Here is a 288,358-nt window from a genome sequence, read left to right as displayed (position 1 = left end):
AAATGAGGGAAATATTCTAAAACTAGATCATAGTGATAGTTCTACAACTCTATAAATTAAAAATCATTAAATTACAAATCCATGGAAGTGTGCATTCACTTACAATGGGTGATTTTTATTGTATGTATGTATTGTACTATACCTAAATAAAAGTATAATAAAAAAAAAAACACCATGGGATCAGGTGGGGATATACAGATAAAACAAGTATAACAATATGCTGATAATTATTGAAGCTGAACAATGGATTTCATTATGCCATTTCTCCTACTTTTACGTATGTTTGAAATTTTTCACAATAAAAAGTTTTAATAAGATGAGAGATTAAATTAAAATCATTTTATAAAGCCACACTCTACTAAGTATTTGATATATTTCAATTATTATATTTACATTTAATTTTCAAGTCATTACGTTAAATGTGGCAGTTTTCAACAGAAAATTGGCCCAGAGGATGCAAATGACTGATGTATTAGCTAGATACGTATTTATATGTTACATCCAACAACTTAAATAGACCCAAGACAACTCATAAATCATGGTGTCAAGAGGTCATATAGCTAAAAGAGGTCACCAGATGACCTCTGCTTCTGAAAGGGTTTCACACAATAAAGCTATCTTTTCCTTCTCAATTATTTAGAGATGGACACCAGAAAGTTATTCAAAATCCTTTTGGTATTTTTTAGGTCAACACAATCTGGCTGTTTTAATTAATATCTTCCTTCAATATGTTGATGGCCAAGTCAAACAATGAATATTAGGAAGCCAAAAGTAAGTTATGCATCCATTATATGTCTAGCTTTTAATAAAAAGAGGCCAATGAAAGAAAATTACTGAGAAATTAAACACATTATTAGAGAGTTTTCAGGAGACTTTAAGATACTATGATACCCAACTAATTCATGGGACAGATGTACCTAAACCAGTAGCTGGTAACTGGACAAAGGGACTTATCTGGAGGGTGTGCCATGGAATAGGTGGCAGTAAGATAGCACCACCTGTTGGAAAGAAGAAATGTCAATCACCAATAAAGCATTTCTGATTCAGGAAAAAAAAATGTTTAAGTCTTACCAAAGTGCTTGTTAAAGAATCTTGTTAGAAGCTTCAAGTTCAATGGAATAAGTACCAAATTGTGTTTATACATCATATCTCCATAGACTTTTTTTTGTATAGGTTGGGCTGTTACACACACACACACACACACACACACGAGAAATTTATTTTATTTCATAGATATAATTACATATTATATACAAGATACAAAAATCTACATTAATGTTTGCAGCCCAGTAGATGTCTTTGAAATGTCACCACCTTTTTATTTTCTTCCACTACTTTAAACTCTGAAACAACTATACATAGCCACACAGAATGTGTTCTTATGACTTCCTGGAAGTTTCTGATCTTGATAATTATTATACTCCTACAGACCACTGCCAGGTTTGAAAGAACTGTCAATAAATTTTGTACAGCATATTAAAATGCCCTGTCCAAAACAAATAAACAGACATTCCTATTATAATACCGATTCTTGGGAAGAATGTTATATTTAGTTTGTATTCTGAATGAAACTCCTGGCCTATTACAATGCATAAACATCTAAGCACCAGAATATCTGGTACTCCTACTTGAGTTCAATAAAGTATTCTTCCTCAATCTCTCAAGTTTCCTAAAAACTCAATGCTTCTAAAATCATTCTCTGTGCTAACACAGATAAAACATAGGTAGGTGGGGATCCCTGGGTGGCGCAGCGGTTTGGCGCCTGTCTTTGGCCCAGGGCGCGATCCTGGAGACCCGGGATCGAATCCCACGTCGGGCTCCCGGTGCATGGAGCCTGCTTCTCCCTCTGCCTGTGTCTCTGCCTCTCTCTCTCTCTAACTATCATTCTCTCTCTGTAACTATCATAAATAAAAAAATAAAAAAAATAAAAAATAAATAAATAAATAAATAAAAAACATAGGTAGGTAGTTCCAACCACTAGCAGAGAAAGTTCTCCAGTCCTTTCCTGGAGGATACCACCTATCATTCACTCAAAAGAAGGTATTTTGAGGACACCTGGGTAGCTCAGCAGTTGAGCCGTCTGCCTTTGGCTCATGGCGTGATCCCTGGGTCCTGGGATCAATTCCCACATCGGGCTCCCTGCATGGAACCTCTTTCTCTCTCTGCCTGTGTCTCTACCTCTCTGTGTGTATCTCTCATGAATAAATAAAATCTTTATTAAAAAAAATCAAAAGGTATTTTTAAAAATATGTCTAGCACAGAGTATTTCTAAAACTAGTCATTCCCATCCTTCAATTTTTTGAACATTAAATTTATAATTAGTTTTTTTAATCTTGTAGGAGAGTCAAAGTTCATATGCTACAAGAAAGTTCAGACATCTTTCATATTAAAAAAATACACCATATGAAATTTTCCTGAGATGCTATCTATAGTTTCTGGACCCAGCTTGCTAACCATTGCCTAATTGCATGCAGTTGTGAATTTTCATATGCATCATCATTTCCTCTGCTCAATTATCCACTTAGTTCAGCTTAGGAAGGACTCATTTGAAAGAATTATTGGAAGACGTGTCAGGGGTGTAACTTCCCATGATCTAAAAATGGAAACTTCGGGTAGGATCTCTTATAGCAAATAGAAAAGAAGTGAAAATGGATCCAACCCTTGCCAACTTCAGTCTGAGACTTCAACCATCTGGAACATATGACATCCTTTTCTCTCTTTGCTTGGCAGATATTGCTACTTACCAAGAACTGGGCCTTGACCTGGCCTGAAAATCTAGTTCAACCAGTGCTCAAGAACATTTGTCTTCAAAGGGGACAAATAAGACAGTTCTCTGTGGAGTGGGAAGAAAATAGAGATTGCTTATTTCTAGTTTTAATGTCTATTTTTGTAAAAGTTTGCTAGTATATGCAATAAATTATGATAATAATTGATAATCAAATAAATATATATATAAGTGGGGATGAAAGCAAATACACTATATCTTTTACCAGTAGAAGAAATCAAAGAAGTTTAGAGTCTGTTATTATACAAAAAATTGGAATTGCTATAGGAAATAAAATCTGATCGCTATCAGTATTCGAGAATTTTTCTTATATACTGCATCTTCCACTCAAAACAAATGAACAAAAAATACTTGATTTTCTACTATACTTCCCAGTCAAAAAGAAGAGCTTCCTTACTCTTATATTCATGACCAATATAATAATGACTATAATTGTTTTTCGCTCAACCTTGAACCATACTTCTCATTTAGTACCAATTACTATGAATAGACACTTTGGAATACTTCATTCTTTAAATAATTGTATTCATCAACACTGCTAGGAAAAAGGATTTGATTTACAGGATTTTATTTACCAGAGTCTCAGCTATTTATACATGAATTTTGATAGGCACTAGTGCAATTCACAAAATGCTTCCAGTTCTCTGCTTTCTCAAGGTAGGACTATACATCCTAGTAAGGGTGGAGCCATATGACTAATCCAACCAGTGGATTTTGAGCAATGTCACTTCTTTTCTGGAACACCTGATTGTTAGTGTAAGATCTTCCAGGGTTCTCCCTTTTCTTCTCTAGCCTGGTGACCAGGTTCCCAGTCAGCCTGAATATCTGATTGATCATTATGAGTAAAGCCCCTCTGCCAACTTGTTAGGTCCCAAAGCATGACTAAGAAATACATCTTTGTTGTTTTAAGACACTGAGATTTAGGGGTTGGTTGTTACCAGAGCATGATCTGGTCTGCTCCAAATGACATTCTGAGGAATAATTGAAATTCCACTCAAAACCCCACAAGTCATAACTCAAAGTTTTGGCTAATAAGTTTTTGTATATCACAAGAAATCCAGCCTTAAAAATGAAAACTACAGGAAGCTCTCTATTAATAAATTCCCCCAATGAGACAAATTGGTTCTACAAGAATAAGTAGAAGGAATTTCAGCCTTTGAAATTTCAGAGTCTTTGCTATTAGGTGCCATGTTGGTCCACTCAGAGGGCAAAAAGCAGAAAATTGTTCTCTTCCACCTTGACTTAGAATTTTCCATCTTGAGACCTCACCTTCTAAGTTGATAGCTGGTAAGACTGGCAGAACCAGTTATTCTTCCAATTTTTCCTTAATTTCACTTTAAGTCAAAGGAGAATTAATCTGGTATAATCAATCCCTCCCCCCCAGACCCCATCTATATTTCATAAGGCAGTAGTGTCCAAATATGTTCTCATACTGTCTTATTTCCCTCCCAAGTGACTATGATATTTTCACCCCAGTAGAACACAAAATATCTACTCTGAGCTATTCCCAAAAGCCTCTTTCAGGCATAGGAGGCAAATGGTTCACTGCATCAGAACTGAACTTAAAACCTCTGTATTCAAGTCAAACCTCTGTCACCAACCAGTCATATGACTGGGCAAGTAGTTAACCTGTGTCAGCATCTGTTTCCTCCCCTGCAAATTGAGAATAGTAGTGGCCTTGCCTCTCTGAGGCTTGTCAGTTCTAAAGAGACATGACATCTAAAAACGATTCAACATCGGAGTTCCATTATTGGGAGGATAATCTGTTTATGGATATTTACAAATCAACATTGATTTACTGCCTTCTCATAACATTTTTAGATAACATTTGTTAGATTTTATTTATTTATTCATGAGAGACAGAGAGAGAAACAGAGACATAGGCAGAGGGAGAAGCAGGTTCCCTGTGAGAAGCCAGATGTGGAACTCCATCCCAGGACCCGGGGGATCATGCCCCAAGCCACAGCAGGCACACAACCACTAAGCCGCACAAGTATCTCATAGATAAATTACTTTTGATACTGCTCTACAGTTTCTAGTTTTTATTTCCCCTTTCTAATTTTTCTCATCTCCATTTACAGAACCAGAGACTCAAGTTTATGTCACAAAATAGAAAAAGCCAAGCCAAAGCCAAGCTGTAAGCCTCTTCTGCTCAACCCTAAACACTTCCCTCTTCCTCTGGGTGCCTTCCTTTTCCTAATTCAATTTCAAGTGCCTGTGGTCACCTGAAATTTGTTGTTTCTCCTACTATTGTCCATTATCTTTACACCTTAGGATATGGCTTTCTGTATTAACCAACTTGCCAGTCAACTGTGTGTGGGCACAAATTAAGGGCCTATATTGCCCACCATGGTGGCTTTCTGTCCCCACCTACATCAGTAAACAGAAAAGAAATTCTATAGTACAGGTTTTTGAGCAGATAAAAAGGGAGAATGCTATTTTGGGAAAAGCAAACCTTTTTTTTAAGGTTTTCTTTATTTATTCATGAGAGATACACAAAAAGAGACAGAGACAGAGGCAGAGGGAGAAACAGGCCCCCTACCAGGAGCCTGATGCAAGACTCGAACCCAGGACCTGGGGATCAGGCCCGGGGCGGAAAGCAGACACTCAACCACTGAGCCACCCAGGCACCCCAGGAAAAGCAGACTTTAATCACATTCTGCAAACCACTGCCTTCACAGCTCATAAACTGAAGACTACAGACCCTGTCCATGAAGCAGGGCTGAGATTAAAATTCTGCAGCAATTACCAGTGAAAATGAGCAGAATAACCCCAATAACTCTCAACAAAGGGGAAAAAAAAAGTTTGTTTGTTTTCTACAACGGCTGGAAAATATAGGTTTGACGTCTGCCTACCCAAGATAACTTTTGAAATTTATGTTGGTAGCCTTGAGCTTCAACCCTGTCGAAGGCAACGAAGGGAACGTGCTACAGGGGGGCAGGGGGGCATGTGCGTCGGAGCAGAGCTGAAGAAGCCACCAGGACACGAGGGCTTGTTTGCGCGGTGACACACTAGAGCAAGCACCGCAGGGCGGGGCGTCTACACCTGCCGGGAGCTACAGCAGGGCCTCAGGCTACAGGCCCGGGGGCGGGGGGGGGGGGGGGGATGGCCTCATGGACGCCCACTGCCCGCACCTCCGACTGCAGCGCTGCGCGGCCCCGCGGTCTGCACACACTACCTGGAGGCCTGGAGGAGCATGAGGCCATCCTGATACGCTTCGTGCCGGGAGGAGACGGCCCCGCATAGAAGGAGGACGGCGGGCAGGCGGGTGCCCGGGCCTGAGCAGCAGGAACAGCTGCAGCAGCCACAGCGCGGTGAAGGTGCCGGCTTCCCGGAGGAGGAGGCAGTCATCCCGGGCCGGCGCCCACGACGCCTTCTGCACCCCCCGCCCTCCCCCCCCGCCCCCGGCCGCTTCAGGGAATGGCCCAGAGGATGCCCCAGCAGGACCACCGCAGGCCCCGCAAGCAAGGACGAGGACAAGGCGCTGCCGGGCTCCTGGACGCCGCGGCCAACTCCTAAGACCGAGGAGTCGGTCGGAGTCGAACCCGGAGAAGCCGTCGCGCGCAGGGTCAGGCTGCGGGTGCGGGAAGCCGCTGCGCAGGTGCGGGAAGCCGCTGCGCAGGTGGGACCTGATGCGCAAGCGCCGCAGCGCGCGGCCGGGCTCCGCCGACCTCTGGGTGCACCGAGCACCGCGAGTGCTGCGTGTGCAACGGCGGGAGCCCGGCCCCCCGAGCCACCACTGCCCCTGCGCGGGGCTGCAGCCTTCCGGCAGCGGGGTCACCCTCAGGGGCGCGCAGAGGCTGACTTGGGAGGACGTGCTGGGCCCCAGAACGGGGAGAAGCCCTCGGACCGTGACCTGTGGGCTCCGGGGCTCCGGAATGAAGCTGCGGCTGAGAAGTTGAGGCCAGCGGTGCAGGCCTGCGTGCGCTGGAAGACAAACAGCCTTGCACGTGACTCGTTGGCGCTGTTGCACCCTCGTGCCCTGCGCTTGAGCCCTGGGGACGCGTGGGCCCAGGAGACAAGGCCACGCAGGGGGCCTGCAGGCTGCAGTTAACTCAAGTTGGAAGGCATGGATGGGCTAAGAATATTCAACGTGGTCTCACTTTAAAGAGTAAAATCTGAATTGAACACATACACACAGAAGTTCACTGCGGACTCCTGAAGAGTTTCTGGTTTTGTGATGATGGGTTGTCTTGTCGAGTTGTTGTTTTTTTTTTGTTTTGTTTTGGTTTTTGGTTTTTTTTTTTTTTTTTGGTTTTGTTTTTAACTACGTGGAAAACGTGACATTTTCAGGGAGGAGAGCCTGCATAGGAGGGGGATTCGCGGAAGGGGAATCAAAACAAGACTGGAAACTCCCCTAAATGTTCAAGCATCTCAAAACACGCGGAGGCAGAGGAGGGATCAAGGCCGACTTTCCCGTGAGTCATGTGTTTCTCTGTGATCACAACAGCCCTTCCTGTCGGAGTCAAGAGTGCAATCAGGGTGGGGTTCGTCAGAAAACCTGTCTTAGCCATGAAATACCAGTTTTCAACCGTTTAGTACAGTCAAGCAACATTCTGGAAGATTACTCTGTACAGAGTTTACCAAAAGATTTTTTGAAGAAGTTTTGAATTTTGATACTCAAATGATTTGCGTTTTTGTTTTGTTTTGTTTTAAAGATTTTATTTATATATAGAGAGAGAGGCAGAGACACAGGCAGAGGGAGAAGCAGGCTCCATGCAGGAATCCCAATGCGGTCGGGTCCCTGGACTCGGGGATCACGTCCTGAGCCGAAGGTAGATGCTCAACTGCTGAGCCACCCAGGTGTCCCATCAAATGATTTGCTTTGTCAAGACAAAGCTGCTTTTTAACCTGTTGTAGACCTGTTATACAAATGCAGTTGTGTCAGGCACAGAAGGAGGTACAAAATTGATACAACTGCCTGAAAGAGCTTTTGGAAGACCTCTGGTAAGTGTGGGATCTGAAAAGAGTGGTGTGGGAAATGGGCAGAGAACCCTAATGAAAGGCATTGGTTGTAACTTGCTCTTTGCAGCCTCCGTGGAATGACAAAGTCTGACAAAGCCAGACCCCCTGAATCTGTCCACTCTCCTGATTCTCTGGTTTGCTTTCCTAGCAGAGAAGGCCATCTATGTAGTCCAGCTGTCAACTACACAAGGCCAGCCTTACATTCATTGACCTGCTTAGATGCAAAATGGATGTCAGAGAGTTCCCTATCCAAAAATATAGGCCCCTCACTTCTTACAGAATCTGAGGTTCTGTAATTAGAGAATTTTTCCTGTGAAGACAGTGTGGGAAAGTAGAAGGAGCTTGGACTTGTATGTCAGGCAGATCTGAGTTCACATCTCAGCCCTTGTGCCTCCGATGGACCCTCAGCAAGTCACTTGTTTTGTGAACTCCTAATTCCACATTTTTTAAATGGGGATAATGTATGTGAAAGCAGTGAAATAATAGGAACTCAGTACATGTTATTTCCTTACTTTCTTTTCAAAATCTCGTGGTATAAATACTATAGAGTTGAGCAAAATCCTAAATTCTTATGATCAATTGAATGCCACTCTAGGGAAATTAGTTACCACCTTCTGCTCTTATCCAGAATATTGTTGCTATAACCACTCAAGGATGCAATAAGATTTCTCCCTTGTGATTTTTTCCCCCTTATTCTCATAATCTTCTCACTTCGCTAGACCATCCTAGACAGCAAGAACTATTTCTTACTCATTTTTGTATTCCTGATGCCTGGCACAGAAGGTGCTCTATAGAAGTCTGATGGATGAATGAATAAATGAATGAACAAATTTTCTAGGGAAAAGAGAACAAGAAGGCAAGGTGGGCTAGAAGGGAAACATGTCCTGGACTCAGAAGGGAAGGAGAGCCTTAGAACAAAACAAACCATCTTTTTGCCTCCTTTTTAGCTTTATCTAGGATCAAAACTGCTGCTGCTTTAGGGAGTAGATATATTACTCCTCCAGCTCCCCTCCCTGACAACCACATGCAAGACACAGCTACTGGTGTTGCTATAACAATCCTGTGGAAAAGGATTAGAAAACCACCTTTTCTTAAAATGGCAATTTTTGGCAATTTTTTTTTTTTTTTGCTATTTTTCTCCTGCTTTTAGGAAGGTAATGACACTTCTTTTTCATTATCTTAACTACACTAAGTATGTATCAGGTCTGACCTACTTTAATACAAATACAGCCGACTGGGGACTGAGGGGGACATGAAGAGTATGTCTCAGGCTTCTTGAACTTACCCACTGCTCCCAAAAACTTGCGCTGGTGCAGGCACCTACACAAACTGAGTTGCACCAGTCACTGAGTGCCAGCACCTCATTTTATTTGTAACAATAATTCCCACACCCAGACATTACATCCCAAAACAGAATCATTGTACCATAAGAGGTGAACCTGGAGGACTTAGCACTATCCATTCTCTGTGCTAAACACCAGCTTTCTCTCCTGGAAATAATTTTATTTCAGTCACCTTCTTGCCCTACCTTGAACCTACACTGGTTCATCCACAGTGTCTTGATTTTAAATTTTAAGGGTAGCCTGGGTGGCTCAGCGGTTTAGCGCTGCCTTTAGCCCAGGGCCTGATCCTGGAGACCTGGGATCGAGTCCCACGTCAGGCTCCCTGCATGGAGCCTGCTTCTCCCTCTGCCTATGTCTGTGTGTGTGTGTGTGTGTGTGTGTGTGTGTGTGTCATGAATAAATAAATAAAATCTTTTTTAAATGTTTTTTTTTTAATTTTAGGGAGGAGATTGGGTGGGTGGGGAGTGTCTGAACTCTTTTTGCAAATAAGCCTAACCTCTTCCCAGAGGACTACACACCAAGAGGAAAGGCAGGTTTTGCTAAGCCCCAAGAGAGTAGTATCTAAAGGTACCTCATTACACACTATGGTATAACCACAGTGTTACAGAGGCAATGATAAGAGGACCTTTCCAAGACCAACAGACAAAAAAGTTCTGCTTGTAATAGCCTTTTCTTCCTGAATGTATAGAAAATAGTTGGTAGACACCCTAGACAAGCACTAGCAAATATATATAATACAGCAAATATATGTGAAATATAATGCAAACCACAAATGAAACCCTGCATGTAATTTCAAATTTTCTAGTAGCCATGTTTGAATAAGTAAAAAGGAAAAGGTAGAATGGGTTTTAATTATTTATTTAATACAGATTTCCAATGCATTAGTACCTCAACATACAACCAATATAAAAATTATCAAGATCTTTTTTATAAGATCTTTTACCTTATTTTTTTCACACTGAGTCTTTAGAATCCAATATATGTTTTATACTTATAGCACATCTCAATTCAGACCAGCCACATTAAATATTCAATAACCTCACATAGTTACTAGCTACCATATTAGAACAGCTCTCGATTTTAAAAATCTATACTCCATTACATAGACCATGTCCAAATTTCTGGTCAAAGTAATCTAATGAGCTCTTGCACTGACATATGCCATCTGATCAAAACACATAACTATAATAAAGTAGGAAATACATGTGACTATATGGATGCTTCCCTAGCATTATACTTTTGTAGCTGAACCCCAAAGCCAAAATTTACCTTAATAGAAAAACACTAAAAACACTTCCATTAAAAACAGGAAAAGAACAAGGGTGTCCTTTATCACAATAATTATTTAACACAGTACTGGAGGTGCTAAACAGTCCAATTAGACAAGAGGAAAACATAATAAAACCTTAAAAGGATTATCATTATTTGAAGATTATGTGATTTTTGACCCATAAAACCTGTGTGAGTCAACTATAAAGCTATTTAAAATAAGAGAAGGCATTAGGTTGACTAGATAAAAATATATATACAGAAATCAATAGTCTTTACAAACCATCCTTTAGAAGTAGTAATAGAATAAATGATTCCATTAAGATAAACAATAAAATACTTAGGAAGTAGTGATATGTGCAAGAAATTCTATATGAAGAAATCTTAAAACACTACAATAAATTAAAAAGAAAGACTGAAGACAGAAAGGCGGACCATGTTCACAAGTAGGAAGAATCAATATTACATGCAAAAAATCCACCACAATTCTCTCTTAGATTGAAGAGATGCAAGAGAAATGACAGAATTTTGCAAGTATTTGGGGACACCGAGGGTTTGAAGAGTGCACATACCTAAACATGAATGACAAAGACAGATGAACTATCTCCCCCCTCTATCCCATGCCTAATTCTGTTTGTTTGTTTGTTTGTTTGTTTGTTTGTTTGTTTGTTTAAAGGGTATTATCCTTGCCATTCCTCTGATTGTCTGTGTATGATAAAAAAATAAAAATATGCACCATTTCCCACATTCTATCTCTACTCCAGCAATGAATCCATGTAGTGAAATAAATGTAGGAAAAGAGATCCAGTTGTAGAAGCTAAAGGAGTAAACTCTAATCCCAATGCTTCCACTTAGAAACTGTTAACTTTGGGGTGCCTGAATGGCTCAGTTGGTTAAGCATCTCCCTTGGCTCAGGTCATCATTTCAGGGTCCTGGGATTGAGCCCTGCATCCAGCTCCCTGCTCCACAGGGAGTCTGCTTCTGCCCACTCCCAATTTGTGGTCTCTCTCTCACTCACTCTCTCTCTCAAGTAAATAAATAAAAATCTGAAATAGAAAGAAAAGAAAGGAAGAAAGAAAGAAAGAAAAGAAAGAAAGAAAGAAAGAAAGAAAGAAAGAAAGAAGAAAGAAAGAAAGAAAGAAAGAAAGAAAGAAAGAAAGAAAGAAAGAAAGAAAGAAAACTTTATATAACTCACTTAAGTTTCAGAGCCTCAGTTTCCTTATCTGTAAAACAGAGATGAAAAAATGACTGCTACTCTTCACAGGATTGCGAGGATGGGAACTGAAGTTTGAAAGTGCTTAGGAACCTTAACATTCTTCATTACTATTTAGTTTATTATCCAGCAAGATGCAATCCATGTTCCAATTCGTGTTTAATTGACCATCATTAACACAGCTCTAAACCTAAGATAAATAAAGTAAGTATAAGCTTATTCCTCTGATATGTTTGTTTTGGAGAAGGAGAGTGAGGGAGGTAAGGGCAGAGGCAGAGGGAGAGAATTTCCCAGCAGGCTCCACACCCAGCACAGAGTCCAGCTCAGGGCTCAATCCCACGACCTTGAGATCATGACCTGAAAGGAAATCAAGAGTCAGAGCCTTAACTGACTGAGCCACCCAGGTGCCCCTCTTTGTTTATTTTTTAGAAGCTTCAAGGAGGGGGATCCCTGGGTGGCGCAGCGGTTTGGCGCCTGCCTTTGGCCCGGGGCGCGGTCCTGGAGACCCGGGATCGAATCCCACGTCGGGCTCCCGGTGCGTGGAGCCTGCTTCTCCCTCTGCCTGTGTCTCTGCCTCTCTCTCTATCTCTCTGTGACTATCATAGATAAATAAAAATTAAAAAAAAAAAAAAAAAAAGCTTCAAGGAGGGACACCTGGGTGGCTCAGTGGTTGAGCCTCTGCCTGCAGCTCAGGTCATGATCCCGGGGTCCTAGGATCAAGTCCCTACAGGGAGCCTGCTTCTCTCTCTGCCTCTCTCTCTCTCTCTCTCTCTGTCTGTCATGAATAAATAAATAAAATCTTTTTTAAAACTCTTCAAGGAATAGAACTTCTCTGGAGCTAACCGTTCCCAACCTCTTAAAAGACTGCCAGCTGTGGTTTCAAATAATTACTCAAGAACTCTTGACTTGCATTTTCCTCTTCCTCTCCTATTGCCCCTTCTCCAATTGTAAAATGCAGAATTGTCTGTGGAAGAGTGGATGTGGATGTGGAATGAATTCAAACCATTCATTTGCATAGAATATATATGTCTGACTCACTGCTTGGAAGAGAGCTGTGTGGCATCAGAGTAGGACTGATGAGAAATAGAGAAAGTGAGAAATAGACTTTTGTTGCATTGAAGTCTCCAGATTTCGGAGTTTATTTGACTCCAAAGCAGTCTTCCAGTCCTGCCTCCTACCACTTGGGTATTATAAGTGAAGTGATGACCAGAGAGAAGAGCAAGAGCTCCAGATCTTGCACATGGGGCAGATCCATGAGATGGCCAAGTCTAAAGTATGACCACATCTACAGGTTGGTAATAGGAAGTGGGGGTAAAGGTAACTCCGATGACAAGTAGGAGGCTTTTTAAATTTTCCTAAGTGAGGCCTTGGTTAAAGGTCTATGTAGAAAATTTCTGTATAAGTGGCCATTATTACGCAAGGGATAGAATTAGATTTGGTAAGTAAGGAAAAGTCAGACTAACAATGGGTGACTGGATACATTGACTCTGCATAAAATCTTTTCTTTGGGAGACTGTCTCTGGATGATGCTTTACATTTTAGACACGGCACAAAAAAAAAAGTAAAATTTAGCACACACCTTCATACTCATGATGGAGTGAAGCTATCACTTTGAACAGCAAGTAAGACTTAACAGAAGTCCATGACACACACACACACCCCATGTGGCTCAGGGGACATAAGCAATAAATGCTTTTATTTATAATGAGAAACGGTTGAAATATGGAAGGAAGTAACAGGATGACAGGATTTCCTGTAAAGTACATGAACAAAGCAATATTACACGAGGTGCCTTTATAAACAGCTCTAGTAAATTTTACATAAAGCCTGACATGACCTTTTGTGCTTTTGAGCTACTTCAGTTACAGTAACATCAGAGACAGCAGCCAAAAGCATTTCCTATAAATTCAAATGTATTCCTATTCATGTGAATCAACGCATGAAAATTAATGCATACCTCACATTCAGACACACTCAGAAATCACATGCACAGACCCCACACAGAGAGAAAGCATATACACACGGTACCTCATTTTCTATATCAGAAAGGGAGACAGAACATGAGAGGCTCCTAACTCTGGGAAACGAACTAGGGGTGGGGGCCAGGGGGTGGGGGTGACTGGGTGATGGGCACTGAGGTGGGCACTTGACGAGATGAGCACTGGGTGTTATTCTATATGTTGGCAAATTGAACACCAATAAAAAATAAATTTATTTTAAAAATGCTACATTTTGAGAGCACCAGCAAATACATATGGTGTAGGGAAGGAAACATCAGTTTTCATTAAGCAATTATGAAATTTGAGTCACCAAATTAGCATTCCTAAATCATGTGAGTCAGAATGACTTCACTGAGATTTGTCCTAAGTAATTAACAAATCACTTTTTCCTTAAGAGCTGAGAACTTCATAATGGTAAAGAATTATTTTATTACTCAACCATTAAAACTCATGGGCCCCTCTATTATGTTAAACAATTAAATTTTAAATTATTTAACTCTTAGAAGTAAGGGAAACAATATTATTCTAACTTGGATTCACTGAACTTTGTTTTTTCCCTTTATATTCCTTCAATCACCTGATTGCTCTCAAAGAAAGCAATTTCCTATTAACATTTTATCCTGTTCAAAATCCTTTTGTTGTACTTTACCTGGAATTTACATCATGATCCGAACAAAGTAGGAATGACTGGCAGACAAGACACTGATGAGGAAGGGTTGAAGAAAGAAAAAATTTAAGCCTGTAAGAACCTGGGTTTAAATGAGGAACGCACATTAGAACAACATGAAGAGCTATTTTTAAATATACCTGAGTCCCATCCTCTGAGATTCTAGGTCATTGCAAATCTTATTAGTGGGCCCATGTTTCTTTCTCACAGAGGCAATCAGAACACTTGGGCCAGGTTTGGGACCTATGTGTGTCAAGTGAATAGAAGCAGGTGGGATAGCATGTGCGTCACACATGGGCACAGCCTGGACATCGTGGGGCATTTTCCATTTGCCTCATTTTCCATACTTATTTTTAGTTGATCTTGCTAAATTGTGTGCATCTCTAGAAGTCGATTTGAATTCCCTTTACAATGTGGAGAATTTTAAGTGAGTAATAATGGGCAGGGAAAAAAAGGTTTTTTTAATTTTATTTATTTATTCATGAGAGACACAGAGAGACAAAGACAGAGGGAGAAGCAGGCTCCCTGCAGGGAGCCTGATGTAGGACTCAATCCCAGGACCCCAGGATCACGCCCTGAGCCAAAGGCAGATCCTCAACCACTGAGCCACCCAGGCATCCCAGGGAAAATTCTTCAATAGGGAAATTTTATATTTCATATTACAATTCTATTCTATCCATGATCTTTCCTCTCATTTTAGAGTTCTGGCTGGTGGTATTTGCTTCTGATTCCATCAACCGCATCCTTAGGAGAGGATCTCAGTATCCATCACTTACATGCATGTGAATAAACTCAATGTGCTATCCCTCCCAGGGGCATTTGCCTTTTCTCTGATTGCAAAGTAAGATTTGTTACCCCTCAAATCAATTTCAGATACCAAGGAAATGGGAGGAAGTGAAGGAAGACAGGAAGAGAAGACAGAAAGATGTCTTCTCAATACCATAAAACTTATACCGCCCACTCAGAACAGTTTAAAGGAAAACGTTAGGGTTTCAGTAATGATTTTAATAAACTGCTTTATTGATAGCCTTCGGGTGCATTATGTGAAAAGCCAAATTAACAAAGATGCTGAAGAGAGAACAAAAGAGAATAGTGTGGAAAATGAAAGACAATCTGGAGGGAGTTAAATAGCCACTGATTGCCCCTTTATGGAGAGGGGAGATAGAAGTAAAGGTTAAACAAAACTAATTTGTTGTTAGTCCAGGATGAGTCTGAGGGTGGACCTTAAATCACAGGGCTATGTAGGAGGCTATGAGGGCAGTTAACTGCTTGCTCTGCATTTTGAAGAAAATTTTGCCCTCTGTTTGGACTCCCCTGTGTGAACACAGAATGTCACTTCCCTGGTGTAGATTGAATTATGTCCCCACCCCACCCCCCCAAAAAAAGGTATGTTAAAGTCCTAACTCAAAGTACCTTAGTTAGAGGTAGGGTCTTTGCAGATGTAATCAAGTTAAAATGAAGCCATGCCTGATGATTGATGTCTAGATGACTGGTGTCTTATAAGAAGTAATTCCACACACCCTCCCCCCAGCCCCCGTCCCCACCTCTGGTAGCATATAAATTCGTGGAAAATTAGAACAATATAGTAGGGATCCTGATGTAGATTATGGGGTCAGGCCACCATACAGCACTGATAAGGAAGGAAAGCCAGAGGGGGATGACACAAGATTTGCAAGTTCTTCATAGCAAAGCCTATCAATGAAATTCACTGCATCAATGTAATCCACTAAAAGTGGTGGTGCTGTGTGTATGTGTGGGTCTAATCAACAAATCACATAGCATATACAAAATATTTACCAACAAAAGAAGGGTCATATATCTAACCCTAAGGCAAGTCCATATTCCAAAAGACTGAAGTCATATAGACTGTTCTCTAACCAAAATGAAATTAAGATGAAAATTAATAACAAGCCCTATGTGAAAATTTACCATCTATTTAAAGTTAAGAAATATGCTTCAAAATAACCTATGACTCCAAAAATAAATGATAAAGGAAACGAGAAATTATCTTTAACTGTGTGATATTGAAAACATAACAAATATACATCAAAAATGTTCAGTATTTAAAGGGACACTTATAGTCTTTATTATATTAGAAAGGAATTAAATTGAAAAGCAATGAGCTAAATAAACATCAATCTCAAGAAACTAGGAAAATATGACCCAGCAATTGCACTGCTGGGGGTTTACCCCAAAGATACAGATGCAGTGAAACGCCGGGACACCTGCACCCCCATGTTTATAGCAGCAATGTCCACAATAGCCAAACTGTGGAAGGAGCCTCGGTGTCCATCGAAAGATGAATGGATAAAGAAGATGTGGTCTATGTATACAATGGAATATTACTCAGCCATTAGAAACGACAAATACCCACCATTTGCTTCGACGTGGATGGAACTGGAGGGTATTATGCTGAGTGAAATAAGTCAATTGGATAAGGACAAACATTATATGTTCTCATTCATATTGGGAATATAAATAATAGTGAAAAGGAATAAAGGGGAAAGGAGAAAAAATGAGTGGGAAATATCAGAAAGGGAGACAGAACATGAGAGACTCCTACCTCTGGGAAATGAACTAGGGATGGTAGAAATGGAGGTGGGCAGGGGGTGGGGAGGTGACTGGGTGACGGGCACTGAGGGGGGCACTTGATGGGATGAGCACTGGGTGGTATTCCTTATGTTGGCAAATTGAACACCAATAAAAAATAAATTTATTTTAAAAAATAACAAATAAAATAAATTTTTCAAAAAGCAAAAAAAAAAAAAAAACTGGAAAAAGAACAGAAGAAAAATCTTTAAAAAGTAAAAAAAGTTAATAAAAAAGACAAAAGAGGGATCCCTGGGTGGTGCAGCGGTTTGGCGCCTGCCTTTGCCCCAGGGCGTGATCCTGGAGACCCGGGATCGAATCCCACGTTGGGCTCCCGGTGCATGGAGCCTGCTTCTCTCCCTCTGCCTCTCTCTCTCTGTGACTATAATAAATAAATAAAAAATTAAAAAAAAGACAAAAGACTGATAAATAATATATAATAAAGAATTAAGAGGTCATTCTGGGAAAAGACTAAGAAAATTGAGAAACACTTGGGGAAACTGATAAGGAGGAACACAAAGAAGGCACAGGTCAATGCAAAGGATGCAAGGAAGACGTTAACTACAGACTTTACCAACATTTAAAACATAATCAGAAGATGTTATGAACAACTTTGTGCCCATAAGGTTGAGCATTTTGATAAAAATGGACAAAATTCCAGAAAATAGGCCTTACCAAAATTAGTTCATGAAAACAGGGAAAATCCGAATAATTGGTTTAAAGATTGCATCTGGTAATCCTGACATCTGAGTCATTGCAGGTCTATTCTCTCTCTTAATCCTGTTTCTTTTTCTTTTTTTTTAAGATTTTATTTATTCATGAGAGACACAGAGAGAGAGAGAGAGAAAGAGAGAGAGAGACAGAGACACAGGCAGAGGGAGAAGCAGGCTCCATGCAGGGAGCTCCATGTGGGACTTGATCCCGGGTCTCCAGGATCACGCCCTGGGCCAAAGGCAGGCGCTAAACTGCTGAGCCACCCAGGGATTCCCTCTTAGTCCTGTTTCTTGAAAAAAGTAGTAACTTTTTATGGATTACTAGACATTATATATGAAAAACTGCAGAGGCTCTGGATGACATTATCTTCCATCAGAGAGGATTTACTTCTCAGTCTCTGTCCCAATGCCCAGACTTTGCAAGTGCCCCGAGGGATGAAACTGCAGGCAGAATGGGGGCTCCTTCTCAGTAAGGTGTCTTTTCCTCCAATATATCAGTACCTCAAGTCCATACTACCTTAGATGTCTTCAACCATGTTTTCAATATTCAGCTTTTCCAGGTTTTCTTAATGGGAGCATTGGTCTACTACAAGCTATACTCTTCTAACTGAAATTATAAATCTGTGTATTAAAACATGATCAAGCATTAAAGACATAGTAATCATTTTAGAAGTTGCGTGGTTTTTTTGAGAGAGAGAATGCATGTGTGTACAAGCAGGGGGGCGGGGGCAGAGGAAGAAAGAGAGAGAAAATCCCAGGCAGGCTCCACACTCAGCACAGCACTCTCACGACTCTGAGATCATGACCCAAGAGGAAATCTAGAGTTAGATGCTCAACCGACTGAGCCACCCAGGTGCCCCTGGAAGTTGTGTTTTTAACATTGGCATTTCAAGAGTTAAGTGCAGATGGCAGCAGTTGAGAGGGTGAGAAGAGTATTGAAAGGAAGGAAAAAGGCATTAACAGCCTAATCTTATGCAGTGGTCGAGGTGGTTCCAGAAATAAAGATAGAGGATCCCTGGGTGGCTTGGCAGTTTAGTGCCTGCCTTTGGCCCAGGGCTTGATCCTGGAGACCCGGGATTGAATCCCACATCGGGCTCCCAGCATGGAGCCTGCTTCTCCCTCTGCCTGTGTCTCTGCCTCTCTCTGAGTGTCACTCATGAATAAATAAAATCTTTTAAAAAAGATGATAGATAGATAGATAGATAGATAGATAGATAGATAGATAGATGATAGAAATACCATTGTGTGAACCAGCAGAACTCATGGCATATTATCAAAATGCAGCTTTACTTTAGTTTTCCATTGGTCCTCACAGATGTAGTCAGTGATGCTCACCTTTCTCTGGCCCTGGATAAAGTCTTGGCCAGATCCCATGATATTTCTGCCAAGTGCCAGGTAATAGGTATACCCCTGTTACTTCAACATTGCAGTCTTAAATCAGAAATCTAAAATCCAATCCTCAAAAATCATCAACATTTTCGATTGACTTAACATCAGATCCTCCTTTCTCCACTTGCCATACCCACTGAGGCCTGAGTGTTGCTAAAGGAGAGGAATGTGTGGTCTTTCTCTGGCTGCTTTTCTTGTCTAAACTAGGATTTCTTGCCTCCCCAGCATTGGAGTACAGGAGAGGAATGGGGGCAGGGAGGTTGCTTACTTAAACTGATAACACTGTAAGTTAGGTTCACTCTCTCTGTCCTACAGGTCTAGAACTATGTCTTTCTTTCATGAGGACTGACGGAGGCTTACCTACTGGGTTGTTCTGGCTGAAGTACCTGTGACATGGGTGATGCATCCCTTTTGGTTGGCCTCACACCTTCCCCATTGGTTCCCCAGCAATCCACTGAGAATAATGCCGGCTGCCTGCATCCCACCACCCTTCTGCAGGACTTTCAATGGTTCCAGAGCATCCTATACATTCCTATATGGTTCCCATTTGGTCCATTGGAAATATTCATGTCCCTTTGGACTGGCCACTGGGCAGGAGTTCAGTTATTCCCCATTTGTAACAGCAGTTCCCTTGTATTCTATCATCTAAGCTGCCTAGTATCCAACAGTCTCACATTTTTTTGTCGCCAAGATTTCCTAGAATGAGAATTAGACACCAGTCCACTCTGTATCCACATCCAAGGATTATGTATTGGACGCCTCACTTGGTCCACATAAAGTCCCCTCATGCTCAGTAAGATAGGTGATCTCTGCCCTAAGCCCTTGCTGGGATATGTGGATGAGGCTCACAGCGGAATCTTCACCAAAAAAAATCTTCTTCACACAATGCTCTCTATCTATACATCAGCATTTTTACATTTTTGAATAGTAGTAGGTAAAGAAAAGATCAAGAGTCAGTAAGCTGGCTCTTGACCACTTCCTTTATAGTTCTGCATAACAGAGTTTGTTTCACATCTGTTATAGTAGATATCCTATTAGAACTTCAGTCAAAATGAAGACAAGACACATCCTATTTTCATATACTGTTTCTAGTACAGTATTTAACATAATAAGGATGGCAAATAGTCAATGATCACAGATACAGGTGCATATAGGGGCAGAAAGCTAAAGCAAATGAGCAAAAAAGGCCTGAGATAAAAAAGATTATATGGCCTGCTTTGTCCATTTTTAATTGCCCCACATGGGTATGAAGAAATATTTTACTACTATAAGAAAAAAATATATAGCCAAATGATGCTAATGGCAATAGCTACTTGGCCTCAATACTAAAGACCAATAAGGAATGCCAGAATCTGGGGGACATTGGAAATCTGAACGCTCAACAATCATGATTCAGTTCAGGCCAACTGTTTCCCTGAAAGAATGCAAACCCAGTTTTGAATATTTGATGATTTTTCAAGAGAAGCAGGAAAATCTATGTTTTTGTGTTATAATTATACTTGATCCTTTACATTTTGGCACGATTTTTTTTTTCAAACACTGTATAGGCCAAATACAGACAGCCAGTCTGTACCCACTAGCAAGGCACTAAAATAATGAACCAAAACCTCGTGGACCAGAGCAGAAAGTCATTAAATATTTTCTTAAATGGATATACATATGAATAGTGATTTTAGTGCATTATTTAGACCTACGAAGGTAACTAGGAGAATAAAAAAGCTAACTCCAGTTCTGGGAGTCTAACCTGTCCTTAGAACAACATAAGAAGGTCCAGTTTTTATTACTCTATACTATTTTGGCTTTTAAATTTATGTCCTTGTTACTTTGATAAAAAAAAATTTAAATAAAGAGGAACTTTTAAATCCCTTGAAAAAATTCCAACTCTGATTTGACTTCCCTGGCTAGAAAATGTATTTCCGTCAGAAATGAAGCAACTGACTCAACACTACTGCTTGATACACCAAGGCCATAACAGCAGCTCCAGTAGCTTTGCACAAATGCTAGCTCTGCAAGGGTTCATCAAGCTCTGTGCCCAACTTCTGTATCTGTACCTTCGTCTCCCATATGGGTTTGCCTGAGATCTTATTCTTTGTGCATTCCCTATATATAATTCCTGCTGGTGGCTCAGGAGAACAATGACAATATCTGAGGACCTTGAAAGCCTGTGCTCAATCCAAGGCTGAAGACCTCCTCAGCCCCCTTCAATATCCAACAACTACATGGATATCACTGAGTTTTTATCACTCAGTGATAAAAACTGAGTTTCCTCACTGAGTTTCCTACCTCCCCCCACTACCCCATGGCATTAATCCAATGCCATCCTCATGACTATATATCCGCTCAAAAAAAAAATGATACTTCCTATGGTAGCCACAACCACCCCCATTCATACCACTAGAATATCTTTGTCTTCATGGATTCTCTCTCCAGATTTTATGAGGCCATGGGCACAGATTTGTTTCCTCTCTTCTGTAGAATCTCTCCCCTATCCTTGGGATGAGTCATTTGTCTGCAGCTTACTACCAACAAAAAGATGGCCAAGAGACTAATCTTATCCCAGAATGATAGAAATTACAAGAATTTTATTTATTTTCTTTTAATAAAAATAGCTAACTTTGTGTTTTACTTTGTATCAGATGCTGTTCTAATCTCTATGATGTAGATACTATTTTCACCCATTTTAAGCCAAGGAAACAGGCACAGGAAAGCTAAGTAACCTGCTTGGGGCAAAAATTTTCTAAGTGGCAAAGCCTGTGTTTTAATCCTGACTCTAACTCCAGAGCCTGTGCTCTAAAGTACTAAATTAGAAAGCCTTTTGGTATAAAATGATACATGAATGCAGAATGGTAAATCCATAAAACAGGTTAGAGTCATCAAAATATAATTGTTACATTTAGATGATCTCTCTTCAGAGGGAAAAGAATTGGACGCCACCAACAAGTTTGGATACGCTCAATACTTAACACGCCTACCTTTCTTCCCCCTAATTATCAATTGTCTCAATGGCATTCTGAGCTTTTATAAATTCAAATAAATAAAGACTTTCTAATCTTTATTCAAATAAAAAGAGACTTTCTAAGACTTGTTCACTAGAGGTCGCTCTCCTAACTATGGAGTCTGGTTGGTCTTTTCTTACAGGCAAGAGGGCAGAATTAGGCAACAGATGATGGCTGCCATTCATGTGTCCAGCAGATGTCACTAGAATCCCATGGATCCTGAGGTTGATTCTTAGCTAAACACCTACACTTCACTAACATAGGCATCTCACTCTGTCAAGGCATGTTATGCTAAGTTTGTTATTTTAATAGATTTTAAAATATAAAACTATTTGGTTGTCAAGATAGTCTATGTAAAACACACATGATCCACTTATCTTCTGGGGAAAGAAAATAAAATAAATTACCTTGCTTGAAATAACAAGGTAACTGAGGGAAAAACAAGAGGGTTACTTGACAGGAATGACAACTCAGACTGGGTTGGAGGATGTTTTCTCAACAGCTTTCATCAAAAATCATACTATGCCTAAGATCAGGGATACAAATGAGTGCACGTAGCTTCCAATGCTTCCGTTGTTCTTTGTCAAAGTACTTCCAAGTGTCTTAGCCTACTGGGCTGCCATAACCAAATGTCAAAGAGTGGGGGTGCTTTTTAGACAACAGAGTTTATTTCTCACTGTTGTGGTAGCTGGGAGTCCAAGATCAAGATGTCGGCCAACGGCTCCCTGGTGAGGACTCTCTTCCTGGCTTACAGAGAGCCACCTTCTCGATGTATTCTCAGGTGATGGAAAGAGAGGAAACAAGCTGGTCTGGAGTCTCTTCATACAAGGGCAGTAATCCCATCAAGAGGTCCTTACCTTCATGCCCTCATCCAAGCCTAATTATCTCCCAAAAGCCCTATCTCCGAATACCATCACTCTGGGGATTAGGGGGCAGGGGAAGGCAGACACTATTTAGTCCTTAGCATCAAATTTAGTAATCAATAGGGGCAATCAATACAGCCTTATGTGAGGATTTGGCTGTGTCAGAGGAACTCAAAACACAGGTTCATGACCTTTTATACCATGTTAGGCCTAGGAGACCATATCAGCTCCTGAGGATCCACCTTATAATGAATTTATTGTTATACCACTTACTTTAGAGTTCTATTTCCTATGTTGTTGGCATACCTATAGCAATCCTACCCATACCCATACCTAACCTCTAGGATATTGCTTGATTTATCAGGAAAAATGTATTAATTTATCACTTCACAGACAGACACAGTCTCTATGAAACATTCTGTCATCAACAACCCTCACAGTCTGGTGTATATCATCCAATTCTATTTACTGCCTATTTCATAAATACACATTCCAAGAGCAAAAGGCTAGCTAATAAGTGCAGAGATAAACATTAACATTTTTATATTTTTTATTTAAAAATTTATAAAATGTATTTTAAAAACATTTATAAAAATAAACATTTTTATCATTATGATCCAGCTGAAATAACAAAAATTCATAGTTCCAGTTAGGGAAATACTACTTATCTATGGTAAAACCTACCCCACTTTATCAATGCTGTAGAAAGTTTCGAGAAGTGGCACTTGCTTAGAAGAACCACGTGCTAAGAACAACAGTCACATGTTCGAATGACATGACTTCTACTTGTACTTTTATTCATTTCAGTTCAAAATGTCTAAATATATTAAAACATCTTTATATCCTGAAATATAAAATGAGAATGTTAAAAGCACTGAGGAAAAGAGTACTTTTTAGGCAAGCAGGGATACTGAAGATAGATCATCTGTAGAAAAAGGGTTTAAAGTGACCAGAGAACTCAAAAGACAGAACCCGTTTCTGAAATTTTCCACACAGAACTCTTGAATGCCTTTGCAGAGAACATCTTTTCTGTTTGAACCGTCTTATCTCCTTTTAAGTCCTATTCATCAATTAGTTATGTTCAAATGGTTCCTTCATGGTAAAACATTCTCTAGCCTCCTCAATCATGGTCAGAATCAACTGCTCCGAACTCTCTTCCCTTAGTACATCTTATAAACTGCCACCATTAAAGAGCTTATCAAGTTAAATCACTATCAGGCAAGTAACTTGAGGCGATATATATATCTCCAGAGCAGACTGTGGCATTGATTCTTCATTCTTCCATGTACTAACTGTGTGGCCTTAGATATGTCATTAAACTACCCTGACTCATTTCCCCATCCATACAACGGAGGTAATAGGGGTGTCTGGCTAGCTCAGTCTAAAGCATGCAACTCCCAGTCTCAGGGTCATGAGTTCAAGCCCCATATTGGGTGTAGAGCCTTAAAAATAAATACATAAATACATAAATAAAGTCATTCTCTTTTTTTTTTAAATGGAGGTAACAATACATTATCTTGTAACACAATATCTTACTGGGTTATTAGAAGAAATAAATAATATAAAATATGAAAAAAGAATAATGCCTGGCATAAAGCAGTCCTTAATAAATGTTAACTTTTATTAACTTGCCTATTAGACTGGTTGTTCTTCACTGTATGTTAGAATCACGTGGGGAGATTTTTTTTTTTTAATTGCCGTGCCCAGGACCCACCCAAGACCTATTTTAGAAGATTCTAGATGTGGTTCCTTATGTATTAATATGCTTTAAGGCTCCTCAAGTAAGGTGAATGATCTAGAGTTGAGGACCATTGCACTAGATTTTTATCCCTTTGACAAAGGAAATACTTGTCTTTGTAACCTCAGCATTTGGGCTAATGTCACAATGGGAGAATTTAATTATATTTGTTGAACTGAACTGATGTGAGAAGATCCAGCAGGACATAAAATCAAAGCAAATCTTCAAAGCACTTTCCAAGATCTAAAGATGGTTTTAGGTATAGCTATTTCCCAAGATTACACCCCCCCTACCCAGGAGTAGAAGGCTTACCAGAGGGACATTTGGGGAACAAGGGATGGTAGAAAAATGCTGATAGGCGTAGTTTCTCATGGAGACCCAGAATTCATACTGATGGAATATCAACAACTGTAAGGTGAGTAAAACCCTCATTTGGAAGGATTGAGAAAATATCTTCAACATATTAAAGAGCATTGTCCAATCTTAAAAGACTATTTACTCCTCATTCCCTGCTTCTTGTAACAGGATTGGCAGTGCTTTGAAGAAGCAGAACATACTGCACTAAGATGCACTGTAGCTAATAACACTGAGCTAGTTTGACAGGATAATGCTGAACCATCAAAGATGATGGAAAGACGAAGGATGTAGATTTTAGGACCTGAAAACAAAGTAAACAGAAATTTTCTCTCAGGAATTTAGAGGTTGTTAGAACTATCACAGGGGAATTTTTACATTCTTCAAAAAGGCTAGGCGCTAGGAATTGTGCAAATCGAAAAGACGCAGATTTGGACTGCTGAATTGAGAAGCTATTATTAGGTCCTCTTCTTTGCAATGACTAGCATAACCACAGAGGAGACAACATTTTCAAACACTTTGTTATTTTTTAGTGTTCTTTCACCTGACTATCCCCAATTCAATATAGCTCAGTTTCAGTGAGTATTATAGAATTTTGCTGAAGATTTTAGTTGCAATCAATCAAAAGGCATTTATTAAGTCCCATATACTCAGAGCACTGTACTAGATGCACTGGAGATTGGATTACATACATGATACAAGTTCTCAAGTGGCTCATAATTCCAATAGCTCAAATACAAAATGGTTCAACTATTAGCTCAGAGCTGGAGCAGCCCAAGATGATATGTTTGTTACTTTGTGCTTACACTGCTGTTTCTTTGGCTTAACACTGAGGGCATTTTAGAGCATCTCAAATCAAACACCATTTATTATGAGCCCAGAAACACATTTTCAAGGGGAACACCAAAGGCCATAGCTTTTTCTCCCCCCTCCTCATCTTAAAGCTCTAGTAATAGCCAGTCATATATATGCCCACCAAGTGATCTTCATGAGTAAGTCAGATGACTGCAAATGAACCAAGTCAAAAATTATTCCTAATAAACAGAACTAGATCTATCACATGATAATGGCTATTATCTGCAATGGAATAAAAGCCAATGCTCTTTCACCCTCAACCCTGAGCCCTGTATCATCTCCCTGGCCTATTCTTGTATGTGCCTTTTTGCAAACTTCTTCATTCTCTCTACATAATCACCAGCCACAGGGAGAAACTGAAACTTCCCCTTTTGAAAGTGAAAAGCAACAAGTGAAACTCCTGATACTCTCAATCTTTAACATCTTTCTGTTTTCTTTCCAGGTGTAAGCTTCTGGAATCTTTAAATTTCTGACAGCCACAACTTCTCTTTAGTTATTATGGGGAGGGATTCCACAAGTAGGATCAGAGAGAGGGTGATACAATTACTCAGCAATGAATCATTTTGTTCAAAATTAAACCACCTCCATTGCACATTGTTGTTCCCACTTCCTTCAGTAACTTATAACTAGAGGAAGCCTCCCTCTACTCTATTCTAGAGACCATGGGTTCTTCATTCAGTCTCACACTTAAATTGTACTTAAATTCCTGCCACACACCTCACCAATCTTGAAATATGGGTGTGTGCAAACTTGGAATATTTTTCCCGCCACCATGACGTAGGCTTTCACATAGACCATATACTTTCCTTTTAATTTTCTGAGAACAGATCTGTGGGGGCTCTGACTCACCTCCTTATTGCTAGAATCTCTTATATGTGTTTCCTTCTTCTCCTCCCATTTCTGGTTTCTGTAACCCTCTCTGCCTCTTCTGTTTTTCTCAGCATCTTTTTTTTTAAGATTTTATTTATTTATTCATGAGAGACACAGAGAAAGAGGCAGAGACATAGGCAAAGGGAGAAGCAGGCTCCCTGCAGGCAGCCTGATGTGGGACTTGATCATGCCCTGAGCCAAAGGCAAATGCTCAACCACTGAGCCACCCAGGTCCCCCATTTCTCAGCATTTCTTATGAGATATGACTTACTATTTACAAATAAAGCTTCAAATGGGTTTGCATCTACCTGTGACTTATAATGACCAAGTCTCAGAGTATCTTACGAAAAAACATGTCCACTTGCAATAGTAGTCTTTAAACACACACACACACACACAGAGAGAGAGAGAGAGAGAGAGAGAGAGAGAGAGAGAAACAGCAAAGGGGAAAGTTTAATCTTTCCAATAAATGGTGGTAGGTCACTTAGGTAGCCATACAGAAAAAAATCTAACTTTTCCATACCTCACTCCGTTCACAAAAATTAATTCCAGGTTAATTATAGATCTAACTGTGAAAAATAAAGCAATAAAGCTTCTGGAAGATAACATAGGAAAGTATTCAAACTTTGAGATGGGGAAATTTTTCTTTAAAAGGATACAAAAAGCACTCTCAGTAAAGAAAGCGATAGAAAAATTAAACTTCATTAACTTTCTGCTTTTCAACAAAACACCATTGAAGCTATGAAAAGGCAAACCAAAGAGTAGGAAAGGATATTTTCAACCAATATAATTAACTCAAGATTTCCATCCATTAAGTTTGTAGAACTACAAATAGTAAAAACAGACAACTTAATAGAAAAGTGGACACGAGACTTGAATCAACACTTTATAAGAGAATAATTTAATGGCCAACACACATTTGAAAAACGTCCCAAATTCATCAATCACCAAGGCAATGCAAACTCTAATGGCAATGAAATAGGACAACATTCCCAAGAGATAAAATTTAAAAGACAGATCTTTGGTGAGGCCAAGAACAAATGAGAAATCTCCTACACTGTGAGTGTAAATAGCCACAACTATATTGGAAAACATTGGTATCATCTACTAAGGTTGAGCATGTACACATACTCTATAACCCCACAACTTGACTTCTACATGTATACTCAACACAAATGCATGCTATATACTCCAAAAGATATATATAAGAATTTCCGGAAGAGCATTATTCAAAAGACCAAAAATCTGAGGAGGAATTGTGCAACATTAGTAGATCAGCTAAATAAATTATAGTACATTTATACAATGGAATTTTATACAACAATGCAAAGGAATGAACTGCTATATGTATCTTGGTCAGATCTCACAAACACAACATGGAGTGTTAAGAAGCCAGTCACTGAGTGAATATATACCATATGATTCTCTCTATGTAAAATTCAAAACCAGGCATTAGAAGGCAGACTAGTATAAACTTTGGGAAGAGGGTAACATTGACAGTAACAGATGGAGAACACAGGGCTTCTGGGGTGTTGTTAATGTTCTATTTCTTAACCTGGTGATGGTAATTGGTTGTGTTCACTTTGAGATTATTGAGGACTTATGGTTTGTGTACTCTTTTATGAATGTCATACATCTGTGTTATAGAAAAAATATGAGAGAAAAGATAAATGCCTAAATTAGAACTAGAGATAATGTCAAAGATGGATCATTAAATTAGCAAGATTAGCGGAGTTCTAGACAGACTGCCTGATATGTTTAATATATCCTACTTAAGGACAGCACTGGTCCTAAAGATAGTCCTATGAGCTTGTAGATAAGGTTCAAATAGTTGTAGCCGTGACAAACTGAAGGCTGTGAAGGTTCAAGTACATGCAAAGGTTAACTTAAAACTACCCTATAACTTCTTGCCAAATGAGCAGCCTGATGCAGTGGATACAATTTTAAGATCAACTTTCCAAAAATGTTAACCAGACATACATGGGGCATGGCTTACTGAAAATACCTAGAATTACTATAATTTAATGTTTTGCATCAAAATGAGGCAGAATTCTATTTTATATAGTCCTTTTACAGAAGAGTAATAAGTCGCTAAGAATTTTAATATAATATTAAGTACACATTACACTTAATAAATGTAAGTTGTAGTTTTATAATAATTCATAAATTTTTAGATATCATCTGAAATACCTTTATTTTCTTCTCATGGCAAGAGCTGAAATTTTACTTAAAATGTTTCATGTTTGAAAGGACATCTAATTTTAGGTTAAAAATCATACAGCCTGTCTGTAACTGTTTGCTAGGGCTGCTATAACAAAATATCACCAAATGGGTGGCCTCACCAAGAGATATTCATTTTCTCAGAGTTCTGGAGGCTGGGAGTCCGAAATTATGGTATTGGAAGGGGTATACCTTCTTCTGAGGCTGTGAGGGAGGAATTGTTTCATGCCTTTCGCTTAGCTTCTAGGGTGTTTAATGACGATATGTGGGTTCTTCAGCTGTAGAAACATCATCCCAATCTTTGCCTTCATCTTCACATGGTATTCTCCCTGTGTGCATATTTGTGTCCGAATTTCCTCTTGTTATAAGGAAGCCAATTGCCCTGGATCAAGAGTTTATCCTATTCTGTTATGACCTCATCTTAACAAATTACACCTTCAATGACCTTCTCCCTCTTTTCAATGACCCTGCATCAAATACAGCCACATTCTAAGGCACTGGGGGTGAAAATGGCAACATATGAATTGGGTGGGTGGGGAGCACGGAGCATACTTTAACCCATAACACAGACTTTTTAACAAGTTATGCTGGAACAATTGCCATATCCAAAAAAAAAATTTAATTTAGAATTTAGATCCTTAGCTCACAGCATATACAAAAATTAACTCTAAATGGATCCAACACTTAAATGTAAGAGCTATAACTATAAGAGCTATAACTATAAAAACTTAGAATACACAGGAGAAAACCTTCATGACTTGGTTACACAAAGAGTTTTTTTTTAAGATTTATTCATTTATTTTAGAGATAAAGAGCAAGTGAGCAGGGGGAGGGGCAGAAGGAAAGAATCTTAAGCAGCATTCCCACTGAGCAGAGAGCCTGATGCAAGGCTCCCACAACCCCGAGATCTTGACCCAAGCCTAAATTGAGTCAGACACTCAGCCTACTGAGCCAATGGGACACCCCTTGGTTACCTAAAGAGTTCTTGAATATAATAGGAAAAATATGATACTTAAGGATAAAATTGATAAAGTGAACTTTATCAAAATTAAAAACTGTTGTGCCTCAATAAATACATTCTTTTAAAAAAAAAAAAAAAAAGGGAGTGCCTGGGTGGTTCAGTGATTGAGTGATTGCCTTTGGCTCTGGTCATGATCCCAGGATCCTGGGAGGGAGTCCCACATCAGCCTCCCCACAGGGAGCCTGCTTCTCCCTCTGCCTATGTCTCTGCTTCTCTCTCTGTGTCTCTTATGAATAAAAATTTTTTTAAAAGATATCCTTAAGAAAATGAAAAGATAAGCCACAGATTAGAAGAAAATGTTTGTAAATCAATGTATCTGCTAAAGGACTAGTATCCATAACACATAAAAGACACAACTCAGTAATAAATAGACAACTCAATTTTTAAAAATGGATCAATTATTTTATTAGACATTTTATCAGAGGCTATAGAAATGACTATACACATGCAAAGATACTCAACCTCATTAGTCATTAGGGAAATGTAATTAAAACTACATCATATAACTATAATAAAAAAGACACAATAACAAGTGTTGGTGAGGATGTGGAAAAGCTGAAACCCTTGTATGCTGCCAGAGTAAATGTCAACTGATAGAGCAACTTTGGAAAACAGTTTGAAAGTTTCTTTAGAAGTTAAATATAAACATAAACAGCAACTTGTTCCTAATACTTGTTACAATATGGGTAACCCTCAAACACATTAAGCTAAATGAAAGAAACCAGATGCAAAAGATTATATATTGTATAATTCCATTTATATAAAATCTGGGATCCCTGGGTGGCGCCGTGGTTTAGCGCCTGCCTTTGGCCCAGGGCGCGATCCTGGAGACCCGGGATCGAATCCCACGTCGGGCTCCCGGTGCATGGAGCCTGCTTCTCCCTCTGCCTGTGTCTCTGCCTCTCTCTCTCTCTCTCACTGTGTGCCTATCATAAATAAATAAAATAAAATAAAAAGTTTTTAAAAATCTATAGAAAAGGCAAATCTAGAGGAAACAGGCTGATTAGTGGTTACTTGGAGCTGGGGTGTAACTGAGAATGGATTAGGGTTATGGGGAATCTTTTTGGAGTGTTAGAAATATTCTAGAACTAGATTTTGAACATAGCATCACAACTTTACAGATTTACTAAAAATCATTGGCAAGTTCACTTAATACAAGTGTGTTTTATGGTATGTAAATTCTACTTCAATAGGGCTCAATAAAGCAGTAAAATCATATAGCTTCAGAATTTTTAATGTATCACTCTATATTTTCTAATATTCAATATTGCTGTCAGAAGCCTATGTCAGTCTGATTCATGTTCTTTCTGAATGATCTGGATTGTTTCTTTGCTTCTTTTAATCTCTGGAAGTTTTTTCTATGTTCATTATCAAAAAATATATAGTATCATGTTTTGTTTTGCATTATTAAATATGCTTAATTCGTATCTTCTAAATGTATCATTTTGCAACCTGCTTTTTCTTTTCCCTTCAACATAATGGTTTTTGAGCGTTACCTATGTTGCTACATAATAATTTTAATTATTATGCAATAATCTGGTTTTTTTCTATTATAAACAGTGTTGCAAAGAATAATCTTGTTTAGGTTTCCTTAGGGAAAGGTTCCAGTTTCTCCTAAGAAAATATCCATAAGTAGAATTTTTGTCATAGTTTGTCTGCTTCAGCTTTACTAGGTAGTGACAAAATGTTCTTCAAAGTAATCACTCTGGTTTATATTTCCACCAACAGTGCATTGTAGTTTCCATTTCTTCACAGGGTCACTTGTATCTTTAGACTTTTATATCTGGAAAGCAAAACACATTGACTGAACAATGGAAATGAAAATAATCTCTTGATGGAAAAATATTCCATGCTCATGGATTGGCAGAATTAATATTGTAAAAATGTCAATGTTACCCAGGGCAATTTACACGTTTAATGCAATCCCTATCAAAATACCATGGACTTTCTTCAGAGAGTTAGAACAAATTATTTTAAGATTTGTGTGGAATCAGAAAAGACCCGAATAGCCAGGGGAATTTTAAAAAAGAAAACCATAGCTGGGGGCATCACAATGCCAGATTTCAGGTTGTACTACAAAGCTGTGGTCATCAAGACAGTGTGATACTGGCACAAAAACAGACACATAGATCAATGGAACAGAATAGAGAACCCAGAAGTGGACCCTGAAATGTATGGTCATCTAATATTCGATAAAGGAGGAAAGACTATCCATTGGAAGAAAGACAGTCTCTTCAATAAATGGTGCTGGGAAAATTGGACATCCACATGCAGAAGAATGAAACTAGACCACTCTCTTTCACCATACACAAAGATAAACTCAAAATGGATGAGAGATCTAAATGTGAGACAAGAGTCCATCAAAATCATAGAAGAGAACACAGGCAACACCCTTTTTGAACTTGGCCACAGTAACTTCTTGCAAGATACATCCACAAAGGCAAAAGAAACAAAAGCAAAAATGAACTATTGGGACTTCATCAAGATAAGAAGCTTTTGCACAGCAAAGGATACAGTCCACAAAACTAAAAGACAACCTACAGAATGGGAGAAGATATTTGCAAATGACATATCAGATAAAGGGCTAGTTTCCAAAATCTATAAAGAACTTATTAAACTCAACACCAAAGAAACAAACAATCCAATCATGAAATGGGCAAAAGACATGAAGAGAAATCTCACAGAGGAAGACATGGACATGGCCAACAAGCACATGAGAAAATGCTCTGCATCACTTGCCATCAGGGAAATGCAAATCAAAACCACAATGAGATACCACCTCACACCAGTGAGAATGGGGAAAATTAACAAGGCAGGAAACAACAAATGTTGGAGAGGATGCGGAGAAAAGGGAACCCTCTTACACTATTGGTGGGAATGTGAATTGGTGCAGCCACTTTGGAAAACTGTGTGGAGGTTCCTCAAAGAGTTAAAAATAGACCTGCCCTACGACCCAGCAATTGCACTGTTGGGGATTTACCCCAAAGATTCAGATGCAATGAAATGTCGGGACACCTGCACCCCGATGTTTCCAGCAGCAATGGCCACAATAGCCAAACTGTGGAAGGAGCCTCGGTGTCCATCGAAAGATGAATGGATAAAGAAGATGTGGTTTATGTATACAATGGAATATTACTCAGCAATTAGAAACGACAAATACCCATCATTTGCTTCAACGTGGATGGAACTGGAGGGTATTATGCTGAGTGAAATAAGTCAATCGGAGAAGGACAAACAGTGTATGTTCTCATTCATTTGGGGAATATAAATAATAGTGAAAGGGAATATAAAGGAAGGGAAAAGAAATGTTGGGAAATATCAGGAAGGGAGACAGAACATAAAGACTCCTAACTCTGGGAAACGAACTAGGGGTGGTGGAAGGGGAGGAGGGCGGGTGTTGGAAGGGAATGGGTGACGGGCACTGAGGTGGACACTTGATGGGATGAGCACTGGGTGTTTTTCTGTATGTTGGTAAATTGAACACCAATAAAAGTTAATTTTAAAAAAAAAGAAAATAATCTCTTGAGCCTCAGGGTTCTGGTATTCATATATGAAGATACATATCTTTCAACTCCAGAAGATTCTCATTTCCTCTTCTCAATTATTTCTGATCTCTCTCTCTCTCTCTCTTTCTCTCTCTCTCTCCAGACCAGTCTTATTTGACTATTACAAATTGTGAATTGTACAACCACATAATGACAACCCACCTGCTCTTAGCCCCACTAAAATGACCCTCTCTGATTCTAATTCTTTTGTGTCTATCTCTTTTTGCCCAACTTCCTGAGATCTCTCTTCTGCTTTCCCCCTCCAGATGTTTCATAGCATTATGGTTAGGAACATCTCTTCTTACCTGAGTGGTCTCTTTTCAGGGTATCTTTGTTCTATGTTACACACATAGAGTTATAAAGAGGCTACTATTTAGAGAAAAACAGAATTGTGTTCTCTCCTACTGCTGGAGTAATCGGTTTCCTCTCAGATCAATTTCCCTGCTTCTATTTTGTTCTTCATTCATTTCTGTGAGTTTTGTTCACCGTATTTATGACTGAAGAATTGGAAAGATGGATTGGAAGTTTGTATCTGCGGGTAAGTTTGCCAACTAGCAGGCACTGTTTCAGGATGCACATACAGAGAGTAAGCCCCCATGTGCCAGAATGCCAAAGCTGCTCTGGTTCCACCCAGAGTTCATCCTAACTATCTAGATTTTGTCCACTTTATTTAATGTGTTTAGAGAAAAAAGGGCCTTCTATTATTCTTCACATTAATTTCTGGGTTTTGGCATAATCCACCATACCTGGTGTCTGCAGGGAGTCGGCATGGACTCTCATGACTGGATAGAGCTTGCATGGCACTTTCTGCTCAGTTTCTCCCTCTCCCTCTGCCCCTTCCCCCGCTCATGGTCTCTCTCTCTCTCTCTCTCTCTCTCTCTCTCTCAAGTAAATAAAATCTTAAAAAAAAAAGAAAAGAAAAGAAAAGAAAATCAGGGCTGGAAAGAAGACAAATTATCAAACAACTCCCTTAGATTTGGCCTCACTGTTTTCAATCTTGTTACAAGAACACACGAAGGAAAAATCTGTTTTACAAGATTTGGGAGGGTTTTTCTTTTTTTAATACAAAAAATGTTATAGAGTTCCTCAGTTACTAGCAGATTTATTGATCACTACTGATTGTCTAATTTCTATTCATTTGCAATATATTTATAGGTGACTTCTTACTGTAGGGCAAGGACTACTGTTATAGTCACTGGAAAGAATAAGACCAAAAAATTAAAAAAAAAACACCTAAAACCCTCACATTCTAGACCTCAAATTGTTTACAGCCTCATGGTGAAATGGAGAGGTAAATGGACACAGGGAACCCAGGAGACACCATGGGACCAAGGAGGAAGGAGCTTCTAAATTTATCTTGAGACAGGGGAATTACCATGGAAGCAATGATGTTTTAGCCCATACTTAGAAGATTAGAAGTCTGCAATGTGTTATCCGGGAAGGACATTCCAAACAGCATTTGAGAAACACAAAGTGTTCAGAGAACATGGTACACTCGGAGACTGACAAGTGTTTCGATATTTCTGGAGCATGAAGTGTAATAAGAGAAGAATTCTAAGTTGGCACCACATAGAGAAAATGCAAATCAGTGTGACACAGACCATTACTGTCACAAAAATATAAAGAAGGTTGTTATCAAATTGCAGAAATACTTTGAAAATAGTACAGAAACTTTGGCATTTCCTTTTAAGCCAAACTCATATTTCAGCTTCTCTCAATCTCGTTTTATTATCTCTTAGCTTCTTCTAACAAATTACTTTGGTCAGGTCAGGTTTTCTTCCTCCAGAAATGGCTCTTGAAGAGAAAACACAGTGAAGCTAAAATGAACTTTTCATACAACCATCCTTTATCACTCACAGATATGTTCCTGTAAATCTCTAAACAGCCATTTATCTTATTTCAATTAGAGCAATGGAATAGAAAGTATTTGAACAGAAAACTTCATTTATCCTATTTTGAGTTGGAAAAATAGGAGTTTCAAGTTGGAAAATACTCCTTTCTCAGTTTAAGAAACCAGAAGGTGCTTCTATTTTCTTATTACCTTATACAACTATCATATGGATTGTGAAGGTTAAAAAATTCACTGAGACACCCAATAGTAAAGACTTTCAAAATAAAATGGATTATTCACTTTAGAACTCAAATTGAAGAAGACACATTAGTGTCAAATCAATGTCCCATCCACTAACCTTTTTTTAAAAATCAAAATTGAAAATGGACTTTAAGATGTTTGTTTTCACAGGTCTCGCTTTTTCATTTCACATTTCTGACTTACTTAAATATTCATGGAGAATTGTCCATTCTTGAATTCATTCCAACATTAGTGCTTAAATATAGAATCTATGATGAATAAGCACTTAAACAGAGTTTACTCCTAAACAATCCCATACACCCCTTTTCCCTTTTGACATTGAAGCTGTATAATGTATTTTTTTTATTCTTTTCCCTGACCAAATAAAAAGGAACATTTTAAACTAGAAACATTTGTTCTTCACATATATTCTTATTGGGGACCAATGTTGCAAATCACAATTTTACAAAAGGTTTGCCTAGGCAAAATTTTTACCAGGTAATCCATTTATATAGATGGAATTTGTAAATTACTTACTATCAGAATAACGTTAGGCATAGAGTAGCTATAAATACAGTCCCCATATATCAGGAGCACATTACTTTACCAAGGAGAAATACAGAATAAAAAGTAACAATAAAAGGCTACCAATGATTGCATGACCAAAAAGGGTGTGCAATATTGCAATCTTCTATGCTTTTCTATCAAAAGTACTCCTGGAGGTTGGGGCACTTGGGTGGCTCAGTCAGTTAAGTGACAGACTCATGATTTTGGTTCAGGTCAGGATCTCAGGGTTGTGAGATGAGCCCCACTGGGCTCCACGCTCACTGGACAGTCTGTTTGAGATTCCCTCTGCCTCTCCCCCTCCCCCTGCTCATGCACACCTCTCTCTAAAATAAATAAACCTTTAAAAAAGAAAGAGAGAAAATGCTCCTGGAGAAGATTCCCAGCCATCCCTCTTTAGAGCTTATTGATTAGATTTGGGGAGGAGCCAAGGAATCTGAATTTACAAGGGCCAGGTGTCGTTTATTATGGATAAAAGCAAAGTAAGCTGGTGTGCCCAAGGAGTATTTCATTAAGGAAATGAGCAACCACCTAAACCTAACAGGATGGAGAGGATTTAATTAGGTTTCAGAGGTAGATGAAGGGTATATGTGTATATTTTAAGAGGTATGCGGGATGCCTGGGTGGCTTAGCAGTTAAGCTCCTGCCTTTGGCCCAGGGTGTGATCCTGGAGTCCCAGGATCAGGTCCCACATTGGGCTCCCTGCGTGGAGCCTGCTTTCTCTCTGCCTATGTCTCTGCCTCTCTCTGTCTCTCATGAATACATTTAAAAAAAGAGGTACGCTAACTGATGTGTTTGACGGGGCAAGAAGACTTATTTTAGAAGTAACAAGAATTAAAAGTAAAACAAGATTTTATTCAGGCCAAGAATATGTTTGCTTTGTAGACAATGCAACAGTATTTTGAGCTGAAGAATCACATGATGAAATCAGCTTTTTAGCAATATTAATCCAGCAGAGGCGTTTAGGATAAATGTGTGGTGAAAGCTAGGAGACATAGTCTACATATTCATTCATTCACTGAATAAGTATATATTGAACACCCAAATTATGTGAATGCCCTGTGCTAAGAAGAATGCATAGCTTTAAGTACCAACGGCCAAATCGAAAGCATCAAGTCTGTGAGTTGTCTCTGTTTAAGCTTTTCTGTTCACTAAAATTTCTTCTTGTAGCCTGACTTAATTTAGGACTACCCTAACAGCTTTCAGTTCTGTATTTATGCTAATTTGCCTAGCTATTTGGAGTCACTGCATTTGCAATTAAAATGTTCTCTGTGGTTGTTAGAAAACTACTCTGTGAGATGAAAAACAATTTTGTTTCATCCAAAATATACTTAAAAGACTCTGAGAGGGGGAAAAAAATTAAAGCCATATTGATAGGTAGCCAGAGCTTAAAGTACAGAGTTAAGGAAACTGGTTTAATGGTAATGCATTTATCAGAACAGAGAGGAATCCATAAGTATATGTAATAATGATGACTGAAAAAGATTTAAATTTATTTATTTTTTAAAGATTTTATTTATTTATTCATGAGAGAGACAGAGGAAGAGAGAGGCAGACTCCCCTCAGGGAGCCCGATGTGGGACTCGATCTCTTAACTCCAGGATCAGGCTCTGAGCCAAAAGCAGAACTTAACTGCTGAGCCATCCAAGCATCCCATAAGATTTAAATTTAGAAGTATGCTTTGTTACATCCTGATTGGAAGCTTGGTCTCTGGGGTGGTGACTGGTATATGTCATATACTTTACTGCCGGACTTTTGAACTCTTAGTAAGAAGAGGCACAGATTCCACACCATTATTTGTGTTAAGAGTTATTGTGAATATCACACATTCCAACCTGTAAGAAATTAGCAACATTTTCCATCTCCTTTAAATCAACTGAAACCTCTTTTGACAAACCCCATCCCACCAAATGATGGGAAAGTTATTCTGAATTGTCTTCCCTGTTATTTATCAGAAGACATTAAGGCCATGTATGTGAGAGGTGGAGAGGTGGTACCCATCAGCCTGAATTGAGCTTGTTGGTGTGTCCTATTGACCCACAAAGTATATATTACAAATAAATAAAAATGTGTAACTATGAATCATTTTCTACATAGTTGCCAGAATTAATGTGGGAGGCATTCATGTAAAATTTGCATTTTGAGCTTCTATTGCAAAATCAGCAATATTTATTCTACATTAATTCTTGGCAACACTTAACTGGAGCCAAACAGCTCCTGGTGCTCTTAGAAAGGGTATCTTCTCATAGTTGTCACAATGCCCAACCCTTTATGATCATACACATGATCATAAGTCCTTTTGTGTTACCTCCTGCCCCGTAGGCACTTATTTGATTTTTGCCACTCTAGCTCACTGGGTTTTGAAGGGGAAATGTGACCTGTGCTAAATAACCCAATGGGCTAATGAAGCATGTGTTGAAGCTTCTCTGAAAACAGAACCATCAAAACATGTGACTCGGTTTTGAAATATTTATCAAAGTAACTGTGAGAAATGCCAGATTTGTAATGGATTTCCTAATATCTATTTTATAATTGGGGAGGCTATTTTTCATTAAATGAGATGGGGGCACATATGGCACATCAATAGTTTTTCGACACTAGGACCATGGAGATCATTACATGCACCCGAAGTTGGGCCTTAGAACTTCGCCCCTGAGATTTCAGGTATAGTGAGTCAGAAATTATAGCATCTATAATTGAAATTAGTTGGAATCCTTTGCCAAATATCACAAATAAAATCAGCACTGTAGGCAGTGAACTCTCTTCTCCTATGGTATGGGTATAAAAATAGCCCAGGGCAAGCAAGGGGAAAGCTCCTAATTTTGCTCTTCATTAATTGGGGCTAAAGAGAATGCACATGAAACACACAAAGCTATACTAAATCCCTCTGTTCATAGCCTATAGGCATACCCTCATATTTCAGTAAGGCTAAAGCAGTTTTTTTTGCTTCATGCCAGACAAGGCTGATCGAAGCATTTAATAATGAGTGGTAAGAACTGAACACGTTAAAATACACAAAAATATAAACTTTAAATTCATTATAAAACAAAGCAAATGTTAAAGATTGTTCTCAAAATGAGATTAGATAATATTAAAATTAACATGTATCTGAATTCATTTAAGATTATGTTAGAGAAAGAAAAATAGGGGAAGAAAGGAAGGAAGATAGAATAACATACTAAAACTGCTTGCCAAAAATGAGAAGAACTAAAGATTTTGTGTCACTGTTGATGCTATTACAAGAAGTCTAGACTAAAGATGACTTTGAAAAAATTAATGATCAACACTAGTAAATTTCAAAACATGATACAGTAATATTTCAATAATAACTGCTAAAAATTGATCATGATCTGTTTGCAAAGCACTATACAAATTTCTTGACATGCATCATCTTTCTAAGTCTCCATAATTGCTTTATTAAGTAGGAACAATTGTTACCCCATTTTACAGATGGGAAAACTACACCTTAGAGTGTGTGACTCTCTCTCTCTTTCTCTCTCTCTCTTTTTTTTTTTTTTTTTAGTGTGTGACTCTCTTAAAGTCAATGCAGCAAATCATTTTGTAGGACAGGATTTAAAAGCCAGATTTGCCTGATTCTAGAGCATGCGCTCATTATGATTCAAGCTATATCCTCCTGCCTTCCAAAACATTAGAGAAGAGACAGCAGAGAAAGCGTAGCTTGCATGCAAAGTTACAGAGAATGGCACAGAATGACAAAAAGATTTGGTAAATCATTTATTTTAAGAAGTGTCTTTGGGTCAAATGCCCATGTTTTAAAAAAAGTCACATTGGGCTGAAAGATGGATTCTAAATGTATGCTATTGATTGATAAATACATAAGATGAAATGACAGAATATGATTAAAAGTCCTAAGACATAGAAAAAACATTAGATGAGATAAAGCTGTTATCACTATATTAATATTAAACAAGGTGCTCTCAAAGCAGGACATCCAAGTGTGAGAATTATTCTTTAAATTGATATATTATCAAAATATATTATTTTTTTTCAAAATATATTATTTATAATTTTCTGTATTAGTCCATAAAGCGACTCTCACTGTGTATGTAGGCACAGCTTCTAGAGCCAGAAAAAAATGACAAACTGGTTCATTTTCCCAAGCCCAATCCAGAAAATGCCTTGGAAGGAGGGAAGAATTGGGCTTTTCTGAAAAAAACACAGTAAAACTGAAGAAACTCTTGGGGAGGCAGGAAGCAGTTGTGATGCACTTTGAGAGGAAATTGCAGTTTAGAGCAAAAATAGGTTGAAAGCGAGAGTGTGGAGCTCAGAGAATAATTGGGGGAGAATTTGACCTGAACTCTGTTCTCTCCACTACATCACCCTAGAACTCTCCTGCACACATCCTCTGTGAGGCAAAGAAGGAATAGAAACATCGCAGTGGCCAGGTTGGTAGGATGACATGAGAGTGGCAGCCATTTGAGTCTGGGAAAAGTCCAAAAACAGTCGTGGCCAATCTATGGCCCTGAGTTTCTCTCCTTCTCCCCTACTATGAGCTAGTGCTCTCACGTGTATATGGTGCATGGGGGTATGATCCAGGTGGGAAATACTCCTGAAAAGAGCAGTGCCTGGGCAGAGATCTAAAGAGAGTTCCTCAGGACATGCTTGCCTTGATGGGGAGTGAAGGGGAGGGGCAGAAGGGAATGGTCAGGCATAGACTATGACACCGGTGGCTTTATCCTGAGATACAGTCACGCACATACATATACACCTTTATACCTTAAACTAACCCAGATGAGCAGGAAGCAAAACTCGGGTTTCTGCTCATTACACCAGACCACATTCCCAATCAAAGTAGCTGATGTCCTCAGAATCACACCAAACATAGGAGAGGAAGACACACCAGCAATTTAAGGAAACATTATCACATAAAGTAGAATTCATGGAATATATAGATTACTATTTCAAACTAAGCGTCTCTCAAAGAAAGAACAAAGGATTTTAGCAACATGAAGTGAGAACAGTATTAAGGAAGAACCAAATAGAAATATAGGACATGAAAAACAATCATTGAAAAAAAGGAACTCAATATGCGTCAGTAAGTCACAAAAATGGGTTAAATGGGTTCAGCCCATCTTATCTGGAAGCAGAGTGACTGACCATCCTGTTTTGCCAAGCATTAAAGAGTTTAATTTTTTTTTTTTTTTTTTTTAGCATTGAAGAGTTTCAATGTCAGTACTAAAATCAGAAAGACCTGAGCCAACTAGGACTTGGCCCTATCTAGAAGACAAGAAATCTTTTAGACTTCAGGTAGAAATAAAAGTTAGAAATTCTTTTTAAACATTATCAAGTAAAACTGTCAGCATTTGTGTAATAGAAGATATTGCAATTCTCTAATTATAAAGAACTAATAAGGGGATCCCTGGGTGGCGCAGCGGTTCGGCGCGTGCCTTTGGCCCAGGGCGCGATCCTGGAGACCCGGGATCGAATCCCACATCGGGCTCCCGGTGCATGGAGCCTGCTTCTCCCTCCGCCTGTGTCTCTGCCTCTCTCTCTCTCTCTCTCTCTCTCTCTCTCTGTGACTATCATAAATAAATTAAAAAAATTAAAAAAAAAATAAAGAACTAATAACTGAGAAAGTTTCCAGAATGAAAGTTGAAAAATCTAAGATCAGAAGGGTTCCAAACTGTCAAACAGGATGACATGTTTATTTTAAACATGAGAGAAAATGATAAAGTACACAGAAAGAGAGCAAAATACCCACAAGAGAACAAGCATCAGATTAACATGAAACTTCTCAAAAACAACATTGGGTATAGAAAAGATGATGAGAAAGAAGAAAGAAGAAAGAAAAGAAAGAAAGAAAGAAAGAAAGAAAGAAAGAAAGAAAGAAAGAAAGAAAGAAAGAAAGAAAAAGAAAGAAAGAAAGAAAGAAAGAAAGAAAGAAAGAGAAAAGGAAGGAAAGAAAGAAAGAAAAAGAAAGAAAGAAAAAAGAAGGGAAAGAAAGAAAGAAAGAAAGAAAGAAAGAAAGAAAGAAAGAAAGAAAGAAAAGATGATGGTCAAACATTTTGAAAGTATCAGAGGAGATGAATTTCAAACAGAATTTTACATTCAGTTAAAACACTCATGGATATATAAGTATGTATGGGATGTAGAAGGTCTCTCTGAAAGCACTCTTGGTGGAAATATTTCAGTAGGAAAAAAAAATAAGTACGGAGAATAACATAGGATATATAGAAGTGACTTAGTGACATCTTCGATGGTCTAAGAGAGGAACAAAAAAGTGCATCTATAATAATCCAAATTATAAATTGTCAATATCAAAGTGGTGAGGGCAGGGAGCGGCATGATGTGGGAAGAAGGGGGATGATAAAAAAAAGAGGTGAAAGTATGCTAGAAGACAGAGATGTTGGTAAGTCCAGGAAATGGACAGAGTCCTCCAGCTGGGACCTGGAGCCCGGCTATTCCGGCACCCGTGTTGCTCCCAGCCCCTGCGGGCCCAGCTCCCGCCTCCCAGCCATCGCTCCCCCACCGGCTCCAGGGAGAAGGGAGGATGAGCTGGCCGACCTGGAAGTCCAGGCTGCCCTTGGCCTCCAGGCACCGAGAGGTGGGGAGAGGTGACTGCACAGCTCCAGTCGGCCTCCGCCGCCACGCGCCTTCCCCCAGGCCCACCGCCACCCACTGCTGCAAGGCCCTGAGGCTTAGTGGGGAGCAGTTTTCCTTTGGTCTGGACTTCCAGCCACCACTCTCCCACATGTGCCTGCCCTCCCAGACAATGCTGGCTTGCCTCGCCATACTCAGCGGTGGAGACATAGCCAACTGGGTTTGGGGGTCCCTTCTGCTTCCCTACTCTTCCCTCTGGCTTCCCACTAAGGGGTTTTGGGGGGCTCCTCCGCCTTACAAGGGACCCAAGCCCCATCTCATTCTGAACTGCCCCCACTCACTCCACAGCACTGGCAGCGGCAGGTGTGAGGCCAACTGGGAGGGAGGTCGGCCCCAAGGTTCCGGCAACCAGCCTGTGGCTCACCTGATGCGGCTCACACCCTCTTTTCTTCCTTCCCACCTGGCCTAGACCTTGCTCTAGATTGGACAGCCGCCTTTAGGGCACAAGGAAGGAAAGCAGCAGGGGTTGGAGCACACTACCCTCTCTAAATGGGCTCCAGCCCACATCCCCCCAACTTCCCTTCTCCCCCAACCCCCCCAAATCTATTGCAGTCATGAACATGCAGTCCTGCCTTTATCCAGGTAAGGTTCAGAAGGCCAGGTTTCCCTGTGGCCACCACCTGAGGTGGGCTGGAGCCACTGCCCAACCCCATGGACTTCCACCCTATGCCTCAATTTCCCCTTTTCTCACATAGGGTGCTGATAACAAGGAGTTAGCCTTGCCCACTCCCACACTCCTGGTCCTCCTTATGCCCCAAGGTTCTAGTTCCATCTTTTTCTCTGTTACAAACTACCTCTGGACAGTTGTGTTGATTTTGTTCAGTGTTTCCATTCTTAGATGTCTGTCACTGATGCTGTGATCAGGCCAAATGTTCTCCTCATTGCCTCCTCCTGTTCTGCCCACATAGTGGAGAAGGGGGCCTGTATTGACCATGGAGGTTGTGGGGGCCACCTTCTTCCCCTGTTTCACTGGGGAGGAGGCCACCATTATTTGTCCCAGCCTGCCCCCGCTAAATCTGGTTTCCTATTTGCAGTTACTTGAATTTTTAAAAATATCCTTAAAGAAAAAGAAATTGATAGAGAAAAATAAACAGGTATTGATCTTAACAATTTAGTAGTAACCACCTAAAATATTAGACTATCATATGTGTCTTGCAGCCTGACATCCCCTCTCAAAATCCAGATCTATTCAACAGAAAATGGAAAAAGTATAAATGGAAAGGCATAAAGTCCTCATATGTTATTACATTTAATTAATGTAAATAAATTCAAAAAGCAAAAAGATTCCTAAAACTGGATAAAAAAGCAAAATACAAAAAACTGTCTATAAGAAAAAATATGCAGAATGTTTGCCGATAACAGGATGGTGGATACAGATACATATTAGACACTAATAGAACAAAATAAAGCCAGGAGATGAATTTTAATATGACAAAATATAACATTTTTTTGAACAACAAACACCTTTATTTTATAACTGAAGATAGGAGGGAGAAAGATTTATTTGCCTTTTTGTGCTTTGATTTTCCTCAGATTTCTGAGGGCAAGTAGCCATGTGCTTGGCCACACTGATAATATTTTTTGCCTTCAACGCTAAGCATTTTGCTTAATGCTCCAAAGACTTTTGGAGCATTAAGACTAACAAAGTAATCAAGATACGATTTCTAATGTCTTAAGAGAGAGAAACCGCAACTAGTAGAATTCCAAAAAGATCAGATGGGTAAGTGGATAAATGCAGCTTTTAAAAGACAGTCACAAATTTATTGATAAAGCATACTAAAAACAGTGAATTACAGGTGCAGTAAGTAACATGATTAATAAATTCACATAAATAGCCATATAACCACCAAAAAAAAAAAATCTTTTTGAAGCATACATGAAACCTAGAGAAAAAATCCCCAAAACACCCTCTGCAGACTTTTGCCTGCCTCTTGCTCTCCAGACCTGTGCCTCATGGCCATTGCCAGCTGCTGCACAAAGCTTGTAAACAATTATTGGGATTTACTAGCCTCCATTGGAGAGGCAGGCAGGAAAGAAGGATGTTGGGAATGGAATTGGGTCAGCCAACCTTTAGTATCTACCATGTCTTGGTTATATCATTATTCTGCCCTAACTCAAATGATCAAGAGCAACTGGATCTAAAAAAATTCAAATCCCAAGTTTTTATGCTTAGAATGTCAAAGGCATTGCCTGCTGGCATCCAATGCATCTAAGACAAGTTTTATACCTGTCTCTTCCAAGTTTCTTTGTAGTTCTAATTACTATTCGCTGAGCTTTTAGGAACTTTATATTTATTTCTAGTATAATGTTCTGAAATTATGTGTGAATGAGCCTAGGAGTGGATAATTTTTTTTTTTTTTTAAGTAGGCTCCATGCTCAACATGGAACCCAATGCAGGTCTCTGAGATCAAGACCTGAGCAGACAGAAGTCAAGAGTTGGATGCCTAAACAACCGAGCCACTCAAATGCCCCAAGGAGTAGGTCTTTATAAAATTCATCCTACTCAGCACTCAGTGAGCACTTATAATCCAAAGACTTAAATAATCCCTTTCTAATTCTAGAAGTTTTCTTCTATTATTTCTCTAGCAATATTTTCTCTTATTGAGAATCCAATTAGTTTGCGTACTTTAGCTCTCCTTGATTGTCTTTCTCTCCTATTTTTTGTTTTATAATTTTAGATTCCCTTTTTTCCTTCTTTTTCTCTGGTTTTTCTCTCAAAGTGTGTGCATGGCCTGGTAGCACTGGCCTCACCTGGGAGCTCATTAGAAATGTAGAACTTTTATAGCAGCAATGTCCACAATAGTGAAACTGTGGAAGGAGCCTCAGTGTCCATCAAAAGATGAATGGATAAAGAAGATGTGGTCTATATATACAATGGAATAGTACCCAGCCATTAGAAAAAATGAATACCCACCATTTGCTTTGACATGGACGGAACTGGAGGGTATTATGCTGAGTGAAGTAAGTCAATCGGAGAAGGACAATCATTATATGGTTTCATTCATACGGGGAATATAAGAAATAGGGAAAGGGATTATAGGGGAAAGGAGAGAAAATGAGTGGGAAAAATCAGAGAGAGTGAGAAAACATGAGAGACTCCTAACTCTGGGAAAGGAACAAGGGGTAGTGGAAGGGGAGGTGGGGGGGATGGGGTGACTGAGTGACGGGCACTGAAGGGGGCACCTGACAAGATGAGCACTGGGTGTTATACTATATGTTGGCAAATCGAACTCCAATAAAAAAATATACAAAAAAAAAAGAGAGAAAGAAATATAGAACTTCAGGTCTCACCTTGAAACCATTGAATTATTTTCTGCATTTTAATGACATCCCCAGGTGTTTCTTATGCACATTTAAATTTGAGAGGTATTGTGGGATTTTTTTTTCACTGTTACCCTCCATTTCTATTGAAATATTTTAGCTGTGACATTTATATATCTTTTTGTTTCTGGTAGCCCTTTCTGATACCATTCCCTTTTCAAGGTATTTTATTCTGTTTTATGCATATAATATTTTCTTGAAATTAGTTTTATTTTAAGCTGTTTTGTGTTTCATGAATTATCTGTTTTCTCTGGGTTTTTTGTTTTGTTTGTTTGTTTGTTTGTTTGTTTGTTTTTTGGAGGACTGGTATCCTGGTCTAGCCCTTTCATGTTTTTTTTTTTTTCCATATACATCTGTTGATCCTCGATAGTTTCTTTATATTTAAGAAAAAAAGATATGATGGTTTATTTCATATATTTGCTATGGGTTTCTCCTTCAGCTACATAAGAATGATAAGGTGGAGCACCTGGGTGGCTCAGTTGGACAAGTGTAAGACTCTTGGTTTCTGCTCAGGTTGTGATCTCAGGGCCATGGGATCCAGCAGCCACCACCACCAACCCCCAAACCCCAGTGCAGGTCCACAGTCAGTGTGTTGTCTGCTCAAGATTCTCTCTCCTGCTTCGTCTGCCCATCCCCCCTGCCCACACTCTCTAAAATAAACAAATAAATAAATAAACAAACAAATAGATTCTTAGAAAAAAATTAACAATAGGCCTTTTTCCTTAAATGGGAAGTCATTGTATAGGACATGTTAAGGAGCATACTGTACTTCATCATTTGCCAAGGAGTCAAATTCAGGACTCCCCTTGGAAAACTTACATCTTTGAATATCTTCCTTAGGAATCAGATTTTTTTTTCTTTTTTGTGATGCAGCCTGTCTGATGGGTGAGATAGGAAAGTAGGGAGTCGACTGGCATAGCTTTTCTTTATGTTTAGTTCTACTTTGCATGTCACACCTTCTGATTTGTAGGTTCTGCTGGTCTCCCAACTATACTGTCACTCCACAGAGCTCCATGTCACCTAGTTTATTTTCCAGAATTTGTTTGAACTCTTCTACCTGCTGAGAAGTCCCCTTATCTTCCCTCTTAGACTGTTTATATAACTTTGTACATTTCCATAGTGTCCTATCAGTGGAGTCTTGGAAAGGACATGAAGTGAATCTATATACTTGGTCCATTATCTTGTGCCAGAAGCCTTTAAGATATTTTGTGGTGCTATATTTAAATAATAAAGGGAAAAAAAAATAAATAATAAAGGGGGGATCTTTAGCTGCAGTCTTAAAGCCATGACACCACCATAGAGTCGCACTTAAAGATGATTCACAAGAAGAATACTAGCATTTCGAAGGAATGTATAAGCATTGCATGATGTCACATCATCACAAGATGATGTGACAGGGGTGGATTTGTATTCAATAGAGTAATCAGAAAAGATTGAAATAGTGCTGTTTGATTTAAGTTGGGAGAGGGCTTTACAGGTGAAGAACAGAGTCCTTAGTAATTAGACTGTTTTTATAAGAATTGATATAATGACAAATTTTACCTCTTCAAATGAGGTAAACCTAGAAGACTAACAGATTTGACAGAAACAGAAATTTTTTAAGACTTTATTTATTTGAGAGAGAGAGAACAAGCAGTGGGGAGGGGCAGAGGGAGAGAGAGAGAAAGAGAGAGGGAGGGAGAGAGAGAGAAGCAGACTCTCTGCTGAGCAGGAAGCCTGATACAGGGCTTGATCCCTCGACCGGAGCTCATAACCTAAGCTGAAGGCAGATGCTTCACCGACTGAGCCACCCAGGTGCCCCAGAAACAAAATTTTTAAAAAGGTGGTAGGTCGGAATGATAGATTTAATCTAAAAGAACAAAGATTAATATGGGCAAGTGTAACATCCAGAACTTTGTCCAAGAAACCAACCACACAGGAGCACAGTTTATGAGCACAAATGTGATGTGATATAGATGTTAAAAATAGCATATGGAATTTTAAGTCATCCAAATAGACACAGAATTGTGCTCTTCATAGGTCTGGTCCTCTCTGCATCAGGCAGTCTTTATTCGAAGGTTTATATTCAGTTTGGGGCACCACTATTTAGGAGGAAAATTTTCCTGTGAAGCAGATCTGAAGAGAGTGGCTTAGCTGGTGAGATGATCATAGGAAGGAAAACTAAAAGAAGTGGAGAAACATATGGTTGTTTATGTTGAGAAAAAAATATGACCATTTTTTAAAAATGTTCTTTGAAAGATTATCCTGTGGAAGAGAAGTCAAACCTACACGGAGTGACTCTGGGCTACAGGACTGGGATAAGCAGGCAAAAGTAATAGAGAAACAGATTAGGGCTCATTTTGAGACGGAACTTAATGGCAAACAGCTGAAATAAATTGAATGATAAATTGCACTTTCCTGTCACTGGCACCCCAAAAAGCAGAAAACTAACTGACCCCTTGTCAATATAAGCATTGGCATATGCTTATATTCCTTTCAACCTTGAGATTTTATGAAATATGAGTGAAGAGGAAGGAAATATGGGTTTGATGCTTTATTAAGCTATAAACGAAAAAAAGCCAACTTGTTATTACCAGAGAATTAATCAGTGCTCTGCAAATTGTGGCTTTGATTTCAGCAAGGCCTAGGATATGTCCTGTAGCGTACCATTCTACTTCTTATATCCTTTGCAAGGGAAGAAAGAGAATATAAATGGTGATTAATCATATTTGCTATTCTGGGATAACAAAAACCAAAGAGGCTTGGGCTTCTGATAGAACAATTATCTTAGCTATTAGCTAAACTTTCTCCATTTTCTGTGAATTTAAATTATTCATGCCATTCCTGTCTTTAATATCATAGATTATCAAGAATTACATGAATTCTACAAGGGTTGAACTTCTTTTATGATTGATGTTGAAATTTAATGAGAGTCTTTAACCATTGCTGCATTCATGGCATTCAGTATCCCTGATAACTTCTAGGGATATAAAAATGTTCAGGTTTGTAAGAATACTAGTAATTAGTTTTTTTAATTAATTAAAATAATTAAGTGGTTTCTTTACTGATTGAGTTTGAGGAATAATCTCTAAAAAGCTGGTTTTATATAAATTTTACAAAATAATTTTGGTATTCGAGTTTAAAAGACCCAAGGAGACATTCCACAAGAAATGTTAAATGTGGGGCACCTGGGTGATTCAATGGTTGACTGCCTTCAGCTCAGGTCATAATCCCAGGGTCCTGGGACTGAGTCCCACATTGCTTCTCCCTCTGCCTATGTCTCTGCCTCTCTCTGTGTGTCTTTCATGAATAAATAAATAAAATCTTTTTTTAAAAAAAGAAATGTTAAATGTTTATCTTTTTTGTTAAATATTAACTTTTTTGTTACTACTTTTACATTTATTTCTTTTGATATACTCAAGATAGAGACATTTCATCCTTTACAGAGTCAAGTGACTTGTGCATGTTTTATGGAAGCTGTAGGTGCAACCAGCCCTCTTCTGTCCTCATTTCTCTCCATATCCAGCTGAAATTCATAGGCACCATCGTCATCCCCAAATATATCATCCTCAACTGCCTTGTCCTTCTCTTTCTTTGTGGTTCCTGCTTGGTTAAATCACAGCACAAGTAAGTCCAGCTCTTGTTTCTACTGTGCCTCTACCCATATGGCTGAATTGCCTAGGGAAAGATGCACAATCATGTTGCTGGTTCTCACTTAGAATTCAGTGACTACCCTTGAATAGTCCCTTAATGCTTTCTGTCCTTAATACCATAGTCCCCTTCTCCTCTTACACTGCCTTCCAAGTCCTCACTCCACACAGCTTCCTATTTCACTGAGAGAACAGGAGCCTTTCTGCACCAGCCAACCACTACATCTACCCATCAAACTGCATCCCAGCTTGGAGGCCCAGCATATTCTCCTATTACTGTGGATGAGCTATTTGTGCTTCTAGCAAAGGTCAACACTTGAGGGCCTCTGAACTTGCCACTCCCTCTGTCTAAAGCATGACTCTTCCTTCAACCTTTTGGGGTCTCTACTAAAATATCAATGAGTCTCTCTGTTCGAAATAGCAGGCTCTACCCCCACCTTCCAGTCTCCTTTCCTGCTTTATTTAGAACTTAACATCAAAGAACATATCATATGTTTAGCTTGTTTATTTTTAATATTGTCTACCTCTTCACAGAAGACTCAACTTCAAAGAGATGTCAGTTCTCCCTGATTTATCTATAAATTAGTAGGATCCCAATAAAAATACCTATATATGGTAGTAGGCAAATGAATTCTTAAGTTTCATATTGGAAAAGAATCAAGGAATGATAGGAAATCTCTGAAATAAAAGAGCAATAAAGAGGAACCAACCATACCATGTCATAAAATATATTATAAAAGGCTAAAGTATTTAAAAAGTATGAGATAGGCATATTAATGAACAAAATATAGAATAGGACAGTATATGGAAATTTCACATATGAGAAACATTCAAATCATTGGGAAAAATATGAACTTTTCAGTAAATGATTTGGGACAATTTAGTAGCCATCTGGGAAAGAATAAAGTTGAATCCAAAGCAATATGTAAATTAATAAGAATCCCTAAAAGCAATTTTGTTGATTACCACTATGTAGTACGTTTCTAAATTCCAAATAGGAAATTATATGAGTTAGAATAGTCAAGAAAGGGGGTGGCTCAGTCGGTTAAGCATCTGCCTTTGGCTCAGGTCACAATCCTGGGGTCCTGGAATCGAGTCCCACAACGGGCTCTCTAGTCAGCAGGGAGTCTGCTTCTCCCTCTCCCTCTGCCTGCTGCTCTGTCTGCTTATACTCTTTCTCTCTCTCTCTGTGGGTCATATAAGTAAATAAAATCTTATAAAAAATAAAATTGTCGGGGATCCCTGGGTGGCGCAGCGGTTTGGCGCCTGCCTTTGGCCCAGGGCGCGATCCTGGAGACCCGGGATCGAATGGAGTGCATGGAGCCTGCTTCTCCCTCCGCCTGTGTCTCTGCCTCTCTTTCTCTCTCTGTGACTATCATAAATAAAAAAAATAAAATAAAATAAAATAAAATAAAATAAAATAAAATAAAATTGTCAAGAAATTCAGAAAAGTAAGAATATTAGCTAGAGGAACTGGCATTATCAGATATTAAAACAATATAAACTATGGTAACTAAAAACTATGGACTTGACACACGAACAGACAAGTGTATCTACATTCATGTTCATCCTTTCCAAGAAAGTAATGGATTCTCTACAGGTGTCTGTTGAAGATAAAATACAATGCTCAATTGAGTAAAGTAATACCTTTAAATTACCTCTCCCTAATAACTTAATCACCCATTACTTTATTAATGGAATTTGAATTTCCATTAATATAAATAATGCATCAATAAGCAAATTTCAAAGTAATGCCTTATCAAGCTGAAAATTGTATTGTACCTTCAACAAATGTGTGTATACATATATATATATATACACAAACACTACATGCATGCATTCATATAATAAAGTTTAAATATGTATGCACACACTAGATACACAAGGGTCAACATGGATGAACCTCACAAGTATTATATTAATGAAAAGTGTATTATTCCATTTCTATGAAGTTCAAAACATTGCAAGATCAAAAACAAATTGTATAGTATATATACATATTTAACAAATCTGTAGGAAAAAAGCAAGAGAATAAATACACATTTAATGTGGTGGTCACTTGGTGAATGAGGGTGAAGTGTTTGGGATGAACGGTGACTGGATTTGGGATGAGGATAAACAGGAAGTGGGTGGAGAATACACTGACAGCACATCCGAGACTGCTATCCTTAGAAAAACCTCCTTACAAGTTTAGACCTTGGCTGGTGTCTGGGAGCTTGGATTTCATTTGGAAGAGTTCCCATCATTGCCTGATAAGAGTGGCTCCCAGTGCCGAACAATGTGATGATTTATACCAAGCACCTGCTTTTCTTTCAGAAGTCTTGGAGCCTATGTGTCCAGCCTCCAGTAGAAATCCTGGGCACGGAGTATCTAATGAGCTTTCCTGATGGGCAATATTTTATGATAGGCAGCAACACATGTCACACTCTTTGCTAGAAGAATTAAACACATCTCATTGATACCCCTCGGAAAGGACTCTTAGAAGCTTACACCTGGTTTCCTTGTGTGTAAGCTTCTTTGCTAGAAGAATTAAACACATCTCATTGATACCCCTCGGAAAGGACTCTTAGAAACTTACACCTGGTTTCCTTCTGTCTTTTCCCTTTACTGATTTTGTTTTGTATCCTTTCATTGTAATAAATCATACTGTGAATTTTACTAGATTCTGAGTCTGTGAGTACTCCTAGCTAATATTGAACCTTGAGTTCATTGGCCTTAGGAATCCCTTCCAGAGTGGGTTATATAGGTGTTCATTTTTAAATTTTTATATCTTTCATGTATTACATATATTGTATGTATTTACCAGTTAATCAAAAGGAAAAGGAAAGGAAAAATGAATAGAACTTACCCAAATAAAGAGGAGATGCAACTATGTAAAAGGCATTTCAGTAAAATGAAATAGCAGAGTGATGTCTAGCATCAGACCATAGAATATTGCATTCAAGGACCTGCAAGTATGGACAGGGGAATCAGAGGAAACAGTGAAACCAGAGAATTAATCAGAAGTAGCCACGGTTATGATCCCCATGATCTTCATTATCCCCAATCCCATCTGCCTCCATGTACTGCTCCTCCTCCTCTTAATTTTCCTCTAGAGAGTGATGCGAAGGTTGAGGCACATGCTTATTTTTCTGTATGGATTGCCTTTTTATTACCATTTATTGAAAAGACTATGAATTACCTTGGTGCCTTTGTTGAAAATTAATAAACTATATCTGTGTGGAAATAGATATGTATGTATATATGTATGTATAGATGGATGGATGGATGAATTTGTAGATTTTCTATTCTTATTTTTTCATATATGAGTTTGTTGCTAGTCCACTACCACATTGTCCTCAAGATGGAGTTTTATAACACTTTTTTAGGTTAGGCAGTGTAAATCCTCTTAATTCTGTTTAAAATTGTTTTAGGTATTCTAAATCTTTTTCATTTTCATAGAAAAATGGAACCAGTCTGTAGATTTCTAGGGAAATCTACTTTTTAAAAATTGCATTTTGAGAAGAATTGTCATCTTATCATGACATATTGAATCTTCATTCCATGAATGGTTTATCACCCTTGTTTGGATTATAATTCAATACTACTTTATTTTCTTCTTGTGTTGCTTTGACATACAAATCAGCATGTGTGTATCTGTGTGAATGTGTAGCACTTTCCAGGTGATCAGTAAAGTTTTTCCACTTTGGCTGATGAGAATTCAAATATCCCTGGGTTCTGGGAACTGTTAGCTCTCAGCTCCTAAGTGCTTTTCTTTGCTTGGCCCTGTGTTTTACTCTGCGCATGTGCTGCTTTGTGATTAGTAAAACTTAAGGTGACCTCTCTGCCAATTTCTGGAGTCCTTTCTGCATATAGATTACTCCTCTCTGCATAGTACCCTGTTCTGCAAATTCCACCATCTTTCCAAAATCTGATCTCTGTCTCTTCAACTCAGCAAGATTTGCACATTCTGTTTGAGTTTCCCTCCCTGAACTGTGGTCCTTAAAGAGCTGCCAGACAAGAAGTAGAGATACCATTGAGAACATTTTTTAAAGGTCTACTTATACATACATATATATATATATATATATATATAATATATTTTTTATTGAAGTTAGATTTACCAACTTATAGTATAATACCCAGTGTTCATCCCATCAAGTGCCCCCTCAGTGCCCGTCACCCAGTCACCCCATCCCACCACCCACCTCCCCTTCCACTACCCCTTGTTCATTTGGTATATATATATATATATATTAGTTGTACTACTACTAATGATGATGTCTTCTGTTTTACATTTAGCCATTTAAAGAACTCTCTTTAACAGAAAACAGAACACAGCTACCAAACTCAAAATTCCTACTTAATTTAAGCTGGTAAAAGTAAAACATTTACTCTGTACCTTCAGCATCTTATGATTCTCTTGGAAAATAACACTTGGTGGATGGAACTGGAGGATATTATGCTGAGTGAAGTAAGTCAATCGGAGAAGGACAATCATTATATGGTTTCACTTATATGGGGAATATAAGAAATAGTGCAAGGGAAAAGGTCTTATTTATTTTAGAGACAGAGTCCTCAAGGCAAAAGCAATTTCAGGTTCCTCTCTGGCTCTCACTTTATTTAGGTTTTGCCTTGTTTACATAGCTTTAAAGTTCTTTTAATTTTTTTAAAAAGATTTATTTATTTGTTTATTCAGAGAGAGAGAGAGAGAGAGAGAGAGAGGCAGAGAGAGAAACAGGCTCCATGCCGGAAGCCCGACTTGGGACTCGATCCCGGGTCTCCAGGATCACACCCGAGCTGCAGGCGGCGCTGAACCGCTGCGCCACCGGGGCTGCCCCTCTTTTAATTTTTTAAGATAGTATTTGTTGTGATTTCAGTAATGGGACTGGTCTGAATAATCTAGTCCATCATATTTTTAAAAAAACTATTAAAAAATTTGCATTCTAGGGGCACCTGGATGGCTCAGCGGCTGAGCTCTGTCTTTGGCTCAGGGTGTGATCCCGGGGTCCTGGGATGGAGCCCCTATCAGGCTCCCCATAGGGAGCCTGCTACTCCCCCTGCTTATGTCTTTACCCCTCTCTCTATGTGTCTCTCATGAATAAATAAATAAAAATCTTTTTTTTTTAAGTTTGTCTTCCAAATCTGTCAATTCTACCATCTGAGCTTCATGTTGGTCTGGTCCTGCTATCTTGTGTTTCTGATGGCTCCCATTCTTGGTGCTGTGTTTTCCTGTTTTTTGTGTTGTGTGTGTGTGTGTGTGAGTGTGTGTGTGTGTGTGTGTGTGTGTGTGTGTGTTGTTCAAGTATAATTTTATTTTCAACAGACCTTTATTTGTCTAACTTCTTTGTAGGTTAGGTTGAAGTTGCTTTTCTCCAGAAAGAATTTGTAGTTACTTTCTCAGTTGCCTGGGGGAATGTCAACATAGCACCAATTTAATTTGCTTGAAGGTTTGTACATCACCAGGTATGATGAATTGGACCACAAACATACATGAAGTCTGATGTATGGCTGTGAATTCTCAGGGAAAATTTTCCCTCTCTTCCCTCTGCCCCAGTGTTGATCCAGGCAAATTTCTCTGCTACTCCTTTCCCCACCCATCTTTGGACAAGTTTCTGTTTGATTGTCTTTTTTCCTCCCTTTACATCTTTAACCACTTCACTGATGATGTTGCTCTTGACATGTAGCATTATCCAAGCTTCTCTTATAAAACTCTGTAATGTGGTCATTTCGTGTCCTGTGTACATATCTTGTATAGCTATCAAAGTCAAAGCTTAGTAAGATCATGGACTAGCATTTTAGTGCTATGTTATTTCTTGGCATTCCTTTTTCTACTTGCTTTGGCTTCTGAGGATTGCTTATTTTATATCAATTGCTTAACTTTATACACTCTCGGCAATGCACTTGCAAAGAAAATTGAAGTATTTTAACCATCATTAGTAGTTGTTATGCAACAAAAGTATTTAGGGAATCTGGTCTGCCATTCTACCAAAATTCATCATTTTTAAAGTGCCAACTGTCTGAAGGAATTTAAGAGCTATAGGGCTCAGGGGCTAAGGCTGGAGTTTTAAACTATGCACCAAAGCATCCTGCCTCTAGGAAGCCCTCCCTGACCCCACAGTTAAGATTAAATTCCATTTAAATTTTAAAGACATGAATGTAAGACCTGAAACTGCCAAACTCCTAGAAGAAAACATGGACATTGTTCTTAGCAATATTTTTTTTTTGCACCAATCTCCTCAAGCAAGGGCAACATAAGCTAAAATAAACAAATGGGATTACATCAAACTAAAAAGGTTTTAGTGAAGGAAATCATCAATAAAACAAAAAGGCAACCCACTGATTGGAAGAAGATATTTGCAGATCATTCATCTGATAAAAGGTTAATATTGAAAATATGTAAAGAACTTATGTAACTTAATATAAAAAACCACCTGAAATAATTTGATTAAAAAATGGGCATTTTTTCCAAAGAAAAATTTGGAATAGACATTTTCCCAAAGAAGACATATAGCTGGCCGACAAGTATATGAAAAGATGTTCAACATCATTAATCATAAGGGAAATGCAAATCAAAACCACAGTGAGTTATCACCGCATACTGGTCAGCCTGGGTATCCAAAAGAAAAAATTAGAAGTGTTGGTGAGGATGTGGAGAAAAAGGAAGCCTTATGATCTGTTGGTGGGAATGTAAATTTGTGCAGCCCTTGTGGAAAACAGTATAGAGTGTTCTCAAAAAAACTATGAAAGAACTGCCATATGATCTAGGATTCTACTTCTGGGTGTATGTCCAAAGGAAATAAAATCACTGTCAAGAAGAAGTATTTGTACTCCCATGTTCTTTGCAGTGTATTATTGACAGCAGCTAAAATAGGGAAATAACCCAAATGTCTGTTGACAGAAAATGGATAAAGAAGATGTGGTGTGTGTGTGTGTGTGTGTGTGTGTGTGTGTGTATACAATGAAATTTTATTCAGTCATGAGACAGAAGGAAATCTTGCCCTTTGTGACAACCTGGATGAACCTAGAGGACATTATGCTAAGTGAAATAAGCCAGACACAGAAAGATGAGTATGACAGGATCTCACTTACATGTGGAATCTAAAAGAAAATTGAACTCATTAGTGGAGGGTTCCTGGCTGGCTCAGTTGGAGGAGTCTGCAACTCTTGATCTCAGGATTGTGAGCTCGAGTCCCATGTGGGATATAGAGATTACTTAAATAAATAAAACTTTAATAATAAATAAATAAAAGAAAATTGAACTCATAGTAACAGAGAGAATGGTGGTTACCAGAGGTTGGGTAGCAAAGGGGTGGGTATTGATCAAAGGGCATAAACTTTCAGTTATAAGAGGAGTAAATCTAGAGGCCTAAGTACAGCATGATGACTACAGCTAACAATAATATAAAGTATACTTGCAATTTGCTAAGAGGGCTGCCTGGCTGGCTCAGTCAGAAGAACATGTGACTCTCAGAGTCAGGGTTGTGAGTTTGAGTCCCATGTTGGGTGTAGATATTACTTAGACAAACAAACTTAAAAAAAAAAGAAGTTTGCTAAGGGAGTAAATCTCAACTGCTCTTACCACACACACACACACACACACACACACACACACACACACACACACACATGTGGTAACTGTGAGGTAATGGATATGTTAACTAGCTTGATTGTGGTAATCATTTCACAATGTATACATATATCTAAACATCACATTGTATCACTTAAATATATACAAGTTTTATTTGTCAATCAGGCCTCAATAAAGCTGGCAGGGGGAAATACCCTATCTATAAATACAGTCACATTCTGAAGTACTTGAGCATTTAGACTTCAACATATAAATTTTGGGAGACACAATTCATCCCAAGCATCACTCAAAACTGGTTAAAAAAAAATCTACCTCAAGAACTTTCACATTCAGATTAAAATCCATACAGATTAAGATATACTGGATAAAGTTAGGTCTTCAGAAGACCATGATTCAGCAAGTCTTACTATGGGCATTAAATTCAGCTAAAAGATGTCAGCCCCAAAACAAAAGAGATACTAGAGAGATGTTTGCAGTGTTTATTCAATAGTCTAGGAAAAAGGGACACTAAAGCTTGGGTATATGTTGTGAGAAAGGACATAGAAGTTTTACTTACTGAAGTTCCTTTTTACCATTTAATAAGTCAAAGCAACCTTCAGATTATTACTTTCCCAGGTATCTCAATATGAAAAACTTTGTTTTGAATAGTAGACAATTTCAGTCACTTAAAAGTGATATAGTAGGGCAGCCCGGGTGGCTCAGCAGTTTAGTGCCTCCTTCAGCCCAGGGCGTGATCCTGGAGACCCGGAATCGAGTCCCACGTTGGGCTCCCGCATGGAGCCTGCTTCTCCTCTGCCTGTGTCTCTGCCTCTCTCTTTCTCTGTGTCCTTCATGAGTGGATAAATAAAACCTTAAAAAGAAAATTTTTAAAAATGTGATATAGTAAATTAACAGACTTGCACCTGAGGGTGTATATCAGACTAATGTGTTCGGTTGTCTTTCTTTATTTCTTTTCTTTCTTTCTTTCTTTTTTTTTTTTTTTAAGTAGCTCAGTGTTGGGTTTGAACTCACAACCTTGAGATCAAGAGTTCCATACTCTTCTGACTGAGCCAGCCAGATGCCCATTTGGTTATTTTTAATTTGTCTACAAGGCACTGATCTACTCTGGACATATTAGCTTGCAAATCTGCCAACGTATGAAGAACACAATGATCACAATTTATTATAACCCTGTGAGGCCTCAATTAGATGGCCACTTTGATGCCACCCATCATTGTGCCCTCTTATTACAGGTGTTTGTAGCAGAAAGTTAGACCAAGTCTAGAGATATAAGGAAATGTCTTTTGGGCAATATAACCTGTTTGATCACAATCTGAGCCTGCTCTCTCTATATAACAGCAAAATAATTTGGTCACTTCCTCAATGATCTGAAATGAACAAAAATTTGTGTAGTCAGCAGAAACTGTCATTTCATAGCAATGACATAAAACTTTAAGGCAAGCAAAATAGCCCCTTCAGATAGGCAACTTGCAGTAGTGTTCATTTGGAAAGTCTAGCAGAACAAGTGAAGGTTGTATCTGTATGTTGGTCAAATAATTTGGATCAGGAGTATGTGTGTTAGATGGAAGGAAAAATTCATAGTAGGGGAAGGCATGAATCTGCTGGTTTATTCATGGTGGGAGTGGAGGAGCAAATGTTGAGCTCAAAACAATATTCCCATTATGGAGCCTAGAAATTTGGAAGTTTTTCTTGATCTTTGACTAGTAGTACTACTACTAATGATGACATCTTCTGTTTTACCTTTAGCCATTTAAAGAACTATCTCTTTAACAGAAAACAGAACACAACTACCAAACTCAAAATTCCTACTTAATTTAAGCTAGTAAAAGTAAAAAAGTAAAACATTTACTCTGTACCTTCAGCATCTTATGATTCTCTTGGGAAATAACACTTGGCTTCAGTATCAAGTTTGGTGAATTATAGTGTGCCCATTTAAAAAAACGAGTCAGGGTGCCTGGGTGGCGCAGTTGGTTAGGCAACTGATTCTCGATTTCAGTTCAGGCCATCATCTTGGGGTTATGGGTTCTGCCCTGTGTGGGGCTCTGAGTTCTGTGTGGAGTCTGCATAAGATTCTCTCTCCCCACTTCCCCTCCCCTCCTGGATGTTCACGTTCATAATAAATAATACTATGAAAGGAGGGACTTGAAATAAATAAATCTTAAAAAAAAAAAGAGATATAGGGATCCCTGGGTGGCTCAGCGGTTTGGCACCTGCCTTTGGCCCAGGGTGCGATCCTGGAGTCCTGGGATCGAGTCCCGCGTCAGGCTCCCAGCATGGAGCCTGCTTCTCTCTCTGCTTGTGTCTCTGCCTCTCTCTCTATCATGAATAAATAAATAAACCTTTAAAAAAAAGAGATATAAAAATACTGAATTATTGAAGAGGGGCAAAATTGTTATTAAAAACAATCTCACAGGTGTGCCCAGCTGTTTCAGTCAGTAGAGCACGTGACTCTTCATCTCCAGGTTGTTGAGTTCAAGCCCCACATTAGGTGTAGATTACTTAAAAATAAAAATATTTAAAAAAAAACCCTAAGAATCCCAGCACATTAATAATATACTTTTCAAATATAATTTTTCACTTTTTGCACATATACCTTAAGATCTAAAATACGTTAAAAAATAAAAATAAATTAAAAAAAGATCTAAAATACGTTAGGTTGATCTTACTCTTCTGTGCTTAATAGTCTATCAAGTGCATTTCCCATATTTCTAAGCTTATGTCAATCATTTAAAAAAATTATTGTGGTTCAATATACCTAACATAAAATTTACCATTTTGACTATTTTTACATTTATGTTTCTGTAGCATTAAGAACATTCACATTGTTGTGGAACTATCATCACCATAGGACATTTTCATCCTGCCCAAATGAACTCTATACTCAATTAAATACTAACTCCCCTTTCCTGCCCTCCCCTGGCAACAGCCATCTATGACTATTCTAGGTATCTTATGTAAGTGGAATCATATTTGTATCTCTGTGTCTGGTTTATTTCACTTAGTGTAATGTCTTCAAGGTCCATGCAAGTTGTGGTATGTGTCAGAATTTCCTCACACTTAAAAAAATATTTTATTTATTTATTCATGAGAGACAGAGAGAGAGAGAGAGAGAGAGAGAGGCAGACACAGGCAGAGAGAGAGAAGCAGGCTCCATGCAGGGAGCCTGATGTGGGACTCAATCCTGGGACTCCAGGATCATGCCCTGGACTGAAGTCAGACACTCAACTGCTGAGCCACCCAGGAGTCCTGTCGTCACACCTTAAAATTGAGTAGTATTCTATTATATGTGAATATACCACATTTTGTTTATCCATTCATCAATCAGTGGATACTTGGGCTGTTACCACCTTTCAGTTATCATAAATAGTGCTGCTATGAGCAGCACAGGGTCTACAAATATCTGTTCAGGTCCCTTCCTTAGTTCTTTTGGACATATACCCAGAAGTAGAATTGCTGGACCATATGGTAATTCAACATTTAATTTTTAAGGAACCACTATACCATTCCCCACAATCTAATCATTTTTATTGGATGTATAATATTCCATTTGTTTCTATACCTTAATTTCCTAAACCATTCCAGATTCCTAAAGATTCTCAAGTTCTCATTTTTTTCCCATTGGAGGGAAATTAGTTTTGGGTTAGACAATGCTCCAGGTTTTTGTCCCAGTTTTAAAAAATTCACACATACAAATATATCATTACTTTTGATAGCTAATAATCAAGTTGATTTTTGCTTAGTGTCACCTTACAACTATTTTCCCATATCTAGGAAGTGCCCTATCTATGGGAGTGAGTCTTCTTAAGCTAGACCTCTGCTTTCCTATCAGGTGTATACTAGTGTATATTCAAACTTGAGTCAACTGAGTTAAATAGAAATCAAAATTCTTTCTCTCAGTTGCAGTACCCATATTTTGAGAACATAATAGTGACCCAGAGCTAGTGCTACTGACTTGGGTGGCACAGATATAGAACATTTCCATGATCCCAGAAAGTTCTGCTCCAGACTCTGTTTTTGACGCTAACCTTTTGGCTATGGGTGAATTAGAGCTTATGAGTTATTTCTAGAAATGATTTAGTCCTAGGGGACAGGCTAATGATAACCACATTCAGAAGAGAATGTCATAAACTCTAAAATATGAGTTTCATAATTTATAATTGGGCATACCTCCTCCAGTATTCCGTAGGAATACTTTTGCATGCGATTTCCCATATCATTCTTCTTCAAAATGCAAATTAGTGGTCTTATGTTTTTTGGTGATGGTACCTATTCCAAGCAGGGTCAAATTCCTTTTCCTTCCTTCAGGAATTTGGAAGCAGGAGGTGAAGTTTTTAGTCAAGTCTCCTAGGTATCTAGAATTATGAAACCAGGAGCACCAATCCTCTCACAACAAAACACAGTTGGATCAAGCAACAGAAAGAAAACTAAAACAGGTAAGCAGAGATTAGGTTGCTTTAGGCTTTCTATATTCTGGTTCCTTAGGCCCATAGGCATTCCTGACTCTGGAATCAGGACAAAACCTACCCACATCCTAATACTGAATTCTTGTATGCTTAAATTAACCTGAATTGGTTTGCTATGTTGGGAATTGGAATCCTAATACACATCCTATGGATACATATCCATAGGATATGGATACATATACACATCCTATGGATATGGATATTGACATTTTCTTTTTTTAAGATTTTATTTATTTATTCATGAGAAACAGAGAGAGAGGGGGGTGGGGCGCAGACACAGGCAGAGGAAGAAGCAGGCTCCATGCAGAGAGCCTGATGTGGGACTCTATCCTGGGTCTTCAGGATCAGGCCCTGGGCTGAAGGCGGCGCAAAACCGCTGAGCCACCCAGGCTGCCCCGGGGTATTGACATTTTCACATTTGGTATGTGCAGTTGTGCATAAACTTTGTACTTAGGGGCTTCGAAACTCCCTACAGCCCCTCTGATCTTTCTCCACTTTTCTTCTTGCTTTGCTTCCTTCTCATCTTGAGTACTTAGGCTGTCCTCTCCTTTTTTTTTTTTTTTCCTCTTTTCCTTCCTTTGATCCAAGTATGCCGTCTGTTATCTCTCCAGGTGTGGAAGCTTTATAAAATCAAGTCATGGTACATATTAACTGATTTGATTCTCTAGCTTGTATTGCATTTTACTCTCTCAGGCCGAAGTAATTGGTCAACATTCATTAATCAATGACTGAATAAATAATCCCCAACAGGCCAAAGCAGTAAATGTTGAGCTTTAGAATCTGGTATGAAGAGTACCAAGTGGGGTACTCGTGCAAGTCGTTGACATGCTGCTTTAGATGGACTGATGGGAAGGCACCTCTTGCAGGAGGACGGGATGAAGAGTCAGCTATGAAAAGAACACTAGCATCAGTATCCCAGCGGCAGGGGCACCTACAAGTGATCTAGGTGGGAACGTGATTTGTGTTGCCAAGGAAGAGAAAGGAGGCCAGTGTGGCCTGAAGGAAGAGAGTAAGGCAGAGGAGCAGGAGTTGTGGTAGGCAGGGACTTCAGGCCCTGGTAAGAGGCTATGACAGTATCTGAAGAGTAATGGGAAAATCCTAAAGGGATTTAAGTCAGATCTCATCTAGCTTGTGTCTTAACCAGAAGGAAAAAAAAAAAAAAGTCCCTCTGGCTAGTCTGGAGAATGAATGCTTGGAAGGCAAGCAGAAGGCTGTAGACCACAGCAATTGTTGGCAAGAGATCATAATGGGTACACCTGCGAGGATTGAAGGCCGATGGTGATGGAGAACTTTGTGACCACATTTAAGAATCTGAAGGTAGAGGGATCCCTGGGTGGCACAGCGGTTTGGCGCCTGCATTTGGCCCAGGGCGCGACCCTGGAGAGCCGGGATCGAATCCCACGTCGGGCTCCCTGCATGGAGCCTGCTTCTCCCTCTGCCTGTGTCTCTGCCTCTCTCTCTGTGACTATCATATAAAAAAAAAAAAAATCTGGAGGTAGAAAAATAAACTCTTAGTGATGAAGAAGTTATCCTTTTTACCTTTTAAGCAGTCAGCCCCTATGCTAAAGTCATTAATGAAGTAGACCTGGACCCTAAGAAGTCAAGAAGGGCCTTGACTTCTCAGTTTCATAGGCTCCGGGCTCACCAGTAACCAATGCACCTTGGGTCCAACAAATCCCCCAGCACAAAATTCTGTTACTTTCGTCGCTTCCCATTGAGCGAAGTACTTGGGAGGTGACCGCTGGAAAAAAAAAAGAAAAAAAAAAAAAGCAAGAGGCATTTCAAGCGAGAGGACAGCGGCGTTTGGGGTTCAAGTGGCACAGCCTAACTTTTAATCCCAACGCATGCTTTTTTTTTTTTTAATTTTTATTTATTTATGATAGTCACAGAGAGAGAGAGGCAGAGACATAGGCGGAGGGAGAAGCAGGCTCCATGCACCGGGAGCCCGACGTGGGATTCGATCCCGGGTCTCCAGGATCGCGCCCTGGGCCAAAGGCAGGCGCCAAACCGCCGCGCCACCCAGGGATCCCCCAACGCATGCTTTTAATTCGGTATCGGTCGTTTTCCATTGCGCAAAGTGAGAGAAGGCATCTTGCTAGCAGAATCTCTTGCTCCGCCCGAGAATACCGTAGCCACCGTCTCTAACTGCCAACAACCCAGGGCCAAACTCCTTCAGAACAACCCACCTCCCATCAGAAGCGAGTCCCCCCTCCCACGCACCCGCATCCCGCGCGTGGGGTCCCGCTTCCCGCCGCTCAGGCCGCCGCGCTCATTGTCTGCGCCCCGGGCCCCCTGGAGGTCGTGCCGCGCGCGTTTCCTGCTCGGAGCTGCGAGCTCCCGGGCGCGCTCGCCTCGTCCCCCTGCCCCCACCCGGATCCCAGGCTTTTGTCCCCCACGTTCCCTCGCGACGCCGGGAAAATGCACGGACGCGTCGTGACCACATCAACGAACGAGTAGGAACTTTTCTTCCGGTCGCTGTGGACCTCTGGGCCGCCGCGCGGTGCAAGTTCTGAAAGGCAGCCGGCCCCGGCTGCTCGCGTAAAGGGGCCGGCGCGCCGGGAACCCGCGGGAGCGTGGACATGGCTTCTCCGGCTTGTCACGCTACGGGGACACACTCGGGCCCGCCTCGGGGTAACGCTCCGCGGGGGCCTCCCGGGGCGGGCCCGGGCGCCCCACGCGGCCGCGGCCGCGGCGCTCGCTCCCGTGCCTGCAAGGCGCGGGCTGCCCCCCGGCCGAGCGGAGTGGAGTGGAGCGGAGTGGAGCGGAGCGCGGCGGAGCGGGACCTCCCGGCGGCGACGCTCTGGCCCGCGCCCGCTCGATGGTTTCCGCGCGGCCGCTCGGGCCCGCGCGGTCCAGTCACCAGGGGGCGCGCTGGCCGGCGCCGCGGATCTCCGAGCTGCGCGGCCCGACTCGCGGCCGCCATATTGGATGCCGCAGCCGCCGCTGCCAGCGCTTCCTCCTCCGTCTTCGCCGCGCGCTGCTGGTTCCTGCGGCCCGAGCGGCGGGGAGGTGAAACAGGAGTCTGACGAGGGAAGAAGAAAGAGGGGGTGGAGAGTGCAGGAGACGGGGCTAGAGGGCGGCGGGCCGAGACCGAGCGGGGCGGAGAAGAGAAGGCGCCGCGGCCCGGCCCCTCCCCCGCCCGCGGTCGACCCGCCCCGGCAGCGCCTGTGTTCCCCAGACCGGCGCTCCGCCCGCCCCAGCGGCCATGCCGGGGCCTCGCTGCCCCTGAGGGAGCCCTTCCCCGCCCGTGCCTGCCCTTCCGCGCCTGCCCCGGGGTCGCAGCGGCCGGGGCTCCCGCCGGCGCCCCTCCTCGCGGCCGCGCCGCCGCCCCCGCCTCGCTCTCCCCACCCAGTGCAGTGGCCGCCGCCTCTTCCGCCGCCGGGCTCGGGGCCTCCGCGCCGACAACATGGAGGCTGTGAAGACCTTCAATAGCGAGGTTGGTATTGCAGTCCGCCCCCCTCCCCCCGGCCCCCCCGGTCCCCCCGGTCCCCCCGCCCCCGGGACGGGGCCCGCGCGAGCCGGGTGGGTGCGGGCCCGCGGGGCCGCTCGGGGCCGCTCGGGGTGGGGCGAGCGGCGGCCTAGCCGTGCGGGGGGAGGGGGAGGGGTGTCGCTGCGTCCCGCGCCCCTCCCCCGAGTCCGAGGGGAGGGCAGGGGGAGGGCCGCCCCGGGGCGGGGGGAGGTTCCGGTGCCTCCAGCGCCCCGTGCACTGGCTGGGGCTTTGGAGGGAAGGCCCGCTTGGGCCCTCCCCCCGGAGGCTCCCGGCAGGTCTCTCCGGGTCAGTTCCGCCGAGGCCCGGCCCGCCCACCTCTTTGCTGGGCCTGCGGGATTTTAAGTGCACGCCGGACCTCGCGGCGCAGGCCGCCCCGTGGCCCCCTGTGGGGCAGCGGCCGAGGGGGTGACCCCCGGTCACGTTGTACGTGCTGTTTATATCTGAGACACTGTTGGCTGGGTAACGTGCCCAGCTAGGGATTTATGCGAAGAGAATGAAATGGTGCATCAGGAGGCAAGATTTTTTTTTTTTTTTTTTTTTGCGATTTATTATACTTTTCCTCCCCCCACCCCCTTCCCTCATCATCAGGACGTCCATAAAGACACAAATGGTAGACAGAGATCTATGCTTGGAGAGGGGAAGATGCTGGGGAAGCATTTCCCATGGGCTCATTCATATGTAAGATCTTAACCCTAGAAAAGAAGCAGGTGTCCAGTTTTCACTACCGCAGTAGTGAAATTGAATTGAATTTCACTATTGAATTGAATTTACTAATCTGAAAGGAGACAGGTTTCGGTAAACTACGTGAATTTCTTTTTTGAACTCCGATTTAAGTAGGCCTCAGTGCAAACATTAAACATAATAAACATCTGTATGCCCCGGGGGAAAAAATTCTAATCTGATGTTAAAGTCGCATACATTTTATGGACTTTTGATGTGAAAGGGCTAATACTCTATTCGATAGCGTGATTGACAAAATTTTAAATATTCACCATTTAACATACCAGACCTATGGCTCTGATAATCCAAACAGAACAATCCTTTTAAAAGCTATTTCACAGCTTTGTTTCTTTTATTTTTTTCTTCCTCTTTTTTTTTTTTTTTTAAGGATTGCGGCTTGGGAAGCTTAGCAAAGAGGCTAACATTCTGTTAGATAACATTCATGTGAGTTGGACTCTCCATATTAGAGTACATGGTAGTGACACAGTTATATGGAAGCAGACCCTCTTTTTGTAAATGATTTTTTTTCTTTGGTATTGGATTTTCTTTCTTTCTTTAACCACTTCTTGATGAATAGTGCAATAGATTTAGGAGTCTTTTTTCATTTTATTTATGAATTTATAGCTGATAATTATGAAATTTGGTTCTCCCAGCCAAACTTTATAGCGCTTAAATTCTGAAAAAACATATTTAACAATACAATATGTGTTCCAATTTAATTGTTAATAGTTTCAGGAGAAATTATTTCCTGCACTAGTTTCCTGTTCAAGAATGAAAACAGCTCTATGTACCCTTTTTATTTGCTACATATAGTGGTACAGCACTGTAGAATGTTTACTTTAAAAAATTCTGCATAAGAAAATCCTTTCTCTAATTTCCACTGCAGTTATTTGATTTGCCTTCCCCTCCTTTTTTAAAGTTTATTGTTTTAGTAATCTTTGCACCTACTGTGGGCCTGGAACTCATGACCTGGAGATCAAGAGTTGTGTGCTCTTCCCACTGAGCCAGCAAGATGCTGCTACCCCACACCTTTTTGATGGGTGTCTCTCCTTTTTGTCTAGGGGTTCCCTAATGTGTATCCTCCCTCACTCTCAGCACCTCTGTTCCCCTCAAATTCTGAATAGGATTTCCCATGGTAGATAGAAGAAAGGGGTTAATACACCATGGTTGTCACAATAGAGTACAGAGGAGTAGAAATGGTACATTGGTTTTTGTTTTAGCATTGCCATTAAGGATGGGGGCCTGACATTTACATGGTTAGCTAGATATTTCACCTCTTTTCTCATCTAACCTTTACAGGACTTTGAGATTGTCAGTAGTCCCATTTTCGCGTATGTAGCCCTCTTCCCTTTCTTCCTATGGATTTCAAAGAAAGGAAATCTTTTAATTTCTTTATTTACTAACGTGCTCAAACTTCATGTTTGAATGGGGAGTAGCTTAAAAATAGTAGCAGTACAGTCACAGAATACAGAAAGGAAATACATTCAGAGGAGATTCAGAAGAATATACTTTTTGTTTTAAACACAAAATACATAATTTTTTCTGATTTTGAATATAGTTTCTGTGAATGTAATGCTTGCTGATGTTAAAATGTTGCAAGTAAGCATATAATAGGGAATAATTCAGTAATGAATGTTTTCCATTAAATTGTGTATTTCAAAGTGCAAAAAATAAAGGAATTTTGAGTTACAGTATTAGGAGAAAAGGAGAGTTTAGAATGTTTATTTATAGTGAATTTGGCTTTTAAAGGCCTATTTAAAATAGGAAATGCTTAGGTTTTTATGGCTTGCTAATTCTCAGGTTTCTTAAGACCGTACCCCCTTCTAACATTGGCTTGAAAATAGAAATGTGCCAAAGATTTTAAAGCTAGTAATATGGGTTTTTTTGGTTTTTTTTTTTTAAGATTTTATTTTTCAGTAATCTCTACACCCAGTGTGAGACTCGAACTCAAAGCCCTGAGATTGAGTCGCATGCTTTAACACCTAAGAGCCAAGCACCCCAAATTAAGAATATAGAATTTTAATTTGCAAAGCACAGATGAGTTTCAGTTGAAAATCCATGACCTTATTATGTTTGATATTTGTGAGTCATGGTCAACATGTGCAGGCACCCCACTCCCATCTATCATAATCTTTCAAAGGGGTCTGTGGCCCCTCCTTCCCTATGTACAAAGACACTGTCAGAAGATCTTTTATATGGTAAATTCCTCTTAATTATTGTGAGTTCAATGAAATTGAGGCCTGAGAATTGATGTTTATGTGCCCTCTGTGCCAGTTTTGTGAGAAAGCCGTAATTTACAGTTAAGCATCATCATTGTGATGGGTTAATCCAATGAGCAGTAATGTCAGTTCTGAAATGATGAAAAAAAGTTTGTCCAGATTGGAAAATAAGACTCCCTAAGAGTCTATCCTTGACCTGAGCAGTTAACGCTAAAAGAATTATTATCGTTACAAGTATCATAGTTGTAGCTGCTCTAAGATGGTGGCATATCCTTGTTATGATAGTTTAGAGGTCTCAGGTCAGTGAAAAGGGTCTCATTGGTCTGCTTAGGACAATAATTGATTACTCCAGTGTATCAGTTTTTTTTTTCTTTCCAGTGTATCAGTTGTATGTGAGCTGCATATCTGTACTCTGTCCTTAAGAATGCCACTGTATAGTGGTCATTAGGGTAAGGTTATTTTTGTTTTTGAAGAGAGAGAGAAGAATTAGCAATGCATGACTCTTAGAAAATTTTATCTTAATTGGAGAAGGCACTTTTGTAATCTAGGAACTCTTAATACATGCATAATAGAAGAATCTGTTATGCATTGGTTATGTTTTGGCAAAGTAACTGGAGGAGATGAATTTTACTTGTGCATTAGATTCTTTTAATTTTTAAGGACTTAAAAAATAACATCAGTACCATTACTGTACTTCAACTGTTACTATACTTCAACAAGGTAACATTTTTAGCATAATCAAGTATCAGTCAGCGATCAGGTTTTTTCCCCAAGTTCTTTGTATAGCTTGTTGTATTACTGTAGTTTTTTCCATCATGATCCATTTCTCTTGCTGCTCAGAAAAGTATTGAGTGGGTAGCTGAAGGACCAGATATGTAGGTGTGAGATGTGTCAGGAAAATTATCACAATTTAAATTTTGGATTTACCTTGATTCATAAATTGTGAGATGATTATCATCTTTGGGATGCCTATATTCTCAGTGTTTTTGGTCTTTAGGACTTTTTCAGTCACACAGCTTACTCTAAACTGTTCCAGGATGCAGACTTTCCAGAGTCCCGTTAACATCCAGGACCTTTTCCTCTTCCATGCCTTGTGAAATCCCATCTCTGTTTTACTCCATTTCTTTTGTTTCCAGAATGTTCATTTGTCTAACTACAGGACTTTTTATAATCTTCCCAGCAGTATCTAGTAGTAGGCATGGGATGGTGAATAGTGGGAAAACGTAGAGGGAATAATAAAAGCATGTGAAATTCATTTTTTATTTGTATGTTTTCCTTTTGTCTGTGGTTCAAGAAAGGGACTTTATGTGAGGGAGCTATTAAAATACTGCATTTTAAAATTTCATTTTCACCTATCAGGGAGTCTGTCTCCTTTTCTTTCCTTAGTCTTCACTGTTTTAACTTTCCAGTGCGTGTTTTGGTTAATTGTATCAATCAAGCTTTTTTGTTTCAACCTGTGAAGCCCTTAGAGATACAGCGTACTTAATGTTATAAAAGAAGGAACCCAAAATGAGTGAAAATATCAGTGAGGGTCACAGAACATGAGAGACTCCTAACCTGGAAACGAACAAGGGGTAGTGGAAAGGGAGGTGGGCGGGGGGGGATGGTATGACTGGGTGACGGGCACAGAGGGGGGGCACTTGATGGGATGAGCACTGGGTGATATGCATATGCTATATGTTGACAAATTGAACTCCAGTAAAAAGTAAATAAATTTCATTTGTCTTTTCCATAAAATAAATAAAAGAAGGAACCCTTCACTAAGCCGTCACTGTCCCAGTGGTTTAGATGAGAGTTTCTCAACCTCAGTACTGTTGATATTTTAGGCTGGATAATATGAGGAGCTTTCCTGTGCATTATATGATCTTTAACAGTAATCCTGGCCTCTACCCACAAGGTGCCACTATTGTGACAACCAGAAATGTCTCCAGACATTATCAGATGTCCCTTGGGGAACAAAATAGACCTTGGTTAAGAATCACTGATTTAGTTCCCATTATACCGTCCTTTAAAAAAAAAGTACTTTCCCTTCTTAGGATTACTGTAAGTAATATAGTAATAATCTTTTCCACCAGACTTTAAGTTTCATGAGGATAGTGATCATATATTTTGATTGCTTCATATCCTCAGTACATAGCAGGGTACCTTAATACATACTATGTGTCAGTGATTTCTTGAGAATGAATGAATGAATGGATGATACACTTGGGATTAAATGACTTGGATGAAGGTAGTTAACATTTCTAGACATCTGGTTTCCTCTATGTAAGTAAATGATTTGAGATTATATTTAGGAGATTCTTTGATTAAGTATAAAATAATTTTGGGGAGGACTCAGTACCTTTAAGGATTTTTTTTGAAGGTCATTTTATGGCACTGTAGGAGTCCAGATCAGTTGGAAAATTTTAAATCAAAACTCTGATCTGTTTGTAATTTTCATTTACTAAGGAGGGAGTGTTGGGAGGAGACTATTGCATTTGAAAGTTCCAGTTAGATTAAATCCATCTTAAGCTTCATTTTGTAATTATGCTATTTTCATACCATTTTTTTGCTTCACTGCTTTTCAATTTAAAAAAACATATGGTAAAAAGGTGTGGGTTTTTTTTTCCTTACAATATTTTAAAAATTTAGAAAACAAGGATAATTGAGATTGATAATTATATTTTTGAGACTCTACTTTGAGAGTGTTATAGTCTTAATCATTCAAGATAAATATAAACATTTTTTGGCAAGATTGAAATAGCTCTATCATTTTTATTCTAGGCTAGCATTGAGTTTGTTACAGTAATTTTGATTGACATTTAGGGGACATGTGTATTCCCCAGTTTCCTAAATAGTCATATTTTATGATCACTTGCTGCTTTTTTTAAGAAGTATAATTGGCTTAGAATTAGTGATGATATTACTACTTGCACATGGAATTTCAGATATCTCTTTCTAGGGCCAGTTTTCCTGTTATTGGACAACTTCTAACTCAAAATGGTATGAGAAAATGTAATCAACCTTGACCTTGAACACTGGCTGAGCTCCTGAACTCGAGTGAGCTCATTTTATCTGGTTTTGTTTTCTCAACATCTTTCTCTACTCCTCTCTCTCAGGATTGTGCCTCTACTCCTGCTTGTACAGACTGCTTTTCCAGCAGCATGGACACAAGAAGCATAGTAAGATGATTATAACGCACATAAGGCAGGCCCTTTGGAAAATATTAGGTTTAAATTGGTAGTGAAACGATGTCTTGATTATATGGGCAGTAATTGGGAAGCAGAATGAAGTTTGTCACTTCAAATATATTAGTAATCTTAAAAAGGGCATGTAGGGAATAGTTGAATTTCTTCACAAAAAAATAGGCTAAGTGAAAAAGTTACTGTGCTTAATAGTGAACATAAATCTTAAATTATTCTTGTTTCATTTACTTGCATTGTGCTCCACATAATTTTACTGTATTGTGAAAGGAATATAAGATTACATATTTAACGTGAATAAATTGTAAGCCTGAAAATTTGATGGTTGGAAATAAAATACATCTTATAGTTTGAAGAACTTATTCAAACTATAAGATGGACAGATCATTGACAGATATGCTATAGGGATGGAGAAACAAAAAAAGGACTAAATCAAATTTTTGATTTTCTAATTATAGAGGAGCAGATTTTGGTATTGCTACATTATGAGTCGTAAATGCTGATGAGAAATGTTTCTATAGCCTATAATTTTTTATGTGAGTTAATTCTATCTCAAGTTTGATGATAAACGATGCATTTGTGCTTTGATTCTAATTTTATGCATTTATTTGGTCTTCTAATTCTGCTTTACAAGAATTTCTCATACACCATATTTTAAAATGAGAGAAGGATATGTAAATGCGTTCTGGTATCTGCTGTAGGTCAGAAAATACCTTAGTAACTGATGGTCACTACATTTAATCAGAATGAGGAATAAAAGATATTGTTTTTTAAAGATAGTTATTGACTTACGTTAATGTATGACAAGCTTGTCTTTAAAATACTTCTACAACTTAATTTATATAGGTTGATTTGAAAGATCTAAGATTTCATTCTTTCATTCATTTGTTCATTCATTTAATCAATACTGAAGGGCCTACGGTGTCCCAGGCGTTTTTCTTTCTGCCTGTAAGCAAGACAAGCAGGAAGCATACCGTATTCTTTGTTTTTCTGTCGCTTCATCAGCTTTGTGTGCAGTGAGTGTGAGCTTGCCGCAGAGCCAGTGAGGCCCTGTGGGCATCGCTGAGGGGTTGCTGAGGGGTTGCGGCCTGCTGGAGACCGGGCTGCTCACTGCCCTTGTCTGGGCTGGGTTCTGCCTGCTCTCTCTCTCTCAGCCTTTGCCTTAGAGCCTAGAAAGCTCACCTGCTGTTCAAGACAGAGATGGAGCAAATAGGCTCACACAAGAATGGGACTTTATGTTTTCAACAATGGCAAAGTAAGAGGTTTTATACGAAATTTTCTATCACATGTTTAAAAAAATCTCTTTGTTTTGGAATCGTAACTGTTGCTTAAAAGATAACAGCTTTAAGAATATTTCCTTTTGTCAGTGAAATATTAGTCCCCAGGTGCAAATAATTTTTAAAAAAGCTTTTCTTAAGTGGCTACCAAACCTTTATGAATTTGGAAGAATATTAGTATTTTTATTTTTAAAATGAACTCTTGCTTGATTTAAGTACATGAGAAAAATTGGTCGCTTTCGTATAAACACTTTTTCTTTAAATTTGATTGGATTCCTCAGGGCTAATTTGAGAAGCTTGTGAGTGAAAGATGAAACACTTTGGATCACGTGTCTTATATCTTAGTATGTAGAATTTGGGAAATGGTTTAAAGATCTTTTTATCCTGGGGCACAGCACCTAAAAGGTTTAGTGGTACACCTGAAACTGATACAATGTTCTATCAGTTAGCGTTTAACTAAAAAAAAAATAAGTCATCCAAGCCCTAGTTAATGGCTTTTTTAATTTGAGTAAGATTTTTACACTATAAAATTTTATGGTAAAAAATATATATAGGGGTATTTGAATTTGTTGAAATATTTGAGGTATGTGGGTAAAAAGAATGTTGAATAAGTTAACATTTTTACAAACTGAAACATATATAGCAGATGTCTACTTTCTATAATAGAAGCTTTCTGTGATGAAAAATGTCTGGCGTATGTATTTTTGAAATACTTCTTGTTTACCAAACCCTGTTAAGAGTGAGCCACTTTATAATATGTAATGTTTTATATCCTGACCCTCTTTTCCCCAACCATCATGTTTCAGTGGAATTTTAGGATAAACTTGTGTGAAAAGTAGGATAGGTGCTTCTTTCCTTTTATTGACTAGAAAATAGGGCCACCATTGTGATTTTACCAACAGAATGCTACTTTTAAGTATTATCGCTGAGACTAGAAGGGACCCAGTTCTCAACCTCAGGTTGTTGTTTTTTGTTGTTGTTGTTGCTGTTGTTTTACCGTTCTGTGTCAAGGGGAACTGTCACTCAGTTTTTCACAATTCCTTTTTACTGGCATGGTGCTAATTATAAATTAGCTTTATTTTTTTTCCCACTTTTGGACTTTACTTTAAAACTTCAGATGTAAATAAAAGGTATAAGAATGATAGAGTTTTATGTACACCTCATCTTGATTTCTCTATATTAATTAACCATTTTTGCTCTTTTGTTTACTCTTCACATTAACATGAACACATGCAAACTTTTTTTGGCATTATGATCGAGAATGCAATTCATGATGCCTTTTACTTTTAAATGACTATTTTCTACAAACAGTGACATTCTTCTACATAGCCATAATACAGTGATCAAAATCAGAAAATTAACATTGGTATAATGCAATTGTCTGCAGATCTTATTCAGATTTTATTAATTATATCAGTAATGTCCTTTAATAATAGAAAGAATAAATCCTGCACCACATCTTGCATTCATTCATCTTGTCTCTTTAGTATCCTTTAATCTGAAGTAGTTGCTTATAACTCTTTCTTGACCTTTTATGATCTTTGATGATATTTAATGGTAATAGGCCAGTTATTTTTAGGATTCTCTCAACATGGCTTGTCTGCTGTTGCTTCATGATTAGATTCAGGTTATGCATTTTTGGCAGGAATACTCAGAAGTGATACTGTTCTCTCAGGAAGCTCATGATGTCTATTTATCCCCATTAATAGGGATGTTAACTTTTTTCTGCAAGATTTCTCCATTGTAAAGTTACTATTTTTTTCATTTGTAACCAGTATCTTAACTGGTTTTTTGAAACTAAGCACATACCTTGTTGCTTATCAAATTTTCACGTTTAAGTATCCATTTAGTTCTTGCCCAAATCAGTACTAGGATGATTGCCAAAAAGTGATTTTCTGTGCCTATCATTTCTTCATTTATTACTGGCATTCAGTAAGAACTTTTCCCTCTCTCCATTTATGTGTGTATGTATGCATATTGGTATGAACTCATGGATTCCTTTTATCCATTGGGGTTTTTTGATGCAGACTCAGTTTTGACCCATCAGAGATGCTTCAAGCTGTCCCTGTGTCTTTCTGAGGTTTGATGCATATCTTTTGAGTACTCTCTTACTTTCTTATGTAGTAAGATACTGGAATCAGCCATTTCTCAAGGAGCTCTGGTTTCTTCTTGTAGATATTTATTAATGGATTGAACTAGAAAATTTATATATTTATATGAATATACATGTATGTATATACACATACATTTTTTGTTTTTTAACTGTCTGCCTATATGAAAAGCCATGAGTTCACCCTGATGTCTCCAGTTCCATTACAACAACTGTAGGGTTCATTCTGATCTCTCCCCTTTCCAATTCTGTATGTAACTCCTTTCTCTGACAGAAAACTAGTTTCTTTTATCCACAATGTATTTATATCTATTTGTTCAAACATAAACACGCAAAAAGTAGTTTCAGAATTGCTAGACTGTATGTCTCTGAAAACCTATTAACTAGAATTTAATACTTGTTTATAGTTCATGTTTTGTTTAACCTGAGGGTATATAGTCAAAATGCTGTGTTCAAACATGGTTTGGTTAGTTTTTTCCCCTTAATGTAGTTTTGCTATTTATTTGAAATAGAATTAGATTCAGGGTTTTTTTTTGTTTGTTTGTTTGTTTGTATTCCATTTTGTTTTTTCCTTCATCTTTTTTTGTTATTTCTTTAGTATGGAAAACATTAAACATAAATTAACTTTAGTATTTTTATTAGTTTCACCATTTGTAGCCACTTATGCTATAGTTAAAAAATTTTTTTCTTAACATTTTTCAAATAACCAGCCCAAATTCAGAAATTTAGTTATGGAGAAGGACTTAGGTGAAAGATACGTTTCTAATAGTGCAGATTCAATTCATCAGTGAAAGAGAGTATGCAAAACTTTTATTCTCTTGTGAATGGAGTATCTATTCACAGGGGGCAATAAACTGTTTCTGTAGAGGACAGATAGTAAGTATTTTAGGTTAGTCCCTTAAGGTCTCTTACACATGTTCTTACTGGTCTTTCATAGTTCTTTTATATTTTTTTAAGATTTTATTTATATATTCATGAGAGACACAGAAAGAGGCAGAGAGACACAGGCAGAGGAAGAAGCAGGCTCCATGCAGGGAGCTTGATGTGGGACTCGATCCTGGATCTCCAGGACCACGCCCTGAGCCGGAGGCAGATGCTCAACCGCTGAGCCACCCAGGCAACCCTCATAGTTCTTTTAAAATATAAAAAATGCTCTTGGCTTAAGGGCCTACGAAAATAGGCCAGTGGCCATTTTTTTGCTGGCTCCTGCTGCAAACATTGAAACCTGAGAACTTGATTGATAACATACTACTTATAAGTCAAAATTATAAATGAGTAAGAAAATATATTCCTTACAGGCTTTATAATAGGCTTATTTGAATGTCAAAAGCAGATACAATTTGAAAAGCTGCTTAAATGAAAATAACTTACTCAAAATTTTTGAGTACTTACCACCAAGTACAAACGCTATTGTAGCCTCTAGGACTTAACAGTGTACAAAACAGACCTCAAAAAAAAAACAGAACCCCACCCAAAAAAACCCTCTGCCCTCATGGAGTTTACATTCAGTATTTGTATGGGTGTATACTGGAAATTCATATCTTTTTTTTTTTTAACTCATTTAGTGACATTTTATCTATTAAAAATTGTTTTCATATCAATTACAGAGCAAGCATTTTCTTAAACCTGACAAAAATGCAGCCAAAGGGGCAAATTTTAAAATGTTTGATTCATTGCTTCCCATCTCTTTTTTGTGAAGTGTGATTTTTATTTGAAAATTATCTTAATCATGATGCTTTCAGTGTATTGGTACATTAACTCACTGAAGGATGATCATTAAAACCTCAATAGTTGGGAAAAAGAACCTAGACTTAATTTAGTGGTAAATAAATACATATATGTTACAGAATCTTTAAAAAAATATTATTCAGATATGTAATAGTGATTCAGCTAGGCTTTCTTTAACGGTTTAATGAATAATATGATAGAAATATAATTATTCTTAAAATACTGTCCAAAGTTGAGGACCATGATGAAAGCAGTTGCTTACGTAGTTTTCTTGAAATAGGGAAAAAAGTCTCCTGATAGTGCCAGTATTTATTTATCTAATAAAAGCTCCTGAACTTTGTGCAGGTTTTCTATTTTGATGATTTTTATTCATTATTGTCCCTGGCTACATATTGAATAGAAATCATTAGAATGACTTTTTATTGTGTGACATGTTTGTTGCAGAGGTCTTCTTTGAGTACTTCTACAAGCATTTAATGAACCATTAGGCGCCCTTTTTTTTTTTAAGAATTTATTTGAGAGAGTGAGAGGAGTGGGGGGAGGAAAGGCAGGGAGAGAGGGAAAAGCAGACTCCTCACTGAGCAGGGAGCCCAATGTGGGGCTGGATCCCAGGACCCTGGGAGCATGACCTGAGATGAAGGCAGATGATGTTCAATCTCCTGAGCCACCAAGGTGCTCCTATAAGCGTTTTTTTAAAAACACTTGATTGAGATATGACTGACTGCTTTTGTAAGGATTAACATCTTTGAATTTTTTTACACCAAGAAAAGTGTTTTTTATTTATATAGCAATTCCTCTTATTGAGCAGAATTTTCCAAATTCTCGGACAGAATAGAAACAAGAACTCAGAACTTTTTTTAGAGGCCTATCTCTACTTTGGTGGCAATTACAAGATCAAGGATTGGAAACAACTTAACTGAAGAGTATTGACATTTTAGAGGAGTTGAACAGAGGTTAGCACATCATTCCTTGTACAAAATTTTCCAATCAGTACTTTGATTCCTTTGCAAAATCAAAGGGTTAAGATGTGTTAGGTGTCTTAGAGCTGTAATAGTTAATGATTCCAGATAATTCTGTGAGGGCTTCCTTTATTTTGCTAGTCCTTCAAGATTGTTAGTTTATTCATTCAATTTTAATTACAATTTTCAAATTGCTAGAATGTAATGATAGCCCATGAAGGTTTTCATGTAATAGCAACTAGCGATTGGAAAGAATAATTGATACTGGGATGTAGTTGCTGGTTGGTTGAGCTTTATTCTTTATTCATATTTGCCATCTATCAGGCATTATATTCTGCACAGTGGTTACCAGCGTTAATTAGATATCTGTGTTCTTTTTCTCAGCTCATATTCTAATAGGGGTGGGAATGGGAATGTTTTGCCACAAAGAGTCAAAAGATAATGTAATGAATAGTATGATACAAGAAGTGAGTGGTATAGCCTGTGTAAGCTCTTCACAAATATCATCATGTACACAGAATAAGGAAGGACATGTTATGTGAGCACAGGGTAAAGATCATTTTCAAGGAAATGGCAACTTTGAGTAGGGGATGAGGTTGGGGGGAATGATGGAGAATTGGTCAAGGATCTTCTGAAGAAAAGCCTTCTTTCACTATGTGTAAGACCTCAGTTTTATTCAAAAGGGAATGGAGATCCTGAAGGGTGTTTTTGTTTGTTTTTAAGATTTTTATTTATTAGACTGAGAGAGAGGGGATCCCTGGGTGGCGCAGTGGTTTGGCGCTTGCCTTTGGCCCAGGGCACGATCCTGGAGACCCGGGATCGAATCCCACATCAGGCTCCCAGTGCATGGAGCCTGCTTCTCCCTCTGCCTGTGTCTCTGCCTCTCTCTCTCTCTCTCTCTCTCTCTGTGACTATCATAAATAAATAAAAATTTTAAAAAAATTTTTAGACTGAGAGAGAGCACAAGCAGGGGGAGCAGCAGGCCGAGGGAGATGGAGAAGCAGGCTCCCCCCTGAGCAGGGAGCCTGATGTGGGACTCTGTCCCAGGACCCAGGGATCACGACCTGAGCTGAAGGCAGACGCTTAACCAACTGAGCCACTTAAGTGCCCCCTGAAGGGTTTTAGAGTTGTATTTTAGAAAAATGAGTAGTATCTTGAGAGCAGGGCAGGGCAGTGGGGGGATGAGATTGGGGGAAAGGTGTTAAATTAGTATAGAGAAGATGAGGGGCTCAACTACAGTAATAATAGGAGAGGGGATGAATGCAAAAGAAATTTAGTAATAATAGGTAGCTGGATATGAGGTCGAGGATCGTGCCAGGGCTTTGGCTACATGACACGGTAAATGGTATGGTATTAATTACTAAGGTGGACAAATCAGGAGGAGCTCAAGGCTTGAGAAAGATAATTTGGTGAGTTGGGTTGGAGTGGGATCATTTTTAATAACTTGGAATAAAATAAAGATCTTTAGTATGAAGTACCCATATCTGAACCACCCAAAGATATTTACTTTTACTGTTTTGCTAAATATAGTAGTAATTTTGTACATCTTAAAGATTTGGTGTCTGTGGACATCAAGGTGGAGATACCTAGCTGGATATATAGGTACCTAAGCAGAATGGAGATGAGGATTTAGGAGAGGGTATAGTTGTCTAGGAAGATGACATAGAGAAAGAAGAGAAGCAGGCTTAGGGCAAAATCTTGTAGAATCTTTATGTTCTTTAGTTTTTTTGTTTACTTTTTAAGATAAGGCTTTGATCCTTTCAATTATATTGTATTCGTGAATATGAGGACATTTAAAAGCAACACTGCATGGAATATTCTTGGTTTTAAATCCTGCTTATACAATTGCTGTTCTTCTATGCACTATAATTTAAGTTGTAAATGGAATAATCTATGAGTAAAATTAAAGATTTAAATTTTGAGATTTTATTAGAATTTAGTATTAAGCCTACTCATGCCATTCAACATTTTATTAGCTCCTAGTCACATAATTCTTTACCTTAATTTTGTCTATAGTAAACAATTTATTATAAACACGGAATTGTGAACGTAAAGACTATCTCATTAGAAATAGAACCCGTATTTATTTGAGAAATTTGTTAATATGGTTTGTGGGGATTTGTTATAGAGAGGATTTACAAATGAATTATTTTTTCTCATTTTCATTTTGGCCATTTGATTATCAATAGTACTTCTAAAGTTTTTAAAATTCACATCATTTAATTTTAATGCTTTCAAAAGACATAGGGAAGAACTGAAATTAAAGGAAGTTAGTTGGATTGTTTGGATTCCAGGGAAAAGTTAAACTAAAGTGTTATTTTTATATATGTGCATGTTTGTTTATATTTATAGGTTTTTTTTTTTCCCTTGGAGAGTCATTTCTGTTCTTTTGACTTTAGATAGGGCAGCTAAAGACCATCACAGTCATGTTACACATTTGTAGCTGTAAGTGGTTCTGTGATTAGAATTCTTGTTTACTTCCATGCTTGAACTTGATTTCCAGAAATTGACAAATTTTAGACCTGCAAGACCTGTGATAGTATATCATGGAACAGACTCATTTTATGGATGAAGAATTTAGGCTTAGAGATGATGAAACTTGTTTAGTATCAAAGGCACTTAGTGCCCAAATTAAATTTATGTTCGTGTCTGAGTTTAATGTTTTTGTTTTCAGTATGTATATTTTTAGTGAGATTTTGGTAGTATTTATATGTTGGAGGTAGAGGAGGAATTGGAATAGGGGATTTTTTTTTTTTTTTAAGATTTTATTTATTTATTCATGAGAGAGAGAGAGGTGCAGAGATACAAGCAGAGGAGAAGCAGGCTCCATGCAGGGAGCCTGATGTGGGACTCAATCCTGGGAATCCAGGATCACGCCCTGGGCTGAAAGCAGGCGCCAAACCGCTGAGCCACCCAGGGATCCCCGGAAGAGGGGATTCTTAGTTGAGTATTATTTCATGCTACACCTGGGCCAGGATAAGGAACAAACTACTGTCCTGCTGCTCTCCTGCCTGTAAGATAAGGGCCCTTGGGAAAATGCCCAGGGCTTTTGGCAAAGAAGTATTGTGCAGTAACACCCCTCTTAGCTGGCAGTTTTCTAGCAGTTCAGCACTCTGCAGAAAAGTGAGAAAAGCCATAAATTACAAAGCTCACTTATGGTGTACCTTTTTTGTGGGAGAGGAGTGCAGTTGCTCTGTTAGCCTGTATCCTTAGCATGTTTCTAATTTTCACATTTTAGTAATGGTGGCTACTTTGTAACTACTTCCTTTAGGTCATCCCTGACAGTTTGTTTACAAGGCTCCTGGTTCAAGTATTTTAAAGCATGGCCAAGCTGCAAAAGTCAGTATGTTGCTGTCAAAGTAAAATGTGAGAGATTATAGGTGACATGGAGATAGATAGTAGTTGTATCATTTATAAAATGGGATTACACAAGGTTACCTTTAGGGTCTCTTAAATATTAACCTTAGTGAACAAGTTTTCTAACTAATTTTAAAAAAGATTTTATTTACTTGTTTGAGAGTGAGCACAAGAAGGGGGAGGGGCAGAGAGAGAAGGAGAAGTAGACTCCCTGCTAAGCAGGAAGCCTGGTCCCCAGGGCATCCCAGGACCCATGGGATCACGACCTGATCTGAAGGCAGATGCTTAACTGACTGAGCCACCGAGGCACCCCTCTAATTAATTTTTCTTTGCTTTAGTTTACTCATTTCAAAAATAAAAATAATGATACCTTCTTTGACTACCTCTCAGAATTTGTTTAAATATTTAAAATATTGGCTGGTTTTGGAATATTCAAAAAAGCCTGTTTAAAGAAAGTGTTCAAATATTCAAAATGTTTTTGAATATATAAAATTAGAAAATTTTGTAAAGTATTTGGAAAGCTGGAGAATACCAGTTCTTGATATTGTTTTCTAAAACCTCGTTTTAGAAAAGTTTTTTTAAGATAGTTTTCTTAGAGAAAACTGAATACTAAAGGTAGTTTAAAATTTAAAAAAGCTGCAATTGGGAACATTTAATGTTATTGTGGACATCGGTGTCTCCCTAGAAAAGTATGTTTATATTACATACCTTAATAGATAAAAGTTATGGAGATTATGCATTATGAAGAAAGTACTAATATATTCTCTGTATTTTCTAAGCTGGAGAAATTGTTGAACAAAACATTTGAACAGATGTAACAAAATTCCATGATATATTTGGTAGGTTTTGGGCCCATATAATTGCTGGTCATCATTTATAAGAATTTCAGTATTTTACTGAATCCAGCAAGAAAATAAATTTTAAACAGTTACTAGGAGTATAATTTTGCACTGGAATATATATTCACTTTACATAGATACATATATGTACTTAACAATACTTACATTTGTACATAGGTGTATAGAAAATTCTGGAGGCAGCCTCCCAGTCTAACAGTGGTTCATTCGTTCTTTCTTTCTTCTTTTCTTCCTTCCTGATTTTATTTATTTATTAGCACAAGTAGGAGGAGAAGCAAGCTCTGCTGAGCAGGGAGCCTGATAGGGAGCTCAATCCTAGGACCCTGGGATCATGACCTGAGGCGAAGGGAGATGCTTAACCAACTGAGCCACCCAAACTCCCCAGCAGTGGTCATTTCTTAAGAGAGCAATAGGTGGATGGTGTGCAGTGAATGAGAGCTTTCAATATTTGGAATTTTTCATGTTTATTACCATGTTACTGTGTAGTAATTTTCCCTCAAACCCAGAATTCTGTGTTTCTTAGCTTTTGGGAGAAAAAATGGATTTGGTCTATTTTTGTATTATTTTAATTCTTTAGAGAAAGTGAGCTTCCTTGTTGGAGGTTGGAAGGCTCTTAAACCTGTTAGGCGATTGCTTAAAATTTGTTCCTTAAAATTCATGTTTGTTTAAAAAAGATTTTACTTATTCATTAGAGACACAGAGAGGCAGAGACATAGGCAGAGGGAGAAACAGGCTCCATGCAGGAAGCCTGGTGTGGGACTCGATCCTGGGACTCGGAGATCATGCCCTGAGCCAAAGGCAAACGCTCAACTTCTAAGCCACCTAGGCATGCCTTAAATTCATATTTAAATGGAATTTGTTTAGCTGTTATTTGGTCGGTGGATGTATAAGTTTCATAGTCTGTTTCCTTTTGATTAAAATCTTTTTTGGTTGTTAGATTGATGCTATTAAATGGTATGTCTCCCTAGTCATCGACCATCTTATTCAGTGACTCAATTGTGTATGTTTAGTTGGTTGCTAACTGGTGAGCTTTTTTGTTTTGTTTTTGAAAACAGTGTCTGGGTAGGCAGAAGAACTGGGTTTGAGGCATGATTCTGTAGTTTATCAATTTGAATTTAGTTGGGTCACTTACCCTAAGTTTATGCATCTATAAAATGTGTACAATAAATTTTAATCACATTGGGCCATTCTGAAGTAAAAGTGATACAGCATTTGTGATAGTACTTAATAATCGACAAAGTAGATGAAAAGTAATATTTTTTTTTCTTTTTGCTTTATTGTGCTACTGCCTTTCCTGTTTTTAGTTTGTATTTGTTGCTCTTATTTCTGGATTGATTTTACCCTGAGGCTGGCAGGCTTTTGTTCTTCTTATTCTCCAATACTTAGTCTTCAGTATTTATTCTTTATCTCTTCCACTGTTAATGCTCTAAGAATGATGTGTATTTTTGCTTTTCTCTTATGGGACTCAGTCTCACAACTTTTTAGGTGTTTTGTGTCCATACACACATGAAAGTGTAGTGTTATCAGCTAAATCTAAACTTCTCTTTCTTCCACAAACTTAGACTTCCTCTCTTTTTTTCTCATTTTATATACAAGGCTATTTTAATTCTTGTCCTTAGGAACTGTAACAACTGTACATGATTTGGAAAAAAAACCCCACTAAATAATGGCTAAAGAAGAATTGTCCACTCTGTGCCTTGTCTTGGTCTAGTCACTCAGAAATACAGTAGATAGCTATGAGTCTTGTTGCTTGTCGCCTCACATTATTTTTATCTGTGTATTCAGCATAGTCTATTTTGCCTTCCACATAAATTTGGGACCCCTTATTCACATACTGATATGCCACATCTGAGGCCTGTTCGGAACACTGATACTTGTGCCATATTGTCTTTCAACTGATGGTCACTTGTTTGGTACGTTTCACCTTCATTCATTACTACAGAAAATAGTGCAGCTGGGTTTCTTCCTTCTGCCTGTCTCATGACAGGGTCCTGACCCATTCACACACAATTCAGAGATCTCTCAAGAGCCAAGCTTCTAACCGTTTCAGACTCCTGTCTCACAAACTGATGAAATCCCTGTAATCCAGGTCTTTGAAGTGCGTTGTTTGCTTTTCCTCTTGTCTACCCTGGACACTCTAGCCCGAACCTAGACTTCTTCTTTATGTCAGCAGTAAAATCATACTCCCAAACACTCAGACTTGAAAACTTGGAATATTCCTGGGTGCCACTTTCATTTATATCTTTTCAGTCATGAAATCCAATGAGTTTTTTTTTTAATGTGCTTTGCATCCTTCCCTTCTTTTTTATTCTCTGTATTAAATAATAAAAATAAAGCATTGATACTTTAGTCCAGGTCCTCATCACTTCCCCCTTGGTTTGTTATAGTTAGTTTTGAATTGGCTTTTAATTTATATTCTCTTTTCTCTCTAGTTTATACAGTAGAACTAAGCTTTCTTTAGATTATTAGATTAATTTTTACTCTGTCTCTTCATACTGTTTTGCTTGATTCACTTTATACTTTTAAAACATTTCAGATTACCTTTGCCTTCAACTGTGCAGCTTTCCTAGCTATGGATTTAAGGCTTTTAATGCAAAACTATTTTAGAAATAAAGAAGTTACTTATATTTATTAGTAAGCATATAAAATTATTCTTACCATATGTATTGTGTATGCACAACACTCTGAAATGGGAACACTCTATATATATGAAGCTATGCATTATATATTCTCACCTATGTGTCTTGTTTTTTTTGGTACTCAGTGATTTTCCAGTAGGAAAGCACAGTGATGTGTTGAGATTCTAATGCATTCCCATTAGGAAATAGCCCTCTTCTACAATCCTTCTTGAAAATTACTATTTGTAAAGAAAGATTTATTGACAAGTGTGTTACGAATGTTTAGTGTGGAAGCAGAATCACAGCTCTAACAGGAATGTTCCCTTTTTCCAAGTTAGCCCATTTCACTTCCATCTTCTTTATTAAACCTTTTCTCCATTTCATTTATTTGAATGTAGCAGTTTTTATTCTGGCACCTAAGTATGCCATGTGTTTTTGTTTTCTTGAGGCAAAATCTTCAGGTTCTTATAAGATCCCCCAAATTTTAAATACCACCTCTGTTAAATGCAAAGGAGAGTATTGGAAAAGAGAAACATAGATCCTCCACCACTCTCATAATTAAGTAAATTATTTTCTCATACACTAGTTTTTGAGTATACATACCTCAAATTAGTGTCTCCACAAAATTACCTGTGATTACATTTTAGAGACCTTTGGGATCATTAGTGAATTGTCAAAGCTGACAGTGGTAAATCTCAGAATGCTAAGTATCTACTATATTATAATAATGATATATCACTGACCCTCCCCTTCTACCTCACTAGATTATTAGATATCTAAGGTGAAGTTCTTCAAGATTATTGTTTGTTTGTTTGTTTTCTGAAGGGCTTAATACTCTGCATATCTGCTGTAGGTAGTCAGTGAATGTTGATTAGATTTAAATGATTCTTTAGCTTTGACCTATTAATCAGTTGAATTTGACTTTGTATTTTTCTCAGTTCTTTGTTTTTAGTTAATTATACCTTGATAATAAAACTTTATTAATCTAAGAATATTGTGCTTATGATTAACCCTAAGAGTTAAAGGAAGCTTGAAAAGTATACAAGAATGATTATTATACAGTATTGTAAATGATATTGGGGATTATTTCAGAGTGAAGCATTCTGATGCCTTGAAATAGTTTCTTATTTTCACGAAGATTTGGCACAGAATTATAGGTACAAGGCTGCAAAGATTATTAAAGGTAAAGTTCAAAGAGGAAAAAAAATAGAAGAAATGTGTATCATTACCTGTGGCTTTCATATTCTACCACTTATTTGAAGAAAAAAAATCTGTTGCATACAAGTAATTCAGATATGAAGAAGCCTGATAAATTTATTTTGCCAGCTTGTATTTGATACCTGATCACCTTTGGAACCCAGTAAGCTTCTTTTTAAAGCAACATATTTGAAGTCCTAATACGTGCAAGGAACTGCTTTGGGTATTGTGGAGGATTTGAAAAAAAGAATACTGATATTGGTACCTATTTATTGAGGGTTTACAATATATGAGGTCAGTGTTTTCCAAACTGGATGGATGAATGGAGAGATGGTTAGCTAGGTAGGTAGGTAGGTAGATAAATAGACTAAACGGAAAACAAATTGTGACCAAATAATGTTACTTGTGATGATTGCTATGAAGGTCATAAGCAAGGTAAAACAGTTGGAGGAGGACACATGTACATCACTAGTTGCAGAATGTGATTTCAGATGTGAAAGTTAATTCCCTTTTCCCATTTTTCTGATTACAACTAGGAAAAAAATCTGAGTTTTATACTACTATGTCTTTCACATTTCTAGATATATGTTAATCATTTAAAAAATGAACAAAGCAGAGATTGCACTTTAGACTCAGTCTTTGGCAAGAATTATCCAGAGAGAATTTAATATTTTATTTTCCTTATAATTAATTTTAATGTTCCCTTCTACTTACGACTGTGGGCTAGAGCAGTGTCTCAGAAAAACTTTACCACCCACAATCAGAAATACAATTTGTGTCATGAGCCAGTTGTCACCTCTGTAAACATAACAGGAACAAAAGTTTCACCCAAGATTAGTCAGTGTATACTTCATTATTTTCTATTTTGTTTTAACTGGGCTAGAATGAAAAAGTTTTCATAGTGGATTAATTAGATTATGGTTTGAAAAAAAAAGTTTAAAAAATTGCATGAAATAGAAACAAATGGGTAGGACTTTTAATTGTAAGAAAATTATCTATGCCTAATAAATTACATTCAGTTTTAACATTTTTCTGAACATTTTTTTTGGTCTTATTTTTGCATTTAATTCTTATATTTATAAAGTAATTATTACAAATATATATGTCATGTGACATATTAGACACTTCCATATTTCTACATTAATAATGTTTGTATCAGATAAACTCTCCTAGTATACCTTACTAAATCTTTTCTTGAACATTTTTTAAATTGTGTGAAATGTTGATGTAAAAATTTGATGATTATGGCCTTTTGCTTCTTAAAATATATAAAGGTCACACATAAAAATTTTATAGCTCTTGTATTGAGCACCATACTACCTTTTCATTCCAGATGCTGTATTTTTCAGTTCTAAAATTTCCAGTTCTTTTTTGTAGTTTTCCTTTCTCTGATGAAAACATCTAATTTCGCATTTATTTCAAGAATTTGCTCCTTTACCTTATTGAAGATCACTATGATTTCTTTAACAGTTTGTGATAATTCCAACATCAGCATCATTTTGGGGTTGCATCTGTTGATTGTCCTTTCACTTGAGCAGTGTGGTCAGATCTTCCTGGTTGGGGTGTGTGTGTGTGTGTGTGTGTGTGTGTGTGTGTGTGTTGGTATGTCAAGTAAGTTTGGCTTGTATACTGAACATTTTCAGTATTATATTGTAGGACTTCTTTAAAATCCTCTTAAGAATGTTGGGTTTTTTTTTTTGTTTTTTTTTTTGTTGGTTTGTTTTATTAGCAGGCATTCAACTTGATTAGGTTCAGGATACAAGTTCTGTCTTGCCTTTTTGTGGTGGTTCCAATGTCAGTTCAATTTTACAAGCATTTGTTTTGCTGTTTTAGGTGTGCCTAGCACATGTGCCAGTCAGAAGTTAGTGATTTACATAGATTTTAGTTCTCAAAGCCTTTGCTAGATTTATTTGGGTCTATGGCATATATGTAGGCACAATTCCAGAATAAGCCCAAGACTTAAGTTCATACACAGAATTAAAAGATCTTCCTCTCTGCTCTCTGTGGGATTCCCATATCTTTTGTAGATTCCAGGGCATCCTTTTTTCTTCCTGTGGCCAAAAAGTCAGGTTTCTCTCCCATTTTTAGCCTTTAGAGTTGAAGTGGTGAGAAAAAAATTGGGATTCCTCACCATACTTTGTGGATAACAAGGGCCCCTTTTCCTAGTTACTCTGTCTGGAAATTGGTACTCTTTGGGAGTTTTAAAGTGCTGGCAACAGTGGCTGCTCTCCAACTGGAAGCGAGGCCTGACAGAATTGGGAGAGGAGAAATAGGAGACCCCTCCTGTTGCCCACCAGTAGCATGAGGAGTCCTTTAGCTAGTCTTCTGGCTAGACAAAAGGGGTTTCAAAACCAGGGTTTCTTCTGGTCTTTTGCTTCTAGCGTTGGCTGCGTGGTATGATTCTGCACTCTCTGGGATCAAAACCTAGGGATAATAAAGGAACACAAAACACTGAAATTCACTTCAGCACCAACGCAGGATCCCAACCCCCGCCTTCACTGGTTACTTTTTTTTTTTTAATTTTATTCATTTATTCATGAGAGACCCACAGAGAGAGAAGCAGAGACACAGGCAGAGGGAGAAGCAGGCTCCATACAGGGAGCCCAACATGGGATTCAATCCCTGGACTCTAGGATCACGGCCCAGGGCCAAAGGCAGGCGCCAAACCGCTGAGCCACCCAGGGATCCCCTATCACTGGTTACTCTTCTACTCGTTTCTGTCAGCTTGTTTTACTTTTCACAGTCCACAGGTAGTTGCTTTTTTATATTTGGTCTGGCATTTTTAGTTGTAATCAGTGGCAGAGAGAGAGGCTGTAGTTGACTTACTCCATCTTGGCTCACTGTAACTCCTATATATCCACTTTATTCCAAGAATTTGGAAAGTATATATAAATTTTGTATTGAATTAAAGACCATGAAAATAACTTTTTGTGGCCTAAATTTAGTTCTTTAGTAGTTTTGGAGGGAGAGTTGATTATAGTTTTTCTTTGTTACTAACAGTGTTTGAAACTATAAAGTTAAATTCTAAAGTAAATTATTTCCTTTTCATAACAGTTTTCAAACTGTAATATTAACCTTAGACACTGTTATGGTTAAGAAATAGAATGTTTTGCTTGATAATATAAAAAGTATAAAAAGTTAATTATTTATGTGAAAATACTTTAGCCCATAGGAAACAACAGTTACAAAGCCCATAGGAAGAATAGTTATAAATAAGCATTTCTATTTATCATAACAATTTTGTTAGCACTTTAATATATCAAATTCTGGTTTTCTTTCTTTTTTTTTTTAAGCTAGAGGACCCTACCCACCCACTCACCCCAACAAAAGTTTAATGTGTAGGTTTGATCTTACTAGACAGATGTTTGCATACCTCAGATTTATAATTTTAAAATAGGCATAATTTTCCCTGGTAATATCTTACACTTTTTTTTTTCCTTTAAGATTTTATTTATTTGAAAGAGCACAAGCCAGGGATAGGGGTGGGAGGGAGAGGGAGAAGCAGGCTCTTTCCACTGAGCTGGGAGCCAGACACAGGGCTTGTTCCCAGGACCCTGAGATCATGACCAGACCTGAAGGCAGAGATGCTTAAACCGACTGAGCCACCCAGGTGCCCACCTTTTTTTTTTTTTTTTAAAGGGGTTCTGGATTTGAGATACTGAGAAAGATGTACAATTTTACATACCCTTCACCAAATAATTTTACTTTCATTGTATGCTTAACTATACTCTGCAAACTGCTTATTAGAATATTGCCTGTCTCCAAAAGCATATTCAGTTCCATGAGGATAGAGAGATTGTCTGCCTCTTCTATTGGATCCGTAGTGCCTGGTACTAATGAGTATATTTGGAATGAGTGACGAATTGTTAGACTAGATAATTTGCATTTTCTGTCATCTTTGTGCTTTTTTAATATTTTCCAGTTTTCCGTACTAAAGTATTTTATAGCCACAGAAAAAGGTTTTCAGGATTTTTTTAAAAAGGGAAAACAATTATTAATTTTCTTTGCTGATTTTTATGTAACATTTCAGATTTTATGTGCTTTAGTGTTTGCAATTACATATGATTTATTTCAAAAATGCATTTGAAACTTTGTTTTGAAGTTTTTATACTCACATTATTTAGTGTAAAATCAGGAGCTGTGCCTTTGTTAAAAGTGTGATCTGGGGGACGCCTGGGTGTCTCAGTGGTTGAGCATCTGCCATCGGCTCAGGTGGTGATTCTGGGTTCCTGGGATCCAGTCCCACATGGGGCTCCCTGCACGGAGACTGGTTCTCCCTCTGCGCCTCTCTCTCTCTCTGGTCTCTCATAAATAAAAAAAATCTGTTAAAAAAAGTGTGATCTGGGAATTCTGGCAGAATATCTGCAACATATCTTTTTGGCTTTTGTTCTTCAAAAAATTCTGGGTGATCAAGAATATTGCTACTTCAGTAGAAGTAACCCAAGCTTATATATTTAGAGTTTTAATTCAAACTTTTTTTTTAACAAAGAAATTTACTTCAGTATAAAGTCACTATTGGTCACATTATTCTTTTAGAACATGCTTTTTCTTTTTAAAAATTTTTTTAGGGCAGCCCGGGTGGCTGAGCGGTTTAGTGCCGCCTTCAGCCCAGGGCGTGATCCTGGAGACTGGGGATCGAGTCCCATGTCGGGCTCCCTGCATGGAGCCTGCTTCACCCTCTACCTGTCTCTCTCTCTCTGTATCTCATGAGTAAATAAATAAAATATTTAAAAAAAAAATAAAAATAAAAAAATAAAAGATAAAAAATTTTTAAAAGATTTTATTTATTTATTCACGAGAGACACATAGGGAGAGAGAGGCAGAGACACAGGCAAAGGGAGAAGCAGGCTCCATGCAGGGAGCCCAATATGGGCCTGGTTCCTGGGACTCCAGGATCACGCCCTGGGCCGAAGGCAGACGCTCAACTGCTGAGCCACCCAGGCGTCCCTGAGTGCTTTTTCTTAATATTGCTTTTTCTTAGTGTTGAATCTTCTACCGTTAATTCTATTATTGTTCTCTAGTCATATTTTGTTACTTCAAGTGCATCTGATTATATGTTACTTTGATACATGCTTATGGTATCTAATATTTTATATTGTATCCCAAGCCAAAAAATAATATGAAAGATCCTGCTATATAGGAAGGGAGAACTTGTATATTAGGGAGTGACAAATTTTAGATATAGAGAGTACTTAGTTTTTGACTTGTTGAAGTAAAATTTGTAATAAAGTATATTTTCAGGCATTACAGTTGAAAATAATCTTTTAAAAATTACTTTACCAGTGAAACAAATGTCTTTTTATTCCTTTATGCAAAATACTGAATTTCTGTTTTTTAAGTTATTTAGGAAAATGGAAATTTTTAAGAATTTTAATTTCAACTTTGAATTATAAAAATAATTTTCACAAAAATATTTGCAAGAATTAAAAAATTTATATAGCCAAGGTAAAATGAAGAAAAGTCATTTACAAGTTTTTCTACTGTGTTAGTAACTTTCTGTTGCTTTGTAACACAGTACCACAGGCTTAGCTTATGGCTTAAAGCACCACAGATTTATTTTATAAATTCCGTGGGTCATGACCCAATCACTAGTTGGCTGCCTTTGTAGATGGGGCTCACCAGGCTGAAATCAAGATGTCAGCCAGGCTGTGTGCTTTCATTTGAGACATGGATTTCTCTTCCAAGCTCATTTAGGTTGTTGACTGAATGTTCCTTGCTGTTAGAAGGCTCACGTACCTGTTTAGTTTGCTGGCTATGGACTGGGGATTGCTCTCAGTTCCTACCAACCACCTTAGGTCCTAGGAGCATGTGGCCCCCTAATACGGCAGTGAGAGAGCTCTAGCTCTTTGGCGTCTCTTCTACTAAGGATACTAATCCTGTTGAATCATGACTGCATTTTTACAATCTCATTTAACTTTAAATAACCTCCATGAAGTCTCTATTTTCAAATATAGTCACATTAGGTATTGGGAATTCCATATATGGATTTTGGAGGGAGAGATACTGTGGAGGGCCATTGTGGCAAGTAGAATTGTAGAACAAGATTGTATTAAATTATAATTATTATATTTTTCAAAATAACCTATGCATGTAATTTTTTTTTTTTTAAGTACCAAAGAGATTTTATTGGAAGCACTTCCTTCTCACACCATGCTGGATTCCCCCAAGGAGAAAAATGTTTTAGTTCTTAACACATTAGTTTTTCTGATGGTTAATTTCGTATATGTAAGCAGTATTTTTGTAACACTCTTTCTTGAATGGTCATTTTGAGATACTTGACTTATTTGCAAGAATTGATGAGGTGGTATTATTGCAGTTGTGTTGCCTTTGCTCTCTAATACCTTAATTTTGAGTGGTGGGACTCTGGAATTCGGTAGGACAAATGATTTTCCTCTGGCTGTATCCTCTGTGTTTACTGTGGCTTGTGGTTTTCTCTTTGTGCCATCAGTTACTAATCCTCTTAAGTCATATTTCTGTTTTTTGGAAATTGGTGAAATTTTGTTGTGCTGATTTACTCCCCTCCCTATTCTGCTTTCATCATGAGTTTGTTTTTTACCTTTTAAATTTTTTATTCCTTTGTTTACTTCCAGTAGGAGAAAGAGAAGAAAAATGTTTGTCAGTCAGATACTTGAATTGAAAGTATCGAGATTGTGCTTGTTCCAGTGTCTTTTGTGATTTCTGGTTTTCTGATTTTGGAGATTTCGGGGATCCTGACCAGTACTTTCGAGGCAGTAGAGGACCATTGTTGGGGATAGATGGATTGGGTTGATGATGATTTTAATTATTTTAGGTGCACATGGTGGGTTAATTCCATTTATTATAGAACCACAAACTTTTGAAGGCATAACATTAACCTGTAAATGAGCAAGATATTAGTAAAATTTGATTGTTCTCTGGGGTGTGTCAGAAAATGAGTTATTGGGCTCTTCCAAAGTAGTCATAGAATTCATGTAATACCTATGCTCAAAACTAACATTTTTGAAATGAGTTTGCTTAAAATAACAGCATGAAGTATAACATTTTGTTAAGTTTTGAGTAATGAGTCACTGTGTGGAAGAGGGCCGATGAGGGATGTCATGAATATACTTTTCAGAGACATGAGATTGCAATGTTTATCCAGAAGAGAAAAGAAGTGTACATTTTCTAGAGCTGAGAAATATTGCCCAAATTCAGGGTTGGCTTGCTTTTGTAAATAAATTCTTTTGGAACATACCCTGCCCGTTCGTGTGTGAATTGATCCTTGATTCTTGGTTGCTTTCTTGCTACAGGGATAGAGCTAAGTAGTGTGATAGAGACCGTGTGGCTTCTAAAGCCTTAAAGTACTTGCCGTGCTCACTGACCCTCGGCTCAGTCAATAGTTAACAACTGACAACTTTAAAAATCTTTTATTTGAAATAAGTTTGTTTTGTTGGAGTAGCTGGCAGCAACTAATTTCCTCAAACTTTGGTGAAAGTTACTAGAAACTGATTTGATAGGTTGTTTTCAGATCTAAAAAGAATATATTTGATTTGCTTGCAAGTTCCTGAGGGAAGTTGAAACATTAAGGAGTTAATTAGACTGAAGTCCAAGCTTATTGTTTAGTGCCTTTGTTTTAAATTGGTAAGTCTTGAGTAGCCATAGGAAGGGGCAGGTCAAGACTGGGACTTCATTTCAATACCTGAGGTCTGAGGGACATGAAGAATTTATATAAATACAGGGTTGTCATATGAGATTACATACATTAGAACATAACATTTGAGGGGAAGAAGCTTAGATTTGGGAAGCAGGGTTCAGACACAACACGTATCAGTAGACCTGGAAAAGTTGAAATAGTCATAACTGAGGGAATAATTTGATGGAACTAACAGGAATCCGCAGCTACTTCAGAAAACAAGGTAGGATGGAGCCAGGCCCAAGAAATAGACGGGTGGGATTAAAACCTATATATGAGGGGTGCCTAGGTAGCTCAGTTGGGTAAGCTTACCTGACTCTTGATTTTGACTCAAGTCATGATCTTAGGGTCATGGGATCAAGTCCCCTACCTCCCACAACTCCACCCTCAATGGGGAGTCTCCCTGGAATTCTTTTTCCCTCTGCCCCTCCCCACATGCACGTACATTCTCTCTCTCTCTCTCTCTCTCTCTCTCTCTCTCCCTCAAATAAATAAATAAATAAATAAATAAATAAATAAATAAATAAATAAATAAATAAATAAGTAAGTAATCTTAAAAAACAAGAAAACCCACCAAAACTATACATGAGAAAACTGGGTATGTAGATAACCCAAGCTTAGAGTGCATGCAGCCCTAATCTTCTCACTGAAGCGTAGAGATGGGAATCATCAGGCAAATAGAAAAAAAAGGTTCCAGAATAAACTTCCATTCTTCTCTAACATTTTCCAGTGCAAAACCAGATCAAACTTTGAGAATACAGGGAGCATTACATTCCCAGTTTTTGGTGAGGAGTTGATACATCTGATTAGAATGAGGGTTGCAATGAAGCTTGGCACTTCCTAATGGCAGTATTACAGCAGAGTAAGTTGTCAGTTGGGTAAGACAGGTTTATTACTGTGTATCAGGCATTCTGATATCTCCTGTAGATATAAAGATTATTCTCTCTTGATACACATTGTATTACTTATAGAAATTTTTAAAAAGCTCTGAATGGTCTGGCAGTTTATTTTAGCACTGTTTTCTTTTTCTAAAATACTGAATGTTACAGTGATGGTCCTACAATTCTCAACAAATGGTCTTTGAGGGAGGTCCTGGAGGACTGAGTTTGATGTTGAGGATGACAACAGGAATGTATAGAACACTTAAATTTGGAGATAGAAATTGAATAGAAGGGAAAAAAAGAAAAAGGGCACCTGGGTTCAAAGTCTGACTTTTGATTTTGGCTCAAGTCATGATCTCAGGGTTTTGAGATCAAGTCCTGAAGTGGGCTCCACACTGGGTGTGGGGCATGCTTAGGATTCTCTCTCTTCCTCTGCCCTCCCCCCCCAAAACAAAGAAAGAATTTGAATAAAAGGAAAAGTGGATGATGACAAGCTGTCTGTAATCTTGTGCTCAGTTCACATTAGTTCATTAAATGTATAGATTTATACTTCACCTACTTAATAAAGAACTTTGAAATAGTGTATCAAAATTAGGCACTGGTGAAAATATATTTTATATTTACAATAAAACTAATCAATATAGCAGAGAAGTAGATGTTAGTAGACATTGAGATTTATGTTCAGACAAGTAAAATAAACATGAGCAAGCTTACTTAAAAGTCAAGGCACAAAAAGGGAAAAACATGTTAAATCATCTTTTTTTTTTTCTTTCATAGAGAACGTAAGTATGTGGAAACTAGCTGAATCATTCTCCTGTTTCTGCATTCAAGGAGAATATACTTTGGGAATTCTTGCATAGGGATTTTTTTTTTTTTTTTTTTTTGGTTAAAGATAATTGTTTCTTTAACAAATGGGTAAAACAATGTTCTAGAGCAAGTCTTTCATCAATCTTTGTAAGTTGAAGACTTAATATTAAATTTTAGTTAAGGCATTCATTGAGAAGTAGATAAAAGTGATCTGTGCCTATTTTCTGATCATCAGATTTAATGAAGAAATGAGATTTTACTTTATTTTTATTTTTAAGAATTTATTTATTCATGAGAGGCACAGAGAGAGAGGCAGAGGGAGAAGCAGGCTCCTCACAGGGAGCCCAATGTGGGGCTGGATCCCCCGACCAGAGCCAGAGGAGATGCTCAACCGCTGAGCCACACAGGTGTCCCTAAACAAGTATCTATTTTCTCCCAGACACTGAAGATAGTTTGGAGAAAAGGAAAAAATTTAAACAAAAAAAGACATGGTTTCTATTCTTAGAGCTTATTCTCGTATAGGAGAGGGCAAGAGTGGATCTCAGATGGGCAGCATCCAGGGCTTACTGAGAAATTGACCTTTACTTTATACATATAGAATGTGTTGATTTTATTTTGTACCTAGTATAAAAGAAAGTAGACTGGCATACAGATAGGAATTGAAGCCACACATATTAAAATTCCCCGTGAGTTTGGCAAAGATAGTTTCTTAAATGATCTGATGGGATCTTGACCCTAATGCTTATTAGCAATATTAACAGATGGGCGCTTCTGTGGGAACTTAAAGGGAAGGACATTTGTACTTCTCCCACAATTGATTTCACGTGAATATCTCTTGTACTATTAACATCTTATTAACTTAAACTGTATTAAAGGAACTTTAATCCTTTGACCTTGGGTGTCACAAAGAGTGACAGTACTTTATTTATTTGAGAGCAAGAGAACATGTGCACGAGCCTGGTGAGGGGCAGAGGGAGAAGCAGACTCCCTATTGAGCAGGGAGCCCAGTGTGGAGCTCCATCCCTCAGGACCTGAGCCAAAGACAGCCTCTTAACCAACTGAGCCGCCCAGGTGCCCCTGTGTTGGTCCTTTTAATAATCAAGTAGTAGTTAAATGATCAGACAAGTAAACATGAAAGTACTATGTTGAGTGCTTCAGAGGTGAATGACAATACAGTGAGGAGCTATTGATCTGGCTGGAAAGGTAGGGAAGGCTTTCTTCATTAGGTGTTGCTCAAAACTAAGATGGATGAGTACACATTAACTAGTGAGGAGATCCTGGTGAAGAGTATTCCAAATGTAGGGAATGAGCCCAGTTTAAATTTAGGCTCTGTAGCAGAAAACTGAAAAAAGGATTATTGTGCCAGGAGCAAAGGGCTTAAGAAGGGAGCATGGAGTGAGATGAGACTGGAAAGGTTGGCAGGAGTTTGACTATTTGTTTATTCAAAGCATGGGAAATCATTGACCTTTTTAAGGGAATATTAGTGATCTGATCAGATTCGTTTTTGAAAAGATAGAGATGCACATCCATTTAGAGGTGTTCTCTGGGTGAAAGATGAAGATGGAGCTGGGTTGTAGTGGTTAGAGGAGGAAGAGGAGACAAATATGGGGAAAACTTGGTAGAAATCAGTAGAATTCATTGATAGATGGATTATAAGGGGTGCTACAGCAAAAGCTCTGTAGAGGACTCCCTAAATTGCTAGTTGACTAACCAACATGTTCTGTCTGTTTTAGTTACTTTTAAAGTCTGTTCAGGTTGTTTTTGCAGTGTTGTAATGGCCAAAACTTAGTTTTTAGATTGAAGTTAGTATCTTCTAGCATTATAGTTAAAATCTTATCATCACTGAGTTATAGAGGAAGTTTTAATTTAATTTAAGCTTAGTTATTTGTTCATTGCCTGATTCTTTCTCCCCCCTTTAGCTGTTTTCTCTTTGAGCAGTTCTATTATCCTTTGCTTAAATTAGAAATTTCAAAATAAAATTATTTTTTGGTGGAGAAGATTACTGCTAAACCTTAAATCTCTTGATTTCTAAAAAGTTTTGAGATCGAGATATAATTCATACACCATATAATTAATCACTTTGAAGTGTACAGTTCAGTGGCATTTAGTATGGTTGTACAACGTTACCACAATTTAAAATTTTGTCACCCCCAAAAAGAAATGTTGTACCTATTAGTAGTTATTCATCATTTCTTCCCAATTCCCCCAATTGTAGGCAGTCACAAATAGATTTGCCTTTTCTGAACATATTATATAAATGGAATCTTATAATATCTGGTGTGTTTAATATGACTTTTTAAACTGAGTATAATGTTTTCAAGGATCATCTATTTTGTAGCATGTATCAGTATTTTTTCCTTTTTTTATGACTAATATTTTGAATGGATGTAACACTTTTTTATCCATTTTTCAGTTAATGGACATTTGGGTGGTTTCCACTTTTTAAATGACTTTTTTATGAATAATGTTGCACTGACCATTGTGTACAGGTTTTTATGTGAATATATATTTTCAAATCTTTTAGGTATATGCCTGGGAGTGGAATTGCTGGGTCAAATTACATATTACTGTGTTTCACTTTTTGAGGAACTGCCAAGCCATTTTCCAAAGCTGCTGTACCATTTTACATTCCCACTAGCTATGCATAAGGGTTCTAGTTTCTCCACATCCTTACTTACACTTGTTATTATCTGTCTTTTTGATTATAAACAAGTAAGTGTGACATTGTAACTCATTGTGGTTTTGATTTGCATTTTCCTAAGGGCTAATGATGTTGAACTGAATTTTTAAAAGAAAGCAACACTTTGATTTTACTGAGAATATAAAAATGGAAATGTTTAGTGATTTCATGTTATTGCTTAGAGACCATTAGTTTTGCTGTATTTAAAATTTGTTCTTCTTTTTATCAGTTGTATTCCCTGAATGACTACAAACCACCCATTTCTAAAGCAAAAATGACCCAAATTACTAAGGCAGCCATCAAAGCTATTAAGGTGAGTAATACATTTTACGCTTGTGTTTTCAGGAGAAAACACCATACTACTATTTTAGAGGGAGGGTAATTATTACATTATACCGTTGACCATTGAACATCACAGATTTGATCTGCACAGGTCCACTTACTTGATCTGCACAGGTCGGCTTACATGTGAACTTTTTTTGATAAGTACAATGCAATACTCTGAATATGTTTTCCTTATGGTTTTCTTAGTAGCATATTATCTCCAGCTTACTTTGTTATAAGAATACAGCATATAATACATGTAACATAGAAAATATGTGTTAATTAACTGTTATTAGTAAGGCTTCCAGTTAGCAGTAGTTAATTTTGGGGGTTATCCAAAGTTATATGTGAATTTTTGACTCTGCAGGGGATTGGTTGTTTAAGGGTCAGCTGTATTTTCTTCCTCTTTATGGGGTTAAGACATGTAAATACATATACTTAAAAATACAAAAATGATAAACTATTATCCTATTCTCACCCGTGAACTCTTCCACCTAGAGATGAATGTGTCCGTTATTTGTCACACTGACTTTACGGAATTTTGGTAAAGGTTTCTAAATAAAAATTAATGTGTTTTTTTTCTTATTGATTCTATTATAGATTTGAAAATGAACCAATTTGAGAAATAATTAAACCTTATTATATATAGGACATTTGAACTCCGTGAGAAGAAGCCACAGGCCTTTAGCCATTGCTCTTATACAGAGGTTTTGAACCAATCTATGTTGACTCATTGATACTTCAGAAAATCTCAGAGAAAGTTTGTACTTTTCTGTAGAGAAATATACACATGTACAAACTTTTGCATAAAATGTTGGACTTTAAGGACCTTTAAGTTCAGCCATAAATACCTCTTTCTAAGAGGCACTGTCCACAAAGCCAAGACTCCCTGCTTTAGTAGGGCTGTCAAAATAGACAATGAATGAGTGCTTATATTTAATTAAGTAGGCTTTAACTTGTGGGTGTTTGGTGATATATTTCCCTACTGTAAATAGCCAGAGGCACCAATTATTTAAATAAATTGTCTTTGAATGACAGCATTATCTCTTAGATTTAACAAATTTTTATTTACAGAGAGAATCACCATTAGGAAAAAATTCAGATAGTTCATTTTTTCAGTGTTCTGATGGTCAAAGCTTAATTTTCACACTTGCAGTTAATTTTTTACATTATAATTAAAATCCCTGTATTTATATGCATAGTATCAAAGAGGTGATAAAGTGATAAGGACAGTGATCAGGAAGCATTTAAGCAAGAGATCTTCAAAAAAGAGTGATTTTTCAGGGTGTCTGATAGGCTTTGTATATAGAATGCTCACTCTCTTGTGCTTTCTTTGTCCTGTTTTACATTCTGATCTGATTTTTATGATTATGATTATGAGAGTATGCAAATATGTGTATTACCATTTTTAGTCTGGAAATAATTGATGCCTTTTATATAATTTGAGCAGAATAAAAATTTTTTTTCATTAAAGTATAGTTGATAACACTATGTTCTACTTTTAGGTATACAACTTAGTGATTCAACATCTTTTCATATGTGCTGTGCTCACCACAAGGGTAGCTATTCTCTGTCACCATACATTGCTATTAGAATATCATTGATTATATTCCCTATGCCACCTTTTGTCCCCATGATCTATATTCATTTCATAATTGGAAGCCTGTGTCTACCCCCTTCATCTATTTTGCCCCTCTTTCTGTCCCCCTTCTCTCTGAGCAGAATATTTTTTGATTAAAATAGTCTGTAAAGATGTTGAGGTGGCATCAACATTATTCCCACTTTTTAGATGCAGGAAGGGTCTAAGAAAAAGTAAGTAATTTGCAGTAGTCAGAATAAATACAGCTAGATTTGAACCCAAGTTTCAGTCCATCTAAACATTATATACTGTACTATTTTGATTTATTGTTACTGCTTTAAATTTTTTAATTTTGAAAATTCAAACATGTTCCAAAATATTATAATGAGCAATGCATAGTCTTCCCTTAGATTTATTTGCCAGTAAACATTTTGCTACATTTGGTCTATTTCTACACACACACATTTATTGGCTGATCATTTGAGAGTTAGTTTCAGATTTCATTCATAATAGCACTTAATCCCTAAATGCTTGAATTTGAATCTTCTTTCAAAGAAGAGACATTTCCTAAGTTAGTTACTTAGGAAAGTATTGTACACTGATCACATGTAAGAAACTACAAAATATAGTAAGACCGTATATTCATTTTTTTTGTCATGTCACTCAGCCTTACCCAGCCTTTTTGTTTTTTTTTTATGTCATTGATATTTTTGAAGACCTCAGACCAATTGCTTTGCCAGTACTGTATTATTTTAAACTCCATTTAGTACATATGTAAATTGAGATTTGAGCTGCCTTTTAAAATCAGATTTAAATGATACTGTGTTTTATATTGAGGTAAGTCATTGTGTTTTTGTTTTTTTTTTAATCAGTGTTTAGAGACATGGTTATTTTAATGGGTGCTTGTTGGCATTGTACACTGTCAGCAAAATTTCACAGATAATCTGTTGGGGAAGAAGGCCCATGTGAATTGATGAACTTTGAATTAAAGTTTATTAGCAGTTTTACTCAGAATTATATGTAAAGTAGCTAGAAGCAAAAGCACTGTCAACATGTTTTCTAGGAGAATTATTATTTAATAAAAATAACTTAGTGTGTAATTATTATTTTGAATGTTGAAGTGTTTAGCAATTTTAAGTAGTTTTGACTTTTTTGCTAAAGTGACCTACACTGTTGAGTAAACTGTTCCTCTCTATATATGAAAATTTTAGCTAAGCTTTAACTTGTACATTTGGATTTGATGACTGTGAGTAATGACATTTTCCTTTATTTTGACTTTTGAATTTCATAAATGCAGTTCAGAGGAATGTTTTTGTGTCTCTCCTCTCCTTGTTTACCGTCTTTAAACAAATACGGTAATCATGCAGTTACCATCGAGGTATTAAAATTTATTAAGCACAAATTTTAGATACCTTTTGCTTTATGATTTCTAATATATTCCTTTTTAGGTTTATTCATAATGTTTTTAAAACTTACATATATTTTCTTATAATTAATAATAGTCCATTACTCATTTTTAATTTGTATGTTCACTTCTGCTGATTTTTGGCTGATCCATGAGAACTTTATACATCTCTGTATCTTATTATATATACTTGTTCCATTTTCCAGGAGAAGCAGAAGGAGATAATGAAGTTGAAAAAACTCCCTTGCATACATTTATTAATGCTATTTGTTTAGTTATTTGATATTTCTAATACTACTCTAATTTTATAATACCATAGGAAATCTTTTCCTTCCATGAAAGTAATAATACACACCTGCCAGTGTGCTTATTACATGCACTTTGCTGTCAACATAACAATTTGTGAAAGTATGGTTTTATAAGGACTATGATCAAATTCTTTTATATCTCATAATACACTTTGTATATACAGTTGGCCCTTGAATATCCTGGGGGTTAAAGTGCTCACCCCCCCATGCAGTTAAGAATCTATGTATAACTTTGGACTCCCCAAAGCTTACTGATAGCCTACTGTTGACCAGAAACCCTACTAATAAGATAAATAGTTGTATTAACATTTATTTTGTATGTTGTATGTATTATATACTGTATTCTTACAATTAAGTCAAATGTTAAGAAACATCATAAGAGAAAATATATTTATAGCACTGTACTGTTTATTGAAGAAAGAAAAAAAAAAAGAATGTGTAAGTGGACCCAAGCAGTTCAAACCTGTGTTCGAGGGTCAGTTGTACTGACCATGTATGTACTTCAGGAATCCTTTACTAGTTAAATATCATAGTTTAATTGCTTATAAAGGTGAGTGACATGTTTCTCAAAATTCATGATTCAAATTCATTGTTTTGATAGACCTTTGAAACAGTGTTATACCTATGCTTAACAGAAAAATTCGAATCTGTATTGAACCGGTTTTAAAACCATATCATGTTTTTTCTTTTAGTTCTATAAACATGTGGTACAGAGCGTTGAGAAATTCATTCAGAAAGTAAGTATATAAATATTTTCAAAATATACGCTAAATGTACTATAATTATAGAATAATGCCTTGTGCTCTGTTCTTTAAATACTAAAGTTTAAATTGTTTTGATGGACTGTTCAAAAATAATTCCATTTATTTTCTTTTCTGATTAAGAAATATGGGCGCCTGGGTCACTCAGTCAGTTAAGGGTCCGACTTGATCTCAGCTTAGGTCTTGATCTCAGGGTTGTAAGTTTAAGCCCAGAACATTGCGCTCCACCAGCGTTGAACCAGCTTAAAAATATAAATAAATAAAAAGATAGTGCTTTTTGGATAATTCTAAAAACAATAGTTCCATAATTCTAAAAATAATAGTTCTCATTCAGGTAGATGTTCTTGTTAACTTGTACTGCCATAGTGAGCATCTGTCACTTGAAAAAAAATGGTGTATGTATGATTGATTTTAAATAAAATTATAAATTTGTTGCTTTTAATAGCCTTTAAAGAAATTCTCGCTTGTCGTTTCAAGCAGAATACCTAGGAACAGCTCTAGATAAGATGTGATTAAGACATTGCCTACCAGCTACTTCTCTTGATTCATATTGTCTCATCCATTAGGATTTTATACATCTCAGCATCTTATTTTATAGACCTGAAGTTCCATTTTCTAGAGTAAGCAAAGGGTGATGAAGTTGACAAAAGCTGTCTTATACACATTTAGTAATACTTTTTTTTTTTTTTAAGATTTTATTTATTTATTCATGAGAGACACAGGGACAGAGAAAGGCAGAGACACAGACAGAGGGAGAAGCAGGCTCCATGCAGGGAGCCCGATGTGGGACTGGATCCTGGGTCTCCAGGATCACACCCTGGGCCGAAGACGGTGCTAAACCGCTGAGCCACCCAGGCTACCCTAGTAATACTTTTTATAAGCAGAGTCCAAGGTGACTAGATTATAGTTTTTTTGCCCTCTTAGTGATCAGTGCCCTATTCATTCCACAGTTTTTGACAGGAATACATAGGGCTTAAAACTTATGAAATGATACTATGTTTGTACTTTACTGTAATTGAATTTAGATTTGATATTCTGCCCATGTTCATGTGCCTAGACGTAACCAGAACAAGTAAGTTTGAGAATAAGTGGTATATGGCATTAAGGATTCAGCAAGGTTGCAGTGTTTCTTAAAAATAGTTGCCATAGTTGCCTAGGAGAAGGGTATATAAATCAAAGTGAGGTGACTATGTCATGTAGGTAAGCTTGAGTAAATCATTTAACCTTTATATGATTCAACTTTTTTTTTTTTTAAAGATTTTATTTATTCATTCATGAGAGACAGAGAGAGAGAGAGAGAGAGAGAGAGAGAGAGAGAGGCAGAGACACAGGCAGAGACACAGGCAGAGGGAGAAGCAGGCTCCACGCAGGGAGCCCGATGTGGGAGTCGATCCATGGACTGCAGGATCACGCCCTGGGCCGAAGGTGGCGCCAAACTGCCAAGCCATCCAGGAATCCCCTCAACTTTTTTTCTAAAGTCTTGCTTTCTCAGTACTTGTAAAGCATATTTTGAGATTAATTGAGGCTGAGACACAAAGTAAAATTCAGTATGCTGTGTGTTTTAGGTAATCACAGTATAAAATAGAAATTATCTCAAAAAAAATTATCTCTATTGTGAAATAACTGTAGAATCAGTCTGGAAAAGCGAGTCAGTATTGGAGAAGGAGCTGAAGTAAAGAAAAGAGTAGAATGTCTTTATTGTAGGACATTGCAAGGTATAAAATTCTACATAGCAATAAGAAACCTGTTGAGAGGAAAAGCTTCATACAGTATGTATGGTTTGGAGCTGTTCAAGTATAATGCCATTGTAAAAAGTGCTCCAGTAGCCACAAAAGAATTCTTAGTAGAGAAACAGTATGACAAACTTAGACCAAACATAGTACAAACAACTTCATGCCCCAGCTGTGCAGTCTAAGTGTTACAAGTCCCAGGGGTGCTATCTTCCATTTAGAATGTATAACCTTCAGAGGAAATTCTGGCACAATATTTTGATCTTCCTCTTACGAGAAATGCTTCTCAGTCAAGATTAGTGAAGTTTTGTATGCAGACTCATTTTTATAGAGCTTCAGTTTTGCTCTCCACATTCTTCAGTCATTATACTGAGTTTTGCCTAGTTTTCAAGCAGCCTGAAAGATATTTGAAATGGCATCCAGAATAATTTTGCTATCTTTCATAGTTAAGAGGTTGGTTCATCAGCCATTCTGTTATGTCATAGTGAGGTATACAGTATGTTTGACTCTTCCATCACAGCCCATACAGCTTACTTTTGTATCTTGAAATCTGCCTTAGAGGGATTACTGGCTGGCTCAGAGAGTATGAGACTTAGAACACCAAAGAGGAATGATATTGCCAGTCAGTGTCTGGGCAGAAATGTAAATGGTTTACCCCTGCCCCTATTTAAAGGAGAAATTTGGCAGTGGGTTAGTGTAATGGTAAGTTGAGTTGTGTGTGTACATTTTTAAACTATTTTGTGATAATTGTATATTCGTGCATCATTAAATCAATAATAAATTATAATGATACTTGTAATAGATTAAAGAGAGATCCCACATATTTTTCACCCAGTTTCCCCCAATAGTAATGTTTTGATAACATAAATATTACAACCAGGATATTCATATAGTCCACCAAGCTTACTCAGATTTTACCAGTTTTACATGCACTCATTTGTGTATGTGTATATTTAGTTCTGTGCAATTTAGTCACATGTATTGGTTCATAAAACCACCACTGAAGTCAAGATCCAAAGTAATTGGATCCATCGTGTTCCTTTTCCTTTTTATAGAGCCACACTTTACTCTCCTCCTCCCACCACTCTAACTCTCACCCCTAACTCCTGAGGGGCATTAATGTGTTCTCTATCTGTAATTTTGTCATCTCAAGAATATTATGTACATGTAGCTTTTTGAAATTGGCTTGTTTTGCTCAGTATAATTTTATTTAGATCCATCTAAATTGTACATGTGTCTAATAGCTTCTTCAATTTTGAGTAACATTCCATAGTATGGATATACCACAGTTTATCTAACCATTCACCCACTGAAGGTCATCTGAATCCTTTCCATTTTGGGGGAGCTGTTAATAAAGCTGCTAGAACATTTGTGGATTTTTGTGTGAATGAAAGTTTTCATTTCTCTAGGAAAGTTAGTGCATGTTTTGTTTTATAAGAAACTGCCACTGTTTTCTAGAATGGCTGTACCATTTTACATTCCCATGAACAATGTATGACTAATCCAATTTCCACATTCTTGCCATTATTTGGTGTACCACTATTTTTGGTTTTAGCCATTCTGATAGATGTATAGCAGTATCTCATTGTGGTTTAAATTGCATTCACCTAATAGCTGATGTTGATTTTCACAGGCTTATTTGGCGTTTTCAGTGAAATATCTCTTCGTGTTTTCACCCATTTTCTAATGGCATGGTTTTCTACTATCAGGTTTTCAGAGTTCTGAATAATATTCTAGATGTAAGTCCTTTATCAGTTATATGGTTTGTAAATATTTTTTTCTTAGTTGGTAGCTTGTTTTTTCATTCTCTTAACACAAGGTCCAAGGTCTTTTGTAGAACAAAGATTTTTTTTTTTTAGTTTTGATAAGGTTCCAGATTAATATAACTTCTTAATACCTCTTTCCTGTTCTTACTGGAACTTAAAATAGGGCAGAGAGGAGACAGATAAAACATAAGTAAAAATGTTGCAGTAGTAGTCATAGTAGGGAACCAGAAGCCCACTCCACCTGTTTTGTTTTCTGTGCCATAGCCGTTACCGCCCTTGCCTAGATGCTTGGTTTCTGTGGAGCCTAATTTATAAAACTATTGAATTGGAGTGTTGTTTATAGTAGGAAATACTGTTTTAACAAATTTACGAAAAAGTCCATTTGTCATGCACATTATATATGGTCAAATGAGAGATCTAAGAAAAATGTGAAGTATTATTTAATGATGTTGACTTGTAATTTTGGGTGTTTTCCAGCTCCAGAACACCACATATTAACTTGTCTTTACTTTTCCTATGTTTCTGTGGAGTGGAATTGCTGGGTTATGCATTTCTCCAACTTGGCTAGATAATACCAAATTAATTAAATTCACAGTGGTTGCAATTCGTACTCCCACTCTCATTCAGTGTGTGAGTTTGTGTTGCTCCCATCTTTACCCACACTTAGTATTGTTAAACTTAAATACATCTAATGAGTCTTAAAGGTTATTTTTAAAAGATACACCCTTATTTCACCTTTACCTAAGGGATTAAATTCTAATCAGCATTAAATCTTGTTTGTCAAAACGTTTTTTAGATTCTTAAGGACTTATCAAATTGAATGAATTTCTGTAGTCAAAGAGCAAAATGTCCTTTTATCAAACCAAAAAATTTTAGATAATTATTAGTTATAAACTATTACCACTTTTCCTCAGATTCAGTATTATCACATCTAGGTTAATCTGAAATATTTTACTAAGATGTATATTAAACTTGGATTTGTTTAGGTTTGTTTCATCAGGAACTTGGATAATACTTTTCTTTCTTCTTGTCATCTCCCTTCTATAGTTTTGCAGTGATACTTTATGTCCATGAAGAACAAAACCCTTGTCCGTCTTTGGCTTCTTTGCTTGGGTGACTGCAGCCCTCTAAGTGTAAAGAGGAAAGGAATTAGTGATCTCTATTATTCCTTCCAGCTTAGGTGTCATGGAAATCAAATTGCTATTGTGAAATTTCTGAGATTCCACACTTTTGGGAAAACTTGAATTATCAGAAGTCTCAAAAATGACACAAAAGTAATGTGTTTGCCATCTAAAAAAAATAACCACTTATTCTTGCTACTATTGTATCTGTAATTTAAGTTCTATAGTTAAATATTATTTCCTTAGATAACATGTAGATTGGTTCAGAGTTAGGAGGGAAGATCTCATAGGCTTATTGAAGAGTATTATATATCTTTAGTTCTTGTTGAACCCTCCTTCCCAGTCTGTATCCCTTTTATTTCCTTTTCTTGTCTTGTTGCATTAATTAGAACTTGTAGGATGATGCTGAAAAGCAGTGGTGAGAGGGGGCATCCATTCCTTGTGTCATCCATACTTGGTCTTATTGGGAAAACTTTTCAGTTTGTCAGTGTGATGTTAGTTTGTGGGTTTTTGTTATTGTTGTTGTTGTTGTTTTAAATAGAGCCTGTTACTTCTGGACCATGGACTTAACACATGCTTCTCAGTTTTTCTTAATCCTTATTAAGTCAGGACAGGATGGCTATAGTAGGCTGGAATTGGGTATTGTCCTTACCCCAGGTCAGTGAGGCTCTGGTTAAATGCTAGCAGATTAGGCTCTGGATAAATAGTTTCTCCTAAGGGCATACATTGTCACAAACAGAATGCTACTGGCTATCTCTATCTTGTCCCAGAAACAAGATTTTTCTCCAGTATTCACTTTGAGAACTCATGTAGTATCAGGTATGACTGTGTCTTGGGAACAACCCTTACTTATATGCTATTGTTAGCATCATTCAGTGCTTTGCAAATATAGCCACATGCTTCTGTGTTTACTATTCTAGCTTTGCTTTCTTCAGTGGTAACTTATTTTTTGAGTGGGGGTAGGGTACACATGCATGGGAAGCAAGGAGAGGGTCAGAAGGAGAGGGAGAGGGAATCTTATGCAGCTCCATGCCCAGCACCGATCCCCGTGGGGCTTGATCTCACAACCTTGAGATCATGACCTGAGCTGAAATCAAGAGTTGGATGCCCAACAAACCAAGCCACCCAGGTGCCCCTAACTTGACTTTTAGAGCTTGAAAGTGGCAGCATAAATTCTTAAATCATTATATAAAGTGTGTTTATATATTGCAAAGTATGTGGTCTAAGTCACCTAGAGAGGTTTTTTTTTTTTTTTTTTTTTTTTGCCAAAAAACTGGCTTCTAATGGTATTCACATAATATCTTGGATAACATTAGAATGAAAATCACATAATGTATTTAAAGGTGCATTTTCCCTATGTTTTACTGCCTTTCTGTTCCCAAACGGGCTGTTTCTGCAGCAGCAGAAATTGGAAATTACTAGACTGTATAGTTTGAAGAAGATATAACTGAAAGCTTTTATGACATAACTTTATTATTATTTAAAGAGTAAAAATTCCTCATACCAGTGAAAAGTCTTAGGAATTCTTGTGTTTTCATTACTGGTAGAACTCAAAGAGGAAATTATAAAAATATTTCAGTTGGTGGCTTAGCTAAGTTTACCAATTATTGAATTATTTTAAAACATTAAGCCATACTTAAGAATTAATTAATTAATTAATTAATTATTGCCATTTTATGTGGCAGAAATGCCTAATCTACAAGTGGGGGAAAATCTATTCTACAACATCTTAATACATAGTATATCTAAAGATACTGTAGATGAAGAAATGTTTTTTCCTTAAGGCTTATAGCTTACCACTAAAATGCTAATATATTTTTGAAGCTTTGGAATCTTCACAATAGGCCCCTAAAGGTCCATTTATTGTGCACTCACTATTCTTCTGTGTTGTGACTTTGTAATCTTGAGTTTTTGTTATAAGTCACCAAAAAGATGTATTTTTTAAAAGATTTAGTACAGTCATTACTTAGATTCAGTATTAATTTTTTAAAAAGATCTATTTATTAGAGAGAGAAAGAAGGAGCATGAGTGGGAGGAGGCGCAGAGGGAAGGAGAGAGAGACTCTCAAGCAGAATCCTCAGTGGGTGCAGAGCCCAACTCAGGGTTTGATGTCAGGACCCAGAGATCACACAATCTGAGCTGAAATCAAGAGACAGTTAATGACTGTGCCATCCAGGCACCCCTCAGTATTAATTTCTAAAGCTCTTAAAAGCAACTTATAAATTCTATTGAATCTTACTCTCAAGATAATAATTTATATGAAATAAGGTATGTGAGATTATTTTGTCTCTAGCGAAATTAAGATGTCAATGAATCAAGTTAATAAATAATTATTCATCACTTATCTTTGTGGCATTAGGGAATAGATACATTTTAGCAAAATGTATGTCCTGCTTTTCATTAAATTTTAAGTTTTCTTTATTGAGATACATTATTTGCTCAACTAGGTTGGTATTTCTTTGGATGTATGGTAGTCAAAGGGATATAGCCTTGGGCAGATATAAGAACTGAAGGATGAGTATGTGAGATGATTTGGCAACAGGAGGGAAAGTATTTCAGGCTTTCAAAAACCATAATTTTCAACAGAGCAGATATTTTTAACCTTTAAGTAGGCTAAACTTAAAACTTCAGTATCCAAATACCAACATCATTGCCTTCCTATGAAATATTTCAAGTCCTTAACTGAATGTTACAGTAAACACTTGTGAATTGATGCTAAAGGTTTCTTCATTTTCTTAACTAAATATGACTCTAAGGATAAGGTTCTTAAAAAGTATTTGAAGGAACAGATGAAGCATCATAGTTGAAGCATCATCTTAACTTTTTGCATAATGAAATCACTCATTGTCTCTGCTGAGAATGCCATTAGAAACATGTATGTGTATGTTAGGATTGGATTAAGGATCCTTTTCTCACTGGTACTGGGGTTTCCAAGGATTTTTCAAAAATATAATTGTGCTTTAGTGCCATATGTGATTTCCAGGAAATTACTTTGGGTGAGATATTTACCTAATTATTTCCAAAAATTAAATCTGCTTTTTGTAGCCATAATTCTGTGTGAATTAACATAAGCTTGGGAAGCAGGTTTTCTTATGCTTCTGTATATGGTGACAAAGCAGGAACAGTAACCTTGATATTAAAAGGATTCTTCATCGTGCTCACCTAACCAGATAGGCTAGAAAAGCTAGTGGCAAGAAAGTAGACATATAGCCCTCAATTTGGGTGGTGGATGAGAAGGCTGAGAAACATTTGTCAGTGAAGTAGGTAAAAAATGTTTTCATAGGACAGACTCCTGGAATAGTAATGTCTTATCTTTCTTATAGGTGTGGTATTTGAGAAAACTTTGAAACTTTGGGCGTGGTGGATTTACAATGTTCCAGTGTTCCTTCATTAGTACAGAAACACTTTTGTTATGAATTTCAGATGAAGTCTAATGCATGTTGGTAATGCTTTTTCTAGAGCTCGTTCCTGAATTTGCTACTTCCTTCCATATGGCTTTTCAAAATCATTAAATTTTTTTTTGTTATAACAGTAGCTTATTTATCCTTTTGGTTTTTGTCATTCAAGCCAGTAATGCAATACTATTTTGGAACTTAGGTGACTGGCAGTTGAACTGGGTGAATGGAGTAGCCAAAGTAGATTAAAATGCCATTCCAGAGACAGACTGTAGAATAGTCAATGTCTGAATATTCATTATGTCTACATAAGCCTTGTTTTTGTATTTGTATAGGGTTTATAATGAAATCGACCTTTTCTTTCCTTCCCTTCCTATTCCTTTTTCTGTTAGTGTAAACCAGAATACAAGGTACCTGGACTTTATGTTATTGACTCCATTGTACGACAATCTCGACATCAGTTTGGTCAAGAAAAGGATGTGTTTGCACCCAGATTTAGTAATAACATCATTAGCACTTTCCAGAATTTATATCGTTGCCCTGGGGATGACAAGGTATGCTGCTTTTTTTTTTTTTTTAAGTCGATAATGTTACCCTTTGGTCTTAATGAGACAAGATTATCTTAATTATGATTTTATGTTACCCTTTACTCCTTGTAATTCCGAATTTGGATATTTAGTTATTAGACTGTCCACATTCCGAGATTATTAGAATCCTCTTAAACAGAAGTGGAGAGATGTAGTTGACTTGGCTACTTTTTAATTTATTGAAGCAATTGGTGCTATAGTAAGCTTTGGAATAACACTAAAAGCTTATTTATTCTCACACACAACTAATTTGCTGTTTTGATTATTTGACCTGAACTGATATTGACCTATTTAGTGTCTATGAAAATGGATTTGCTACACAGTTATTAAAAAATAACCAGATTTTTAAAATTCTTTTGTTGTGGTAGAGTTTTATTAGTGCTGGAAACCACACTACTAAGTCTGCTAGATCTGAATGAATAAATATTCTGTACTACATAAAAAGAAGGCTTTGGATCCTGAGAGAGAATAAAAAAGGATTCTTTATGTGTGCTCAAAGGTATTAGAAGTTTACATATTTTGGATGTCATTTGGAGATTTAGTTTACTCTTCTGATAGGGTTGATTGTAATATTAAATGTTTTAAAAGTTACTTAAGGTAAGGACTTGTCTTGAAGTTTGTTATTTGCTTAAAACATAAAGTTAAAATCACCTGTAAATACAGCTTTGGTGCTAAGACAAATCCTGATCACCTCAGCAACCTTAATACAGTCTCCAGGCAACCATAACCATCGATCTCATTAGGCTTTCACATAGAAGCTGAAACCTAGTTGCTATTCCTATTTTCTGCTAACTGTAGCTTTCATTTACCTTGTACATGTATCAAAACGAACATTTTTTTCAAATATGTTAAGATTAGCAAATCAGAATTCCAGATACATGATTTCAGGGGTGGAAAGTACTGTAGAAATATTTTAATCCATCGTTCCCATTCACTATTTGAATAGTCTCTGTGAAATAACTGCTAAATTTTGAAAGCAAAAAAATCAAAATGTCATTTTTCTTTTTTCCTCTAGAGTAAAATAGTGAGAGTATTGAATCTATGGCAGAAGAATAATGTGTTTAAGAGTGAGATTATTCAGCCTCTTTTGGATATGGCAGCAGGGATACCTCCCCCAGTTGTTACACCTGTTTTGGCCAGTACTACTGCAGCTATGAGCAACACCCCAGGTATGTTACTTTGATAGAGATTTGTTTTTTAAATATTCTACTTAAGTCTTTCAGGTGATTATTCATATATAAAGTAATAGTTTAACAGTGTGGGAGAATTATCGAGCATTAGGTAATTGAAAAGAAATGTAATTTGAAGGAACAATAAATTCAATTTATATTTGTGTGGAATGCTTTCCTAAAAATTGAAAAGCTGAAGTTTTAAATCCCTAGAAACCTAAATATAATGAACTTAGGGAAACTGATATGTTACATAGGTTTTTTCCTGGTTTAGGCTGTCTATAAACTTGCATATAAAACAACTCTTTTTTTTTTTTTTTAAGATTTTATTTATTTATTCATGAGAGACACACAGAAAGAGAGAGAGGGAGAGGCAGAGAGAGAAGCAGGCACCATGCAGGGAGCCCGATGTGGGACTCGATCCTAGGACTCCAGATCACGCCCTGGGCCAAAGGCAAGCGCTCAACTGCTGAGCCACCCAGGCGTCCCGCATGTAAAGCAACTCGTAGTATGGTAGGGGAACAATATTTATAAGGAACCCTGAAAAAATTATTTAATGGAACCAAGAATGCTTCAGTAATAATTTCAAAATCTTGTTTTTTAAAGTATATTTAAATGACATTTTAACCTATTATCATAGTTCAGGGATCAACATCTGGTATATATTTAGTTTTTGTTGTGTGTATCTGTGTCAATACACATATATATCCCTCTTAAACAAAAATAGTTTTTTTTTTTTTTAAGATTTTCTCTTTTTAAAGATTTTATTTATTCATGAGAGACACAGAGAGAGAAAGAGGCAGAGTCATAGGCAGAGGGAGAAGCAGCCTCCATGCAGGGAGCCCGACGTGGGACTCGATCCTGGGACTCCAGGATCAAGCCCTGGGCTGAAGGCAGCGCTAAACTGCTGAGCCACCCAGGGATTCCCCAAAACAAAAATAGTTTTATATTATACCTACTCTTTTGTAATTTTTTGATTATATTTTGAATATTTCTTCATATCATTGAATTTTCTTCTGTAGTAAGATTTTTTTTGAAGACTTTATTAGAGAGAAAGTACAAGCAGGGTCAGCAGCAGAGGGAGATGGAGAAGCGGGGTTCCTGCTAAGCAGGGAGCCTGATTTGGGGCTTGATCCCAGGACTCTGAGATCATGACCTGAGATGACGGCAGACACTTAATAGACTTAGCTACCCAGGTGCCCCTGTAGTAAGATTTTTAGTGACTTCTAAGCATTGTAGGCACCTTTAAAATAGCAGCTTAGTTAATGAGAACAAGTATAGACAGATCCTTCTGTTATTTTTTTTCAACTTACCTAATTCTGTAATTAATAAAATATAAACATTTATTAAGTTTGTATATATTTTTAAAAAGTGACAAAGCAAATCTATCTTTCCAAGTCTTATTTTACTTAAATATTTGTTTGGGTGGGTGTGATGTCTTTTTTTTAAAAGGAACTCCTGTTACACCTGTTACTCCAGCCAATGTGGTCCAGGGTTTACCGGATCCATGGGTATCTCAGATTACAAACACAGATACACTTGCAGCAGTAGCTCAAATCCTACAAAGTCCTCAAGGCCAACAGGTGAGCATTTATTTTGTTAAATAATAATGATTTAGAACTCATTATTTTCTTTATGTTTTATTTCATAATGTACCACCTAAAGAGTATGTGTTATTTCTGTAAAAATGAGATCACACTGTAAGTAGTATTCTGTAACTTGCTTTTAATTTAGTAAAGCATCATTTTATGCACTGTTTTGTAAAAACTTCATTTAATGTCAAAATACTGACTTAGCACATAGTTTGTGCCAAACATCATTAGATGCTATTGTTATTCCAGTAACAAGACAGGTAATTCTCTCTTAGGAAAGATGTCTTTCTGTGTTGAGACAAATAATAAAAAAGTCTAAAACTTTATTTAGGTAGTGATACATGACTTAAAACAGGGTAAATTTTTAGAATGATTGGATTTGGGAGGAGGGGTCAGAATTAGAGAGGGTAGCCAAGAGAAGGTATTTTTGAGGAAGTGGCATTTGAAATGAGACTTGAAGTGGAACTAGTTGTGGAAGAGTTTGAAGATAGGCCATTCTTCGCATTTCCTTTTTTTACCTGTCCTTTAAAAACCAAATTAATTGTGATCTGTGCAGTAAGGCCACCCAGACTCTTCTTCCAAATAATCATGAGGTTTCATGATTAAGTTTTTGTTTAAATATCACCTCAGTGAGGCCTTCAAAAAACTATTTAAAACTGTACGTTCTTTCATCCCCTCTACTCCCTATATCACCTTTCTTTCTATTATATTATATAATTTTTTTTCTCTGTCTCTTCGCACCAGAATGTGTGCTCTACAAGGATAAGAATTTTTTTCGTCTATTTTGTTCACTTCTGTGTCTCCAGTGTTAGGTTGTAGCAGATGTTTGGTACATTTTGTAGAATAAGTGAATAGTGTACAGAGTTGTAACAGTGTTGGGTATACAAAGATTTTTTAGAGTTGAGATGTCTGGGGGATCAGATTGGCCTGTGCGTGTAAGTTAATGATGACAAAGTTAACATGGTAGACCTAAGTGGATTTGGGTTTCAGAAGACAGAAATGGTAGGCTGAAAAACAAAGGGTTCATATGCATATGCTAAGCAGTGGGGAATTGCCAGAGATTTTTATGTTGAAGTGACTGATATGAACAGTACTTTAGTGGATGGGAGAGGAGGGACACCTAGAGATAGGAAGTATCTTTGTTTTGATAACAATGATAAAAGAAGAGAAGTAATGAATATGTGATAAATAGTAGGGTTGCAGACTCTAAATAGAATGACCATCTCAAAAATAAAAGGGACCATTTTAGAGTCTTAAACATGGAAAAACCAATTCAGTTATAGTTCTAGATTTGATCCAGTTTCTCCATTTTGGGGGCAGTTGGGAAACTGAATTGGATACTAGATAAAATTATCAAATTATTAATTTCATTTTGTGATAATATTTTAAAAATAATTCATAAAGCACATGGTCTCATTTAAAATAAACTTATTAAAATAAATACTTTTGGCAGGAAAAGTGATTTTTCCAGAACAGATAGTAAAAGAAAGTTAAGAACACGTAGTAATTGATAGAATGTTAAGTCAGAGTAGAAGGAAAAGTAGGATGCTGCAGTGATTTGAACCTGACTGAAACAGTAACAGTGCTGTCTGGAAAAATGGAGATGTCAAAAGCAGCAGTTAAAGTGTGTAGAGAAGAAAATACAGTATTAACTCTTTACCCCCTTTTTTCCTCCCCCCCTTGTTCTCCCTCCTTTTTTTTCTCCTTTCCCTCCTCCCACTCCCTCTCTCCCTGTCTGTTCTGGAACCTCCTCAGTGTAGTAACTAAGCTATTAGATATTTTGGCATTACTTTCTTTGCTATCACATTAGTAGTTTGTAGCCATTGTTTATTTGGTTGCCAAATGCCAATGTAGCTATTTTAGATAGGCATGAAATTACTTACTTTCATCTTGGATGGCTTTTGTACCTTCTCTCACTATAAATTGATCTTTATTTAAAACAGTTCACATGTCTTGTTTCTATTCTAAATTGATAATTTTCAGATTTATACTCAGGTTTGGGTCTTGATTTAGGAAAGTATTAATTATTTCTAAGATGTACATAGGGTTTACTTAACTATGAAATATCTTCAGGATCTTAGTGTTTGTTGTTTCTGCTTTTTTGAGGATAGACGAATAGAGGGAACAGGGATTTATTTCAACTCCTGTTGGCACTATTCACCTTTAATTTCCTTAGTTTCAGACTACTCCAAGAGACCCAATTTCTTACTTGTTTTTCTGCTTTCAGGAATTGTGTTGTCCAATGGTCAATCTGAAAGATAGCAACAGCAGTTGTCAGTGCTTGTTCTTTTACAGAGATTAAGGAGTTAATTGAGGAAGGAATGAAAAGCTTAGTGAAGGGGCACCTGAGTGGCTCAGTCAGTTGAGCCTCCAACTCTTGATTTTGGCCCAGGGTCATGGGATCAAACCCCATGTGGAACCCTGCTTTGGGAGCTCTGCTTCAGGTTCCTTGCTTTGGGTTCCATGCTCAGCATGCAGTCTTTTTGGGGCTCTGAGAGGGGGCTCTCCCCCACCCCACCCCCCCCCACCCCCGCTCACACCCGGACTCTAAATAAAAGAGCTATATGTGATGAGTTCTTTATCTGTCATGGTATGACCACCTTATTTGGCTTAAGTTCTCTGGCTTTCTAGAAGCAAGACAAACTTATTAAGGATTATTGTATATGGGACACATGAAAAATATTTTATTAAAAAATTAACTTGTTTTGAGTTAGTATCTACTTTTTCTTGATCTCCAAAGACTGTACAACAATGAATATTATTGAAAAGATGGGCATTCTTACAGATAAATTCTGCATCTGTTTGTAATAATTTTCCTTTTTTCTCCTTTAGCTTCAGCAGTTGATACAGACTTTACAACTACAACAGCAAAAGCCTCAGCCTTCTATTCTGCAGGCCCTGGATGCTGGTCTTGTTGTGCAGTTGCAGGCTCTCACAGCACAGCTTACTGCTGCAGCTGCAGCGGCCAACACCCTGAACCCCTTAGAACAGGGAGTGGCTTTCAACAAGGTAGACATTAAGTTATCAGATCAGTTCTGTATGAAGTATTAAACTCTGTATGCTATCATGTGGATTCTAATTCTGTAAATAGCATTTTATTATAGAACTATTCTAGTATACGCTGTACTGTATAATTCATTATGAATTTTACAAAAGGTTTACAGATTTCTGATGGATATGGTAACATTGAGGCAAATGATAATTTTCTGAATTTTCTAATTTCTTTTATGGATGTTACAAATATACTAATTTTGATCTTCTATATTCTAAAATTTTAACCTGCTAAAATTATAATTGTTGAAAATGTGAAAATTCACAGGAAAACTTCTCTACACTGTAATATGATAAATTGAGGCCTATCTATAAAGGATAGTGGCTTTAAAGTTGAAATTTTTTTCATGTATAATTTATTGTATAATAGCCTGAATATTCTTGTTAATTATGAGACAATTAAAATACTGGAAGTATTATCCATATTTTTGTTTCTGCTACTTTTTTTTTTTTTTTAGGAAAATACTGATTTATTATGTTATTACTTACACTTTTTTAGCTGTCAGCCTAATTTAGTCTGAAAATTTAATAGCTACACCACATAGGGGGCACCTAGGTGACTCAGTTAAGCCTCGAACTCTTCATCTCAGCTTAGGTCTTGATCTCAGGGTCATGAGTTGAAGCCCGCATTGGGCTCCATGCTGGGCATGGAGCCTACTTAAAAAGCTAAACCGCATAAGAAAAAACTTCAAATTGATCATTTAGAAGACAGTAGAGCATCCTAAGAAGAGAAAGGTACTAGGAATAGATCCGTTGATTATAGTCCTAGGTGTTTTTAATCAAGCTTTATTACTATTGGCAAGGCACTTAATTATTTTAATCCCAGTCTTCTCTTCTACGAGCATTAATATTTATCCTGTGTTGTGATTTGTTATATAAGACAGTGTATGTCAAAGTACTTTAAAAATAAAGATTCATTCAAATTAAATGCTTTATTATAGCACGACAAAATTATATAAAACATTTATGTATTATGTGATAGAGGTAAATTAATGGGATGTCACTGACATTCAGAATAGCACTTATACCTTATTTTTGTGTAAAGCGCTTTTAATCTTTTTCTCCTTTTTTTTTCCCCCCCTTTCTCACTTAGAAGTTGATGGATAGGTTTGATTTTGGGGAAGATTCTGAGCATAGCGAAGAACCTAAAAAGGAAATTTCAGCTTCTCAACTGTAAGAATTGTTGTTTTTCTTTATAACCATAAGTTTTTCCCATTATTATTATAAACATTGGATGGGACATTGTTTTCTGAACTACCAAGTATACTTTGAATAAATTGAGATATAATTTCAGGCTATTGAGCTCTAACATTACAGAAAGATGGTAGATTTGCTGTCTTATTGCCTCCGTATTTATTTTGACTAATTTCTCAGATCTTTGCAGTTAATTTGGGATATATCAAAATCCTTTATAGAAGAATTGTATATACAGTTGTGATATTTTCTATATCTGTATTAGGCTTTAAGTTATTTAATTGTAAGAATATTTGAAATAATGGGAAAGAAGCTTGCTTCTAGTGTCAATGACCAGTTCTAGGAATTTTATCAAATTCTGGGAGTGTATCTGACTCCCAGGATTGGGATTATAGGGGATTTTATTTTTAAAGATATGTATTACATATTTTTATTTAGATTAGTGATTTTCTTTTCTTGTGGGTTTGAGAAAGGGCAAGTGGGGAAGAGGATGTTGGAGAGTGGGGGAGTGGAAGGTGGGAGGATGGAGGAAGGATGATGATGATGCCTCTGGGAATGCTATTTCAAGCAGAGGTTATTAATTTCATGTACTGGGATAATATCTTTTAAAATATATTTATGTAATACATAAAAATACATATATATATCCTTTTGGTAAAGAGATTTTACTTAAAAAAAGATTTTACTTGAAAAATTAAAACTTGTATTTTAGATTACGAATTATAAAATTAGAAGAGAAACATTTGAGATCATGTAGATCAGTGTCCTGAACAATTTAAGAATCTTCTTTTAATTGTTCTGATTGGGTATTTTTACAATGTTATAATGCCTTCTATGATGAGAAGTTAAATAATCTTTTATTACTGAATCCTGTTTGATTTACTTGATACTCATTTATCCATTTTGCATTCTGAAGCAAGGAAACAAATTTGATCCATTATCTTTTGAGACATAGCCTTTCAATATTTGAAGTTAGGTATCATTCTTCCCCTTAGGTTTATTTGCTCCAGATGAAGTACACTTTTTTTCAACTGTTTCAAGACTTCTCACCATCCTGATTGCCCCTTTTGGGATGCCCTCTTTTTTGTTCATGTCTTACCTTGTGGCACCCAGAATTCCAGGTGTATTCCAGGTGTGAATTTCCCAGAGTTTAGTTAAATTATTATTTCCTCTTATCTAAGTACTGTTTCTGTTAACATACCTAATAATGTGAATGCTTTTCTAAAGAAAGCGGATTAGTTTTATAAAGTTTATGGTCAATTACAATTGTAGATTTCACATGTATTGATTGATAGACCATTTCTCCCACTATCGTGTAGTTAGAGAAGGAGTTAAAGTGACAATGTTTAAATGCTTTTAACTGTTTTTATATATTTAATTGAGATTTTCGTAAAGTGTGCTAATGTAAAAGATACTAATTTATATGTATTTAATAGTGTGAGACCATAATAACAGATCTTCCATCAGAGTATCTTTAACATGTTATCCATCTATTGAAAGACTGTTGAAGAGTATCTTTCTATTATAACATATTAATGTTCTGAGGTATTCCATTTTCTGTTAATATTTAAAAAGTAAACATTGTAGTAGAGTATGTTTCATTTAATTGGCATGGGGGGTTGAAAAATCAGTTATTTTTATATTACCTTCACTGGGTTTTAAAACATATTTTTACTTGTTTTTCCTTCTAGTTCTCATGTTTCAGAATCTGTGAACAATTCCATTTTTCATCAGATAGCAGAACAACTACAACAGCAAAACCTTGAACATCTCAGACAGCAACTCCTAGAACAGCAACAGCCTCAAAAGGTTTATAACTCCATCTTGTGGTCTTTAGAATTATTGCTATCTGCATTCTATAAAATGGTGTTTCTCAAACAGTGATTTTTCTTCAATTTTATTACTAGGAAGATCAGCCTTTTCAGAATGTTTATAGTCTTTTCTGTTATCAGAATGTGTTCTAGGTCTATAGAACCCAGAACACATACACCAGCAGTGGAAGACAGAGATTGTGTTTCAGTATTACAACTTAAAACTTCATGTGCTTTTCTCTCCACTCAATTCCCTGTCAAGCAAGATCATGATGATTTTGCTTTTGTTGATGGTGATGAGGGCAAAATAGATTGCCTTTAATTAGGCTATTACTGTGTGGCAGGAAGTTTACGAGTCATGATTACATTTAATGCTATGAGATATCATTGACTTCTACTGTGTCTTAGTGGAATTAAATATCCATTGCAAAACCATAAAGCTAATATATCATTAGTCTTAAGACATACTGTTATTTTATGTGTAGCTAAGAATTTTTAATCACTTCAAAAGTACAATATCTCATAGAGTTAAAAAAATCTCATAAATTACAGAGATGATGATATGTGAAGAATCATACCTCAGAATTGATAAAACATGTCAAGTTGCAAAGGCAGGGTTAATCCATTATGAAGCCTATTTTTACTCCACATGAGAAATACTTATAGGTGTAAACTGTTTAGAATATCAGTGTTTTCAAATGCCCCACAATCATACTTATTCCTAATATCCAAAATTTTTTGGCACTAAAATAATGCTACAAATGTTTTTAAAGTATGAGCAATGTATTGTTAGACAAAGGATATATACAGAGATGAACAAAAAAGCATCTGGCCCTCAAGTAATGTTTTCTCTAATAGAGCACGTATATTTGTATGGACACAGGGCAGAATTCTAGTTTCAATTATAGAGGTACAAGTGAACGATAGTGGAAATAAGAGAGAAGAGTTACTTTAGATTTAAGGAATAGAAAACCTTAGATACTGCTGGGATCTGAACTTTTCCTTTTAAATCAAATAGTAATCATAAAGTGGACATTAATGGTATTTGCTAGGTTGGAACTTATACCTGGAATTAGGAGAATGGAATTCTATATCTTCTTATAAAGAAACATTCTGATAGAAGTGGTTAGAGTAGATATAGTATTTTATGTTGTGCAGGTATATCTGCCTGAGAATTCAGGAGCTTTAAAGAAAGAGCATGATGTAGAGTATTTGGATGTTGTTTAAAGAAAAACACAAGTTGTAAATCAGTGAAAAGAAACTGGTTGTCAGTGATGTTATAAAAAATTAGAGAGTTGTTATAGAGGCAAGGGGTAGTCATGATGGAAGAGTCTATCCAAACAAGATTTGTCCAGCTGTAAAGTTGGCAGTTTTGATTGTCCTTGTTCCAGTTTCCTTTCAGAAGGTTTAGCAGGAGCAGTAAAGTCACAGTGTAGTACTCTTAAAATTAGCACCAAATTATTGAAGTGAAAATTCCTAGAAACTTGAGAGAAGATTATTCTTTTTTCTTTTCTTTTTATTTAAATTCAATTAGCCAACATATAGTGCATCATTAGTTTCAGGTATAGAGTTCAGTAATTCCTCAGTTGCATATAACACCCAGTGCTTAGCACAGCATGCACCCTTCTTAATGTCCCGTCATCTAGTTACCCCATTCCCCTGCCCACTATCCCTCCAGCAACCTTGTTTCTTTCCCATAGTTAAAGAGTCTCTCATGTTTTGCCTCCCTCTCTGATTTCTTCCCTGTTTTCCAGGTTTATTCTGTCTTAAGAATCTCACCAACCAAAGAAAAATAGAGCTCTGGGCTTAGTTAATACATTATCTCCAAAATTTTAAAGGATACAGTAATTAGATCCTTTTGAAATAATTAGATGTTCTTAAAAGCTTTTGTTCAAACCTGAGTGTTGAAGAAAGAGAATGATGAAAACTTTTCTAATACATCAAGTAGATAGTGTTCAAAACCTATGACAAATTTCAAATTGGAAACTGTATCAGCAGACTAACCATTAAATTTAATAAGTTGTATAATTGGCTTTTCCAACCCAGTTGCCTTAGTCTTAATAAGACAGGGTGAGATATACAGAAAAATGAAGCATTTTTGTTTATCAGTGAACTCATTATGGCTGCCTAAAAGTCCTTAACAGTGTCTTAGAGAAAGGAATCTGATTGCTGGTGCCACCCTACTCATTGCAGCCCTAACCTGCATGTCAGTTGATATCTAGTATCCCTAACAATAGAAAACCTCTGTAAACAGAGCACTTCTGAGGAGCATTTCTCACGATCTGTCATATGTAACTTATTTTGATTCGGTTTTTTTTCTTTATGTCAGAGAATATAATGGAAAGAGTAGAATTGAGCATGTTAAAACCTAAGATGGGTGGGTGTTAAGAGCCCTTGAGTTGCTTTAAGTAATTTGATATCTAGGCTCATATAAATTGCGTTTCATGGTACTGAACTTGTAAGATTATAGCATAGCATGTGTGGATTTTAATAAAGCTTTTGACAAAGTGTTTCTTGTCACTTATACAGAAAAAAGGGAGGAACATGGATCTATAACTGATAAAAATATGACACTTAATGAGTGTTAATCCAACTTTGAAAGAAGTTTCTGCTAGCTACTGTTCTCTTTGTCTTTTATTTTTTCAGTATTGATGGTTGACATGAGGACATCATTGAAGAAATTAGAGGTGTATACCAGGACATGTACTAAGGATGTATACCAGTGTATCAGAAAAATAGTCATTTGCCACCTGGGTCCAATGGATCCTTTTAAAATATATTTGAAATTAAAAAAAAAATGTATTTGAATTCATCTCACAGATTGTTTATACAAGTGAGACTAAAAGGAGTAGGGGAAAGAAACTTTATGAACTATTTTAATATACATAATTGAAATGTAGCAAACCTTTTTGTGTCAGTGAAATTCAAATGACACATGTTCTTCTAGCAAAATAGAATAGTCCAGGTTCTTGTTACAAAATACTGCAAGATAAAGTCCTTCCTATTAAGTGACTGAGTGGATGGAAAGACCCTGTTTTTGTCCTTAAAGACACGTTTTTCTGCCATCAGTTTGGGAGTTTGAGAAGTACATTTAGGGTATGGTCATCTGAAAACTCATAGTCTGATATTTCATTTAGATATTAAATTTCACCATCATCATTAGAGTCTAAATGCTGCTCTTTGTATTCATGTTCTATTTTGTCTAATAATTATGAAATATGTTCTTCTGTCAGCTTTCTTCTCTTTGCCATTATGTACAGAAATGGAGAAATCTAAATATTCAACTACATATCAGGGAAAGCTTGAAAGTATACTACAAAGATAGTGTCTCCAATCTCATTTTAATCTTGAAATACACAGTATTTTTTGTAATGTAGTAAAACTGGATGATGATTCTATTTCACTATTCAGTCACCCTTCTTGACAATTACATTGCTTTTTCTTTTTTGTATTATTTTAGTCTTTCTTGAAATAATTGGGAATAATTGATGGATAATAACAGAATAATTCTTAGGATGATAAAATAGCAAAATGTTTCAACATATAGGATAGTAAGATCTCTAAGATCCTGTAACATATCTTAGATACAGGGAAGGGTCCAGTGGACCTATCGCTAATTGCAAGATAATAGGATAAGTTTTAGTTGAATTTTTATTTTCAGTTTTTAAATATTTTCAGTTTTTAAATATTTATTTGAGAGAGAGTATATGTGCCTGATTGCACAGGGTTGCACGGAGGAGCAGAGGGAGAGGGAAAGAAAGTCCTAAGCAGACTCTGCTTGCATGGAGCCCAACATGGGGCTCATCTCACAACCCTGAGATGACCTGCACAGAAACGCATGAGTCAGATGCGTAACCAACTGCACCACCCCTGCACCCCTTAGTTGAAATTTTAAAGTAAATTTTCTCTTACTTCTTCATAAGACCTCTAAGAAAGAATAAAGGTCATGAAATTACAGTGTTTTCAAATGGGTAAAACTCCAACAAAAAACTCAAAAACTAAAATTACAGTGGATCCTGGTGGTTATACCAAGAGTTAACCATTAAATAGAAAAATAAGTTTCAAAAACAGGGGTGAAAGGAATACGAAGCTTAAGATAAATGGAGAAGTAGGAAAAATATTATGTGAAGCATATATGCATACTGAATTAGGACCAAATAGACTCAGGATGGAGCTGAAAATTCCCTTTCTGTGTTAAGAATTCTATTGTTAATCTGTTTTAAAGGCATAAGCCACAAAGGACTATGCTTAAAATGTGTTTGATTTGTTTGGGTAGAACATGCTTGCTTACTGATGTTTTGGCCAGTACCGTGGTGTGTAGTGGGTGTCTCAAAGAGGTCTTTTCTACTTTAGCTCTAATTCATTTCTAAACCTTGAAAATGTTACTCGTTCTTAGAGAACCTGTTCCTTCATAAAGTAAGAGACTTGGAACAGTTCTTTAAATGCCCTTTTTGGCTCTTAATTTTTATGCCTTTTCTTTCAGATTCGATGTCATTAGAGTAAGGATTTTTTTTTTTAAATGTTGCTGAAGTATAATTAATATAATAGTAAGTTTAAAGTGTACAAAATCATGATTTGATACATTTATGTATTGCAGTAATCTAACACTTTGATCATGGCATAAAACTATTATTTTTTTGTGGTGGGAATAGTTAAGATCTAGTCTCTTAGCAACTTTGATCTTTATAATAAATTGTTACCTGTAGTCGTGATGCTGGTATCCCTTTTATAGATAGGGAGACCAAATTTCACAATTCAGTAATTTTTCCACAATCACAAAATTTGTAGCAGAAATAGTATTTTTGAGTTACTCTTCTCTGTTAATTATTACAGTAGCTCCCAGCTTTTATACTACCAGGAACTATTTTTATTAATCTTTAACATCTACAAAGATGTTTTAGGAAAGTTTGTATAGGGAGACTTTTTCATAATTAATTTTCTTATTTTTATTTATCATAATATTTGCAGTTAAACCAGGTTCATACTAATAAGTATCACGTAAGTAGTGTCACTATATCAAGTTACTGTAAATCTAATCCCAGCAAAAAAAGAGGAGGGGAGATTCAAATTTCAAACAATGCTTCAGTTAGTCTTCATTACCTAACTTTTATCAGTTTTTGAAATGTATTACATACCCCAGAGTAACTTCCTAATATTTGCAGATGCCTAGAGGTGGAGGTTGAGGAAGCCCAAATTGAGAATTGTTTTGCTAGATCATTTAATTTGATAGTGGTATTTGAGCTTTGTTTTGCCTCTATACATGTAATGTATGACTTTAATATAAAACATTTTTATATTGAAAATATTATAGCATTTAATTTATAGCATTTGATAAAAAATACTACTTGCTATTGAAATTCTAGATTCATTTAACTGAGTGCCATTACGTATCATTTATGACGCAGTCCTTTATTTTTAAAGGTACAGTGTTTATATTTTCCAAATTAGAAATTTGAAGACCTTCTTGATCTTACCATTCTAAGATAGTCTTCTCTCCCTTTTATGTAGATATTCCATGCTCTTAAGTATAAAACTTGGATTTGTACAAAAATATTTTAGGTGATTACATAAACAATTTAACGTGGGATTTCCATATGTGTTTGACTTCTTTTTAAAACTTTGTGATGTTTACATGTTTAAATTCTGTTGTAATAATATGCATGGTTTCTTAATAATGTTTGTGTGTTTGTATACATTCTCAATAGGCAACCCCTCAGGATAGTCAAGAGGGAACATTTGGATCAGAGCATTCCGCATCACCATCACAAGGGAGCAGTCAACAGCATTTCCTTGAACCTGAAGCAAATTTGGATGATTCTATAGATATTCAACAACAGGTAAAAAGTAAATGTTTTTCTGGGTCATAAATTTCTAAAATTAAAGAAAAATATATAATCATTTTATGTAAAGTATGTTATTTTTATGTAAAGTAATGGTAATTTCCTGTATATTTTTTCTTCACGCTTAAGCTCTATACTAATAACCATTTTACTGTTAGGCATTAATGCTACTATAGTGAATATTTTGTAAGGCAGAATTGCCAGTATATACTGAATCTCAATCAGGCATTTTGTTTGCTGTTCTTTGGCTTTCAAGGATATGGATATAGATGAAGGACAAGATGGAGTAGAAGAGGAGATCTTTGAGCAGGAAGCAAAGAAAGTGGCTGTTCGCTCAAGATCAAGAACACATTCACGATCTCGTTCAAGGTTCTACAATAATATTTAAGAGTAGCTGTGTGTGAACTTTTAAAAGTTGGTTCTGTTTCTTTGTATCAGGATGAAAGGAAATGTTTTTCTTAGAATGACATCTTACATTCTCCAGAGAGAAGAAATTCAGAATCTCAAAAATAGAAAAATGCCTTGTTCTCTTTTGAATTGGATATATCTGTGGCCATTTATTTGAATAATACACATTAATTGCAGTCATATCCTATAATCCCATGAATTTGGGATTATACATGATTTTAGTTAATATGATTACACTCAGGATATTATTGCCTCTGAAAACTGCTAAATCAAGCTATAGAGAAACAGTGTTAGAAATTCCATTAATAAAAAAAGAAATTCCATTAATTTCTTACTTTGGTTTCATCTTAATACCAAAAATGATCATAAAAATAAAATTATAAGAATTGTTACAGACATTAGGCATAGTATCAAATTATTATAAAGTGTATTCTCTGGTTTTCTTTGTGGGCTTTTCAGCATGGCTGAATCTCATAATATACTTATTCAAATTTGAGTTGAAGTTTCCTTAACCTGGTAATTCTCATGTACTTTATATACATTGTTTTTGCTACAAATTGTGTTAAAACTCGAAGTCCTTAGTCTTTAATATTAATATGCCCTATTTTCTGCACATGAATACCCCTAAATATCAGAGCAGTGTATGCCAGAAGAGGGGCAGTATCTTTGATGACCTTTCAGTCATTACTTGTTTCAAGAAGTTCTTTGTATTTACCTCTTGTAAACAAGAGCTTGTGAGTTCAGCTCTCTAACCCATCTCATGTCAATGAGTAATCTTGCTAAAGCAATTACATACAGTATTAGAGCTGAAATCTTAGCAGCTTCTTTGTCTTAACACTTTATTAAGCATTTTGAAGCAGTGCAGTAGCATATGGTTGACAGAAAAAGCAATGTTTCAGTATCATCTTATATTTAAAGATGAGGCACTTTGAAAATTTTAAAAGCACCTTGAAATTTTAGAAGTTGAAAACTTATGAGAATTCTTCAGTAGCTTAATGGCTCTGTTGGAAACATTCTCTATTTCCAAATTTTAAGATTATAGTATCTTTATCATCTAAGGATCTTTTTATTTTCCTTAGTCTTTCATTCCTATTCTTGACTATTGTTGGAAAATGAGTTGCAAGACACTAAAGAAAGCAAGCAAGGCCTTTACTGGATAGAATCTCATTCTCCTTGGTCTTAGTAAGAATCATTGTGGGCCTGAGCAGTACAGAGATTTGACAAAATGCATGTTTGATACTTCATTCTACTTAAACATTTTTTAAGAGGTAGCTAAATATAAGACAACCTTTTGTGTGTGTGTGTGTGTGTGTGTGTTTTCCCTCACCTAGAAGTGAGAAATTTGAACAGAAGAATAATACTGTTGTTAGAAGTAAAATAAGATTTTTTTGTAGATCACCAAGAAAACGAAGGTCTCGGTCACGATCTGGTTCTCGAAAGCGTAAACACAGAAAGCGATCACGCTCACGCTCAAGAGAAAGAAAGAGGAAATCATCACGTTCGTACTCAAGTGAAAGGAGAGCAAGAGAAAGGGAGAAAGAACGACAGAAGAAGGGATTACCTCCAATTAGATCTAAAACATTAAGTGGTAAGTGACATATTTTTACAGAGCTTTGGTTTCAACAAATAGTAAGAAAATCATTAATTGCTAAAGTCAACTGTATTTTTAGATTAAGAAATTGGAAAGTAATTTGGTAAGTGAGTAATTTTATCCTTGATTTTTGTAAAGTGAGAGAAAAGGAAAGGGAAGAGCAGGTTTTATTAAAACACTAAGATCGGGATCCCTGGGTGGCGCAGCGGTTTAGCGCCTGCCTTTGGCCCAGGGCACGATCCTGGAGACCCGGGATCGAATCCCACGTCAGGCTCCCGGTGCATGGAGCCTGCTTCTCCCTCTGCCTGTGTCTCTGCCTCTCTCTCTCTCTCTGTGACTATCATAAATAAAAAAAAAAAAAAAAAAAAAATTAAAAAAAAAAAAACAAAAAACACTAAGATCACTGAGAGTTGTTTCTTTTTAATGCAAATTAGAAAATACAGAACTTGACCAATAATTTATAAAGTGGGCTAGACCTAATGTCTTCTTAATGAACTGTGATTTCTAGTCATAGTGTTACAACCAACCAAGTCTGACCACCAGGTCTGGGGAGTAATTATTAAAAGAAGCATGTAGTACAGCCCTGGTGGCTCAGTGGTTTAGCGCCACCTTCAGCCCAATGCCTGATCCTGGAGACCCAGGATCGAGTCCCACATCTGGCTCCCTGCATGGAGCCTGCTTCTCCCTCTCTCTCTCTCTCTCTCTCTCTCTCTCTCTCTCTCTCTCTCTCTCTCTTTCTCTCTGTCTCTCTCTCTGTGTGTCTCTCATGAATAAAAACATAAAATCTTAAAAAAAAAAAAGCCTGTAAATTTTAAAGCTAATTATAAACTTACTGGATCAGCACCAAGGGAGAGATTCCCATTGTACAAACTTTCCCTCCTTTATATGTTAATATGTAATGTATAATTAGAACAAATTTGGTAGTAGTGAGAGTTTGAGGAGAATTCACTTGGTAGAAATGTGAGTTTTAATTAGTGCCAGATTCTTCCTGAAGGATTCCTACTGCATTAGAATTTTTAAAATGAACAGGCTGCAGATGGGTAAAGTACATAAAATGGAGCAATTTTCATTCTTTGCCAAGAGCTGAACACCAGTCAGGTTGTCTGATTTCTGAAGGTCTCCAAATAAATTCTTTCTGCCATGGAGATAGATAAATAATTGGTATAACTTATACTGCTGAGTCATCCTGGAAATCCAGGCTTATATTTAAAGGCAACATCCAACTTATTACTAAGTTCTGGCAATTTCAGCAATCTGTTGTAGCTATCTTGCCAGAATCTTACCTGATTATGAGAGCCAGTGTTAATTCAGTAATGTTGATACTCCTAACTCTGAAAATTTCTGTTTATACTCTCAGGGTGAAAGACCAAATTCAAACATTTTAGTGCTATTTGATAAATAACATCAAAGGTCTGACCATAAATTATCTGCTGTGCATCCCCTCCCATGATTATTGTTAGGACATTCAGAATCACCGGTTTTAGCATAGAGCTTTTATGGAGTCTTTTCCATTAGTTCCTCACTTTACTTGTCATATTATAGCTGCCACCATTTATGTAGTTACTGACCATGGAATGTATTTCTTATTGCTATGGTTTTTTTCATGAGTAAAAGCGTAAAAAAGAAAATTCAGAAAGCACATAAGAAAATAGAGTGAAAAGTGTATCTCTCATTTTTTACCTCAAAACTTTCTTACTCCGAAACAGTATCACTTTCATGTGGCCCCAACACATTTTAAACACATACAGTAGTATGGCCCTAACATTGGTCCTTTGAACACAAGAGTATTCATGAATAGTTCAGTGGATATGAAACATCAACAAGCAGTAATATTCTAGGAATCAGTGTCATCTCCTTATGTGATGGGGGAGAGTCATTATTGTTTTCTAGGTTTAAAAAAGTCTGTGGGAAAAATTTGTAGAGTGACTACCTTGAAAAACAATAGAGGAAACATGGGATGTATTTCAGGAAGATTAAAGCAGCTGTGGTGTAGTAGAGTAATGAAGTGATGGGAACTATTCTGTGAAAGAGGTCTAGAAATTTGCTGAGGGTTTGTGATAGGTTGAATAATAGTCCTTCAAAGATGTTCATAGCCAAATTATTGGAACTTTTATCTGTGTTACCTCACGTGGTATGATCGATCAGGGGTGGGAAGATTTAACTTGAGTTATCTAGAAGGGCTCCGTGTGATCCACGGGTCCTTATAAGAGGAAAACAAGAAGGTCAGAGAGAAAAGGTGATGTGTGGATGGAAGGAGAAAGACTCCACTTGGCTTTGAAGATGGAAGTCGGGATCATGAGTCAAGGAATGCAGACAGTTTGTCAAGGAAACAAATTCTCCCCTAGGGTGTCCAGAAAGAATGTAGGCTTTTGTTGACCCATTTTAGACCTTCACAACTTTAAGAGAATACATTTTTGTATTTGAAGCTATTCATTGGAGGTATTTTGTTACAGCAAGGGCGTAAAACAAATATATTGCTTCTTGAGACTTTAGTTGAATATTAAATTATGTGTATGTAGGGTGAGACTCTGTGAGGCAAAGAACAAATAGGGTAAGAACATTACCAGAGAATCTGTTAGCTGAATGATTCCTAAAAGCTAGCACAGGTCTGGAAGACCTTAGAGTTCAAACCAGGTAGAATAGAGACCTGGTTGAAAACCTTCATTTAGTAGAGATCTTGTAATAGTTGCTAGTGTTGGGCTAAGTTAGCTCTAGAGTAAAACCTGCTTTAGGTTTACCCCATAATAGATAAAAGATCATCCATCTAAAGACTGGAAACTTTATCTTTAAAAATGACAGTAATGTAAATCTAAATATTAAAACTCCTCAAATATATCAGCTGTCGTAAATCTTTCACAAGTGTTTTCAGGAAAAGGAAATTTTCATGGAAGCATGAATGGTACAGCTTAAAGTAGGCAAAATGTCTTATGTGTAGCTCTGTTTCTTAAAAAGAAGTGCTTCCCACAGTTTAAATATCTTTTAAGTTTTTCATAACAAGTTAATTCAGCCTTTTCCCCATTTGTATCTCTATACAAATTATTTCCTTAAGGATAAGGTGCTGTTTTTAGATTTAACAGTTGGTAGGAAGAAACATTGACTTAATCATTCCAGTACAGAAAGATTAAAGGTGAAAGGTAGGATTGCAGTGAAGTGTTTTTGTGACCTTGTTGCATATTAGAATTAACTACAGAATTTTAAAACTCCCAAGTCTCAGTCTATCATACCCCATAACCCTTTATCTTTTAGAGTAAGACCCAGGTATCCATGGATGATTAAAATGTTCATCCAGGCTTGAAAACACATAATAGATGTGGATGGATACCTGGAATTTTAGTTCATTTTAAGCATAACAGATAAAAATGGCATTAAGTTTTTTAAATATCTGTCTTAAATTTTATTATTGTTAATAGTGCTTTTTCTTCAGGTGCTTGAAAGAAGTAGCTGTGTCTGTGTGATTTAGGTCATTTGTCTTTTATGTCTTGACAGTATGTAGTACTACTTTGTGGGTTGGTCAGGTGGATAAGAAGGCAACTCAGCAAGATTTAACCAATCTGTTTGAAGAGTTTGGACAAATTGAATCCATTAATGTAAGTATCCCTTCTTATATAAGAGTTTAAGGTTAACAATAATATATAGAGGATTTTCACTTATACAAAAGAATCACTTTGGTTCCTAATTAGCCCCACAGTATCTGCCTTTAATAACTCACATCTTTATAAGGATTATTTGATTTTAATCATTTCTGTGTTTACTTCTGCTGCTATTTATCTCCCTAATTAATTTTTCTTTTTTAATGGAATTCTAACAAAATGTTCTTAAGGCTTTTGTTGCAGTGTAGTTGGCCCTTGGTTCCTTAAGTCATGAAATGTTTGGGTTAGTAGGAACCCTATCTGTGACCTAATTTAATTCCCTCCCCTCCCCTTTTTTTTTTATAATGAAAATGAGGAAACTGAGTCCCACAGAATTATAGTCACCTCCATGGAGCACTTAGGTGGTTTTGGAGACCCTATTGGACTTGGGATCCCAGTCTTTTACAAGCACCCTCCCTCGTCTCCCCATCTCTCCCTCTCAAAGCAAACCTGAGGCAGGAAAACCTATGTGGGCACAGCACCCCAGTAATGTGAAACAACTGGCACTCCTCAACTTGATTTTTTTTCAGTACTTTTTGCTCCACCCAGTCTCTTTCTTTGAATATTTTCTTCTTCCCAAAGATCTGCCGTTTTTCCTTGGGGCTAATACTAAGTTAAGAATGTTTTATAGCAATTTATTCGTTTGAGGAGCCTTCTAATTCGTTAGCTCTCTGATTTTATTCACTGTTATTACACTTCTATGTCTGTTAGACCTTTTATCATTATTTACAGGGAAATTGGCTGATTTTCCTTTCTAGTCTTAGATCCTAACATTCCTTAAATTAAATGACTAAACTTGGCTTTTCCTTATGAAAGCACTCTTCATATGAAATGTTTAAGCATTTCGTATACTACTTTCAACTATATATGATCTCATTGGAACCTCACAAGAAGCTGGTTAAGTAATTCCCATTGTTTATTTTATCAGTGAGGAGACTAAGTGATTTGCCTGAGTTGCACAGACAGTAAATAGATGATTGGTTGAGGGTTTCAACTTAGAGTCCTGTTTCTTTTTCTACACTGTGAATGTTTTAGGCTTTTCTTATTACTCTTTTCTTTTTAAATTTCACCTATCAAAACATAACTATCTGCTGGAGTCCTTAATCATATAACCTCTAATTTTTTTTTTTTAAACATTTTATTTGTTTGAGAGAGCAGGGGGCGGGGGGAAGGGAAGGGGTAGAAGGAGAGAGAGCAGACTCCTGCTGAGCAGGGATCCCTATGCAGGGTTTGTTCCTGGGACTCCAGGGTCATGATGTCAGCCAAAGGTAGAAGCTTAACTTACTGAGGCACCTACAAGCCCCTAACCTCTGGATTTTTTTTTTTTTTTTTTTTAGTTTTCTTGTAGCTGAGGTGTCAGAAATGTGTTGACATTTGAAAGAATAGGGATGCCCAATACCCCTAGATTCTTATCAGAATGCCACAATTTATAAGGTGATTCTAATGCAAAGTCAGGAATCATTGCTCAGAATGGATCCTGAATCCAAGTAGCATTTGGATTGTCATTACTTGTGACATTTGTAGTCTTGCTTGTTCCATAATCATTTGGGCATTAGTTTGCCTTATCTTCTTCCCTCTTGTGTATTAACATTTAGGAGTGTCGTACTTATGAATTATAGGCACTGAGTAATTTTGTGAACTGAAGTGTATTGAATGGCTAGTGATAAAATCTAGGATTTGAAAATTTGATGGAAAATTTATAAACTTTTCACGTAGTCTTGGGGGAGTTTGAGGACTGAGTAAAAAAAAGTCTGTTCGATTTAGCACTTAGTAGGTCATTAATGAGCTTGAAGAAAAATTTTCAGTGCATTGATAGAGTGTTAGGCCTATCTTGCAAAAGAGGAAGAAGTTTGTAAGGGGTTTAGATAGATTTCTTTTTTGAGAAGTTTGGTATTAAGTTTAGAAAGTAGCTCAAAGTGAACTCAGTGAAAGTAAAAACACTAAGTCTGTTTTCTTTTTCTTGTGTTAAAACTTTTGTCCAGAAGCACTTGGGCAAAATTAAGTTTTATACAACTGACAAGTTTTACCATTTGTTTTAAATTGTAGATCTTATATTAAGGATAAGATACTTCTCCCAAACAAAAAAAAATCTTTCTCAGTATGCCACTTGGAAATATTGAAACACTTTCAATTTTTGAATATTGTATGCTTTCAAATATGTTGGCCATACAATACTGTTTTCTTTTTATCTGGTGGTATCATTTACATGTCTTTTTACTTTTTTTTTGTTTTAGGAATACTTTGATTGACATCTGATACTCAAGATTTTGTTCATGTTATGATTTAGAGTGAGACCCAACTAGGTTTTTTTAATTCTTTTAAAACTAAGTAGTTATTTGTACATGGATTATACCAATAAGCAGCCAAAGGAAGAGAAGGGAAAAATTATTCAGTCTTAGTAGTCAGTGATCTGTTTCATTAAACCATAAATGTCAGAATGAATACCTTATTTTTACCCTTTCTAAAGAAAAAAATTTTTTTAATAGATGATTCCTCCCAGGGGCTGTGCTTACGTCTGCATGGTTCATCGACAAGATGCTTTTCGGGCTCTTCAGAAACTTAGTTCCGGATCATATAAAATTGGGTCCAAGGTCATTAAGGTGAGAATGGAGGGGAGGAATCCATGCTCTTGTTTTATTGGATTATTAAAATGTTCCTATAATTGATTCATCATCTTTTTTAATGTTATGGAAAAACGTCTAGAAAAGTTTATTATTTCAGTATTGTTGAGTTTTCTTTCTTTCTTTTTTCTTTCTTTTTTTTTTTTTTTTTGATGAGTTTTTATTTTTAAGTAATCACTCAACGTGGGGCTCAAACCTATAACCCTGAGATCAAAAGTCACATGATTCACCAACTGAGCCAACCAGACACCCCAGCAATTTTATCTTTCATTCACTTCTAACTCCCAATGCTTCCTATTCATACCTCTTAATTATATAATTATTATTTTCTCCTTTTTAACATCTTGTATTATACAACCAAGGCCACTGTGAAGGTTTATTAATAAGTATATTTTGTTTTCCTCTTAAACTGAGTGTTTATTGTGTATTTTTTCATTTTTACTCCATGTGACTAAATTTACATTTTATTTCTGCTACTTGAAGAAATTTATTCCATCAGTTTCTGCAACTGAGTTAAAAACTTAAAAATTGGGCAGCCCTGGTGGCTCAGCAGTTTAGTGCCACCTTCAGCCCGGGCATGATCCTGGAAACCCAGGATCTGAGTCCCACGTTGGGCTCCCTGCGTGGCCTGTGTCTCTGCCTCTCTCTCTCTCTCTGTGTCTCTCATGAATAAATAAATAAAATCTTAAAAAAAAAAAAATAAAAAACTTAAAAATTACTTTCAAGGTTAATATGTATGTGCTTTGTCATCTCATGGCAGAAAGCTTCCTCTGTATAAAATGTCTTCTGGACTACCAAGGATTTGTTTAAATTATGATAACTGTTCTAATTATTGCTAATGTAATTATTATTATCTAATTATTGCTATCACATTTTTATGGTGAAAAGTAGATTTGGATTGTTTCTGGAAATATGCTTGGGGTTTTTTTGTTTGTTTGTTTGTTTTAGTAAGAACTGGAAATAAATCCTGTGGTATAAATGCCATTGCTGTCTAACGCAGGCTTTATTTTAAAAACAAAACAAAAAGAAGAAAATACATGGAAAAACTTCTTGGCTGCTATTATTTTTCTTTTTCTTTTCTTTTTTTTTTTTTTTTAAGATTTTATACAGAGAGAGAGGCAAAGACATAGGCAGAGGGAGCAGCTGGCTCCATGCAGGGAGTCCAATGTGGGACTCAATTCTGGGACTCCAGGATCATGCCCTGAGCCAAAGGCAGGTGCTCAACTGCTGGGCCACCTAGGCGTCCCTACTATTTTTCTAGCATCCAGTTGCTTGTCCAGCTTCTTTTCTTTATGTGTTTACATTGTTTACAATATAATTTTGAGCGTTTTCCTTGTTTTCACAGTATAGCTGAGCTTTCTTTTCCCTCTTCATTCCTGATAGATTGCTTGGGCTTTAAACAAAGGTGTAAAAACAGAATATAAACAATTCTGGGATGTGGATCTTGGAGTTACATATATACCGTGGGAAAAAGTTAAAGTGGATGATTTGGAAGGTTTTGCAGAAGGAGGCATGATTGACCAGGAAACTGTAAATACTGGTAAGAACACTAAGGGTAGTTTTGTTTAAAAAAGTATGCTTAAAAGATTGTAATTGATAAGAGTTGTGCATGATAAGGTGAGTTGTACTTATTTTATTTCCTGGATTCCACCCCCCAAAAAGAGAAAAAAACTGAAACACTGCTATTTCCAGATTATATGCTTAATGTGTCTTATTTCCTAAGTGTCACAATATATAGTATTTAGAAGTCTGTTAATGTAGCATTTTTCCTGTTATTTGTTTATTTATTTATTTATTTATTTATTTATTTATTTATTTATTTATTTATAAAGATTTTATTTATTTATTCGTGAGACAGAGAGAGAGGGGCAAAGACACAGGCAGAGGGAGAAGCAGGCTCCATGCAGGGGAGCCTGACGTGGGACTTGATCCCAGGTCTTCAGGATCACGCCCTGGGCTGAAGGTGGTGCTAAACTGCTGAGCCACCCGGGGTGCCCCCTGTATGTTTTTTAAAACAAGTTTTACTCCTTTAGAAAAAGTTGTGTATGTGGAGGTTCAGTTACTTGAATTTAAATAATAACTAGGGACTAAGTTTCTTTGAAGAACTTCCTTGATTATTTTGATTAGTATCCATGTTGAGAATGGCAGGAATAGAATCTTAGAGAGCTATAGTTCCTATTCACGCAATTCTAGAATGCTTATAACCAAATGATCTTAGGTTGATAAATTATAAGAAGAGAAAGCAGGGAAAAGGGAGAGAGATCGGCAGTATGGGTGTGGAGCTATTGCAGTTTTACATGAAAAAAATCTAATGGAGAGAATAATATTTTAAAGGAGTGAGAAGTACAGCTATCTGGAGAAAGAGCATTCTATGCAGAGGAATAGTATGTGCCAAGTCCATTCAAAAATTGTGAGACCAGTGTGGTTTGAGCAAAGTTAGTGAGGAATGAGTTGTTGAAGATAAAAGTCAGAGATATGTACAGAGTCATATAAAGTTTTGTTTAGTCATTATAATGACTTTGATCTTCACTCTGAGAGAGATGGAAAACCATTGGAGGAACCTTGAGAGCTTCTTTTATTTTTGCATAGCTGTGTTTTCAGAAAGATATTTCTTTATTGAGTTAATAACCTTCCTTGTTGGTCTCCCTTTGTACTTTGGGACATAATATAGAATAAGATTGGATCTTCTTATATCAGATAGCTTTTGAGATGTATATCTATTCTATCCTCCTAATTGTTTCCTCTAAATATTTTAGTATCTTTCATTTTTGTCTCGCTTCATGCTTCTTTGGACTCCTTGGTTTCTCATCAGACTTAACTGGGCAGAGCCTAGGTTGGCATCTATAGTTGTGGACACATCTTAAAGATGTGCCAAGGTAGATGAATAGATGAAGGATGTAGAGATGAAGTAAACATATACATAGAAATAAAACTTTTGCAGCCATCCAGAGGAAATCAATTTCAAATATTTTGTTTAGAGTGGGAAACTGTGAAAAGCTCGGAACCTGTTAAAGAGACAGTCCAGACAACTCAGAGCCCAACTCCGGTTGAAAAGGAGACAGTGGTCACAACCCAGGCAGAGGTTTTTCCTCCACCTGTTGCCATGTTACAGGTTAGTAGTGGATGTTTTGTTATTGTTAACATGTCTTATATTTCTGTTTTCACTCATGTATTTACTGCATAAAGCTTGGAGGAAAAATTATTGAAAATAGAATAAATACAAGTTTAGTCAAATAATTTTGGAGAAAAAACTATTTTTTAAGAAATGGTGTCATTTATATTTAAATGTTTTTATGTATTGCACAAATATTTATCGATGGTCTGCTTCTATGACATTCACTGTTCTAGGCACCTGGGATAAGGATACATCAGTGGAAAGAAAACCACACAAACTTTTGCATCTTTTGTTTTCAATAGGGGAGATAGGAAGTGCAAAATAAGTAAGTTCGTAAGATACTATGGAAAGAAAAGGGAGTATGAGGGTTTTCAGGAGTGCTTGGATGAGTGCTTATGATTGTAAATAAAATGGTCAGAGCAGACAGTAGAATATGACATTTGAGCAACAACTTAAAAGTTGCTGAGGGAATTAACCATGTGGCTACCTGGGGAAGAATGCTCTAGGCAGAGGGTGCAGCCAGTGCAAAAGTCCTAGGCCAGGCAAGTATTTGATGTGTTCCAGGAATAACAAGTGGGCTAGAAGTGAAGGGAATGAGAGGCAGCTTAGTAGAAGGGAGAGTTTTAGAAGGACTTTGATTTTCACTCTGAGATGGGACACGGAGGATTTTGAAGAAAGGAGTGATTTGATCTGGCTTTAATGGTTTTAAAAGATCAGGCTTTAAAGGATTGCACGACTACTATTTTAAGAATAGACTACTGGGCGTTAATTCAGGGAAACTAGTGAAGAGATAGTTGCAGCAGTCCAGATGAGAGCTCATGGTGGCTCAGCCTAGACTGATGGCAGTGGAGAAAAGAGGAAGTGATTAGATAATGAGGGGTACTCTGATTGTGTGTCCAGTGAGATATTGTGGCAGGGTGAGACTTGAGTTGTGAGAAAGCGAAGAGCCAAGATTTTTGGTGTGAGAAATTGGAAAGATGAAGCTATCCTTATTTGAGAATGGGAAAGACATTTGGGAGTTCTGTTTGGCACATATGAAGTTTGGAGCGCCTTTCAGACAATGAAATTGAGGCGTTTAATAGATTATTGATAATATGTGAAATTTAGGAAAGAGATACACCCATAGTACAAGTGAATACTTGGGAATTATTCCTAGGATGGTAAAAAAATATCGATGTTTAGAGTAGAAAATAAACTTAGAAGAAACTGAAGTCATTTTGAAACTGTTACTGACATGCTTCACAGGGATTAGTTTACATACCATAGCTGGGTATTATAAACTTAGTGGGAGGTGGCAGTTTAAAATTGATCATGATAATAACTATTCAAGTAGGTGCCCATTAGTTTGTATCACTTAAATATAAGATAGATTTTAGTCTCCATGTATACTGTCTGTTGAATAGTACTTCCTTGCTTTTACTAAACCCAAGTTAGAGTAATTACAAGTATGCAAGAAGGAAAATAACAAAACAATATAGTGGTATTTGTTGTCTTCCTTAGAAAGAAATAGAAATTATTTACCTTTAGTTGTTCTGAGATTTAATCATTGCTGATGGATAAAGTGATTTATGGACTTTTTATTTTTTATCCACAAAAGATTCCAGTAGCGCCAGCTGTGCCTGCAGTTAGTTTAGTCCCACCAGCATTTCCTGTCTCCATGCCAGTTCCTCCTCCTGGATTCAGTCCAATCCCTCCACCTCCTTTTCTGAGAGCAAGTTTTAACCCTTCACAACCACCTCCTGGTAAGGAATCTTCTTCTTTTTTTTTTAAGATTTTATTTATTTATTTATTTATTTATTTATTTATTTATTTATTTATGAATTTATTTATTTATTTATGAATTTATGAATGATAGAGCACGAGGGGTGGGGAGCTGCAGAGGGAGAGGCAGACTCCCTACTGAGCAGGGGGCCTGACGAGGTGGGGCTCTATCCCAGGACCCCCAAGATCATGACCTGAGCTAAAGGCAGACACTTAACTGACTGAGCCACCCAGGTGCCCCAGTAATTTTCATATTACTATGTATACTCTACTTAGAATATCAGTCATTCATTCATTCATTTAGAAAACATTTTTTTTTTTTTTTTTAATATACTTTCCTTAAGTAAGCCCTATACCCAGCATGGGGCTTGAACTCATGACTGCAAGATCAGGTCACATACTCTACCTACTTAGCCAGCCAGGTGCCTTACAATATCATTTAAATGGTTATTTTTCCAGGTTAAAATGCTGTAGAGCATTAATTCTCAAACCTTGGCATGTGTAGGGATCACTTGGAGGACATGTTAAAGCAAAGCGTGCTGGGTCTGGCCTCCTTTTGTTTTACTAAGACTGAGGTGGGGTAAGACAAGTATATTTCTAACAAGTTCCCAGTTGATGCAGATGGTTGAAGGATCAGCACAGAGAAAAAAAAATGGAATTCTTTTAAAGCATTGAAATACTGTCAAAATAATTTAAAATTTATGTTGAATTTTTCATATCAGAATTATCTGTAGTTACCACCCATTCATCAGAAGTATGCATTAAGTTATATAGATTGTTTCTCCTAAAAAATCATGGTTTTCATTTTGATTTTAGAAATTATAATTTAAAATGCAAATTGAATTTGTAATATTTTTTTTTTACCTTACAAATTTTTGATAAAAGTTCCTGGAGTCAGCATTTCTAATTTAGAAACTGTAGATTACTTAACACACAAATATAAATAATAGCTTATATAGCTTAGAGATAGAGCTTTTAATATTAGACCTTGGAGTAGAAGAATGAGGAAGAGGCACAAGGGATCAAATAATATACATGTTTTTCAAAGATATTTTTATCTTTCTTTGAACTTCATGAACTCCTTGCATAATTTGAAATTGATTTTTTCTTTGTTAAGGATTAGAAAATTATTCTTGTTGAATATTTTCTGTATTTGGAATCTGAGTTAAAATTATTTTTCCCAGAAGGTAATTTTTTTTTAGATTTATTTATTTTAGAGGGGGCAGAGGCAAAGGAAGAAGGAGAAGAAGAGGAAGAGAGAGTCTCAGGACTCTCCGCATGGAGCACTGAGTTGGATTGGATGTAGGGCTTAATCGCACAACCCTGAGATCATGACCTGAGCCAAAACCAAGGGTTTGTTGCTTAACCAACCATGCCACCCAGCAGCCTTTCAGAAGATAATTTTATTTTATTTTATTATTTTTTTTTCAGAAGGTAATTTTAAAGGATTATTTTAAAAACATACCACATAGAATTTCTAAAGTCATTCATTTGTTGGAAATCAGGAAATCACATATCTTTATTTTTAGCTATTTGTTTTTGGGTTTTTGTTTTTGTTTTTAAGATTTTATTTGGGGTTGGGGAAAAGGCAAAGGGAGAGAATCTTCAAGCAGACTCTGCCTAGTATGGAGTCCGATGTGAGGCTCAGTCTCATAACCCATGAGAACATGACCTGAGCCAAAACCAAAAGTCATGTGCTTAACTGACTGAGCCACCCAGGTGCCCCTTTAGCCACTGTTTTTCTAATTGAATTGAATGGTAGCTTTATATCTTAAAAATGTAAGGAAACAGGTTTATATTTTGATCATTTGATATTTAAAAATATTAAACAGTCAGTATTAAATGAAAAGTTTATTTTACTGTTCAAAACATAATGTAGCAACTAACATCCAAGGTTAATTAAAATATTTTAATCTAGTAGATAAACAGCATATATATCAAAGAAATACAATAGCACATTTTGCAGATGACATTATTGCGTATAGTGTTATCAGCAGTTTGAAATACAATATTTAACTCCCCATGCAGTCATTGTGCTAACATGAAACAGGTTGCCTAGCTTGTATTAATCTTTGATTTTAGAGCATCATAGAGAGTGCCGCAGGACTTAGACAAATGAGCAAATAAATAGAATGTGATCATGATAAGGATTTCTTTGCTTCACTTAGCTTACTAAGCTAAGGATCAAATACAAGGTGGTGTTTGTAAAAGTGATTTTTAAAAATGTTTGTTTGTTTGTTTGTTTATTTAGAGAGAGGGAGAAGTGAGAAGTGTGCCAGTGAGTCAGGGAGGAACAGAGGAAGAGAAAATCTTAAGCAGACTCCCTGCTCAGTCTGGAGCCAGACCCAAGGCTTGATCCCACCACCCTAATAAGATCATGAGACTTATTATGAAGTCAGAAACAGCCAGCCACCCAACCAGCTGAACCACCCAGGCGCCCTAAAAGTGATTTTTTTTTTAATAGAAAATGTATTCACAAATATGAGGCTGTAGTAATGGAAGACTTTTAAGAATGTAGAGTTTCATTTATAGCTATTGAAATCTTTGAATTTAACTCTTATGCTATTTTACTTTTGGTCTCCCCCCCCCCCCCCCCCCCCCCCCCCCCGTAGGTTTCATGCCACCTCCAGTTCCACCACCTGTTGTACCACCACCTACTATTCCACCAGTAGTACCAACATGTGAGTTTTCTACTTTGGGAGTTTTCTTTTTCTTTTTTCTTTTTTTTAATTAACCTGTTGATTCTCATTCTTATGAATTTTTAATTTTTTTATTTTTAATTTTTTAAGTTTTAGGCAAATACTTATTTTGTTAAGTGATTTCTAAAAAAATAACATAATTATATGATAGTCATTCTATATTCATATTTGTTCTGTTGTCTCAAAATGTTATTTACAATTGGTTTTAGTCAAAATTCAAAGAAGAGTCTCTGGGTCATCTGTGAGGTTGGTTTGTTTGTGTATTAAATGTCTTAATAAAGAGCAGGCCTGCTCAGACTGCCCTTTATTTCTTAATCCTTTATGTCGAAGAAACCGTTCCTTTCTGTATGCAAGATTCCAAACAATGGATTTGGCTTTTGCTTCTTTGTGGTATCAAATTTGTTCCTCTGTCTTCTGATTTTTCTGTATGTAGGAAGTTTTTTAGCATCAAAGGTTTGTTTAGAATGTGCTTCAGCATTTTTAGTAACCGTATTTAACTGGTTGGGTGCTACAGACTTGATACATCACATCAGGACCATGGAATTTCTTCTTCTCTTACTTTCAGTGGTGGTAAGATGGATCAGACATTCAGGTAATGGAACCTGGCCATTAAAAAAGTTTCCCTTCGAATTTTCATCTGATGATTTCATCCATTGATCATTATTGCTTTAAAATCCTTTCTACCTTTGAATTTTATAATTTTTCCACATTTCTTACTTAGAATTTTTCTATTAAAAAACCTTCCTCTTACCAGCTAGTAGTAGTTAGTTGAGGTTCATTTTTATAGGAGAACCATGGTAGATGCTTAATTCTTGTCTCTTAAGTGCTGTTTTTCAGCATAATGAGTTTAGTTCTATGGGTATTTCCAGTGATATCTGGTGACTGAGTGAGAAGAAGCTTTTTCTTATTTCTCCTTCTTTCTTTTCCTTTCCTCTTCATCTCTGTCTCCATTTTTAGTGTTTATGGAATAATAGAGTTTTACTTTAGAGGAGTTGCATTCACTTTTCTTTTTGAAGTTCAGTTTGTTTTATCTTTAGACAGTAAGACCTTTCATAGTTGCTTCTCTGTCCTTTTGAGATGACTACATCAGTTCTTGGAGAACTTCGTAGGTTTCTGTCCCAATACTGGTTCAACGGACTTTATCATAAAGACATTATATGTGACAGAATTTACCTATTGATAGTCCATTTTCCTTTTATTTATGAACTCTTCTCTATTTTAGTGTTTAGACAGGATTAGGATTCATCTTTGTTGTTGGTTAATTAGGAAGAATTCTTTATTCTTCCTAAAAATTACAAAATTAGAAGCCATTTCTGAATTCAGCATTCAGAAATATTCATCCTAGAGCTTACCTCCTAATTATTTCTTTATAGTTTATTCATTTTAGAAAATTTGGGATCATTTGAATGGAGAAAGAGAAATAACAGCCATGTGTCAGTACTCTGCCAGTTGCTTACACTATCTTGTTTAATTCTCATAATTCCCATGTGTGATTGCAGGTCGTTTTTTTTCCTATTCTATAGCTCCGTTGTATGCTAACTGTATGTCCAGGTAAGCTGGAGTTAAATCGGAGGATAAAACAGTTCTTAAAATTCCCAAGTAAATGATATAACTGTATTGTGACATAAATTGGACTAAAAATTCTGATGGTTGAATTCTGATTTTATATTCCTCTCGTTCTTTTTTTTTTAACATATAAATGACATATACACTTTTTTTTTTTTTGAAGAGTAGATAAAGTGCATTTATTTTCTTTTATATGTGTTTTCCGTTTTTTAAAAAAAAAAAAAAAAAAGGAGAAGGGAAAAAAAAGCCTCCTCCTTTCCAGCACCCAGTGTCCAATGGGTTTGGAGATGTGGAGCCAGGGCCAGGCCCTAGGAGAAGGTGTGGGAATAGAAGGCAACGGCCTTTAAAATGGATGCTTTAAAATGGAATGTTTATTCTTTCTTTAAAATTAATTCTTCAAAATGGGAGTGTTTATACTTTTTATTTGCAGTCCACTTTACCTCTTCTTATATAATTGGTTTCTAACCTCATTTGACAAGAAGTAGTGAATGAAAGGACTAGTACATTATAATTTCAAGGTGATTGAACCGATTTGTATCATTGTATATATTTGTCAATCTACGTGAATCATTTCTATATATTTAGAAATCCATGACATTCTTGGAAATTAGGATTTTTTTTTTTTTTTTTTTTTTTTTTGTATTACTGGAATTTTCATCTTCAGTACTGGTCCTTACTTTATTAAACATTTTCTATGAAAACATTTCCAAAAATTATTGTGTCCCTGAATAAAAAAATAAAAAAAAAAAAGCTTTCTAATGTAATTTAGCCTCTTCTTGATGACTTGTCATTTTGAGCATCAGTTGTGATAGGTAATAGATGCCAATAAATGAAACAGTCAAACTGTAAGTAGTTAGTTTTCATAATAAATAGAGGAGCCAGAAGAGAATCATTTATGTCAGGGCATCTTACCAAACATTGGAAAAGAGGATAGAAAGCCATTTAAAACTTGAGCAAGGCCAGTGTTGGTCATGGTTAATATTAACTTAGCACATGAATTGCTTGCCTAATTAAATCTGAAATATATTTCTCATTCTTTAAACAGCTTTAGTGCAGCCACCATTATCCATGACTCCAGAAACTGTGAAAGATGTTGGATTTGGTAGTCTTGTTTTACCGGGTGGTTCTGTTGCCAGCAATCTTGCTACTCCCACTCTACCAGCTGGAAATGTTTTTAATCCTCCAACTAAACAAGCAGAGCCTGAAGAAAAAGTACCTCATCTTATAGAGCACCAGATTTCATCTGGTGAAAACACAAGATCAGGTAAAACAAATTCCCCAGAAATACATAGTTAATTCATAAGCACTACTTAATTCTGAGATGTCATGTATTTGTAACCAGTTCAGAGCACCAATATTAAAATGTTGCAGTATTTAAAAAGAGATCACTGTCTCCTAGAATTTCTCATAGAAAAAAGTTGGCATTCTGTTCAGGATAGAATAGATTTTGGCACCTTTCTTTTAAGACCTCTCCCACTCCTTTTTTTGGCCTATTGGGACTACATAAAGTGTTAGTGTCAAAATACAGTTTCACAAAATGTGTATACTTACAGAAAGATAAGAATGAGCAAGTATTAGATTTGAATAACTTCTACCCAGTATTCTCCAGCTAGATCTAAAAGATAAATATGATATTTGGAAGTAGCAGGTCCTTTTTTATATAGCACCATTGTTAGTATACTAAGACTCATTTCTGCTTTAGAAATATTTTTGTTAAAGGTGGAGGATGACTATAATGCCTGACGGTTTTCTTTAAATGTCCTATGTAAAGATTTTATGTAACATCCCATTTATCTTTTAATATTTAAATTTCACCATGCATGGTATTAATTTTAATTTTTGTTTAGTATCTAGTGTATCTTGATTCTTCTGGGATACACGTAGTCAATTAATACTAGGCCAACTAATTATAGCATTAGTAATTACAAATATAGTTTACTTTTATAGAAGAGTGATTTTTTTTGTCTGTGTTATTTTTCTTCTTTCTGTTTTAGTGATTCCAAATGATATTCCAAGTAGCTCCACAATTTTAGGAGGACAGCCGCCAAATGTGACAAGCAATTCTGGAATTCTGGGAGTCCAAAGACCAAATGTATCGAGTAATTCTGAAATTATTGGAGTCCGGCCATCTAATGTTTCCAATAGTTCTGGGATTATTGGACCCCAGCCACCAAATATTCTGAATAACTCTGGAATTTTGGGACTACAGCCACCAACTGTGTCAAGTAGTTCTGGACTTTTGGGAGTGCTACCCCCAAATATCCCTAATAATTCCGGACTTATAGGAGTACAGCCACCGAATGTTCCAAACGCTGCTGGACTTTTGGGAACACAACCACCAGCTGGGCCTCAAAACTTACCCCCTTTAAATCTCTCTAGTCAAAGGATGCCCGCAATGCCAATGTTAGACATTCGTCCAGGACTAATACCACAGACACCTGGACCAAGATTCCCTTTAATGCAGCCTGGAATTCCACCCCAACGGGGAATCCCTCCCCCATCAGTACTTGATTCAGCTCTTCATCCACCACCCCGTGGTCCTTTTCCTCCAGGAGATATTTTTAGTCAGCCAGAAAGACCTTTTCTAGTCCCTGGAAGACAAAGTGTAGACAATGTTCCTAATCCAGAGAAAAGGATACCACTTGGAAATGATAACATTCAACAGGAAGGAGATAGAGATTACCGGTTTCCTCCCATTGAAGCCAGGGAAAGCATTAGTAGACCTCCCCCGGTGGATGTTAGGGATGTGGTTGGACGGCCTATAGATCCAAGAGAAGGTCCTGGAAGGCCTCCATTAGATGGTAGGGATCATTTTGGAAGACCTCCTGTCGATATTAGAGAGAATCTTGTGAGGCCAGGCATAGATCATCTTGGTCGAAGAGACCATTTTGGCTTTAATCCAGAGAAGCCCTGGGGGCATAGAGATTTTGATGAGAGAGAACATCGGGTTCTACCTGTCTATGGTGGTCCAAAAGGCTTACATGAAGAAAGAGGTAGATTTCGATCTGGAAACTATCGATTTGATCCTAGAAGTGGTCCTTGGAACAGAGGATTTGGACAAGAAGTTCACAGAGATTTTGATGACCGCAGAAGACCCTGGGAGAGGCAAAGGGATAGGGATGACAGAGATTTTGATTTCTGCAGAGAAATTAATGGAAACCGTCTTGGACGAGATAGAATTCAAAACACCTGGGTCCCCCCTCCTCATGCTCGGGTTTTTGATTTTTTTGAAGGGGCCACTTCTCAACGAAAAGGTGATAACGTGCCTCAGGTTAATGGTGAAAATACTGAAAGACATGCCCAACCACCACCTTTACCAGTGCAGAATGATCCTGAACTTTATGAAAAACTGACATCTTCAAGTGAAATAAACAAGGAGAAGAGTGACACAGTTGCTGATATAGAAAGTGAACCAGTGGTAGAAAGCACAGAAACTGAGGGGACATAATCATCACTCAGTAGGTAAAAGATACCTTTTGTAAAGTTGTCATCTCTCTGTAATAGATTAATGGCTGACTGGACCATAGTTGTTCACTTTTGTCTGCCAGAATTAAGTTAATCTGATGTTCATGTTCACCTTTCTCTTAAAATAATTGTACAACTGACTTGTATAGACATTGTTCTTAATATGAACATGGTAGGTAAACATTTTTTATTTTTCTGATAAAATATAAATGTTGCCCCCAGATTCTTTTAACTTCAAGGAAATGAATAACAGCTTGTCAGAGACTTCCTATGGAAGAAAGAATTTTTTAGATACTACCATTAGGTTGGATATGGTAATAGATATATTTCAAAATAGCAAGTGGTGGTATATCTTATCCATATCTTTAGGCTGCTGCAGAATTTTAAGGTAATAGACAAAGCTGTGATATTTTATGCAAAGACTGGCTCTAGATATTTGAGGAGCACAATACAGAGATTTTAAAAAGTGATTTTGTAAAATCTACACTATGGTCTCTGTTTCTCCAAAGTAAGTGTTTGTGATTTGTTCCTCATACTGCAGTGAGTAAAAAAGAAAAAAGAAAAAAAAAAAAACAACATAAATATTAAAGTACGTTTCAATGTTGGGTGAATTTTGTTTTTAGATGCCAATAAAACTTACTTGTTTGATAACAGTGTTCTAGGAATTGTATTTTTTTAATCTACAAATTCTTAAAACCCTGGATCGTTAGCAGCATGTGCTTAGTTGCAGAAGTTTTTTTATTATTCTTAATAACAACAATGAAGAACTGTATGGTAGAAAAACATGTACTTTGATATAAAAATCATGCAGTCTCATTAGTATGTATGTAATATCTGTATATATTTATTGTGTAAATCATATGTAGATTTTTCTGTTTCTCTGTATGTCTTCATGTACATACAGAGAAAAATAGTAATAGTTTAGATAATAAAATATTCTTTAAAATCAGAAAATTAGAGAAATTTGACTAGTTGATAATGCTCATAGTCAAAACTCTTCTTAGCTTTTATGAAGGTAAAATAAGAAATATTGTAAAGAAATGCATTGGCGGTTTGGCAATTCTATTTTAATGTAGTTAGGCATGAAGCCAGAGTTAGCATGGAGCCAAAATTCATGTGAATGCTTGCATTGTTTTGTTTCACATTATATTTGCTATTCTGCATAGATAGTGCTAGTACTAAAGTACTTACTGGTCACTTGCCTGAAGTGAATTTCTTAATTGCACAGAATGTATAGAGATGTTGGTGGATTTAAAAACACTATATATATCAGAAACAAAGCATCCACCATGTGTTTTGTAGGCTGTGGGTAACACTGTTCAGATTAGCCTCCACGGTAAACTGAGTAGCAGAAAAATTGGGGATTGGTTTTCTATTTATTTATTTATTTTTGCTTTTAATTTTCATTTATTTGCTGTTTGTTATTCCTTTGGGTTTTACATATATATACATATAAAACCATTGTGTTTTTTTTATTCCTAATGAAGGCTTATATTTGCTCCTATGAATAGTCATTTTTGTTCCCTGTGCATTCCCAACTATTCATCATTGCTCTATTTCTCTAAAATTCGTAAGCTACAGTTGTCAAACGTGCCCAAAGTAACAATAGAAACACACTAGCCATTTAAAATTGGATTGTTTTTGCTTACCTCTTGATGATAAGCTTGTAAGAGCTATTTTACAGTTGGTTCCTGGCCAAAAATCAAGTCATTTCTTTTTATAGGTTCTGAACAGAAACAGTACATTGTTTTGTTATGTGAACAAGTGGGTAAGAGTGGAAATTGGCTGTTTATTTCTATAGTAATTCAGTCCAGTGATTTGAATTGGTTTCAGTCTTTTCCTTAGGATAACAGGAAAAACTGTGACATTGGTACAAAGTATTAATGTTCAGGAATGATTAGCCTTGTCCTTACGGACATTATATTGACTGGGATTTCAAACTACTTTAGTTGCATTTACCATTATTAAAATTAAGTGACATTCACTTGAATTGAGTAGCAATAAAAATGTAAGACTCTTCAGTGACCTTTGATCCCAAGTTTTTTTTTATCACTTTTGGGCCTTCATGTGCAAACTTGAAAACAAAATACTTTCAGGTATTGCACTGGTTTGAAGATTTTGTGGTGAAAGTCAATCTAATCAGTTGTCAGTACTGTATCTAGAAACCCATTTTGGGAGTGTGTGACACTCTTAAAATAGTTGAATTATGTGTACTTGTTCTCACTTTGTTCTTACTTTGTAGTATAGTATTTAAGTGAAAGGGTGTTATTATTCATCCTTATAATGATTTTCCAAACTTGATATTTACATACACCATTTTCTTAAATAATGGAGAGAAACTTTGACACAGGACCCATCACATTTTTGTGCTTTTGATCCCAGTATTGTCACTAGAATGCTAGCCATTAGAAATATGCAAGGAATGACCCTAACCACTTTAATAAAATTGTTCAAAGTGCTGCAGGCAGTATCTACATTAGCCACCAAATCAATAGTGTTTTGATTTGTGATATGTTAGAGAATGATAAGACTTTCTGAGGTGTATTCATAGACTGCAGTTTGAGTAGATACTATTTTTTAAATTTGGGGTTTTTTTTTTGGTCTTTAAACATTTCATTAAACATTGGCTTCTGTTCATAGCGTAAATACATAAAATGCACTTTAATTTACATTGAAATTAGAAATTTATTTTACAGCAAAGCAGTCTTTATCTGCAGCATCTTGTAGGTGAAATGCTAAATTTATTGCAGTGTGTAGGGTGTACAAATGCTTAGCATTGGGAGATGGAATAGTGTAAAATTATATGCTTAGAACTCTGAAAATGACTTTATATAGTATTTAATTGACAAAATTATTCATTATTTAAGCTCTTATATTCTTACTAGAATTTCTTTTGCCCTCATAATTTAGTTGCTTCATTAAGTTTATTGGCCATTTCACTTATAAAAGATTATAGTTTATGGAGCTATACATTTAAGGTTGTTTTGGGTGGATCAGTTTTGTAACATTTAAAAAGAAAAAGTTACCTCTTTTAATTTGAAGAAGTTTTTTTTTTTTTTTTTTAAATAAACACTGTAGTTCATTAGACCTAAGGTGCCGTTGATTGTCAGAAGCACCATACAGGAATAAAAAATGTTTCCAAGATGACATGCCAGTGATAATAAGACCCATCCTAATTCAGAAATGTCAAAATGTAAAGTGTTTTAGAATCAAAGAAATGTGGTATTCATTATGAATTTTATATATCTATATAATCCCTTATTCATTAAGTGATTTAAAGAACATTTTGATGTTTTTTGTCATTGTATATATTTTAGATGGGCACAACTTTAAAGAAAAATTTTAATATTCAATTAAAAATAATTTTGTTATACCTTATGTGCCTTTATTATCATTACTTTATTGGGTGCTATATTAAAAAATGTCTTAAGGGCTTTTAACTGTTTCAGAGAAAGAAAACATTAACATTTTTCTCTTTAAATATTTTACATAATGTAGAAGAGAAGCAAGTATCTTTATATTCGTTTTTAAGATAGGCAAAATTAAAAACTAAATATTTGTAAATAGTCATAAATACTACAGTGTGGCAGAGAATTATAAATGTTTCCTTAATTGAGGATGCTGTGGTTTTATATAAAACATCTTTTAAACTGTAACTTAAAAAAATAAACTATAGCTTAAGTTTTAGGCACTAAAAGTTTTCTTTTCCACTTCTGAAGAGAAAAAGATGACTGCTTTTTAATGAGAGATTTAAAAACAAGATACCTTGGTTTAACAAAACTGTCTGAAACTAGAATTCAAAATTAATGGCCCAGATTGGTGGTATACTTTAGAGGCATCCATATTGAAAGCAATTTGAAATACACTGTCTCTGTGGTTCTCTCCCAAGAAATGTGTAGCAGAATCACCTGTTGGAGCTATTTGAAAATACCAGGAGGTTTTGGGGGAGGTCACCATAGACTTACTAATATAGAATCCCCTGTGGAGGTAAATACTTTATATACACCTGTACGCACACACCCCTCCCTGGGTGTATGTATACTTTTTAGCCCCCCACATACCACAACTTCAGATATATTAAAACATGTATATACCTAATATACCATGTACTTCAGATTCTTTAAAATTTTTTTTAAGTACTTTGGTGATCTAAAAATTATTTTTAATATTTCAGTAAAGTATATACTTAATTTGTGGCAGTTGGTTTTGGAATATGAATAGAAAATAGGGAAGTCATTATCACAGATGTTTTAAACTCATTAAAGCGCATTAAGCATTAATCTAAAAATGAATTCAAGAAAAGGATGGAAAGAGGCGTATGAGATGGTTTTAGGAAGTATTTTTGACTCAAGTGAAACTTTGTTATAGGATACTTCAAAGAAAAATTTACTCGATAGCATGGAATTAAATGATTTGATTGATTATAGGCCCCTTTGGGATAAAATTGCAAGCATTAAATTTATTAAGGACTAGTAATGTTACTAGTAGGACTACTTACATGTGGGTTGCACATTCAAAACTAATGCAAATCAGAGGTTTATTTTGCATGAGCTTTGCTCAGACATTTTTCTTGCCCTCTATTTAATCTCCCCTTTCTCCCCTCTTTCAGGGTGGTCTTTTCATTCTTTATGTACACTTAGAATTACTTGGCCTTGTTTTGGTCATGATACAAAATGAATATTCCAAGTAATTTGTAAACTGTACATAGTAGATCAAGGGGTAGAATTGTGCTAACTTTATATTGTGGGGATGTTAGGTGGTTGGGATAATAGGATGATCTATAGTGACGGAAGCAGAGGGAGCACTTAATGCACAGTGCTCACTAGATGGTAGACCGTAAACTTGGAACTTGTGACTTTGAGCCCAAAGTCACAATGAGAAATAGATGAGTTTAATGAGCCCATTCCACTTGTGTGTTAGTGGCAGATACGAAGCACTTGGTTGACTTGTGTTGTTTGTCCCTCTCCAACCTCCATGGGCAGCTATTAGATTTTGTCTTATTTTTCCGCCTTTCTCAGAATTCTCAAATCCTTCTCATCATTAGCACTCCAGCCTCCTTTTGGACCCTTCATTTCAGACAAGGACTATCAATTGAATGGAACTGTGTTGAAAGCAGGTTGCTGCCCTTAGGCTTAGTGATTTCTAAGGTCATTTCTAGAATTTAAACACCTTGAGTCTATGAAATAAATTTTCTCTTCTGTAAAAGTTGAGGAAGCAGGAGGAACAGAGGGAGTCACTAAAACAACATTGGAACTTTAAAAAGACCACAGATTTCATTGCCATTAGGTTTTCAAAACTATATTTAACATTTGCTAGATACATGTCTTAAAACAAGTTACTGTATTTCCAAGCACTATTTCTTAATAACTGATCTGCAGGGTTATACCTCTTAAATTATTATTGATCATAATATTAGCTAATACTTAATGACGTACTATGTGACAAGAACTAGAATAATTTTATTACCTGTATAAGTCTCATGACAGTCTTTTAGTATTATTTTAATATTTATTTTACTAACGTGAAACCTGTCACAGATTTAAGCTATTTCCCAAGGTTATACAACTTGTAAATATTTGAGCAAAGATTGAAACCCAGGTCTATCACTTTCAAAAATTAAGCGTGTACCATCTACTGTAGTGCCAGACATACTTGGCAGAGGCTCACCAACTATTAATTCCTCTTCTATTTAAAAGGCAAATAAATTTGTGCAGAAAAACAAACTTGAACAATCAGTCGGTCTAAACACCAAACTGAATTTGTGTTTTCATTGTTACAAGTATGTGTGGGGCTATCTTCTTTTCCTATAGCCAAACAATCACTTCAGCTTCATTTTTCTTAGATTCTATTTTCAGGATTTAGGTTTTTCTTAAGGTTAAACCATGATATAATATTGTTAACTCTTAACAATTTTAAATTTTAGAGGCAAGTTTATGTTGCATTGATACTGAATAAGATTTCTTTTTGATTACAGCTTTCCCACAAATAAAATATCAAAACTTACTTATTTTTAAAAATGTTTTAAAACATGTAAAGCAGAGCCAGTGATTGCTTGCAAATTATATTTTAGATTGTGGCTTTGGCAGCTCCTATCTAAAATTCAGCATTTATACACTGTATGTATAGCCCAAACTTAGTACTCTGTGTTCTTGTGTGTAAAACTCCTATATTAGGAATATTCCATGCTTTGAATGAAGTTAAATATGTAAAATTGTCTTTACACATAGTAAGCATTCAGTGTTAGTCTTTATTCACCACTTGAATTCAAGTAGTTTTAGAGTCTAGCTCTGTTGTCTTTGGTGGCAGTGGATAAATTGCAGTGATTTTACTTTACTCAGATATACAATCTGATTCTAGATTTTTCTCTTCAAGTCTTCTGTTCATATCACTAAACTTAGATTCCACAGCATGTCATGGTGCTGGCCTCTGATCACCTTTTCCAGAGTCTTTGGAAAGATGACTCCTAAACATTGTGGCCATATTACTGGCTAATTCACATGTCAGGGGAATATGCTTATAATATTTGTGAGTTATACTTCTATTTCTACTAATCTTGTCAAAGGTAATTATTATTTTGCTTATGTTATGATTATTACATGAAATAAAAAGTTCCTGCATTTGAACAATGACTTTTCAATAACAAGACTCTTGTGTTTATTACTGAACTCGGGTCAGTTTGCATATTAATAAGAATATTAGTAAAACAGAAGACTTGTGTTGAATAAAATTAACTTTTGAAAGTTTTGAAAGTAGAAAGGATAAACTACTATTTAAGAATTGATCTTTCTGTGGTAATTGAAATTACTTTGAACCTTTTAAATAGGAGAGAGTAACATTTACCTAATGTATCAGGAACTTCTGAAAAGCATCACATCTTAGATATGGTGCTCATACCCAGGATAAGGATTTAAGTAGTTAAACCATCAGGACTTAATTTAAGACGGTATTTTTTTTTAAATGTACTTAATGATATTTTAATTCTAGCCCTCTTTTTATCATATTATTTTCTGAATTGTTAGCCAAATGACCACAGGTTAAAATGCATTCTCATTACAGGGAAAGAAGGGAGTTGGGGTAGAGAGACTTAACTTTGTTGTCTTTGTTGTCGATATTGGACATAATGTATATTCAGAAATAAACTGGTAGGATCCGTTATCTCTTTTTTACAAATGAAGCAAATTCAAGGCCGTGGTTACATTTTATTTGCACAGGTGTCTGACCTCCAGTTTTGCTGACTCTGAAGTATGCTTTGCTTTAAAAGATGCTGTTTTGGAAAGGTAGATTTAATTTATGATCTGTGCAGTTAGTTTCCTGCTGTAACAACATTACCAAAAATTGGGTGGCTTAGAACAGCAGAAACTTACTCTCTCACAGTTCCAGAGGCTAGAAGCCTGCATCAAGGTGTTGGCCGGGCCACGCTGTTTCTCTGAAGGCTTTAGAGGAGAATCCTCCATTCCTCTTCCAAATTTCTGGCAGTTCTCTGTAATCCTTCGTGTTCTTGACTTGTAGATGCATCACTTCAATCTCAGCCTCTTTTGTCAAATGGGTGGTTTTCCATCATGTGTTTTCATATCATCTGCCTGTGTATGTCTGTTTTCAATTTTCCTCTTATAAGGACATCAGTTATACTGGATTAAGAATCCCCACTCTATTGTAGTGTGATGTCATCTTAACTGTTACATCTGCAGTGACCCTGTTTCCAGATAAGGTCACATTCTGAGTTGCTGGGAGATAGCACTTCAATATATATTTTTGGAGGACACGATTCATAACAACCTCTTACTGAATTCTATAACTATTTAAGATCTAAGTAAACAGACCTTGAAAATTTCAGAATACAGTGGGAAGAAAGGTACGTTTCAGAATGATAAGACATATCTTTATAGAATTCTATTTTTAAATTACTTTGGTTGTTAATAACAATCCTATTCAAATCCATAATACAAGTATTGCAAGCCATCAAACACAGTAGCACTGCCTAGCTTTTTAGATGAATTTGTAATGCCTATAATATAATATAATGCCTGTAATTTCTTTAGTAATAATTGAACTAAAAGAATTTGCAAAGAAAATCCAATACTATTAGTATGATATAGCAAAGAATCTATTTACTGCAAATTCTTTCATTAAAGAAGTAGACTTTTAACAGTGGAGGGTTTTTTTTTTTAACTTTAAAATTTAGCTACTCTGAAAATTGCCGTGTGTCTTTCCATTTCATTTGGACTATTTGTATTTTTTAAACAGTATAGCATTTTCTGTTTTGTCGACTCATTAAAATTTTCCCTTAAGTGATATGACTATCACTTTGCCATTTCAGTGGGTTTGTAGAATTAGTTTTTTATTTGCCAAAGTAAAGACTAATTTGTTCACTGTTTTAACTTAGTGTTACAACCTTAATACATTTCTCTTATTTTTTTCATAGGATTAGCCAGTACAATTTGTATATTCGATCAAGTAAAAAACACAACTTTGTATTACTAAAATCCAAGTTATATGAATATAGGTCTTTACTAAATAGGTATCTTAATAAAGGCTCCTTGTAACTGTAGAGAAATTTGGACATTTCTTTTTGTTTTTATATGAAAAACACCAAAGCACTTAAAGCACTGCCTGGCATGTCATATAACATAGGTGCTCATTATTGTAATTGTCAATAATGACCAATAGAGACTTTGGGACATGCAAATCAGTTTTGTGTTAGTTGCAAATAATTAAGAGTCTGTACAGATTTGAATATTCAGAATGGGAGAGGAGAGGATAGGACAGAGAATGGAGTTTTGTGTGGTTCTTGGAGCTTTATAGGTCTTCCAAGGCTTTTTTTACGCCCAAAGCTTCAACTTTTCAATTTGTCTGAAATGATGTCAATTTTCTAGGCTAGTGTCAAGCATCTTGCTGGCCCAAGTGGCTTACCTTTCATGGAGAGCTGTCTGTGATCGAATTTCAGGAAGAACAATTAGAAAGCTTCCAGGTAGTAATAATTCAGTGGTTAAAAGTATTATTCCTGATTTTTTTTTTCAATAAAGTGGGAATTCAAGTTTTAAAAGTAGATATTTTTTTTCATGGGACTTGAGAAAGGCTGACTCATTTGAAATAAAAAAGATCTATACTTAATCCCATGAATATATTCAAGCTAAAAGATGTTGTTAATTACTGAAAATAAACTAAATACTTACTTAAATTGTGTCTGACTCAATCCATTGTATGGGAAACTACATTTAGGAAAATGATTTTCAGATTTGTTACTAGATTTACCTATATGACACTGAGAATTTGAAAAACACTTTATCTAAAATAAGTCTGTAAAATATAATTTGAGATCCAGGAGATTTATCTATTTCAGGAGAGAGGTAAACTTACTTCATTGTTGCCAATTCTGGAATCTCTAGCCAGTTTAAGAAGATAAGAGTAAGGATCTTGGTTCCATTGGGAACCACAAAATGCGACAGTAACTGTAGTTATCTGTACTTCCAAATGTGAAGCAGTAATTTTTTTCACTAGGGCTTTACAAAAATAACGGCTAGACTCTTTAAGGGCGAATGTAAAATTTAATTGTTACCTTGATACAGAAAGCTAATTATGGAATGCGGCAGTCCTTTAAAATGTTACAACTCTAATCTTTGTCACCTTGGTTATTGTATTTGTTGAACCAAAGCTATAGATGTAGGACTTTACATGGAAGGATCTAAATATGTAATATACCTGCCCCCAAATTCATAATTCAAGGCTTTTGTTTTATTTAAGCCGTGTATTTCAGGTTCTTCTAGTATGACTTTCATACTCTGGACAACTGAGAAACCAGTAGTTCACATTTTAATCAGGGTACACTAAAGTTGATTTCTAAATTAGTATTGGTTTTCAAGGGGTGAAAAATGACTTCCCTCACTCCACAAGCAATTCTGTTTAACTGCTAGTAAAAGTAAGGAATCTGGAAATGTTATCGCATGAAGGAAAATTTTTGATGGAGGGTTCACCTGAGAAACTCTGGAGATAAAGGCACTAGTCTTTAGCTCTTCATGAGCCTCTAGCTATGGGTTATAGACAAGTGTATGGCCTTGATTCTTTCTAAACCACTAAACATCAGATGGAAAGATTTTAAGAGTATAGGAATAGTGTAACCAGGTCCTGAATACAATCATGATATCTAGGTTCAGAGAATTACATGAGGCTGACACTTTGTGATTAGTCAAATCTTTTGAGGTATAATTTTCTCAGTTTTTCCAAAGCAATACTTTACTACTTTTCCCTTCATTCTTGGCAGTTTAGATTCTCGTTTCTTTTTGTAGCTCTAAGTGTCTGTGTGGTGGAAAAAGAAAGTGATTATTGAGCACTGCCTATTGTTTTGTCATCAAATATCTACTCAGGTACCTTAAACAGAGCACTTATTCTGGCAGGATGTGGTTGAGCCAGGTTGATTTTTCTTGGTAAATATTTTTGTTGTTCAGTAAGTAGTCTGACTTTACTTTTGTTTCTCACTTGGCTGTTTACATTTTTAACTTCGCGTTTTAGATACTTTCTAAAACCAGTATCTTTTCTTTCTCTGAGTTTCACATCTGCTTACCAAACTTGTATTTCTGTAGGAATTAGATCTTTAAAGCTTGATATTTTCTTTTCAGGACCTACTCAGTCTTCATTAAACATATGACTCCTGTAAATGCTCCAATAACCAGAAATTAATACTAAGTGTATACTCAGTACTAAATATATTCTCAGAGAATGAGAGCAACCAACAGAGTCACCTACCTATATATAGGGTTTCTGTTTGTTTTAGGTTTTATTTATTTATTCATGAGAGACACACAGAAAAAGAGAGATTGAGGCAGAGACACACAGGCAGAGAGAGATGCAAGCTCCATGCAGGGAGTCTGACCTGGTACTTGGATCCTGGGTCTTCAGGATCACATCCTGGGCTGAAGGCAGCGCTAAACTGCTGAGCCACCGACCAGGGCTGCTGTATATGGTTTTTAAAGAGTAATATGGGGACACCTGGCGGCTCAGTCATCAGAAGAGTATGTATATGCTCTTGATCTTGAGGATTTCAGTTTGAGTCCCATATTGAATGTAGAGATTACTTAAATTTAAAAAAAAAATAGTATTTCTGACAACTGACTAAAAAAGTACTAGCACTAAGTCATTTTTTATTCATCTTCTGATTTATTACAGCCTAACAATACTCATTTATTATTCAGTGCTCTTAATGTCATCAGCACTACTGTTCATCTGAATTTGCTTCAGCGTCTCTCATGGACCAGCTGAGTCCAAAGCTGCCAAAAGTCAATTGAGACTGAACAGGGCTTGAGAGAGGAGCCAGAGGTGTGCAGCAGTGAGAGTGATTGCAGTGGGACAGGCATGCGGCCCCCTTGGCCTTTGACCAGATGCTTTATGTTTAAGTACAAACAGAGACCTTTCTTCTTCTGTTTTCCCTTTTTCCTTTGTGAGCGTACTATACTCTTGGTGATTATAATTTATGAACCACTATTCTAAACTCCTTTTTATCAAACTGATAAATTTAAAATGAAGTATTTTATTTCATTGAGCCAATGTCGCTAGGATTGCTTCACGGGAATAAAGATGGAATGTTTGGCTTATCATGGATTAAGAGTACATATTTGAAATACCAAGTGGTAGATCTCTTGGGATGATGATTAAAAAAACAAACAAAACCCCAGACATTTATCTAGTTTTGGAATTTAGCCCAGGAAAGAAAACCCCTCGGGTCCTTCTGCTGAGACAGCCTGATGTACACCCTTGAACCCTCTAGTAAATGAGAATTAGTAGCATTCCCAATGTCTTTGTGCCACCATAATTATTCCTAAAGCCTTCTGATTGCTAAGCATAGCATAATCTGGAATTCACTTCTGTAACAGAACTGCTAAAAGCCCTAGCACCCTTGCTTCTTGCTCTCATATCTTTCTAATCTTACAGCTTTCATCTGTAAGCTATAGGAGGTGCACTCATGTTTTTTTGGGATGCCTTTTTAACTATTACTTGAACAATAGAACTCTGAGCCTAAGGAAAGTTAACATTGTAATACCCATCAGTAATGGAATTTATCATCTTGTGCTACTGCGCTCTATTTTATTTTTATCTAGAGCAAGGTTAAGAAATGTAGGTGTGTACCAACATATATATATCCCTCCCCGATAGATATACTTTTACCACCACAACTATGATGATGGATACCGTTAATTGAGCTATCCCAGACTCTTTTTTGCTAAGTCCCACATTTCTCCAAGCAGCTGCCACGAGTCAGTTGTTAATATGAGACCTGAAACCTCTTCATCCTGGTCCTGAAGGATTTGGCCATTTAAAATTGCGTCTTTCTCAAGAACCAGTTCCTGTGTCCTCTCACTTGACAGTATACAGTTTTTCTTAAGTCTTAAGGTAGTGTTCTGTGATGTTACTTTTACATTAACACTGTAAGGACATTATCCTCTCCTTGCCTTCACTGGCCTTGAGATAGTCTCATTGTGTGTAAGTTAATGAATTAAATGTTTCATTCTGAATTCTTTGAAGTATTTTTAAAATGAATGACTACAGGTAAAATTATTAGCTTTTAATATTTTATAGGCATTTTTTCATAACACCGTAATTATATTTTGGCCTTATTTCAACTCTTTATAGGGAAAAGAATCCTCAATGAAGATGTTAAATGGAATAATTCTATTTTTTGCCATTGGTTTTAGGTTCACTTTAACCTTGTCAATAAAACTTGATTTATTATTAGAAACATGATAAGGCATGACCTTTGAACCAGTTAATCGTTACGGATATTAAAATTTTATCTCAAAAAATATTAAGGGGACAGTTATTTTTATTGAATTACATTAGAGGAGGAAGTTTATTTAAAAGGAAACAATTGGAAATAACTCAGAGAATGGAATTAGGAGTAGTATATTTGGATTATTTCCCAGAGAAAGTAAAACTAGTAAGAGGCCAATACAAAGATTGTTTAAGAAAGGAGCGAGAATTATTTAGCACCTAAATAACCTAGATTTTTTTCTGAAATGAAAAGATGAAGTTTTACATAGAGCTTTCATGTAAAAAGCTTGTTTCATGTTTATGTAACCCAAGTATGTTAGAATAAAATACTTTAAGATTATGAGTGATCATGGAAATCAGTGCATATGGCCTTGATGACTTCTTAATACCAAGCACCCTTAAAAAAACAAATCCATTTTGTTTATATCAAGAAAAATAAAGGCAGTTTCAGAAATTTGTCTGCTTTGGAACTTGACTAAACTCTGTATTCTGAATTGATTGGAATGTCTGGTAAAATCTGATTTGCCTAATGTTTGGCTTTGAAGTAATTTGATTTAGTAACATGCAACCATACATAAAGAGTTGTGGGTTGTTTTTTAAGATTTTATTTATTTATTTAAGAGAGGTAGCAGGAGCAGAGGAAGAGGCAGACTTCCCACTGAGCAGGGAGCTCAATGTGTTACTTGATCCCAGGACTCTGAGATCATGACCTGAGCAAAAGGCAGACACTTAACTGACTGAGCCACCAGGCACCCCAAGAGTTTTTCTATGAGTAGCTTAAGACTTGAGCCAGATACTGAAATCCTTAGATTTGCTACATTAACTAAGATTTGCAATTATTAACTATAATTGAATTATATGATGTCTAGACTGCTCTTTAACTATACTTATATTCTCTTTCTTAATTCTTATGCTTCTTGGCATGTTTCTAAAGCACATGCAATTTCCATTTCTTTTGGGAGGAATAGACATAACCTAATAGCCTTAGGAATAACCCTGATTTCTGTATGAACAAGTTTGCCTTAAGTAAATTCTTTTACTTGCTTGGTTGTAATTCTAGATATCATTTTGTAACTAGCTTTTGGGAAAAGTGCATGGGATTTTTCAAAATCCCCACTCTTGGAGATCATCGTATTACAGGCCTCAAATGTACAGATCAGACTGTAATTAGAGATAGACTTGAATGATGTTCACATTGGCCTTTAGAATACGGAATTCCAGCTTAATTTTTCATCCTTATGTCAGTCTATATAGCAGATCCGAAAGTGAATCCAACTGGAATTTTCTTTCTTTGAAAGAGAATAGGGAACAGACCCAAAACACTTACTCAATATCAATTTCAGATGGTTGCAAAGCCTAAAGGAGTTCTGTTTAGCTAGATAATCATAGCAAGATTATAACCAGCACTGTGGTTTCTCTCTAGTGGTTTCTCTCATACTCTCAAACATGTGCTTATGTTGAAAATTATTTAGTAAAGACATGAATCTTTGCCTACTATATTTGGGATTATTGTGTTAGCATATTTTAGTGTGAGCTATTTGTATTGAGATGCATTTGGTCTCTTGAGGAAGATCTTGCTTAATGCAAATCCAGTGCTGTTAGCTGTACATGAAGGTGCTTTAATAAGTTTATGGATTCAGGAAAAAGAAAAGAGAAATTTCTGGGACAAGTTCCCTATTTTTTTTAAAGGATATTTTTAGACCGGGAGGGGGAGAGAGAATCTTAAGCAGGCTCCAGCCCAGCGCAGAGCCCATTGCAGGTCCCAATCTCATGACCTGAGCCAAAATCAGGAGTCGGACCCTTAACCAAGGGAACCACCCAGGCATCCCATTAGGAGACTTTTAAATGAGATAAATTTCTTTATAGATCACTTCCCTTGGTAATGTTGACAAACATTGGGGGTATTATTGCACATGTAGTCTCTTCCTTGATATGAGGCCAGCTGCTTAAATTGTGAACAAGTACACTTGAAATGTACACATTTCCAGGAAATGACAAGGTTATTAAAATGTAGACCAGGTTTTCAAGTTGTGAAGACTATATTTAGAAAACAAAATTTAACTGAGATGGCTAGTTACAATGTCTTCTGGCCAGTCACTTCTGACAATATGCAACAATGAAGCTTTCGGAACCCAGATACAAATAGATACAAATGTTTTTTTCTCTACCCTGAGCATAATTGTAATGTGTACTAATATCCAGAAGCATGTTAAGTTAATATGACACGTTTTCAAATGTGATGACAAACTTAAAGTAGCAGATTATATTACTTTTGTGTCTTACAACAAAAATGTGTTGATTTTAATGGGTAAGGTTTGGGACAAATAAAACATAGAAACTTTTCTTTTAAAAAATTTACAAAATTATGATAAAATTGCATATTCAGGGAACCCCTGGCTGGTGTAGTCAGTGGAGCAAGCTCCACCTTGGGTATAGAGATTTCTTAAAATTTGTTTTTAAAAATTGCATATTCGGGGGAAAAATAAATTTTTACCCCTAAAATTTTGTTCTGGCAAACAAGGAGGTGGTTCTTTAAAGAGTCAGAACATCTTTCAAGATGATCCAATCCCTTAAATTGTTAAGGTATTTTAATAAAGCATAATCCTGATGCGCAGGTTCCTTTCTTGTAATGTCTTCTGGAGAACTCATAAAGGGAAATACACTGCTTTTCAAGCCTGGGAGAAGAGAAAATATTTCTTTCACTCAACAGTTTGCTCTCCCTAGTTGCATGCCTTTTCCATTCTCCACAGAATCATCCCAAAACTTTTCCACCCTCCATAAAGCATGTTCATTTCCCCTCAGCAGAGTACCTTCCTCTTTTCTAGTGACAGGAGCTGCTTTGTTTCAGGCAGCCTTCTCTAAGCTTACTTTAAATCATCTGGTCTCTGCTTCTAGACCACTCGTTCTCAATGAGGCAGAGATTTTGCCCCCCTCTTTTCCCCAGGAGACATTTATGGTTGTAACTGGGATGGGGTTGGGAGTACTCCTGGTATCCATTGAATATCAGGAGTAGGGGCACTGTTAAAACATCCTACAATGCATAGGGCCCCCCCTGCCCCATGACAGAATTCTTTCTCCAAATGTCAAAAGTGCCGGGGCTGAGAAATTTTTCTGTAGTCTTAGGAGCAGATGTCACTCCCTAGCTCTTTTCTGTATTCTTAACCTTCTTCCCTCTTCACTTACCCCAAGTTTTCTCATTAATGTGTTTCCAGTCTCTCACACTTAGAAAAAGTAAGTGTACCCTTGACCTTCTGTTACTTGCTCATGGAGGAGCAGAGGAAGAGGAGAGAGAAAATATCAGGCAGACTCCACACTGAGCATGGAGCCTGACACTGAGCTTGATCTCATGACCTGAGCTGAAACCAAGAGTTGGATGCTCAACTGACTGAGCCGCTCAGGTTGCCCCATTGGTCTCAATCTCCTCTTCCTCTTATTCCTTACTGCACTGTAGTGCTTTTGACCTCACCAATCAACTAAAGTTGTTCTTTCTAAAGTCCTCATGACATGCTAGACTCTCTGAACTGTTTACCTTTTCCTGGTGTCCTATCTGATCTCTGCCATAAACGTCGTATTTCAGCAATTTGATATAATCTGCAGCTCCTGCAGAGTGCTTCACTTCTTGTCTTGCTGTTTCTTCTGCCTCAAGTGGGCTCTTTCTCTTCTCCACTGTGCAGACTCCTATTTGTCTTCAAGACTCAGGGCAAGAGCTGTATCTTTTCTGTTCTTCCCTGAGTAGCCATCCTCTTCTCACTACGTATCTTTCTTATAGTACTTTGTGGCTTTGTGGTTATAATGCAATTATTTGTTGACTTGTTTGTTCTTCAGAGGCCAAGATCAGATCTTATTTCTGCTCCTGGTGAACTGCCTGAGTCAACACACATTTAGTAAAAATTTGTTGAAAGAATTTTTAAAATTTGTTTTAAAGGTTTATTTGAGAGACAGTACTTGCATGCACACCTGTGGGGCGGGGGGAGGAGCAGAGGGAGAGAATTCCAAGCAGACCCCATGCTAAGCATGGAACACAACATGGGGCTCAGTCTCATGACTCTGAGATAATGACCTGAGTTGAAAACAGATTCGGTCACCCAACCAACTGCACCACCCAGGCACACCAAAATTTAATAATAATAATTATTATTTTTTTGAGAGAGAGTGTACATGCATGAGCAGGGCAGGGGGAGGGTCAGAGGGAGAGAGAAAATCTTCAGCAGGCTCCATGCTGGGCATAACCCTGAGATCAAGACCTGGGCTGAAACGAAGAGTCAGATGCTTAATTGAGCCCCAAGAATTTCTTTTAATTTTAAAGAATGAACATTAAAAAGAAATCAGAAGAGCCCAGAAAGATAACTGAGATCTGGAAAAAATCTGTTCTTAACAACAGAAGGCCTTAGACTACAAAAAAGTTCAGCATCATACTTGGAAGCCTGTTAGAAATTGAGTCTCAGGCTCCATTTCAGACCTACTGAATCAGGATCTGCATTTTTAAAAGCTCCTCCAGGGGATCCCTGGGTGGCACAGCGGTTTAGCGCCTGCCTTTGGCCCAGGGCGCGATCCTGGAGACCCGGGATCGAATCCCATGTCGGGCTCCTGGTGCATGGAGCCTGCCTCTCCCTCTGCCTGTGTCTCTGCCTCTCTCTCTCTGTGTGTGACTATCATAAAGAAATAAAAATTTTAAAAAAATTATATATAAAAGCTCGTCTGGTAATTCATAGGGATGATAAAATTTGAGAAACAAAGTTCCAATTCATTTTTCTTTCTCCCAACAGATGTGGTTTTCCATATGTCCAAATGGAATACATAGAATATTTTGATATTTGTAAAGATTAGAATAAGTACCTTTGATGAATGTATTTCTCTTAAGACAGCAGTTAGCAGAAGCCCAATGGAATACTTATTTTTAACAAGGAAGGGGAGGTCATTTTTTAAACTAGAAGTGCTTTTTGGTGTATTTTAAGAGTTTCATTTGATACACCTCTGATAATGTATGTAAGAAGAACTTTGCATTTCTCATGTGAATATTGTTTTGTCTTAGGTTAAATTAAATCTAGTTATAGGTGCTATGAATTTGTATTAAGGAGATAAATGCGTAGACTTTAGTCCTTTCTGATTTGGAGGCAGAAGTCCTACTTTACCAAGAGATACTGACATTGTGCCTGTGTGGAGTGAATACAATTTAATAAAGTGTGAAAGGCTTTAAAAAATGTCATTGAAAAATGAGATGTAAAAATTGGAAACTATCAAGCCTTTGTTATTTAAAAGTTACTGTAAGCAGTATAACACAGCTGTGCTTTTAAGATGAACATTAATGGTGAATGCTGTTATATGGCACAACATTGGTGTATTAAATAGAGGGTTTCAATTGTACTATTAAATTTCTATAGTGTAATTTCTAAAGATACAGAAAATCTGATTTTCTTGGTTAATGGGTCTGAAAAAAATGACCCAGTGACCCAAAATGAAGTGTTTTGATCAGACATTTAATGTTCCAAGTTTCTTAGCAAATTTTTTGAGGTGGAGCCCAACATGGGGCCTGAACTCATGACCCTGAGATCAAGACCTGAGCTGAGAGCAAGAGTCTAATGCTTAACCACCTGAGCCAGTCAGGTACCCCTAAATTTGTTAGTTTTTTAAGTTATCTCTACACCCAACATGGGACTCAAACTCATGACCCCAAGATCAGTCACATGCTTTACTGACTGGGTCAGCCAGGTGCCCCAAAGAAGTTTATTTTAAATGCTAAATTTTAAACTTAATTCTAAAACTCAAATATAAATGCTTGAGGGGTAAGAGTTGGAGAAAGCATGTTACTCCATGGGATTATCATTGGGATGGAAAAACAAATTCACAGTAAATTCAAATACTTATTGAAGAGTATGTACATTTAGTACTTTGATAAGTAAAAGTTGGTGATTTGGGAAAGATAGTAGAGGACTGACGGGACACAGTCCTTGACATCAAGGAGTTTACCTTCCAAATGGGAATCAAACTATTTCAGTTTAATGTGTGAATTGCTTCAGCAGAAGGATATACAGGATGCGCTAGTAGTAATAGAAATCATAGTAGTAGATTTCACTACTAGTAGTAGATTTCAGTTAGAAGTTGCTGCCTTTCTTTCTTTCTTTCTTTCTTTCTTTCTTTTTCTTTTTCTTTTTCTTTTCTTTTTTTTTTATGAGAGGATGGGGGAAGGTCAGGAGAGAGAGGATCTCAGGCTCCATGCCCAGCACTGAGCCCAACTCGGGACTTGATCCCACTATCCCTGAGATAGTGACCTGAGCTGAAATCAAGAGCCAGATGTTTAACTGACTGAGGCACCCCGGTGCCCCAGAAGTTACATTTTTATTTCAGCAAATTCCCTAAATCTCAATATCCTTATCTATAAAACCAAGATAAATATGTCTATTTGGAAGGCTTGTTTTGAGGATTAAATGAAACTACGTGTACAGTGCTTTGTACAGTACCCAAACAGACTGCTTAATAAATGTTAGCCACTGCTCCTACTCTGTGGCCATTACTGTGTAACTGGAGAGAATCCTTCCTTCTAGCATAGTGCTTTCTGCCTCCCTTCCTTCTTTCTGTATTCATAGCCCTACTACATGGATTTGAAGGAAGTGCTCAAATCATGGAGGTCAGATCTAGATCTCTTTGTAAGTTTATTTTCTCTTATTGCTCCACTTTCACTATGAATAACTCTTTCATTTTTTGAAAGATTCCAAGACTTCGGTGTTGTGGCCCTTTTACAGGATGTTGCCTCTCATCATTCAACACCTGCATCATCCTGTATGGACCTCCTTAGTCACATGTGGCTATTTAACTTTATTAAAAATTAAAACTTCAGGGGATCCCTGGGTGGCTCAGTGGTTTAGTGCCTGCCTTTGGCTCAGGGCGCGATCCTGGAGACCTGGGATCGAGTCCCATGTCGGGCTCCCAGCATGGAGCCTGCTTCTCCTCTGCCTGTGTCTCTGCATCTCTCTCTCTCTCTCTCATGAATAAATAAATAAATAATCTTTTTTAAAAAAATTAAAACTTCAGGGGGCACCTGACTGCTCCATTGGAAGAGCATGTGACTCAGGGTCATGAGGTGGAGTCCCACGTGGGGTGTAAAGATGACTTAAATTAAACTTAAAAAGAAATTAAAAATTCAGTTCCTCAAGGCTCCTGGCTGGCTCAGTTGGGAGAGCAGTCACTTGATTTCAGAGTTGTGAGCTCAAGCCCCACATTGGGCATAGAGTTTACATTAAAAAAAAAAGCAATTCAGTTTCTCAGTCATACAGCCTACACTTAAATTCTCAGTAGCCACATGTGGCTTGTGGCCACCAAATTGGATGGTGTAGGTGGGGAACATTTCCACAAAGTTCTATTTTCTAGCACTATTGGAAAACAGCTATTGCTGTTAGTGTAAGACCCAGGAAGTGCGCTGTTTACCTTGTTAGCAGTTTTACAATTCAAAATCCTCTCTCCCTCACCAAATTAAAAAAAAAAAAATTTTTTTTAAAGCCTATCACCCTTGGTTATTTTTCCATTTAAGAGTTAAAATGCAGATGCCTGGCTGGCTCAGTCAGAGAACAAGGGACTCTTGATCTTGGGGTCATAAGTTGAAGCCTTATATTGGGCATAGATAGAGCTGACTTAAAAGAGTTAAAATGCTTGAACGATTTTGGTTCTTATTTTTATAATTATAAAGTTTGGATTGATAATTATCTGAAGAGTTTTATTAAAATATCTCGAGTTCTCAAAATTCAGTGAAGTTGTGAAACAATTTTAGACATCTTTAAAATGTTATTTATGATTAAAGATAACATTTGATGAGATTAAACATATTCAACAGACTGCTTCAATCCCTCTCTTCTTCAGTCTTTCATATCTTATATTTGCCATTTGTTTTTTCTGAGCAATGCAGCCTGTGTTTTCCAAATACAAACTGTTCATTTAGGGAGCTCCATACTGCAGCTGCCATTTACATCTACATTATTACTTGTGGCAGAAAAACAAACATGCTGACAGATAATTTTGAATGAATCAGCAAAAGTAAAAAGACCAAAAAGTTTCTGCACAGACTGCTGCTGGCAAATTTACAGTGAGTGGAAGTGTTGTTCAGTTATACAAACATTCCAGAGGAGTTTGCCAAGAACCTATCTGTAATTCATTCCTGAAGTGTCCTCATAAGTGCATATATCAAGATCTTTCCAAAGAGACCTTTTATTATTATTTTTTAATTCTGTGGCCCTAAAAATGATGTCCTTTATTTTCTGGCTTGTTGCAATAAAAAATTCACACTTACAAATATGTAAGTCAATACTAAATTTATTTTCATAATACGAAATAGATTCTTACCATGACGCCCTATTCAATTTACTGCATACTTTATAACTTGAAGCCATATATTCTCTATAATATATAGAAATATTATAGGCAGGTAATTAATCCTAAAGATTGGGAATCAGATCAGAGTTGAATAAAAAGGGAGTAATCCTCTCGTGTTTTTAAAAACAACTTGTATTTAGAGCTTGAAAACACCATAGAGATCATTGGCTGTATTTTTACAGAAGACAAAGCTTAGATTATGAATCCATGGTGATGGACCTAGGTAGCAGTTTTTTGTTTTTAAATATATTCTTTGCTTCATATAGTAAGTGTATATAATTAAATAGTATTTATAGCTTATACATTTCCACAGAAATTCAATGAATGGGGCCACCTGGGTGGCTCATTTGGTTAAACGCCTGATGTCTGACTTGGCTCAGGTCATGATCTCAGGGTCCTGGGACTGAGCCCCATGTTATTGTCAGGCTCCCTACTTAGCAAGGATCTGCTTATCTCTCTCGCTCTCCCTCTGCCCCTCCCCCCTGCTCATGCTCTCTTTCTCAAAATCTTTTTTAAAAATGTAAACTCAGCAAATTTGAATTTAAGGAGATTCAAAGAGGACAAGTTATTTCATTTCTCAATCTGTTGTTTTTTTTTAAGGTCAAAGATCTATTACATCTAGCTCAAGTGTTTGAGGTCCTGAAAAAGTAACACAAGATATTCAGACGTGTCACAGTACAGTTGAACCTGGAAAGTATTATGCTAAAGGAAAGACACCAATCACAAAAGACCACATATTGTATGCCTTACTTATATGAAATGTTCAGAATAGGCAAACCAATAGATGTAGAAAGTAGATGAGTGGTTGCCAGGGGCTGAGGGGAGGAGGTGATGGAGGGTGGCTGCTGATGGGGACAGTTTCTTTTTGGGCAATGAAAACATTCGATAACGGTGATGATTGTGGAACTGCTTAAAACTACCGAATTGTACACCTGGAAAAGGTGAATGTTATGGTTATGTGAATTAATCCTCAAAGAGAAAACAAAAATCAGTAATACATATCAACCCCTTAGCAATTACCTACCACATAATTAGCTCTCTGTAAAAGATTAGTTGCTATTGCTATTAGGGTCCATTTGTGAATTTTAAGAAAATAATGCCTAACATGTAGGAAGTGTAATATTTAGTATTTTATTTCACTGCCTGAAATACTTACAAGTGGTTTAACCACTGATAGCTTATTTTAATTATTTTTGTTATCTGTGGCAGTGTTTATGATGTAAAAAAGAGATTTACCAACACTAGTTTCCCAAATTCAAATGTTAACTATAGCAATCTTTTTGCAGGAAAAAATCCCACATTCTAGTTAGTATTGTAATATCGTTTCAACAGTTTTCTTAATGTAAAAATACATGCCATTAAAATGGTAAATTTTATGTCTTGGTGTGTTTTACCACAATTTAAAAGATAATAATTTAAACACTAAGTCTAAAGAAAGTTGTTCATCCTGAGGTAGTCTTTATTTGCCATGTTAGTCTTTTTCTTTTATTAATTGAGATAATCACAGATAAAAATCTTTAATGATGGCAGATTATATATTCAGTTTGGAGCTTTTAAATCATTAACAGCTAACATTTCATGTTCATATATAACAGGTGCTGAATAGGGCACACAGGAAATAAGTTCCATACCTCAAATTTATCTCAAAATGTAAAGATTCAGTGATTTTGGTCTTGAGGGGAAATGATGCATCAGCTTTTCATTTCAGCTATAGTATCAGTGTCAGTAACTTACACAAGAGAAATCTCTAAGCTTCAGAATCTATAATAAAGAGGTACTATAAAGCTTCATGTAATGCTAGTAGCAGAGAAAAGTATCGATTTCAAGGACTCAAGACATGAAAATAGTTGAGGACAAAGACAGTTTACTAAGTATAGTAAATGCCTAGTAATAGCACTTGATGTATAATGTAAAATGTTTACTCAAGATATTTGTTCAGTACATTAATTTATAGCTATTTGTGGGGATATAGTTTGTTAATAAAATAAATCGTGATAGCTATCATCAAGCCACTTCAATATGACTAGCATTTGGTTTGAGTGTGAGTCTAGGTTTGGATGGAGATACCAAGAAATTCTCTAAACGTTATTGCCTTCAAAGAACTTGGAGAGGGATCCCTTGATGGCGCAGCGGTTTAGCGCCTGCCCTTTGGCCCAGGGCGCGATCCTGAAGACCCGGGATCGAATCCCACGTCAGGCTTCCGGTGCATGGAGCCTGCTTCTCCCTCTGCCTATGTCTCTGCCTCTCTCTCTCTCTCTCTCTCTCTCTCTCTCTGTGACTATCATAAATAAATTTTTTTTAAAAATTAAAAAAAAAACTTGGAGAGTCGTGGGGGGAAGGGAAAAGAGTGTGAAATACCAACACCATGACGAATGGTATAATAAAACATAAGGTGGAATATAGTCCAGTGCTTCAGTATTTGGTGAAGATAGGAATGAAATGCTACAGATAATCAGAAAGTGGAGACAACAGTTAAGGTGGAAATGATATTTAGGGCAGGCCTTGAAGAACTGCCATAAGATAAAGAAAGGGTGAAAGGTATTCCAGGCAGGAATATTGACCCAGTTGGGACAAAGGTATAAGCCTAAGGGTCAACCGTTCAGAGGCTGATGGGGGATCTAAGACCCATCTGGCGGGAGTTGGCAAGGTCCCTTTAGGAGTAAAGTGACGTGTGGTTGGGTTGGTTAGATTGAGACTGAATTGCATAGAACCTTGAGAGCATCGGGAGCTGAGAAGTTCACATTTTATCAGTTAGACAGTGGGAGAGCCAGTGATTTGATGGATTGGTGTTTCTGGAGAGATTAATGTGGTAGTTCTATGTAGGATAGGAGAGTGCCAGTGCAGAGACCAGTGGGTTTGTTCATAGTGCCCTTGTGGGTAGCATATGCTTTCTGTGACATAAGACTGGTCTTGGGCAGAGTTATTCTAAGTAAGCTGTTACCTTCCTTTTCCTTTTTTATTTTTCCTCCACTTTTACGTCTCCTATTTCTCTTCATTACCTCATCATAGATGCTAGACAATTACCTCTTATTCACTGAGTTGGTGATTTTAGATATCTATTTTTTTAAAAAACAAACTTTAAGAAGTGATTTTTATAAACAGAGCTTTTTCTCGTTGGCTTTTTATTAGAGGTTAATGGTGAAATGGCAGGGAATTTGAACTTTTGGACAGGGCACACTGCCCAGTGGGATCATGCTGTGAGCAGAACCACCTACAAGGGTATCTCCCTTTGTAGAATTAAGTGTCTCTCAAAGTGTGGGCCATGGGTAACCTGAATTAGACTACCCAAAGGTTTGTTCAAAATGCAGACTGAGCCCTTCTCAAGACAGTGATGCTAAAGCTCTGAGAGTAGATGAGGAAACCTGCAGTTTTAACTAGCTATCAGGTCACTTACATACTGAATTTAGAGAACCATTGATTAAGGCATTGCCATTTTTTATAGAATTATTCTAGCAAGTGGTCTTAGATTCCATTTCCCATTAGGGAAATTCCATTAGATTCCATTTCCCATTAGGTCTTTTCCTAGTGGGATATTTCCCAGTAGACTATATTAGAGGTAGCATCTTATTCTCAGGTGGAAGCCAAATGAACACTACATGACCTACCAATTTTATTTGGCCAGGTATTGCCCTTTTTAACTTTTTTTTTTTTTTTTTTACTTAGAGCACAAGTAGGGTGGAAAGAGGGGCAGAGGGAGAGGGAGAAGCAGACTACCTGCTGAGCAGGGAGCCTTGATGCAGGACTTGATTCCAGGACCCCAGGATCATGACCTGAGCTGAAGAAAGATACTTAATCTACTGAGCCACCCAAGCTCAGTACAATTGACTTCTTGTTGTATAGTAAAACCAACAGTTCCCTCCTTAAAGTGTTGATTACTGTCAGCATAAGTAGCCCATCTGTGTTATGTTTAATCTGTCAAATCTAATTAAATTCCTTTTTTGTAAAAATGTCCATATTACCAGTATCTAGAGTTGCATGGCTCCTGTTACGCTGTTGGACTTCTTATTTCAAACTCCCCGTAATTATTAGACTTGTCCTTAAAGTGTGTTATAATGATCAGTGAACCTGTATTTTGAGATTCTAGTAAGTAGACTTTAAAAGAAAAAAGTTAAAACAGGAATTCTAGACCAGTCAGAAGCTAGACAAGTGAAAGTAGCCTGTTATGGGGGGGGGGGGGGGGGGATTAAAGGGGAAATTATTTTTTTTTAATTTATTTTTTATCGGTGTTCAATTTGCCAACATATAGAATAACACCCTGTGCTCATCCCGTCAAGCGCCCCCCTCAGTGCCCGTCACCCAGTCACCCCCACCCCCCGCCCACCTCCCTTTCTACCACCCCTAGTTTGTTTCCCAGAGTTAGGAGTCTCTCATGTTCTGTCTCCCTTTCTGATATTTCCCACTCATTTTTTCTCCTTTCCCCTTTATTCCCTTAAGGGGGAAATTATTATGTATAGTTTACTTCTTGTTGAGTGAAAACACTTGACCTTGTAGTTTTACTGCACTTGGCTCCCCTTTAGCTTTACTGACCTTTGGTTAATATTACCATTTTAGTACTCACTTGACTGATAAGCATATTAAATACTTGACAGATAAGGAATTTCTTTATGTTCATGTCAGATGGAGTTAGGAATGGAACTCAGAAATATTTATTCCCCATGACTGTAGCATATAGCATGCTACTTTTCATTCTAGTTTCCTGGTTAACACTGAAATTGAAATATTCCTTTTTCTTCTTTCTTTTTTAGAAATAGAAGGGGAGCATAGAGAGGGAAAGAGAATCGCAAACAGGCTCCACAACTAGCTCGGGCCTTGATCCAACAACCACCCTGAGATCATGACCTGAGTCAAAATCAAGAGTCAAATGTTCAACTGACTGAGCCACCCAGGCGCCCCTGAAATATTCCTTTCTAATGTGCCCCTGCTGATAATCATACTAAAGCTAGAACCCCTTATTTGTAATATTAGAACAACAATAGGGAGGTAGCAGTTTATCCATATTCTAATTAACCTGTAAAACCCGAGTTGTATTTGTTTAAGAAGATATGTATAAGCAGCAATAATGCACTTTGCTTTTTAGGTGGATTAGTTCTGCACCTGAGATGCAAATGTGCATTCAAGCATTAAAAAGGCAAATTTGTTTCTGACTTCTACCTTTTTTTTCTATAAATGTAGTTTTTAATTTAGATTATTTTCTATTGACCTAAAAACATATGTTTTTCTAAAAGGAAAAGAATTTTGTAGTGAATGGTGTTTCAAGACTCCATCATAATGCAGACTCATTATTCAACAAACCATACAGTATAGTTAGTTTGATGTGGACCATATAGAGTTTTAGTGTGCAATTTAATGGTATATTTAAATGAGGAATTAAGTGGCTAAACAGATCCCATCAAGGTGGGCTTAGAGCCTCTCTGTAAAGACCTAATCGCTAAGTTTCCATGTAGAAAGTAAGATTTTGACATTTTAATTTTCAAAAATAAAATGTTCATGATACAGCATTACTACAAAGTCAAGTCAGGATAGCAAAAAAGTAATACTCTGTTTTCCAGTTATCAGTTTTCCAAAGATCATTTCAAATCTGTAAGGTTGTACTGTGCTTTTAGTTATTAAAATAGAAGATCTGCAGTCTTTGCTCTGAAGCTCAGAAAAGATGATGTCACCATTCAAATCTGGACTTGGTAGTATGAAAGCTTTTAGCTGAATATAAAATGTTTTAAACTCTTTTAAAGGATAATCCTTCTGTCTTCAGTATTGTCAATTCATTTTCCTACTTTATAGGGTGCTAGATACATCCTTTTTGGAGTATACTATAATTTTTCATTTAAAGTTTTTCAAAAAATTTAATTTTAAAGGACTTGGTTTGGAGAGTTCTTAACATTCACTTGGTGAATTCCAACAGGATTTTGCCATTGCTAGGTGATTTCACTGGTGCAGGATTTTGACTCTGAAGAAGTCATGAAGGGTAAATTCTTTACTAATCGTTTGATGAAGATGGAAGAATGTTACTGTTTCACTTTCCTAAAATGATAAATCTTTAAAAATGGACAAATGGAGTCCATCATAATTATACCCACAAAAACAACATCTGCATTGTAAAATTATCCTCGCTGCCCATTAAATATTTTTTAAGTCTAGACAGGACTCCCTGAAAGGTTTATTTTTGCTTGCTTTACGTGTATAGATTTTTATATACTTTGCAAGGTATAGACACACACACACACACACACACATGCATATACCCTGGTATATGCATATACACAGGTACCCTGGAAACTCAATCTGAATCTGAAAATACATTGTCAGCCCACGTGATAGTGTAAAATAAGTGTTTGCCTTTCCCTAGCTTTCTTCTCTGCCTTTATTTAAAAATTCATCTACCCCTGGCACCTTTCAGGGATTAAAAGTTAACCCCCCATGCACTATCACTCTCTAGCACACACATTTTTATATAGAACAAAATCTACCCATAACTGAAATGCATGACTAAAAAATGATCAGTTCATAAGTCCAAATTGAATTCCTGATCTTCTGTCTCAGACCTTCAAACAAGTGAGCATTAAGTAGTTTTCAGCCACAACTCCACCTTGGTTTTGTTCCCCCCACACCCTGCCACCTCCGCTCTGTTCCAGTTAATTTCTACCTATACTAGATATTAAATTGAAATTATATATTGCAGAATTTCATATTTCATATTAGATCGTATAGGTACTTGGTTTTTTTTCTATAATACTTCAAAAAGTGAAAAAAAAAAAAAAGAAAAGAAAAGCTGGGGAGCCTGACTGGCTCAGTTAGTAGAGCATACGAATCTTGATCTCAGGCTCGTGAGTTTGAGCCCCACATTGGGTGTAGAGATTACTTTAAAAAAAAATCTGTCATTTATAGCATTGTGGAGCCTTACGATTTTTTTAAAAAAGACTTTTAATTTATTTATTCATGAGAGACACAGGCAGAGAAAAGCAGAGGGATAAGCAGGTTCCCTGCAAGGAGCCCGATGTGGGACTCAGTCCCTGGACCGGGATCAACCCCTGAGCCACCCAGGTGCCCCTGGAACGGTACAATTTGAAGCGGTGTTTCTGAACTGAGGTTGTTTTCAAAATTATTTTTACCGCATTCTTAGTCTCCATGGAGAATTCTGTCCTAAGCACAGAATTTGTCATCTGAGGGTCTTGAGGAGTGGTATAGATCGTTCATCCTGTGCTGTCACATTGTTTATGCAACAGAAGATTCCACAGGTGAAGGAGAACAGAGTGTTGCTCAGAAATAATTCTTGGAGTGTTAACATTTAGAGCAAAGCACTGAATAAAGCAAACAAACAGTAAATTTGTAGGGATAACTGTGGAGATAGAAAATATCTTCTAAAATGTTGTAACACTCCCACAGTGAATAACTCTCATGGAAAGGTTTATTTCCTTTTAGGAATACCGTCACTTAACCCAGTTCAGTCACTGTTTATTTTTTTAAATTTATTTAGTTTATTTTGACACATGAACTATTCAAAATATCCATTTGCCAAAAAAAAAAAGAAAGAAAGAAAAAGAAAAAAAAAAGATACTCTATCCTGCTTATTTTTTTGGTGTGAAAAACTCTCACACTGACCTAGCAATACTCTTATCTTCTTTCTATTCTCCACAGAGCAGCTGGTTTTTTTTTTTTTTTTTTTTTTTTGTCATTCAAAATAGTATTTATTTTGGGACATCTGGGTGGCTCAGTCAGTCAAGCATCCAACTCTTGATTTCGGCTCAGGTCATGATCTCAGGGTCCTGGGATTAAGCCGCACACTGGGCTCCGTGCCCAGCAGGGAGTCTGCCTCAGATTCTCCCTCTCCCTCTGCCCCTCCCAACTGCTTGCACTCATGCATGTGCTCTCTCTTAAATAAATAATTCTTAAAAATAGTATTTATTTTATCATTATTTTATGTTTTAACCTTTTTTTTTTTCAAGATCGTATTTATTTGAGAAAGAGTGAGTGAGAAGGAGAGCTGGGACAGGCAGAGGGAGAGAAGTAGGCTCCCCACTGAGCATGAGCAGGGAGCCCGACATGGGGCTCGATTCCAGAACCCTGAGATCATGACCTGAGCCCAAGGCAGATGCTTAACCGCCTGAGCCATCCAGACGTCCCTCTGTTTTATTTTTTAAATAGTACTTGTTCATCATGAAAAATTCAACAAGCACCAAAGGTTATAAAGTAAAAAATTCAAAATTAACCAGCCAGCCAGTTCTTCTACTGCAGGGGCAACCACTAATATGTCCCCATGTGCCCTTCTAGAGACTTCCAGAGCTTATAAACCTATCACTCTTTTTCATGCTTGCATAATATTCCAATGTTTATTAAACGACAACTTAGTTAACTAATCTTCTACTAAGGAATACTTCAGTTGTTTCCTGTTTCTCTTTTAAGCAGTCATGGCAGTGTTTTAAGTGATGTTCTTGCCTTTCTGGACATATTGAAGTACTGTCAAGGCTTCAGTATTTACACAGAATTTCTTGACTTTATCTTTTTAAAAGCTATTGGGCAGCCCGGATGGCTCAGCAGTAGCGCCTCCTTTGGCCCAGGGCATGATCCTGGAGACCCGGGATCGATTCCCACTCAGGGTCCTTGCATGGAGCCTGCTTCTCCCTCTGCCTGTGTCTCTGCTCCCCCCCCCCCCTCAATCTCTCTTTCTCTCTCTCTGTCTCTCATGAATAAATAAGTGAAATTTTAAAAAATAAAAGCTATTAATTCTGGGACACCTGGGCGGCTCAGTGGGTTGAGCGTCAGCCTCCAGCTCAGGGTGTGATCTCAGGGTACAGGATCGAGTCCTCCATCAGGCTCCCTGCCCGGAGCCTGTTTTCTCCCTCTGCCTGTGTCTCTGCCTCTCTCTCTGTGTCTCTCATGAGTACATAAAGTCTTTTTCAAAAAATAAAATTCTCTTTCAGAGAATTAGAGTTAATTTTTAGAGAATTGGTTTTGTTGCATCATGTTTTCCTGACGTGAGTAAAGCCTTATCCCATAGGCCAGAAGAAAGAGTCTGAAACATCCAGGCAAGGCTGTGGAGGACTTGGTGGGTTTTCACTTTTTATTTAGTCTTTCCTTATTAAAAGCTGTGTGTCCATCCAGTATGTGATTCCAGGGCCTATTCTGTGAGTACTATTGGATAGGAGGAGAGCTCTGTGATGGTAATTGCTTTAACAACTGTTAATATGGTTAGTCCTTGAGCCAGAAGAGTCACTTCCCCAACCACAGCGCCCTCCTCCAGAAAAAGAGCGGGGAGAGAGGAAATGTACAGGTCTGCAGACACTGTTGTAAGGGGTGAGAGTAGGGAGGTAGCTTTTTAGTGAAAAGTCTGCATATTAAAGTCAAGCTATTTAAAATATGTCCTTATAATTATTTGTATAGCAAATCATCTGGGTTTTTTTGTTTTCTTTTTTTGTTTGTTTGTTTTTTCTGTACCAGCTTTTTAATTCCTCTGGAGCAAGGACAATGCTTTATTCTAAACCCTTTTATACCTGGTGCTGCCTACAGGTAGTGCAACATATATTGATGGATAAATTAATAAACGAAAGTAAAAGGAAGTGTAGAAACTTTGAAATCCTAGTTGTCAAAGTTAAGTCGAAATGTCTTCATTCCCTAATCCATTACTCTTTTTTTTTAAGAGAAGGAGTGGGGGGAGGGGCAGAGGGAGCGAGAATCTCAAGCAGGTTGCACACCCAGTGCAGAGCCTGACACAGGGGTCAATCTCACCACCCTCAAGTATCATGACCTGAGCTGAAATGAGTGGCTTAACCGACTGAGCCACCCAGGTGTCCCCCCCCCCCCACCAATCTTACTCTAAAATATTTCTCCGACTCTGCGTTTAATCTATGTATATATTCTGTGCAAACCAAACTAATTCATTAATTCTCAACTATTTTCTTTTTTTGTGCTTGTTTAAAAAGAAAGAATAGGAACAAGATGAGAGAGGCTGTGTTTCCCCACAGTTGAAATCAAATTTGGGCTATCATTGGGAGTTTTCATATATCGTTTTCTGCAGTGGAAAGTTATGAAAATGAAATTTCAAAGAGATTATTTCAGCTTCCAAGAATCAAAAATATTCCTGTTGGTTTTTTAAAACTCATGCTTTCCGTTGAACTCATGAACAGTATTCCAGCCATACTCGCATGTGCCTGTTACATAATGAAGCACGGGAGGGCTGTCTTTGATGTTTCTTCACATGTAGGCAAATTCATCCACCAAAAGTTTTAATACACATGATAAACCTGCTTACAGATAATTCTATTTCTGATTGTCTTTGAGACTTGAAAAATACCCAAAGCTTTAAATATTATTTTGAAAACAAGAAAACAAAATATTCATGAAAAAAATGGATCATGTGATATTTGACAACTGAAATCTTCAGAGTATTTGAGAATTTTCAATATATAATTACTGTTCTATAATTGGTATCTTTGGTCACTTTTTGGGCATATTAGGGGTATTTCCAAAAAGTTTTTTTTTAATAGCTTTAATGCCATGATACTGTATTCTTGCTATCACCAACAGGATTAATTTTTTTTAATTAAAGTACTGTTTAGTTCTTCCCATTCTATAATATTATATATGTGGACCCTTTTAATTGTAATATTCAATACTAGTAGAGGAAGGAATTTTTTCAATTAAAGATTTTTTTTTAAAGGTTCCAAAAGAGTAGATATTCCTAAACTGTGCCTCTGAAAATTCACTTAATGGAGAAAATTGCGTTTTGGGATTCTCCAATGATCCCAGTAGAGGTCGCTGTGCACCTATGAAAGGAAACCTAGTGTTCCTGTTGATGAGCTGGTTATCTTAGAACTAGTATTCATCGTTGGTATTTCTGGGAATTGAACCACATTCCTTCCCCCACCTTAACAAAGTTGCCTGCCTATCTTCATCTAAGAGATAGTCACTTGCTGTTTTTTTCCACTAATGGGAGCCTGATGCTTCATGGTGTCATGACACACCTTCCCATAGTATACTTAGGTGCATTAGCTGAAGCACCAGAAATTTTGTTTTTACAAAAAACAAAAACAAAAACATAGACTCTCAGTGTTTGAAGGAACTTTAACATTCGTTAGATGCAGCATCGATAATTTTAATATTTAATTTACGAATCCAAAATAGTCCCAAAGGAATTCTCTCCAGTACAGTTGTCTGCTGTTAACATAATGGAATTTAACTTGTTAAAACTGCTCATGCCCTTATACCACAACGTCCATATTTCAGGGTGTTTCATCCTCTGAACATATCAACAAGATATTTCATAGGCGAATATTGTTTTATGAGGTTACTACTGTAGATTTGTCTGCTAATAACAGAAGGGTAAACAAGAACTAAGCAAATGCATGTTTGTCTTAAAACTGTCCTGGTGCCCTGAGCAGAGTCCGAGCAGATCTGTAAACGTTCAACTAGCCTTGTACGATGATGCCAGTTACTTTTAAGGTGCTTGTAAAAGGAATGAGGTGATAAGGAATGTTGTGAATGGAGCAAGCAGTTGGGAATGAAGGAACTCTTCTATAGCACAGCATGCCTGGGCCTCAGTTTGTAGAATGAGAAAATTGCACTAGAAGTTTTTACAGATTCCCTCAGTGCCAGCATTCTTAGTCTTTAGCACTCAGTGTGGACTACAGTGTAACAACATGGATCCTGCAGGGAGAGGGCCTGGATTTGAGTCCTGGTTCTGCCACTTGCTAATTCTGGGGTTATCTTACAGTTACCCCTTCTGTACTTCATTTCTTCTGTAGAACGGGGTTGAGAATAGCACCTGCAGTATGCAGTAAATTAGTGGATATAAAGTACTTAGAATAGTACCTAGAACATAGTATATACTCAGGCTGCCATTATTACACACACTCATTTTTCTAGAACCCATGCGGGGATAAGGTAGCTAAATTCTTAGGCTTTAATCTGTTCTTGACTGTTCTCTGAGAATCACCATTGTGTTTTCTCTAACCCTCAATTAATGACATCTATATCAAGAAACCAGATGTGTATATCATTTTTAATGATCTAAGCTTTCTTCATTTTTTTCTTTAAAATTGGTCTCATATTAATTCAGTGAGTTTCCTTCTTTTGATGTAATACTTTGCTCTGGAATTTTTCCTCTGGAGTATATAATCACATTTCAGTTGCTGTTCTTAATGACTCATATCGACACTTTGTTTTTTTTTGTATTTAAATGCCCTAGTTTCAGTGAAAATCAGGAGACACAAGGTTTTTTTAAAAAACAAATTCTCTATAACATTCAAATTTATTACAGCATTTCATATCAAAAATCTCTTAGGTCATTCATAAGGCATTTGAATTCAACCCAGTTAAAAAATTTAAAACAATCACCTGGCCATTTATATAAAAGATCTCTCTATTAACTTTCAAATTCCCCACAATAAAAATTTATTGCCCACATACCAATTCTGAGTGAGAGAAACAATATCTGTTACATAAATATATAGACACATTTTTATAGGTATGGATTTGGTCTTGAAAAGTAAGAGCAGTATTTATATTTTAAAATTTTATTTTCACTATACACTTTTAAATTCTATGCCCCTAAGCAATTATTCACATAATTATTGCCTCTTAGTAGGTGGGATAAATCAATTATAATAAGACATTTTGGCTCCCGCTTGCCACAATGTATTACAGATATATGAACTTGGAGGGGTGGGGATTATTATTCCATGTGTTGTCTAATAAACATCTGGTATTTCTTTAGGGTAGGGGCTGGAGAGATTCCCTAGAAAAGATAAAAGGCCATAAACTAGAATGCCTTCTCCATTAACTTAACTTAAAAAATACATTAACATGTATTTTTTGGCAAAGGATGTTAAATGCAATGTTTATGAAGATATCCCCTGAAAGTACACACCTTATTAATACCCAGATATCTGCACTCACAGTTTTCAATTAGTCCTGTCTGCAAATACCCCTTCCCTACACACACAAACACACCATCCTACTATGGAACATCACATTGTACAGCATGATGCTGAATATTTCTCCCATGTAACTATTTTAACTGTTCAGTGAGCCAGCCACGGAGAAGGAGGCAGGCCTTTGTCCTGTATGTTTCTCTCAGTTATATTAGCATCTGAGTGGTGAATTCAGAACGTTGAATTAAATCAATTTGTCCACATGGCCCAATGGCTAGGAGACAAAGGAAACTCTTGCTTGATTATGTTACCATCTATTTTGTAAATCTAAGTTACAAGGTTTTGTTTTTGTGTAATAAAATTTTCATGACTTTTCAATGTATTCTATGCTTTTTATAAGTTTAATAAATAAGAAACATTAGTTTCCTAATTTATTTTAGTTTTCCAGAATGACACTGTATTCTGTTATAGATGCTCAGGAAATGGCTGAGAATACTAGTTAGATCACTTTTCAGCATTTCTTTTTTCATTGTATCTTCTCCCTTCTGCCCAGATGTATATATTTCACATAAAACTTTAACTAAAGAGGTTTTTTTTTTTTTTAGATTTTTAAAATTAATTTATTCACAAGAGACACAGAGAGAGAAGCAGAGACATAGGCAGAGGGAGAAGTAGGCTCCATGCAGGGAGCTCAATACGGGACTTGATCCTGGGACTCCATGCCATGAGCCAAAGGCAGATGCTCAACCGCTGAACTACCCAGGCTTCCCTAAAGAGTTTTATTTTAAATTAAGGCATTAGAATAATGTGTAAGCGAAGAGCATAACTTTGGAACCAGGCCCATCTATGACATTGGACAAGTTCCTCTCTTGCTCTGTTTCTTCTTCTGACATTGGGCAAATCCCTAGCTGTGTGACATTAAGCATGTCACTCTTACTGTTTCTTCATCCGTTTAAGAGGATTTATATCAGCACTTGATAGTGCGACATGACATTTAGAATCAGACTAGCACATGATAGCTATTATTATTTTCATTATTATCTTGATTCTAGAGAAAAAGATGTTAGGACCACAGACATTAGGAGAACCAGGGCCTACTTGTTAATATTCATTCTTCAGAAAAAGTGTCCTAAAAATACTGAGAGAAATGGAATGGGGAGATATCTTTAGATGTAAAGTCTCTCTTTTTAGCAGTACTTGACTTTCAGAAAAGCATACATTTGACAAGTTATATATATGATAATGTGCTGGATATGAGTTAAAGCCAAGAAAAGCTACAGCCTCTGCAATCTTGTTTATTTATTTAACTTGAGTATAGCTTGACACACAATGTTACATTAGTCTCAGGTATGTAACTTAGGGATTTGGCATGTTATACTATGTTATCCACAAGTGTAGCTACCATCTGCCCCACTACATGGCTGTTACAATATCATTGTATTCCTTATGCTCTGCTTTTTATTCCTATGGCTTACTTATTCTATAACTGGAGGCTGGTGTCTCTCTTTCCTCTGCACTCATTTTGCCCAGCCCCCCCTTTCTGCCATCTTATTTCTTACTGTATATAAACGTGTAGGAAAGTATAGAGCAAAAGGGCAGCCATTCAAGATATAATGAAGAAACAAGGACTGGATGGGCCTGGCAGTAAGAATATTCTTTGAGAATATTTCAGCTCATGGTTCATGCATTCTCAGTCTGTCTGAAAAGGCAGACGTAGAGACAAAAGTCTCTGGAGGAAAGGGAGGGTGCTTTGTGCAGAGGGAAGCCAAAATGCCAAAATGACCTTCAAAGAACTGGCCCTGGTGAAGTGGGTGACCAGGGAGTCAATGAGCTGAGCCAGCTCTCCACCATCCCTAGGTAACCTGGAGTCTGATGCAGAACGCACTGCAGTATTACAGGGCACAGGCAACATGGTTGTTGGGACACCTCTGACTAGCTGCATGGGACACCACATCCTTGTGTTTGGTAGTTTGTCTTGTATGATGAGGTGTGAGGACGAGCAGGCTGTGAGGCTGAATTTGGAGAAACAGATTCTGTTTGAGATTCTTAAAAATATTGGCCTTGGGACTCAGCAACTTTTATGGGTCATCAATCAAAGAAAATTAGAGCTGGAAGGCACGTGACAGATTAGTCCATGAATAAGAACTCCACTGTGTCAAATTGGGGAGAAGGGAATTTGAAAAGCATATTTAATGCTCATTGTTCCATAATGCACAATGAAACTTTTTCTTATTAAAGTATAATTGACATAGAATTATTGATGTATAATTGACATGAAACCTGTTAGTTTCAGGTGTACATCATGGCGATTCTATATTTTCATAATTATGAAATGATCCCCACAGGAAGTCTAGTTACTGTTACTGTCTGTCACCCTACAGTTATAGTGTTATTGACTGTATTCCTCATGCTGTCCATTACTATCCCATGACTCACTTATTTTATAACTGGAAATTTGTACCTCTTAATCCCCTGCAACCGGTTTTGCCCACCCCGCTCCTCCCCTGCCCCCTCTGATAACCAACAATTTATTTCCTGTACCTTTGTGTTTCTATTTTGCTTTGTTTGTTGTTTAGATTCCACATCCAAATGAAATCATAGGTATTTGTCTTTCTCTGGCTGATTTCACTTAGGATCATACCTGCTAGGTCCATCCACATTGTGGCAAATTGTAAGGTTTCTTTATATTCCCATGGCTGAGTTAATATCCTATCATATGTATATACCACATCTTCTTTATCCATTCACTTATTGAGGAACTCTTAGGTTGGCAAATTTAAACTTTTTCATAACATGCTCTGGACAGAGGGAAATATGTGGAATCTGATTATGTGCAAAGACTATAGTAGGTTTAGGTTAGCAGCAGTTGCCAGGTAATGACTGCCCACTTCTGCCTTGGTTTCTTCGTCTATAAAGTGGGAGTGCAGATCCCAGCTGCTTAGAATAAGCATCAGGTGACATCATGGTAAAAATTCCTTGGAAGTTTGGGGAAACTTTAAAAACCTTTCTAAAAGAATGGTGCTGTTTGTCTCACTTCTAGAAACCCCATTCTCAATCTCTGGGAATTGAAAACAAAATAGAATTTACTCTGGCCCCCTGTAAGTGAATTAAGTGAAGAGAAATGAGGCAGTAGAAATGGAGTTGCCAGGTTTTGCAAATAAAAATACAAGGCACCTTGTTGAATTTGAATTTCAGATAACCATGAATGATTTTTTTAATGTAAGTATGTCTGAAGTTCAAACTTACCTGGGCATCCTGTGTTTTATCTCGCATCCCTAATGGATTACAAACCTAGAATCACGGTAGACCCAAGACATTAGTTGATGGCTTGATGTCCTAGAATGTGTAGGGATTTCACCAGTGGTTTTGGTCTCCTTAGACTATTCTAGATAACCTGTAATTGTTGTCCTACTTTTCTTTCTCCTTCCTTCTCATTCCCAGAATTGTGGAGCGTTGGCATTATTGAGCGTTGTGTCATGTTACTGTAATTGTTGGATAATGGTGATGGTTATTCTCTACTGAATACCTGATACACTTGACCCTTTACATCAATTAGTTATCCTATTATTTATTTCCCTTCACAGACAAAACATGTGCGTTAGCTCAAGTTATACAGTTAATTTGAGTAAAAGAGGAGTCCTAACTCGAGGGTGTCTAATGATAAATCCTGTGTTCTTTAACAGCCATGTCCCGTGTTCTGGATGTAGATGACTTGTAGCCAACGCCATGCCAGGAAGTTACTGAGAGCTTGTCTTCTCTTCCTTCCTTCACTATCCGTGATGGGACTTTATTCAGATCCCTGCACTGTGTGTTCAGATTCCACACTCTGTCACTTTTCTTTTCAGATTTAGCCTTTGTTCACTTTGCCTAAAATAATATTTTATCTTGCTAATTAAAATAGTGCACTTTGATCCCTTCGGAAATGCTTAGGTCCCCTCCTTGCATCTGTAGCTCTCAGCAGGAGATAAATGAGCTCAAGCCGCCTTATGCACGTGACAACTTAGAGAAAGAATTAGAGAGGGCCCCAGAAGTTGGTCTGGGCTCAGCAAACATCTATTCACGACAGACAGTTTTAAAATGAGCGACATCAATAAAGAATGGAATCCATTGTTGAAAAATATTTTATCAACCAAATTATGTTTGAAGTTATTTTTATTTTCTTTCAGCTCTGTCACACACAACCATCTTTTCCATCTGATTTCACTTCTGCTGTGTTCTTAGCTGCAAAGATTTTAGAAAGATGACAGTTGGTCGACTATGAAATATAGGATCTATTTTTATTCAAGATCATTGATTTAAGTTTGTCAAACTAAAGGAATGTCATGTTCTGTTCATTTATGGGATTAATACCTACCCAACGAGTTCTTCTAGTCTAGAAAATGTTCCAGTTCTCTGGCAATTAAAGATTAAGTTTTGACCTAATTTGTAGGGAAATTTTAGTTACAGGAATTTAAAATAATGTGAACCCTGACCAGCTTCCTCTGTGTGCCCACTTCTCCCCAGATAATTTTGTCCTTTCAATCCAGCTAAAAGCTTCTGAGAGCTTATGTGTGTGCTGAGTCCTGCAAAGCCTTGTCTTTGTCATCTTTCTCATTTTTTTTAAGCTGCATTTGACAGCTGCATGTGACATTTGGGAAATTGCTTTCAAAATTGTATTTGGCTGACGTTTAGTAGCCAATTTAAATATATAAGAAAACCACATCTTTTTAAAATTTTAAGCTGAAGGCATTTGCATTCAGTATCTCTTAACTAAGGAATAAAGTGAATGAACAACAACAAAACAGTCCCAGGTTTAAGTTATCTCTTGAACATTTTGTACTAAGGGGCATAGGAAATACTCAGCTGCAGTTCAGTATAGTATTCCAATATAAACTGATACAACAACCATGTATAGCTGTACATTTGAATTCGCTGAAGTTTGAAATCTACTTAAGATATATATTTGATACCATTTTTGCAGAACTCCTGTGTCTGTGGGTTCTTAAGTAGAATTAATAATCACAAGACAGAAATGATTGGGAGAGGGATTTTGCACATTAATGATAGTAGGGCAAGTGTGGGAATTGTACCACATGCATATGTCAATAATGATAGTGCATATAGTTGTTGATATCCATGAGCTAATTTTTAGATATTGCTGGTATGCAACTTTTTATCTCTGGTGCTTAGCAAAGCACCAGGCCATGCCTAGTTCTCAGTAAATATTTGTTGAATTGAAATGAAGTGTTCTGGTTGGAGGGTTTATATTTATCTTTAACAGAGAAATGAAAAGTCTTTTCTCCATTTCACTCTGCACACCCCCCTCATTGTCAAGGAATGTAGGAATAGAACAGTTGAGGTTCTAAAATATTTCAATGAACAACCGAGACAGATAACAGTTTAGAAATATTAATATTTCATAAGAGGCTTTTTCTCAAAAAACATGTAAATATACTTAACTTTTCATACATAGGTACCTATAAAAATGAGAAAACAATGCAAGAGACAATGATAAAATAGACATATGAATATATCTTATATTGTGCTTTTTATTCATAAAAATATATTTTTTATCAGCCTATTTTACATCATCCACTATTTTTTCCCCCATATTCTAATCTTTGCTCTGGTTTTCCAAAACAAGTAAGATAGAATTCTCTAGGTAATTTTATATGGTATAATGACAAATGTTCTTCTCAGAAATCAGAACTTCCATCATTAAAAATTTGCCCTTAGGGCAGCCCGGGTGGCTCAGCAGTTTAGCGCCACCTTCAAACCCAGGGCCTGATCCTGGAGACCCAGGATTGAGTCCCACGTCAGGCTCCCTGCATGGAGCCTGCTTCTCCCTCTACCTGGGTCTCTGCCTCTCTCTCTCTCTTTCTCTCTGTGTTTCTCATAAATAAATAAAATCTTTTAAAAAAATTTGCCCTTAAAAGTAGGAGTTATAGATTAGCATTGACTTTGTATTCAAACCTCCATTCAGGCATTATTATTGAATGCAATAACAGTAAATATCTCTATTCTGGGCACGTATATAAGTTACATGCTATGCCCCGTGACATAACAATAAAACTTTGTTCATCTAAATAGATAATAGATAAAATCATCCAGCAAAGTTATCCACTATATTTCACTTGTTCCACCAGGAGAACCATATTTTTCCAGTAGGAGAAATCCCACCTTTATCATTGGAATCAGTGAAAAATAAATAAATAAAAATGTGAGATGTAGGGACATCTGAGTGGCTCAGAGATTGAGCATCTGCCTTTGTCTCAGGGTGAGATCCCAGGGTCCTAGAATCGAGTCCCGCACTGGGTTCCCTGCATGGAGCCTGCTTCTCCTTGTGCCTGTGTCTCTGCCTCTCTCTCTGTGTTCTCATGAGTAAATTTTAAAAAAATCTTTAAAAAAAAATTTGTTGAGGTGTAATGGGTTTTGCTAGAATTTATTCCCTTAAGTGGGAGTCCTGCCCATACAGTGATGTGACTAAAAGATAGACCTACCGAGTATAAATAGAAAAGCATTTTGACAAATGTGTTTCTACTCCAAAGCTTTATATAGTAACTAATAATGTTGAGTCCAGTTCTCCAGACTTTTTAATCTTCCTGTTAATTCAGCTACAATTAGGGTACTGTACAGGGAATTTTGTGGCTGCAGGAATCCTGCCTGGTTACATAGAGAAGTATAAAGTTATATATTAGGGGAACAGGAGACCTGGTAACTTAATCCTCTAAAAACTATTTTATACTTCCAATCAATGCAAACTGTTTTATTTTTTCAATAATCTTCTAGTAGTGCCCTTAGAATCTGCCAGTCTTGCTACCTTTAGCATTTGTGCCTCTGGTGGTGTAACTGAAATAGAACAGGGCACTGCTGGGCCCTTGTCACGTTTAACTTATCCTCAAAATTGCTCCTATCGTTTTAGGATATGTAGTTGGAATTCACTTTGGCTAAGCTGAGCTCCTTTATTGCTCTACTTACAGTGAGCATGATCCTACATCCCCGTTTGCCCCCAGAGAGCCCCAGTTTATGCCTGTTGCTTCTTTTCCATCTTGAAATGTTCTTCCATGGACAATAAGTTGTATAGTCCTCGTGCCTTTAACTGTGAAATCAGATGAATACAAAGTCACATGTCATACAAGAACACATGAAATTTGAATGACTTAGGAAGGAGAATGGAAGTTGTCAGAGCTCGGCAAGTTCATCTACCACCTGTGAGGGGGAAAGGCGAAATAGCAACTTGCTGTTGTATTTGAGGAGGACCAATGGCACATGGCTGATGCCCCAGAAGGGCCTCTAACCTCCAGTTAGACATTTATCTCCACACATTTCTGGAGTGCCTATGTAGGCCTGGTGCCATGGGCAGCGATGGTGATACGGCAGCGATGGTGATACAGCAGCAAAGGCGAGAGAGCCGGCCCTATACCCTCAAGGAGCTGACAGGAGTTGTCCAGTCTGGCTCCGTCCAACCTGCACAAACAGGTCACAGTAAAACTACTTTGTAAACCAAAGACATAGGCTAGGTGTTCATTGTTTGCACACTAAGTTATGTTCTCTCCAACCTCATAGCCTTAGTGTGCTACTTTATTAGATCATAAACTCAGTGAGGAAACATCTGGAAGACCTGAGCCTTGAGAAATCAGCGGTGTGTCTGGGGTGCCCGGTACCGGCTGTGCCAGCACCACAGCAATCCCTGCCAAGGGACTGTCGGAATGTCCATTGCCATAAACACCCGAGAACAAAAACAAACTAATGATTTCCATCCCAAACCATTTGCATGGTCATATACCTCTACGAAATCCTGACTGATTTACAGGTTATGTAGGAAAAGGCGGGAGGGGACAGCATTCCCTTTTACCCAGGAGTCAAGCCTACGGAAATATTTGCATACATGCAAGTAAATGCGTCTCTCTATATATTTTTAGCATTTTATGTGTAAAACCTGAATACAAATGATCTATCCAGCCACTAAACATGAGTTAGGTCTGTGTACGCTGAACCTAAAGCTGTTCATCATAGACCACGGGGTGAAAAAAAAAGCAAATTACAGAACAGTATTATCCCTTATGGAGATTTTTGGAAAACCAACAGAGGGTATGTTTGTATGTATATATAAGAAAGTCTCAGAAGATAAATGGCAGGAGGGAACAGAGGGACTTTCACTCTCTCATGGTAGTATTTGCACAATCATAACATATTACTTGTATAATTTTAAAAAGATTTTCTTTTAAAAAGTTTTTTTTTAAGATTTTATTTATTCATTCATGAAAGACAGAGAGAGACAGAAAGAGAAAGAGGCAGAGACACAGGCAGAGACACAGGCAGAGGGAGAAGCAGGCTCCATGCAGGGAGCCCAATGCGGGACTCAATCCCGGGTCTCCAGGTTCACGCCCTAGGCCAAAGGCAGATGCCCAACCGCTGAGCCACCCAGGCATCCCTAAAAAGTTTAAAAAAAAAAAAAAAGAATGAAAGAAATCCTGACTGATTTAAAGGTATCTGTGCAGGATCCCCGACTGTTCTGAAACACAGCCAGTGAAAACCAGGAAGCGAGTTCCAGAGTCTCCTGAACAGCCAAAGCAGTTGTAACAAGGTCTGTTTTGGAGATGCACAGGGGCCTGGGGGGACTAGGCCAAGTAAGACAGGTTTGGGCAGGCCAGGAGGTCATGGCCAGGACCATTGGTCAAGGTGGATGTGGTCAAGCAAGCAGGTCCAGTGTCTTGTTAGGAGGCATCAGACCATCTGGGAGTTGGTGGAGAGTATGTGTGTGTTTCAAGGCAGATTGAAGGGCAAGGCCTACAGGTGCAGCTTACTCCTGGTCTATGTGAATGCAGACAGGTCTCTTAGGAAGCCCACATATGCATCATAGAAGGAATGCAGACACTGCTCTGAGATTCTTGGTCATTCTAGTCCACAGTCATTCATTACAGAGATGAAACTGATAAGCTGTCCTGGTGGAGCAAGAAATTTCCACTCTCTAGTCCAACAACTAGGCGAGCATCTAGTGTGTGCAGGTGACAGCAGGAAGTAGTAACAGCTGGTAGCTTTACGTTGTGAGGTAAGATAGAAATCTCTGCATGAAGAGCAAAAAGCAGCCAAAGGCATTGCATTGTACTGTGTCCAAATACCCGACTGTAGGCTGAGCTACATTTATGTTCCGTGTGCAAATTTGTAGTAATGAAAAATTACCTTATGTGGAATATCCCATTTCTCAACATTGTAGATAACTGAGACTTAATGTTTATTGTAGACAAGAAGTCATCAGTTTACTTTCCAAGTTAGTTCACACAACCAAAAATTCATATTTAACTTTGAAACCTGTTTTTCTTTTCCTTTTTTTTTTCTGGTTGATTTTCAAGAGACTAACTTTTTAATATTAGGCATAAGAGGGATGTGGGCTATGACCTTGGCTTTTTCTTTCATGTACAGAACACTGAGTGCCATTATTTTTCCTCTCAACACCAAATGGCTTTCTTGATCGTGCACTGCTTAATTGTCTTTTTCATTTGAAAACACTTTGAAGGTCTTCCAGTGTAATTAAGAAAGTTTATTTTTGTTGAATTAAAACAGTAGCAAGTCTATTTTCCTTGAAACTAAGTGTAAAGATTGTTTCTTATAAAACAGGAGGTATCCAGTCCTGTTGAAAGCATGACCGTTTGGGGTGGATATTATTCAAATCCAGTGTCTCCTATGGAACAGTGTTGAGGTGGCAGGGAGGACACTTGAACTGTCTGTGTGCAGATTTCCTAGTGTGAACCAGAAGTCTGGGGATAGGGCGTCCTGCAGAGGGCCATTCAGGGATTGCGTGAATGTCAAGTGTGTTGAGCCTTAGCACAGCACCTTGTTTGCACTTGAGGACTCAGGACTATTATTTTATTCCGATTGTTTCTCCAAAGGCTTCTCCAGGCTATAGACTCCAATCTCTGTAAGTAGCATCTAAGGAGCCCCCCTGCCCCCTTCTCTGCCCCCCACTGCCACCCCAGGGTGCCTGCCCAAATCCACCCTCTCACCACAAACTGGCCCAAACTGGAGGGAGGACAGGAGGAAGGGAGTCACTGTGATGCCCTCCAGCGTGAGGGATCGGGCCCATAAGGAAAAGCCACATTCGGGAGAGGTCAATGGCCGACAGGGACCATGGATATTTGACATTACCTATTAAAGGGAAGGAGCTTGGTTTTCACTTTGGAAGATGGAAAACACCATAGCAAACTTGAGTTTTCCCTTAAAAGTTTTCCCTTCCCATTCTGACCTTCAATGATCCTGTCTGGAAGCCATCGCTTCCCCCCCCCCCCCTTTAGGTCTTATATTGCTCTAGACAACAATTATTTGGGTGGATATTTCATTTTTCATTTTATGGCAGCCTTCTGGTTCATGTGTTTATGTTTATATATTGCTATCCGAGGAGCAAACAGGAGGCACCCTGTATCCATCAGATTTGATGGCTCTTCCAGAATCTACATGGGAAGTGGATGGCACTCTTAAGTGGGTCCCCAAGGACCTGCAGGCGATCAGTGATCTCCCTGACTCTCCAGCATAGCCGGCAGCATTCTCTTCATCGGGAAAACACTTGGCAGCAAGCAGTTTATGAAAGACACTTTTTTGGAAAGCCCTAAGCATTCCTGATACTCCCTAAGGAAATTCTATTTAAAATTACCACTCTTTATTAGACTTAGCTAAAAATATTCATCACATACCATCCTAAGTGCTCAATTAGGTTGAATATTTATATATACATTAAGGCTTAGCCGTGGCTGTATTTATGAAGTGTAAGCGAGCACTGAGTAAATGTACTACTCCCTTCCCAGGAAGAACCACTCACTGTAAAAACAGTGCTAGGATTGTGCATGTTTGTGTTTGCTGGCAGGGGTGGGGGGATTTTTCTCCTTTTTTTTTTTTTTTAAATGCTAGTTCGCCTTCCTTGTGGAATGCAAAACTGGGTCCAGAGGGGCAAAGAGTGAAGGAAGGAGCCAGACAGAGGGCAGGTGATGGTGGGCGAGGTCAGGAAGACTCTGCCAGGAGACAGGTTTAGTAACTCCCAGGCCCCCCCCAGGGGACAGGTAAGGGGGGCGGGGGGTGCTGGCCAAGAGCGCAGGTGTGGACCGGGTGGTCATGGGGGGAGCACTCACTGGTAGAGCGGAAGCACACGGTATGATAAAGCCCTGATGATGGGGCTTGGAGGATGAGCAGGGCGCAGGCTCTGCATTTGTTTCATGTCGCCTGGCAGATGTGTATGTGGCAGTCTTCTCTTTGTATTCTTCTAGAAGGAAACAGCCACTCAGGCGAGGGAAGGGGGTGGTGACTCATCTATGGGAATTATTCTCTCTACCTGCTTCCCAAATAATAATATTGTAGCTATAATCTCTCTAGTTTGGGGCAAGGAGGTAGTGTATAATTTTTGTTAATAGTTTCCTAACAACCAAAGGTGGGAAGTGACATTCTTCTGCATACCCAGGACCTGGACTTTTGCAGGTAGCTGGGGTAAAGTGGGAAGAGCATTGGAAGATTGGGGTGCACGACCCGGATCTGACACCTGCCTTACACCATGACCACACCTGAGCCTGTTTCTGATTCACGAGGCTCCCTTAATACCTGTCTTGCCAAAATGCGAGGATAAGAAAATGAGCGGAGACCTTGTTCTAGAGACAGTCCTAGCATATGCTCTATAAAATGTTCCATCAGCGATGTCACCCATGATGAGACCATCATCACCAAGGCTTTAGAGTGTAGCCAGCATGTCAGCATCAAACGTGTATTTTATATAATCAGTGTTAACAAGGACAGAGCATCTTTGGCAGCAGAATATAGGAATACTTCCATCGTGGCAACCTGAAGTAGTCCCAGAGTATTCTGAACGTTAAGGGCTTAGTAAGAAAGGATTCATTCACCCAACAGGTAGTGCGAACCTGCCAGATACTTCAGGCACTCCAGGAGATGCTCCTTCTCCTGCAATGGTAAAAATACTCATCCTAACCTTGAGTTCAGAAAAATGGAAATTAACCTAATGCTCTTTCTGAACCAGTGTGGATGGTGTTACACAACTTTTATAACAGTAAAATTGGTAAAAATGATTATAGTTTTTAGCTACATATATGTATGTATACACACACACACATACACATGCACACATACATACTTGGCTTCACACAGGAGAAGTTTAGCACTCTCAGAGCTAGAGAAGGTCTGAGTGTTGGCTGTTCTGGAGGCCAAATGACCAGTTACCTGCAATGCCTTCCCACCCAGTTCTCCCTAAAGCTACTGTGCTGTTCCTCGTGGTCTGTATGGGGGCCTGCCTGGATCAACATGTAAAAAGTCTTCCTGTTTTTTTTCATTTTGAGAGGTTAATGTACATACTATGCATCTCATTTCCTCTTTATTTCACTCCTTATACTTGTGCTAATTCTAGTCATGAAAGTCTTTTGCATATACACATATTCTCTTAAACTATCTGCTTCTCATTCTCTCTTTACTTTCCAAGGAAAGGAAGAATGTCCTGTCCTGCCCCCTAGGCATTTCCTCTGAATAACTGTTGGGTGCCTGTGCCTGACAATACCCTGGTTTTATAGTTGGTAGGAGACCGGGTAAGACATTAGTCCTATATCCATAAAGTTCATATGCTCATAGAGCTAAGAATTTATAAACCAAAAACTATAGGACAAAGTAGAAAGCAAGTGCCAAAGCATGAGACTTTTTCAGTTGAAAACTGAAAAAAAAAAAAAGTGCATTAGTATAGGTTTTCAGATGTTCTATATTATTATTTGAAATAGTACAGGAAGTGGTGCTCGGGTGGCTCAATTGGTTAAGCATCCAACTCTTGGTTTTGTCTCAGGTCATGATCTCAGGGTCCTGAGACGGAGCCCCACTTTGGGTTCCCTTCTCTGTAGCGAGTCTGCTTTTCTCCCTCACCCTCTGCTCCTCCCCCACTCTCTCTCTCTCTCAATAAAATAAATAAATAAAATCTTAAAAAAAGAAATAGTACAGGAAAAGAAAAAGTTGTAAGTATAAAGAATGAGCACATATTGGTCATCAGTTTGGCTTTAGGTTTTGTTTTATTTGTTCACCCAACAGATAATTGAGTGGCCAGGCACTGTGTTGGGTGCTAGAGAAATTAAATGCCGTCATCCATTTAGAAGCTCCGAGCATAATAGTAACAGAAGGCAGGAAAGTATGGAAACGAAGTATGTACCCAGTGTGTTGCATGTGACTCCATGGGATCCAGGTCTGGTGGCTCAGAGGAGGTCCTCTGAAAGGCTTCATAAGGAAGGTTAGTCCCATGATTTTTGAAGACCATAGGGGGTGTGATTTCATAGAAAGAAGGTTGTGGGGGAAGCAAGCCTCAGAAAAATCAATGAGCTTCCTTGGGAGGGTGAACATTTGTAAAGTCTGATTCCAAGTTTGCTAAGAGAGAGAGAAAAAAGACACAAGGGAAATTGCATAATTTTGAGAAAGGAATGATGTAAATATAAGATGATGGTCATTCTAAGTGCTTTTTTACTTTATCCATTAGGTTAGGAACAATTAAAGGCAGGTTACCTATTAAAGCGTCTCGATTAAGCTTTCCTAGGAAGTCAAAACATTTTTCAAGACATACTGCTTATTAACCCTAGATATGAAAGATTTATTAAAGGCAAAAACTACAATGATGCTTCATATAACTGAATCCCAGAAAATCTTGGCTCTGGTCCTGAAAATCTTGAAATAAAATGTTTTCTGGAACATTAATTGGAAGACAGCTTGCTATCACCAAATTGTTAGTCTGTGGTAGAAACTCAAAACTGCTAACAGATGCCTCCTACAGATTTTTAAAATATGGAATTATTTCAGCCAGCTACCAAACCATTGATCTATGTAACTTTTTAAAACTATGAAATATGCATATAAATCTACATAACCATTCGACTGAGAAAAAAAGCGTTTCTCTTTGTACTATCTACCGTAAACATCTGATTGCCAAACTGAGACTGGCTTTGACTAGAATTTAGCTATTTAAATTAACTCCAGAGTTTATCTAAAACCAATTCACATTAAGTTTTTAAAAAATAGCATTTAAATTTTAATCCTTGACTTCTTTAGTCCTTAACTAACTATGTGACCTTGGGTAGGTTCTTTAGCATACCTAAGGAATGCCCAGGTTCCTCTAAGACCCTGCTTCCAGGGTCGCCTGGGTGGCTCAGTTGGTTGGGCACCTACCTTCAGCTCAGGTCATGATCTTGGGGTCCTGGGATTGAGCCCCACATTGGGCTCCCTGCTCAGCAGGGAGTCTGTTTCTCACCTCTCCATTGGCCCCTCCCCCTTGCTCATTCTCTCTCTCTCTCCCAAATAAATAAATAAAATCTAAAAAAAAAAAAAAAGACCCTGCTTCCAGTTTGAGCATTTGAGATTTGCACAAGCACATATAATCTATATATGTTGTTAAAATATTTAGAATATTAGAATATGGGACCCCTGGGTGGCTCAGCAGTTGAGCATCTGCCTTCATCAGGGCATGATCCTGGAGTCCCAGGATTATGTCCTGCATCAGGCTCCCTATATGGAGCCTGCTTCTTCCTCTGCCTATGTCTCTGCCTCTCTCTCTCTCTCTCTCTGTCTCATGAATACATCTTTTTAAAAAATTAGAACATTTTAGAATATTTAGAATAAAACTCCCCGGGAACCCTGGGTGGCGCAGCGGTTTAGCGCCTGCCTTTGGCCCAGGGCGTGATCCTGGAGACCCAGGATCGAATCCCACGTCGGGCTCCCGGTGCATGGAGCCTGCTTCTCCCTCTGCCTATATCTCTGCCTCTCTCTCTCTCTCTGTGTGTGTGACTATCATAAATAAATAAAAATTAAAAAAAGAAAAAAGAAAAAAGAATAAAACTCCCCAATTATTTACATCAGTTAATGAGTTTACTAAGGTATATGGGGCCAGGCCCACTCTATGCCCATTTATATTAATTATATTTACTCCCATGTAGAGTTAAATAGAGTGAGGAAGGTAAAGAGAAATCCTTTAGGAGTTAGACTGCACTTCCAGACAGAGCTGCCAGTCAACTCAAAATGGGAGCACAAAGGGAGGGCATTTACTCCCTGTACTGGTGATCCTAGTGGGGAGGGGAGACCTCAGTTAATACACACCCGCCACACCCTGCACCCAATCCAGTTCACAGGTGCCTCTTTAAAACAAACAAATGTATCTTTCTCCTATTTTTATAATAAAATTCTAATCATGAAGCCTCTTAATTTTCAAAATGCCCCTTTTGTATTTTTTTTAACTTTTGCTAAATACTAAAGAGTATCTGTCCAATTGTGTAGATAACATAGATAAAACTGGGTCTCAGAATATGCAGATTCTATTATTATTTCTATTTCAAAAATCATACGAGTAATGCATATGGTAGAAAAAAGTAGATGATGGAGGTAAGTATGAAAGAAATAAAATCACCTGTAGTTCTAAATCTGGGCATTTTTTTTATTCCTTAAAATATAGCAGATTTTTGTTTGCCATATAGAATACATGATAGTGTAGAATAAAACACTGCAAAATTAAAAAGATTTTCATCAGAAACTAATATAATGTTGTGTCAACTATACCTCAAAAAATATATGGAGAAAGGGAGAAAGACCAAAATAAAAAATGTAATTAGGAAAAGGATGAAATAATATGTGTAAACATAGGAAAAGCTGTTGTTAAATCATACTCTTAAAAAAAAAAAAAACCCAACAGGGGCATCTAGGTGGCTCAGCCAGTTAAGCATCTACCTTTGGCTCAGGTCATAATCCCAAAGGTCCAGGGATTGAGCCCTGGGTCTGGCTTCCTGCTTAGTGGGGGGCCTGCTTCTCCGTCTCCCTTTACCCTCGGCTCCTGCTGCCTCTTTCTCCCTCTATCTCAAATAAATAAATAAAATCTTTAATAAAAAAAAAAAAAAGGAAAGAGGCTCCCAGGGGGCACAAATAGTTAGGCATTAGATTCTTGGTTTCCACTTGGGTCATGATCTCTGGAATGTGACTCCAGGCTCAGCGCAGAGTCTGGTTGGAATTCTCTCTTAAAATAAATAAATAAATCTTTTTAAAAAAATAGTAAAATAAATGTTAAAAGTTTTAAAAAGGAAGGAAAAACGTTTTAGAGAGCTTAAGACAGCATAGAGTAGAGGAAGCATGTGAGTTCTGGTGTCACTCAGAGCTATGCTTTTGATGACTTTACCCCTCACTCATGGGTTGCTTGGGGCCACAGGCTTCATATCTCCGAGTTGCTCTGCAAAAATGGGGATAATGACGCCTGTCTGGGGTATTGATGGCAGTTTCTGGTGGAGGCACCATGGAAAGTAACCAGGTACCTGTTACCATCCCTAAGTGGATGGGCATGTGTAGTTGTGGCACCTTGCACACGTGCTTGTACCGTGACAGTGTTTAGAAGAAGCTTTCAGAGGGTTCAGAGATAAACTCAGTGGATAGAGTCTCAAAAAGGGAATTGGACTCAAGAGGAATAATAAAGTCAACAACGTAACCCTGCTAATATATGCAAAGTGACCCTAATCCCGATGGAAAAGAAATGAGGTCTTTGTACAAAGGACACTTCAGAGGAGATGCACAGCCTGAGATTGACCATGAAAGAGTAGTCCAGCACTCTAGAAAGCCAGCAAGGAGGCTGCAGGTCGGTTTGAGATTGGGGCTTATGTAAAATACTGCAGACAGCAACAGTTGTCTTTTCAGTGCTGCTCAGAGTGAAAACCGTGAGGAAGGGAGATGCGACTCCTCGGGGCAGGTGACATTATCTTAGTAGACCTAGAACAAACCCTGCAGAAGAGGGAAAAGTCTAAGGAAGGTAGATGGACAATGAAAAACCCTGGCCTTGAAAAATGGCATCCCTGGGAACAAGAAGAATGGATAGGTTGACCTCAAAATTGCTGCAAGATCCAGAAATGGTGAGGCGAGCAGGAAAGGATTCCTGTGCTTGGAACTGGGCAAATGTTTTTGATTTTCAAGCAAAGTTCTTGTTTCCTAGAACTACAGGCCAGTGAACTTGTCACCATTCTGAGCATGATGCTGAAAAGAATTAATTAAAAGGTTTGTCAGTTGTTAAAATAAGGGGGAGGGTGTGGATTCTGTGCCCCAGAGGAACTAGTATAGGTTCTGGCGATTCCTGCCAGAAATAAGATTGCAGCTTTTAAAGAGGGTCATTTGACTGGCGGATGAAAAATGTTACAGATGCTCTGTGTCAGGGTGTGAGTGAGGTAGCTGAGAAAGTTGTTAAAGATTCATTTGTGGGAGGAGTGGAGACATAGGGCCTGGGTGGTAGTGCAGCCTGACTGGCTCACACCCCTCTACTCAGAGTCCTGGTCAGTGGACCAGCGTCAACCCTAGAGGTGGGACTGCTTGAGGGTGGCCCCCAATCTCACGGTAGAACACAGGGTGAGGGGGTGCCTACTGATCTGGACAGTGTGGAGCAGGATCAGAAGCCACAGCCTGGTCAGAGGGAGAAAGCAAAGCCAAATGGATGCAAAAGAAGGTCCAGGACACAAATGAGGGGAGCAAGGGACAAGGACACCTGGAACAGGGAGGGGTTGGACTGCCCTATGAGCCAGTGCAGACGAGTCTGGGCTGGGGTGTCATTGCGGTGGCACCGGTGTCCTCATGCTCCCTGCAGGGAGCCCGGTGTGGGACTCGATCCCCAGACCAGGATCACGCTCTGGGCCGAAGGCAGGTGCTCAACCACTTAGCCTCCCAGACGTCCCACAGTTTCCATACCTTAAAGGACAAGTTTCAAATGTGTCCATAGGAGAATGATCCACATTTGGGGGAGTCTGTCTAAATCAGATAAGGATTAATATGCTCACCCTGGAGAACATTTGAAGGGTTTTCTGGCCACTGGTTTACAAAAAGTGAAGTGCAGTAGAAAGATTGGATTTATCTTTGGTGACACCAGAGGGCATAGATTTCAGGCTTCCAAATCCTTGAGGGAAGCCCCCCAAAAAAATGGAAGCCTCAGGAGAGAGACCCAGCCCCTGGAGAGGCGGCCTGGACAAAAGGCACTTTCAGGGATGAGAGAGAAGTCGGGGATCCAAGGAAGCACCCGTCTGACAACTTGAAATCCGGTGGTTCTAAGTCTGTCACCTGTCTTCTATTCTTCTGTATAGTTGTGGTTACTAAAGGCATCGTGTGCAAATTCTGAATTGTTGCTGTAAAAGATGTGCTATTCGAGACTGTTCCCTTCTTTTTGAGCTGTATGATTCAAAACTAAAAGGTTTGGGTGATCTTGTCAGAAAAAGGCATCTGTTTCAACCCGGATCATTCCATAACATTCGTTATTATCCTTCAGGGAGGAACTGGATTGAAATGAAAGGTAGAGGTAGGACCTAATTTGCATATCTACCCTCTGGGTGCCAGGGAGCCGTGCACATTCTTGCACGTCAAAGCAAGCCGGGGCTTTTTTCTTAATTTTTTTTTTAAAAGAAAAGAATGATAACCAACCCCCTTTTTTTTTTTTTCAGATAGGCAGATTGTTAAGGATGGACATTTTAATATAGTTTACATTTTTAAAAATTTGTCTTATTTATTGTTGTAAAGATAAAAGGAAGTCCCTCCTGAGAGCTTTGGGGGCCAGCCAAAGGCACGATGTCATCAACTATAACTGATAATTGATGGCAAGTTTCCCGGTTCTGGTCAGTGCTACCGTGACCACGCCCGGAGATCAAATACTTGCCCTTGTCCTTTAGCACAGGAGAAGGGATTCAGGAGCCATGGGAACTTTATTTCCACTGTGTTCCCACGCGAGGGGGGGTGCAGTGGGTGGTCAGGCTCCGCTCCTGACTCCTGATGGGCGCGCGGTCGGGGCACGAGGGAGCTGTTTGGCTGGTCACAGGTGTGCCTTCTACACACAACGTGTAAACAGTGTTAACTATGGGCTTCCCCAGAGTATGCCGCAGCTGGTCAGAGCTGTTCAACAAGGCGCTGTCCTCATTACCGAGGATGCTGGTCTCCTGTGACGCCGGGTTGGCCCAAAGGCCTGTTGTTGTTGACACTAAGTGGCTCCCAGGTGCTTTGCTCTGAAAGTATCAGGTGATCAGTCCTCTGCTCTTCCTTTTCTCTTCCTTTCTCTCCTCTCTCTCTCAGTCTCTCTCTCTCTCACATACACACATACCCTCTCACTCTTCCACACTCCCACGCATTCTCTCTGTCTTCATTTAGAGAAAGCTCTGGAGAGCTCCTCAAAGCAGTGCCCAGCCCCAGCCCCTGTGAGCGTCTCTCACTCCAATTTGTGCTTTTGTAGCACACTTCTGTCCACTTGCTTTAATTCTCTCTCTCCGGGCATGTAAGCTGGCCAAGGACAGAGGTGGTACCTTATTCACCTCTTTGTCTCCAGCTCCCAGAACATCCCAGGCATGTGGTAAGCTCACGAGAATTCTCTGGAGGAGAAAAAAAAAGAAGGTAACTTGTAAAAGGAGCATTCTTATAGCCAAGTAGTAAAGGATACACATCCTTGAAATACATCTTTGGTTCTAGATTAACCATGTTACTGCGGAAGTGAACACAACCTATTATGTTAGCTCAGAGTCCCCGAGGTACCCACACATCTAACTCCCCAGTAGGGTGCTAAATAAAATACAGGATGGCCAATTAAATTTCAGATACATAACAAATAACTTTTAGTATAAGCATGTCCCATACAATTTTGGGACACACTTACACCAAAAATTATTTCTTATGTATTTTCATTTGCTATATTTGGCAAACCTACGTCAAGTTCCCTGATATATATATTGATTTGCCACATTGTAGAATGTTTCAGTGTTCTTTACAGTTTTCCCAAGAAGAAATCAGCTCTGGTATCAGCCTTGCCCCCCAGATTTGGCACCACTGATTAGAGCCATGGTTCATTCAGAACCTTTCTTGAACTGAAATACATATGACAAATGACGTTTATGTCTGAATCCCTCTTAACTCCTCCTTCATTTTCTCCCACTCAAGAAAGCATTGACTATAAATGATAGTGACTGTTACAGGAATAACTTTGAATCCTTTAGATTTATTGTTTACAAGAAATAGTTTTCAGATTTGTACTTTATTATTGTCACTAAACCTAGAAATGACTTGTCACCTCTTGCAGCTAATTAGAGATTGACTTTGAGATTGAGGGTGAGTGGCTAGAATTTAGTGGTAAAAAAATGAAGATTATGGATTTTATTTCACTTCTGAGATGTATTGCTTTCTTTGCAAGAGAAAAATTATCTTGGACTCAAGAAGACAGAAGACCTTTCTCTAGAGAGAGAGAGAGAGAGAGAGAGAGAGAGAGAGATAGAAGAGTAAAAAGCTTACCTCATTACCAGAAACATACCCCAAGCATGGATATCATTAATAGTCAGTTGACAGTTTCCTTTTTACATGTAACAAAACAAAATTGGAATCCATCAAACCCCACTGACAGGGTCATTTAAATAGTCGTAGTTAAAAGCTTTTTATACAAAAAGCTATATTACTGAGAAATGAGTACAGGCATATCTCAGAGCTATTGTGAGTTCAGCTCTAGACCACCACAATAAAGTGAGTATCACAATAAAATGAGTCAGATTAAGATTTTTGTCTCCCAGTGCATACAAAAGTCATGTTTACACTATTGCAGTGTATGAAGTATGCAAAATAGCATTATATTTTCAAAAATAGTATATGCTTAATTTAAAAATATTTTTTTGCTAAAACAACGCTGGCCATTATCTGAGCTTTCAGCAAGTCATAATCACTGATCACAGGTCACAAGAACAAATATAATAAAAATGAAAAAATTTGAAATATTGCAAGAATTACCAAAATATGCAAAAACAGAAAGTGAGCAAATGCTGTTGGAAAATTTGCACCAATAGACTGGCTTGGTGCAGGGTTGCCACAAATCTCAATTTGGACAGAACGAAGTATCTTCAAAGAGCAATAAGGTGAGGTATGCCAGAGTATCTTTTTTGATTTTATATCCACCACCAAATGTTTAGATCCTTAACAGTAAAAATTGCCTTGGCAGTATAAGAAATATCGCAGATATGCCAGTGGACTAATGCACAATTGGAATAAACCAAAAATAAAGAATATACCATATTTCCACTGAGATAATTTTTTCCACTGAGATAACATATTTTAAAATTTTATTTATTTATTCATGAGAGAGAGAATGAGAGAGAGAAACAGAGACACAGGCAGAGGGAGAAGCAGGCTCCATGCAGGGAGCCCGACGTGGGACTCGATCCCGGGTCTCCAGGATCATACCCCGGGCTGAAGACGGCGCTAAACCTCTGAGCCACCCAGGCTGCTAAGATAACATATATTTTTTAAATTTTTTAAAATTTTATTCATTTATTCATGACAGAGAGAGAGAGAAAGAGAGAGAGAGAGAGGCAGAGACACAGGCAGAGGGAGAAGCAGGCTCCACGCAGGGAGCCCGACATGGGACTCGATCCCGGGTCTCCAGGATCACACCCCGGGCCAGCACTAAACCACTGGGCCATATTTTTTTAAGTATCTCTACACACCCAACGAGGGGTTCAAACTCATGACCTCAAGAACAAGAGCTGCATGCTCTGCCAACTGAGCCAGCCAGGGGCCACTCTACTGAGATAATTTTTAATTATTATTTTGAAATATAATTGAATTTTTTAAGAGGAGGGGGGCGGAGAGAGAATCCCACGTAGGCTCCACGTTCAGCACGGAGCCCAACATGGTGCTCCATTTCATGACCTGAGCCAAAATCAAGAGTCAGTCACTCAACCGACGGGACCACCCCGGGGCCCCTATATAAATTCTTTTTTTTCCCTTTTTTAAAAGACAAACCCTAACATAGTACCACACCTAAATTATAGCTTGAGTTTACATTTCTTTTTCCTAAGAAACAAATGAAGAGACATACCAGTTATTCAGCCCCTTTGGTTGTTGGCAAGTATCGATTGTCAATGCTTGTGACATCCCAGAAGCATGGTTAGGAGCTGAGCATAATGCAAATGAAAGAGTGATATATGAATACCCATCTTACGGCCACCTGGGACCACCTAGTTGAATTTATTAAAACTACTAGAAGTGGGTGGCCTTCTTCCCTATGTCATGACTCCATGCCCCATGCCCTTGTTGCTTCGTGGTATATTGGTCCATGTCCAGCTACTACTATGTAAACCTGGGACCGCTTCTCCAGAGTGGCACTCTATTAAGCATCCCAGGAGATGTTCCAAAGAGGGAGCTATAGAATGCGAAAGGATGTGCAACTTGTCATAATTCCAGAGAGAAAGAAAGCCAGAGATTTTGACAACATTTTTGGCAGCTAGATTCTCCGGAGATGATTTGCTCACATGCGCTTGGCTGGCAGCTTAAACCCAACAGTGGGTTCTTGACGCAGAGGAGCACTTTGTCAGACTGGTTTATTGTACCACCTCGCAGACATTTCCTTTCACGCGGCCTGCACCAAGCTGGAGGCCTTCATTGGGGGATGAAATGTTTCCTGTGTTGAGGACCAAAAATGAGGACAGACTTTGGGTGCAAATGTAAGCCCTACGTTGTAGGAGCAGCATGAGCTGAGAGGGTGACATAGCTTCCAGGAGCTGGTGTGCTCATCTGTGAAAAGAGGTTAAGGATAGCTGCTTGAGGCTCAGGAACAGGAGTTGGGTCCTCATTTCTCTCCCTCCACACCACAGTGATAAGCCTGCAACCCCACTGTAGGCCCCTTGCCAGGATTTACAAAGGCTTGTTAAACTCACGCAGTCACTTAAGGAAGAGGGTAAACAGTTACAGGCCAAGTTGTCTGGAGAGGTAGAAGTATTTTCTTTGAAATTGCCAGAAAGGACACAGGCTTTTGATTGTGTTGAGTGGCAGGTGGTTGGAACAGTAAGTAGCAGTTTCATTTGAAGATATAAAAAGACAACGGAGGGGTGCCTGGCTGGCCTTGTAGAACATGCGACTCTTGATGTTGGGGTCATGAGTTCAAGCACCACCGTTGGGCATAGAGGTTACTTAAAATTTTTTTTTTCCAAAAAGGCAACTCAGTGGCAAACTTTTTTTTTTTTTTTTTAATTTTATTTATTTATGATAGGCACACAGTGAGAGAGAGAGAGAGGCAGAGACATAGGCAGAGGGAGAAGCAGGCTCCATGCACCGGGAGCCCGACGTGGGATTCGATCCCGGGTCTCCAGGATCGCGCCCTGGGCCAAAGGCAGGCGCCAAACCGCTGCGCCACCCAGGGATCCCCAGTGGCAAACTTTTAATAAATTGTCCATATCTCATGATGGCTGTATTTTTCTTGTTGTGTAATTCTCTGTCATAAATAGTTTACAGGCAGGGCTGTGCTCGTGTTGTCCTGGGACCTGTTGGAATTCTGTTTCCTTAGCTCCCCTGTCTCCTGGCCAAACAACTTATGCCAAGAACACCTAACCCTGTCCTTGCCTTTAATCCAGTTCTACCATGCTGCCTGGCCAAGGGTGTAGACTCTGCTGGTCCATCCTTCTGCTGGACCCAAGGAGATTACTTTAACAGCTAACCTATCAAACTTATACAAATGATAAATGTACTAAAAACCGAGAGGGGTTTTGGGGTCCTATTTCTCAGTGTGTATATGACTGGGGGAGGAAAGAGGGAGAGACTTAAACAAATTATTTAGAATCGACTTGTGTTCCTGACATTTTTAGAACACCTAACACCGAAAGGAAGGGGTGATTTTGTCTTGAATTATTATTTGTAAAGTGGATCAGGCTTTCCTTTAGTATGCATTATAATTTCAGAGAGGGATTCAATTTTCCAAAATATGCTAAATGAAGAGCATTAGGTATCTAATCAAGAAAAATAGTCCCTGAGTTCATAAGCGGAGAGTTTCATTTTAGGGAATCCCCCAGGAGTGGATCCCTAGAGTGGATCCAAGGGGAGGCTGTATTTGTCATGGCCTTAATTTGACTTGATTCATTGATACATCTTAAAATCATTGTAGGACAAGTCTTTCCAATAAAAGTTGTGTATATGTTAGATCAGTGGCCTTCGAACTTATGCCAGAATCTGTGAGGTCAGAGTGTGCAGGATCCTATAAGGGCCTGGGAAAACTGGCTTCTACCCAAGCTGCTTGGCACTCATGCGTCTGACACACTGGACTCTCACAGCTTGGAACTAGGAAGCTAATTATAAACTAATGCTCAAGTCCCTTAGCATTCCTGGCTCTAACATGTATGGTTTCAGCTATTCCAGGCTGACTCATGGCATGTAATAATCTACAATTTTGCCAAGGCACAGATGTGAGTTAACCTTCATTGCAAGCCAAGTAGGCAGCAGTGTATCACTTTGTGGGTGAGTGGGCCCACCTGGCCTTTTTCTACTCATTATTGCATACCTGTTTGAGGGGGAAATTAATACTACAATGGGATTTGTAATTTGGGGGTCTGGTAACATCTGAGAAGTATCCTTCCTCTGATGTTTAAGGTCTTCTGGGGAAAGACAAAGGACTCTGGACAGCTGGATGGAATGCAGGTGCCATAGCCAGGGGGTTATGAGATAAGTCCTGGGATGTTCTGTGTCGTATCACCTCAAGAGCAATAGAGGGATTTCTATGTGGGGAACAGATGTACATCAGCTTTCAAACAGTGCAGATGAAGAGATTTTCTTATCCCAAATCCTGGTCAAGTCTTCTGAGAAATATGATTATAAAAGCAATCTCAATTCATATTTTTTTATTTTATTTTATTTTATTTTAATTTTATTTATTCATGATAGTCACACACACAGAGAGAGAGAGAGAGAGAGGTAGAGGGAGAAGCAGGCTCCATGCAGGGAGCCTGACGTGGGATTTGATCCCGGGTCCCCAGGATCGCGCCCTGGGCCAAAGGCAGGCACTAAACCGCTGCGCCACCCAGGGATCCCAATTCATATTTTTTTTAAAGTCATATCCCATTCTATTCTGTGTTATCACATATGCCCAAGATAGGTGTCCTGAAACTGTGCTGTTTGTAGGAGAAAGAGTATGTACTAGTGGTTAGTGGTTCATTAACTTGGGTCATGTTTGGAGTCCTCTGTGAGCTTGTTAAATAGAACACTGTGCTTTCCAGATAGCTATCATTCTGTTTAAAAAATAAATAAAAAGACATGCAATTCAGATATAGCGTTTGTCCCTGACATCAGAGTTACTACTCTGTGTGCTTGAGGGGGCCTCGGTTACAGCCCGGTCAGGCAGATGGTTGTTTGCCGTGGGGTAGCTGGTCCAAGTCCTCTCCGCACTACAGTTTAGGTATAAAGATGACCCTGCTTGTTGCACTTGCTACTACTGCATTGTGTTCATTGTGGGGATGTGGAGCCCCACTGCCTTAGTTATTTGGGTTTTTTTTTTTTAAGATTTTATTCATTTATTTAGAGAGAGAGAGAGAGAGCCACGCATGCACAAGCAGGGAGGGGCAGAGGGGGAGGGAGAAAGAATCTGAAGCCAACTCCACACTGAGCACAGAGCCCGGTACTGGGCTTGATCCCACGACGGAAAGATCATGACCTGAGCTGAAACGAAGAGTCAAGTGCCTAACTGACTGAGCCACCCAGGCGCCCCAGTGCCTGTCTTAGTTATTTTATGTGCGCACGAGGAAAGACTGTGGTACAAAGACAAATACCTGCAACTCAGATAACTTACCAAACAGGCATGAACACATTTCTTGGTTGCATCCTTCCACACACATGAAGAGTAATAGTCTCTCTCCCTTTTTATTTTCTTTTAATTTCACTCACTTAACCTTCTGGTGGTTCTTTTAAACAGCAAATTTCTGATTAAGTGTTTATTCTAGATAAGGAGATAAAGCATATACGTAGAAAGGAAAGATCTGATGTAGGCATAGCTGAGTCCACAGTGCGGGGCAGCCTGTGTCTGAGCTGGGCTGGTTCCTGGAAATGCTTTTCCTGCCACCTGTCCCTCCAGCCTGGGGCCTCGCTCCTTCAGGGCTTGCTGTCCACAGGGCTGGGGGTGGACGTTCCTGTCCTGAGAAATTCCAGTGGTCACCTTCCCTGGGGTTGCATTTTCTGGCGTCCAAGAAAAGCGAGTAGCTTGTCATCTCCTTGACTAATTTTTGTCAATTCTTTGCCACTGATTCAGTTTGCAAATTAGTTTCTGCATCTATTAAAAAAAAAAGAAAAAAAGAAAAGCATCTGCTCAACTGGGTGGCCATATAGTCTCTCCAATTCAGTTGTGATGACAGCTGAGGACACCAGATTGAATTTGCCTTAAGCAAACTGGATATATGAAAAATTGAACTTCTTTTTAAAAAATGATGATTGTTCACTTTTCAAAAGGTTCCTTTGCCTTATGAAAAAAGATTACAGTAGGATTTCTTTAAACACCAACTTTTGCAATACTCTAAAAAAAATGAAATTTAATCACCCGTATTTCCAGAGTATATTTTATGTGTGATGGGAGAATACCTATAAAAAATATTAAGCCTTTTAAAGTTAGCTTTTAAAATTATGAAAAATATGTTATCTGATGGGTTCAAGTTTACCCAATAAATATTAATAGGTTTTGCTCCAGCCTGGGAGGGAGGAAGAATAATACATCCTACTACTGACCGTTTGAATGTGCTAAATTAAAACCAAGGCCGTGCATCATGTAACCTATCCCTCATGAATCTTAGAGTGTCTGTTCTTCAAAACCCAAAATCAAACCTTTTAACCTTTAAGCTGGAAGGAGAGCTACCTAAAGCAAGCTCCTGTGTAAAATTCATTTGCATTGAGCATCAGTCCAGAGCCTACCGCCTCCATGCATGCAATTGAGATGATTCTACTGCCAAGGAAGCAAGTGTCACGGGGCTGTTTCTTACTCCAGAAAGTCTAGGTGATTGGAGGTGTAACAAGTGGATTATTCAACTTCCAAGATGGCACTCAGTTTATTTCACTTTCATTCCTTCTGCCCTTTGCTGAGTAGCTGTTGGGACACCTGTGCCAAGGAGTGGGGCTCTGACAACAGTAAAGACAGACCTTGCCTTGCTCGCATGGAGCCTGCAGTCTGGCTTCCCATCCGTTAAGCATGGTGGTCTGCCCCAAGGTGATAGAGTGCTGCCCTTGACAATTTGCTCTTTTCTTCTTTCTCTTTCTGCTTCTGGTCTTCTTCCCCTGCCCCCACCCAAGTTCAAGATTTCAGGGTATCAAAGCGCAGACTTACCAGATCATATGTGAATTTTTAATAGGGATCCTTTGTTTTCCTTTTATCTCAACAAGGGCATACACTTTGAATTTTTAAAAAATATAGATGTACTCAGGATCATGAGTTCAAGCCCTGGGTTGGGCTCCATGCTGGGGGTGGAGCCTATTTTAAATAAATAAATACATACACACACACTGATTCTTAGTTACTTGTGGTGATTCTCTCCTGCAAACAGGAATGGCCCAGAGAGAGAATGCTGAGAAGTAAAGAGAAAGGAGGAGGGTAGTCTGGTTGTTGGGGCGGAGTGGAGAAGAGAAGGATCCTGACTCCATAATGGCCAGAGTGTGTGGCCAGTAGGATCGCTGACACCCGGATTCATCAGGAAGGTGAGGGGCTCTGGGCTTTTCATTGACTTTTTTGGTGTGTCACAGAGTAGCTCAGAGTCATGATAGGAGGGAGAAGATGATGGGAGCAGAGCTCCCATGGACCAAGGGAGGCTGGTGACAGACCCTAGCCACTTGAGAAGGCCTCACAGAGGAGGCGGCCATCAAGTAGAGTGTCTTCAATAGCTGACTAAGTATCCAAGGTAGAGAAGGACGGGACCAGCATACCAGGCAGAGGGAATGCAAACCTTTAGCTTCGCTCCTTAACCTAAGAATGGGTGAGCATCTGTGCTCTGCCCTCCGTCGCCCGGGCTACCTGAGAACATGGGTGGCAGATGGAAGAATCCATATCCTTCCTGTCTCCTCTGTGATAGATATTTGGCACACAGCACCTCACTTAATCCCTATAGCTAGCCTCAGTGGTGGGTATTGATCCCCATTTTACAGTTGTGGAAACTTGTGGGAGCCCAAGATTTGCCTACCCAATAAAAAGTAGAATCAGAGATGCAAGCCTGATGAGTCCGTTCTGGAGAGCACCTTTTGGCCAGGAGGCTGAACTGCTTCTCCTGTGAGTTTGCTGGAAGGGTTCTGATACATCTCGTGACCCCTTCCACTGGTTCACATGAGACTGGACTTCACCACCTGTGGAAACAGCTCAGTCTGTGATGGTCCAGAAGTCTCTTATAGTTGGGCCATTCAGAGATCTATATTATATTTGGATGATTTGTGTCAAATGGCGTAATTTTCCAGGATATAATATCCGATATGTTTATATTAATGAGAAAGGGACATTATAGGACATAGAGTGTTTTGTAGGACAAGAGATCAGAATGTCATCAAGATTCCCAATCTTTGTGTGCCCTTGGGCAAATGGGAGCCCTTTGAGCTTCAGTTTTTTAATGTTTAGAATGAGAATGTTGTGCCCTGCAATCCCTAAGGTCTGTTTTTGCACGAATATGTTTGTTCTGTTATGTTGGGATTAAGTATGCACACAGATTATACGCACAATACGTATGTGGATATGACGCAAGAAAGAAAATGTGATCTCAGTTTAGTAAAGGAGCCATGGGTATCTGTCATCATAGAGAGAAACTTCCCTAATAGGGAATAATTGCTTTTATTTTATTTTAATTATTCTTACACTTAGTACTTGGAAAGACCCAACTTCATACTGTTCTAATCTAATGGGACGTCGTTCCACACATTTTAAGTAGGTTTTTAACTACAGAACAATGAAACATTAGCAAATGATGTTAGAACATGTCTGCACACACTGATACTTTCAGATCTGTGCCAGCCATCCTGCTCCCATATGGGCTGACCAGACGGATCAGCTGGACGAGGCAGATTGGGGTCTGGCATCCATGAATAACTCTGGCACTTCCTTTTCGACGTGGCAGGGCAGGCTGGCTGAGGCTTGGATCTGAAAGTCTGTTTGCAAGGACCTAGTTTTCTTGGTGTTTCTCCATCATCTCCTTAGCCCAGTGGTGATGAATCCCATGCCTTAGTGCTGGAATAGATCTCACTCTGGGTAGGTTTTCTATGGCTGGCTTCGTAATCTCATGGCCTTCTCCCTTTGGAGAGAACAGGAGAGATGAAGGCAGTGAATTCTGGTTGGTCAGCTTTGCTGATCGCTGGCAGCTCTGATGAGAGTTTTGGTTTTTTTTTTGTTGTTTTTTTTTTGTTTTTTTTTTTGCTGAGGAAGAAATGAAGATTAATGCAAAGGGGGTCAGAGCCTCTCTATAGATTCTCTTTCTCAACTGTAATTTAGAAATGATTCTTTAGGCTTTAGGCAGTTTCCAGCCTGCTCTAATGGATCATTTGGAAATCAGAACAAGTGTACTTTAACGGGGTAAAATGTGAACTAGGCCACAGAGCCTTTACATTCTAATTGACATTAATTTCTGTTCCTCCATGCAGCTGGCCTGCCTGGGGTGGGTTCTTTACAGTGAGTAAACACTGCCCGGTCTTTACTCCTTCACGCTTGTCACCCCAATAATTGACCCGGAGACCAGACCACTGTTTCTAGAACGGGGTTTCGGCAAGTAAGAAAGGATATGGCTGTCCTGGAAGCAGGTGGGCCTCGCCTGCTGTCCTGGTCACTGCTGGCCTCTCATCAGCAGTCCTGCACTTAGGTCACAGTATGGGGTGGCCATTCGCACATCTGGTAGCCTGGATATCTGGGGTGAAGCAGCCTGTTAGAGGAAGGGCATAAAATACTTGGCATCAGGAATATTTGGCTTGAAGTCTGTCTCTGACACCTTGTACCATCTTGGCGAGGTCACTTAAGCTCTTTGAACCTCAGTTTTCTGGCTTGTAATGTGGGAATAACGAAACTCGCAGCATTGCAGGGCTGTTTGCCTCAATGAAGTGAGGCATGTATGTGAATTACCAGGAACCAGCAGACCCGCCATTCACCAGTGAGTTACAGCTATAGAAGGACACCTCCATGTCCATTTGCCTTCATTATGCCCATTTTATAAAAGAATAACTGCATTTCAAAATTAAGTTGCAGCGAATGCATCATTCATGGCAACATGAGCTGCAGAAGACCAGTTCTAGAACTTTTACGATTGCTTCCAACTATTCCTCCCCTCCAGGTACTGTGTCCCAGTTTATTTAAAAAAAAAAAAAAAGTCATCTTTTGTGCCATGTTCTCACTGATAAGTGGGGGTTTTGGCCTCCTCTTTACAATGAAATAATAGCCATTATTCTGGAGGAGAGTGAAGCTCTTTGGTAACTGGGAACAGAGCTCGCTTGCTCTTTAAGGAGCTTGGAGAAGCCACCTGTGCGGAGTGGGTGCTCAGGTGTCTTCTGTGATGAGGCTTGAGACAGAGCAGCTTATGGTGGGCTCTACACCTAAAGACGGAGCTCTATAGCATGCATAGAACTTGGGGCCCAGGGGTGCAGAACACACGGCGACAGCACACACGGTGAACAGAAAGAGCCAGAGCTGGGGACTTGGAGCCAACGTGGCTTTCGGTTCCCGCTCTGCCCTTTGCCATCTGACCCTGGGCAAGACGCTGGTCAAACCTCAGTTTCGTCGCGGGGACAGTTAGATCTGTTTGTGAGGTAGGCTTCACAAGGGCCTTAATGGGGGGGGGGGGGGGGGTAATAGCAACAACAAAACTATGCAGAAGAGATGAATATTAATAATAAATAATGAATTTGTTGATATCAGTGTCAGTAGCCAGAGCCACGGCATAGAGAAGAACGCACACTGGCCAGGGAAGCGGGACCTAAAGAATCATCTCATTCCCCTTGGGTGGCCCGGCCACTGGCATTCCCAGGTGACGCTGGGCAAGTCACCCAAGCCCTCACAATCTCGGCTGCTCCACATGTAGGCTGGGCGCCGGGGCCCCGTTACGAGAGCCAGAGAGTTCATAAATGTGAAGACCGCTTTGAGCACTAAAGAGGTCTCCAAATACATAAGCTCTGTGACCATTTTCTCCCCCTCTGATTGTTACTTGCACAAGTACCTGACGTGTTTACTTGTGAATGTCCACCTTTCGGGTGATGGATCATTTACACGTTGTGACAGCGGTTCCCGGGGTACTTTGGATGCATACACCTCCCCGACATGCACGGCGTAGAAATACTTGCCAGAGTCCCATAAAAAATGTACTTACTATTGGCTTATTTCAAGTTGATCAAGACAGAAATCTTGACTTCTCTAACTTGGCAGCACAAGACACATTCGGTCTGTGTCGGTAGGTACATGCGTGTGTTCGTAGATCATTCCTGTATGTCCCCCTAACAATTTGAGTGAATCTGTCTTTTTCATTTTGTTTCCCAGTATGGCCTTGGTGCCTTTAACCATGCAGATGCTGATTTGCTCTGGACAATAACCCTATCCTCTTCACACCCTGGCCAGTCTTAATCCAGACTTCAGGAAATGACTGTGACTTGAGAAGCTATAGCTATGATAGTCAAGATGAGCTGATTTTCATTGTCGTTTCCTCTTGAGTAGCTTTTAAAATGGTATTTGAAGGATCAACGCATTAGCGAAATGCTTAGGATAATCCGAAGTAACAGATGATATTTTGGTGCCCATTTTGTTTCGTGTGGATCATTAACGCATTTCAGAGTGGTGTGTCCTCCCCTTATGCCAAACACACAGTGGAAACATGAAAAACCTATTCAGCATTTTTCTTATCCCACATCACAACTGGGATGCCCTCAAAAATAATTACAATAATATGATATAATATAAATAAATTGTTGTACTGGCACCATCTAAGTTTTACCAGCCACAGAGGCATAAAGATCAAATTAGAATTACTAAATAGAGTTTTTCGATTGCTGAAGCTTATGATTTTGTTCCTAATGGAAACTAATTGCCCTAAATGTCTAAATATTTAACTTAACTCCTGGTTGTACCTATGGCATCTATGAAAGTCCCATTAAACTTTTCAGTCCCAATTCATTATCATTTTCACAGGTTATGGTGAGGTCATTTTGTATTGTGGTTGAAAGCATCAGTTTTAAGGTCAGACTTCCTGTGTCTAGACCTCACTTTGGCAATGCGTGCTTTGGTAATATTACTAGTTATAACTACTTAAATGAGCTCAACTAGTTGTATTTTATGACTATGTAGTAGGTTCTTACAGAATGCTTCTGTGTTCCTCTACTTTTTAAATGTGTTTTTCAGCTTTTATGGAATTATTTTTTAAGAAAACCAGCAGGTACGCCACCACCACCACCACCAAAGGCACTTCTTAGATCTTAAGACAGCAAAAGATGTGGAAATGGGTATTTTCAGAAGTTTATACCCATATAGCTTAGTGACATCATCACATAAGATTGTAATCGACTTCATGCACTATCAGATATTTTGTGACATCTCTGAAAGATCAGCTGATTCAAAACTCCAAGCAGAACTAGGACCAGAGCACCACAGGTTTAGGTATCTTGTAAGTCTAACCACTGCTACAGACTGAAGTGGTTATACCTGGTTGTGCTCTGAATGGAGCTATGGAGGCAGGACCTCATGGACCCATTAATGTCATTGGATTGGCCTTCTCTTTAGAACTCATCCATTGGGGTCTTCCTAGTGTATACATGAAGGAATGACTAGCCCAGCCCAGCAAGGTCAGGTGACACTGTTAGCTATTGGTGGAACCTCATCTGGAGTCTGGGCATGCTGACTTCCAGGACAGGGGTCTCTCCTGAATAATTCCAGCATGAGGAGAGAGATGAACATGGCATACTCTGGTTCTTCCTGCTGTCCTGGAAGAAGACATGGCTTTGTAGAGCACAGAAATTCATCAAATATTGAAACATTTTCTGTTGTGTTGACACCATCTCTTCTTTAGGAATTATCTTGGAAAAAAAAAAAAAACTAGGGAAAGTTATATTCCATTGACCAGTGATGACCAGCTATTGTTCCTTTTGTCAACAGGCAAGATGATGAATGAAGTTCTGGCAGCTTCCTGTGTCCCAGGCCTTGTAGAAATAAATGAGACGTGCTTCAAAGTTCTAATGTGCATCACATCGGATCTTGTTTAAGGAAGCATTAAAAGGAACCCGCCGTTACCTATTGAGAAGGCTCTGTGCTCTCAGGCATTGTTTCTGATTGAATCCAGAGGTTGCAAGCATGCCTCCCTGTATTACCTGTTGGAGCAGGTTTAATTTTATAAATTTTAAAACAAACTCTATGAGTTTCCAGTTCATAATTGTTCTTTTTGAGGATGCACTCAGATGAACAGTATCGCATCTGTAAGAGATACGCTCTTCCACAGACCCGAATTGATTGGAATATAAATGGCAACAACCTCCATCTGTAGCATCATCCAGTACCCGTGATGGAAAGGGCAGATTGCGAGGAAACCCTTCGGAGGGGGAAAAAGTCACATTGTGTTGGAACTACAGATTAATAGAACCATAGCGTTAGTCAACCACGGCTTTTTTCTTGAACACAACATGCATAGACTGTAGTTCTTGACTGGTGACTTTAATCCATTATGAATCATCTCCTTGGACCTCTCAAAAATTGAAAGTCTTGAGCTTCCATTGAAAAAGCAATGCAGTTTTGAGAAGATCCAGGGTTCAATGTAGTCTTCGGGTTCATTCCAGCCTTCAGTGTCCAGTTATTACAAACAGCAGGTACCCAGGTGGTAGATGAGAACCTAGTGGGAGAGGAAGGAAAGAAACGACAATGAACGGGCATATTACATTGTATTATACACATACTTTATAAGTACATTTCTTATGAGCTTCTTATTCAGGCAGAGATTATAAAAGTTTGCTGCAAGTATCTAGACCAGGATTTGTGTTTTGGAAATTATCAGTGTTCACAATACCTGCAGGGAAAACCAAAAACAATGACAAAAACTCAAATGAGAGCACTCTTTACATCTAAAAGAATATTTTTTATCATTCTTTTGTTTTGGCTCTGTCACAAATTAAAGTGCTTGGCATGTGGTAGTCTGTGGTCTCTTGAAATTGAATCAATGAGAACCTGACACTTTCACAGGATGCTGTCACTTTGGACATTCATAATAAAAATTGAAACTGAGTTTGGTTGGTAGTCATTTACTTTGTCTTGGAGCTCTGCGCATCTTCCGTGCTGCACCTTTGCTCTCGGCCAACCCATTTCTCTGGCCCTGTGTCTACAGAGAGAGAACTGCACACATGGTTTGGGTCGTTCCGTCTCTTGCCCTGAATTATTGTTGATTTTTAGGTTTGAACAACCATCCTTTGTTATTTGTTGAAAGGCAGAGCTATTTATGAGTGCCCGGGTCGTTTTGATTATGCATTCTACAACATGGATTAAAGATAAATCCTCTTCAGATATAGTATACCTTTGCTTTCTTTGTTTTCTGCCTAGATTTCTGTTAAATTGATTATAATATTATTATATTTTGATATTTTTTAGTAAATAAGTCGAAAATTGGAGAAGGTGGTGGGTAACTTGGCCACAGCTATAGGCTTTTTTGTTTGACTCTCTGCCCAGTGTTCTAGAGTATATTTTTGCATATTCCACAATATTCAGGCAAGAAACTTTAAAACTCGAAAAAAATCCAAACCTGTGGGCCTATTCAGATAACTTAGACCTTGCTTGGCACTAAATTTGATAGGAAGGTAAGAAAAGATACCTTTCCTTCTATTCTTTTGTAACTAAAGCTGCGCCTGGCAGATAGATATGCCACTCATCTAGGTCTATGTTCGGCCACCCCACCTACACCCCTACCAAAAAGGAACAGCCCGGATTTGGGGATTCATATGGACATTCTTAGGCATCTATAAGCAAATGATTTTGGAATTCTTACATTAGAGAAAAAAGACAAATAGAAGATTCTGGGGTTCTTTAGATGGGGCAGAAGGAGAAAAAGTAGAGAGCGAACAAACTTAAAAATGGGATCCTATTTTGGGAACTGAGTCCATGTGGGGTCCTAGCACTTAGCTGGAGGTGTCTGACCGAGGCAAGCTTTCTAAACCCCAAGAGACACCATGGTAAGGGCAGAGGTTGATGCTTTTTGTTCCCTGGATGAATTCCCGTTTCCAAATCCTCTATCACCCTCTGCCTGAACATCTGGGCAAGTCTTTGTGAATCAGCGTGAATATTTACGGGCAACCCCCTTCCCCCTTCCTTCTGTCTGCAGCAAAGGCAAGCTTTCAAAAAAAAATCTTGAGCTAGACTTTAAAATAATATTAGGTGACTTTGACAAACTGAAGCTCTTTGGTGTTTACACAATTAGTAAGAATCATTGATGTGGGTTGTTTTGGTTTATAAGTAAACGCTGGCCTCTCCCTTGAATTCTAATACCAAGATCTCATTCAAATGAGATTGTCTCAAGCAGTTCCTTTGAGGTTAATAAATTCTTCAGAGAGGAAAAAGCCTGAAACATCTGCTTCAGAATGGTCTCTGCTTGGGAATTGCACATAGATGATTACTTTTATCTAAAGTGATTTGTGTTTTAAATGATTTAAGAATACAAGCAGTTAAGAAAGTGATTGAGTTTGATGCTTTAGAAGAAAGCTTCTTTCCATTCATTATTAGTAATTTTCCTAAATCTACTATTTCTTGATCCAATTTTTTAAATTGGGGAATATTCCGCACGATTGTGGCTGGCATCAAATTACATCATTTTTACAGCTGGGCTTTTTCAGAGGGCTGCTTAAGGATTACCAGGAGAGGAGCTTACTGCAGTGTTTGGACTGGGTCATAGTTATTGTTTTATAGATACTTACTGAACTTTTAGTAACTGTGAGAAACTTTACTTCTCTTATTTCTGTTCTGAGATATGTATCTCTTTGAAAGCATTTTTGAAAAAGATTTATTTATTTGAGAGCGATAGAGAGAGAGACAGAAAGAGAGTTTGAGGAAGGGCCAGAGAGAGAGTCTGAAGCAGACTCTGTGCTGAGTGCAGAGCCCGGGCCAAGGCTCCATCTCACTACCCCAAGATCACGACCTGAGCTGAAACCAAGAGTTGGATGCTTAGCTGACTGCACCACTCAGGCACCTCTCAAAGCATTTTTTTAAGTCTCATAGAAAAAGACTTTACCTGTTGGCAATAAGGAAATAAAATAAAGCTCATTTTCACACATTCTTGTGTGATTGCAAAAATAAATTATTTTTTAATCCAAAAATATACAAGCATCAAATGACTCTTATTATAGGCAGCTTAGGAAAGAAGATTATAAACCAGAAGAAAATATATATACATTTTATTATCTAAGCTTGTTTTATATACAAGCTCAAACATCGTGCTCAAATATACTTTCTACGAAGACATTATATATAAATTTTAAAATCCACCAAAGGATCCACATTTCTAGAAATAAATGTGGCTTTCAGATGGCTTAGACTGTCAGTTATGCACAGTTGGGAAGGAGCTTGAATGCACCTTTTATAGATTTTGCCTGGGTGATCGTGGGTGACAGCAAAACTGTTAGTGAGTGAAAGTAATTGCTATTCAGAAGATTTTCTTTAAAATTTCTTATGAAGACTGAGCAACATTCTTGTTTTACATGATTTTAAAAGTCCCTTCATGAAGAGTTGCATTAATATTTAAGAGTCCGTCCCCTCCCATGTCGAGCACGTTGAGTAAAGAAGCCATGGCTAACAGATATCCATTGGCACTTCTCTCACTCTTATTACAACGTTCCCATTCTTTTATTACTGACAAAGAAAGGAAAAAAGCTGATGAAGAAAAGGAAGTCATTTTTGCCAGAAATTAGAAGAGTTCTGTGTTGCCTGTGTGGACGTGAGCACACGGACACGCACACACTTCGTGGGACTGGAGGCCATATCAGGGTGACCAGAATCCACTCAGGTCACAAAGAAGTGTAACTTCCAAAGCTGTGGCCTGCTGGGGAGACCACGGGGAAGGAGAGGCCAGCCCCGGCTGCTGCGACAAGAACTGGGGGAACACCAGCCCCAGATCAGGGCTCTCATCTCTGTGTGAGAGGGCTGGCCATGGCCGAGGCCCCATCTCTTTAATGCCCTCTGACTCTATCCTGCGAGTCTGGCTTTTTATGAGAATGCTGTACTTTTGTCTTCAAATACCAATATTCCTTTGTACATCCAACAAACACATATTTGGTATTTACTAAATGCCCGGTGCTGTGAGCAAGGGTGGTGCCAGGAGTTAAATAATGCCTGGGCGTATCATCAGGATCTGCCTGTTAAAAAGGAAGACAGATGTGTGTCATATATTAAACAGAAGATGAATGCAGAGGAGCTCACATAGGCAGATAGAAACCACATGTTTCCCTAAAAATGACTATTTTATGAGCTCAACTTTCCACTGTAGAAAAAAAAAAAAAAACAGTCTGTTTCTCTTTTTTGCTATTTTCTAGCCAGTAACAAGTTTATCGTTTATTTGGTTTTCAGAATCGTAGGATTATATTTACTTATATTAGTGAACCACTCCTATGCAAAAGTATAGTATTTCCAAGGACCTACCCAATTTTCAGTGGCCTAGCAGCAATGTTACTTGGGGTAAGATTACAGAAATATGTTCTCAGTGGACATTCCTCACAGCAGATTCTAAACAGGACCCTCTCATTTTCTAAATCCATAAACATTAGTGAGGAAGCAAAGTACCACCATCCACAAATGCTGCAGTTAATTCAACATGAGAAGTGACAAGCTTCAAATGTAAGTGGATGGAATGAAAAACTCAAACTAATCTCAAGCACAGTGACTTTGGCTTTACAGTCTTTGGAAAATTATAAATAGAACACCTGAGACACCATCTCTACTATCAAACCACTAGATCAGAGTTTCTTGAGAGATCTCTCTTATTTAAGAAAAAAAAAAAAATGGAACAGAGACTGTATGGAGACAGTGGGAATCAATACAGAGAAAGTTTTTCTTGGCCCACATTTTTTCTGAAGTGAGTTTGAATTTCCTGGGGCTATCTTAACAGTTCACAAACAACAAGGTAGGTTCCCCTAGATCCCTGTAACAGTGAACTGGATGAACCCCAGAAGTAGAGTTGACACAAGTGTTTTTGGTCTAGTTATATTGTATTTAGATATATTACCATTAAATCCAAAAGAAGAAAACAAAACCAGTAGAAAACCAGTGAATCATGGATTTCATTCATTGTTGGCTTATATCTTTATCTGAGGAAGAAAGATCCATCAAATCTAAGTTTGGGAATTTTACCTAACTGAAATATAAGACTTGTGATACATAGATTTGATGTGGAAATTCAAATGTTTCCAAATGATGATGAACATGAGGCCCATGTGGACAATATGTATTACTTCAAATAAAGCGAAGTATTAACTAGGGTAGGTGTTGAACCATCACTAAATCATTTGTTAATTATCCTTTCTTGGACTTCAGCCAAGACATAGCAGTAATATTCCATTCAGCCAAAATTCTACCTACAATCCAATAAAAACAGTAATTCCTCAGTATACTTGACCATCAAAATTTTCAAATTAAGTTTCCACAAGATAACATCACAATAAACTATTCCTAGCATAGTGGAGGGTTGAGGCTTCTTAACAAGCTTCCAGTTTTTAAGTAATTTAAATGTATTTCTTAAAGGTATGAAAACAAGTGTTCTACTGCATATATCCCCAGCAGTCTTTGCTGTTGCAAAAGGTCCTCAGAAGCCTCCCCTTGCTGGTGTGGACGCGGTGGGCAGCACCTGCCACAGAGCCTGGTGCATCAAGAACCAGCTTCTAACTATGATAGACATGAACAAAACAGCCACTCTCTCCCCAAGGGCAGGGCAGAGAGGAATTCTACTTAATAGAAGCATGACACTCAGTGTATTTCAGTTCATCCCTTAAACACTGAGGCGCTAAAAACCGGCCCCCCATTTGAGTCATCTACACCTGCATCAGGGAAGCTTCTTCTCATCAGATTTCTTCCATTGCCCATAGAGAAATGAGATTCTTTGATTCATGTGCATCTCTTCAGCTACTCTTAGCTTGCTCTTCAATTTGCTGGTTTTTCATTCCTTTCTCTTGGGTTATTTGTAAGTGCTTACAGCTGAAGATGCTTCCAAGGCTTTCATAGTGGTTCCCAAATCTGCACACTAGAATCACCTGAGCAGCTTTAAAAATATGTAGATAGATAGATAGATAGATAGATAGATAGATAGATAGATAGATGTTAGATAGATGATAGATGCCTATGTCCCTTCCCTACAGGTTGTGATTTCTGGGTGTGTGCTGGGTAGGCATTGGGAATTTTAAAAGATTCCTGGGGGGATCCTAAGGTTTGGATGAGTTTGGGAACAGCTGGGCTACAGGAAGGAAAGGAAAGGCTTGGTATGCCTAGTCCTGCATTGTAGCTCGGCCTCCTGCCGGTTGTGTGGCCAGTCATTTAACCTTGTTGAGCCCTGGTTTCCTCATCTGTGGCGTGGCAACAATCATGCTGGCAGTTTTCTCCTCTGCATAGGGAAAAATGCCATTTATGTTAACTGATTAGTGACAGCGCATGTAATGCACTTGTCGCAGGAAGTGGTGGTTGGCATTATTTATCCCCAGAGTACAATCGAGCTTAATGCATTCCCAAGACTTGGAAGCACGCTGCAGATGAGTAAGTGATGTCAGCTTAATGAAAGTGAAAACGAGTAGGATGACAGCCAGGCTCCCTGCCCCATGGGAGGTTCCCTGCCTGCCGCCCCCCCCCCAGCCCCCGATAACTGAGTTGTTCATCTATGGCTAGCCTGTTGGAAAGAATGATATAGCGTTACACTCAGAGATAGGGCTATTGTGTCCATCTGTTTTCCCAGGATGGGGTGAGTCTGCCCAGGGCTTTGGGAACAGGATCTGCCTGGCAGAGCAATCAGAGGAAATCTGGGAAGTGAACACTTTTGAAAGGCCAGCATGGTCCATGAGTTGGTGGCACATTTGCTGATGGCTCCTCACCACAGCCCAAGGCACATCCATAAGGTCAGATGTGAAGGGAAGTAGGGGTGGGGCTGCCATGCGTGCCCCACTCCCCACCCTACCCTAGGCCCTCGCCCATTACAGTCTGATTGTATTTTTCATCTCTTCTCTCCTCCAACCATTCTTATTTATTGCTTTATATTCATCTGAAATAAGCAAAAAGTAACTTCATTCATTTTATTTTTTTAGACATTTTATTTATTTGAGAGAGAGAGAGAGCATGAGGGAGGCTCGGAGGGAGACGGAGAAGTAGACTCCCCGCTGAGCAGGGAGCCCAATGGGTGGCTTAATCCCAGCACCCTGATTTCATGACCCGAGCAGAAGGCAGATGCCTGCCTAACTGACCAAGCCACCCAGACGCCCAGGAAAAATTAACTCCTTTTAAAAAAAGAACCACAAACATGATGCCTGTTGGGATGAAGGTGGTTCCTGCACACAGACTTTGTGGAGGGACAGAAAGCCCATCGCATCTTGCCTAGTGTGACCCTGGGGAAGTATCGTTTGTGGCAGAGGAGAAGGGAGGTCAGTGGTGTGCGTTCCCTCCTGATAGAACCCTAGAAAGGCAGAGTGTCAGAGCTGAGAGGCACCCGAACGAACAGCCATCTGAACCCCAGGGGTTCCTAACAATGAACACGCTGAAATTATATGCAAGATCATAGATGTACTGAAATGTTTCTTTGATGAGGGCCATGGCTTTGCATCAGATTTGCAAAGAGCTTGGTTAACCTCTAATACTCAGGGACCGAATTTATTAATAAGGAAGCTTGAGAGCCACATTGGCAGCTAGGAGCAGCGTTAGGGGACAGAGTCAAGGCGACCACACCGTGCTGCGCCCCCCGGCCCCAGCTCCAAGCGGGGCTGAAGCAGCCACGGCCTAAACCACAGGTTCAGCCCAGGTCTGGCCGCGCTGATGGGGCGTAGAAGGCAGGGCCCATCTCCCCTTAACTGAGGACATCACGTCCCCTGAAGGCACTTGGGAAGAAGGTGGAACCCCTGTAGCTGCGGCAAATTCTCATTATTTTAACCTGCCAGGAGGCATCATGGGGTCAGAATCCCAGCAGGGATCTGGGCGGGTCTGAAAGAGTTGGGGCCACCTGCTGTGGAGGGTCGGGGTCTCCTTCCGGCTGCAGTAACAGAACACCATCCACCGGGGGCCTTATAAGGCACAGGTGGATTTCCGTCAGTCCTGGAGTCTGGGCAAATCCCAGATCCGGGCGCAGGCACATCTGGGGGCAGGTAAGGGCCAGCTTCTCCTGCCCCACGCCTGGGGGGAGGGACCGGCCAGTGGCTCTGGGCCTCTCCGTGCATGAAGGCTCTGCCCTCCCGCTAAGCACGTCCCAGAGGCCTCAGACTCCATCACGTTGGGGATCAGGTTTTCAATTTATGAATCTGGTGGCGGGAGGGGACCACAAACATTGTCTAGAGCATTAGGCAGAGGCCGAGAGGAAGAAGGATGGTTCGGTTTTTCTTCTCCTTTCTTCTATGTGATTTGGGTTTTTTTTTGTTTTTTTTTTTTTTTTTGTGATTTGGTTTTCGTGTGGGCTCGGCCAAAAAGAGGCCTGGCAGGATGAAAGAATCTGACGACCGACTCTCTTAAACCCTGCCACCAGCAGGACCCCCTTAACAATGACAGAGAAAACATAGCCACGCGGGGCTGGCTTGCTGTGGTTGAGCTGCAGGTGGGGGAGTGTGTGGGATCCACTGGGAACACTTATGGGAGAGGCTTGGAGGCCCCCCCCCCCGGGAGAGGGTACGATCTAGTGGATCTAGTGCCAACAGCCCAGCTCCCTATCAGCGTGCGATCAGCGTGCCTGCTCCAGCGCGTGCTAGCATCTAACCTTCACCTCCTCGAGCCTTCGTTCCCCTGCTGTAAAGTGGGGACAGCTGTGCCTCCCTAGCGGGATTGTTTGAGGACAAAATGAGAAAATGATTGAAAGTAGTTTCTGCGTCTAACGGATCCCACCTGTGCTGTTGTTGAACGCACTCTGCAGTGTGAAATCATGTCGCTTTAAATTATACTTTGTGTCATTAGGAAGGAGGGAATCGGGCCCCATCATTCAAGTCCTGAGGCTCGGATGAAAATAAAAGATCTTGAATGATCGCCTTTTGTTTCCCTTTCATGTCGCCCTCATGTGGCTGACCTCCAACCTTTGATCTGTTTTTTAATTACCCAAGTAAGGAGAATACATTCTTGTTATGAATGATCATAATGAGCACAGAGGTTGTAGAGTAAAAGGTGACTGACTAGTCCATGTTTTTCTAAGCCAATTCGTGATAAACTTTCTAAGTAAAGCCTAGAAAATGTCTGTGATATGCATCTGGGCTTTTTTACGTGTCAATAGACCTCGCCTAATATCAGGGTTTTCTCGTGACAAGGGTTTGAGGAATTCTGCGGTCAACTTTGCACAGGAAATAGTATTTCCGCAGAGGGTGTTTCCACCTCTGGAAAGCTGGAGTGTCCCAGCAGCTCTGGCAGTGTCTGACTTTGGCAGAAGACATGGGAGGAAGGAGAGGGGAGATATAGACTGTTCTGGGGGACGGTGTTTCATCATGAAGGCAGAGAATTTGGTGCTACTGTTGCTGGAGCTCAATAGGAAACCATTAGGGGTGTGGTACTGGGGACCAAGGCCAGGCTGACCCCAGAGAGGGCTGGGCTGCTGCTGGCACAGCCTATGCCTTTCTGCAAATTACAGAAGGGGGCCCCTTGGTTCCTACGGTTCACAGCATGGCAAGAGGAGCAGCACGGCTGCGTTTCAGCTCCTGCTTACCCCCTCACAGGTGCACTTGGGCAGTGCACAACTTATACAACCGTGCTCAGCCCCAGGACAGACCCAGGAGTTCAGCCATTCTACCCCAGCCAGGAAGAACAAAAATAATACCAAAAAGCCAGGATCCTGGTCAGTTACACCCAGGTTTTGGACACATGGTGAGATGGAGGAGAAGGTACTGGGAAGATGGAGAGGTTAAGGACATTCCTTTTCAGATCATGGAATGTATCCCCTTCAAGTATCCGAGGCTTTGTGGGTGTTCTCAACTTCTCCAATCCCTCTCCCCTCCCTACTGCTGTTCTCTCAGATTCTTCCATAAGACAAGATCTGCTCACTTCCTCATTCAAAGGCCTGGGGAGCCTAACCACCTAGGGTAGGGCCTAACCCTAGAAGCATGACTTTGCTTCCAAGGGCCCCAGAGTGACCTCTTCATTGGTGTGGTTGGAGGAGGCTCATCTAGAGCCTGGCACAGGGGAACACCAAATCTCAGGTCATGGGTACCTGGCCTCATGTTGGGCGGCCTCTGGTATGTGAGGAATAAATGCAGATTTGGGTGCCTCTGAGAGCACCCCCCTCTGTGTCTTGCTCTGTATGTGCCACGTGTTAGTTTCCCTCTGTCCCCACAAGCTATCTCTCTTCTCTACATCTTCTCCCCTTCTGTCCCTTATAAGGACACTCATCATCAGATTTAGAGCCCACCCAGATAATCCAGGATGATCCTATCTAGAAGCCATAAAATACATCTGCAAAGACCCTTTTTCCAAATAAGGTCACATTCACAGGTCTCAGAAGTTAGCACACAAACATACCTTTTGGGGCCACCGTGCAATCCACAACACACCATGATCCCAAGCCTGAATTATGTCCGAATGTAATTATCCCCTTTTCCCTCAGGTGGCTGCCAGTGCCTTCATACCAGCCCTGAGTAGAATATGAAGTGTTCTGGAATGTCACTTGAACAATGCTAGAACACCACTGACTACAAAACAGAATTCCATCTAAGGGTCCAAGCTTGTGTCCTTAGGAAAGACCCAAAGATCCTTCGATCTGTGCTTTCCTCCTTACTTTCACCATGTTTCCTAATCCAAACGACCATCCTCCCTTCTCTGAATTATTACAACATCTTCCTCACAGGCCTCCTGCATTTTCCTTTCCATACCGCAAAGGAATTATTCCTGAATGTAAATCTCATTGTGCAAATACACAACACACACAGAGACACCCACACACCTGTTCCCGTTGCTCTTGAGAATGAAGCCCAGATTCCTAAGGAGACCCACACAGGGGGTCACTGGGTGATCTGGCTCTGTCCACCTGTCCAACCTTCCGTTCCATACAAGCCCCAGCTCTGAGACCTCGAGCCACACTGCTGTGCTCTGGGTCTGGGGGAGATGCCCTGCTCTAAGGGCTTTGGAAGCCCGTAGTTTTATTTCAAAGGCTCTTAGCTCCTATCATATCAAACATGTTAGGATGCACTCATCTGCTTCATTGAGTATTTTTTGGTGCAAAGATATTTTAAAAGCTTTCGTATTTCAGCTTTTGAAATTATGTGACTACGAGTGACTCCTTTAAGAGGACAACCTCTGGGTGCTTGAGAAGTCTCACAAAGGGAAGGCATCCACACTTGCGCTGATTTAAAAAAAATACAGTAAAATATTTATGACCACTCATTTCTAATTCAAAATGGTGACAGTGTTTTTTGTTTGTTTGTTTGTTTGTTTGCATCTTATTAAACAGCCACTTCAACTTTGTAGAGTTCTTTTTTTTTTTTCATATCTTGAGGATAGTACATTGTTTTCAGATCTCATAGCTGTCAGGCAGTTAGTACTGAGATCATGGGAATATTGGGTTAGTCAGAGAATGTCTGATACTTAGTCCCAAGGACACTCATTACTCATGTCACTTGGTACCTCAGGGTCTGTGTTGCTCAAATAAGCACTAGGAGCCTCAGAATGCCTGTTCAGCTTTTGATTGGTAATCTGGACTCTAGCCCCATAAAAAAATAATGTTCAATCATAGACCAAATTGATCATTTTGACTGTTTCTAGAAAAAAGACAAGACTTAAAAGTGATTTGGCTAGGTAATCGTCTTATCAAACTTTGAATGTCCCACTAATAGCATTCTGCTCATTCCTCTAAGCTTGGTCAGCTGGTCCTCCCCTGTGGAAGCTGGTATCATGTGTCCTCTGCATCTTGTTCAATGAATCTTGTTCATTCTAGAAACATTTGTTAAGTTCCTACAAAGCAAAGAACTCTGTGCTTGCTATGGAAGAAAATAAAAAGCTGAATGAGGCACAGGGACTTGTCCTGGGGATGGCTGGAAGGACCAATGTAATGCTTCTACAAGGGAAGATGCAATCAGTGGTTTACTAGAGGAACAAGTGCTGTGCCGTGGAGAGAAGAGTCAGTGTTTTGAAGGCAGAGGACAGGGATGGAGATGGATTCGTGGAAGGGCTGTCATTTAAAGCTGAGCTTTGACAATAGATAGAGGTAGAATGGGCTTCCAAGGTAAGGAAACACCAGAGCAAAAGCAGGGAGAGGGGGACATGCATAGCAGGGAGCAGTAGGGAGCTCTTGGTGAGAAGACAGGGTCCGCGTGTGGAGTAACAGGACTCGTGATCTGAGCACTCGTGATCTATACCTTCTGTCTTCTCTGCCCACCTGGGGGGCAGCGTGTTGTTCATTTGTTTAAGATTTCAACAAAGGTATCAATTCATTTAAAAAATCATATCTAGGGGCGCCTGGGTGACTCAAGTGGTTAAGTGTCCGACTCTTGACTTTGGCTCAGGTCATGATTTCAGGGTCATGAGATCAAGCTCTGCACTGGGCTCCATGCTCAGTATGGAGTCTGCTTGAGGTTCTCTCTTTCCTTCTGCACCTAACCTTGCTTGCACTCACACGTGCTCTCTCTCTCTCAAATAAATAAGCAAATATTTTTTAAAAGATCATAGCTAATATAGGGCAGGCACTGTCTTGTACCAGAAATGCAACAATGCTCAGAACAAAGTTCCTGATTTCATAGAGCTTTAAATCTAATTGTAAGAGACACATTGATATGATCTCCTAGGTGGTTATAGGTGCTACAAAGAGAACAGTCTAGGGTGGGGAAGGGATGGAAAGGCAGGGGGAGGCCATGGCTCATACTTCCTGTGTAGTGGTCAGGGAGGACGTCACTGATGAGGTGACACTGGTTTGATTAGAGATCAGGACGATGTAGGAAATAAGCCAGGGTTGACAGACTGAAAAAGTTAAAGGAGGGGGCGCCTGGCTGGCTCAGTCAGTTGGAGAATGCAACGCTTGATCTTGAAGTTGTGGGTTCGAGTCCCATTTTGGGTGTAGAGATGACTTAAAAATAAAATCCTAAAAAAAGAAAAGAAAAAGTTAGAGGAGAATAAGTGAAGTTTGCTGTTTGACACCATTGTGTCTGTTTCTGTGGTTGACAGCGTGTGGGTCTCCTTTTCCAATGCCCGAGAACCGTCTTAAATACATCGTTCAGAGTTCAGCTTGGCCAGGAGGCTGTGCTGAGCAGGCCAGAGCGGCCTCGTCATGACACGGGCATTTCTGGGAAGGCTGTTGCCCTCCCGAGTGTGCATCTGCGAGTAACTCTGTAGGAGGCCTGACTTCAGAGTCATCCTCATGTGGTCTCAGCTCCATCTCCACCACCGACTAGCTCTGGGCCACCAGACCTGTGGCTGAACCTCACTGAGCCTATTTTCCCGTCGCCAAAGTGGAGGTCAATAAGGTGAATAGGTATGAAGCCCTCAGCGCAGTGCCTCCTGCAAACGACGTTTGCAGCGGACGTGGCCAGTGCTTGCAGTGAGAGGGCAGTGAGAGCAGTGCCCAGAGGATGCGTGGTCCTGGTTCTGTCTATGGCCCTGGTGCTCGTCCCCCACCCCAACTCCCCAGTGGTCTAGGGCCTCTTTCCTGGAACAGCCTGTGGTATTCCCGAGGCCAAAATAGGACCCTGATCCTTGTATTCCATCCACGGTAAGGATGAAATAAGTATTCAGTGGAGAAGCAAATCATGGACTGTGCTTCAGCTGGAAAGGGCTGTGGAGCAAGTTTTCCAGTAGAGAAAATTATCTTATCAAAGTCTCAGGAAATGAATTTCTTTTTCTCAAATCTGTTTTGACAAATTCTTTGTCATTGCCTTCAAATTCCATTTTTATAATAATTAGAGGAGCATTGCAGAGATCAAGGATAATCAATTTTTTTGTTTTTTGTTTTTTTAAGAGTAGCTCTGGGTTTCAGCAGTAAAATGTGCCTAGCTTGTAGGGTCTCACATATTTGACCGAAATACACAATGTGGCAGGAGTGGGGACGCAAATGACAAGAGGCAATTGCCTCTTTCCAATTGTCAGCTTCTAGTTTCTTGCCCTGCCACTGGCCTTGGGAATCTTTAAGATCAGGCTCCCCTTTGAGGGTTTTACCATTTCCCCTACATACAAGGAACTCTGAGATGAAGGGTGGCACGGAAACTCAAGGTACACTATCATTATGATTTTAACCTCTCCACCACTGAGCCCAACTCAGGGGCAGTGGCCATCAGGGGACAGATGCTGCCTCACCATATGGGGACCCCGGCTTGAAACAGAGGATCTGATCGCATAGACAGGCCAGGCCTCACGACTGCCTCTCAAGGACAGCCTTTAGGGAATCAGAGGGGCCGTTTTCCAGCCAGTGTCTGAGTATCTTAGGATCTCATCATCCAAGAGGCCATGATGATCTTTTCATTCAAGCCCGAATGATCACAGTCGTATGTTAACCAAAACTCTGACAAGGCTCTGACTTATGGTGAGAGAGCTGTTGCTCATTTCTGGACCAGTCATCGGAATGTTTACACAAGATGTTGAGCAAAGGCAGCGTTCTCTAGTTTGCCATCCTGTGTGCAGCGTGCTTCCGTTGTGCATGCATCACTTAGGATGTGGATGTGTGCAGGGAATGGACTTGCGGAGTGACTCCTCATCCCCAGAAAGGTCAAGCTCCTCGACCCCCCTTTCCCTGAACAAAGCCTGCTAGTATGTTAGGGACTGAGCAAGAACCCGGGGATTTATAATCCTCCGAGAAGGCTGAAAACCTGGCTTTTAGTCAAAATCAAGAAAAAAATGCTGATTGAATTTCACATTTTCCTTTTGTATTGAGTCATCCTGGTTTGCAGAGATGTTGGGAAATCAGGAAGTGGGAGGAGAGGAGACATAAGGGGGCCTCAGTCGTGGCTGTTGGAATAATCAGTCAGCCACGGACACAGCAGCCTGAATACAGTGTTTTCATGCATTAGCCTTCTGACAACTTTGATTAAGAAGTTCCACCATCTTGGGGTGTCTGGGTGGCTCCATTGGGTAAGCATCCGACTCTTGATTTCAGCTCAGATCATGATCTCAGGGTTGTGAGATTGAGCCCCGTGTAGGGCTCCCTGCCTAGTGCAGAATCTGCTTGTCCCTCTCCCTCTGCTCCTCCTGTACCCCCATCAAAGGAATAAAAAACTTTTTCTTTTTCTTTTTTTTTTTTTAAAAAAAAGGAGGTTCCACCATCTAGAGAGAACCAGCCTACTGGCTGGTGTGGTTTCCAGAGCACAAATACACACACCAATTTAATGCTATTATTCTTGCGGAGCCAAACTGTCCAGAGAGGTCACCCTAGTCAAACCCGCCTTTATCCATGTCCTTTTTCACATCTTTACCAGCAACCTCTGGAGAGGGCAAGTGAGGTGTGCTCCTCCAGGTCACAGGCTCAGTGAGACCACTGATCCTCAGTACTCAAGACCTCGGTAAAAATCTAAATGGCCTCAACAAGTTTATAAAACATTGCCACAGATCCAGAATGAAATTCCTTGGGCCAAATGCCAGGCGGTCAGTGGCTTTGAAACAGTCCCCCTGCTACCATCCCAAGGGAGAGAACAGAGCACATAGGCAGCTAGAAGAGGGTGTGGGACCACCTAGGGTAAGTGGCCTCAGTAGAGACCAACCCCTTGCAGTAGATTCAAGGGTGGAGGTCACCAGTACTGGGGCTTTCCTCTGAAAGGATGTACCCCTCTCCCCCTCCAGCCCTCACCCACACCCAACTAGGGACACACACACAAGGAATAGACCTTCTTTGTGAAGGTACTTTCGGTATGGCAGGCACCACAGAAGGTGATTTCTATACATTTTCTCACTTAATCCTCACAACAGATCTACCAAGTGTTCTCTCTCATCTGTGCGATAGAATTTTTTTTTTTTTAAATTTATGATAGTCACACGGAGGGAGAGAGAGGCAGAGACACAGGCAGAGGGAGAAGCAGGCTCCATGCACCAGGAGCCCGACGTGGGATTCGATCCCGGGTCTCCAGGATCGTGCCCTGGGCCAAAGGCAGGCGCCAAACCGCTGCGCCACCCAGGGATCCCTGTGCGATAGAGTTTAGAAAGATAGGGCAGCTTGCCCAATGTCATGGTTAGTTTAAGTGGTAGGGCTGGACCTGGAGCTGAGCCCCACATCTGTCTACCTACCTATCTACCCACCTACCAGCATCACCCAGACAGAGACTGAGAGAAGGACAGATAAACACATGAAGGTTTCAGGTTCCCTGGTCAGAGCCAGGGCAGGTCAGGAGCTGGGTAAGGCTTTCATGTGCTTGGGCAAGTTCCCAGCCAGGATTAACTCCCCTTTTTTCCTGAGATGCCATATATTTTGGCAGTCTGGTAAAGGAAATGATGAATATGCTGTTGGTTTAAAAAAAGAAAGAAAGGTCAAATCCAATGAATCATTGGAAGCCCTTTATCACTCTGGGGTTTCCAGCTTCAGGATTGCTGATAACTTGTCCTGCATCTTGAAGCTGACTTTGGCTAGACAGAAATGTAGCCCAAGAACTCCATATCAGGCTTTAGATGCTGCATTTTTTGAGGGAGGTGCTCTGGGAAGAGCCAGGAACTAAAGTCTCCAATGGGATGTCTGATCTCATTCCTCTGGTAGGCAGGCCATTGTGGGGATTATGCCCCTAAAACCAAGAGTGCTCAAAAGTTGAGAGCTGAATGAGGTAGGTAGGGGTGGAATGAAGGGGCAGGAAAAATTCCTAGTACCAGACGGGTCATTTATTCAACCTTCAACAAATAATTATTGCAGCACTGAGTACAAGCACCTGCCCACATAGGATGCATGCTCAGCGACATGCATGATCTATATGCTCTAAGACAGAAAGCCGCAAGGAAATGGCCAACATCATTTCAGTTGTAATAAATGTAATGATGAGAGTGAGAGTCTGAAGGAGAGAATTTGGGGGCGACAAGAGAGAAAGGAATGTATTGCCAGGGAAAAGCTCGCCCTAAGGAGGTGACATTCCGGCTGAGACTGAAGGCGGTGTGCATTGCAGGTGCCCGGGCAGCCCCTGAGGAGTGGGAGCAGAAGGCTGTCATTCTATCACCACGGCTGGCGCCACCCGGAGGGGAGACCGAAGGAGACCATGTGCGGGAGCAGGGAGTCCAGCTCAGAGGCTCTCCCTCCTAGGGCAGGGGAGCTCTGCAAAGATGACACAACTGGACATGAGAGAGGGGGTATATGTTTTTGGAGGGAGCCTTAGCAGGACTTTGTTGGGTGGCCTGGGTATGAGGAGGTGGGGAGGGAGGAGTCAAGGACCACTCAGGGATTTCTGACTGGACAGACATTTCCTAGATGGGGAACGTAGTTGTCAAAGCAAAGGGGCCCTTGGGTGCCTGCCTTATAGGGTCCTAAAGAGCCAGGGGAAGAGAGAGCAGGGAACACTGGCAGGTGCACTGGTCACGGGTGATATGGGGAAAAGCAGAGATGGGAGTTCTTGTAAGGATTAATCCAATGAGGATGTGAGATAAAGCCGTTGGCACAGTGCTGGGAGCATCGTAATGACTCATGAACGGGAGCTGTTATTTCATTAGGAACGGGCCAGATCCCTAATAAGAGCCAGGATAAAACAGAACAGGAAAGGACATGAGGCTGGCAGGGCAAGGCTGGGGGGCCCTATAAATGCTGTATGTCCTCTTAGGGTCACCAAGGGAAAACTAAGAAGCAGTGTAAGGAGGGAGTGGATTTCCATCCCTGAAAACCTGTAAGGCGGGACATAGTGGTTGATCTGTCCTCGGGGGTTCATGTATCCTCCAGGCTCAAGGCATGGGCTGGAGGCTTCTAGATCTCTGACTCTTGACTGCAGCAGCATTTGAACACAGTGCCTAGCTTGTCTCCGAGGTCCTCAGGCACCTGACCGCTGGCATCGGCAAGCAGTTGCCCTCACCCCATGTCTGCGCTCTGTCCCCTGCAGGAGGGGCGCCCTGCCGTGCCCTGGTGGCTCTGGCCGTTCTCCATCCCGCCTGGTCCCCCCAAGCCCTCTGCCTCGCCCAGTTCAGCCGGGCCACACACACAGTGTGGTGAGGACACAACAATGAGACAATAAGCAAACGAGAGCTGGGGGCCGGATGTTTCTCTGTGACCCCAAATTCCTTCTGTTCCCAAACACTCAGTTTTAAACATTTGCTTTTTAAAACTTCTAAATTCAAAGTGGCACTTGAGCTGAAATCTTTGCTCTCAAAGTAGCTTTTCACTGACGTGAAACGGGCATCTGACCTGAGTAAGCGCAGTGCAGCCAGACGTCATCACGGAGGGCTAATGGTCGTCCTTGGTAGCACTTGTCTCCCTACCAGAAAATGGGGATTATCACGTTTATCCATTTCAGAGGATGTGTGCTGTAATCACTGAAAGCTAAATTTTTTTTAAATGAACTTGAGTTTTCCCTACGGGTGCTTTTTATTTTTTTTTTTTTTAATTTAAATTTTAGTTAACACACAGTGCAATAGTGACTTCAGTTAATTCAATGAATCCATTGAATTCCGTAGGATTCAGTGATTCACCACTTACTACAATGCCCAGTATGGATCCAGTCCCAGGCCTTGCTTCCTGCCCATCCCCCACTTACCCCCTCCCCCCACCCCCAGCGACCCTCAGTTTGTTCTCTTTTGTGAAGAGTCTCTTATGGTTTGTTTCCCTCTCTCCTTTTCTCCCCCTCCCCCTATGTTCATCGGTTTCGTTTCTTAGATTCCACATATGAGCGAGATCATATGGTATTTGTCTTTCTCTGACTTATTTTGCTAAGCATAATATATTCTCGTTCCATCCATGTTGTTGCAAATGGCAAGATTTCATCCTTTTGATGGCTGAGTGACATTTCATAATATATATACCTCATCTTCTTTATCCATTCATCAAATCCATTCATCTTCTTTATCCATTCATCAAATGAGGGACATTTGGGCTCTCTCCATAGTCTACTGTTGTTGCTAATGCTGCTATAAACACTGGGGTGTGTGTGACCCTTCAAATCAGTATTTTTGTATCCTTCGGGTAAATACCTACTAGTGCAGTGGCTGGATCATGGGGTAGCTCTATTTTTAACTTTTTGAGGAATCTCCATAGTGTTCTCCAGAGTGGCTGCCCCTGTGTGCATTTTTTTTTTTTTTAAGATTCTATTTATTTATTCATGAGAGACACAGAGGCAGAGACACAGGCAGAGAGAAACAGGCTCCATGCAGGGAGCACGACATAGGACTCGATCCCGGGTCTCCAGGGTCAGGCCCTGGGCCGAAGGTGGCGCTAAACCGCTGAGCCACCTGGGCTGCCCCCTGTGTGCATTTCTATAGATGCTTATTAACTACAGACTATTTACTCCCTCTAACACATGCACAGACACTCATGTGCACATGCACACTGTCCTCCCTTCTCATGAGACTGCAAATACTTCCATGAGGTTCCCTAGCAATCCTAACAAAGAGGGCTCCCGATGGCCGTGATTTCACAAAGGCCGATGTTGCAAGCTTTAAGTAATGCGTTCCTGACTTTCAAAGCTTCCCACTTATCACTTTCCCTTTCAAGTTTTCCATCTCGGGCATATCAAGATCTGAAGAGATGTCTCGGAGAAGCCACTGGCAAATATGATGCGTGGCTTCTGTTTTCACATTTGGGACCTTCCCAGGCCCCAAGAGGAAGGTGGGGTTGCCCCGCCTTCTGGCCCATCCTTACCAGCAAAGAAAGCCCAGCCTGCATGGAGGTCCGGGGCCCACCCTACCCTGCTGCCCTGCCCTGCTTTGCCCTGGATTCCTCCACCTTCAAAGCCTGGGGAGCCAGGCCAGGCAGGAGGGTTTGAGGCCTGCTCCACACAAGGGATGTTAGAGGAGTGAGGGGGAGAAAAGAGCCTTCCTGAAGGTTCTGCGCACCCTTCAAGCACACCCATTGCCCAAAGACTTGTGTGTCAGAGGCACACTCTCAATGGCCACCAAGAGAGCCTGAGAGAGGCTTCACAAAATCATACCTGCGGTGGGCGGGGGGTGCATTTTCCCAATGCTCTGAGGGCAGCTCGTCTCATCTGTTCCCACCCAAATGTCCTCGATGGCAAAGAAGAAAAGCAAATTGCCATCCCCCTCGGGCTGAGGGCACAGCAGTGGCCAGTCACAAGCACCGAAATATCTTCTGGGTATGTTTGTTTTTTAAGATTTTATTTATTTATTTATGAAAGACACAGAAAGAGGCAGAGACACAGGCAGAGGGAGAAGCAGGGTCCCTGCGGGGAGCCCTGTGTGGGACTCCAGCCCAGGACTCCCGGATCAGGCCCTGAGCCCAAGGCAGACACTCAACCACTGAGCCACCCAGGTGCCCATGAAAGATCTTGTCTTATCACAAAACTGTGTGATGATGAGAACGTGTGCAGACTTTGCACTCTAGTCCAACATACCGGTGTGTTTCAATCCACTAGCTGTGGCTGGCGCTTTGTCAAACCACTGGGCTCTCGACTGCAGCTCCTCCTCTGAGGCTCCGGGAGAATGTTGGGTGTGTCGGAGGCGCGTGGACCGCGTGGCCGGGTTGCACGTGGGGGGATCCCGAGCCCTCTCGGGCTGCGGGGCCTCCGGGCAGCTTGGGCAGTGTTTGCACCCTGGGCCCCTGGGCCTTCCAGCTCCTCGCTCGCCATCTGCCCGTCGGTCTTCCCCAACCTCACCATCCTGCCATCATCTCCACTCGCCCCCTGGGTGTTTCCCCAGCTCCCACTGTCGAATCTGTGGGAAAGTGAGACAGATCATTATCTCTCCGCTGCCTTTTCCGTCTTGCTTCTCCCGAGACTGCTCAGCCCGTGCCACTTTCCTGCCAGTTTCCCAGCTTCGTGCGCTGTTTGCGCGGGCAGAGGCGGGGCCCAAACCAGACAAGCCGACAAGCAAACACACACAGGGCACTTGGAGCTGCTCCTGAGGTTCCCAGCGGCATCCCTCCAGCTGCTGGCCACGTGTGTAAGAGTAGGTGTCGGGCAGCCCCGGTGGCTCAGCGGTTTAGCACCTGCCTTCGGCCCAGGGCCTGATCCTGGGGACCCGGGATCGAGTCCTGCATCGGGCTCCCTGCATGGAGCCTGCTTCTCCCTCTGCCTGTGTCTCTGCCTCTCTCTCTCTCTCTCTCTTGAATAAATAAATAAAATCTTAAAAAAAGAAAAAAAGAGAGAGAGAGAGATGTCACCTCCGTCCCGAGGGCCGGTAGGGGGCAGTTAGAGGGAATTGGGAATAGCCGCAGGAACCCACCTGGAAACCGCCCCTTCCTCCTCTCCAGCATCCTGTGGGGAAGGCAGGCTCCCCACGCTCATGGAGGGGATCCAGCCTGCACCCCATGATTTGACAGACTCTTCCAAAACTGATTTGGTTCAAGCCTCTTATGCACAGCATGCTAAAGAAGTGTGTGGTTGCTAACGTTGCGATTTAGCAGGTGATGTCTCCAGTGATGGTGAAAAATGTAGGGATAAGGTTCTTCTTAGCTAAAGTAGAAAATGTGCAGGAATCTGGGATGCCAGAAGCATCCTGGTGTTTTTTGCCTCATCTAAGAGTCTTACAAATGTGGATAGTAGTGACAGTACTAAGCACTACAAGTACTTCCCATGCGCTTCTCCCCTTGCTAAGAGGCTGCCTGCAACCCACCACCTGGTACTCTTCACACCCTCTGAAGTAAATTCTTATGACCCCATTTTGCAGATGGCTTTAACAGGGCTTATGGAATTCCCCAAAGTCACTTGGCTTCAAAGCAGCAGAGCCAATATCCAAATCCTGGTCCCTCAGACTCAGAAGCTCCGCTGTGTTACACACACAAACCTACACTCACTTCCTTCTCTGCAGAAAACTTGCTTTTCTTCGTGATAAGGAACAATATCTAAAACCAACAAAGACCCCACCAGAATTCTGAAATCACATTTATCTTTGTGGTCAGTAGTGTATTTCCAGTGTTTTATTATTTTATATTTGGGGAATGTATTTGGTGAGGCCCTGTGTTCATTTTTTTCTGCTGGAGGTTATCTTGCCTCTTAGCAGTTAGAATTATTTCTTATAAGGAGATATTTACATCTATAATTTAGCCACTATATCCTCTGGATTAATTTTATTAGTTCCCGAAAGCTGCAGTGACATAACCAAGTCAAATGAAGGCCGTTGTCAACATCTTTATGAAGGACTACCTCAAGAGGGAGCTCCTTGCAAGCCTTAGGTTTATTTGGTTCTTCAGGCCTGAAACTTGGTTTTAAACATATTTTCAGATTTAAATCCAGAGAAGAGTGGTGTTTGCCAGAAGGATTGAGAGGGCCCAAAATGGGTGAAGAGGATCAAGAAGTGCAAGCTCCCAGTTATAAAATAAATAAGCCATGGGGATGTAATGTACGGCATGGGCAGTGCAGTCAGTGATACTGTATTCACGTTGTATGGTGACAGATGGTAACTAGACTATTGTGGTGATCAGCCTCCAATGTATATAAATACTGATTCCTTATGTTATACACATGAAACAGAAAAGTGAGTGTTAATTATACGTCAATTAAAAAAAATGTTTTTTTCCAGAGAATGGATTGCGATCCTATAGGAAGTTCATGGAAGAGGTATGAGGAAACAAAATAGAAGTGCAGGGATTTGAATTCTTAGAACGGAGGCCATGAAGATCCAGGGATCTACAGATCTACAATCTACAGAAATTACTAGAAAGGAAACTTGATGAAAAAACTTCTATAATTCTCTTAGTATGTAGAATCACAGTTCTAAGGTAGGCAGGGTGAATTGCCTTTATTGTAAAATACTTTGGGGAGGAGGCAGTAGAGAGGTGGGAGGCAGGATTCTCAGTTCTCCTCAATAGCCATCCATATACGTGGTTTGATGTACTGATTTGGTATCCCAAGGCAGAGAGTGTGAGGGCATTTGTTTTTGTTCTTTATAAAAATCATATTAGCTCTCCTGAAGAAAATGTAGAGGCACAGCTAAAAAGGCAGGAGAGAAATGAGAATGGAATTCTAAAAAGAAACAATTATTCCAGAAAAAGTATGAAAGGTGGAGCAGAGGAATTAAAAAAAAACGACAGTTGGAACAAATAGAAAACAAATCAGAGTAGCAGATTTAAATTCAATCATGTGCATAATGAATATTAAGTGTAATTGGACTAAATATTCCAATTTAAAGGCAGAGATTGTTAGACTAGAAAAAAGAAAGACTCAAAGATACTCTGCCTTTAAATATAAATATGGGTAGGTTGAAGATAAAAAAATGAAGCATATTCTACAAACAGTATGCTTTAGAAAACTGGAGTGGCCATGCTAATGCAAGATAATAGACTTCAGAATGATAAATATCACCAGGGATAAGAGGGACAATTTTCCAGGAACACATCACAATCATACCTAGTATGTGATACCTAGTAATAGAGCTTAGAATACATGAAGAAAATATTGACAGAATTTAAGAGAGTAATAACCCTACAATTGTAATTGGGGATTTTAACATTTTTCTGTCAGTAATTCATAGAATAACCTGACAAAAAAAGCATTTCCATTCATCTAGATGGGCCATCCACTGGGGGATGGAGCTGGAGTCAGCCAGTGGATGCTCTACTCACAAGAGGTTTCTATTTAATTTTCTTGACTAATGAAGAAGCAGCTGTGTCAGTGTCCTTTGTTACATGAAGGATGCCTTGAGATTGATTATAATTGCTGTGAGAGTGAACCTGAGGTCTTTACCTTGGCAAGTGAGCTGTGGAAGATCTCCTCTCCATCCTCACACTTGAGATCAACCCCGCAGTCTAGACAGGGTGCATTTCTAGCGAACAGAGTAAATTGCTTCTGCCCAAATAAGGCAAGGCCCCTTTCTCCAAGGAGCATTCTGTAACTACTAAAACCCAGGCTGTCAGGGAAGTGGACTCCTTGGAGGACCCTCCATGCTGAATGTTTGATTATGCTGATGAGCCCTTGAGTGTCGAACTGGAGTTTTACCTACACAGTTAAGTGACACTTAAAATCACAGACCCATTATCTTACAGCCACTCACTTCAAGATCCAGACTGTTGCTGGAGGAGCTGCTTAATAAGATTATGGCACACGAGGAGCAGCCTCATGCTCCTGGCTTCAGGCAGATGCCGCCACCCCCGCCCCTGTCACTTGCCCATTCTCGGGTTAGCCATCTCCTGAGAAGGGACATTTTCCATTTCCTAGAGTAATCAGCTGAACAGTTTTCCCAGAAATTATGGGTTCAAATACTGTGGATACTGTATCAGGAAAATACAGAGTAGTTATTTAGGTTAAAGCATCGTATGCTTCTGTATCAGTTAAGACACGTGTGGCTGTGGAGACCGGACCCTCTGGACTGGTCTGGAAATAATCCTTATTTCTGAGTTAATGTTTTCTTAGTTCAATTTAAAGCTTATTCCTTTATATTCTAACTTAAAAGGAGCTGGAAAATAGAAGATCTCCTGTTATTCAACTCTATGGAATAGGTGGGAATAAGGGCACACAAGCTTAAGCTGAACTAAGAAACCAATTGAAGAAATTGTGCATATTTGGTGATTTGGGAGGAAATATCCAAGATCAAAATATTATGCTTTGATAGGCAAGGGAAGAAGATCTAAAATGTATTGAATAAACAAGGAGCTGATTTGCAATGAGCTTTCATCTCATCTAACCAGTAATACACATTACGTATGATTCTACCCAGAGCAGGAGAAAGTCAGAAAAACATCAGGGACTAATCCATGGAAAACAGATAAGACTAAGTACTCAGGCCAATCTATGGCATCATTCAACCTACCCTGCCCTGAGACACTCAGGTGCCCAAGTCAATTCTTTTATTTTTAGAATTGAGATTGTGATAAATGCAGTATTTGTTTCTTTTGTACAGTACACTTGGCATCTACTGTTCTTTCCATCTGGTTTCCTCAGATAGGTCCGTAACTCTACCTGATGCCAAAGAAAGCCTTTGTGTTTCCCTTAAATCCTTACTGGTCCCAGTGGTGGGTCCCCAGATGGAATATGGCATTTTCCCATTTTGCCTTTCGTGAAAAAAATAGAACCTGAAAGAAAGTCTTTTCACTCTAGCCTCCTGAAAGGCTCTACCATTTCCCCCAAACTTTTAGTATTACCTAGATAATGAATGGGGGATGAGGGGGGAACTGATGGTATCATTTCAGAAATAATCTGATCAATCACCTAAATTAGTTACTCCTCTTCTAATGATTTAATTACATTTTCCAAAGAGGAGAAAGACATTGGGAGCCCACTTATTTTTCTATAATAGATGTAAGAAAGGAGAAAATGGCAAAAAAAAAATTTTTTTTTTTTACCTCTTCCCTTCCAAATGTTTAATGTGTCAAGAATCATGGCACTTGGAGCCTGGGTGGCTCATTCTGTTAGGTGACTGACTCTTGGTTTCAGCTCAGGTCATGATCTCAGAGTCCTGAGATAGAGCCCTATGTTGGGCTCCGCACTCAGTCTGTTTGAGATTCTTTCTCTTCCTCTCCCTTTGCCCCCCCACCTCACACTCGTGCACACATGTGCCACTCACTCTTTTTCTTTTTCAAAGAGAAAAAAAAATTATGGCACTTTACTCGAAAAAGAGCACAGGACTCAAGTCAAAGAGGTCACTTACTAATTTTGTGACTTTGTTTCTCTTCTGAGCCTCAGTTTCCTGGCCTGTAGACTGAGAGGTTCAGACCTTTCCTCTCTGTGTCTTGAAGGTGCAGGAGGAGGCCCTGCTACAAGTGAGAGGCCCATGCAGGTGACGGGCTTGGGGGACAGTGGAGCTGTCAGACAGTCCTATTTACTAGTCTTCATTATAATCTGGAGCTCTTCTTTCCAGCTATTTAGGCCTTCTTGTTACCCATTTTTCCTTTCCCTGAGTTCAGGCCATAATTCCCACTATAACATCTTCCTACTTTTCTTCTTTCTATTTGTTCTTTCACTCGACTGGTCAACTACCATGTTTTTCATTATTTACCATATGCCCAGCGACAAATGTGAAGATTTTATCTCCAAAATGATCTTTAAACACTTCACAGTACCTTCCTATTTTAAGGAATGAATTCTTTCTCTTTTTAAGATTTTATTTATTCTTTTGAGAGAGAGACACAGAGCATGAGTGGGAGGCAGAGGGAGAGGGAGAAGCAGACTCCCGACTGAGCAAGGAGCCCGATGTGGGGACTTGATCCCAGGACTCTGTGATCATGACCTGAGCAGAAGGCAGATGCTTAACTGACTGAGCCCCCCAGGAGTCCCAAGGCATGAATTCTTCAGGTTCACATTTCTAATCTTAAGGGTCTATACCTTCGTATTGGGTGCTGAGCACCAGGATTTGAGTTCTGGTTTGGGAACTTTATCTGATGGAAGAATTGAGATTTCTTTCTCCAAGTCCCTTTCTGGGGATGCTGCATACCTCTGCCTTCGCCCACCTCTTTGAACAGTTTAGCAGGACTCCTGCCTCCAGCAACAAACTGTTTTCCAAAGCTCCATTCTCTTTCTTTCTTTCTTTCTTTCTTTCTTTCTTTCTTTCTTTCTTTCTTTCTTTCTTCTTTCTTTTCTTTCTTTCTTTCTTTTTCTTTTCCCTCCAGATAAAAATTCCTTGTTAAGGAATTTTAACAACTGATTTATTGCAAGACATTCATTTTGAAAGAAGTTTTATCCTACCTTGTTTCTGTTGTTGTTGTTTTGTTTTTAGTTCGAAGATCTTACTGACTTTGTTAAATGATTCACCAATCAGGCAGCATTGCATCTAGCAAGTAGAGGAGAACCCTGAGGAGTAGTACAAAATGGAAAGTTTTATAGGAAGGGGAATGGAACAAGGGAGTTATTAGTAAAAAACAAGATTGTTTCAAGCAAAATCACCTTCCATTAGGGGGAAGAGCAGTGGGTCTTACTGTGCAGGTGATCACATCTTCCTTTGAGGGATGGAGAGGACCCTTGCAACAAATTACTGTGCTGGTGCTGATCAGAAAGTTCCTGACTGGCCAGTCAATTCTCCATCTCTGGGGGAGGCTGAAACTGCAATTAGTTTAGGTATGAAGCCCCAGTTTGGTGACATGGCCTAAGTGACCCCATTTTAGCCTGTGATTTTCTTTTTAACACTTACAAATCACAATATTACAGTCCACCCCCTGGTCTTCAAACATGCATCCTTTAGAGTGGAACACTCAATAAAAGTCAAAAGTTCCCGACACATGACTAGAATCTCATCTAGTCATCAATCACTATCCAGTCATCATTGTATCTTATGAAAATGTGTCCCAGAGTGAGGCCAGTCAGGTTTGCACACTGCAGAGTGTGCCTTTAGGATTTGCAGGCTTCTTCCGATCTGGTCACGTTCCCAAAACAGGAGTGGTCTCCGGAATAGAGGCTTTACTCTTGCAGGTATGAGGCCCCAGCCAGAGAAAGAGATGCACAAGGTGAGGTGTGGGGAGAGGGTGCCAAGCTTCTTTAAAAAAAAAAAAAAAGATTTTATTTATTTATTCATGAGAGACACACAGAGAGAGAGAGAGAGAGAGAGAGAGAGGCAGAGACACAGGCAGAGGGAGAAGCAGGCTCCATGCAAGGAGCCTGACATGGGACTCCATCCCAGGTCTCCTGGGCCAGGTCCTGGGCTGAAGGCGGTGCTAAACCGCTGAGCCACCCAGGCTGCCCCGGTGCCAAGCTTCCATGCCACGTTATCTCCCTGCATCTCCACGTGGTGGTCACCAGCCTGGGAGCTCCTCTTCTAGATTATTCTTATACTCTCACATTTGAAGATTGGTGACCCAATTCTTCTTATGAGGATATGTCTCATTGATGTAATTCTAAAACAATTTTAAATCCACAGATTAAGAACATGTGTCTCTTAATGTCACATGTTAAAAGAGACTTCAACTCATTCTGAAATCTATATTGAATAATGTCTTAAAGCAAAGTTGCAACCGTAGAGCTATATTAACTATAAATTGTTCAGGTCTGAGGAGAGTGACCTAAAAAGTCAGATTGGAGGCCCATCCAACCTAGCATTCTTTCTCTGACAAAGGCATCCAGGCTGTTTTGTTGGGCAAGGAAGGTAGGTGGAGGGGGGAGTGTGATCAGTTTGGAAAGATATGTTTTTCCCTCCCTCATGTCAGTCTCAGAATGTCAGGAATGTTTCTCAAAGGTGGATCTGTCAGCATGACCTTTGCTGCCTCCTTCAATTCCTTTTATATCGTATCTGCTACCTCTTGGGACATAAGTTTCATATTTTTTATTATCTGCAGTAGTACAGTACTTCCTCTTTTTGTCCTAAAATTACTTCTTTCAAGATTCCAGGAGTGTGCCTTTAGGATTTGGAAGCAATGATTTCATCTGCAGTTTCTCTATTCAGTTCCACTCGATCCCAGAGGCTTTGATGGTATCTGCTTGGCCTTTGTCAAGATTAAGAAAGCAAATTTTGCTTTTGAAAATGGAAAATTTTCAAAGGAGCCTTCCTCCATGAGGCAAAGAGTTTCGAAGCTAAGGGGGCAGTGATCCTCATTGTGGAGAAGCAGGAACACAACGTGGGGACTGTCGACAAAGGGTTAATCGTCATGGACAGCATTAGTAGAAGTGAAAAACAGAGCTGATCCAAAACATATAACATATACTCCAAAATAAGCCAGGCTCGCCCCTCTTAATGGGATCACGGAGACATGCCAAATTCTACAGCTAGTCAATTGTATACATATGGTAAAACTTTTCATACCATTCAACGTTTGCTGCCATATGATTTTAATTACGTACAGATTGGGTAGCTGGAAGAAAGCACTGGAATTAAATAGAATAAAGTTAAACACAAGCCCTTTTATAAGTGGCCCTGGTTTAGGTTAGGATGTATGCAAATGCCTGTGGAGGACCGGAGAGGAATGTGTGGTTTGAGGGGACTCTGGGGATGGGCATGACTCATCTTCAATCTGGGGACCCAGTTGTTTATCTGGAAGGGCAGCGTTTACAGGGGTTATTCTCCTTTTGAAGTTGGAATTTATGCTGATGCTTGCACCTTGTTACTCACATTCTTCCTGCCCCACCACAGTGTTGTTTTTTTGTTTTGTTTTGTTTTATTCTGCAAGATGAAATTGCTCTCTGGGCAAACATTGCCTTTAATTTTTTGAAAGGCTGTGGGTTTTCAATATGGCAGATTGGTAGATTTATTTATTTTTTTAATTATTTACTTTTTTAAGATTTTATTTATTTATTCATGAGAGACACAGAGAGAGAGACAGAGAGAGAGGCAGAGACACAGGCAGAGGGAGAAGCAGGCTCCATGCAGGGAGCCCGATGTGGGGCTTGGTCCCGGGTCCCCAGGATCAGACCCTGGACTGAAGGCAGGTGCTAAACCACTGAGCCACCCGGGCTGCCCAGCTTGGTAGATTTAAAACTGTTTTCCCCCAGCCAGACTTTATTAGTCTGTGCTCCTTGCTTCTCTGGAGCTAATTCTACATAACGAATTTAAATGTGAGGCTGTTTACTTCATTCAAGAAAAGAAACGGAAAGCAAATTTTGCTTCAGATGGGCCTTGGCTGGGCGGAGGGGAAGCCACTGCTCCTGAATGTGCTCATCTCAAACTTGAATAGCGTTTCTTTGGTTTTCTCCATAATTTACCATGGCGTTTACTTACCGAACATCTTTTGGGTAAACCACTCAGAATCCCAGCTTTCTCTTTTGTGACATGAAGATCCTGACTTACTGAGCTCACTTACTGAGGTTTCCCGGGATTCTTAGGCCTCAGAACCTGACCCATCACAGGCCCTGCAAACAGAGGCTGCTGTGACACCCCCTCCCCACCCCTCGGAGGAGCAGCGATGGAGCTGGTGTAATAAGGAGTCAAATGACGCCCGGTCCAGAAGCCTGTCTTATGAGCACATCAGATTGTTTCAAGGAAGGGGCAAGCTCATAGCTATGCCTTTGCTGGTGAAATGGGGATGCCAGGAAGTAAACTGCGAAAGCAGCAGGTAGAGAGGGCTGAATCAGGCATGTAAGGTTCTTCACCCCCCACCCCTTTCCATGGAAAGGAAGCAGAGCAAGTCGAGAACTTTCACATCATGGGGTGATGAGATGAGGGAATCCCAGCTGTTGGGCCAGAAAGCATATTCCCCACTGCCGCCACCTCTGGGTGGGCCAAGCACCGGGGATGTCCACCTCTGCCCACTCCCTGCCCCCCACCCCCACGCTGATCTGAATGGCAACGTCTCCATCCACATTCGCCCACGTCTCTTTGTGAGTATTCGTGAATATTTACACACAAACGCTGTTCTGCAGACAAACCCACTCCGGTCTATCTTTCTATTGTTGGGGCTTTGGCTCAGTAATTTTTCTTGGGAAAGGCACCAATTTTAACCTAGAGTTGTGTTTCCCCCAGAATAAATGTCTATGGATTGAAATGTCTCAGTTTGGGGGAAATAGCAGAACTATCAATGAGCTGAATGTCGCTACTAGATTATGAATTTCTTAAGGGCAGCTTCCATATCTTGACCTCTTTTGTGGGATAAATGAAGACTAAATGAATGACAAATTAACTTCAGTTAGTTGAAATGGATTTTGTAAATGGACTGTTTAATAATATATTCAGGTATGTAAAAATAATACCTACTAGTCACGCAAGTTAGGTTCTCCATGTTTAAGAAGGAAGGAAGGAAGGACGGAGGGAGGGAAGGAAGGAAGAAGGAAGGAGGAAAGGAAGGAAAGAAGGAGGAAGGAAGGAATTTGTATTTAATTTCAGGTATGATTCCTCATTTCTTCTTCATATTTATTCCAGTTGCCTTAATATATTGGCCTCAGGCAAAGGTAACCACTTCCAGAAACCACATCCATGGAAACACATCCATGGAACCCAGAATCTTAGTTACCGAACTGAAGAAACAAGAGATACTGGAGTTAGCTGCAGGGGACCCTTTGCTGTGCAGGACAGCCCAGTAAATTAACTTTGTTATGAGTTTGGCAGTCCTTCCCTGTGCTCCTCCTACCTCTACCTCAGTGCGACTGCAGCCCTCTGGGGCCAGGGCTGGGCTCAGCCACCCAGAGAACATCTTTCCTCACACTGGGGAGGAAACAGTCTTCCAGGAATGAAACAGGGGCTGAGGCAGGACCAAAGGAGTGACTGCTTTGGATGGGAAGTGGCTCCAGTCCCTTGCCCCAGGGGCCTGGTTTTCCTTTGCTGGACTTAGTGTGCCAAGTGGTAGGAGAGGAGCTGGAGAAGTCACAGCTCCTTAAAATATAGGGGCTGTCCTCGGTGTAGCAGAGCGGAGAGACACTTAAATGATTGCAGCACAATAGAAGAACTTGCTATGGTAGGGGTATAAATCAAGAATAGGCAGCCCTAAAAAAAGAAGGAAATATTTGTGCCTAGGAGCATCAGGGAAGCTTTACAGAGGTGGGGATATTGGGCAGAGTCTTGAAAAGTGAATAGAGATTTGCTGGGCAGAGACTACGGGAGACTGTTCCAAGTAAAGAAGTGTAAATGGTAAAGAAATTAAGACATGTAGGTATCAAAGAACCTGGCATGTTTTTGGATAGCGAAAAATTCAGCATGGTTAGAATACAGGAAAAATGAATGAGGGGGAGTTCACGGGATATGAGATTGGCACAGCAGATTGCAGCCAAATTGCACTCACCGTAGTCGATTATAATTGCTTATTTACATGTTGATATCTCCTGCCAAAGTATTTACACCCCAAGGTCTGGGAAGGGCTCTTACTACTTTTCTTCAGGTCTTCTGAATCCTACTGTGTGTTTACGTTTTTAAGACATCTTTATTGGTAACTTTATTTTTTCCCAACTTTATTGAGGTATAATTGATACCTAACATTGTGTAAATTTAGAATGTATTGCTTTGATACCTTCATATATTGCAAAATGATCACCAACATAACGTTAGATAATACCTCCATCCCACTGTATTTTTAAGAGGATCCAATGGATTTTCATTGAATGAATGCATGAGTGGATGTTGGTTGGTATTGGAACATTTGAACCCAAACTGATGAGCTGATTGGACTACAGACTGGTCACATAACTACAGAGACTTGTCTGGACTTCATCTCTTGGGGGAATATAGAGCCACTGCATGTTCTAAAACAGAGGAGTGACTTAAACCTGTGTTTGAGGAAGAAATTCTTGCTACAATGTAAGAGATTTTGGGACCCCTGGGTGGCTCAGTGGTTGAGCGTCTGCCTTTGGCTCAGGGTGTGATCCCAGAGTCCTGAGATCAAGTCCCACATTGGGCTCCCTGCAGGGAGCCTGCTTCTCCCTCCCCCTATGTCTCTGCCTCTCTCATGAATAAATAAATAAAATCTTAAAAAATATATAATGTGACAGATTGAGATGCGAGACACCGGAAGTTGGAAGGCCAGTTGAAAAACTACTGTAATCGTCTGGAGGAGATATTAGAAGGCTTGAGAGGGTAGAGACTTGAGAGAGATTTATAAAGTAGAATTAGAATCCAGCACCAGTTTGGTGACCAATGGAATGAGGAGGGAAAATCAATTACTTAGTTGAACAGGCGAAACTAAGTCTGACTTTCAGGTAGATTTATACCCAAAAATTTAAATGAAGAAGAACCTGACACTTAGGCACTAAACATAATTAGCTTATTCATGTTGGTTTAGAATAACAAATCTTAGTGAATAAGACTTGATGAACCAATAGGATTTCCATGGGTATGTAATAAACGAACAGATTTATACAGTGTATGTAATATCAATATTACCTTTATAGTATGCATAATATGCAAATGTATAAGTAAAAAGTATATTCTGATGCTGTAAGTGTAATCAGGGCTGCCATATGCAGTTTCACAGGTTGTGCACTGCGCAACCCTAGAGGGCACCAGTAATAATAGCAACAGATCACCCTGTAAAGCTATTATATATATCCCTCTTATGCTTCAGCACAACATATCCATAGACTGTTGCTTTGAACAAAAATAAATAAGCTAAGATGGGAATTTGATAGATTTGCAAGGTTTAATCATCAGATGGGAGCCCTTCTATGGCCAGATCATTGGTGTTCAATGTGTGGTGGGTGAGTTCAGTGTGTGGTGGGTTAGGGTATCTTTTCATATTGAAAATGAGAGAAGCTTTTCTCCTTTCACAGGATGTGAGAGGTTATGCTCTTATACTCCAGTCTGACAGCAGTGGGAGAACTCACCTTCTTGTTGGCGGTTGTTTTAAGGCTTCACAGTGTGTAACATGTCCTGTGCGTGGTGCTCAGTGTTCCTGCCTGCTGTTCAAAGAGAGTCATGCAGAATGACACGTGGACTTAGCCCTTCAAAGGGATGAATCCATAGAAGCAGATGAAGAAAATATAATCCCTTATATCCTTTCTCAACAATTATGTTACTTAAAATTTGTGTGGATTTTGCTCACATGCTTCAGGGGAAATAGTTTCAAAATGTGACTACCAACCAGAACCGAGGTTTGGCTTGCACCCAGCTGTGGCCTGTTGGGGCTGGGGTGTCTGACCATGCCAGCCTTTCTCCGGGCTCCCTTAGAAGATGCAGGAGGCTTTGCAGAATGTGTCAGAGAGGAGTATCTTCCCCGAGGTCGAGCGCCAAGGGCCCATGGAAGAGTCGGGAGCCCCTTGAGTTTCCCAGCAGCCCAGGAGACTCGGCATTCGTAGCCCGGCTCCGCGGACTGGGGCCCTTGGGAGCCTGGCATAGCAGGTAGTGCGCACAGAGCCCCGCGCTTCTCCACACTTACTCATCCAGTGCAAGCATGTCAGGCTGCCCCCTCCAGGGCCGAGCATTTATTTTAAAGAATGTTAGAAAGGAAGTATATCACTTGCCATTTCCCTCCCTCTTTGGGCGTGTTTATTGTGATTGGAAATCATTCTAGTCCACATGGTGGTGGCTCCCCCCCGCCCCCCGCCCTCTGCGCCCCTATGTTAAACAGCCCTCTGTGCAAATAAACAGAAGGGGGCGAAGCATTTTATTCAGCTGCAGAAACAGGAGCTCAGGGAGAGTCTGGAGAACCAGAATCGCAGAGCCGTGGCTTGTGTCCTCTGCAGTGAGCTTTCTTTCCTCGTCCATGGAGCCAGGCCAGGAGGTATGGCAGAGGCCCTTGCCGGGCTGGCTGGGAGCCCAGACCCAGGTACTCTGCTGTAAATGGGACTGCTGGCCCTGGTCTGTTGCTTAGCAGAATTTGCCTGGGGTTTATCTTGACCAAGCCTATTGGGAGAGGAAATGCTGAGCTGCTCTGAACTTGATTAAAACCTAAAGGGAGCATGGGCTTTCATTCTCATTCTCTTTGTCCTACCAGACCTGAAAATAACAAGTAAGTAATTGATCATTGTATTGTTAGTTACAGTTTTAAACAAATGATTTATTTACGTAAATCCCTTTAGTCTAAAAGGAAAAAAAAAAATCCTGCAGATACAGAAAGCCCCACAAATCAAGTGCATGGGTTTATGAATTACTGTAAGCGGACACCACCCCAGTCAAGGAATAGAAGTTTGCTGCTACCCCACAAGCCTCTTCTGTGTGTCCCACCCCAATCACAGACCACCCCCCCTACCTCTCCCACAAGTAACCAGTCTTCAGCTGAACTTCTGTGCTAATCCCTTCCTTGCATTTGTTTAACTTTTAATAGTTTTACCACCCAAATGTGCATCTCTAGATTAGAAAGTTTAATCTTCCCCATTTAAAACTATTGAGTATATCTTTTACTGCTTTTAGAAACTGTATAAACTTCCTCCATCCCTGTATAATTACCCGTTGAACAACCTTTAAGTAGAACTTATACTATTTAAGTTAAATTCTACCAACAACACACCCACTTTAGTTATCTTTCTTGTGTGAAATATTATTTTGAGACTTTTTTCCCCTAAAAAAAGTGGTAACACCTCGTTTTAATTGAAACATAGCAAAACAAAAAAAAAATTTTTTTTTTAAGCTAAGGAGTCAAAAATCTTTTGAATCTAAACCTAGCGATAGAAAAGGTGAAGTTGTCTTGCTAATGTTCAGGGAGAGCTTTTCATTCTACGATACTGTTGATTTTGTGACATGTGTGATTATGATATATAATCATTATATTACATATGATCATCTATATTCTTGGACAAAGAATAGAAAACAGTTCATGGCTCTATGCAGAAAGTAAACCAACAACCAAGATCATGAGGTTAGAAATTAAAATGCAAGGGCTCTGGTGTCACAAGGGTCTGACTTTCTGTTCTGGTTCTGCCAATGTGTGATACCAGACAAATCACTCTGCTTCTCTCTGCGCAATGATGATAATTTTTACCAAAGTCAATCTCTCTTTCTCTTATGAAGAACAATTATTTATTAAACTTTTTGCCTTATTGTTAATCCTTGAGAATGTTAGTGAAACCTGAGTCTTTGGTTTAAAACTAAAGATGTGTGAAAAACATAATCAGGAAGCACCAAATACAATCGTATTTTCTTGTGAGCATTGATTTTTTTTTTTAACTTTGTACTTGGTAATAGCTTATTAGCATTGATAATAACTAAAAAATGGTCAATACTTACAGAATGCCATGTAGTTCACGAAGCACTTCTACATGAACTGTTTAATTTGTTCTTAATAGAATACTCATACCCTAATTATTTCTTTCAACATACGCTCATATTATTTCTTTAGCCATAACCTATAGTAAAGGGGAGCTTATGAAAGACTTTGTTTTTCTGTATAGTTCTGTCACACGTGATGGGTGAGGAAACAAACATCTAGTTGTTATTTTTATATATATTTTGGGGAGCTATTTATTTTGTGTAGTACCCAGTTCTTGTCATAAGTCTGGGGGCACTTGGTTGGCTTAGATGGTAGAGCATGCGACTCTTGATCTCAGGGTTGTAAGTTCGAGCCCCTGTTGGGTGGAGAGATTACTTAAAATTAAAAAAAAAAACCCTCTACTTTATGATCATAAGTCTGTACAAGGGAAAATGTGGATTAAATAACACACATGATAATCTTGACATCATCACATGTCATTGCTTGTTAAATGATAAGTATGCTATACCCAAATCACCAAAATAACATAATTAATTTGATGACCCCTGCCCCCCACCGCGCTGAGCTACTTCGTGTTGTAGTCACTTAATTCCCATCTCACAGAACCTCACAACGTGAGTGACTCATCTTATTCTATAGGAAGGTCTAATTTCTGTTGCTCTGAATCCTCACTCAAAAACTGGAGAAAGGGGGACCCCTGGGTGGCTTAGCGGTTCAGCGCCTGCCTTTGGCCCAGGGCGGGAGTCCCGGGATCCAGTCCCACATCGGGCTCCTGGCATGGAGCCTGCTTCTCCCTCTGCCTGTGTCTCTGCCTCTCTCTCTCTCTCTCTCTCTCTCATGAATAAATAAATAAAATCTTAAAAAAAAAAAAAAACCTGGAGAAAATACCTCCACATGGCAGTCTGGTGGATTGCCCCCAACCCTCAAATGATAAACATGGTACCTAGAATATGTCTGAAGGAAGCTTTAGTAAAAGAAGAGAATATTTCGTAATGATTCTATCCAGATAAGGGAGACTGCAGTAACCTGCCATCCCAAAGGGGTGCTGTTCTTGAGGTGAAGAGCACATGAAGGGCCCCACCTCTGGCTTCCCAGCCCCTGGTCTTCCAGATCCCAGAGGCTCCCTCCTGCCCTCTCTCAGCAGTGGGACGGTGGGAATTCATTCCAGACCTAGCTGGTGCTGGTGGGCCTTCCAGCAGTTTCCACACACCTCACAATCAGGGCTAGATCTGGGTTCCATCTTTTGAGGTTTCATTCCCACTCCTCAACCCTGCCTTCATTGTATAAACACGGGACTAGTATTGTTCCTTCTCTTGGCTTCAGAGTTTCCTATCCTCTTCCCAACATTTCAGGAGAAGGGACCCCTACCTTGTTTCAATTTCCAGTCCCTGAAACGTCATACCAGTACTCGTCAAGCTTGTCCTAACACCGAGCATGATTAGGTTTGGGCATCCCATCCTTAAGGGAACTTCTCCTTGGTGAGAATTGTTCCCAGCTCCCTCCTGGGCCAGATGCTAACTGATCTCCAGGCAGACACTCACTCCTCTTTGCCCTCACCATTTTGTGTGAACTTCTAATAGGCACTTATCACTTTGCTCTAAAACTGGAGAGCTTTCACACTTTTTTTTCACCACGATGTACAAAAAGAAATATATTTTACACTGCAAACCAGTATATACAGACATATACACTGTTGATATAGATAAACAGACATAAATCCAAGTAAATTTCCTCATCTGTACCTCATGCATGCTGATATTTTCTATTCTGTGTTGTTCTGTTCTACTTTATTTGTTCATTCATTTATTTTTAATGCTGATCAAGACCCACTAAATTAATTTCATGATCGTCCAACAAGTCACAAGCTTCTGTTTGAAAGCTAGTTAATGCACCTGACTCCCCCTGGCCCATCCCTTGTAGACTGTGACCTCACTGCAGGTAGGAAAGGAAGTATGTCTTATTTCTCTTTGTATATTTGGTGCCTGGCATGCAGCGGATGCTCGGGTAAATATTTGTTGAAGGGAAGAACTCAGCCTGAGTCTTTATTCCCATGTGTATCTACCTTGCCTGGCAATTTTAAAAATTGAGTGAGATCATGTATTTAGTGGAGAGAACACAGGGCTTAGCACCAACAGATGCTCAATTAACATATGTTTCTTTAGGGTTTTCTAGACTAGCCCTCTCTTTAATTCACCATCTGATTGCACTGCAGCTTGTTGGTTTTTTGTTCTCCGTTTTTTTTTTTTTGTTTTTTGTTTTTTGTTTTTGTTTTGTTTTTTTTTTAAGTGTAATGAGGGTTTGAACTCCATTAGCCTAAGGCCTCAGCCAGCTTAAGTACTTTACAACTAAAAAAAAAAAAAAAAAAAGTACTTTACAACTTTCTGAGTTGCCATGGAGCCAGGGACAAATTACCCTTCAGGAGAGCCTGAAAATATGGGAAGGTCACGAGGGAGAGTCTTTTTTGTCCTACCCTGGCCTGGGACTCATTTCACCATGAAAAGTAAAGACTTGAGCTTATTAGAATTTCTAAAATGAAAATTACTTCCACATTTTACAAGATTATAAAGCAAATTTAAGCTTGCCATGAAATACGGAGTGTTTTGTGAATCGTAAGTCTTCATGGGAGCTCTCACTTCTGAGGCACAACATCTAAGTTAAGTCAGTTGTAGCAGAAAGAGCCCTGGTTGGTGACCCTCTGATTCCATCAGGACTAACTGGTGGCGGGGCAGCCTCTGCAGATACCATTTCTTCATCTATGAAGAGAATCTCACCTGTCCTCAAAATTCTGTGATCCCAAACACAAACTCTGGAGTCCCTCATTTCATATCCACTGGAATGTGTTGACCATCGAGGAGATAATATTCCAATTAAATTAAATCTCAGTTGCAGAGTCTGAATCAAGCACGATGCCTAAAAACTTTTCTCTAACAAGTTTCTTGCTAATGTCCCATAGAAGCTTTAACTGGTGTTTTACAACCTGAGAGCTGAAGAGTCAGGTTATCTGTTATCTGTATATATTAAGCCTCAGAAATCAAGCTTTTGCATGAATCGTCACAGTAATTTGTTTTGAATTATACTTCATCCTGCCCATGAGATGTGAGCTTTTAATCTAATGTGGTGTGAATTGATAATTCACATGCAGGCGATTTAACAAACCAACCTGTTTTCTTCTAGGACAGAATGGCTCAGAGGATATAATGGAGCTTCTACTTCTAGCAAAATATGAAGTCCGCTCCTCTTCAGCTGTCTGGATTAAATTTAAGAAGGTCAGTGGTGAATTCCATTGCTCCCAGCTGGTACCTGCACATGTTCACAGGTTCTTAATGAGCAGGCCATCCTGAAGTTAGCAGGGTGATTGGGAACGTCTGACCTGCATGGGACCCCCTATAACTGCCTTGGTTTGAAATTTGCAATTTTTTCAGATGTCTAGAAAAAAATAAAATACTTGGTGTGGAGAGGTTATCAGAAGCTTCTCATGTGCTTTCTCTAGGCCTTGCTCCCTATGGAGATTCTGATGAAGAAGAAATTCAGGTAATAAGTGGGTTCAACTTAAAAGCTAAGCTCTTCCCCAGAAATGTCAGGAAGGACTCCCTTACCTTTATTGTCTTCAAAATGAACATGTATTCAGCTTCCATACAATGGGGGGGGGGGGGGGCTGTGACACGGGGGCTCATATAGAGACTAAAGCCAAAAAGAAGCAAGAGTCTCTCTTAGCTTGTTTCTCCCATGCTCATCTCACTGTGCATGACCCTTCCATCAGTCTCGATGACCTACCCTACCTTCCCCAGAAAACAAGATGCTTGTCCCACTGTGTCCCTCTCCCGAGAATGTCCCTGAATGGCTCCCATCTCCCACAGGAGTCAACCCAGCCTCCCAATCTGGCTTTCAAGGGCTCTATGATGCAATCTCCACCCCCGCCCCAGCCTCATCTCTCACATCCCTTCCTCACCCTTGTTCCCATCATGTGTTGGGTCCCTCCATTTCTTTGCTCTTGTTTTTCTTTACCTGATGTGACCTCCAGCCTCTTCTTTCCCTCCTTCCCTTGCTCTGATGTGACCTCCAGCCTCTTTCCCTCCCTACCTTGCAAGACTCCCTCATCTGATGGCACCTCTGGGCAGCCTTTCTGGGACCCACTGTACCAGGTTGCAGCCTTCTCCATGGCCCCAAGCATACACCTCCATCCTGCACTCACCACATCATGTTCATATTATACTTTTACTTTTCTCTCCCTCCTGCTAGTCAACAACTCCCTCACTCTTTTTTTTTTTTTAAGATTTTATTTATTTATTCATGAGAGACACAAAGAGAGAGAGGCAGAGACATAGGCAGAGGGAGAAGCAGGCTCCATGCAGGGAGCCTGATGTGGGACTTGATCCTGGGACTCCAGGATCACACCCTGCGCCAAAAGCCGATGCTCAACCACTGAGCCACCCAGGTATCCCTCCCTCACTCTTTTAAAAAAATATTTATTTATTTATTCATGAGAGAGGCAGAGACATAGGCAGAGGGAGAGCAGGCTCCCTGTGGGGAGCCCAATGTGGGACTCAATCCCAGGACCCCAGGATCACTACCTGAACCAAAGGCAGATACTCAACCACTGAGCCACCCAGGCGTGTCAAAGATTCCCTCACTCTTGAGGCGGTATAGCATAGTGGTCAAGGGCGCAGTCCCTAGAGACGCACTCCCCAGTTTCTAGTCACAGTTCTATCACTCTCTGACTGTGTTAGACTCCATCTCCTGTCTTACTTCCCTGAAATATTCCAGGGTTTGTGTGGGTCAAGTGCAATAATGCATAGGAAGTACTAGAGACAGTGCCAGGTACGTGGTAAGAGCTATACATACATTTTGTCTATCACCATTGTTTACTAAAGACTAAGCTCAATGAAACTGTGTTTTCCCTTGAAGATTAGTGCCATGCAATTTGCAACAACGATTTGTTGGTAACCGATCTTTTCTGGAAAATTTAGAACATTTGGCTGAAGGAAGCTGAATGGAAATATAATATTTCATAAAATCTCAGAGTTCCTTCAGTTATTCTTCATTAAACAGTAAAATTGCCAGGCTAGGAAGGTATCACCACTGCTTTGATTCTAGATGCTTCTAAGCATAGAGGCCTTTTAGAGATCTCTGAAGCCATTTTTAGTTTCCTTTAAAGCCTGTCTTAGTTTGAGCTGCTGTAGCAAAAATGCATAAACTCAATGACTTATACAACACAGTTTTATTTCTCACAATTCTAGAGGCCGAGAAGTCCAAGGTCATGGCACCACAGATCTGTGTTTGGCAAGTGCCTGCTTCCTCACAATGTCGCCTTCTCAGTGCTCCCCATACTGTCCAAGGAACAAACTAGCTCTCCCAGGTCTCTTTTGTAAGGACACTAATCCTAATCAGGAGGGCTCCACCCTCATGACCCAATAACCTCCCAAGGGCTTCTCTTAATACCTTGAGGTTAGGATTTCAATAAAAGAACTTGGAGGCATTCAGACCAAAGCACCCCCGACCCCTGCACTTTACAATTCCGTGCCATGTGAAGATGTTTGCTCCCACCATTCTGCTGGTGTTTAACTGGCCATGAATGACCTCCTTAAAAAAAAAAAAAGCAAAACCTGCCATGTCTTTCCTCACATTTCATTCTCTTTTTCCTTTCTTTCAAGGCTGTCACTGTTGATATCCTGCTGCTCTGTCCCCTCCCCCTCCGCTTTGTCAGGAAGATCTCCCTCTACTCACCTGAGGAGACTTACCTGGTTTCCTTAGCTCCTGGAAGGCAGATTTCTCTCTCCCCACCCACTAGGTGGATTGAGGGCATGCACAGGAACTCACTACTTTTCTTCCAGTGATATCTTTCTCCTCAGAGAAGTCATGGCAAGTGTGACTTCTAGATTCAAATCTCTAGCCCTGACTCCTTTTCTGAGTTAAAATTGTTGTCTGACCATTTAGCTTGGCGGGAGGATCTTTCCAGTTTCAATGTGACCAACCAACCTTATAGCCCCAACGTCTGCATCCCAATGTCTGTTAGGAGAGATCTCTGAGCCATCTGATCTCATAACTACAGCCAATATGGACATATTCATGTCCTCCATCCCCTTGAAAATGTCACCAAGTTCTTCTCTTTCAGAATATTTTAGATTTGCCTTTATTCTCTGTTTATTGCCTCCGGCAACATCTTCCACTCTAGATTCCCACGCTGGTGCCCCAATGCAGGACTGAAGTACAATTTTCATATCACCCTCTGCTCAAAAATTGTAAGCAGCTCTTTCTGGCCAGTGATGGATCAAGTCCAAGTTCTTCTGTCTAGACCCCAAAGTGCCATGTAACCGGATCCCAACCTACCACATCTAACGTATTTCCCACACCCTCTCCAGACATTTATGGAATACCTGCTTTCTTCAAGGAATTCACCTGGTTTCTAGAGGAATCAAAGGATGAAGAGGGTAGGCCCTCTGCTCTGAGCCCTTCACAGTGAGGTAGAAGACTGGAGGTAGAGAGTTTGCCAGGCACAAAAATTCTAATTATAATATCGGTACATTGTCCAAGTATAGTAAGTAATATGGGGACTTAGGGAAGAGAATCATCGGTGTAGACATATCCTATGCTGAGCTTTGATAGTCTCTTAAGGCATATCAATGTTTCTGAGCAATAGATCTAAACAATTCTTAGGAACCGAGATTATTCAATAATTTTTTAATAGAAAAAATATAAGTACTTTCCCCCCAAACAAGTTGATTTTTGAGGTCATTTGAGAAGGATGTGCCTTCTTGTCACTATTTGGGAGGGGCTACACTTTGCCTGAATTTCCATTTTTGAACGAGCTCTTTTAAAATGTATTGGTTTTGAATTTTATATAAATATCAAAGTCAAATACTGGGGTAAAATGAAAATAGTCTCCTTGGAGATTAGTTCTTTTCTGTCAAATGCATAAAAAATGACTGGTTTCAGGTATGGTGAGATTGGTTGTCAATTTTGCGTGCTTTCCATGAAGTGCTCTAGTTTTAAGAGCACCCCTGAGCTGCTTCCTATGTGATCCTCACAGATAAATTTGAGGTGAAAACTTCTCTGAACTAAAGCTCTGGTAAGAAGAATGCACATCAAGAGAATTCCATTTCTGTGGAATTTCCCAGCCTGTGCTCATGGTCTGACATTCATGAGATTCTGTTGTGTTTGGATGAGAAGAAGAATTCTCTGTGACCTTGAAACTTTTGTTTTGGATGGCTCTTCCTTCTAGTACTTTCTCCTTGCTTCAATGGCTGCCCATGGACCCAAGATAAACCATTTCCCCGTGCCTGCTGAGAGAACATAGCTTAAACATTTTATGTTCCCTGTTGCCACACTGTTAGGACTAGCTTCCTAACTTGTGCTGGAAAATTCCAGAAGGTAAATAGTTGGGTATATGTTTTCATGTGTGTCTAACTCACACTGGGTACATATACTTTTTGTTACCTCTTTGAACTCTAAGAGAGATTTCAAGACTGCACATAGGGGTAGATCCCTGGCTTCACACTGAGTCCATTCCTCATTCCAGCCTCACCTGTACGTTTCCCCTCACCTGAAATCTGAGCCAGTAGAGAATAAACAGACAAGTGCCACCCACCCTACCCTATGGGCAGCCCTAGCTTATAAACATGCACATACACACAGGCACTCATATAAGCACACATGTACACACTTGCCTGCAACCATCTGCCCCAAGCATGCACACACATACTTGAGGGTTTATAAAAGGCTCTCTTCAAACATCCACTGGATGTCTGCCTGGAGAGTCCAAGTATGGAAAGAGACTGTCTGGAGGCACATCTTGAGTAATCTCTGAGTGTTTCTCTCTTTTATTTCTGCACTTCACCCTTCCCCCCTTACCTTAGCCAAGACGTATTTCCATGTGTCCTTATTTCTCACGGCTCCTGTCTTTCCTCCTGTCACTGTCTTCTCTTCCTGGTAGAAGTCCAGCTTGAGGTATCCCTCATGCAGATGCTACTGTGATCTGTTTTTCCAGCAATTATTCTGAGCCATCCACACTCTGCCTCTCCCTCTTATAACCAGAGACATTGGCAAGTCCATCAGACCATCAAGGCAAGAGAAGCTAAGCTCAGGACAGGGAGCCAGCCCTGAGCCCCATCATTAGCTTGTTCTAACCTGTCATGCTCTGATACTAGTAGTTCATGAATGGCCTAAGCCAGGAACCTATATTGTAGCATCAGAGCTCACGGATCTAAAGAGGACCTCATTACCTAACACTCAGTGACCAGTTGTACAACTCTCTGAGGGTATATACAAGGCACATGACCCTACAGCCATGTCACGTTTTATTTGCCAAATTCAGGCAAGTCACCATGCACAAAAACCATTGGGTAGGTTGCACACACATTTCCATTAATAGTTTTCAATTATTATTGCAGAAAATCTGGGGCCTTGCTAGTAGGATTCAATTTTAAAATGATGCACGAAAATACAGAAAGAGAAGAGTAAGTAAGCAGAGATGAACATGACAAGAGATTTAGGACAGCAGAAACCTAAAATGAGCCTTGGCCTCCAAAAATACAAAGGATGGTTAAAAGGACTTCTATACTATCTTTAGATGGAAGAAAGTAGGATTGGGGATCACCGAGCAGATTAAATGAGCAAAGGGGTGGCTGGACTAGGAGATCCCTCTAGCCCTGGGAATCAATGTTTCTACCAGATAGATGTAAATGTTCTGTAAGAGGTCAGAAATGTCCAAGGATGTGGAACTAGGAAGATAATTCTAGAGATAGAATTGGCTAGTGATGCATTATCAGTTGTTATTGCTTTTTCACCTAAAATGCTTAATGCTGTTTCCAAAATTACTGAATTTATTCCCAGGACATGATTTATTTTCTGGGAGAATCTGGTTTGTTCAGGGTGCACCACCATTAGCTGATAATACTCTATTTAAATAGTACCTTCCATCTGTGGATTTAAAAGAATTTTATAGGCATCAGTTAGTTCACACGTGTGACTTTGAATTCATCTGGACACCTGGGAAATGGATGGTAAACACTTCCACCCAGGCAAAGCCAGAATACTGAAATGGATGGTCTCCTGGGTGTCCAAGGGCTGGCACGTGAGACCCTAAAACTGATGCCCAAATGAACTCCCACTTCTTCCCACCATTTCATCCCACCATTCATGTTAGATCTTCTGACATTTAACTATCCAATAAAATGTGAAATTTGGAAGAAATTTCCAGACTGCTAATCTGCGTGTAGATGAAGGGAAAAGCTTGCACATTATAGCCTCCCACTCTGCCCAGTTCTGACTCTGATACTGACATTTTCATGGTTGAAATCCAAACACTACATACTGCCTTAATTTCCTCTCGATTTGTCCTTTCTCAACCCCCTACCATCCATTGCACACCCTCTTCCCTCCATGAATTCACTTTCTAAAAGTTTTCAATGACCTCCTGCAATTCCAAACGGTATTTCTCAGGTCATTGCCTTTGACCTCCCTGATGCTGTGGCCCAAACTATCCTCCTCCTTGAAAATCTCTCTTCCTTTGACTTCTGTGGCCCTGAAATTCCCATTTTCCTTTCACCGCTCTGGTGACATTTCTCTTTGTCATTCTGTGGGCATTCCACAAGGAATTCCACCAGTCGTTGTGGTCTGTGAGCTTCTCTGATCCTCCTGTGGGATCAAGGCTTACCATCCCTTCTCTGCCAGGGATACAGAGAGCCCCCCCTAGTTCCTAGACTGAAAATCTCAGAGATTATATCCATACTTCTTTTTCTTTCCTTTCCTACATCCAGTGGCTGACTGAGTTTCTATCTTCCCTCTGAAGCAGCTCTTGACACCCACTGTCATCTCAACTCAGGCCCCTAGCACCTAGAGCATTCCCCTCCAAACTCTTTGGATCATGCACATTAATAAAATAGGTTCATATATGGACCTCAAATTTTAAAAGATTTTTTTATTTGAGATATAATTCACTCTTCCAGTTTTCAATTGTTTATATGTTATCTCTCATATTAGTCTATTGGTGTTGCCACAGACTGGGTGGCCTCAAGAACAGAAACTTATTTTTGCACAATTCCAGAGGCCAGAAATCTAAGATCAAAGTGCCATCATGGTTGGTTTCTGGTGAGAGCTCTCTTCCGGGCTTATAGACAGCTACCTTCTCACTGTGTCTTCACATGGGCTCTTCTCTGTGTGTGTGCAGGGTGGGGTGGGGGGGCTAGGGGTGCAGAAGGAGAGAGGAGAAAGAGAGAGATATGGTGTCTCTTCTCTTTTTATTCGGACACCAGTCCTATCAAAATATGGCTCCACCCTTATGAGCTTGTTTAGCCTTTATTACCTCCTATCTTCAAATACAATCACATTAAAGATTAGAGCTTTGGGGCACCTGGGTGGCTTAGTCAGTTAAACATCTGTCTTTTGCTCAGGTCCTGATCCTGCTGAAGGGGGAGCCTGCTCCTCCCTCTCCCTCTGCCTGCTACTCATCCGCTTGTGCTCTCCCCTCACCCCAACAAATAACTAAAATAAAATCTTTAAAAAAAAATGAGATTAGAGCTTCAGCACATGAACTTGGCAAGGACACCTGTCAGTTGGTGACATAAGCAGTTTCTATTAAACTTTATTTATTTATTTTTTTTTTTTTTAAATTTTTTATTTATTTATGATAGTCACAGAGAGAGAGAGAGGCAGATACACAGGCGGAGGGAGAAGCAGGCTCCATGCACCGGGAGCCTGATGTGGGATTCGATCCCGGGTCTCCAGGATTGCGCCCTGGGCCAAAGGCAGGCGCCAAACCGCTGCGCCACCCAGGGATCCCTCTATTAAACTTTAAAATACATAAATATGTGCTAAAAATATGGGAATTTAAAAAATAAATGTAAATAAGAATTCTCATATTTTCTTCCCACTGTCTTAGTGGATCACCTTGAGCACATGGGGGAGGACACACCTGTCATTCGAATCCATGGGCCTAGCTGATAACTACAACGTCCTAATGGCTCTGTCTGCCACCAGGCTTCTGCTTTGCCTTCCAATATAACACAGCCTCTGTATCAATCTTTATAAAACTTTGGTTTCTTCTTCCCCCTTCTTTAGAAAGCTTTGGTGCTCTGAGTTGCCCAGAGTACAGACCAATTGCCAGCTTGAACTTTGGGGCACTCCATGTCCCACCATGACCTCTACTTCAAGTCATTGTCCTTCCTGATGACTCTCATGGGCCCCTTCCTCCTCATCTGCAGCTCTTGGGCCTCTAGCTTGACTCAGCACCACCTTGCCTAACCCTCCAACATGATCTCCCTCCCTACTCGAAGTTCTGTCCCATATTTTGATACACGGTCACCTGCTGCTCTACAGTGTTGCTCATCTTCTCATGGGCGCCATCTTTTTCAGCTGGATTATGAGCTTCAACATTTCATGGTCCAGGAATTTCTTCTTCATTTCGTAGCCTGCTCTGAGCACACACTCTGAACTGTCCTCTGTCACAGTAGTGCTTCTCGGTCCTCCTCCCAGAATGGCACAATCTGCAGGGCAGCCTGAGCCATCTCAGTGGTTGCAGTTGGGCAGAGACAACCAGGGAGGCCTTGTAGGCCATGACTTGCTGATCACACATGTATCCATGGTCTGATCACGTTTGGGATAGGCAGCTTTACACTGCTAATTCCTCAACCTGCTCCAGCTCCAGCTTCTTGGAAATGGTACTTCCCAGAAGTTGGTAATATATTCTCCTAAAGATTTAATAGAAGCAAAGTTAGCGGCTTATTGAAAAGAATGCTCCTAACTGCCAACTCAGAGTGCCTTAAATTAATGTTGACAAATGTGAGATTTATTAGTGAAGATCCATCTCTTTAGTGCCTGATGGGGCTCAAGGCGTGCATGTAAATCATTCAGATGACAGTTTTCTGGGCTGAGCACTTGGCATTTACCTGCTACCATTCAGTGCACCTGTTCACAGATGGCAGCGCAGGGACGCTGAGGATGATTTGAGATAATGGCCACTCAGGAGCAAAATGACTTCGAAACATGGAAATGCAGGCCTAGAGCTGTCTCCAAATCTTGAATTCCCATTTAAAACTCATCAGCAAATGCTGACCTGGACTACAATGAAGATATCAGCTTACCTCCTGGACTTTAACTCTGTGGCCCTCAGGCTGCACTGTCACCATCCAGGTTCCGGTGTGTCCCTAGGGACTATCAGTCCTGGGATGGCTGCTAGCTGAGACCTGCCCTTCTTTGTGAAATGAACGTGTGCAGACTGAAAATTAGTTTCTGGGCCCATTTTAGGAGGTAATTGTCCAAAAACCTGAAGTGTTTTAAATTTAAACTACCTATTTCTTCCCCCTATGTACCTGATAAACTTGGCAGAGTTGGTGAATGTCATAATTGAGTTCAGAGTCCACAAATCATTTTGCAGTATGTATTTCAGGTATAATATGGTTCAATGTCCTGAACCAGGATTATCTTGCCAACCCCTGTGGGTGTTACATGGTGCCAAGGATGCTACCTGGTACTGGCGTGTCGTGTGCATGATCTGAACGGAACCTATAGGTTCCCATCGGGTGATGTTTTGCAAATGAGTGTATACGTGCTGCTATCCTGTAAGGGCTAGTGGGTGAATTTTCTCTGTGTTTCTTCGTACTTTTTCATAGGAGCACCTGTGTCTCCCACATCAATGCAAAGGGCCAAGCTGGTCAGAGTGACAGATGTGGGGAATGGCCAACGCTGTTCACAGAAATCTCTGCCAGTGGAATATTTCTTTGAAATTTTTGATCCTTTCATTTTCACAAGATACCCACAGAGAAAGAAAGGAAGGAAAAGAAAGAGGGGCGGAGAGAGGGAGGGATCGAGGGAAAAAGAAAAGAAAAGAAAAAGAATTAAAGGAAGGAAGAAAGGAAGGAAGGATGGAAGGCAGGAGAAAAAAGAAAGAAAGAGAGAGTGGAAGAAAGAAAGAAAGAAAGAAAGAAAGAAAGAAAGAAAGAAAGAAAGAAAAGAAAACGGGAGGAGGAAGAAAAGAAAGAAAAAATAGAGAAAGAAACAAAGAAGGAAGGAAACAAAGAAACAAAGAAGGAAAGAAGGAAGAGAAGGAAGGAAGGAAGAAAAAGAGAAGAAAAAAGAAAGAAGAAAAAAAGAAAGAGAAAAAGAGACCATCTCGCAGTCAAGCCCACCCACTTTTAAAAGGCCACCTCTCTGAGAAGAGTTTAGCTCAGGCCACACTTTCCCTTCCAGCCTCCACCTTCCACTGGGGCTATTGGCACAGGTCACCGGGACCATTAGAGGCGCCAGCAGGGGACGCTGGCTCTGCTGGCCTTGTTTCCCCTGGCCTGTGCTGAGGCCGGAGTGGGGAATGCCCACGTCAGCTGCCAAATGAAGCATTTTCATAGCCTGAGTCACACAGACAGACTATCGCCTGTGAACACAAAACAGGCAAGTAGAGAACAGAATGCCGATTCTGGAACACAGGGGAAGGATTATTGCTAAGAGCCATTACACACACTCAGGGTCATTCTTAACCCCGTCCTTCTGTGATTCTGTTTTGTGTGAGGGTGATGCAAGCTCCCCATGAGTGTGCAAGTGTTATCCCCTTCTCACTGTTTTCTCTCAACCCTGCTTTGAAGCACAGTGGTACAAACCAGCACGAAGCTTGGCAAGTCTGTGTTCATCACTGGGGTTTAATTAAAATACACTGAGCCTTGCAGAAACTTGTGGTTTGGAGTAATGGAAAGTTTAGGGAATCAGAAACATAGACTGATCCCAGGGAAAAAGGTCCAATTTCCCCTCCAGCACTGGATTTCTTTGCCTTCCATTTCCTCCCAGACTTATAGTTCCTTCCCTCTCAAACGTATCAATTATTTTTCTAAGAAAGGATTCATCAATTTTATAATTGCAACTATTTGGCATTTACATATGCAGAGGCATTACCCAAGTGTCCACACTGTTTCATATCCCTTTGTATTGGGTTAATTTGTAAGAATCTATTTTCCATGCACCTACTAAGTGTGCAGCACATGTGGGGTGCTGGGATGCGGTCGTGAGCAGAACTAACCCACTTGGCTCCTTTCCTCAAGGATCTTCTGAAGTGTTTGTGTTGCATCTCGGTCTCTCTGTCATGTTAAGAGCACAGCATTCAGCTTGGTCTTGGGAAGTGAACTCAACTTTCACAAAGTGTCAGACAGTTAAGCAAAATAAATGGTGTTGGATACAGCACTTGTCAGCAGCATCTAATTACATATAATTGAATATATCTCTCTAATAGTGATGATACAGCTGTATTCTTCAAAGCATGATATACACATGTTACTTCCACGTGTCATGCGTCATTTGAACAGCTTCATAAATCAGTCAGTGGACTTCCCACAAGTGTTGCATTAGTTGTTGGCTGAGCTAAGGCACTTCCTTTAAGACTGTGTCCCAACGTAGTTTCTTTTTTTTTTTTTTTTTAATTTTTATTTATTTATGATAGTCACAGAGAGAGAGAGAGAGAGGCAGAGAGAGAAGCAGGCTCCATGCGCCGGGAGCCTGACGTGGGATTCGATCCCGGGTCTCCAGGATCGCGCCCTGGGCCAAAGGCAGGCGCCAAACCGCTGCACCACCCAGGGATCCCCCCAACGTAGTTTCTACGTCCAAATCAGCTGCGTGTGTTTGTAAAAATTCCCACTTTTTAGCTTCAATTCAGGTCCCCAGAATTAGAATCTCAGGAGTTGGGATCAGACATATGCATTTCTGGCAAGGACTCCCCCAGTCATTTAGTTCAGAGTAAAATTTAGTCTGTTATTCTTGAGGGGCCCCTGGGTGGCTCCATCAGTTAAGTGTTCCACCCCTGATTTTGCCTCAGATCACGATCTCAGGGTTGTGAGATCAAGCCTCACAGTAGGCTCTGCACCAGGTATGGAGCCTGCTTGGAATTCTCTCTCTCTTTTCCTCTGCCCCTCCTACCTGCTTGCGCATGCACATGCACACACCCAGACACACACTCTAAAAAAATAAGTATTCTTTTTGAGCTTTTCTCATTAAACCAATGCAAAAGGAATCAATCAATTGGTCAAACTAACCAAATCCAATCCAGCATTTGGGGTAGGCAGCTGATATCAGATAGATCTATGAAGTTTCCTTTGGCATCACATAGCCCTTCCCCTCCCAAGCAATTAAATAATGATATGATATCGCTTATGTTCAGCTCTGGTTGGGCCAAGGACCTTTGTCGGGTCATTTGGTTTCTTACTTTCTTCACCTGCAGTGTGAGGGCTTAGACTTAATGATCTTCATGCACCTTTTTTGTCAATGTGAACACACTGAGCAGATACCTGCAGTGGTGGCCAGTACTTTTACCCCTGCCTATCTACACCACCTTCCTCGGCCACCAGGAGATCAAGACACAGAGAAAGAAGAATTAGGACGAACACAGCAGAAACATGTCTTAAGTACATTATGCCTCCAGACTGTAATTTTAATTATTTTGTCTTATCTTCTTTCTAGTAAATAATAGTCTTTGTTCTGTTAGTGACTGAGTTTATCACTTTAAGTGATTCATTCATGTATTGATTCATTGAACATGCAGAAGTGTCCAGTATATCCCAGGACAAGGCCATGTGTTAAGGATATAGAAATGCACAAATAGTTTGACCTCAGACAGTCTTCTCTTGCCTAAAATAGGTGTACTTTAGCCACAGTCCATTGACACCCTTTTCAATTCTAGATTCCTCCTCCTGAAAGAGTGATGTAGAAAATATTTTTAAAACATAAAGACAAAAAAAAAAAAAAAACCCAAAAGACAAGTGGAGGATGGGCAGAGGTAGAGAGAGAGAGAGAGAGAGAGAACCTCAAGCAGACTCTATGCTTGGCACAGAGCCCAACACGGCTCAATCTCATGACAATGAGATCATTACCTGAGCCGAAACCAAAAGTCGGACATGTAACCGACTGAGCCACTCAGGCATCCTAAGACTAGTTCCTTTTGGATCCTTATCTAATTGTTTAAATTTCAAACCTAAAATTTTGAAAGACAAATCCTACCCAGTCACATATCACCCTTGTCCACATGAGTGAACAAATAAAACCCATAGCCATATCATATGTGTTAGCCTTTCCCATCATCCATAATAATATTCCCTGGGAACAAAGTTAGGCAGGTGGAACTTTTTTAAGTTTTTCAATCTCTAGCAATAGAGATGCTTCTGCTCATTTTATAACACCTACTATATTCCAAATAGTAAGTCTATATGGATTCATTTCCTATTTTTGTAAATAGCTTTCAGAGGATGGCAGTAAATCTTCAGAGGATAACAGGTAAAGAAATTTCCTTCTTTATTATTTTATTATTTTTTTAATTGAAGCATAATTGCAGTACAATATTATGTTAGCTTCAGGTGTACAACAGTACAGTACTGCATCACTGTAATGACAACAGTTCATCTGTCTTCCTACCCTTATTACAATATTACTGACTATATTTCTCCTATGCTGAATTTTCATCCCTGTTACTTTATTTCATCCCCATTATTTTATATTTAATCCCATTTACCTATTTTGCCTATAAGAACCCTCCTTATTCATGTATGTATGTGTGTATTTATTTATTTTTATGGAGGCTCCACTCCCAATGTAGCACCCAACTTGGGCCTTGAACTTGTGACCCTGAGATAAGACCTGAACTGAAATCAAGAGTTGGATGCTTAACCAACTGAGCAACCCAGGCACCTCTAAGAATCTTCCCTTAAAAATATTTCAGGGCCCCGGGGAGCTTAGTCAATTAAGTGCCTGACTCTTGATTTTGGCTCAGGTCATGATCTCAGGGTGGTAAGACTGAGCCCTACTTCAAGCTCCATGCTGGGCATGGAGTCTGCTTAAGATTCTCTTTCTCTTTTTCTATCTCTCTCTGCCCTTCCCCAAGTATGCTCTTGCATGCTCACTCTAAAAAAATGTTTTTTAAGCTTATTTCCCCTAATTGCATTGGAATGTTTTTCATGACAAAACTCATGAAAGGGTTACTGTGTTTCAAAAATTCCTCTTGCTCAGTTGATAGGACTTAAATGTTTTAAACTAAGGAGTTACTTGGACCTATGAGTTTCTATGTATATCTTGGATTTAAGGGGAAAAAAGGTATTTGCATGTATCCTCTTGATCAATGTTATATTCAGGAGAGAACTCTACCATGAAGCCGTTTTACTCAGCCATTGATCACTTCACACAATTTCAACAGATTTTTAATTAAGGTTGACAGGCAAGCCACCATATAAGTGATGCAAACTCCTTTTCCCCCACAGAAAGACATCAACAGACTGTACCCTTGTTTTGCATGAAGAGCAATGGCTGAGCAGTAGGAGGCTCCCTCCCCATCCTCAGATGTGAGACACACATTCTGTGCTGTTCCTCTTCCTTGGTTTAGAAGATTCTTCTGCACTGCCATGTGCATTTCCCCATCACAGAGAACCTCATCTGTCATGATTACTGAGTTAAAACAAGACAAAAAAAGGTTTTGACTTCATTGTGTAAAGCCATACCCAGAGTTCTGTGCGGTCCAAGGTCAGTAGGGAGCTAACCCTCACAGGTGACCGTGAGAGGGAGGAAAGTGTCCTGTCCTGGGGCAGCTGGAAGCATTTTCCCAAGAAGGATGGCAGAGATGTGAACTCATTCTTACTTCATCAGCCAAACTGTCGTGTCCGTGAGGAAGAAATGCCACTACGGGACTCAGAAGTGACTCTGGGCAGGTGGCACCAGAGCCTGCCTTGGGCCCTCCTGGGCATTCGTTGTCACATGCAGTCCCTGTTCCTGATTTCAGACCTTTCTGGACATTTCTCGTGAAATAGAAATCCTGAATGCTCTTTTCTGGTGCCTTCTTACTACGTGGTGAATGACTAATTTTGTCTAATTGAGGAAGCTTTTTTCTAAAGACTAAACTTAGACTCATACTGCTGGAGAAAGTACAAAAATGGGTGCTGTGTGGGAGGTAGAGCGGTATTTGAGACGCAGTTGCTTTTTAGAAAATTGCTTTTTACTAATGCTTCACACTTCCTAAGAGAAATGCAGCAACTCCAACATACAGCACTGTGGAGTGCAATTTTTAAAAGCTAGTACAGGCCAGCTTTAAAAATTTTTTTTTTATTAGAGAAGGAGAGCCTGAGCAGGGGTGGGAGGGGCAGAGAGAGAATCTTAAACAGGCTCCATGCCCAGCTCTGAGCCATTGCGGGGCTCGATCTCATGACCCCAAGATCATGACCTGAGCCAAAATCAAGAGCCTGATATTTAACCAATTGAACCACCCAGGAGCCCAGCTTTTAGAATATTTTTTATTAAAAATCATCTCCTTCAAAACCTTTGAGAATTCTCAAAATTATATATATATATATATATATATATATATATATATATATATATATATATAGCAAATTACATATAACACAAGTTATAATTTTGGACATTTTGACATTTAAATACTAGTGATGTTCACATATTAAAATATACACATATACCTGTCACTGGCAGGACAAAGCACTAAACACAGCAGGTATAACTCTTCGCAACAACCCAGTGAGGTAAGACTGTCCCCACTTTACACATGGAGAAACTGAGGAAGCCAGAGGAAAATGAGGAATTTATCTGAAGTCAAACAGCTAAAAACTAATTGGAAGCAGGATTAGAGCCCGTGTTTTATTTTGACTAGCACTTTTATGCCACTAGATCTAATGCTCCTTCATTTCTTTAGTAAGAACATGAGCTGCTTGCTTATCCTCTTATTATCTGGAATATTTTCTACTCTTTATGTCTAATTTTGTCACCATTTTTCACAGCCACTGAATCAATAGCCACGTTTGTCCCTTACATTTTAATGTGTAGGGGTTCCTGTGTGGCTCAGTCTGTTGAATGTCTGTCTCTTAATTTTGGCTCAGGTCATGATCCCAGGGTTTTGAGATTGAGCCTAGAGTCAGGCTCCACACTCAGTGAGAAGTCTGCTTGAGAATCTCCCTCTCCCTCTACCCCGCCCTTCCTGGCACATGTGCTCTCTCTCTCACGTGCTCTCTCAAATAAATAAATATTTTTAAAAAAAAGTCTTTATGTTTTTGGGAGTAATCAGAAAACAAAACTAGGGGTACCTGAGTGGCTCAGTAGTTGAACGTCTGCCTTTGGTTCAGGTCATGATCCTGGGGTCCTGGGATCAAGTCCTGTATCAGGGTCCCCAGAGGGAGCCTGCTTCTTCCTCTGCCTATGTCTTTGGCACTCTCTCTTCCATGAATAAATAAATAAAATCTTAAAAAAAAACTGAATGAACAAAACACAAAGACCATATTACTTTGGAGATTGTGTTACAGAATTAAGCTTTGGTTGATTCAGGCTCTGATGTAAGAGTTCACTATTTTACTAAGTATCCACGTGTCCGGTCTAATGGCAACTCAAACAGGCCTTCAGATAGAGCTGTGCCACCTGGGCATCAAGCTAAGTCTTTAGCTGTCTGAAAGTCACCAGGCTAATGATGGACAGATGACTCTCATTCCCCAGGCTGGGCTTTTGGGCTTGCTGGCTTCCGTCTTGTTTGATGGCATGCTAAGTATTGGGTTTAGCTGCCCCCACTTCCTTAGCCCCCAAAATGTCCGAGAGTGTGATAAGCCTTACTCATCATGCTCTGGAATTTCCTCTAAACTGGGAGCCATGTCCTTATATTTTCAGGGCCTTGTGCTGTGCCTGGCACAGAGTATATGCTTAGTTGATGAGTGGGAATAAATAAATAAATGTGTACTATTTGAGCAAATGGGAGATGCAAGGGGTTCTGCTTCTTGACATCACACTATTTTTGTGAAAATGTTACAGTAGAAAAATGCTTCAGCTCACAAGTTGGGAACCCATGGGCCAGACTTTCAAGTAAGGCATCAATAAGAGAACTGGAAATTTAGAAGTTTTCTAAGAAAAAGTGGTCTGCACACATAAATTGTAAATATTGCTTGAATAGGAGTTTTCCTCATGTCTTCCCCATTGCCAAATTTTGGTACTTTAAGCTGGCCCTAAATCTGTAGCCCTTGCTCTAAAATTTGAAGCCCTAATTTGGTGTGTGCTAAATTAAGTAAACCACAGTACCCAAAAATAAATATTAAATGGCTGAATATAAATATTGAAGTCTTGGGGGGCAACTTAGAGCAACTTCCACAAATGGTATATTATCATAAACATATGGTAATGGCAGTGAAGTCATTTCTTTGTTTAGAAAGAAAATTACTATTTTCTATAGATAATAATACACCCCAGCAATCATTTATGAAAGCAGTCTTTCCCATTTTGCTTTTCTTTCGAACAGATAAGTGGTTGCTCATTCTGCCATAAAAATTCATGACCATACCGTGGCCCGAGAGGCACTTGGCGAGCACGTACAGTACTGCCCCAGCACTCCCAGAGGCCCCCACGGTCTTTGTAGGCTCTTGGACGTGGTACCAGGAGAGACCCAGCAGAGGAGTGGCCAGGAGGGGACATCCCAGAGACAGCTCTTGCTTCTGAAAGTGTCTGCTCAGCTCAGGCCCACCCTGTGACATTAGAGAAAAAGGCCCAATTTGAAAATCCAGTCTTTCATAATGTGTAAGGTAGAGATAAATGTCCTCTCACCTTAGTATTCCTGATGGACTCCCCCGCAGCTAAAAAATGATTGTTACACTTGTTTGTCCTCTTCCTGTGGCACTTATCAGCCTGTCTGGGAAGAGAGTTAGTTGTGTGCACATCTTATCACATCCTTATCGGCTGCTCTCTCTAGTTACTAGTTCTGTATGCTCGTGTTTCCCCTAGTCCTTGCCTAGGAGGACAGGAGACTTGGAGTTGGCTTTACTACTTCTTTACTACTTCTACCAGCCATGAAAACTTGGACAAGTTACTTCTCCAGTCTTGGCTTTAGTTGTCTCATCTGCAAAATGTTTCTAACCCTTTGGGTTGATTTGAAGATGAACTGAGATAGCATGATGCCTGGCATGCTATAGCCACCGATGTCAACCTCTGTCATCAGTAATGATGCTCTTGAGTAGAACCAAGTTCTGACCCTGGCTCTTTCCTCATCAGGGAGGAGCTCTGAGCGTCTGCTCCCAGCCCAGCCGTGCCGGTGCTGCTGAAGCCTGAGACCCTTCTCCTGGCACCCCATCTGCTTCTGGACTGCAGCCCTGCCGCAGCCTCACCCCTCTCTGCCACTTCTCCTCCCTCTGTGACCACACACGGGTTTGTACAATGAAGCCTGAGTCATGTGAGTGGGGCAGGTTCTCGTCTCAAAAGGATTCAACTCAGCTCAGCGTGTTCCTATTCTTCTTTACTCAACCTCACCCCTGAGGAGGCCAGGATGGAAAAAAGTCTCGTTATCCATCCACAGCAGATGCTTCTGAGCTGCAGCTTTGCTCAGATACCATGCCAAGGCCCCGGCATTTAAAAAGAAGTGTGAGGTCCAGTCCTGCCTTTGAGGACCTACGGTCCCTGTCGCCAAGACAGGGTGCAGTATCAGAAGGTGGCTGACAACACTGGGGAAGTTTTATGTGGCAAAGGAAAATAAAGAAAGACCAAGGTGGCTGCGAGGTCAGGTCTGGGAGTGGTGGTTCTTGGTCTCCAGGACTCCTCTTTACAGGAGCTTGCTGTCTTTCTGTTCCCCGTGCTGGAGAAAAGAACACTGAGAGCAAGTTTGCTTTTCAGGGGAGAATGACTCCTTGGCTTGATGGACTGTAGCAGGAATTGAGGACGATTCATAGCAAATTAAAACAAGCAAAATCTGGAGGTGAGCTCATGAAGGTGGTGTGACCTATGAATTCCACCTCAAGAACTTTGGTTTGATGGTGAGCAACATGAGCAGACCTTACGAACAGGCAAATATGAGCAGGTCTAATGATTAGATCCAAGGAATTCCAGTCCTAACTATGTTTATGTCCTATTTTACACAAGGACCAAATGCATTAAAAGCTATAGCTCTGACTTTTGATGTCAAGAGTCTGTGTGATAAATGATGGTTTTACTAACATTTCTATTAAAATTACATAAATACAGAAAAATGCACAGATTATAAGATATACCTTTGTGGATTTACCCAAATGAACACATCTGTGTAACCACAGTTCAGTCCAACAAATAAACACTACCAGAACACCTCCCTCCCTGATCCCTTCACGGTCACCAGAGGTAACCACCATCCCGACGCCTATACCAGAGATTAGTTTCACCTGTTTTTAACTTTCTAGAAATCGAACTGTCTAGTACCAATTAGTTTATGTCTGACTTCTTTCCCTCAACATTACGTTTGTAAGACTCATATAAGAGTTGATTTTTTTTTACTTATTTTTTAATTTTTTTAAAAATGAGAGAGAGGCAGAGACACGGGCAGAGGGAAAAGCAGGCTCCATGCAGGGAGCCTGACGTGGGACTCAATCCCAAGTCTCCAGGATGACACTCTGGGCTGCAGGTGGCGCTAAACTGCTGTGCCATTGGGGCTGCCCAAGGGTTGATTTTTTACTATGCTGTATAGTATTCCATAATTTGAATCTATCACACCCGATCCATTCCACTGTTGCAGGACACTTGGGTTGTGCCTTGTTTGGATTGTCGCACACAAGTAATGATGCTATAAACATTCTTGTACCTACACTGAGCACATTTAAGTGCATTTCTGTTGGGGATATGCATGGGAGTAGGATTGCAGGGTCATAGATTCAGCAACTATTTAATTTTTGTAGTCACTGTCATAAAGTTTTTCCAAAGTGATTGCATGAGTTCATACTCCCACCAGCAATTTATGAGACTTAGACACATCTTTGCTGACACTTGAGATTATCATCTTTTTAGTTTTAGTTATTTGGAGGGTATGCTGTAGGGTATCTTTGTTGTCTTAGTTTTTTAGTTCCCTGGTGACTGAGATAGAACATCTTTTCGCATGTCTATGAGCTATTTGGTTATCTTTTTTTGTATAGTAACTGTTCCAGTCTTTTGCCCATATTTTAATTGCAATGACTGACTTTTTTAAGTTAGTTGATTTGTCTAAGTTTATAGATTATCTGGATGCTAGACTTTTAGGGGGCCCAGTTCATGCAGATAGCTTCTCTCTGGCTATCTTGGCAGCTTAGTGATTGGAAAACACCTCTAGGAGAAAAGGAAGCTGAATATTGGGCTCCTTTCTCCAAAATTCACTTTTCTCAGAGATTTTGGTCCTAGACTTCAGTGTCTGGGCAGCTCTTTAATAACTCCAAACATAAGAGTGCATGTGCCTATATATTTGGCTTTAGTGCTAGTTTTTTGCTTCAGAAGGGTTGGTCTAATATAAGCTCCTCTTCTGTTTCTAGAAGCATGAAATTAAGAACCATTTGGTTCATTTTGGGCATTTCAAAGGAAAACTGTAGAATAGAGAAGCTTATGTGATATCCTAAGGGCAGCACCTCCCTGTGCACAAATGTACTTTGAGGCTGGAGATAAACACCTGTCCTGGGCTAAGGCACAGGGCCAGGGTGAGGGGGCCTTGGGTACATAGAGGATCAGAGAGTTTAGCTGGTTGCTATGCTGGGCTGTGCCCTTGTCCCTGAGGATAGGGATAAAATAACCTAGAGAAGATTTGAAGATCCCAAAGCAGTGTCCCTGGGGGTCAGCCTCCAGAGAATTAGGGCCTCTTGAGAAGCTCCCATCCAGTGGAGCAGTGAACTGGGGGGAAAAAAAAAAAGTCTCAACTTTAGACTGAGAGCCAGAGGACAGCTTTCAGGTCCTGTGTATCCCAAGGGCCCCAAGTGCTGTGGAAGGTGGACTTCCCAAATCTGTCTGTTCCCCAGAGTAAGGCACAGAGCTGGACCAAAGATGGCCCAGCAGGCTGGAAGAGGACTCTGGGTCGAGGCAAGGAGAACACTATGGAGTTCTACTGGTGGGGGGCTGGTGCAGCTGTAAGGCCAAGTATGATGCCCAGGTCCAGGCTGGATGGACTCAGAGCACTAAGGCATTTGTGCCAATCACATGTCCCTCATACTGGGCCAGCTCTGCCCTCGTTCTTCAGAACCCCTCACCTGCCCCCACCCAGCCTCCTCCTAGACCTTACTTTATATCCAGAGAGAAGAAAAGGAGCAGGGAACTGGGGAGAATCTCGCATTAACTAAATAAGTGTCTGACAGAGACCAGAGTTCTAAGTTGGAAGGGACTGGATCTTTTTGGTGCTGAGGTTTAGTGTCCTGCTACTGTTGTGGGTTGAATTGTGTCTCCTCAAAAGATAGGTTGATGTCCTAACTCTTGGTATCTGTGGATGTGACCTCATCTGGAAATAAGGTCTTACTGAGGTAGCAAGTGAAGTTTTGAGGTCGTTAGACAGGGCCCCAATTCAACATGACTAGTGTCCCTATAAGAGGAGCAGAACACCACGGAGTGGCAGAGGCAGAGATCGGAGTGATGTGTTCACAAGCCAACGAACGCCAAGGATTGCAGGCAACTACCAGAAAAGCATGGGGCAGATTCTCTACTCGAGCCTTGACAAAGATCCAGGCCCTGTTGACACCTTGATCTCAGATTTCCAGTCTCCAGAATACTTTTTTTCTTTTTAAATTGAAGGTACTTTTTTAAATTTCATTTTTTTATTCATGAGAGACACACACACAGAGGAAGAGAGAGAGACAGACAGACAGACAGACAGGCAGAGGGAGAAGCAAGCTCCATGCAGGGAGCCTGATGTGGGATTCGATCCCAGGTCTCCAGGACCACAACCTGGGCTGAAGGCAGCGGTAAACCGCTGAGCCACCCGGGCTGTCCTGTCTCCAGAATCTTTAGAGAATAAATTTCTGTTATTTAAACCACCAGCGTGTGGTCATTTGTTACAGCAGCCTGGCAAACTAACACAACTACTAACTAGAAACAGGGGCTAGTGTACTGAGTAGAGTTCAATAATGGAAAAGGAAAGATAATTAGATCTCTGGACCTGTTCCCACATTTCATATTCAACTCAGGATCTGAACCTATATTTTCCTTGCAAGGGGGATTCAGGCGACCCTGTGTCCTCGTGTAGAGATCTGCCTCTCTCCCTGTAGGAGTTCTCAGGTTTATATCTACCCCGGTATCAATTGCCTCAAGTGTCAGGGGGCTTTGGCTTTCTGGTTCTTACTTCATTACTAGCCTAAACTGGTTTGAGTCAGAATTGACACCAATTGAGGAAATAGACACAGTTTACAACCATGTGTACTTTGTAACAAAGGATAGCTCAGGCCAAGGTCTCACCAGGAAGGGAATTACAGAAATTACTCAGTGCAGTCACAATATTATCTCATATGAATGTGTACCATCAGGGTCGATCTGTCGGAGTGATTGACGGGCTGTGGGGAGGTCTCCTCAATTAAATCACCCTCGTTGCTTATATGAATGTCTGAGATTCCATGGTGTCTCATCATTCTTTTCATTCTCAAAGGCATTGTCAGTTTTTCAATTAAAGTACAAATATCCCCTAAGAAAGTTCATGGCTTAAGCTCCTAGCAACAGCCAGTGGTTGTTTATTGTGTGATGTCTATCCTGGGACCTAGAGGAGATATTGGGGAAGGGGCACAGAAGGCCATGCCCAGCTTCCCAATTTGGTCTAGGGCTTGGTCATTATAATCAACAGCCAATATTTAATAAACATCCATGTGGTAACCATGATAATTAACTCGGAGCTCTGGAACTATATTTTCAAAATGGAAAGGAGTTCATTAGTAAAATGAAGAGTCCTGTCTTTACCATACAGTTGGTCATCAGACCCATCCAGCCTAGGTCGGCTGATAAGCAGCTCTCTGACCACAGGCAGGTGGCTCATCCTCCTTACAACCCAGGTGACTCCTCATCTGTGAAATGGGATGATAATGTTACCTATCTTATTAGGTAGTTACAAGATGCAAATGAAATAAATGATCTGAATCACTGAGTTTAGTGCACGGCACCGAGTAAATGTTCAGTAAATGTTAGTGTATCATCAGTCTGTGAATTTCTTCTCCCTAGGCAAGTATACAGTTGAATTTCTTTACGCAATGCTGATTTTGTGCTAAAGTCATCTGTGTTGTTCCACAGAGTAAGCCAGGGCTGTGTTGTTGATATGAATTTGGATATCAATCCATCAAAGAGCAATAAAGACCACCTACATCGGACACAGCCCACACTGTGCCACATATTATTTATTTTTTGTGTTTGGAAATATGTTGAAAAGAAAGCATTAGGATAAAGGAATTCTGTAGTTGTTTTTAGCTTGTTATAACATGTGGTGCTTACTGTGTGCTTTACAGATATGAACTCATTTAATCCCCATCCGATTCCATCTGGTATACTCTATTGTCCCCATTTATACATGAGGAAACAGGCTTGAAGGGCTAAGTCATTTCCTAAGGTCACAAAACTCATGTAAGACATGGAGCCAGGATTTAAACCAGACATTCTGACTCCAGCAGGGGCTGCGAGCTGTTATACTATGCTGTGGGTGTGCACGAACACACTTGCGGGTGCATGCATACACACGTTTGCACAGACACACAGAGGTTTCTCCTTCCAGGTATATTGACGTTCACTTTCTTTGAAAATGTTCGATGGTCAGTGCTTTACAGAAATTTCCTAGTGTAATCACATCTGGGATGACACAATACAATATGGCCAGAAAAGGAAGGGCATTGGATTTTTATTAAAGAGGAGCCCCCGCTAACCATGTAGCTTCTCCTGGGAAGCAGAGAGGGTGAGGTGAGAGTTGTCATCTCTATAGAGTTCCGACAACATTCCTCATCCACCTTCTGATGAAGATGAACTTGAGCCTGCAAGGAAAAGTTATCCACCAGCAGCTCCCAGATGAAAGCAGAAAAGGGGAGAAGGAGATTTTTCAGAACCCAGTTATCCTAAGTAATAGAAGAAGCTGGTGTGATAGAGGGGAAAGAAATTAGAGACTCCTGCCCGTGGGGACAAAGCATCCAGTTTCCACAGGGCTTTGCAAAACGTGTGTGCCCAGCGAGAGATGGACACAGCTCCACAGAGGAAACAGCACACTCGTGAGACGAGCACCCCTGAGTTACCTATGATGTTCTGCGTCCTGATTCAGGAAGAGTGGCCGCCACCCTCACTGTGTACTAACCTGGGGAGAGGAGATCCACAGCCTGATGACATGTTCACATTTACCGAGCGCTTACTCTGCCAAGCGCTGAGCTCAGTGATTCAGACCATTTATATCATTTACATCTTGTAACCACCTCATCAGACGAGTAACATTATTGTCATTTCACTTATGACATGAAATAAAATAACATCAAGTAATATCCCATTTCACAGATGAGTATACCCCCGCCCTAGGGTCCACTGTCTAGTTAGGGAGGGGAAGCAATAGTCCTAATGCAGTGGAAGCACAGAGCTCGTTCCACCCAGACAGGCCCTGGAAGGTGTTCACAGACGGACGTCACTTTGCCAGGTCCCGAAGTGCCAGAGGGTTACCAGGAACTTGTGGTGACTGGGCTTCTGGTGGGAATGGTGGGGAGGAGGAGAGGTTTGGACACTCCTTAGGAGGTGACAAGGAGAAGGTTGGAGACCAAGTGGTTGTGGGAGTGAAGGTCAGGAGGGGTCAGAGGCGGCTGAGCGGTGTGGGAGGCATGGAGGCCGCTGTCTAAGGTAGGGAGGAAGACAGGATGAGGGAGTCCAGAGGTGGCAGTGAGAGTGGACAGGGCCGGCCCCCGAGGGGTGGGGTGGGAGTTAGGTAACAAGGAATCATTCTCTTGAACTTTGTTTTTTGTCTTCCTCCACTAGTAAGCCTTTGTACTACTAACATTGTGCTGGATTGGGAATAAAATAGGAGCAAAGTATAACTTTCCAGGAGCAGGTGGTGGTCTCTCAGGGTGTGGATGGCCCGGGGGGACCCTCTGATGGGCTGCTTGTTCATGTACTCTTCACAGGAGCTGGGAGCATTTGGGGTAATGGTCTGTACCACTGTGGTCTGTCACCCGGCTGCTCAGCTTGCCCTTGGGACAGTGCTGATGAGACAGGAGAGGGCTCCTCACATGTTTCTCATTACCTCATTGCAATGACAAAAGGCAGATTTCCCAGCCACTTCCCTCGCCAGGAGGTACACCTGGACCGCCTCAGGTTTCCGTGTGAGCAGGTAACAACAGGAGCGCTGCTGGCTCATAATAATAATCGAGGTGGGTGCATTTCCCAGTTAAATTTCGAGTTGAGTTAGGACTCCACACAAGTTATCAATATGCTCTTGTTATAGAAAATGGTGCTTTAACAAAGAAATTTTCTTTCTTTCTTTTTTTTTAAGATTTTATTTATTTATTCATGAAAGACACAGAGAGAGAGAGGGGCAGAGACACAGGCAGAGGGAGAAGCAGGCCCCATGAGGGAGCCTGACATGGGACTAGATCCCAGGTCTCCAGGATCAGGCCCTGGGCTGAAAGCAGCACTAAACCGCTGAGCTACCCAGGGATTCCCACAAAGAAATTTTCTTAAACAGGTGACAAATTGGGTCTATCCCATTAAAAGGAACCAAAACTGTTCTATAGATTCTCTTGTGGCGTTGCTGAGCAAGGAGTACATATTTGCATATAATTAAGAAAGCCAGGACAGCAGCCCCCTGCATTGAGCTTCTGTGTAGTCTCCTGCATTCAGGGCTGCTTGTTTAAAACAGGGACTCTCATTCCAATGACATGGAATAATAAAATACACAAATGTGGTTCTTTGTACCTTCTTGGGAGAGGGGGATGAAGGGTGGGGGTAAAGAAGGAAGCAAACTGTTCCAGAAGCATAAAGAGTAGACAACCACTATATTCTCTTTCTTTCTTTTCTCTTGGAAAAATGGTAAGATAGCAGTATTTTTAGAATTCTCCACCATAGTGGAGAAAAATTGAGGGCAGAGAGGTTTTGTCAATCCTTTACCTTTGGAAGATCACTGCAGATGCTGAGAGACATACAGAGAGAGGCAGAGACATAGGAAGAGGGAGAAGCAGGCTCCCTGTGGGGAGCCTGTTGTGGGACTCGATCCTAGGACCCCAGGATCATGCCCTGAGCCAAAGGCAGACACTCAACCACTAGGCCACCCAGGTGTCCCTAAAAGACGAAATTTTAATGTAATTTTTTTTCTTTTTTAATGGAAACCTATTTCTTATAGTGTAATGATACAAATCTAATCTCTTATGGAAAGGTTATAAATAGTCCTATTGAAAACTCAGTCTAATTTAAAAGCCTGAAATTTGGATTTTAAAGCTTGTGGCTTATTTAAACTTTGTGGTTAGAAAGTTTGGATTAAGAAAAGAATGAATAGCTATAAGTTCAAGGTATTATTGCTCTAACTTAAGATAATAAAGGCTTATTCATTCTGTATCTGTTAATTCAATAAGTATTTGTTATATGCTAGACACAAAGTTTAAAAAGCAATTTTTTTTCTACATGACATTATTTCTCCATTCTATCACTAAAGTTTGTAAATTCCTTTTTTAAAATGCAATAGGATAAGGCTGTTAAGAGAATCAGGTAAATCTATATGTACCAACATGGCAATATGTATATTCCTTATATGCATAAATAGGTGACATATATGACATATTTGATGAATGTTCACTATAATAGTTATCGGACACCCTGAGACTCTTTCTTTAAAAAAAATGGACAACCATATAAATCTGAGCTCCAGGTCATGTTTTAGCTCATTTAATACCCTAGTTTTGAAACCCAAGCCCTAAAATTGTATATCATCACCAAATTGTAACTTTTTGAGGAGCTCATTTTGTGCCTATTCAACTATACACCAGTATACCTGAACTGATTTCATAGCTCTGCTTACGAGGAGAAAGCTGCTAGTCTAATATCTTTGCCAAGTCCATTCTCTAGGTAAATTTCAAAAGTTCACTTCCCTTCTAAAGATCCTGTCCATATGTCAGATGACTCCACACCAACAACCTTCTGCTTCAAATGTGGCGTAAGCTATCCTTGTCAGCAAGCAGAAGTGTATCTGTTTCTCCTTTTCTTCTGGCCCACTTAGAACTGTTGCATCCAAAACCCACATATGTGCCAGTGCTTTTGGTAAGAAGCAGTAGCAGCAGCATGTATCTAACAGGAGGTTAGGAAGACAATGCTATTGACAGGAGAGTGAAAAGTCTTACTATAATGAATGGGGTTGGGAAGAAGTAAAAGGAATTCAGGAAGAGTCCAACCAGAAAAGCTGTAATGAAGTCCAAGGGCAAGTTTCACGGGGATGAGGAAATTGAGAAAGTGGAACTCAGAGCCCTTAAGAGAAACTTGAGAGAAAAGCCATGCTCATGTTCTGTAAGTCTTACATTTCACAGAAATTTTATGTGTTCAGCAAACACATTTCCTATGCTGAAGGCTCCAGTGAAAATAAACATTGTCTATATAATCATCTGGTAAGCAAGAATTGACTGGACATCTTTAAGGTGTATAGCATTATAATAGATACTTTATTTGATTCAGAAATAATTAACTCAAAGAGACACTACAGCAAACAGCCCTGTGGAGATACAGCAAAGAAACAGCAGTTTGAAAAACACTGCCTGAAGTATACAAGAAGATTTGTTTACTAATCTCAGAGCATGTGCTGCATGGGCAGGGATTATTGGGAGTCTTCTCCAGGAACAGGGGACCTTGCTGGCACCACAAGCCCAGCTGCTGTGCTCTCCTGTGGACCCACCCCCTCCAATACACACTTGGCTGGAGCCCATCCAAAGCGTGCCACAGACCTGGCAGTGTGCATGCAGCCCTGACAGGGGCCGGCACTGCTGTAAAGTGACTCCTACCCTGAGAAGAGGGAAAGATGTCCATATACATCAGTCCTGCTGAGGTCTGAGCCGCAGCTTGGGAGCAGACATTGAGTCTGATTGCAGGGCCTGCCCACCCACAAAATCTTCTTGAGACAACACAGAGAAAGCACCCAGCAGTTCGGTGCTAACACATCTCTGGCAAATGTCTGGTCTGACTCAGCTCAAATCCAAGACAGCCCCAGCCTGGCCCATTAACATCCACAGGGACCAAGTCCTGCCCAGTTATTGCAGACAGCTGGTCTGAAGGCAAAAGCTGCTTAGGCACAACAGTGGAGCACACACAATGCACATGGGAGACACCCCTGAGGTGCCAGGTTCTGGTGAACAGGGGACACTGCACCACAGGGCACTACAGAACCTCTTCTTCATAAACCCACTAGTTTCAAGAACAGGAGACATAGCTGACTTTTCTAACACATTGAAACAGGCCCAGAGAGTTATATAAAATGAGACCAAGGAATTTGTCCCAAATGAAAGAACAGGACAAAATCATAACAAGAGACCTAAATAAAATGGAGATAAGTAATGTGCCTGATAGAGAATATAAAGTAATGGTCACAAAGATACTCAATGGGACTTGAGAAAACAGTGAAGGACCTTGGTGAGACCCTTAACAAAGAGATAGGAAACATAAAAAAGAAGAAATTAGAGATGAAGAACTCAATAACTGGGATTAAAAATACACCGGATGGAATAAATGGTAGACTTGAAGAAGTAGAAGAATAAATCAATGACCTGGAGAATATAGTAATGGAAAGTAATCAAGATGAACAAGAGAGAAGGAAAGACAAGAAACAATGAAAAGAGGCTTAGGGAACTCGGTGACACTATCAAGCATAATAACATTTGCATTACAGAGATCCTAGAAAGAGAAGTAAGAGAAAAGGGGGAAGAATATTTATTTGAAGTAATTAACAGCTAAAAGCTTCCCAAATCTGGGGAAGGAAACAAAAATCCAGATGCAGGAGATACAGAGAACTCCCAAAAAAATCACCCAAAGGAGGTCCACACCAAGACATATAGTAATTAAAATCACAAAAAGTAGTGATAAGGAGAGACTTTTAAAAGCAGCAAGAGAAAAGAAAACAGTCATATACAAAGGAAAGGCGATTAGTTGATTTTTCAGCAGAAACTTTGCAGATCAGAAGACAGTAGCATGATATATTCAAAGTGCTGGGAAAAAAAAACCTTCAGCCAAGACTACTCTATTCATCAAGGCTATCATTCAGAATAGAAAGAGATAAATAGTTTCCCAGACAAATTTAAAGGAATTTTAACCAGCCCTACGAGAAATGTTAAAGGGGACTCCTGAAATAGTAAAGGAAATACCGTAAGTGGAGTAAGAAAAGTAGGAAACACAAAACCAATAAAAATAAGTATATCTATAAAGATCACAGGCACTTGGGTGGGTCAGTCAGTGAAGCATCTGTCTTTGGCTCAAGTCATGATCTCGGGGTCCTGGGATCAAGCCCCATCTCGGGCACCCTGCTCAGCAGGGAGTCCGCTTCTCCGTCTCCCACTGCCTCTCCCCCTGCTGGCACAGTTTCTCTCTGTCAAATAAATAAATAAAATCTTTTAAAAAAATTAAAAATGCAAATCAGTTAAGGAAGTCACAAAATAAAAGGATGTAAAGTATGACACCATATACTTAAAACATGGTGGGAGAGGACCAAAGAATGGCTTCAAACTTAAGCAACCATCAACTATTATATGCATAAGACATTAAATACAAACCTAATGGTAGCCACAAATCAAAAATCAGTGATAGATATATGTAAAAAATAAAGAGAAAATAATCCAACTCTATCACTCTAGAAAGCCAGGGATGGGGTGCCTGGATGGCTCAGTCAGTTGAGCATCTGACTCTTGGTTTCACCTTGGGTCATGATCTCAGGGTTGTGAGATTGAGCCCTGTATTGTTGGGCTCCAAGCTGATCAGGGATTTTGCTTGAGATCTCCTCTCCGTCCCCATTTTTTTTCTCTCTCTCTCAAAATAAATAAATCTTGAAAGAAAGAAAAGAAAGAAAGAAAGAAAGAAAGAAAGAAAGAAAGAAAGAAAGAAGAAAGAAAGAAGAAAGAAAGAAAGAGAAAGAAAGAAAGAAAGAAAGAAAAAAGAAAGAAAAGAAAGAAAGAAAGAAGAAAGAAAGAAAGAAAAGAAAGAAGAAAGAAAGAAGAAAGAAAGAAAGAAAGAAAGAAAGAAAGAAAGAAAGAAAGAAGAAAGAAAGAAAGAAAGAAAGAAGAAAGAAAGAAAGAAAGAGAGCTGCTTGAGTGGCTTAGTTGGTTGAGGGTCCGACTCTTAATTTTGGCTCAGGTCATGATCTCAGGGTTGTGAGATTATGCCCCACATTGGACTCCATGCTCAGCAGGGAGTCTGCTTCTCTCCCTCTCACTCTCACCCCCTGAACTCTCCCTTCTCACTCTTTCTCTCTCTCTCTTAAATAAATAAATAAATAAATAAATAAATAAATAAATAAATCTTTACATAAAAGAGAGAGAGAAAGAAGAAAAGAAGGAAAGAAAGAAAGAATGCCAGTGAACCTTGAGAGAAGAGAGTAAGAGAAGAAAGGGACAGAGAAGAACTGCAAAAACTATCATAAAACAAGTAACAAAATGTCAACAAGTACATACCTGTCAATAACTACTTTGGAGTGTAAATGGACTAAATGCTCTAATCAAAAGACACAGGGTGACAGAATGGATAAAAAAGGAAGGCCCATCTATATGTTGCCTATAAGAGACTCATTTTAGAGCGAAAGACAGATGCAAATTGAATGTGAAGGATAGAAGAGCATTTTTCATGCAAATGGCAGTGGAAAAAAAAGCCGGAGTAGCAATACTTATATCAGACAAAATGGACTTTAAAACAGATTATAATAAGAGAGAAAGAAGGACACTATAGGGATGCCTGGGTGGCTCAGCAGTTGAGCATCTGCCTTAGGCTCATGGTGTGATCTTGGAGTCCCACATCAGGCTTCCTGCAGGGAGCCTTGGTGGATTGAGTCCCACATCAGGCTTCCTGCAGGGAGCCCTCTGCCTGCCTTTTCCCTCTGCCTATGTCTCTGCCTCTCCCTGTGTGTCTTTCATGAATAAATAAATAAAATCTAAAAAAATAGAAAGAAAAGGACACTATATAATCATAAAGGGAATAATCCAGCAAGAAGATATAGATATAACAATTGTAAATATTTATGCACCCAACACGTGAGCACCCAAATCCAAAAAGCAGCTAATAACAAACATACAGGAACTAATCAATAGTAATACAATAATAGTAGGGGACACTAACACCCCATTTACATCCATACAGAGGTCATCCAAACAGAAAATCAAGGAAATGGTGGCTCTGAATGATACATTGGACCAGATGGATTTAACAGATAGATTTAGAACATTCCATCCTAAAACAGGAGGATACACATCATTTTCAAGTGCAGAGAATGGAACATTCTCTGGAATAGATCACATATTAGGCTACAAAACATACCTCAGCAAATTAAAAAAAAAAAAAAAACAACTGGAGTCATACCATGTATCTCTTTGGACCAAAGCACTATGAAACTAGAAATCAATCAGAAGAAAAAAATTTGGAAAGAACACAAATACATGGAGGTTACATAACATGCTACTAAACAGTGAATGTGTCAACTAAGAAATCAAAGATGAAATAAAAAATACTTAGAGACAAATGAAAATGAAAACACAATGGCTCAAAAATCTTTGGGATGCAGCAAAAGTTGTTCTAAGAAGGAAGTTTATAGCAAAACAGGCCTACCTCAAGAAGCAAGAAACATCTCAACCAACTTAACCTACCCCCAAAGGAGCTAGGAAAAAAAAAAGAATAAACCCTATAATCTAATACCAGTAGAAGGAAATTTTAAAGACTAGAGGAGAAATAAATGAAATAGAAACAAAGAAACCCAGTAGAACAGAACAATGAAACCACCAGCTGGTTCTTTCAAAAGATCAACAAAATTGATAAACCTTTAGCTAGACTCACCAGAGAGAGAAATGACAGAGGAGAAATAAAAACCAACACCACAGAAATACAAAGGATTGTAAGAGAATATTAGCCAAAAATTTATATGGAAAAGTTATATCCCAACAATTTGGACAACCTAGAAAAAATGGATAAATTCATAGAAACATAAAATCTTCCAAAACTGAATCAGGAAGAAATATAAAATTTGAACAGACCAATTACCAGCAAAGAAATTGAATCAGTAAAAAAACAAAACAAAACAAAAAAAAAACCCTTCCAACAAACAGTGCCAGATGGCTTCACAGGTGAATTCTACCAAACATTTGAAGAAAATTTAATACCTATTATTCTCAAACTAGTCCAAAAAATAGAAGAGGAAGAAAAGCTTCTAAATTTATTCTATGAGGCCAGTATTGCCCTGATACCAAAACCAAGTATATAAATATACTATCAAAAAAGAGAACTGTAGGCCAATATCTCTGATGAACATAGATGTAAAAATTCTCAACAAACTCAACAAAACACTAGCAAACTGAATCTAACAATATATTTAAAAATGCATTCATCATGATCAAGTGGAATTTATTCCTGAGATGTATGGATGGTTCAATATTTGCAAATCAGTCAGTGTGACACCTCATATCAACAAGAGAAAGGATAAAAACCATATGATGACTTTCATAGAGGCAGAAGAAGCATTTGACAAAGTTCAACACCCATTCATGACAAAAACTCTCAACAAAGTAGGTTTAGGGGGAACATACTTCAATATAATAAAGGTCATTTAAGAAGAACTCACAGCTAACATCATCCTTAATGGTGAAAAATAGCTTTTCCATAAGGTCAGGCACAAGACAAGGATGTTTACTCTCACCACTTTCATTCAAAATAGTACTAGAAGTCTTAGCTATCGCAGTCAGACAAGAAAAAGAAATAAAAGCCACCCATATTGGTAAGAAGTAAGTTTCACTATTTGCAGATGACAGGGTACTGTATATAGAAAACCCTAAATATTCCACAAAAAAATTACTAGAACTGATAAATGTATTCAATAAGTTTGCAGTATACAAAAATCAATGTACTTGCATCTCATTTCTATATACTACTTATGAAATGGCAGAAAGGGAAATTAAGAAAACAGTCCCATTTATGATTACACCAAAAATAATAAAATACCTAGGAATAAACCTAATCAAAGAGGTGAAAGACCTCTGATAATTATAAAACACTGATGAAAGAAAGTAAAAATGATACAAACAGGCATTCCCTGTTCATAGATTAAAAGGATGAATATTGTTAAAATGTCCATAGTACCCATAGCAATCTTTAGGAGTCCCCATCAAAATACCAACAGCATTGTCACAGAGCTAGCACTAACAATCCTAAAATTTGTGTGGAATCACAAAAGACCCAGAATAACCAAAACAATTTTGAAAAAGAAAACACTGGAAGTATCACAATCCCAATTTCAAGATATAATACAAAGCTGTAGTAATCAAAATAGTATGGAACTGGCACAACAAGAGACACATAGATCAGTGGAACAGAATAGGAAACTCAGAAATAAACTCACAATTATATGGTCAATTAATCTTTGACAAAGCAGGGAAGAATATCCAATGGAAATATCCAATAAATGGTGTTGGGGAAACTGGACCACTTTCTTACACCATAAACAAAAATAGATTCAAAATGGATGAAAGACCTAAATGTGAGACCTGAAACCATAAAAATCCTAAAAGAGAGCACAGGTAGTAGTAATGTCTCTGGCATCAACCATAGCAACTTTTTTCTATGTATGTTTCCTGAGGCAAGGAAAACAAAAGCAAAAATAAACTACTGGGATTACATAAAAATAAAAAGTTTCAAAAAAAAAAAGTTTCTGCACATCAAAGGAAACAATCAACAAAATTAAAAGGCACCCACAACTATATGGTCAACTAATCCTCAACAAAGCAGGAAAGAATATCCAGTAAAAAAAAGATAGACTCTTTGGGGTGCCTGGGTGGTTCAGTTGGTTAAATATGTGCCTTCAGCTCTGGTCATGATCCCTGTGTCTTGAGATCGAGCCCCACGTCGGGCTCCCTGCTCAGTGTCTCCCTCTCCCTCTGCTCCTCCCCCTGCTCCTGCTCTCTCTCTCTCTCTCATAAATAAATAAATAAATAAATAAATAAATAAATAAATAAATAAATAAAATCTTTTTTTAAAAAGTCTCTTTAACAAAAGATGTTGGGAAAACTGGTCAGCAACATGCAGAAAAATGAAACTGGATCACTTTCTTACACCATACACAAAAATAAATTCAAAATGGATAAAAGACTTTAGTATGAGATAGGAAACCATCAAAATCCTAGAGAACACAAGCAGAAACCTCTTTGACCTTTGGCTGTAACAACTTCTTACTAGACATGTCACCATAGGCGAGGGAAACAAAAGGAAAAATGAATTACTGAGACTTCATAAAAAAAAAAGCTTCTGCACTGTGAAGGAAACAATAAACTAAACTATGAGATACTACCTCACATCTGTCAGAATGGCTAAAATTAACAACACAAGAAACAATGGGGGTTGGCAAGGATGCAGAGAAAGGGAAACCCTTTTGTACTGTTGGTGGGAATGCAAACTGGTGCAGCCACTCTGGAGAACAATATGGGGATTCCTCAAAAAGATAAAAATAGAACTACCCTATGATCCAGCAATTGTACTACTAAGTATTTACCCAAAGGATACAAAAATACGGATTGGAAGGTGTACATGCACCCCGATGTTTACAGCAGCATTATCAACAATAGCCAAACTATGGAGAGAGCCCCAGTGTCCATCCAAATGTCATGGATAGATGAATAGATAAAGAAGATGTGGGATACACACACACACACACGCACACACACACCCACACCCACACTTGAATATTACTTGGCCATCAAAAAGAATGAAATCTTGCCATTTACAATGACATGGAAGGAGCTAGAGTGTATTATGCTAAGTGAAATAAGTCAGAGTAAGACAAATACCATATGATTTCACTCATAGGTGGAATGTAAGAAAGAAAATAGATGAACATATGGGAAGGGGAAAAATTAAAAAAGGAGAGAAATAAGCCATATGACACTTTTAGCAATAGAGAACAGATGAGAGTTAGTTAATGGAGGAGGGGGTAGGGGATGAGCTAGATGGGTCATAGGGATTAAGGGGGGCACTTATGATGAGCACCAGGGTGTTGTATGTAAGTGATGAATCACTGAATTCTACTCCAGAAACCAATACTGCACTGTATATTAACTGTCTAAAATTTATATAAATTTTTAAAAAAGGAAAAAAAAACAATAGAAAGTCTGTTCAATTTGGCTCAGTATGATATTTAGGGTTTTTTTTTTTTTGGTAACTTTTTCTTGTTTACAAAAGTAATTCATGTTCATTGTAGACATTTTGGAAAATAAATTCCAAAAGAAAAAAAGAAAAACTAAACTAAAAGGCAACTTACTGAATGGGAGAAGATATTTGCAAATGACATATCTAATGAAAGGTTAATATCCAAAATATATAAAGAACTTATACAACTCAACACCCAAGAAACAAATAATCCAATTAAAAAATGGGCAGAAAACATGAACAGAATTTCTCTGAAGAAGACATACAGATGGCTAATAGATACATGAAAAGATGTTCTACATCACTCATCATCAGGGAAATGCAAATCAAAACCATAATGAGATAGTACCTCCCACTTGTCAGAACGGGTAAAATAAAAAACACAGAAAACAGCAGGTATTGCCTAAGATGTGAGAAAAAGAACCCTTGTGCATTGTTCACGGGAATGCAAACTGGTGCAACCACTCTGGAAAACAGTATGGGGGTTCCTCAAACATCACAAATAGAATTACCATATGATCCAGTAATTCCACTACTGGGTATGTGCCCAAAGAAAACAAAAACATTAATTCAAAAAGATATATGTACCCCTATGTTTATTGCAGCATTATTTACAACGGCCAAGATATAAAAGCAGCCCAAGTGTCCACCGATAGGTGAATGGATGAAGATGTGGTATACATACAATGGACTATTATTCAGCCATAAAAAAGATGAGATCTTGCCATTTGCAACTGCATCGATGGAGCTATAGGGTATAAGGCTCAGTGAAATAGGTTAGAGAAAAACAAATACCATATGATTTCACTCATATGCAGAATTTAAGAAACAAAACAAAGAAAAAAAGAAACACAGGAAACCAGATTCTTAACTACAGAGAACTGGTAGTTACCAGAGGGGAGTTGGGTGGCAGGATGGGTGAAACAGGTGAAGGGGATAATACACTCACCATGATAAGCACTCAGTAATGTACTGAATTGTTGAATCCCTATATTGTATACCTGAAACTAATATAACGCTATGTTAAGTACACTGGATTAAAATTTAAAACAAAGAAAGAAAAGAAAAGATTTTAAAAAAGTTAGGCCCTATGAGCTTGGCAGTGTGAAGGAAAACTGATTCCAGGAGAAAGAAGATCCATCACTCATGTGTGCAGGTGAGCACACATACTGCATGACTCTACTTCTCAACTACACACCATACACACATGCAAATGATTTTAAGGCAATGGATCTAGAAGGTGGATCTAGAGTTTGGGGTTAAACACAACTATTTGCAATTATAATCACCCCTACTGCTTTCTTTCTTTCAGGAGTTGAAAAATGCAGTGAAGTAAATCGTGCAAGTTTTCGAGCAGCCAGAGGAAAGACCCATTTATAAGTGACCAAGTTAATCTTCATAAAGGAGAAATGTGGCCTTCCTTGAAAAGGCTAACTTCTAGAAATCTCAACTTGTCCAGAATTAGCCTGACACATTGGCAGAGTGGCCTGCAGATGCTGGAGAGACAGCTAGACTGGAGCCATTGTGGTCTTTGCTTCTCTACTAGATCCTGGAGTTGCTGGGATGGACAGTGCCAGTAGCCCATTAATGTTAAGGGCATGAAGTAATAGAAGGGCACTTAGTGGAAGTAACTTCTGCTGGAATCCTCATTTTTGCCCACGAACAGGCTGTAATACTGCTTTTGAGCTCTGTGGAGATATGTATTAAACACAGTCATTCTTGAGGGGTGTTGTGTGTGTGCCTGTTGTTTTTGTAGCCAGTGGGTTCTAGGCTGCAGCAGAGACTTTACATGGCAGGAAGACATCTTTCCTCAGGTGCTGGGAAAGAAAGAAAAAGGAGCAAAAAGCCACAACTTAGAAAAAATAATCTTCCCAAAGTGAGAAAGGTGTTTTATTTTATTTTTTTTTAATTTTATTTATTTATTCATGAGAGACACAGAGAAAGAGACAGAGAGAGGCAGAGACACAGGCAGAGGGAGAAGCAGGCGCCATGAGTGAGCCCGATGTGGGACTCGATCCCGGGACCTCAGGGTCACACCCTGGGCTGAAGGCAGCGCTAAACCGCTGAGCCACCTAGGCCACCCAAGAAAGGTGTTTTAAGAAAACTTTTGTTGACATAGAACTTGGCAGGGATGATTTGCTGGTTGATGTCATTAGCTC

General features: G+C 39.1%; 1 protein-coding gene across 21 annotated transcripts; it reads left to right on the top strand.

Annotated features, from left to right (window-relative positions):
- Positions 1-64,425: 64,425 nt before the first annotated feature.
- Positions 64,426-287,922, top strand: SCAF8 (SR-related CTD associated factor 8). 21 transcript variants are annotated; one of them, XR_012003189.1, is made up of 24 exons: positions 64,514-65,070; positions 97,597-97,680; positions 101,676-101,720; positions 110,149-110,310; positions 111,359-111,512; positions 112,965-113,095; positions 115,937-116,113; positions 117,249-117,328; positions 119,041-119,158; positions 124,866-124,997; positions 125,257-125,369; positions 126,803-126,996; positions 130,486-130,586; positions 133,115-133,228; positions 134,633-134,789; positions 136,228-136,361; positions 137,962-138,106; positions 140,738-140,806; positions 143,436-143,654; positions 144,385-145,852; positions 251,343-251,434; positions 269,151-269,847; positions 275,969-276,214; positions 287,512-287,922. XR_012003189.1 is itself a non-coding variant. In XM_072767434.1 (22 exons), exons 1-22 carry the CDS (start codon positions 64,563-64,565, stop codon positions 145,836-145,838), a joined length of 4,011 nt encoding a protein of 1,336 aa, XP_072623535.1. In that variant the 5' UTR covers positions 64,426-64,562; the 3' UTR covers positions 145,839-146,506. The 21 variants fall into 21 exon arrangements, 11 of the variants coding, with proteins under 11 accessions (XP_072623535.1, XP_072623528.1, XP_072623470.1 ...); XR_012003178.1 differs by lacking the exons at positions 269,151-269,847; positions 275,969-276,214 and adding exons at positions 71,162-71,224; positions 251,659-251,699 and having other exon boundaries at positions 287,512-287,618; XR_012003175.1 differs by lacking the exons at positions 275,969-276,214; positions 287,512-287,922 and adding exons at positions 71,162-71,224; positions 251,659-251,699 and having other exon boundaries at positions 269,151-273,441.
- The last annotated feature ends 436 nt before the right edge of the window (positions 287,923-288,358 follow it).

Source organism: Vulpes vulpes, chromosome 1, assembly GCF_048418805.1.
Source record: "Vulpes vulpes isolate BD-2025 chromosome 1, VulVul3, whole genome shotgun sequence".
NCBI lineage: Eukaryota > Metazoa > Chordata > Mammalia > Carnivora > Canidae > Vulpes > Vulpes vulpes.
Note: the sequence above shows the minus strand (reverse complement) of the source record. Positions and strands in the feature narration are given on the sequence as shown.

What these genes read in the sequence shown, in the direction of transcription:
- SCAF8 (XM_072767427.1), top strand. Translation starts at nt 64,563, where the DNA reads ATGCCGCAGCCGCCGCTGCCAGCGCTTCCTCCTCCGTCTTCGCCGCGC. An exon ending in CCCTTCACAACCACCTCCTG is followed by an intron (nt 138,107 to 140,737) that starts GTAAGGAATCTT and finishes CCCCCCCCGTAG; the next exon opens with GTTTCATGCCACCTCCAGTT. An exon ending in TGGTGAAAACACAAGATCAG is followed by an intron (nt 143,655 to 144,384) that starts GTAAAACAAATT and finishes TTTCTGTTTTAG; the next exon opens with TGATTCCAAATGATATTCCA.